The sequence below is a fragment of the Sylvia atricapilla genome, chromosome 9 (assembly GCF_009819655.1).
Source record: "Sylvia atricapilla isolate bSylAtr1 chromosome 9, bSylAtr1.pri, whole genome shotgun sequence".
Classification (NCBI taxonomy): domain Eukaryota; kingdom Metazoa; phylum Chordata; class Aves; order Passeriformes; family Sylviidae; genus Sylvia; species Sylvia atricapilla.
In genome coordinates this window covers 28,768,823-29,028,811 of record NC_089148.1, presented here as the reverse complement: position 1 = coordinate 29,028,811, position 259,989 = coordinate 28,768,823, and the positions used below count along the sequence as shown (strand labels likewise).

Sequence of the window (259,989 nt, the reverse complement as noted above, 5' to 3'; positions counted from 1 at the left end):
GTGCTCAGCTTCATGTTGCATTGAACTGATCGCATTTGTTATGTCTACCAGCTGATACAGTTTTCTGAAAATATTTAGCTTGTAATGTAACCCTCCCTGGTCTTCTGTTTTTATTAGAAACATGCAATTAATCACCCTAATTGTTCCAATTACCCAGAGGCCCGAGTGATTATGATAAAAAATAAATAAAGATAGTGATGGCGTAGTGTGGCTGCAGGAATGAGCATTCAGCACAGCTCAGGAATCTTCCACTGGCTCTTTTATGTCAGGGTAGATGTCCTGGATGGGTGTCCTTGATGATGTGCATATCCTTGATGCACATGCTGGGTGTCACATAATCCAGCCTGGATAATCCCTGCCCTTCTGGTGATCACTGTGTGCTGCTGCACAAAATGTTCCTGCATTTGGTACCAACAAAAAGTGTGAACTGATAAATAACTGCATGAGAAAGAGTTGAGGAAATAGGCACATATTGGCTTAGAAAATTATGTTTAAGAAACACTTGCATTGACAAGATCAGTATCATTTAGAGGTTATCTCTATATAGCTATATATATATAAAATAATTCTAAAATATCTGCAATCAAAATTGGGCCTGTTTCTGTTCTTTGTAAATTAAAAGCAGTGCAGATTTTTCTCCCTGTCAAATAATTCTCATGCTAGGAGCTTGAGTCTATAATAAGTTTCACTTGTTTGGCACATCCTCAGGCCCAGTTAAAAAATCCTTGGAAATGGTTCTAAAAGTAATGTCCAAACACAAACCTGTGAGCACTGATGCTGGTTGGTGTGCCAGGGAGAGCTCTGTGCTTCCAAGACTTCTGAAAATTTCCACAATGACTCTGAGCAGCTCTGGGGAAAATAAAGCCAACCATAGTCTGAATTTCTTCTCTTAAGAAGGAAATGGTGTTTTAATGTTCCAGAAAAGTGCAAACTACATGCCTTGATTTTGCTACCGAGAGGCTATGGGAGGAGTTTGCAATGTTCCCCAAGGAATGTATACATTTTATGTATTTATTTGTGTGTATATACATATGAGGATATAATTCTTAGCTCATATTAGCATTACATCACTGTTTTATCTATTCTAAATCTGGGTCAGTGCTGAATTACATTGCTGTGAGTGCAGATGGAGCTTGGACTACAGCACAGGTCTGAAATGCTGTTTTCTAATAGGATTAGTGAGTCATTTGTGTCCAGATGTGCATTTGTCTGGGGGAAGGGCACGGAGGATGGTGATGTCCTGACTTCAGATCCCCCCAAGAGCCGTGGGAATTTTCAGCACTTTGTTCCCCATCCCTGCAACTCTTCCCGAAGCACAGGGAGCTGGAGACCAGAGAGACAGGCAGTGTCAAGAGAGTGTTTCCATGCTAGGAGGGATTGAGCTGGTTATGGCTTGAGCCCTCAGAGATGTGGGGATGGATGTAAAAGAGGTTTACAGAACCCTAATCACCAAGGAGTCAGCAGATGCAAAACAAACTCAGTTGCAGAAAGTCGGGAGCCCCCAGGGTACATGCTGTTGGGTGGCAGAGGATGAAATTATTTCAGTAGGAATTGGATAAAATAAGAGGGAGAGGCCCACGAGAGCTATTACACACCAATATCCAGAGCATGAGAACAGGGCACTGAACAGGAGTTTAACTGGTGTGACTCTGAACATAATGCTGACGGTGCTTCTCCCTGGAACACTGGTTCCTTGAAAATCTTTCTGCTGGGCAGGTATGGGCTGGCTGTTAACATCTGTAATTTCAGTGTTGTTAATGAAGTGGGCAGAAGTCAGAGGGTACAAAAATCCTTATTATATAGGTTTGTCTTTGCTTGTACTCTCTAGGCATCACTTGCAGTCTGTGCTGGCTGTAAGCAGCTAGTCCATCATCTGACAGAAAAAGAATAATTATATCATTAATATGGACATGTATATTTTTGGGGGAAAATTAGTATGCCACCCAGTTAAGTAAATATTTACCAAGATCTGTAGCCTAGAAAATGCTGAGGGACGAAACAAATGCCAGTTAATTCTGTATACTTTGGATCAGATTTCAGCTACAGTCAGTGCCAATTATAAAACTGAATGGAGTGGCACAGTATATTAAGGAACATACAATTTGTCATACAGTGTCAACATTGCTGGCATTCTATATTTCTTGAGGTAGCACTTTTGAGCCAAGTCTTGTAAAGTGCCTCAGGATCTCATTTAGCATGTCAAAAAGTATATTCATTGTTAATTCTCTGAATGGTGGAGGAACAGCCATTGTGATTGACAGCTTTTGACAATCATAGCTGGACTAAACCCCTTAATGGTGGGATTTTGCCTGTTATAAGTATGCAGTGTTTGAAGCCAGCCCTGCTAGAAAAGGCTCTTCCCTGCAGTGACTGAAATAGCATTTTCTTGGAATAGTGTGTGGGTAACTTCAGACTGACCTGCTTAATCTTAAGGCTGATCACTTAACCTTAAGAAAGCCAAGACAGAACAAATCACAACAAAATGGGCAGAAATTCACATTTTCTAAGAACACGGAAATTATTCTTTATTTGGTGGTTACTAGAATTGGAACCTTACAGTCCTAAATGCATCCTGCTTATAGCTGAGACACCTTTAGCATGAAGTGTTTGACACTGAGGTGGCTTTGTTACCTAGAGCTGGGCAGCTCTGCCGTGTTGTGAGAGTAAAGCACCTTTCTGTGCTCCTTTTGTGCTCTAACAAAGCCTAAAGGCCAAGGTCAGCTCCACATCTCCAGTGATGCTCAGCACTGGCAGGGGAAGGCAGGCAGGGGACACAGCACGCTCCTCCAGGAACTCTGGGAGGAAGGGAATGGAATGGAATGGTGCTTGCTCCTCCAGAAAAGAGTGAGCTTTTGTATTTTTTACACAGCATTTTATTTGGAGGCTTTGTGACGTGTCAGAAAGCATCAGCTGGCAGCAGTGACCACCAGAGTGGCTTTGCTCATCCTGTCCTTTTCCATCCTCTGGCACTCCTGACTCTTTGAATTCACCTCTGCTGCAGCGTGATTTCAAGGGCTCGGAACATACCCGTCCTGCACAAGCACAGTGAAATTGGATACTTTTCTTTTTAATTAAAAAGATGAAGCTGTTTTGGCTGCAGTAAAAGTTACGAACGATGTTTTACAATGAGGGAGAGATGTATGACATGCAGGCCTTTTTGCAGTGTACCGTTCTTGCACAGCTCATTAGAGGACCTAAAAGCCCTTTGTATTCTGGGCTAAGCCTGATTGCTCTGTTTCTCCAATATAATATTTTATAAATGCCCATAAAAGAAAGAAACACTAGACTAAATTAATGTTTTGAAGTACTGTGACTTTGACTGCAAATGAGGAATAGGACTTCGACTACTGCCTCTAAGTTAGAGTCTAAAATGTTATTTTACACGCTATCCTATGCCAAGGCTTATTTTAAAAACAAGCTTTTGACAGCAGAAGTAAATTCACATGACTATCTGCATAAGGTTGGATACATTTTGTGTTGATGGTTTAAATTACCATCATCTTTTCAGCACCTCCCAATGAAAGGAAGCTTTCTTCACTGCTTTTCAATGCAGAGTCTGGCACACTGAAATATCAGCCACACTTCCTAGGAAGATTTTCCTGCAAAGCAGCTACCTGTAAGTGTAATCAATATTCCAGAGCTTTGGAGAATTCAGAGCCTACATGTCCTGGCTGTGCAGATTCTTCCACTGAGGCCAAACATGGCTTTTTGCATAAAATAACTTTGTAAACCACAGGATTAAATTCACCAAGTTACTACTTTGACTGTGTTTTGTGCTTTCTACTTATGCTCCATATAAAAAAGATAATTAAAAATTCAGACAAAAGAATAAACCTCGTAACTTGGATCAGCTTTTATTTCATTTTTGAAACTTTTTAACAGCCTGCTAAATGACAGTTAGCAGGAGTTCTTCCTTGACATGTGCTCTTCGAAATCACAACTGAATGTGGGTCCTCGGTTTAAGGAATTTTTACTGAGTTTTCATTACTTTTTTTAATTACTCTGTTACTTTTCTGCTTGGCTGAAAGGAAAAAGCTGGTTCTAGTCAAAACACTGTAATTAAACGTTCTGTAATGCAAACTCGTGCATAGTGGGAAGACCTGGCAAGTAGTGAGACACTTCACAGCTTAACGTTTACACTTGGCTGTCTGCTTATATAACAACTGTACCAGACACTGAACCAGCTCAGATATTGAATGTACTGAAGCTTCTTTGAGCTTCTGACTTTTTTTTACATCACTGTGCAGCCCAACCTTTATGCACATCCTGCTTATGTGCCCAGCTCTCCATTAGGTATAGTAAAAACCTCCCAGAACAGAAAACAAAACCCCTTTCAGATGATAAAAAGTGGAGTTAGTTGTGGGCTTTCTAGAGATTATCCCTCTGGAACATCGAAGGCGAGACCATTGCATCACTCAGTGTTACCAGACACTGTGAGGAAATCTGGAAGCCTGAAAATAGAGATTTGCACCTCATCTGTGGCCAGGAGTGGATCATCCATAAGACACTTGCATACCATTATCATAGATTATTATTTGTGTTACAGTAGTGTGCACTGAGAGCAATTTTAAGACTCAGTTAAGCCACAGCTGCAACACCCAACATCCTTTTGCTCTAGAAAACTATATTGGCAAAATGAACAAAGCCAGCAGAACGCTGAAGAAAGGAACTGGAAGCAGACAGAAATCCCAGCAGGATGGTGAGAGCCAGGGCAGCTCTTTGCTGCCTGGATATCACTTTGGGCTTTGTTCTGCATGTAGTTCTGGGAGTCTGCTTTGGGAAGAAGGAGCTAAGGTTTCCTTAGGGTTGTTCATCAGTTTGTTTCTAATGCAATTAAAGACAATTGCTCTTTGTGGCAGCGTGCACACAGCGAGCTGTTGCCAGCCTTGGTCAGGGAACTGACACTGCATTTCCCTATGCTTTGGATTCACCTCTTTGGCTTTTCCCTTGGTGAGGCTTCTCTGTCTCTTTTCCCACCTTTCCCCTCAAGCTTCTCACAGCATTGCAGCCATTTGGGGCAGCTTGTGATTGTGTTCCTGCTTTTCCCTGGCTCCAAACACCAATGCTGCATCCAAAGGACTTATCCCAGGGAGAACCAGTGCCAGCAAAGGACCCACATTTTCTCTTTGGCTCTCAGATACATCTCTTCTTCTTTCATCCCATTCAGTTCTCAACCTGTTACCAGCATTGTCATCACTCCGTGACTCTGCTGGAGCTGCTGGTGTCTGTGCAGCCCTAAGCCTGGTTCATCCAGTTTATTAAACTGGTTTTGCAGCTGATTCATTTCATTTTAGAGGCCCAGAACTGCTGAGCATGGGGCAAATTGCTGTCAGCCGTGGAGAGGAGAGCATCACTGCCAGCCAGGGTCTGGCTGCTCTCCCCTCCTGACACATCCAACAGCCCATGAGAAATCACTTCTGTTCAAATTTCTGGTGAGGAAGAATAGAAGCTGGCCAAGGCCTTAAGATTAAAATTCGTCTTTCTTACTTTCTTTTAAAGTACCATGATGTAATTGCTGAAAAATAAATGGTCAAGATTTTGGTTGTATTTCTTATAAGAAAGGTTGTCTTTCCAGCAGCTCAATTTCCCCAGCACCAAACTGGGAATTAGTTCAACACAAACATATGAGGAGAGTGTCATATTCTGAAAAGCTGCCTGCAGAACCTGCCTTTTCTTTTCTGGAGGGTCATGGAGTTGGGTGCTTTTTGTGCACATTCTGAATAAACTTGAGAAAACCTGGCTTGTGTCTAAAGAAACTTTAAAAGCCCCAATCCCTAGTTTTAGCTGAGCCCTCTGCTGCAGGCTGCCTGGGAAGGAGGGATGGGTCCTTCTGGATGGTTCCTCAGATGCCCACTTTGCAGGAGCATCTTTCTTGGTGCTACACTAATTCTGTTGCCTCCAGGTTTTGGACAGTTCACATTCAGATCCTGCTTTTCTGCTTGTCCTGGCTCCCTCCAGCTGCTCCAGTTGACTTTCCCACCCTTCTCCCTGCACCAGTGTGTCTGCTTTGAGCTTCCCCTGCCTGTGATGAGCCAGGACTCCTCTGGCACATCCCACTCCTCCAGCCCCTCCACATCCTGACTGTCCCTTCCCTTCCCAATCAATCAGCTCAGTGGCTGCTGCTGCTTTATCTCAGATCACATTTTCTCCTCTGAATTTGCCCCCTGGGTTTTCAGGGAGGAGCTTCACTTTTCAGTTTTGGTGTTTAAAAGCTACGAACCTTCGGGGCCTGCAGAGCGTCAGTTAAGATAATAAAGGCATTAATTAATTGACAAGATGTTTTCACTCCAGTTTAATCTGCCAGGATTTAGTTCTGCCTGGAGGACATAAACTGTCTTCCCTTTCCTTTTGGTTTCTACACCTTCCAGTTTTAGCACTTGTTAGGCTTTACTTAGTCTCGTGGTTATTGCTGAGGTAGTTTGAGCAGCAGTGTGAAAACAGACACAAGTATCAAATGCATCTGTCACCTTTTTCAAGGTGTCTTTGTGTCTTTTGCTTTCTGCTTGAAAGGAGCACGGTCTGACAGCAGCATTTCCATGCTGTCATGTTGTATTTCTGGCTGTTTCAAAGACTTTCCTGTGAGGAGGAACTTAAGAGGAGTATCATAGCACTAAAATATCTTTAGCAATATTGTTTATTTTCCCACAACTTCTCTGGGAACCTTCTTGCATTAAATTAATATTAACTTGCTGGATCTGAAGCAATTGATTTAAGGATAATTTCTGAAATACAGCTATTATGTAGTTGTGTTTAAGCGTTGTCTAATAATATATTCATTAAAGAAAGCTGTTAGCTAGACATCATAAACACCCACATACCAATTCCTGGCTTCCTTCCACATATCTGTAATCCTTTTTCCTCCATCTCTTTTGCATTACCTTTAATTGCCTCTTGCATTACCCCCAATGCCAATCGTGTCTCTTCTCAGATGAGCATTCAAAATTTGCCATTTTTGACATTATACAGAGTGAATGACTTTACCTGTTAAGTGCTTTTTTAAAGGTGTGATGAAGTAATCTGAAATGATTCATTATGTTAATAGTTGCTGTTTATATTGATAATAATTGTATGTGGAAAAGCAATCTCTGCAGTGTTACCCATTTCTCACTAAAACCCCCAGAAATCTGCTGCTGTAGAGAAGGAGACTTATTCACATTACAAGTTTTTAACCTTCCAAAATGCCACCTCTGCTTCAGGTAGGGGCCACATGAAGATTAAATGCAATGAACATGAAGTAAATGTAGTATATTGTACGGGATAAGCAAAGGCTGTAGTGCACATCATGAATGTAATGTGGTTTTCATTAGAAAAATATCTAAAAGCGAATTGGAAAATAACATTTAACAAGTATTGCCCTGAAATCAATCATATTTTTAATTAAATAAACACAAGCAGCCAGCTGAAAACGAGAGCTGAAATCTTTAGTAATGAGCACCATAACCGGTAAAATACCACATCACTGTTGGTAATTCATTAACAATACTGGGAGAAATCATATAAAAAAATGACAGTTTCTATTTCAGAAAGAAGTCGATGAAATGTTGGAAAATATGTGCTGCTGAGAGAGGGGGGATGTATCCCCCTGTGGCAGCAGAGTGACTAGGATTTTCAAAGACCCAGATTAAAAATGAGTCCTAGCTTGGGGCTGTGCCTCAGGCTCTCTACCCAAATCTCTGTCCCTCACTTGCTTGTCCTGGTGTGCTGAGCCCTGGGCTTGGGAAGGAGCCTTCCTCTGGCCCCTGCTCTGCTGTTCCTTGCCCCCAGGCAAGGCAGATGTCTCACCAAATGCATTCACTACAAGATCCAGTTGGGGAAAAAAAGCCTTCCAAAATTAAAACGTGCTTTTTTTTGGTTGTTACTGAGTGTCCCCAAGCGGGATGTCCAGGTATCTCCAGGTATCCTTCACCCCACATATGGGCTGTGAGGTTTTTCAGTTTTCTTCACTGTCACTGGCAAAATGAACCTTAAAAGTGCTAATAAAAACCCTCATGCTCCTACTAAAGGCATTTTTTAGAGTCTAAGAACAATCCAGAGATAAACATTTGCTGCTGATGTACAGCTTAAACCACCACCACCTTAGGGGCAGAAAATGACCCAAAGGTGAAATATTAGGATCCTGTAGGTGGCTTCACAATCCAAGGGGAAAAAAAAATCTCTAGAACCTCAGAGGAAATGAGAAAATAAAAGATGAAATAACAGTAGGAAGCCATCTGACTGTGTACAGCATACAGGAATGCCAAAAATACCAGGGAAAGGAACCACGGGTCATGGATTTAAGTATCTGTTGCTTTTTAAAGAAGAGAAAAATCTAGGACTGAAGTACTCTAAAAGTGCATGAAACAGTGAAAACTCATTTAGCTGACACCAAGCTGAGACCAAGTGCCTTACACCTCCATCAGACTGGGAGTGGGATTTTGTGCCAGGAGCTTGTTCAGAGCCCTGAACTGTCCAGCCTGGGCCATCCTGGCTGTCCTGGGCCAGGGGAGGGATGTCACAGAGTCCTGGCAAATCCCACGGCAGAGCCAGTGCAGGATGGGGCAGAGCCAGGCTGACTCCCAAACAATTTGCAGACTTAGCAAATGCCCAGGCTGAGAATTGTTTTTTTTTTTTTTTTTTTCCAGGCACGTTGCCCTTCTTCTCCTGGGACAGGATCCCTAAAGGCTCAGCTGGGCGGTTTGGGGGAGCACTGAGCAATCTGCTAAGCTGCATTAGCTGTAAAATCCCATATATAGAGGGAACTTTGTGTATGCTTCCTTTAGTTTAGCCAGTGCAGAGCAGCAGGCTGTCCTGATTACCCAGCATTTCCCCTGACACAAACCAAATGGCTTCCAGCTTGAGGAACTGTCTATTGAGTCCCCTGTTTATTATAAATCCGGGAGATGAAAAAATTATTTCGGTTTCTATGTTTTTTACAGCATTTCTCACCAGAGAACACTAACAATTGTAAAACAATAAATGCTGTAGTATAACGTAGCAAGACTGTAAAATGCTGAATAGTAGATAAAACTATTTACAAAAGACCGTTATGGTTTCTTTTGGAGAAATAATGCAGCATTTAATTTTAAGATACATGTGGTGGGTGTAATTTTTAGATGCTACAAAAATGAACATAAATACAAAAGTGCAGTAAGGTACATTCACAATTTTACTTACTTCTCTCACTAAAAATAATTTGCTTTGGTGATTGATTTAATCTCTGCTCCACCACTTTCGGAAAAGCAACTACTTTGCTCAGCAATTCAAGGGGAAAACATCAGCATCAGAACTTCAGTGTCCCACTTGGGCTGATTTTTAAACAAGATTTCATGGGAGGATCAGGTATGCAGAGGATCAGAGGGAAAGCTGTGTTGTTTTGGTGCACTGGATGGGTCAGGGGCATTTCTCCAGTTCGGCTAATTTGTTCCCTGACGAGGTTTTTTCCATTCTTGCTGTAATACTGAATTCCAGTGCAAATGCTGAGTGCTGCTGTCACAGGATGGTGGTTGGAAGGGAGAAGCTTGGCAGTGCCTCCTGTTGCTCATTGTGCAGTCGAGTCCGAGCCAGCTTGAGAGATGGGAAAATGCACATGAGCATGAAGGAATCTAGTCCTGAAAGCAGAGCATTCAAATCCATCACCTGCCTGTGCATTGCAGCCTCTTTTCTCCTGCTTGCTCTAAAAACGAAGGCCAGTGGCTCCAATGGCAGAGAGGTGGTAGCTGTGCTTCAAAGGACACTTGAACTCTGCCAGCTTTTTCTATTGATGCTCCCTGCAGATGAGTTTCTACCTCTGGAAAAGCAAAAAAGGGAGACCCAGCACAACAGGCTCTTACAGGACTTACACGGGCAGGTTTGCTGATTGCTCCTGGGGAGCAGTTCTTCTCACCAATGTAATCCCTAAAGAAAAACTGAGGTACCTTCAGTACCACACTAGAAAATAATTTCCCAGCATAACACATCTGGATTTGCCAGTTTTCCTTTGATTTTCATTGCATCATTAAGTAAACAGTGGTGCAATTTGCTTGGCCACGCTGCAGCTTTACCTGGGCCTGCAGCTGCTGGGGCAGTTTCCATGGATCAGAGTGTGCTGGGAGCAGTGCTGGAATAGCCCAGCTCACATCAGGGGTGTCCCTTCAGACACAGTCAGGGCACTGCTGCACACTGCTGGGGTAGGCACACAAAGCTCTCCTAGCCAGGGAATTTTTCTGGATGAAATACACTGGAACCTCAGCGTGGAGCTGACTGGAATTCAGGTAGCTGCTTTGTCACATGCAGTCAGCCAGCTGAGCCTTGCCCCAACATTTCAAACTGGGAGGGGAATAAAGTGACTCAATATGAACTGCAGAACTTCCTTTTCTTTCTTTTTTTTTTTTTTTCTTTTCCCCAAAGTGAGCTCTACCCTTTTCTATAAACTTTGATTTTCTATAACTGCTAGAACCACTTTGGCAAAAAGTTCAACATTTGACAGTTTTTATTTAGATGTCGACATGTGGTTTTTATATTCTTAAGTTTAGAGCGATGGTGAGTTCTGTCATTTTCAAATGTTCAGCTTGTAACTGTTGGAATCTGCTGGGTGTTTAAAATGGATTTGAGAAAGGAAGTAGGGTATTAGTTTTATTGGGAAAAAGAGAAAAAACATTTTTAAAGTTCATTTAAACGACTGTTTTTCTTACATAATATAGAAAAATTTATTTATATTGATTATAGTGTTTGATACTGCATAATATAAATGCCAAATGGGAAATACTGCTGCGGCGAAATATTCTATATTTATTGTACAATAAATGTTCCACAGAAATCGCATATAATGTTCAGAAAAAATAAAATAGGATTAGAGGGAATCTATTGCACGGCTAAAGCTTTTATGTTGTGCTAACAGTACTTCAAAAACCATTTTGTATAAAATAGACTATTGCATTTGTATTTACCATAGAATGTGAACAATAGTTTTAAAGGGCGACTTTATCATTGTCTGAAGAAGCCTTTAGCCAGCGCCGAATTCATATTCCTTCTCACAGTTAATCGCAGTCTTAATTAAACAAAGCCGAGCTGAATACGAAGGCAGCGAGATAATTTTAGACCCTTAATCCATGGATATGAAATCCTTAATCCACGGGTATAAAATCATTTTCTGACCTCGGGGCTGAGCACGGGCAGGGAAACTGAGGCAGAGCCGGGCTGTTGGCTGAGCCCGGGGCGGGGATGCTCCAGCCGCGCTCCCCAGCCTCTGTGCTGTTAGCGAGCTGCAGCCTTTGAACAACTTGTTTTAATTATGTGAGGAGCACGCTAGCTTTCCACAGTCGCCTTTGAATGTCTTTTATATTTCTGTTCGCACTCCGTGGCGGATCCGCGCTGCGGTTCATTAGCGGCGCTGGGCTGGTGCGCGGGGCGCGGCTCCTGGGGGCCCGAGCAGACCCCTTACCTCAGTCAGCCTCAGCAAGGACGGGATCCCTGGGCTCGCAGGTCACAGACAATCCTAGCAGACCGATATGTTCGCGGCACTGTGTCGCTCGGAATTAACCGAAAGGATCCCCGCGGGGTGATGCCCCGCTGTCGGTGGGTGACCCGGCGTGTCCCGCGGGAGGACACCGCGTGTCGTGTGTGCCGCCCATCACATTCGGTTTCTCTAAAAAGTCGGAGCTGCCAGAGCATCCCCTTGCCCAGGAACCGCACCTGGTTCCAGCCTGGCATCCCTCTCTGCCTCACTGGAGACACTGGGGACATCGCTGCGGCGGCAGCGCGCTCCGTGCCTTCGGTCTGTAATAATTCCGGCATCAGCAGAGGGAGCCCAAGGACACGCCGCCTCAGCTGCGGGTTCCGGACCGACGCGGTTTTCTGGGTGCTGAGGTGTTCCCGACATAAACTCTCTGCCTCTGAGTGCGGCGATAATTTATTTTTAAGCCCCCAAACTGTGCAGAGGCTGCGTGGGGCCGCCTCGGTTGGGCTGGAAGGAGGAGGGCTTAGAGGGAGAGGTGTTACTAATAGGAATTTCTTTGGGGAAAGGAATTTTTTCTTAAAATTATTGATAATGAGATCAGCGCGGAAATCCAAGGTGTGCCACGTTGGCCCTCTGGTGCAGCAGTTAGCTGACCACACACCTGCCCATAAATCTGGGTAAGAAGCAGGACTGGATTTGGATAGAGGGAGGTTACTTTAGCTGGGATCCACTGTGGGGTCTTTGCATTAGAAAAATACTAAAATGAACATTATAAGGATTATTGGTAGTCCTGTTCTCTAAGTCCATTTTATTCCTTCTGATTGATCAGATTTCACTGCTCAGCCATAACACCCATCTGATTTTTGAGGGGAAAAAAAAAAAAAAGTTTTTAGACCATCACTGTGTTTTCTGGCACTGTTCAGAACCATCAAACTCACTTGGAAAAATTATTAAAATGGCAGCTTTCTTCATCATTGAAATTCACGTTGATTTTCAAGTGCTTGTTGGTGGGTTTTTAACTGCAAAAAGAGCCCTGCAGGCCTGACCTTGAACAAGAGATGGGCGTTTTCAGAGGCAGCAGGGGCTGGGTAGGACATGTTCATGTGGTTATGCCAGAGCTCCCTCTTGCGAGAAAGAGAAATATCAGGAAAGTCCGGGGCTGTCAGCTGGAAACGGGCAGGGAAGGTGGTGTTCAGCAGGGCAGTAATTCCTGGTAGCCTTTCCTGTAAGTCTGCACACACCTCCATCCACTGGGACAAGAAAACAGGGGATTTGAAGCTGCCAACTTGCAAAATTGGGAAGTGGCACCATAATTTGTACTTAGCTGTGATGTGTCACTGAGTTCTGACGCTTGATAAAAATGTAGGAGTATTTTTCAGTGGTAATAATTCCTCCCTTCTACACCCCCCCCAGTGACTTTTGTCTCTGGCAAAAAAAAAGAGCCTAACTTTATGTCAGCTAATAAAAAGCAGAAAATAAAGGAATCTGTCAGAAGTGATAAATACTGTTTGCATTTTTGTGTTCTCTGTGCTCAGCTTCAGCTGTGATGAATTGGTGACTCTGCTGCCATGCTCAGCACAGAGCTCCAGAGCTGGGCCAAGCCCATCTCCCGTGGGAAAGGAGCAGTTTCCAGACGTGCACTGGGTGCTCGGGGTGTAATGGGATACATTATCCAGGAGAACCATACTGGAGACCCTGGAGATGTCTGGAGGTGGATTTTAGCTTGGGAACATTGACGGAAAATACTTGGTGTTTCGTGAGATCTGGTGCACTTCAAAGGGGGAAAAAAACTGTTTCAGAAGTATTTTTATGAGCTTTAGGATGAAGTCCTTTCTGGCAGGGGTGATTTAGTGGCAGCCAAAGGGGTGACAGTCACCAGCAGCAGCGTGACTTCACTGGGGAGAGCTGTGCCCATCCATCATGAGAGCCTGGGAACTGGGGGTCCTCCCCCCTTCTGCTGGGGTCACACCTTGCCCCGTGCCCACTGCCAAGGAGGAGCCGCTCCTGACAGAGAGAAAACAAGTGTTTAAAGAGTCTTCTGCAACATTTGTTGGGTTTACTTTGCTGTTGATAAATAACCAGAGTTCCTGGGTTAGCCATTGGTGCAGCTGCCAGGACTTTTACACCAAAACTGAACAATTTTCTTTGCTTCTTCCCACCCCGTCCCCACCAGGACCTGTCACCTCTGTCCCTTTTTCATCAGGGAAAGGACAACTCCTGCATCTTACAGACTGTGCCCCAAAACCAGGGTGCACCCAGGTGGTGGCCCCTCCAGGGACTGTCACTGCTTTCCCAGGATGTGATTTATTAAATCAACCTCTTTTCCCTCTGCATGGCAAGAGTTAATAGTGCTAGCATAAGAATATTATTCCACAGGATTATTTTTTTTAAAAAAATCATTTTTTCTTAAAGCAAGGAACATGTCCAATAATTGATGTGGGAATATTAATGCAATATGTATGTTATCAATTTAGAAAAGCAGAAGACATATTTCCTTAAGCTTCTAATCATTTATACATATGACCTTCATTTATGCAGCAGAAGGGCTCTTCCAGAGAGCTACAATTTGCTTCAGATGTTTAGCTTGGGTATTTTGCTTTACCTTTTAACTGCCAAGTTCGGGATTATTTAGCAGTAAAATCAGAAATGTGGATTTGAGCATGTACCAAAGTCCTGACAGGTGTTAATGGAACTCAAGTTGAATATTTTATTCTTTAAATAGTAAAATGTAAACCTGCATTTGTTTAGCTTTGCCTTCCTGCCAACTGTATCAGGTATCTTGTGTGACTAGAATCACTGTTTTCTGTACATGGTCCTCATGGCAGTTTCCAGGGCCCGTTCCCAGCCCAGCCTGTATTTATAATCCTAACAGATTTCAGCTCCACAGAGAATTCCTTAGGCAAATGTGTGATTCTCAACTCAAAGAGATAGGAAAGAAAATTCATAATGCAGCATAGCCCAGCTTTGAAGAATATGCCAAAAAATGCAAATAGACACCTAAGAGGATTTCTCAGAAGGAAATAAAATCCTGGAGGTGAAATTAAAGCAATTTAAGGCAGTTGTGTTAAAAACAAACAAGCAAACAAACCAACCCAAACCACTTAGCCCTTTTTTTCATTTTTAGGCATTCAGACACCTTTAAAAATCTGTTCCTCAGCCCATGGCGATTCAGCAATGTCACTTAGGGCAAACTCTTGGCTGAGAGGGATTTCTCTTGGTCCCAGTGTGTCCAGGTTTGCTCAGATTGCTGTGTGGGGAATGCTGTGAGGAGCACTGGGAATTCAGGAAAGGATGTAGGATAGTGGCACAGCCCAGACTCAGCCTTCCTTATCACAGTGTTTATTATATCTGCATTTTGATGTCCATTAATGCAGACAGTGGCTCCTCAATACCTTCCTGACACCCCCTTTGGAGGCATCTTTTCCTTCTTAGTGCCTGAGAGGAAGGCAAGGTGCCCACTCATGGACACCTGGAGTAGGGGCAAGGAAAGGAAGGAAAGCCTTCCCTGAGTTACTGAAAACCTTGGATGAGCTGACCCACACACGGATCCCGGGTGCTGGGAGGGGAGGAGCTGCTCTGGGGCTCTCAGGTACCATTGCCCTGAGGATGGGGATGTCCTGCTGCCCTTCTGAAATGAAGGGAACAATGAAGTGTGGGAAGATGGGTCTAATGCTCCAATAAAGCAGTGTAGCGAGCTCCCTTCCCAGCCCAGTGTCTCCACAGACCATGTCTCTGTCTTGTCCCTGTGCCCAGCAGCTCATTCTAGTCCAGTGTCTGCCACAGGGACACCTGGAGGGCTGCAGACTCTCAGAAAGGAGGAAGAAACTCTGAAATCAAGAAGGCCTAAACTTGTAAAGAGTTTTGAAAATTAGCATCATGCTTTTCTTGGTGTCCTTGATGAATTGAAGAGAACTTCTGTATAACACAGGGCCAGAAATGCACTTTTAAAGTTGAGTCACTTGGTTTTGAATGAGAGTTACTGGTGCTGCCCAGAAAATCTGTATTTGCACAGAAGAATTATTTTATTTTTCCTCTGGCTTCGCCACCACTACAAAAATCGTTTTGTCAAAGGAACAGGCAAATTTCATCTCAGTAGGGATCCAGTAGAAAGCTCAGTCTTCTAAGGCCTTTGGCTAGATTGGGACTTTGTACAGTTTTGATAATTCAGCCCACAGAGCTGAGCCTTGCAAGGCTGTGACAATCTGTGGCTACAGCCCTCCTGCTTCCCCTGGGCCATGGACCCCCAAATCACCTCGGGGAGTTTGCAATCTGCTTTGAAACTGAAGCAGAGAGGAGCTTTCAGTGTAACTCTGCAGATCTCAGAAGGGCTTATCTCAGGAGGGAATATTCCAATGGCTTTGTGCTGTCAGTGAATTAAATTATATAGGTTGGCTATTTTTTCATCTTCTGTTGCGCTGACCTAATTTAATACAAATACATTACTGAAGAGCTGAACTAGAATCATGTAGGTCTTAATCAGATCATAACAAACCCCATTGAATCTTTTTCTCTTATGCAATTTAAATTCAATTTACAGTCACTGTTTATTTTCACATACTTGGTTGTTGTTTTAAGCACTGGGTTTTTTTTTTTTTGCACTGCTTGCGTAACTTAGAGCTCTTGCAGTATCGAACCGGTGCTCTCAATGAGCTCTGGAATTTGGCTTTTTGGACTTTTAACATTTAGAAAATGCATCCAGTCGGAAGGACGGTCCCAGAAGCAGGGCAGCCTTTCCACAAGCAGCAGCTGTTCCTGCTGTTGGGTGTGCACATAAGAACAGAAAATGATCAGAGAATGCACTCAGCGCCTGTGTCCTGTCCCTGGGAGCACATCCGAGCCCTGAGCAGGCTGCAGCCATTCCTGCTGCACACCTGAGCCTTTGGCCGTGAACATTCCTGTGCCCCGTGGTGTTTGGTCATTAAATGCCCCACGTTGGACTCGATGACCACGGAGGTGTTTTCCAGCCTGAACGATGCTGGGATTCTGTGGGCACATCCCTCAGCTCACCTGCACCCTCTGGAGCACGGCAGGACCGTCACCGCTGGAGCTTGTGAGGTGCTGCAGCAGGATGGGAACAGAACGAGAATTTTGGTCTTCTATACAGTGAAAAGCCTGAGCTTGATTATATTAAATCTTTGAAGTCGTGCTGAATGTTTGGCTTCCAGCCCAGCTGGTGGAGAGTGCAGAGAAGTGCCTTTGCTGTTTCAGTGTCAACTTGAAATTAATTTTCTCTCTCCCAGCTTGATCAGCAACTGAAGGTCATCTTGTTTCAGTTGTTCCTAAAGCATCCTGCGTACACAGAAGACATGCATGGGGGTAAATGGGGTTTGCATTCACTGGGGAAATGATTTGTAGCTTTTATCAAGTGGTGTTGTAATTTATTAGTTGTATTCTGTTGCTTAGATTGAAAAAGTACCTGACAGTCAACTGGAACCAGCAGTTTTCCATTTTAATTCCGCAGGGTAATAATTTTCTACTATTATATATAAAGCCTTACCTCAGTTATTATACATATTAGTTGTTGGGGGTTTTTACAGCACCACAACGAGAAACTTGCCAAGCAATAAATCCCATTGAAAGGTTTCTTTGTGTCTTTAGGAAAAGCTTACATGAGATACTTCCCTACTTACATGTAATAAAGGGAAATAATAAGGTACACAGCACATTAACTTGTGCTATTGTGTATTTTACTGGCTTTATTATTATGGATAACTTTCCAAACCATACAGACTCAAACAAGTGCCTTTGCATTTCTCTGAATCTATCCTTTTAATTTACAGAAAACCTGATTCACACAGATTGTGGAATTAAATCATCACCCCAGCTGCTACGCTTCAAGTTTCCCAAACCTTTGTGAATCATTGTGTGGTTTTGAACAGCCTGGTTGTTGTGACATAAGAATTTTTGTAATTGATCAAAGATGTTTAGGATTGGTTGGTTTGTATTTTTAACCAAAAAAAGAGAAGTTGTTTTTAGAAGAACTTATTTAATTTTTAGGAAATTGAATTAATCTTGTTTTTAAGCCACAGTTTCCTTTCTGCGTTTCCAACTAATTGCAGCACGGGAATTATTTTGATTTTTATCTCAGACATTACAGCTTTGTTGGGCTTCAGATATGTTTCTCTAAGTCTTCCTTCAGAAGCCCTGGTTCTTCCTGCTTGGCAGTTGTTAAGCTACCTGCCTCCTTGTTTAATGTTCTGGGAGAGAGTTCCACCCACTTACGTCTGGGACCAAAAAAACCCCAACTATGAGGCATCAGAATAAATAAACAGGACAGAAAAACCAAATGTGGCTGTGATCAGAAACAAAGCCACGTGTTTAGGCTTAGAGCACAACTTGGAGCCTTCCTGCATTTCAGTCCTAGGAGAGGAATGATGAGGCAGTGCTGCCAGGGCTGCTCAGCCACCATGGGTGGGTTTGCAGCTGGCACCCAGTGTCCTGGAGAGGCAGAGAGCTTGAGGAACCCTTGCTAAAACGTGGGTTGGGTCATGTAACCCCACGAATCTTGTTCTGTAGTGACTAAAGCTTCCTGAATGTCTAAGTTTCATTCAAATTTCTTGAGGACAGAAAGCTAAATTGGATACAGAGTCCTCTTCAAATGCACTCAAACAAGGTGCAACCAGGCCCTGGAGAAGTGCGTGCACCGTGTAGGCTCTGTGGCTGGCATCAGCCTCGGCACCGAGGGAATTTCTGTGTTTGCAGGGGCTGCAGGGGCTGAAGAGAGGCACAGGGGACGTCAGGGATCCTGATGCTGTGGGGTCATGAGACACAGGCACCCTGTGGGACCTGAGCTGCGTCCCACATTTCTGGGGAAGAAGAGACAAAAAAAGGGAAGTAATATCCTTAGCCACAGTTCTGGGTTCAACCCAGCCTGGGTTTTCCAGCGGTGCCCTGTGGAGCAGACATGGCCTGATGCAGGGTGTGGACAGCCCCTATTAAGCCCAACTTGCAGCGGTTTGTAAATGAGAAGTTCTTTTTCCCCAGTTAGTTTTTCCTTGCCGTTCTCCCAGAGCGCTGGGGACACTTGCAGGAGCTCAGCTCTAACGGGCTGTCACACGCTGGGGACACCTGGGCCCTCGTGCCTCTCCCAGGAATCACCCCTACACTGGGCAGTGCAGCCAGTGGTCACAGTGACAGGGAACCAAACCACTGCAGGGGACCCCTGTTCCACTGGAAGCCCCTGGGTTTCCTTCACATAGCGTGGGCTGGTTTAATGTCACAGTGACTGAGGTGTCACTGCTTTGTGAAAATCCCTCTCAGGCACGTTAAGAATGAAGTATCAGGGAGCCCAGTGGTGTTAAGAAATGACAGTACACTTGTTTCCAGTTTTTAATGCTTTCTTGTAAAACTGAAAGTACAAAACCAGCCGAGCAAATGTAGATCTTTATATACATGAGGTCTCTGATTAAAAAAAATCCTTTTCGTTTAAAAAAAAAAAAAAAGAGAAGACCGAACCAAGAAGTTAAATGAAAACTGATTAAAGGGGACAACATTCTCAAATTGAAGCGTACTTTCCAAGAAGGAAAACATCTTCTTTACAAGTTTATTATATAACTTACATTTACACTTTACTGAGAGAACTTACAAAACAAGCTGCTTGAAATGCTCCTCATTCCCTTAAAGCATGAATTTCAAAGTGCCACAGCAAAGGAACAAGTTCCAATATTACCTTATACAGACTATTCATGTATAAAATGGTTTGGTAAATGTGAGGTGTTCATTTAAATGAGCACATATAGGGATACAGACTAAATAAAAGTACTTGAACAACACCTTTGTTATTACATACTCAGTTATAGGTATAATAAAGGAAACAAGGCCAGCACTGCTCTTAGGTATCTGTGTAGATGGAAGGAATGTGATTCAAGCAGTGATCAAAGGCACTGTTCTGGAAGAATCCATTTTCATCCGTTCCATTGGAGACCATGTCTTCAGACACACACTGGGCTTCAGAGATCCCCTCGTAGCCTGGAAGAGTGACAAGGGCAAGGACACGAGTTAATGCCACAGCGCAGGAGAGGAGGGAAGCACAGCCTGGGGCCTGGGATCACACAGGGCAGGACAGCACAGGGTTAATGGAAAAACAACACTCTTCAGCATCAAGGCCCAGGGGAGCACAAATTTCCTTTGTGGGTGTTTGTGTCATCAGGGCTGGTGCTCCCATTTCTTCCTGTGCGAAGCTGTGCACTTGCAAGTGCCAGTATCAGAGCACAGCTCTCTTGGGACTCAGTCATTATCTGAACAGGGCATCAAAACAAGGAGTGGGCAACGATCCTGCTAAGTGTGCACTAGGAGTGATGCAGTCCTCTTGGTTTGTGTTTTTCCTTTTAATAGCACTTTGAGAAAACATTCCATGTTTCTCTCAGCTGCTCTTAAGACCCAGCAGAAACCTGGATCCTACATTTCCTGGCTCTCCACCTAGTGCAGGTCTGAGGAAGCATGGCTGGGGCAGGTCAGGCTCACAGGACACGTGGAAGGAGCTGTGATCCTCAGCCCACCAAAGCCCACCAGGCTGAGCTGGCTGCTGCCTGCCAGGCTACCAGAAAGCTATGACAGTAGGGAAGAATTTCTCTGTCCTTCTTTCATAATGCCAAACTTCCACAGCTATTACAAACCTCCTGAGCTGCACATCCTTGTGGAAAGGAGCAGGTTTGCCATGCTACCGAATACTAGGGCAGCTGGAGTGCCAGGGACTCTAAAAAAGAGATCTATTGCCTATCCCAAAGGACACAAAAAATTCCTATTATGACCCACTACAGCCTGCTTTTGCAATTGGCCAGTCAAGGCCCACATGCACATGGTTCATTCTGCTGCTCCTGCTCACTTCCCCTCTGCTGTGTCTGCCCCCTCAGCATCATCCTTTATACATACTCTGGTTTCCTTTATGCCACCTGATGTGGGTTGGGTCTTTAGGAAAGCACCTGTGTGAACTTCAGCACAATGTCCTGACCCTTGGACTGAGCCCCCAGGGTTCAGAGCCCACCTTCCATGAGTGGAATAAGCAGCAGAACAGCTGAGGGAGCACAGGGAACAAGATGCAGTTTAGCACATGCCTGTGCAGAAAGTGGAGGCCTTACAGAGAGTGGGGACTCCACTGGGGATGGCTGATCCTCGTGGTTGAAGCTCCAGGCTTGGCTCCGTTCTCTGCCCCACAGAGGGGTCTGTGGGGTCACGGGGAAATGATCCTTTTTTCCCGTGCCTTGGTGGAAAATGAGGCGATTCCTTCTCATTTGCCTTCCCCTTGTCTTTTCCACCTGCCCACACCTCTGCAGGCAGGTGTGCCTGGGTGGGGCTGAGCCAAACCCTGCCCAGGCCCCTCGGGGCTAAGTGGCTCCACACCAGCAGCCAGGGTTGGATCCTGCATCCTACACAGCCAGTCCTGGCTGCAGGAAAACCTGCCCACTTCACTGGGGCTATTTTGCTGTTAGGTTATTTTTTTACTATTGCAGATCAAATTCTTACATTGCTGCATTTTCCTATGACTCGTTAATTTACTGTCGGTTTACAGGTCAGATTCTGCTGTCTGCAGAAATCTGGCACACACTGAATGTCCAGAGGTTCTGGAGGACGACCTCAGCTTGTTTATCTGTGTCGGGCCAAGTGGAGTGACCAGTATTTTGATAAGTTTTGCGAGTGTTTATGTTATGCTAATTTCTATTTGATGAGCCTGTATACAGGGTGGATACACAACCGCAGATGGATAAAACCCAAGATAAGCATACATCCCAGAAATCATTATTAGATTCCAGATAGAGTAAACTATCCGAAGTCCTGAACAGAAAATAAAAATTTATTGACTGTTAATGTGATTCATGGAACAGCTGTTTGCCAGTCACATTTGGCATTCCTGCGAGATGAGATCTCATTTAATATTAATGGTGCTATAAAAGCCTGAAAAAAAATTAATGCGTAGCCTTGATGAATCTTGCAAACCTGAATGGTTCTATTTTACACACTAAAAGATGAGATGAGATTTATACATTTCATGCATGTTTATGTTTCAGCCTTTTAAGTATTTGCATGCCTCAATAACCACTCTAAAAACAAAAATACTAAACAGAAACATTTCATGATAGTTTAGGCCCAGACAGAAAAATCAACTGTTGTTGAAGTTGGTGTCTTGCCACAGTATTATTCTTTACTGCTACAATTTCTTTTGGAAAGTTTATTTAGTCTGTTCCTTAAATATTGCAGGCTGTCAATCTAAGCTTGAAATTTGATGTTAACATGAAAACCCCCTATGTTTTAGTCATATCAAACTTATGAGTAATACTAAAGAATTCAAAGTTGAAGTTGAAACTTCATCTTAAATGTTTCCCTTGTGTTGGTTACTGATGCATGCGCTTCCCAGAATGGAACAGCAGACAAATGCATGCACACTTGCTCTGAACAGAGTCTCCTTTAATACAAAACAAACAGGAAAGTCAACTCTAATTTTGTGGTCTGACTCAGGCCCCAATTCAAAAAGCACTTAAACATATGTTTTCAGTATCCTTCTTAAACGAGGTGCCCTTCTGAGTGCAGACATGAAGAGAACTTTCTTGGAGATATGTAAGTAAAGATCGCAGCAAATGGTTGTGTTTTATGGCTCTGAAAATGCTCACATTTTGTTTGACTTCAGCAATTCTGTCAATCCTTAATTTTAGAGGTAAAAAGAAGAAGAATCCTGAAAGACTGCAGTACTGCAGTAATGTAGCCATTATAACTTTCACCTGATTGTAAAAGCCTGCCTGAGCACACCTGAGATGTGCAATGAACAGATCACACAAAAAATGTGGGTAGCGCCTCCTCAGCTCTCCTGAAGGTGGGTGTTGCCTATGGCATCCAGCAGAACGGAGGAGACTTTATCTACCAGTCAAATACAGCAGCATTAAAGAAAAACAAAATTACTTTCCTTCTGGGGTTTTTATAGATGAAAATGAATTTCAGGGCTATTTTTTCCACAAACGTGTTTTTGTCGTAACACTGAATATAAAATGAGTTCTTTGCCCCTCCTGCTACAAACATCATTTGGGTAATTCCTGATAGGTGGAATAAATTACCTGTTGAAGCTAAAGGTGCATTGAGTATGTGATAGCCATTCTGCCTCAGAGGATTGAAGCAATGGGATTCCCCTGTGAGCACATCACTGCTGACAGACTGGTCCATTGTTCTGTAGCAATCTCCGTAGTGGAAACAGTTTTGTATGGAGTGAAAGCTGCCTTGGTAACCTGAAAGCAGATATTGCACACAATTCAATCCTTCTGCAATGGTACCTTCACTTGTGTCACAGCACTGCTGGGGGGGATTATTCCTCAGTTTTAACTATGGAAAAATGATCATCCTGTTCTATAAAGTGCAGTTAGAGAAGAGCCTCTTCATCAGACTCGGTTCCCCAGGGGGCAGTGGACCGTGAGCCCCATCAAGCAGGAATCTCAAGGATGGGCTCCATTTCCAGCAATAGATTAGCTGAACACAGTCAACAGCACACTTGGTTCCAAGCTAAGTAGTGAGCCTTCCACTGGATCAGGTCCAGGATGCTCAGCTCCTAAGGGAATGTCTCTGTAACAAATCACTGTTAATTTAAATACAATAATGCAGTTTTGAAATGAACAGCACTGCTTTGTTTCCAGTTAAGTCAAGTCTTCTCCCATCCAGCGTGTGCTGTGCGCTGCTGGAGACAGCGTTATTTATCCTAAACACCTTTGCAGGTTCCTCAAACTTCTTTCCCAGACTGCTCTTGATTCAAAGGAATCCCCTTTCACTGGACACAGGGGGCCACAGTGTGCAGGTAAAATTGACCTACAAGTGCAGGACAGACTCCAGGTGGTTGTCAGGTGAAGACTGAGTTCAACCAGAGGCTCTTCTGCTTCTGGAAAGTGCTGAGATAGATCTCCATGGTCTCTGCTTGCCTCAGTCATTCTGCTTTTGGGGCATGTTAGACTTTCATCCTACACACATCCAACATTTCTTAGATCCTATTTTTTCCCCCAAGTATTGTATTATCAGTACCCAGCAGTTTGGGTTTTGCCATCGCAAGTTGTGAATGAGCTCTAGACAACAAAAGAAGATATTTAACAGTAAAGGACAAATTAATTGCTAAGGAAGGAATTTTGCAATTTTAAGTTGTTCCAACATCTTAAAAAATAGTAATTTGTTCCCATAAGGATGATCTCAAAGTATGTCACAATATTTAAACCAGCCATGGCCTGATTTAATTCTCTTCCTTCCTCCTGCCTCACAAAGCTCTTCCTTATTCCAGGTGCATTGCACACGAACTGCACATTCCTGTGAGCCACCCCTTTTCCTACCTTCTCTGAAATGATTCTCCTTCCCTTAAAGTCAACCAAATTAGGCTTAAAGTCTAGCAGAATGTGCTTCAGGATTTTCCTCTAATTGCCAGAAAAAATATAGAGCTGTTGTCTTTCTTCCCTCAGTCTTACTCAGACTGAAACATTTCCTGAGGAACTCCTGCAGAAGCTCGGGGCAGTTCAGTGACTCCCAGTCCCAGCCCCATTTCCCCATTTCCAGCTGACAGCTCGGCCCCTGCTGGGCTGCCTTCAGGCTGTTTGTCCAGAAATTAAATCCCTGTGCCTGTCCCCTGGGGCTGTGTGGGGTCAATGTGTCCCTCACAATTCCTGCAGTGTGCAAGCTCTCTCCTGGTCAGTGTTTTCCCTCTACCACCGAAGTCTGACCAAGCAGACAGTACCAGGCAAAGCTCGGGGTCTGGTCACTTCACATCTCCTAAGGTGGCAATAAATAAGGCCAAGGGAGGCAACTCTTGAGTAGAACTGGAATAAAATCACTGAGTGGTGAAACATTTGCTCTGAAGCTTCCCAGTTCAATAGGTGCTTTGGCAGAATCTGCAAGGATTAGATGATTGATTTCTTGAGAACGTATGATCCACTACAAAATACCAAAAGTGTTGATGTCCATGATTAGTCAAGTCCTAATGGATCACTCTTAGATGAAGACACCACACTCTCTGTACCAAGGCTGCTAGGCTGTATTTGCTGCTATGGAGAAGGCAGCCCCAAAATTTGGAAAGCTGAGCATTAAATGATGCATGTCCTTCCTTGGAATAAACAGCCAGGCACCTCTATTTACTGCCTGGAGAGTCTGGCTCAAAGAACCAAGGAGCCCTTATGAGAGGTAGCACAGCCCTCTTTTGATGTGGTTTTATGTACAGTGCATTACTGATTGGCTTTGATAATTATCCTCACTTTCTGTTTACAAAACACCAACTCTTTGCTGCTGTAAGCCTTCTAAAAATACATCCTTTTGAGATGAGCAGTGAAAAAAAGAGACACTTGGCTTCAAAGAAGGCACAACTGGTTGCAGAGAGCACTTAAGACACACTGCTAGAGAAAAATAAATTAAAAAAATGAACCTTTTCCAGACTGTCTGCAATAGACATCACTCCTAGGGAAGGCATGACGTGTACTTTCTCTATCCCTGTAACTGCTGTCCTTGCCTTGTGCTCCCAGGCTTGCCTTTGTTATATCAATTAAAAACCTGCATGATCTACAGAGCTGGCACAGTGGCTTAGAAAAGCAGAGAGCAGCCAAGCATGACAGAACTGGATTGAAACTAGTCGGGTCCAGGCTTTTCCCAAGACCTGTGGGGAAAGGTTGTTTTGAAGTGTTTTAAGTTACACTGTCTGGAAATACCTGAAGCAGAGAACTGCCTCAGAATCAGTCTGGAAAAGAGCTGCCATAAGCAATGAAATCCTCTTTTGGATTGCAGTGCTTATCCCTCAGCACCACTGTGAGATAATCTGAGGAGGCAGAGGAAAAAGTGTTCCTGGAGCCACCCAGGGAAGAGAGGGCTGTAGGAAAATCCTGGTGCTACTGCCTTAAATTCACCAGGTCCTGATTTCTGCCAAGTGCTTCACAGAGAAAATACAGAGAAATGCCCTTTCCCTGCTCTAACATGCCTGCAAGGTGGGATAAATGCAGGTATAAAACTAAAGAAAAACCATGGAGTGAGGAAGGGAAAGGGTGCAGCAGGAACACAAGTCAGGTAGAACAAAGCATGACGCTAAAAATGGCATTTCTGACCCTTTGTGTTCATTGCATTTAGTTGTGGTTCCTTTCGATTTATTTAAATGCTCCACTCAGAAAATATGGGGGATTAAAATATGATTAAAATCCCATAACTAAGTGTTCAGTTAACAACCACATACGGCTGATTAGAGTAAACTAATCAGGGAGCATTTTTTACAAGTTCCTAAAAAAGACTCCCTTCAGGGGTTAAAGCACAAAGTCAGCAGGAAGGCTGGTCCAGTGCAGACATCCCTGCTCCTTCTGGAGTGCAAATCTGTAGTACCAACTTGGCAATAAGTGTTCCACCAGTATTTTTTTTGCCACATGGATTTCAGGTTTTCCTTCAGTTTTGATTTAAATCAAGAATTTTCTGAGGTTATTTTCATATGAAGAGTTTACTAAAAAGCCCTGTCAGTTTAAATGATCACTGTTAAATGTTTTATGTACAGTAGATGTAGAAATATAACAGCTCATAAAGGAATAAACTGAGTTCCAAACATAACATTTAGTTAAATTTTTTCTTTGAAATAATTTGTGGCAGAAAAGCTGCCCTTAACCACTTCACACAGTGCACTGGCTGCCTCTGCTTCTCCAAGGCACAGCCTAGAAAACTTCAAGCAGCTTTAAAATGAATGATGTAATGAGCAAATAATTGGAATATGCCTATTAAATGCTGTCTTGTTATGTCGTGTCATTTACATGCATTTGCAAATAAATCTCAGCGTTTCAAATTCCATAAAATTTCTGACAAGAAATCATGTCAGGTATAAATAACTACAGGATTCCACTGCCTGCCAGATTCTTTCAGCATGTAATGATTTCCATGTGATCTTACTACAGCTAGGTTAAAACATATAAATAATGTCAGCTTGTTCTTTCATTATCAATATTTCTGCTACCAGCCTGATGAAGCTGCCATCTCCAAAAAAAATCCACATCCACACTGTTTATGTGCTTCTGTACAGAGGCCTGGTTCCACGTCAGCTTTATGTGGTGTACCTTTTCTTGGCAAAAATTCAAAACTCCCAAATTATTACAGATTCCATTTGAAAAACCGTGCTATTAATGAACTGAGAGGCAAAAAAAAAAAAGAATAAAAAGTAGAGCAAGTACAGCTAAGTACAGGTTACAGATAATTGGTTTCAAAGGCTGCTAATCAAAACTGATTTTGGAATGACCATTTCCATAATTAATTTATAATAATACTTCAACATTTGGCCAAAGTGGAAAATTATTGCTTTTTCAAAAACCACATGACATAACACTTAGAAAGCAACAATTCATTCAAAAGGAAATGTGGTTTTCTTAAGGAATAAAGTCAATTTATTTAAGTGGTTCAGAACTTGTTCTGTCTATGCATTTGTTTCTGCTGTAGTAATGAGCTGCTAAACTTTCCTCTTGTGGCTTGTAGTTATTTAGCTCATTATAGCAACATAATCATAGATCATTATATGCTATCATAAATCTGCCACTTCTCCCTTACAGAGTTAATCTTTTTAAATTGAATAATCTGTTGAGCATCAGGTTGAGTTAGTTTTTCCTTCAGCACAAATCATTAAATATAATATGCTTTAACTTTTCAGACTAAGCTTGTCCAGCCAAAGAGCAAAAACACTGCTGAGAGAACAAGGGGCTGAGGGAATTTTTGGGATACCCAACCCCATCCCAGCTGGGAGCTGCTCACGGGTTTGTGCTCAGGCTCTTGCAAGCAGACAGATGTCCTGCACACTTCTTTATTGGGAATATTTACCACATTTTAGCAGCTCACCATCTGGATTGCATAACAGATTTCTGAAATATGCAAGCTCCTGTTACTGGAAGAATCTGTGATAATAATATCTCTTGCTAATTTGTGCCTCAGAAATTTCAGGAACATTAATTAGTTCCCACAGTAGAATTCCAGAATAGGTATGTAAGCTCGCAATTAAAAAGGCTGAGTAATTAAAAAAATGTTTTAAATTAAGCTGTGGGACAGCTGCTTACTGCTCCTATTCCTGTCCTCAAGTCCCACGGGCACTCGACAGTTGTACAGAGCGTATTTACATCTTACTACATAACATAAAACAAGCTAAACTTCCAAATAAGAAATGAAAAAATGTTTGTTTTCTTTGTCTAATTCCATGTCTTGTGCATCACTGTGAGTGGACTGAGCAGGACACTGCCAAGGTGTGCCTCAGCCCGTTATTTTGGGAGTGGATGGCTCCTGCAGGGTCACTCTCCAGGCTGGATGACCAGTCAGGGGAGGTGCATGGCCAGCAGCCTTCTACTGAAGGACTTGAATAAATGCAATAAATCTGCTCTTGGGACAGCTTTCCCCATTATGATGACGTATCACAGCATGGACCTGTCTGAAAATTTCCATCTGTATGCACACCAGTCCAGTTTAAAAACTGGAGTTCCCACTGAAATGTTAATGACAGTGTTAGCCAAATGTAAAAAAGAAAAATAAAATCTTTCTCTCCAGCTAGAAATTAGAAAAGTTGCAAAAAACAAGAAGAGGGAAGAGTTACCTTGAGATCCCTGCTGTACAGACTGGTTGGGAAATGGGGCGTATGGTGTATTTGGAATCCCAGAAAACTGCTGCCCGGTGGGTGACTGGCTGTGGGATGATGGAGAGCCGTGTTTCTGCAAGAGGGAAGGTGGAACTAAAGCTTTCAGGGGGCTGACAAGTGGAGAGATTATGTTGGGAGCAAGCCTAGAAAAAGAAAATACAGAAAAACTTCACATATCACATCATAAGATGGCAAAATGAAATACTTGAATGAACTATTTCCATAAGGGCCAAGCTATAGAGAAGTCTGTTTTGCAGGTACAAATTATATTGAAAAAAAGGACAACAATGCAGTGCAACTTCAGATATTTGCTAGGAGGCAAGAGAGTTAGACAAAGAATGCTGCTCCTTTATACTGACCTCCTGCACTTGCCATAAGGACAGAATCAAAATGACACCACTCCTCAGTGAGCAACTTAAACACAGCTCAGTTTGATTTAGGATTTTGTGACCTGAGATACATGTCCAGAAACAGAAGTGGAAAATGTAGTTAGAATGAGTAAATGCAAGTAAATTGTTTAAGTGCCTTCACAGCTTAAGGGGGTAACGCTGTAACAGGGTCAGGCTGCAGCCAAGAGAAAGAAAAGCCTTGGTTTCCCTCTGCAGATGAGCAAAGAGTGGATCTGGTACAGCTGTGACAAGGGGCCCCGTGCTCCACAGCCCAGTGCTGCCCTGTCAAACAGCACAGGAACCATGAGGAGTTTAAATACACTCTCTGCTGCCTCCAGAGCTTTTGCTAAACCTAAGAAGGATCCCTCTGAGCAGCACCAGAACCTTCCGATGTTGCAAAATCCACCTCACTGAGAGCCACCCTGTGGAAACTTCCCAGCTACAGAACCTCAGGAAGAAAACCAAAACAACCTCTGCAGGTTGTAAGAGATGTCACCGAGCTTGAAAAAAAAAAAAAAAAACTGAGCACAAACGGTTGGAGGCAGACAAAAATTAACTAAATAAAAACTTCAATCTCTCACTGGTGTCTTCCTCTACCCCTGCACAAGCTGTTTAAACATCATAAACCATCACTTCACACGACGGCTTCTGGGAGCAGCTGGACTGACCCTGGGAGCGAGGCTGTGCTCCAGTGAGGGCTAAGCACTACATGGAGTGTGCAGGAGGTAAACAGAGGGGAACTGTGAATAAATGGTGACAACAGCTTAACCAAATTTAACATGAGAGGCACAGGAACGCTGCCAAAAGCTGTCACAGCGATGCTCTAAATATTAGAAGGGGTTTAAATCAACCGGTCTAAGCCCATCCTATGCCCAAATAATTCCATCTCCCAAAACAAGGAAGCAAGACCTATAATGCAAACCACAAAGACTGAAATCTCCCCAAGCTAAATCGAGGAATTAAACTAGCGTTGTTCAGTGGGTGAAGGCAAAGATATTTTCAAGTCAAATAGCAAGAACAGGGAAACAATTTTTGTGAGAAAGGTACTCCCTGCGTAAGTGCTGCTCAGTAATATGTAAAATAAAGAGGGCTACTGTTGAATTAAAGGAGCCAACAGGTAAGGAGAAAAATATCCCGTTTGTTCTGGTTTGGAAAAGGCCTGGGGCTCCAAAGGTGCCGGAGAGGAGCGGGGGCCGCCTGTGCTCGGCTCAGGTCAGGGAGCAAACGCTCCGCGGAGCCCGCGCTGCCGAGGGGCAGCTGCAGGGAAAACACCGGGTTTATTCGCGCAGCGGCAGCCACAGGCCAGGGGCAGCTCCCCTGGGAACGCAGCTTTCCCTGCAAGGGCTCCGTGGGGCCGGGCTGGACTCGGGGAGCTGCCGTGAGCCGCGCTCCCTGCGAGCGCTCTGCGGGCCCGTGTGTGCGGAGCTGTGCCAGGCAGGGCGGCCACGGCCGGCTCCGGCACGGCTGAGGTACGGCACGGCTGAGACCTGCCACGGCCGGCTCCGGCACGGCTGAGACCCGGCACGGCTGAGACCTGCCACGGCTGAGACCTGCCACGGCTGAGACCTGCCACGGCTGAGACCCGGCACGGCCGGGCTCCGGCACGGCCCAGATCCGCCACGGCAGCCATCGTCCACAGCCGAAATCTGCCACGGCCGAGACCCGGCGCGGCTGAGATCCGCCACGGCCCAGGTCCGGCACGGCCCGATGTGCCACAGCCGCGATTCTGCCACGGCCGCGATCGGCCATGGCTGGAATCCGCCACAGCTGAGATCCGCCACAGCCGCGGTCCGTCACAGCCGCCATCGGCCACGGCCGAGATCCACCACGGCCGAGATTCTGCCAGAGCCGCGATCGGCCACAGCTGCGGTCCGCCACAGCCCGATCGGCCACAGCTGCGGTCCGCCACACCCCGATCCGCCACGGCCGAGATTCTGCCAGAGCCTCGATCGGCCACAGCTGCGGTCCGCCACAGCCCCGATCCGCCACGGCCGAGATTCTGCCAGAGCCGCGATGTGCCAGAGCCCCGATCCGCCACGGCCCCGATCCACCACACCCCGATCCACCACACCCCGATCCACCACACCCCGATCGGCCACGGCCCCGATCCACCACACCCCGATCCACCACACCCCGATCCGCCACACCCCGATCCACCACACCCCGATCCGCCACACCCCGATCCGCCACACCCCGATCCGCCACACCCCGATCCACCACACCCCGATCCGCCACACCCCGATCGGCCACGGCCCCGACCCACCACACCCCGATCGGCCACGGCCCCGATCCGCCCGGCCCCGATCCATCACACCCCGATCCACCACACCCCGATCCGCCACACCCCGATCCGCCACACCCCGATCGGCCACGGCCCCGATCCACCACACCCCGATCCACCACACCCCGATCCACCACACCCCGATCCACCACACCCCGATCCACCACGGCCCCGATCAGCCACGGCCCCGATCCGCCACACCCCGATCGGCCACACCCCGATCCATCACACCCCGATCGGCCACGGCCCCGATCCACCACACCCCGATCCACCACACCCCGATCCACCACACCCCGATCCACCACACCCCGATCCACCACGGCCCCGATCGGCCACGGCCCCGATCCGCCACACCCCGATCGGCCACACCCCGATCCATCACACCCCGATCGGCCACACCCCGATCGGCCACGGCCCCGATCCGCCACACCCCGATCCACCACACCCCGATCCGCCACACCCCGATCCACCACACCCCGATCCGCCACACCCCGATCCGCCACACCCCGATCCACCACACCCCGATCCGCCACACCCCGATCCGCCACACCCCGATCGGCCACACCCCGATCCACCACGGCCCCGATCCGCCACGGCCCCGATCCGCCACAGCCCGATCGGCCACGGCCCCGATCCGTCACACCCCGATCGGCCACGGCCCCGATCCGCCCGGCCCCGATCCATCACACCCCGATCGGCCACACCCCGATCGGCCACACCCCGATCCGTCACACCCCGATCGGCCACGGCCCCGATCCGCCACACCCCGATCCGCCACACCCCGATCGGCCACACCCCGATCGGCCACGGCCCCGATCGGCCACGGCCCTAATCCGCCACAGCCCGATCCTCCACAGCCCGATCCACCACGGCCCCGATCCACCACGGCCCCGATCCACCACAGCCCGATCCGCCACAGCCCGATCGGCCACGGCGCTGTCTGCGGCCCTGCCCGGCCACGGCACACAGGGACGGGCACACAGCGCCCTCCACGCGCCAGCAGCGCCCTTAGAAAGCCTGGAAATGCTTCCATGTGGAAGGAGATTAGAAAGACTGCAGTTGTTTTCGTTGGAAAGATAATAGCTAAAAGAGCTCATGATAGTGACATTTATATGGGGAATGACCACACACGCGTTTAAAAGAGAAACAAAAGATGTACTAAAAACTCCGATGCGGGGATGAGCCAGAAACCACTCTGAATAGGGGAGGGAAATGCTTCTGGGGAGCGAGTCCTCTGCAACTGCCTGTGTTGGGTTTCCTCTGCCTGCTCTTGGAATGTCTTGTCCCGGCTACTGCTGGGAAACGCAGCACGCCATAGAGACCTGCCGGGCTGCTCCCAGCGCTTTGTCAGGATGGGCCATCGTGTTGCTAAATTCTGTGCTTGTCGAACAAAAATGGTACACTTAGGTATCCAGCTGTGGGAATACTGCAAACCCCAGCTTCCCTACCCAGTTTAACTACTCCCAGAGGCTACTTAAATCTTAACCACGGGAGAAGAATTTAAGTTTTTATTGTTATTTTTAAAGCAGCGCTTGTCCCCGCTCACACTCTTGCATTCCTGTTTTTCATGTGTGTGAGCTCAACAGGGTTCGTGCCTCGAAACCTCTGAGATGAGTGTTTAAGGGTGGTGAGGTCCCTGCGAGGGCAGAGGGGTGCAGAGCCTGCTCCAGCTGGGAATGCTGAGAGTTGTGGAGCTGCCAGCTCGCTGCTCCTGCCCCAGTGCTGTTTGCTGCTCAGCAAACATTGCTGCCCGTGGGCAGCTGTATCCTAGGAGCAGGAACCTCAGCTGGAACCCCGACAGCTCGGGGTAATGCCTGAGCATCGCCGCCTCCTCTGCATCAAGAGAGTTTCACAGAGTTGGGCAGCTCACCATAAAAATTGGCTATGTTCTGCTTGGGCTCTCCCAACAAGGAATTTAATATGTTTCCTGGAAGTTAAGGCACAGTTTTCAGCTAGGAAAGAATTTTGCTCAGCAGAAGAATCTGGCTGTGTTAGCACAAGTGGCCATCATGGGGATCTGTGTCCTTAAAAATATTCATCACAATCCCTGCAGCTCAAGCTGGTCTCTAAAATATTACCCTGTGTGTGTGTGTGCATGTGTGAATGTGCTCTGGCACGCTCAAGGGGAGATTTCCATCAGTGAAACTGTCCAGTCTCCAGTGCTGTGTTTTTAATTCTCTCCTGAATATCTGCCTACTAATTAGGTTGCTGTGATACTCAGCTTGTTAAAAAGGAGGAATCATTCCTGGTACAAATGAAACAGATTATGCATTAGAGCCTAAAAGGTGATGCCTTCTGTGTGGAAGGTGAAAGACTGAAAGACTTACAGCAGGAACTCAGCTGGATACACTAAAATTCCCAGGCAGTAGCTCAGGCATGTGTGTTTCAATAACTAATAGTCTGCACATTTCCTGTTAATACTGTACTACAACCACAGTTTGCTTTGGTTTGGATAGTAATAATAAATATATACCATATATTTTACCTTAATTGTGACTTGCATAATTCAGTAAATTTGCAGGTCCTTTGGGGCCTTTTAATATATATCTGTGCCTATATATAGCTATATATAAAAAGATATAAATACTCTCACAGGCATGAAAAAAAAAATTGTATCCTTCCTTAATTCATTACATTTGAGGGCTGCTGGCTCTATGGAATATTTCTGTTGAGGGCCATACAAGGGTGTGATGGAGGAGCCTTCTCTCCACCCTGTCCAAGACACAGGAGCAACAGGACATGTACCACGGCGAGAAGGAGCTTGGCTGGAAACAAAAGGAACATTTTGCTCACACAGCATGCCCTGGCTTGTGCCATTCACAGCCACAGGAGCCACAGAATCAAACAAAATACCTATTTTTTTTACAAAGGGACTGAAGAATTTAATGGCCAAAACCAACATTTCCGTGCTAAGCGAGGGGTAGTCACATCTTGTGCTTCAGGATGTAAAGTGATCGCCCATGGAGGCAGAGAGGAATTCTGCTCTCTTCCCTCCCCACACGGCTCAGGGTGACTGACCACGTACTGGAGGCCTTTTCCAGTTCCCCCTGAAGCACCACTGGAGGATGGTGCTGGAGATGGAATTCCTGTCTGAGGGAGCCAGGATTTCAGGGGGGATTGCAGGGGCAATGCTTCCTTCTGAGGAGGCATCAGCAGGTAATCAAGGGAAAGGACTACTCAGAAAAATCTTACGTGATTCATACACACAACCAAATGGAAACTTTGGGAAAGCTGAGCCTAACTCAGTAACCACCCTGTCTGTGGCACTGTGCACATTTCTGCACCAACACTGACTGAAAATGCCCAGCTCACAGCCCTTCCCACAGGAACTCCTGCAGTGAAGTAGGATTCTACCCACAAAGAATCATGAAACCAAGTGTCACTCATGGACAACAAACCAGTTCCTCAGTTCTACTGGAAAGCGTTTGTCACTCCCATCAATGGGAATCCTCAGAAATCTTGGTGGTAATGCTCAGAAACCTTGGTCCTAACAGAAGGACTTTTTAAAATGGGAAGATTAAAAGTCAAAACACACAAAAAATTGGTCTTCCTCTCCCTTTCTAAGTGCACACCATTAAGAATCTCAAACAAATCTCAGTAAAACTTTTTATATAAACTTTCTTGTGATCATGCTTTAACAATAGATTCTGGATGGTGGAAGTTTATATTAAATTGTAAGTCAGGCTGCCTGTGTATGAGCTGTCAGTGACCTACAGGAAACCTTCCTAAAGGCTGCAAGTATCACGACTTTGCTTTAGAATCACTGATCCTGTCTGCACTCCCAGCCTCCCCAAGCAGCAGGGATGTTTAAGGGTCTCTGTATTCTCCCAATGCACAGCAAATGTCCTGCTGCAATACCAGTGCAACATAAAGAACCAAAAAAAAATAAATACAGATGGACATGGATTGTTCTGAGATTTCCATCACTGTGTCTGGATAGGTGTTTTCTATATATCCACAGTGCTTTTAGTCTGAGGAAGAAATAGATTTGCCCTCTGCTTTAGTCTTTGTTCAATACTACTTCCAGGACAAATAAACAGAAGAAGAAATTATAAAGCTCCTTTCAAAGGTAAGAAAGCTTGACTAGACCTTGACTGCCAAACACTACATATAGTATACTTAGTAAATACTGAGTGGAACTGAAAATTGGAAAATAATGAAAATACATTCAAACTAAGATTTTTTTAATTATAAATAGGAATGAAGTATAACTGCAAATGGAAGTATGTAAGACAGGGATGTTTCCAATATGAAAACTGTCTAGATTTGTTTTTTTTTTTAATGGCATGATGGCTTGATTGGCAGATTCCTCAGCTAGGCAAAGAATCTCAACCCATATCCCATTGAGTTCAGTGGAAACGGGACCAAATCCAGGCTGAAAAACATCTGTCCTTTATGTCAAATCATTTTTTGTATATTTTGGGTTATAGGACCATTCTGTAACAGTTCCATGCACAGCAGTACTGCCAGATCAAACAATTGGTGATTTTTGAGAATCGCGTTTTAACTCAGATTAACGTGAAGAAAAACAGCAAATAAAGCACCAGAGTAAGAAGCACAAACCAAAGCAGCTCCACATTTCATCTGAAGTGCAGCACTGTAGCCACTTACAGGAACTGAGAGTTTCCATGAGATGAGGTTCTCCCATAAAACCCAGCACACCAACCAGTTCATTCATAAAATCTCTCCCCCAAGCATTATAGTCACTGATATTGTGAGAAAGTCCAATTCAGTTCCAGGACCAGGAGATTATTTTTTTTTTTAATGGAAAAAAAAGTTAACACGGATTTTCATCTCTTCCCATAATATTAAAAATGATGTGTAAAGCTCTGCTAATCAGGTCCCTGGATAGAGCCCAATCTCTGGCCACGTGTTTCTGTTCTGGGTCTTGCCCTACGGGAATTTCTGTCAGCACGTGCTCAGGAAACAGTTACACCGTTCACTCTTTTGGACTTTTTTGTAAGACAGACTCTATCTGAAGTTTGGTGAACCTTTGCACTAATCACTGCCAGGTGCCTCTGGCTATGTTTCTGGAATGCAAAGAATCTTTTCCTTCTCTCCTTTTCCCCCCCTCTCCCTGATTTATAATAAATCCTTCAACACACATCACCTTGCTGGGCGTCGTGGCATTTCTTACCTTTTCCTGTAAACAGTGAGCACCCACGTCCTGGGGCTGTGACTCCAGGGTACAACAAGGCACTCCAAGGTACCACACCGTGTCTCTGGTTTTCCCAGGAGCACGGCCAGAGGCTCTGTCCCTGCTCTGCTGCGGCTGCAGCCTGTGACACACCTGGGTGTCACACCCTGAAAGTAGTGCCCAGGCAATGGCAGCCTTTTTCTGGCTTTTACACAAATACAAAGGACTCATTTTCACTCAAAATGCTGCTTTGGGTTACCTGGATCCAGTTCTGCACCTTTGCTCGCCCACACTGAGCCGAGTCCACAAGTGCAGGGGCTGCTCAGCTCTAAGGAGTGGGAGGGGCTGCATCAATATTATGGAAAATGCTATCCACAGGAACTTTCATGTGACTGAAGAGCTGTAGGTCATTTAATTGCTTTAGAATATTTTTAGTGATGCCAGTAACAGTGATCCAAAATAAATTTCATGTTCAGAATCACAAAGGAGCCCTAAGAGTCCTCTCCTGGTACACGCAGGGGTTTTCTGTGTGGGCCTGCTCTTGGGCCCAGAGGGGCTTCCTGAAATACTGGAATACTCCCTGTCTGCTCTAACAAACACATGTGTGAGTGTGGCACAGAATATGACTGTTTGTCACACTTTTCATCCTATACACAAGCCCACAAAACACACAAACACACTCGTTCTGTGTCACACGAGTATCTCTACAATTGTTCTGACCTGAGATGCACAATTTCTGCAGAGCAGTTCCTCACAGGGATCATTATGGGAACTGTGCCACTCCAAAGGATGTGGGTATTTATAAGGGTTTGTTTAATAACCTCTGAAATGAAGCTGATGAAGCGCTACAGTGGAAGTAACTACACATGAGTGAGATATGAAAAATTATTCCTGCCGACAATCTAGCAAGAAAAGGTATTTTGGAGTGAAAGAAAAGCCTTATTAATATGGTCAAAGAAATATCAAAACGTATTTAAATAAAGAGCAGTGCCTTAGGTTCAAGTGACTGGCAGGAAGTCAATTATGAAGACATGTAATCAAACACAGAGACTGCCTACTCCAGATTATCTGCCATGTGCTGCATGCTTGACTGATCTATCTTATTTCAGTCATTTAAGGTCATTATTCTCTGTCAAACAGGCAGCAAGATGCTACCAGGTGGTTTCTGTACAGGTACTGATGTCTGCTGTCTTCAGGTTTGCCAGGTAGAACACACTACCCAATAGTGGGAGATGTTAAAATAGCTTCATTATTTTTGTTACACTGTGATAAACTCCTGTGTTTGCTGTATATGGTTTGCATCAAACCGCAGCAGTTTTGCTTAAAAAAACAAAACAACGTTTGGAAAAAGAGAGAAAAAGCAGCTTTACAGATGTTAAGTGTAAATTTAACTACGGATAAATCCAGTAATGGCTAAAATCATTAATGTAATGCAGAAGAGCTCTGGCTAAATCCATCTGAAATGCTTTCTGAGTTACTCTGAGCATCTCCTTTAACCTCCCACTTTCTCCTGTAACCCTCTGATTTCTCACTCCGTTTTCCTTACAGTGTCTCCTCTGGGCAGGCACCACAGCCCTTCCTTTGAGAGGCACTGCTGGAAGTTGTCTCCTGTCAGTCCAGACCTCTCAGAGACTCAAATGAACAGCTGCCCACCTATTTCTGCTGATGGACAAACAATATTTACCCCAGGATCCAGCACCAGGTTATCCTTAAGCATGTAACTGTTGAATAAGCCTATGCTAACGCTAATTTTGCTTTAAGGGGAGGAAGGAACCTGTATAAGCCTATCTGGACATGATTATGAATGAATTCTGATCACATTTTCTACAACGAGATGAATGACTTGGGATTTGAAAGCAGATGCTTTTAATTAGTGATGTTCTTTGTTTCGTGGGGCTCAGTGCAGCACCTGTACATTGTTCTCTCTGGACAGATGTACTGATGCCCCTTCTGCGTGCTCAGATCCCTAACACTGAGATAAATTATGAAGGGTTCTTGGCTTCCTCCATTGAAAATGTTTTCAGCTGTCAGAGATATCTGTTTCTTGTTACTGGTTTTAGTGCTTTTGAAGGGAAGACTAAACCACTGACTTGTGTATTCTGTTATAAATGAAGAGTATTCTCCAATGGAATCCACAGAGAATGAGGGATGGATCTCCTTGGTCTGTTAGAAAATCTCTGCAGGTATTTAGTTCTCTAAAGTACTTCTAGAGAGTAAAAGTTTCTTTCCTACAAAGATTTTAACAGTGTGTCCGTTCCTAGTCCACTGATTTATATGAGCTCACAAACTTAATTTAAAAGATTAATCAATAAACAGGATTAATAAGAATCAAGTGTAAGTGGCTAAGACACCTAACTGTCTCTTAAAGTAATGAGAATTAGGAGCATAAATGTGTTTTCCTACCTGGCCTGGGTCCTGGCAGCTCAAGGAGATAGCACAGGAAAGAATCTCCCCCATGTAACTGACAAGATTTTATCTGTGTGTTTAGTTTCAAGCTTAAAAATATCAGGGATTTCAAATCTGGTGTTGGGCAGAAGGGAGGCTCTGTGTGCCTCGTGTTACTTCACGTAACGAGAAGTGAAGGACTAAGTTTTTAACAGAGAACTCTTTACACTGAAGTATTCCTGTGGTATTTGAAATAACAGGTGCTAAGAAGCAAGCAAACAAAAACTCTGATGTTTAAGCACCGCGATTAAAATGTCTCTTTTCACTTGATAGTTCTTAAATCCCGTTCCTTGTGATTTTCTGTGGGGGTCAGTGTCACTTCAGGGGGGTCTGGCCCCTGGTTTGAGCTGGCTGCAGTTGGCTGGGGAGAAGTCCAGGCAAAGGGAGCTGTGTGAGCCCTTCACTCTAACCTTGCTTAGAGCTAATCCTTTATAGCAAAGGCTCACCAGATTTGGCTCAGAGTCCTCATTAATCACCACCTCTGCACATCACAGATGTCTTAATCCCACTGCTTCTTCATTTACTGGTGTGTTTACAGAGCAGAAATGACCTAAATTACCACAGCAGTATAAAAAAATGGTCTCACTTCCCTTTCCCTTGGAGACACATCACCCTCCCAATCAAGTCATTATCTGTCAGTGGCCCAGCTCCTGTTGGGAACAGAAGTGCTGTTTGTCACAGCAGCACAAGTGACAGAGAGCCTCAGTCACACACACAGGGATCGTGTTCAGGCCCTACAAAGTCACCTTGTTGGGCCACTGCACTAAATTGGTGCAAATCCCAAACTTGGTGCCACCGCTCAAACTCACTTAACTTCAGTCAGATCAGTTTCATTAAAGCTGATAATTTATCACATTGAATATTCTAAATCGCAATTTACGGAGATAGTCTACAAATGAAACCAAGTGCATTTTTAGATGACTTGGATAATAACAGCTAAAAAAATAGTAGAAAGCAAGCCAAGTGTAACATTCACCCAAGATTTAATACTAAAAGCTGTTTTTCTGTCCTCACTCTGCTACAAATCAAAATAGACTATTTTTGCAATGGGCAAAATGAAACCCAGTTTGACATTATACATGGCAAATGCTACAAGAAATGCTAAAATAAACCCTTGCTACCTGAAATAAAAAATAAATATACATTTTAAGCTGGATCATGCCAAACCCACTTTCTGCATGCTGAAGTATTTCTCAGCCAACCACTTTTAGCTAAATTAATATCAATGTAAGTAATTTTTTTTAGTGTAGCATACACTTCATTCCAGAATTTGAAAAAATGTGCTCCATATTGAATAAAGCCAGTATAAATACATTTGGTAATGAGGTCAGATTCTGTTAGAACATTTTCAAGTGAATTAGATAATTTTGTCAAACTATTTAAATGTCTCAGCAAACCATTTGGGAAAATTGACTGCTGCACTTGGTATTGACTTTGGCAAAGGACAGTGTAACATAGGGCTTTTTTTGTTAAAAAAAAAAGAAAAAAGCCTTTAAATCAAATTCTGAATCTCATGTCAAACTTGAGTAGACTATTTGTACTCTGCCTCATGTAGTTTTTGGCACCTTGCACATTTGATGACTCAGTAATTAGATTTCTTGATAGTAATCACTTGGTTCCTGCCACAGACTGCACGATGTGATCCAGCCTTGTCATGGTCCTGATCCACAGGGCAGGAATTCTGTGTGTCTGCTCAAACCCAAACACTGACAAATGAGGCCAAAGCCTCAGTGTGTGCCAGAGAGCTGCAGCAGTGCCCAGGGAGGGGTTCCCTTCCCACTGCAGAGCTCCTGTATCCTCCAGGAGGGATGGCACTGCCAGGCCAAGGGGGAGCCCCCTGTAATCCAGGGGCTCCAAGCATGTGAGTGTGAATTTGAACCGATGGATGCTTTCAACAAAACTGTGCTAAATGAAACTCAAGGGCAATTAATTAGTTCACACAAAGTTTCTGCACTTGCAATTTAGATGTCATGTACGGGCTGCATTTCAGCAGTCATGAATAATGTAAGCATAAAGTGTTAAATACAGCAGAAGGATCTTGGACTGGGAATGATGATGCTGAATGAAGATTCTTTTGAGTTTAGAAAATGGTATTTGAGGTGCTGAAAAATTCCAAGTGGCTATGTCATGTAACTGGATGCCCTGTTTTAAAATAACTATTCAGAAGTACATTCCAGTCTCCATTCCCTGATGTTTGGCTCATGGGTAGGAATCTGTTATCTCACTCCCACATTTTGTCATAGGATATTTGGGCAAAGACTTCACTTAGGTACATGAGCACTGAGATAAGAATTCAGCACTGTTGTCTCCTCTGAGAAAGAACCCACGCTGCACTGAGGCTGGGATTGGCAAGACAATTCTGATGGAAACTCTGGGGTGTCTGCAGCAGGAGCTCAGTGACAGGCTCAGCCCACTGACCATGCTGCTCCTGCTGGAAGTGCTGTGCTCTGCAATGGAGACACCAGGGGCAGCCATGAGAATTCATCTGGGAGCTTCCAAACCCCTCAAACTGGAAACTTGTCTGTTGCTCTCACCATGGTCAGGCCTTTGCTTTCATTTCTTATTAGCAGCACCGGAACACCAAGTGCCTTAGGAGCAAATCCACCTTCCTGACAGTCTGCTAAATCCTTCCCATAGCATATCCTTACTTTATTTCATTCTTGGTTGAGATTTTTTGCCTTAACTCCCCTAGGACCCAACTCCACAAGGAAACAGCTGAGCAGCACACTGGGAGCAGTCAGAGGGAGGGATCCCACTCTAACAGGCTCAGGCAGTCCCATCCTGCAGGGAAAGCTCATGGACAACCTTCACTTTGGAGTGTCTGTCTCCATTCCTGCCTTCTCTGCTACAGAAGGCTTCCTATTTACGTGGAGTAACTCCCAGTGCCTCCTGCTGGCTGTGGCTCTGCCATGGGAATGAGTGTGCCAACAGGAAATACAAGGTCGGGAATGTGGCAGGGCAGGGAAGGAGATGGGCTGGGCACAGGCATTTTATGGGACAAGGACAGGATGAGTGTGTCCATCAGACTGGGGGGGGACACTGGTACCTGCTGCCAGCCAAGGTCAGAAGAGAAGGCTGAAGGAGCAGAGGGTACAGAACCTCAGCTTGCTGGAGAACTCACCCCCCCAGTTAGGAAAATAAGGACTAGTTTGCTCCTAACTGTATTTCCTCAATCAGACTGTTTTCTAACCACCCCAGGTGTAAATTTCCTTGCTGTACCTCTTCCATGCCACACACACTCTACCTTCTGCCCTTTGCTTAAAATCCTTCTGGGCTTTCCTTGCCCCATATAAAAGAAGGGAAAGGTCAGTCACTGGACTAGGATGGGAAAACTCTGCATTTAATTGCTGTATTTGCTAAAGGACACCAACATGTTCCTAGGAAAAGAAAAGCCTTTAATCTCTCTATCTTAAATTCCCATCAGCAAAGCCAAATCAGAGTCCTTTCCCCATCCAAAGTGCTGGGAAGTGAAACTGTAAGTATGAAGTTGAATTTGCATGAGGTCACGCACCAAAAAAAAATTCTGAGTAAAAAGGTTAGAGCAGAGTTTTGTGGCTTGCAGAGATTCCTTACTGTTGAGAAGATGTTATGAGAGCCTTGAGCAAACGGTGCTTTAGAAACATCACACCCTGTGGCCATGCAATTGTATCTGTGCTGTAGCAGTGCAATCCATACAATCAGTGGGATTAAACACTCTTCCCTGATTAGGATCTGCCTGGGTAAAGCCTGCTGCTCAGAGGTGCATTGCAGAAAACCTTATCAGAGAGCAAGGAAGTGAGAAAGCCCGTGGCTCTGACACCGAGTGAGTCTTACTAAGGCAAACACAGCCTGATTCCTGAGTGAGTCATAGTTCGGGTTTTACCCTTGGAGAGGTTTCTCATGTTAGCTGAGAAAAGTTCTCGGTGCTTATCCAAACCTACGAGAAGTCATCCAGCAAGAATTAAAAAACAAAATCAAAATCTAAATGTAACTGCATGCTATGAAGAAAAAAAAAAAATCCCATTGTGTTTTGTCAAAGACAAGGACAAGGCCCTGAACGACCTGATGCCCAAGTTTGCCCTGCTTTGCACAGGGCACAGATGACATGACCTCCTGAGGTCCTGTGAAAACCAAAATAAGTCCTTGATTCTAAAACAAACAAAACTGCTTCCTTTGGGCCAGTGTTTTCTTTTGAACAGCATCCATGCAAAGTAAAATAAACAATTCATCATCCATTATCATGCCAGACAGGCCCAGCACGTTTCCCATCACACACATACCCGTCCCTGGCACTCTCCAGCGGCGACTGGTGGTGATGTGGGCTGGACAGGGCAGAGTCGAGGGGAAGGTGCCTTGAAGGAATGTCATGAGGAGGCGGCAGCACAGCTGGGGAGGGGCCGTTGTGGTTGGTGCTGGATCCACTGTACATGCCTGGGAGCACACAGCAGTTGGTAAAACAAAATAAGCAAGGAAGCATCAGTAAGACCTGCAGAGTCTCCAGCTCCTTCCCTGTCCCTGAGCCACAGCCCCAGTGTGTCAGTGAACACCCCTGTGCCTGGGCAGCACTCAGAGCTGTGCCACAGTACTTGGACACGTGCGTGTCTCCTCTCTGACCTGCCCAGGTGCTCCAGGTGTTCCTGGACTCTACAGAGCTGTAGAATCCTCCTGACAGCCACGAGGGCTTGAGGGGACTCCCACCCTGCCTTTCTTCTATTTGTGAGAGAGAACTTGCAGTGCTCAGGGATGGAGCTCACACAGCAAAACAGACCATGGTACCCTGGGGCTTTGCTGGTCATTTAAACCCTCTAATTTGACTCTCCATTACTAAGGTGCTGGACATCACAGACCATTTACAAATATCACACACTGATACAAATGAAACCCCCATAAATTAAATGCAAAGGACAACAAAGAGAATTTTTTAATGAGATCATGAAAACAGGTTCACTAGTACAGAATTCCTGAAGGGGTGTGGATGTACCGTTTTTGGGGACTCTCCTCTACCATGGCAGCAAGGCACCAACAGCCAAGTGCTCACCATGCCCTCGAGCACACCCACTGCTGGAGAAGCTTTGTCCAGGGCTCTTGGATGAAGATGTTGGAATTAAGTTTTTTTTCTCCCTTCTGAAGGGTGACCATGCACCAAGACAGGCACTGCCTGGGCTCAGGGCTCTCACTGTGACTTTTGGTGTGAAGGCTGCACTGAGGGCAGGTCTCTGTGGGGACAGACATCACAGGAGTGCAAGCATGGAGTGTAAAAATGCTGCTTTACGGCAGAGGAAAAGGGCTGGCTCCTTGTCATGCTGTTCTGGGAAAAGTCTAGTCCTTGTCCTTCTCTTCCCAGTTTTTCTGCCTTTCTCCTCTTCAAGTTTTGCCCACAACACATCTGCCACAGTTCTGTCCCACCCTCCCAGGGAGTGTGCACATGGATGAGGACCAGACCTGCCACTCACTGGGACCTGAAGGCTGTGAGCAGTGAGGTCTGCCAGCTCCCACGGGGTCCAGCTCTAGAGCACAGAGACCCCCACACTCCCTCTGGGGCCTTTCTTTGCCATCTCTGCTCCTGTACTACTCATCTGTTCCTTGCCACTCCGTGTGGGCAGAGCTGCACACCAGGACAGAGCCATGTGCCAGCTGTGCCCAGCCCTGTCCTGTGTCACTGGCAGGGCTCTGGACTGCACCCCTCCCAAACCCTCCCAGTGACACAGAACAAACAGAAGGCAACATGAAAATCCAGAGCTGTGGGGAATGTGTGACACCCTCGGGGTGGAGAAGCAACATCTGAATGCCAGCATCTGTTTCTGTGTGTGACTGAAGAGCAGAACCACCGAAGCAAGATTCCAGCCACCTTTGTCAGGGGCTTCTGATGAGTCAAAAACCCCTCATGAACAATGAGTCCTCAGCTGCTGACAGATCTAAAGCAACAAAGCTGAACCACATCATCTCCGTCTCCAGCTAGACAGAACATTTGTCAACCAGCCAGTGAAAACAACTTGCTTTCTGCACTGCACACCAGACAGAAGGGGCTTTCAGAAGTCAGATGTTCCCAGGTGATGCGAGGATTTATTTGTCAAAGCCTCTTCTGGTAACAGTAAGTCAGTAGCAAGGATGCTACATTGTGGAAATGCTTTTCCACTGGTGGCTTCAGTCCATTTCATAATACAACAGTTTCCACTTCCCTCAGATCCTCGCTGTTCATACATTTATTGTCAGGCTTGAAAGATAAGCCAAATTTGACCTCAACTGTTCAGTGTCATTTTGCACTTCAGCTCTACTTCCCACACCACTGGGAAGTTCAGGTAAACTGACAGCACAGCCTGGAGGAAACTGCAGAACCTAAACCAAGCTGTTCATGTTCTAAGGCTCCCACACTGTTGGCCCAGCAGTAACTTGTGCAAAAAGCTCAAAAGCCCTCAAGAAAAGGTCATCTTAGCAGTGTGGTGGCCAACAAATACACCCCTGAACAGTTCATCCACGTTTGATCTTTCAATCCCACCCCTGAACAGTTCATGAATGTTTAGGATGTCTCTCTCCTGGCCCGTTCCTTGAGGTGATGAGAAAGAGCAGCTGAGTATCTGCAATCAGCCTGAGTCCCACATGATCCCTGCACTCAAACCCACCAAAACCAAATAAAACTAGAATCCCTGTCACCCCCAATTTCTGCCACCCCCAGCCACTCTGCAGAGGAGTTTACCCATCTGTGGAATTGTTGTTGTGGACACCAGGTGTCCACTGCTGGGCTTGCAGAGTTTCTAGCTGGGGACATCCTCTCCCAGATCTATCTTTTGACTTCCTGGTTACATTTCCTCAGGGAAAAAGCCCCTGTTTGGACCTGTGCACTGAGGCTCGTGGTGTTTGTCAACTGTGGGGTTTGTCAGCAGTGAGTCCTCCTCTCCCTGCATCTTCTCTGCAGTTTGGCACGTGGTGTCCCTTGTCCCCACACCCCCAAGCCATCCACACCGTGCCCTGTGCTGCCTCACCCCAGCTCCCTCCCCAAAATCAAAGGGGGAAGAGCAGTTGCCAATCCAGTCCCACTATAAATTTCAGTATTTCCCAAATTTCTTTCCTTTTACAGTTTTTCTTCCCTGTTTTTTGTTTTTTTTTCAGCACTGAGCACTGATATTGTGTACCTGAAGTCACCCTTTGGAGCTGCTGTGAATGACTCCTGTAAGTGCTGCCCACTCCAGGCCTGTGCACCTTGGGCCTCTTCATACACTGACCATCTCAGCTTGTCAATAGAAGTCATCAATCAGTATTTTAGACGGCTTGGCCTTTAACCTTAACATCTCTGGCCAAAAAAGTGCTCTGAGCATCTGTGACCAGCAGCCTTTTCCCCCTCAGCTTTATGCTGAGAGCAGGCAAACAATAATAAAACCCAGAGAAAATGCCTGAGTGGGACCAGAGTGATACAAGCTCTTGTCCACAGGCAGAGTTAAATGTGTGCAGCCATGAAGCATCTCAGTTATGAGGAGGGAAAAAGGAGGAAGATCTCAGCAAACAATGGGCTCCTCTGACTGCAGAAACATTCCTCTGCTCACTGTCTTACCTGCTTTGAAGTCAGACACAAGGGATGGGGCCTTTTTTAATATTTCGGGTTTTTCTGTGATGGGCTTTCATCCCTGACATATTTAAAATGTGCTTTAACTTGGAGAAAGACAAAACTGAAATTCTCCAGGAATCCAAGTGATCCCTAAAGCCCAGAGCTCTGCACATTAATAATGTGGTTTCTTTGGAAAAAAAAAAAAAAAACCAACACAAAAACCAATCTCCAAAGCCCAAACCATGAATGTTTTTATATTTCAAGTGGAATCTGAGGACATCATACTCTGCATTTATCCATATATACAGTATTATAGCCGATTTCTCAAAAAATATTACCTCAGCTTATTTGAAAGAGCAAATGTGCAATCACTGCAGACTATAGGTGGCAGCAGGAATGTCCTTATGCTTTAATTCTGTAAGGATCAGCACTTTGGTTTATATGCCCTAAATAATGACAGAGGAACAGTTTTGCCTGTGGATTGTACTGCACATAAGATGAAGCAACTTCTGTTTCACTGCAAAAGAGTCTTTCAAGTCCTGATTTATTTTTCCCTGGCACTCGTTCATACTGTGCATTGATGGGGTCTCATATGGAGCGACCCGATGGAAGTATCAGGGAAGATTTACAGGTTTTTTTACAACATCCTGGTGATGGATTGATATAATCAGCACAGAAATCATCTCAGACAAAGCCAGAGTTACAGACAGATAAAATCCTTTCTTTCACAAGAGATTCTCTGAAATGACACTGAGAGGTTAGGGATGGTCTGTTTATCTGTGAGCTAATAACTCTTTTCCTGTTTTATTGTTGTCACTTGAAATCTGAGGCTGTTTCTGAGGTTCTGAAGTGCAGCCTGTTCTGAGGAAAATGTCACTGCTCTTTCCTGCCCTGCCTGGAAGGGGGAGGCCAAGTCACACTGCAGCTACACGGGGCTGTCACAGGGACAGCACAGACCTTGCTCAGGACAGCTGGCACAGGCAGCGACTGGAAATTAACCCCGAATCCCTCCAGCTTTCTCCCACTTTTCAAGGAGCCACATGTAAGCCCTGAGTGCAGCTTTCCAGGGAAAGCAAATCAAAATGATGGGGTATTTCCCCTTCTACACCACTCTGTTACATTCCAACATTTTAATGCAACTAGAACTAGGAAAGAGGAGGTGGAGATGTCAAGCAAAAAGCGTCTTTTGTTTGGAAGATTTGGAGTAATCAAAAAAAAGCAGGAGATTCTTGCAGAAAGCAGATTACAATTACACTGCTGGCCTTTGGGAGAGCCTCTCTGTGCTGCCTGAACACAGAACCTCACAGTGCACATCCCTGATCCAGGATCCTTGCTGGGGTTCAAACATTGTGAATCTAGATCTTATTTCCCACAGAAAGGAATGGAAGCTTCTTTTTCTCTTCCTATAAAATGTACAGAAGTGTCTAAGGTCCCTGAAAAGGGCCAACTCTTGGTCAAAAGACAAGAACGAAAGAAAATACAGAAAGAAAGATGAAATATTAGAAAATATTATTAAATGAAGGTTTGATATTCCCAATTCAAGTTTTCCTCCCATTCATGTAACACCATGTTTTTTGTTATGATCCAAAGTGCATCATAACACTCAGCCTCATCAGCCTTCCTGCAGCTGCTGCAGAAAACTCCTGCTGGGAGTCTGTGCAGAGCATCCACCTGGGCTTGGCACAGCTCCTGCACCTGCCCTGAGCCCAGGCCAAGGCCCACTTTGAAAGGAGAGCAAATGGATGGAGACAGACTCTCAGCAGGGCTGCCGCCCCCTTCACATGAAATCAGCAGGTGCTGTTTCTCTGACTCATTCTGAAAAACCAAAAAAAGCAACTCCGAGATTTATTTCATCTTATTTGTTGGTCAGGAGCTTTTATCACCGTCCACAGTGACAACTTTTTTCTGGTTTAAATGCTCTGTTATATGACATATTTCCCACCACACTTATTAGAAGTGTCCTTACCTGTAATTAAATCATGGGGACCTACAGATCTGCCACACTTCCCATCCAGGATGTGCTGTGAAGATGTGTGGAGCTGTTGGATAGCTAAACATTCACTGAGTACATCTTGTTCAATATCAGTACAGGACTTTAGCTACAAGAGGAGGATAAAAGAAACACTGTGTTACATAGTAAAACCAAATTATTTATAATTAATTTCATGTATCTCCTTGAGGATTATACAGAGAAGGAAGAAACGCCATTCTTAGGAAAGCAGTGTAATTAAGGATGTGTGTAGTACTTGGTACTTGTAATTAGAGATAATTTTGATGGTTTTCTGAAGTGCTCAAGTTAAGTGTGCTAATCTCACATCAACAACCAGTCTGCTTCAGAAAATAATGTACCCTGTGATCCTTCAAAGCTTCCTGAGTAATTGAACCGCACATTTTCAGGCTTTCTGTAGTTTCTTGTACTCTGTGGCAAAAGGTTTGCATCACCCTGTGACACTTGGAAAGACATTTGATATTGAAAGAAAAGCGTTTGTGCTTATCAGATTAGAACTGGCAGAGCGAGGCGCTGTCGGTGATGGGGAAGAGGTACCACCCACGTGTCAGCTGTGCTCCATGGAAATTAAAGCTCTGGCAAAAGGGGCTGCAGCAAACTCTTGAAAACCACAATGTCGATCATATTAAAAACAGCAGGAGAGGAGAATTAAGAAAGAAAAGCATTTCTAATTCTCTTTCAAACATGCTGATGCTGCCAAGCTTTTGTCATAACAGAGCGCTCGCGTTACACAAACAGCCATCATATTCTACAGCCATTAATAGTTATTGTCCTTATGGGTACAGCCTCACATACCCATCTCCCCTGGGCCTGGGTATTCTAAATAAAGGGCCCAGGCAAACCTTCTCAGAATTCTGCTCTACAGCCATTTGTGGGTTCGAGATAAACATCTGACATTTGGATCACAGAGTGCATCTGCAGCCAATTAAACTACTACTAAATTAACAGCTAACTTTCTCCTGTTTTGTTCCTGTAAAGCCCTTCAGAACAACCAAACATCACCACTGCACTAATCCTCCAAGCTATGAACTAAGGGCTCAGGATTCCTTTGATACGAGTCTAAGCTCAGGCATTTTGTTTTGTATCAGAGATGGCTCATTTTGGTAGCGTATCTCAACCAAGACATGTTGGCAGAACAGTTTGTTAATTTTTCTTTCTTGGCTAGGTCATTTCCACTCAGAACTCTTGGGAAGCTGATACCAACAGACAACTGCCCTTGCTGAGTTATAACCAAAATCGAGCAAGTGAGTATAAACAGTCTTTTCCCCTTTTTGCCTAAATCTGAAATCCGAAGGCTCTTCAGTAACACTGGGATTTACTTAGTGAAAGGTGTTGGGGTTTTTTAATAGATTTAAGCGAAATACTTAGGAAGGGTTCTTGTTTCTCTATCAGCCAGATTTGCTTTGGTCCTTTTTAAGAGAGCCTGACCAAAACACACTTAAAATCTGCTGCTTTTTCAGATGCCTTTTAGTTTGAGGAAAAAACGGTCAGAGGATCAAGTATTCATAAAGTTATCATGGACAAATGAGACAGGAAATCTGAAGATGATTTCAAACCACTGGAGGAGTGCACATTTAGACTGGTCTACCAAATAAGGTGTGGGAGGCAAGTTACTAACAGTATTTTAAGATAGATTTGATAAGTCTATATGAGGCTGTGTATATGCACACTGGAAAACTCCTCAAGGCAGGAGATTAAGTGATATGAAACCCTGGATATTGATGTCTTGGTGCATCCAAGCAACCTGAGTTTGCAGCTGGTGTTAAATTTGTCCTGGATTGATTCTGCACTTCAGGCCTCCTGCTGCTGGTGCAGGAAGTACTTTGTGCCCTTCAATGCAAAGTTTGGGGGTTTTTTCCCACCTTGCTCTGTAGAAATGGAACGAGGCCTCAGGAGGTGACAAGGTGTAACAGTGGGGACTGTCCCATGTTAATGCATTCGGCTCAGTACACAGAGCTGAACAAATAACATGTTTGGTGTTAGGAAGTTATTTCTTCCTTGTTTCTCTGAAGTATGACAGAGACCACAGGAAGGAAAAATGAGGAAGTTCTCTTCTTTGGAATAGGGAGCACAGTTGCTTTCCACAATCTGCTGAGAATTTCATGTAAGAAACCTTCCTTTTGCAAAGATCTTGCAATTGCAGAAGACTCTGGTGCCACAGTCACCTTTTTTCTGACACAGAATTAATTACATAGAATTAATCAATTACTGATTAATTATGCCATTATGACTCTTACTTTCATTACGTAGAATTAATTACGTAGAATTAATTACATAGAATTAATCAATTATTGCCGTGGCACTCTGACTCTTACTCTCATTACAAGCTAAAAGTTAACCTAGGGAAGTGTTGGGAATTTTGTCACCTGTGGGACACACATGCAGAGAAAATCCTGTAGAACCTTCTAAAGCTGAGAGCTGTAGGGAAACGACGAGGCCTGGTAACACAAAACTGGGATGGAAAACTAGGCAGTGGCCAGGCTAGATAAAACCTTTGACTGGAGCTGATGTGTGCAAAGACTTGATTCCATGGACACCTGGATGGTGCTGGGCACGTGTCTCCCCCAGGCACAAAGCTCACCATGCAATGAGTGATCCAGGAGCATTTGACACAGCCTGCAGAGCTCTGGTCACTGATGTGCTGGGAGCTGCTACTCAGAGTGCACACATCTGGCCCAGAGAAGGGTCACAGGGAGAATTAGGGGACACACAGCTGTCCTGGGAAAGGGCACTCCGTGTTCAAACTGCTGAAAGCTCTGCAGGGGGAAGGGGGCATGGCTGACAAAGGACATCTCTTCTACTCCATGTCCTCTTTTCCTACATTTCCATTGTAGCCTGGCTTAGTTTCATTTGTGTTTAAGATTATCTGCCAACATGTACTTCAGTAAATACCATCAGCTAAGTGCTGACTGCAGAGACACAATGCAAGGATATTTTATGTGAATGACAGCACAGTTTGTGCTTGAGTATGAAAGATGGACAGGAAAAGCGTGGGGCAAACTGAAATTAGAGGGGGCAGCCTTTGGAAGTACAAATATATCAAGTGGTCTGGTTAACAACAGTGATCAAACCCCAGGAAAATCAGCTCTATTTAAGTTTTCTTCTGTGACACCGCAGAAAAACTGACCTGAAAATAAATGAATCAAAGGTAAATTAAAAATGACTGCACTGAGGAGCTCTGGGGATGCGCCACTCCTCGCCTCTCTTACCTTCTTACGCACCTGCTGCTCTTTGGCCGAGTGAGCCTTGACGTGCTTGCGCAGGGAGCTGGGGTCGGTGTAGCGCTTGGAGCAGCCGGGGATCTGGCAGGCGTAGGGCTTCTGGGAACGGGAACAAAGGGACAGATGTCACACCCCTGTGCCCAGGCACCGGGAGCGCCGCAGGATGGGCAGAGCTGAGCCTGAGCTGCTCCTTCTCTTTGCTGCGCCCGCGTTTGCTCTGAATCCTCTGATTCCGCACTGCTTTACTGGACCGAGCTAAACGCTAGTGAGGTGGAACTGAATGGGTTTTGAGAGCATTTCTTTATTCCCTAGCCTTTATTCCCTAGCAAGCAAAATTATCATGGGATCACCCAGTGTAAAGACTGACATTTTGGGTTTGAGTTTTGATTTACATAAATTTTAGAAGGATTTCTGGGCACTGGTGAGAACCCACCTCGAATGCTGGGTGCAGTTTTGGGCTCCTCATGACAAGAAAAGCATTGAGGGACTGGAGCATGTCCAGAGAAGGGCGAGTTGGGGAAGAGTCTGGAGAACAAGGAGTGGCTGAGGGAGCTGGGGGGCTCAGCCTGCAGGAAAGGAGGCTCAGAGGGGACCTTCCCAGTGACTGAAATCCACACTGGATTCTTCTTGTGGCCATTCCTATTCCCAACAAATGGAACGCTATCTCTGGGTTACAGAACAAACTCCAAATGAAGGTGCAATTGCCAAAATGAGCAAAGGCACTTTTTATTAAGTAACCACTGGCTTAAGAGCCAGCAAAATAGTGCTGCATGGCACAGCTCACAAAGCTTTCCAGTGGAATGGAACATTCTTTTGCCCTCTGTTTCCTTGCCTCATCTATCAACATTACCTCAGCCTTCTCACTAGGACTAGCAAATCCTTTTGGTGTCCTCTCAAAGGCAGAACACTGGTCTGCCATGACCTCGATGTCACGGGATCTTTAATCCCCTTGGTTTCAGAAGGAGGATGCACAGAAAGGAAAAAACCCCACCAGTTTTGGGAGGGAGTGACTGTGAGGTCCTTTAAAGCCAGTTGCTCTGCTCCTGGACGAGTGCTGATGTGCCCTTTTTATCACAAGGACAGACAGGTTTCCTTTGTTCTGCTCCTGCCTAGGAGAAGGATCTACTTCCAGATGATTTAGTAGGGGTTCGATCAAACTAACATACACCAGGAACTGAAATGATTTACAGATTCTCCTTTGGAGAAGATAAATGATGGAGTGACCTACATTGAGAAACTTTAAAACCAATTCCAAATGCACTCAATAAGGAAAAACCAGCCTATATAAACCCCTTTTCTTTGTAAGTACCTCCAGAGGATAAGTATTGCTGCTCTGTCCAGCCAGCAGGAAATTTCTGAAGGAATAATAGAATCATTCACCAATTCCTGACCTTACAGGCTAACACAGCACCTACCCAGAAAGTTACAGGGCAAAGGAGATTTATTGAGAGTGTCTGGAACACAGAGAACTGACACCTGAGGAAAAGCTATGGAAAACTTTAACAAATCCCTTGGCAGAAAAACTAGCAGAGTATTTTTCAAATCACTGATGTCATTCAAATTAGTGATAAAATCAGTCAACTCAGTCACAGGGAAACTAGATGAGAATCTGAGCACCCTTACAAAGGTTCATGGCTATTTGCTCTGACATTCCAGGCAGTTGTTTGGAGCAGCAGCACCATCCTGTAGCTCTCCTATTTTTCATGTTCACATAAGCACACAATTCACTGAGCATAAACCACAGGGATTCAATTAAACCAGGTAAGTGGAACTCAGTTACTGTGTGCAGGACTACAGGAACAGTTTTACAGAACCTGCCATGGAATAGCACAGAGGATGTTTTTAGATATTTAAGAAAGTTATTAGAAAATGATTACTGTACCTTTTTCCTGATTTATGAGCATTTCAGATAATAAAGACAGAGATAAAGGGAGAAGAGAAGAAAATAGAAAGTTAAGACATTTGTCTTCAATATTGCACAGACAACACATACAAAGAATTTGTGCTCATTTTAGTAACCATATAAGTTCTCTCTTAAAACTAATAGATGGCATTTCATTTGTGAATTTGGCTAATAAAAAATATATCTACTAGATTCATGCAATTAAATTTAAAAGCTGTATGCAATTTAGAATATCCACTTTCAAAAGAGATGCAAATTAAAAATTCAAATATCTCAGGTTGACTTTCAAATAAATAAAACATTGTTATTTTAAGTGTGCTTTGGTTTGGAAAATGTGACTGACTTGCTTCTCTTACTTGTTTGTTTTTGCAAGGCATAATGTACATTAGACATTCCTTAATGCTGCACTGTCTGAAATGTGTAACTGCTTAAAAAGTAAATATCAATTAAACTCAAAAGTTCTGCCCCATAAACACTCGGCCAAACTAAACCATATATTCACTTCTTTGAAAAAAGACAAAGGAACAACTCTGCCTTGTTATTCTTTACAAGCTTTATGCTGAGGACATGACTGGTCTGCAAAGCTGCCTCATTGCTTTCTTTCCCCATGATCTGGTGATTTCATCTCAGTAGAGCCCAAGACATTTGACAGGGGCTCATCTTGTCTGTGAGAAAAGTGACAAGAGCTGCAGAGCCAAGCCAAATCTCCCAACTGCAGAGAATAAAAGAGTGTGTTTCTCACAGTTCATTCTGAGGGAGGGTAGTTATTATAACTCGATTCCAGAGAGTTATGAGACAGATTCATTTTCACTTTTACAAAAGTACTGTCCGAAACTGAGGTGCATTTACCTTCCACTGAGAGGTCTGAGCAGCTTTTGCATTCACTCAGAACACTCACTGAAGGGGACAGAAGTGAGACAGTGACACACATTTGGCGCAGCAGCAGTGACTCAGCTTTCCCTCAGCCACATCTTATTGAGCTGCTGCCTCCTCTTACTGGAACAGGAACAATGGCAGAGTTTGCTGAGTAACTGACTCCTCAGCATGACTAACACAAACGAGCCGCCTCTCTGCGAGCAGGGCTTTTTCATCTCTCAAAGCACACTTCAAACCAAACGCACTTGCTCATAGCTGCGTTTTCTACGACTCTCCTGATGAACAGGCCGAGTCCCCCCGCAGTGGCAGACTGTGTGCCAGGAGCACAGGAACAGTGCAGCTCCAGAATGGAAGCACACTTACGGTGTCCAGGTGTGTCCGCTGATGCTTGGCCCGGTCGCTGGAGTTGCTGAAAGCTTTCTGGCAGCCAGGATGCTGACACAGGTACGGCTTCTCCCCAGTGTGACTCCGCAGGTGAATCTTGAGGTTCTCAAGCCTAGAAAATGCCTTGTTGCACCCTTCAAACTGAAAAAGGCATTAAAAAAAAATATCGTTGTAAGGTTCTATTAAATAAACCATGCGAAGCCACAAGGAGAACAGTGTAAGAACAGAGTTGGACACGCAATAAATCAACCAACATTCAAACATCTGTTGAAATTTATGGATGAAACACAACATATTGTGCTGTTCATTTAGTCTGTCACCAAAGACACAGTGTGCAGCTCAGTAATAATACAAGGATTATAAATATCTCACACATTCTGTCTGAACTGAACACTTAAAAGGCACTGTGTCAGAACAGAAAAATTTAAAGAAAGAACAAGTGTTCTGAGGAGTCCTCTGAGATGTTAACTGGCACGGGAGCCACTGTGGGCAATAACAATTAGCTGCTACAGACAGAGAGCAAGAGAAGCTGGCGGGTTAGAACCAGGTTTCAGGTGTCTGAAATATTATACACTGGAGCAGATGAGCACGGACTATTACAGGAAGACCTGATCCATTCAAAGATCAATCCAAAGGAACTCTGCTGTTATTCTGCACCCTTTTCTTTACTAGCTGTATCATTCAGAGCTGTTCTGAACATTTATACAACCAGTAACCTGAGCAATTCTGACTTCTAAGCACCCGTTTCATTAGGGAGCTCAGCAATAAAATGCTGCATAGCCTTCATAACAGAAGTCACTGTTTCAAATTAAACCTGAATAAATAAGTAAATAAAATTTTCAGCTACTAGGCCGAGGGTCTTAAGGGTCACCTAGTTCCAAGCCCTGCCATAAGCAAGGGACATCTTCCACTATCCCAGGTTGCTCCAAGCCCTGTCCAACCTGGCCTTGAGCAATTCCAGGGATGGGGCAGCCACAACATCTCTGAGGAACCTGTTCCAACCATCGTTTCTAGAAGCCATAGCTTTTTCTTGCTCATAAACAGTGAAATCCTGACTCTTAACAAAATCAGCAAATGCTTTGTCACTTCCTTTTGCCGAATCAAGATTTTGTTCAGCAGCTTTCCAGGAACCTGTGGCTCCTCAGATGACATCACAGAAATCACCCCCTTGCCAATCCTGTTTGTCACACACACATCAGTGCAGGCAAACTGCAGGCTCAGCTGTGGCATCCAGCAGTGCAGGGGGAGATGGGGAGGGAGAGCAGCTGCAGATGGAGGAGCACTGAGGGTGCTGTAACCTGGAGGTTCCTGATCTCCCAGCGCCTGCCGAGGGCAAATCGCTGATGGAGAAAGGCCCATCACATCCTGTTCATCCCAGTGTGCTTTGGAAATACCAAAACACAGCAACCAAAGTGATTCTCGAGCCAGCACTTCATGTTGCAGGCTGTGTCCTGGCCCTGGATGCAGATCAGCTCTGCACACTACAGGCAGAGGGTTTTCTGGCACTTCTCTGCCTGTCCCAGCCACTCACACATCAAAGGATCAATGCGGCTTCTACTGCCATAAATATTTCAGTGCCCTGAGCAGTGACCTGTCTGAATGGCACACTGGGTATGTGTACAGACAACTATCTGATGTGTATGTATTTTCCATCTTTTCCCATCACAGCCATTGTGAGAGATCCACAAAATCACCTGGAGACATGCAATTTATGAGTTCAGAAGTTTTGTTTGGCCACGACCCACCTCTGAACACTTGAGCTGGTGCAAGGAGGCAGGGGGGTTTTGGAAGTGACCAAAGCCACCAAGGCTTCAAAAGAAACAAGCTTTTTTCACAATCATCACAAAAAATCTGACAAAGATTCAGGACGAAGCAATTTGAAATGTGCAAAAATGCTGAAGTCTATGAAAAATAGAGCAGAGTTCAGCAAATTCACAGTTCTCATAGGACATTCCATAAAGCTGAGTGGATGTTCTGAAGTCCTAAAGATCACTTTTTTCCTTTTTGCTCCCAATCTTCCTCCTTTCCAGCCTCCTTTGATTAGTGTGCCCACAGTGTGGCATTCCTTTGAAGTACCCTTTCATCTTTCTTGCAGGTCCCCTTCAAGCACTGAGAGGCTGCTCTAAGTCTCCCCAAGGCCTTGTCCAGGCTGAACCAGCCCAACTCTCTCTCAGCCTTTCTTCTCAGAAGAAGTGTTCCATCCCTTGGAGCATTTTTGTGCTCCTTCATTCCCCAGGCTGTGTTGATACCAGGGGCTGCCCTGAACCAGCTGCAGGACCCTGGACTTGGCCTTGCTGAAACCCCATGGGCCACGTCTGGAGCTTGTCCATGTCCCTCTGGATGCCATCCTGTCCTTCAGGAGTGTCAACTGCACCACTCAGCTTGGTGCCACCCACAAATTTGCTGAGACTGCACTTGGTCCCCCTACAGACCCCCAAGGGACACCGCCTGTCACCAGTGTCCCATGTGAACACTGAGTCTTTCACCACTCTGGATGTGACCATCATTCCTCACTCACTGAGCACTCCAGCCATCAAATCCACCTCTCTCCAATTTAGAGAGAAGGATCTTGACCCTCAGAACGTTTTTCTAATGGATTAGCAGTCTTCAGTTCCATATCTAGGGCCCAACGCAAAGCAGGAAGATACACAGAATAATCCAAACTCATTAAAGATCCAGCTCCATGCTCATTGATGTCAGTAGCAAAAATTCCAACAGCAAATGTCCTAAACCATCTAAACACAAGCTTAATTTAAAACACATGAAAGCACATATGTTTAAGAGTTTGCTGGATTGACACTTCAGGGAGAGAAGGAGGAGGCCCTACCAGAAATGCTCAGAGCTACAGTGTAAGCAGCAACACTCAAACAAATATGGCCTTATTTACAGACCCTTCTTCTGTGGTCAGCTGCCTTTTCTTGGTAAATGTGTCCAAAGCCTTCAGCAGTAAGGTTCCTCCATCACCATATATGCTTAGACACTCACGGCTTTTCTTATTGATGTTATTATTTCCTAATTCCCATTATTTGTATTACCCAGCTCTATTAAACTGGATAACAGACAGTGGGGTGGTCCCACTGCAGCGATAAACTCAGGATAAACATGTCAGGTGGAAAAATTCACCAGCAAAGAGAATGATGTGACCGCAGTACTCAGATTTTCAAGTTGGCAAAGGCTGGGTTGGTGAAACAGGAATTCCTTTCAAGAGGAAAGCAGAGGGGACAAGAACCTTGAGCAAGTGATGAGAAAAGAGGAAGCTGAAGATGAAAGGTCTGAAAGGGAGGAAGGAATGCAGTTGGTGCAAAGAGCTGAGCAGAGTGGGCTGAGAATCCACCCAGGGCTGCAGAAAGAGTTACACTTTGAAGGAAACCTTTTTCAGCTCTCTTGTTTCTGGATCTGCTGCTGTGTCTCTCACAGTTTCTCCCTACAGAAGTCCACACATGGAAACAGCTTCCCTGAAGTGGAGTAGTACAACAACTTCAACTGGGCTGCTGTTGTTAAGACAACTTTATAAGGTATTTCTTGGGTTTAATTGCTACTCACCAACTCTTTTTACCCTTCCACCTACTCTTGCTACTTGGAGTGTAGCATTTACATTTACACTGTATAAAGTTACTCTTGGAAAAATGGGGTGCTCATTCTCCTTCTTAAATACCCTCCAGGAAGTTACAGCCAGCCCACAAGTGTCTCATCTTCAACTACAAAGAGCAAATGCTCAGTTTCAAAAGGGCTTCAGGATGGTAAGAGCTATTTTATCAACTGAGAAGGCCACTTACGGGATCTCCCAGACATCTGGCCCCAATCTGTCACTGCTTAATCCTACAATCCTAAACATTTTGTGGACGTTTGATGCCTGGGATAACTGTAACAAATGCTGCATGATCCTCAAAGTCTGTAAATGTCAACAGAGCTCTTAAACAAGTTTCATCAATAAAAAAAAATAAATAATTATATTGCAATTACTACTTTTGTCTTTGCTGTGAGATCGTTAATGCCGCGCACACCCAAGCACAGACACAAAACAATGCCACATGATTACAGGAAGAACACAATGCAGTTATTGGGTTTTATAACTACTGCTGCTTTCAGAACAGGGCTTCTACCAGGAAAAAATACCTCGTAGAAATTTATGAGACTAAACTGTAGTTTGTTGCCATGTGAAAATACATTTGTTATCTTTATTTCACACTAAAATCTCACTGCAGTGTCGCTGTTGCAATATCATGCATTCAAAAGCGTATTTATAAAAACATTGAATTATCTCACAGTGATCTAAACACATCACAATTTTCCCAACAAAACAGTTTAATCTAATAACTGTAATTGCTTAAAATGTTTTTTCTTTGCTTCCAGATTATACTTTGAATGCACCTGAGAATGTTGCCACGCAGAAATAACAGCATGTTCCCAAGAGGGTTTATATTATCAAATGTTTACCATTTTCATAAGCGTATTTAATCACGGCCATGTCTAGAATATCTGTCAGTGGTACAGATCAGAAGAAATAAACTATAAACTAACCAGCTCAGACCATAGGGTGAAGCAATAACTGACATTTTCTGAGGAAATGAGTTATGACTGAAAAAGAGAAGCCTTCACAGTCGTAGTGCTAAATAGGTCCAGTGTGCCATTAGAGCAAGCTCATTAATATACACCTCTGCTCTCTGCTGCAAGAACAGTTAAACAAGCTGCCTTTTATTTATAGACCTAAAAGGGAAAGAGCAGGTCATATTGGCTGCTGACATCTCAGACAGCCTACAGATGGAAAACCCAAAACATTTCATTCCAAAGCGTTTAATGCTATCAATAGGAAATCTGATGTCTGGTCAAAACATCCACAAGCCTTACGAACATTGTGAAATGTTCTTTCTTCCCAACTGATTACAAAATTGGGAAAATTTTACCGAAAAACACGTTACGAGAAAAAGGATCCTGTGAGGCTGCGTATCCCTTCTGGAAGGGAGGAAGCAGCCACACCACTCTTTAAATAGCATCAATGTTTTACAGCACGCTGAGGCCAATGTTGGGGCCGTGGCTGGAAGCACACGGGGCTCCGAACTGCTACGAACCTCAGGAACTTAAAACACATGAGTTGTTCCACCCCACAACCGAAGTATCTCTTTTGGTGCTTTGTTTTTCCCAGCTAATTCCTGATTAGATTAATGTTCAATTCGCTGTTGTAGCTACAAAGTAAAGCCCTGAGCCTGCAAATAGTTGCGCATGAGTAACATGGCTCACACAAGGAGTTTTCTTAAACTCAACAGAACTATTTGAGTACTTCAACTTTAACATCCTAAAGAATCCCAATTTAGTTAATCAGATTCAAACCAGCAGATTTTTATTGTTGAAGCTATTTTGGGGTTTTTTTTCCCCCCCCTTTGTGATTACAATACAGTAGAAGGTAACTGTAACATAAAAAAGACCTGCCAATTTCCAGGTTTGGTTTTATTTCTGAAGCCTGAACAATTTATGTTTACAAAGTGACATTACATGCTATTTCATTTCAGTCTTGGGCAAAAATGCTTGTACTTTTAATTATCTGTATTTTAAAAAAGCATTTAGGGCTTTAGCCAGAGTGTTGTACAACTGCTGGTGTGTAAGAAAAAAGCTTAAAAGGTTCAGAACAGGACGAAGAGAGACTTAGGAAAGTAAGCCACAGTACAAATGCAATATATACTTCACATTGTTGGGGTTTAGGGTAGTTGTGGTCAACCATTTGACATCCACACACTGTCCACCACTAGTTCATTTTTCTTTATACTGTTATTGTGTATTCCCTAATTACCACAAAACTGGGAAATACCGATACACTGAGAATCCCTGGAGGAGGTGATCTGATCATCGCTGACTTCAATAAGACTTTGAGTTGTCTCTTTTATTTCAGTTTCATGAATTTTTACAATCCCCTAAGGCCACATTCCTGAACCCCCTGAGGCAGCACCAGGAGTGATGGATCCATGAGGAATGCAGACGCAGGAATCCTTTAAGTCACCTGGTTCCAAGAGTGACCAGGTCTGATTGTGCCCACGAGGTGATTCCCTACACAAACCGACCCAGCCACCTCCCTGCCAGCATCCCCTGCACGGGGCAAATGTTGCTTCCAGCACTGGAATATCCATACATTTATTTCTTCTAGTGCCAGTAAGGTCACACAGTTCAGTGAGCAAACAGGACTTTCCATACATTTTCCAGCAAACCCAAAATATCTTGGCAACTATCGGAGCATCCTATCCTTTTCACAAGACCCGATTTCTAGTATTAAAATCTCTTTTTAGTAATCCTTCTTTAATCAAGCAGAAGTATAAACATTTGTCAAAACAGGGGTAGCTGCATTTGTTTGGTACAACATATGAGAATGAACCAGGAAAGTTGGGAATATTTTACTATCAGCAGCTTGACAGCCACAGATTTTGCCATAAGGTTTTGCTAAATATGTCATTTGGAAAGCAAACAATTTTCTGAAACCTCATTACAGTTGGACTGAATGCAGTATTATGGCTTGCAGGCAAAAATAACATTACATGAGGCAACATTTTAAAGAACAAAACGCAAAATTCATAGGGTCATGTAATGAGCAAAGAAGACACCCCATGTCAGCCCCTTTATTTCCTCAGATGTAATTAGGAAAGTATTCTTTATTTGGGATTTTTTGAATAGCTTACAAGCTCTTTGAAATTAAAGGACAGCACACAATCCAAGATTTGCTGTTCTAATATCTGAAGCCAGATCTGTTTGTTTTGGGGACAAAATTAAGATTGAACAAAGTCAATTAAAAACCTTCTCCATCCGTGCCAGCAAAGAACCACAGATAAATTAAAAGGCTTCCCTCCAGTACTCTTAGATTTTTTTTTAATAAAAAGTATAGTTTCCTACGTGTACTTCAAAAACTTGTTTCTCTGGATCAGTAATTCATTGTCTTAATTTCCAAGGAAACGTTTCCATTTCAGTTTGCATCTGAAGTATAATCAATTTGCACCCATCTCAATCTTTAAGGAACCCTCTTGTGCTCTTGGTCTGGGGGGCCAATTTCAGTGCAAACAGTTCTGTCCTGACAAGCAAGGTGAAAAAGGTGCTCATAATCTACTTACAGGTATGAGAGTTTGAAAGTTTGGAGTGAAGAATTAATTTGCTTAACATAAAGAATTCAGCCTCAGAGCAAAGAGAGAATCCATTACGATTGAAGTGGACTAACCAGTTGGAGTAACAAAAAATAAAACAAATAGAAAAAAATAAAATAATTGAAGAGACAACAGCAGAAAAAATGGGGGGGAAAGTAATTATAAAAAGAAAAAAAAAAAAACCTACCCCAAAACTTATGGCTGATTAGCATAGCCTAGCAACTTAAAAGGCCAAAATACCACATGTGTGGCATGTTACAAAAGAAGATTAAAATAAAGGAAAAAATAATCCAGAGAACCATGAAGTCTCAAAACATCTGGAGTTTTATAGTAACAAGGAGGAAAAAATCAAGAACATAATTGAAAAAAGTTCACTGCGATACATTATTGTACAATGAAGCTTAATGGAATTGAAAGGAGAAGAGATGAAAAGGCAAAATGAGAGGGGGCAAAGAAATAAAAGAAACAAGAAAAGGCATTTATATTTTAAAGATGTCACTGAGGGTTTTTATCCCAGTTATTAAAAATTACACACCCTGCTTCTGTAAGCTGTTCCTGTAATGTGTTGAGCGCTCTCTTTCAGCGTAGGACATTCATGCACACTGGGGAACTCAGCAACCCTTCTGTGCCCAGCACAGGGCACTTCTCACCCCTGGGTCTGGGAGAGACATCTGCAAAGAGCATGGCAGAGAAGCCGCCTGTCCTGGTTTACATTCTGAATCCAATGGGAGATTGGAAGAGAGGCAGGACAAACATAAATTAAGAATGTTTGCTAAAAAACAATGCGCACATTCAGGAATTAAGCAAACAGTCTTAAGCTGTTATACTGGCATCAGACACTACTGAAATACTCTGAATGTATTCACTAACAAACACATGGAAAAAAAAAAACCAAAATGAAAAGCTTCCCTCTTTATTTCATATTTTCCTTTATTTTTAATGAGCCAGTAAAGGAACAAAAAGATCTTCACATAGTCCAGTCTGCCTTTGTAACATGCCAAGAGTGTGTCTAGGAACAGGACGAGTTTCCAGTGCAGCACAGACAGAGCAGCCCAGGTCTGTGCTGTGTTTTGTCTCCAGTCACAGGAAGATCTGACACCAGCGTGTGACAAACCTGTGTGTCACAAACACGGTGTCATCTGCCAACAGTGAGTGTCCATCCTAACTTCCCACTCATCCCTCCTGGACTCCTATTTTTTGATCATTCTGGAAAACCCAGCTCCCACCTTTGTCAAGACCAATAAATAAATACGTTTTACAGTCATGGCTTGTCACATGTCATCACAGCTTACAATGTGGCTCCTGCCCCTGGCAGATCAAACAGAGGAGGATCCTGTGGATGAAATCTGATCTACAGTGGGAAATTGCTAGCTACAGCTGACTAAACTACTCCAGCACAACCAGTTCTCTCAGGAAAGATGAAAAATAGCAGCAAGGTAACTCTTTGCCCATCTATGTAGGTTTTTTTTGTTGCAAATACAACTTTCTGTACGTGGTTCAACACAGCCTGTTCATTTTCCTCACTAAATGTTTCACGAAAGTCAGTACTTTATTGCTGGGGTTTTCTCCCCTTTTAGTTAGGGTGGATTTTTTTAAAATCTTGAAACCTACTGTCCTTCTCATACTCTACCCATTCTCATTTCCACAAGAGCATAATGGAGCTTTTACCTCAAGTTATTATTTCTGTGAAGAAGAGTAAAGTTTCTCTGCAAACTGACAAACTGCATGAACTGCAGCACGTTGGCACGAACTTGCCAACACTGGATTAATCTGCACAGAGCAATGAGGAGAACACACAATTTTCTCCAAGGCTGTTCTTGGCAGTGGGGTAGAAAAGTCAGTGGGACTTTCAGTGCTCAGATGGGCTCCTGCTCTTTCTGTGTCATGCTGGGCCAATCTGATTATCCATAAGTGAAGACTGAGGTGCCACCTGTAAGCCAAGGCAGGCAAGGGATGTGCTAAAACGACTGTACCTGACCCTCCCTCATGTGTGTAAAGCTGAGCTCTGGCAAAGAGCCCTACCAAAGAGGTGCTGGAGAACCCTTGGGAGGCTGCATGAGCTGGTGGGAGCTTGTTCTCATTGCAGGGTTGGTTACTTCATTCTGCTCTCCCTCATGCCCTGCTTGTGGAGCTCTTGGGCAAAAATGCTTGTACTTTTTATTATGTGCCTTTAAAAAAAGCATTATTTGTCTTTAAAACATTAAAGCACTGGAAACTTCAAGCTTGAATGCTTGAAACATTTGTCTTTAAAACGTTATTATTATTTTTTTAAAAAAGCAACCCCAAGAGACAGCTCTCTCCTTCACTCACAGACCTGCTCATCACATTACAGCATAATCCCACAGAGCTCAGAGTAACACACGGAGAAGGACAATCTTCTCTTTCTGAGAGAACTGGCTCTTTCTCCCCTACAAATAAGGAACTCATCCTCACTTTACCCTAAGTCATTAATTTTAGTCTGGCAGTGTTTGCATTTTGTCTTGTTTGGCCATGTTCATTACGTGAGGGAAAATCTGAGAGGTTTATTCCCAGGAAAATGGCTTCAAGACCTCACCTGCTTTAAAAGAAGTCAGTTTTCTCTCCAAAGGGGATGTTAAATCAAGATTTTGCTAATGAACACCCTGTTGCTACTCTTCACTCAGGGTGATTTACCACACCCACTGAACTGGAGTGGGCATTGACACCCTCCTCCAAACCCTGCTCCAGTTTCAAGTGCTGGAGCTGCCTCCTGAAGCCTGTTGAGAAGATGATCTGTGCTGAAGAGCAGTGCCAGGTCCCTCCATTCTCTGCAGCACTGTGGGATCCTCTGGATAAAAGGCTGTATAGCAATGTTCTTTTCTGAATAGCACTTAATGTTTTCCCACAGTCTTATTGTTTACAGGGAGTTTAGCAAGTCACTTCACTAATTTAAAATAGATTGTGTCCCACATGGGTGGATAACAATAACACATATTGGTGAATCATATGGCTTTCAAATGATATGTATGAAAAAGAAGTGCTACACATATTGTCTGAAATTTTATTGTGTGAAACCACAGCACTTAGCTCCCTACCAGCTGTGTCAACAATTCAGTATAATAAACTAATACAATTGTAGAATAACAGCAAGGTTAGTTCTGCAAATTAAAAGCTAAGTTTGAGAAAGAAATGCAAAAAGAAAATGTAAATGAATACAGATGAACATTATTTCAGGTGGGAAAAACCTGCTTCGCAAATGATGCCACCTCATGGAATTTATATCCCATGGCACAGGTTGCAGTCTAAAAGCCCAAGAGGAAGAGGGATTATATGAGTGAAATGATTTTTAAAAGGGACAAAGAGTAGGTTTTGATATCTGAGGAATCCGGTATATTACATTTTGTGTGACCACTGCAGAAGCATCTCATCTTACTACAAACTACGCACCCTGGGTCAGCTTTAAAATGAAAGAATAAAAATCTTCCCTGGACTTTGTCCCAAGGTCCAGAGCAGCTTTCCATCCACGCGGAGCAGTTCATAGGAGCTGCCTCACACACATGACGCAGCTCCCGAGGCCACTGCCAAAGGACATTCCTGACATACTTGACCAATGGCAGCCCGTGTACAGGAATGGCTGAGTGGGCCAGGCTCAAATAACAAAGCTTCATATTGAGCTGTCTCACGTAATTTTTAATATGCTGCTAAATAAATAAAAAAATAACTGAATAAAAGGCATTTTCTAAGATAATATTTTGAGGGAAAACTGGGAAAGGAGCTCAGCGGAAATAGGTTTTAAATTGAAACGTTGAACTGTAGCCCAGAAATGACAAGAAAATGAAATCTCTTTTTCTCCTGAACCCCAATAAAAAAAAGCCTTAAATATTCTCGGTAGACCACAGTTTTGAAAGAAATGAAATTATGGTATTGTCATGGATGAATATTAGAAGGTATCTGCAAGGTTTTCCTGAGAGTTATCCCTCTATCCCAGAACCTAGCAGGAAACCACAATCACTTCTGTACCTTACGTGAAGGACTTTGAAATGAAAGTGCCTCAAAATCAAATATAAGCAGCTTTCAACATGTGCATTTAATCTTCCTAGGTTAAGAAACACCCTGTGGCCACCACACTAAAGAACTGAAAACGTAAATTGAAGAAATTATATCCATATGATTAAGTAAGATTCTTAAAGAGAAACATGTTGTTAAGTACTTCATTCAGAATAAAATGAAATGCAGTAAAATAGAAGCTATTTGGAATAAATCACTGACGCACATGCTTTCTATGCAAAATGGCAGCGTTCAGCTCGGAGTGGACATCTGGAGCAAATTAGCATTATGTTGAGAATAATATAAAATTAAAACATTTCGTTTCAGCTTCTAAAATTAAATATAAAATCAGAGACCACTGTTGCGTTGGACAGCTCGCCTTGTGGCTCTGATAGCAAGAGTTTATTTTGTTCTTCTAGTTGTTTATTCCTCCTATCACCGTCCTGGGAGCCCTGATGCTCCCAGGTACTTCTGCAAAAAGCACCAGGCACAAGAGTTGTGTCTCACAAAGTCTGCCAAGTCCTGTTCTAGGGCTCAGAATGAGGAGTCTGAGGCCAAGCGTGGGCCAGAGCAACTTGGGCAAATAAAGAAGAAATGACCCAAAACTACATGGAGAACTTGGACCACACCCCAGCCAAACCTGCCAGGAACGGAATGGTTAATTTTTACCTTTGCATGCTGACTCTAACCTCCTGGCTCTGGAGAGGTCCAGGTGCTGAAGGTGCTGGGTGACTTCAAGCCCTTGTGCAGCCCCCGTGAAAATGTGCTGAACTCCTTCTGGCTGCTGATGCCACTCAGAGGTTTGGCAGAACCAACCCACGGGAGATCTCCCAGCTCCTAGTGAGGTGAGGGAGGGAAGCCTCTGCTCCTGCTGGGACCTGCCCTAATTGTTTCAGGGTCAGTGGCTATTGCAAAGCTATTTCCACACCCAAAGCTTCTGTTCCAACTCCTGTCAATTCTGTGTGCGAACTTCAGGTGCTTAAGACAAGTGAGCATTTGTACTTCTGCTCTTAGCTCCTGGAGAGATTAACTGGGATAAAGGAAGTGTAAAGGGCTGTAATTCCCTATAATCACTCTCTTCCTCACCTGGGTCCTCTGTGTCACTTGAGGGAAAAGGCACTTGAGCTGCCTACAGCCTTGGACTTGTTATACCTCAAAATCCTGCCTGTCCACTTGGGTACTGAAACAGGAAAAAGGAATGTGTCTGCTTCCTTGGGGTGCCAGCCTTGGCACTTGACAAGAACTTCAGGAAGACCTAACTTTTCTACTGGACATCTTTCAAGGCATCCAATTGCAGCACTCTGCCCCACACAGCTTTCCAGAATTTACTGGCTTATAAAACTGCCCATCTCCAACTAAACAAAACAGCCACTAGCAGCAGACTTTCTGAAATGCAGAAGCCATCAGCACCCCTGGACACTTTTGAACAATTCATGCCTGGTCCAGGAGCTGTTCTGGCAACTGCTGTCATGCCAAGTGAAAGCGGGTGACCCTGAGCAAATCACTTCAATGCCCATGCAGAGTTCGGGCCTTTGTGCATTCTGTACTCAAACATCTCCTCAGCAGGGACTGCATCACCACTTGTGAGGTATTTTTTGAGTATCCTGACCTCACCAGTCACCGGGATAAAGCCTCTGAGGCAGGAGCAGAGCTCTGGAGAATCAGGGCTTCCAGCAGAAGATCTATAACCGTAACACTGGAGAGAATGCTGGACACATCATCATCTTTGGTTAGTTTTTACTGCGCTTTTACACCCTCTAATATTCTCTTAGTTACTTGAAATTCACATCCAACAAGCAACCAGCACGTAGTTTATATAGCATAAAAATGAGCTCTTTATAGTATGGCTTATCTCCTTTCTGATACAGCTGGGAGCATGCCAACCTTGCCACCTGTTCCTGGGCTTCCTTTAAGGTAGCCCTTTCAACATGAAACCTAAATTGGATGTGCACAGCCTTGCTCCCGCACTCTGCAGTGTAAACACCTGCACACATGTTTTAAATAGCCTCACACCTCTCTATGTAACATTTCAGACACCTGTGAATTGGCTTTAAACAGCCCCACTGGGTTTTGTGGATGGAGAACAACTTCCAGGTGCAGATGAATAAGGTTATTTCAAGGGCACTGGCAATGTACAGCCTCCAGTCTGAGTATGTACAATACTGTATTTCCAAACTCAAAGCAAGACTTTTAATTGTGCCGTCTCTGTCACTCATTAATCATCTACAAAATTCAGAAATAAATGCATTTGGGTCTCTAACTGCCTTGTACTGACCTTTAATTCACTGGGGCTTTATTTAATTCTGTAAAGCACCTTGAGATCTCTGCACTGGGTGAGCACTCCTGAGGTAAGGACAGTTCCAGCCTTGCTCTTCATACAGCTGCCCAGGAAAGGCTCATTTTCATCAGCTTTAGGCCACACTGCTTTGTGAGTCTTCTGCAGGGCACTTTCTTTCCATGACTCTTTGTTGAAACATTAAAAAGATTCTGTTCTTTTATAACTGTTCTACCAGCACCTTTACAGCAGAACCTCACAGCTCATTTCTTATTTCAAAATTTTGGTCTGTTTTGGCCCATAATTTACTCATAAAGAATTCTGATAAACTTTTTCAAATGATAGGCTATGTGAATAAAGGCTGGAACTCTGAATTAATCTACAGCATGACTTTGTAAAACCCTACCTGTCCTCTTTCTTCTTCAGTCACCTCATAACTGAGAAAAAAATTTTAAAAGTTTAATTTTCTGTGTAAGAGATGAGTTCTGCAGAAAACTCACTTTGATTTCACGGTGATTTTTGTGACCACAATGCGCTCTTTGAAAAGGAGAATGAACTTTTTCATTTCATGAATGATTAGACTTCACCCAAAACCTGCCAACATTTTTTTTAAAAGCCGTGTCTTTTTCTCCTTCCCCACAAGAATATCCAAAACAACCTCAACTTTCCATAGCAAGCAAACACATATTTCAGTGACAGTGAGGAAAGGTTTGCTGGGAGAAAGAGTACCTTTTATTAGCCCAGCTAATACAGCTGAAAAAAGACAGAGAGGCTCTCAACAAAAAAAGCCTTTCTTTGGAGATGATCTTTAAGATCCCTTCCAACCCAAACCATTCCGTAAAACTCTCTCCAGACTGATCACAAGGAATTGTAGCCAGAGAAAGAAATTACACATGCATCCAGTTTCCACACTGCTCTACAAAGAGAGGTCTGATGGGCACGGGGGCCTTGGGGACATTTCCACACTGGCCTGAGCAAAGAGTGGCAGAGCTCCCCTCTGCCTTTCTGAACAGCTCATTAATCCAGACTCAGGACACCACAGCTGGGACAGGGAGCTTCCAGCTGTGCAGCAGGCAGTTCCAAACCAAAGGGGCACCACCTAATGCAGAGACACACCATGAACCCAGGGAAATGCCTGCTGGCAGCCGTCCTCTGGGGTGGAATGGGAATGCCTTGCTTTGGACAGGGCAGGCCGTGTAAAACAGCCTCTGCCTAGGACCGCTCCACTTTGTTTTTCACTTTTTACCCTTGGCAGGTTTTCAGATCCCTCTTACACCTACTCCTCTCCCAATGACTGCAATCCTGGAAATGCCAGGGCCCATAGGAATGGAGAGATGCAGTCTTTCTTTCTGTCCAAACAATCCTGGATCAACATTTTGTGTGGACAAAAACCTTCACCTTCTTTCTTGCGAGCTTTGTGTGTTCCTTTCTCACTGCCAAACATGAGCATATGAAGGAAAAACTCTCTAAATTTTATACTGGAGGGTGGTGCCTTTTTAATCAGTCCTTACTTACAGAGAAGCTAAAGAGCAGACAGGCAAGTTGAAGTTGGAAAACATAGGCAAGAAAAATAAAAGGGGCAGGCAGGAGTGACCAACCTACTAGCCTTTCCTGTTCCCATTACTTTTATATACACATGATCTCACCAATTACATGATATGACATCAACAGGACCATTCTCTCCACACTGAATGTCTTCAAAACATTCCTGGCCAGAGAAATTTATCTCTGAAACCACCCACTAGCATCAATCTTTTGCATATCCTGAAACAAGGAGTGCACAGTCGTGCTTCTGTCATACGAGCAGTGTAACTGGTTACAGAGCCCTTGTATGTGCGACCACACACACCACTACTGATGCAGCATTAAATAACTCTCCTGAACTTGCCTCTTTCAGTAGAAAATGTGCAGAGATCTGCTCTAAAAGCTGAGTCTTGAGCTACAGGCTGGCAGCCTGCTACAGGAACACTGAGAGCTGGGGTTCAAGCCAGCACCAATATTATCCCCTGCTGAGACATGGTGCCACAGGTGTTCAAACTCGCTGCTTCAGCTCTGGTTTGTCTGCCACTAAAGCATAGCCAGAGTGATGGACTCCTTAAATTGAGAGTGGCTCATCACCATCAGAATGCCTTTTCCTAATGCCTGATCCTCACCAGGAGCCAGTATCTGCACACAGCCAAATAATCCACCTCATCAATCTCTTCACATTTTCCCACCAAGCCAGGAAAGCAAAAGAGCTCAGTTTCACAGAGGAAATAAGGCTTGAAAGGACAAAGGGAAGAATGGTGGCATCCCTCTGGGAGGACAAGACCGAAGCCTGGCTGGGTTGGAGGGCTGGGAAAAGCAGGGCATAAGGGGGAGTTTCAGCTCAGAAAATGGAGCAGTTCTCAACAGAGTCAACTGCACTTGTTTTTACTGGGGGTGGGGGTCACCAAGAAAACCAGATTGGCATAGAAAAGCAAGACAAAAGAAGCAGAACAAATGCTGAGCAACCCATGGGGCAGATTATGCCCACTGAAAAGATTTCAAAATCAGTGACAAAAAAAATTACAAAAACAGTACAGAATACTCCTTTTGCCTCTGAATCCTGTGTACTGTGAGTAACATGCCAATGATTTTGATGTGTAAACCTAGTTCTGCTCAAGACCAACCATGTCCATGCACCTAAATACCCCATGTCAGGCAGCACAAAACATACCCCAATTTTCTGTTACTTTGTTTGGTTCTCCATTGATATTTTCCACCATAACTAACACATGATTTTTCCCTCAAAACTCACCATGACAAAATCACAGCTCTTAAACATAAGAGTACAGCCCGCAGGCTGTGAGTTAAAGCATGCCCTGGCACAACAACTCAGCCATACTCATCCAGGACATACTCAGCCACAAAGGATTACGCCACAGTGACCAACATTTGTGCGCTCACCATTAAAAGCCACACACAGCAACCTCTGGCAAACAGTGCCAGGGACAATGTAAATGATCCTCCATCAGGGCACAGGGAAGATTTGGCCAACAAAGGAGAGCAGCCCTCTGCAAGCATTGGGTTAAACCACCTTTTCCCCAGGCTGGCCTTCCCTGCACATTGGCTGAACCAACAGAGCGTGTCAGCTCCAAGTGTAGGAAGAAATGATTTTGCTTTTACCAAAAGCACGTAATTATTGTGTTCGTTTGCAGGTTGTTCTGAAAAGTCAGGTTTGTTTCTTAGCAAAACAAGGTTTGTGAATCCTTTCTTGTTCAAACAGTCAAGTTACTCAGCTCTCCCATCTCCCACAGACCAGGATGAATTGGGTGCTAACTCACAGGTCTGGCCTCTTCTCTGTCTGGAATCCCACTGACAAACAGCCCAGCACATAAAAATTGCAAAGTCCATTGGTCCACACACAATATCAACAAATGCAGGCTCTCACCAGTTCACCTGGGATATCCTGCCTTTCTTCCCTTAAAACTGAGGGCTTGGACTGTTAGTAACAAGTTGACACAGCTGTCCAAGATACAAACCCATTTGCACTTCATCTGATATCTTAAAGTGACAACAAACAAACAAATCCAAAAAGTTTTGATGCCAACCACAACAGATCAGCTCCATACATGCTAACATTGGTGGGAGGATTTGGGATCTGGAGGCAGGGACCACAGTACATTAAAAAAAAAACAAACAAACAAAAAAAAAAAAAAAAAAAAAAAAAAAAAAAAAACTTTAAAAGGTTTTTTTTTTTCTTTTAATTCCAGCTGGAAAGTTGTGAAAAACTGGTGAATTCTAACCTTTAGCCACAGCACAATGGTGTCCAAATTTCATGCCCTTTCAGTGCTGGGTAGGTGATGGAGCATGTAAATGGCAATATAATAATGGTGAAGATAAACAAGATAAAAAGATGCAATCCTGCAGAGGAAAGAAAAGTCATTATGACTCACTTTATACCGTTGGCCACTGTTCAGTAACTGGCAACTGAGCCACGAAGGAGCCCACGGATCTGTGATGTGTCAGGAACAGTTCTCAGCTGAAACACACAGTTACTGCTATTCTTTCTTTGATCTGCTCTCGTGTATGGGACTTTATGCTCTGGTTGTGTGCACAGCAATCCCAACTGGGAAAGTGTGTGCTCTTAGAACACAAGGGCCATACACTCTGTGCTGTAGTGCTCTTGTTCATTTAGAATATTAACTCATCTTTTATTTTACTCTAATCCTCCAAATCGACACTACCAGCACACAATATCCATGAGACACATTTCATCTGGTAGCAATCTTACTGCCCAAAAAACCCTAAACTCCAAGTAATCTGAAAGTCATTCTACTACAGTGATAGAATCTGCAAGAAATCCCTTTAGAATTTAGACCAAAATTTGGACAATGATTTTAGTTATTAAAAATAATCACTCTTTGGAAAAGAAGTCCTTACTAAGGTTCCTCATTAACTGTTTTACAACTCCAAGTTCATTTGAGAAATAAACTGAAACTGGATGAAGAGAGTACAAGCAACTTGTCCATCAAATCCTCTTCCAGATTAACCTAAAGCTACACCTCACTTCTTTTTTAGTAGCTTTATTGTGCTTAAGAAAATCTAAGGTTTTCTTTCTTGAAGAAAATTATTTTCTTGTTCATGTTTTTCCAAATGATCTCTGTGGACCTAAAAGCTCAAAACAAAAAAAAATTGCTTTGTTTTGCTTTTAATGAAAATGTAGATTCTGCCAACCGTATCTGTGCCAAAGGATCTGGAAGCTGGCATAGGAAATTGCCTCGTTGTATGGCTACCTCTTAAGTGCCTGCCTCTGGTTTACTTATCTCACTTCTCACTTCTGACCTAGCAATTGCTATTTCAACACATTAATGGATCTATGTGTAAAAGAGAGAAAGAGAGATGTACATATTTTTGAATCCAGCCCACTATGAAACAATCATTTTCAATTAGTATGTCCTTAGATGAATACAATAAGCCAGTGTTTTTCATTTCCAATTTGTTTTGTTCCGTGCAAAAAGAATTGAAGAGATAAAGGACATACAAAGACTGGTCCCAGATGCAGCTGTAAAGCAAGATTTATCAATTAGTATGTTAGAAATATCACGCTGGCCACCATGCCACTTGGATTCCTATCTCTTAGTTGTATCAAGTTTTCTGCTTTTAATTAAATATTGAGCATCAGGCTGTTTACTTGAGATAGCATCAGAATAGCAGCTGCCCCCCAACACTGTTCAGCGACTGCTACATTCAGTGTGATGGAATTACAGGAATTTACATTAACCACCACAATTAGAGGGAAGAGAAGATGCACTGAATAAAGGTCTCTCTAATTTCACCTCTAGAGGGAGGAGCTTCAGAGTACTAAGTACACACTGTTTTATGTTTTCAAATAATGCTGTTACCTTCAACACCCAGCAAAGCCATCCCATCACTGACACTGCAAGTCACACTCAGCACTGACTGGTGCTGAACGTGGGATTCTCTCTCAGAGCAAATACAGCCTGGATGAGCTGCACTGAACTGAAGTCAGCTGTATTTGTCACATCTCCAGAGGATGACAGAAATCCACTGTAGGTGTGGCTCACCTCAGCTCAGGGCCCAGTGTCACAAAGCAGGCACTCTGGTACCAATGCTGACTTCAGGAATTCTTGCCCGTTTTTTACCCTTTTTCACTCACTCCTCCATTGTTTTGCACGCCTTCAGCTCAGCCATGGCAAGTGTTTGCAGAGTCATGCTGTGAACCAGACCAGTGGCGTTCCCAGAGTAAAAACCAGAGAACATCAATTTTAATCATGTCTGTTCAACTCGAACTGTGGATCCCATAAGACAAATAATGGAAAGAAGGGACAGCAACATTCAAACCGTGGTGCATGAATAAACAGCCAGGGAAAACTTTTTAAACCCTGCTGAAAGCCCATGCACTGAGAAACTGTGTTTGGAGTAGCAACGGCCTAATCCAGCCAAGCTTGCAGGGTGCTAATCGAAAGCACAGGGAATCACTCCCCAATCTCTTAAATAAACATCAATTATACAGTAAAACTGCAGCCTGCTTAACGCTCTTATCCTTGCTTAGCTCTCTGTGATCTCTCTTTTCCTACCCTAAACCACCAGAAGTCTCCATGCCCTGCAGTGTTCCACAGACAGTGTTCCTGACCTGGGCCGTGGTGAATCTCAGACTTGTTGAAATTAGTCTCGACACAGATACAAGTGATTGTTACTTTTACAATTTCCATTCATTTTCAAGACCTTACATTTTCACAGGTACACAGACGTTAGATTTCCCATCCTTTAGTATGCACAGATGAGACATGTTTGCTAAATTAAAAAAGTCTTAGTAATATTATCATTCCACACAGTAATACAGAGAGAGAGAGCATCTCATTACTCTGATACAAATCTTTGCAAATAAAAAGCATTTAGTCTGGCCCTAGTATTTGCTGATAAACTCTTTGATGCTTTCCTCTCAGCATCACCTGAAGAACAGAGCCAAAAGGAAAAAAATTCATATTCTAGAAACCAGAAAAAAAAGTGCTCAGCAAAGCCATCCTATCTCTACCCTCTCTGTGCAGTGGCCCTCAGAATTCTTGAAGCAGAATGTGCTTTTCTGTTCGAGCGAATGCAAGTGAGCTGAGCTACAATGAAGTGAAGTATACAAAGGCTGAGGTCTGCCCACAAAAACGACCCCTAGGGCCACAGAACACAGTGCCCAGCTGCTGAGCCTCCCAGGCAGGAGGAGGCTGGGACAGCCCTGCTCACACTGCTGGGTCCTGGGGGAAGGCAAGCCCCAAGCACAGCTGCAGCTGCCACCTGCCTCCCAGTGCTGCACTGGCTGGGGAGAAGACGTGAGGCTGTAACCCTGACCACGTCCCTTCAGTGGGAATGGACCTTCCCAGGCTGGCAGCTGACAGAGGGAAGGCAGGCAGACAATGCCCACTGGCTCCTGCCAGCTCCTGTGGGACAGCTCAGGCTGTGCTGGAGTCTGTGTGGGCCATGGACCTTCTCAGCCCAGCTTACATTAACTTTCAGAAGCTTGTGCTTACCTGAACTGGGTATTCCAGAAGAGAACAGCAAGTTGCCACCAGGTAACTGTAGCTCCAGGTTAACTGAGGTTCATGTTGGCAAGTTGTTAGTTTTGTTTTGTTTGTTAATAAAATAAGGGGAGGGTGGTGCTGAACGGCTGAGACTCAAATGTACATCTGCAGTGAAATCCTCCTGTGGCTACAGAGATCAAACTGCTAAGGAATTCCACATCCCTGTCCTCTCTTATTTTAAAAGAGTGAACTAGGTCTGGATAACTGACACCAGAATGCCTCATGTCTTAAATCTCAAAGGTGTAAGAGTAGCCATCGGGCAATCTCAACTCTGTAAGCAGAATTCTGTGCCATTTAATTTCTTTGATTTTAAAACAATAATTTCTCATCACTCTCATTCACTCTACACTCCCTCAACCCCTGGGCAATGACAGCCACAGCCACACAATGCCCATTCTGTCTCACTTCTCTGCTTTTCTCTGCCTCTCCAGTGCTGCCTGACCCTCCCTCCTGGAGCAGCTTCCTCCCAAGGAGCCCAGAGGAGCTGGGAGGTGGCACAGAAACGGTGCAGAGCATGGGGCACTCTGTGAGAACAGCTCTGAGTTTTCATTTCACCTCCCACAGTGCTGAGTTGTACCAACTTCCATGTTCTCTCCAGTGCCTCAGTGCCAAGGGCTCAGTCCATTTAACCTCTCTGCAGTAGCAGCCCCTGAGTGGAACAAACAGCAAGTGCTCAGATCATTCCCCAGTGCATCTACAGAGACTATTCCATCTGTAATTTATTACCTTTCAAGGAGAGCCTCTCTAAAGTCAGCCATGCAGATTAGGAGGCGAATCCCTACGCACACACAATCTGCAGAGTGAATCTGATCACAAACAGCAGAGGACACTTGCAGGGGAGGCCAGAAGATTGTCAGAGTTCTGCCAAGAGAAACAGATATGGCAGCAGAGTAACTTGTCCACTTGATTTGCTCGAGTGCTGTGACCACACACAGGCTGAAAACTCCTCTGCTTGGTCTTTTTGGTCTGTACCTATGTAGTCAAACCTTTTCTATTTAAAAAGTATTTGGAGTTGTATCCCCAAGGGTGCAACAGAAGTCGTGAATTAGCCAAGACAAAACTCAAAAGAGTATGATCAGTCAGTGTGGGAGGTACAAGAAGTACAGTTTTATGCTTCATGAGGCTACAAATACCCAGCCAGTTTTTTGGATGGTAAAATGCATTTTTCTGGGTACAAGAAGGAAGACTTAGATCTGCCACTTTTGTGACATTCCACACAAAATATTCAAGTCTGAAATAGGACTTATCTAGCAAGCCTGAGCCCCTGAGTCTCCACTAAGACAGTGATGAACATCAACTAGCCTTTTAACAGGTCCAGGAAAACACCTAGAAGGTCCCACCTGCTGAATTCATAAAATGTCAATCTCCCCTCCTCTCACATTATCACAGTATGGATGCAAGATATTACAAAAGCATTCTGAATATGTTTCAGAAGTGTATTTTGTCAAGAAAGATAGCATTTCGCATTGGCTTAGATACTGAAAATTAACTTAACCAGCCCAAAACACTTTTGCTTGTTCAGACATTTCTCCTGTAAGTGAAACAGCAACCTGCTCAAGGCCAAGTTCTCAAACATAAGCAAGGATCATCTGCAAACCTAGACACATATTCAGCATACTTTTACCTAACAGGATTAAGAAAAGCTGGTTAAAAAATACGAACTGGTTTGCCAAAAATAAACACAGGTATTTTGTGGTACTTTCACTATAAAACTAGAATTCAAAAGCTCAGTGCATTTAACTCCATCCTGCAGAATTACACACACATGGGAAGATAGGATGGGGCTTGTACTCAAATACTCAGGGAAGGGCCAGGATGTTGGCAAGGGCTGGAGAAGCAATCAGAATTATTATGTCTCCTAATGTTCACCTAAACACCATGCTGATGATCAACAAAGCCTGAATTCCTCACTGCAGCATCAGTGCTGAACAGAATAAAATGTATATCCATGACTGGGATTTTAAATCAGAAGCTTTGACACAGCAATGACATAAGCTGCAACTTCCAAATCACTTTCATTCCTACCTGTGTTCTCCAGAAGAGAAAGGCAGTACCTGAAAATCTGATCCACAGGATCTCTGGTGTCTTTTACAAGAGCAGATGCATTGAACAGAATGGCTGGGCCCAATCAGCCCTGCTATACAGTTCTACATTATTAACTGCTTCCTTTTATCCTGCCTGTATTTGTTTCAGCTGTGTTTCTGAAGGCTGGAAAGCTGCACTGGGATTATTCAGGCTGAAACATGCTATACACTGTAGGTATAATTCCTCAATATGGACAGTAGCCACTATTTAAACATGAATTTCTTAACTAGTGTTAATTCTTTTTAATACTCAAAGGCACCAGTAGATGTTTAAAGCTGTTTGGGGGCTAGAGAGTCCTAAAAAAGGGAGAAAGAGTTTCTGAAACAATTAGATTTCTATTTCACTCGTCACTCTTTTGCAATCTGAAAACAGGCCTGTCAATAAACCAAATGCAGTTTAAATAAGGAAAGCAGTATGCTCTCCGCCTGGAACCCTGTGTGCCAAATTATGGCTTGCAGTAAATTTTTATGAGCAAGTTATAAACCCCTGAAAAATGGAGCTTGCAGCAGAAACACTGGAAGAGCCATCACTGCAGCAGCCCTAACATGGTGCTTTGCCTTTGCCTGGTGAAGTCCAGCTTCATCCCGTCCTCCTCTTCCTCAGCATCACTTTGGCTTCCCAAAGGGAATTGTGAAATGACTGAAATGGCTGCACCTCCCACCTTTGGGCACTGGAACTCTGTGTTATCCATCGTGTCTTGCCTTCTTCTGTGATTTCTGTGCTCACCCTTAGGGGACACCCATTGCCCTCTCAGATCCCTGGTTTACCCCGTGGCAGCAGAAATGTCCTTCCCTGTCACCCCTCAGTGACTGCCCACAGGGTGACTGTGGACTACCATCTGCAGTGAAGGAAAGTGGAGATTCAGAGAAGGCAGAAAATTCTGGAAAGAAGAAAATTGTAACAGAGAATAACCAAGTAAGAGGTGAGTGTTCATCATGTGATTAAATTGGCCGTTTCATGAACTTGGCAATATCAAAGCTATAATGGGAATACACTAAATTTGCCCAGGATTTTCACCTGAGCTGAATAGAGAACCTTGTCATCACAGAAAACTGGGAAAGGGCTCTTAGACACAGAGTGAAAGTAACACAATTTCCTCACAGGATAATCCCTACTTACACGGCCTGTCTGAAAACACCTCTGCACTGATCAAAATCAAAGAGAGCTTAAGGGCAACATCACAGCCTGGGGAGGAGAAAACGTGCAGGTTTAAAGGCAGGAACTGCTGATCTGATTGACAAGTACAGCTAGGTTTGTTAGCTGATCTGTTGACACAGAGATGGATGAAAACCATCTCAGACAAAGTGATGTGCTATTAACCAAGACACCTTCAAAGCCTGGAAAATGTATTTAATGGGAAAAAAGGAACACTGGTCACATAAATAATTCTCCTCAGTGATATCTTACATTCGCTGTGAGAACTGACATTTTTAGTGCCTGGAATGGTGTGCTTTTTCTTTTCCACCCCTGATTTAAAATTACATTTTCCCAAACCTGAAAATTCTTATACTTTTTAGATTTTTCTAGATGTTTGCAAAAGGATTTCCACAAACTTCTAGATATTCTGTGCTGTTTGCTCTTCCTGTTTTCCTCTTCTGTATTTTTCTTCTTATCATCTGTTCCTTCTCCTTTTCCTTCTTTCATTACTGATAAAGGAGGGAGGGGAGAAAACAATAAAAAAATATGTATATTACATTGGGCAATAAGGGCATCCTTTGTTCAGGAAATGCTGAAGTTTTTCTTGAAGTATACCTTGACTTTTTCCCAACTCCATCCTGTGACCTTTTTTTTTTTCACTGAACAGAGACTTTCTACAACATTGCCTCCTTCTACAACATTGCCAGGTTCAAACAGCAGGTTGGGAGCATCTTCCACAACCATTTTTTTTTTTACTTTTCCTATTAAGTCACCACAATGAACTGGTTTTAATCCCTCATATAGCATCTGATATTTAATTTAAGTGAAAACCAAACACAATTAATGGATTAATACTACCTATCATGGCTGTACTTGGAAACCTGTTTGACAAAGGCACAGTCACTGTCCTCCCTCCTTGCAGACTTCTGTAGTCTGTCTCCCAGCACACTCAGTGAGAGCTGTGTGTGGAGCAGCCTGCGAGAGCACTCCTGATTTTCTCATTGTCTCAGTACATCCTCCATGATTTAATTACAGATTTTGGCTCTGCTTTGATTTCAGTTTATACTAATGATATTTGATTGACAGTAACTTAAGAAAAATCACAAACTTATGTTAAATTACTAGATTATTTATGTATTTTCTGCTGTACTGGTAACAATGACTTCAGTGAAACATATGGAACAAATAATAAGATATTTAGAAATCAGGAGTTTTTAAGAAACTGGAAACAATTGGATATAAACCATTTAAAAACTATATTGTGCTTCATTAAAAAAGATATATATTTACCTAGTCTGTCTGGTATTACAGGAAACAAATAAGAGAGAGGTACTTGCAACTGTAATTGAAGTGACAACATATTTCATGGTAGCTGGAGATTTCAACTATCTCCAAAGATTGAATTCCCTTTAAAACTACACAGTCTACTCACATCACTGTCCAACTTCCAAACACACCTAACATTAAGAAGAGTCAGCAATGCATTCCCCAAGCCAGGAAAGTACTTTACAGTATTGAGGCACAGTTGATTTTGATTATCCTGTTGTTAACTGTCCCCCTTGAGGCACAGCTGCACAGCCCCAGGCCGTGACTCCTTTGGGAGTGAGGCAGCCCAGGGAACAGGGAGATTCCACTTGCCTGGGGCACTCAGATGCAGGCTGGGGCTGGCAGTGCTGCCAGTCACTTCTGGTGCAGGTGAGGATGTGACCTGTCCCTGCAGCTCACCCTGTTTGCTGCCCCTCACAACTGCTCTACCAGCACTGAGCTCCTGTGCTAAAACTGTCCACAAAACACATCATTTCAACCTCCTCAACGGCGTCCTGTCCCCAGAGTCCCAGAGATCACCAAGCACATGCTAACAGCAAACATGGGAGAAAGCCAATGGCAATTAAAGAGAGCCCCGAGGTGCAGTGGCAGAGGAGTGATTAACACACTGCCAGGCACTAATTAAGGTGAAGTAATAATATGTTGGCGAGTCACATAATTAATAAATAGCTTGGTATAAATACAAAGTATTAAAAAGCAGTTTATGTGCACTGTCATTTTTAATCACCAGATTTATGAGCAATTATGAGTAACGATGCCCCACAACACTATGAAGTAACAATAGAGCTGTGGTCCAGGCAAAGCAAAAGCAGCCATTTGTTAGTCCTGGCTGCTAGAGATGTCCATAGCCCCTACAAATCAGATTAGCCTTAAGTACCATCTCCAGTTCCCACTGAAATCCAACTGCAAAGCACACTGAATAAGTATCAAGGATACATTTTCCACCCCAGAGCAGTTTCAGTGCCACTTACAACCTCACCAGCAAAGCTGGTCTAGGACTGGTCACTGTTACTGTCTGGACCCTTTGCCAGCAGGTGCATAAATCCCCACCAGTGTTATTCTTAAATCTGACTTTCATTTGTAGCAGTTTTTCTTCCAGGAAGGCTGGGAAGAACAGTGTTGACAGAAAAGCCTCTTATTATGTATTCTTGTGAGAAGACACACCTTGCTCCTGGGTAGCTGGGAGGGAGTATATGGTATCACTCCACGAATTATGTGATAATGCGAAAAAATTAAATTGCAGTTAAACAGCCTTGAAGAGGGATGCAATGTGTAGCCCAAGACCCCAAATGGCATCAGAGCTTTGAGCTCCCAGCAGGATCCCAGCAGCACGTGTAGCCCAGTGCTGTGTGCCTGCACTGGGAAGGCACCACAGCCTCCGCGTCCGACCCTGCCGGGTCTGAACAGAAATAAACTCAGTGTTTATGACAAGGGCCTAGTTCCTGGCTCTGTGAACACAAGGTACATTCCACTCTAATTATTCCTAATTGCCATGACCTAATGTGTAAATATTTGCAAGCACGAATGTAAAAGTGCTTCCATACCGTTGGTAGGGCCCCGTTCCCAGCTGCGAGGAGCCTCTGCCGTTCTCCAGGCACAGCCCATGGAGCACAGCTCTGACCTACGGCCTTTGAAGTGAGGGCCTGTCTTGTGTTGTTGAGGTTTTCAGCAGATAATTGAATGGGAACTAAATGCGGTTCTGATGCCCCAATTTGCACACACCATCGTCCCATAAATCTTTCTTTTATCCATTTGTTATTGTTTTCCACAACTGCTGGATGCCTATCATTGTGCAGCGTGGACCCCACCTACCCTAAATTTTCCTTTGCCTTGTCCTGACTGCTCCCCTGGCATTTAATATTCTGTCTCTTCTCCATCCTGCTTGCACTGTTCTGATTCCAGGGTATTGGAGAACTTAATTTGGCACAAGAAGACCAGCTGGCTGTAGAGCAAACATGACCCAAGTGTGTTCTTCTCAAATTAGTCCCTCTTCTTGGTAGAGCCAAACCTGCAGAGAGAGTCAGAGACATATTCCAGGGTGGTCAGGGAGCGAGCTGAGCAGTGGGTGGCACTGGGAACAACCAAGACTTTGGCTGCCAATTCCAGAAATTTCACAGGATGCTTCTGGAGGCAGCCATCCCAGGGCCAAAAAGCAGACAATTCTTAAGGTTACCCTGAAATGCTGCAATCAAGTTTTCCATGTCCCTCAGCACTACCCCTCAGGTGGGTGTGCCAGGACAGTCTGGCAGCAGGAACCTCTGTCTGCACAGGTCAGATTTACTGACTGCACCGAGTGCCATCAGGCACTCCTGAAGCTGGAATGATTCTCAGCCTCTTCCACTTGGACCAGTAAATCGGAGCAGCTGAGACGCTGTATGCACACAGTGCTGTAACTCACCACCAACTCCCCTGGGGCGTCTTGGGCCATAATTTATACAGCTCTGAGTGCTTTTACATTATATAGAACTGAGAGCTCCAATGAAAACCAAACAAAATGAAACAAAGCAAATGCAGACAATGAATAGCCTGAGAAATTAAAATAGCCTCCAAACTTGAAGAACCCAAACTGTCCCCCTAAATGACTCACACTAAAGAAGATGCCTCATTTATTACGTTAGAAGAATTGTAAAAATAAGGACAGATTTAAAGAAAAAGCAAGCTCTCAGGAGTTTCATGGGTTACAGTTTTTCTTTTAATTCTAATCTCTTGCTCTGTATTACACTGCAAAGCCATGTAGCTGCCCTAAGGCAGGGCCTTTAAGCTGGTGGTGACAGGGCAGCCTGTTCCTCCTTCCTTTCTTTGAGGATAGGGAAGGCTTGGCATTGTCCCCACCTAACAATCTGTTTTTTCCTTTTCCAGCCCCCAAACCCTAAGCCTCTCCCCTCAAACCTGACACGGTTTGAGGTTTCCAGTCCCACACCAAGCCTTGCTAAGGGGCTGGGGAAGGGGAGATTGAGACAGGACAGGCCACAGAGCTGAAGATGACAACAGCCCAAGTCACCCTCACTGAATCCTCTCCCTGTCCACTCTCATCATACAGAGCTCACAAGGTTTTGGCAAAGCTGAAATAATTTTTAATGGACAGTAACAGTAAACATGAGTTAGTCTAATAATGCAAGGTTACATGCACACAGTCATTCATACTTGTCACAGAGAATACAATGCACACACTCTCCTCTTAGTCTCTATCCATGCCATTTTCCCCAGAATTTTTTCTGCAAGCTGAATGGGAGTTTCCTTCTGGGACTAGCAGTCCTCAGCAAACTCTGGGTAATAAATAATAATAATAAATAAATGGCAAAAGCCTTGAAGCAGCCTGTTTAGTCATCTCATTAAGTGTTACCAACACTTTCACAGTGTTGGACAGGCCTTAGTCATTCCCCCATTCCTGTAAAAGATGTGGTTTTCTCATCAATAACCCTCTGCAAAAGGACTGGAAATGAATTGTTATGGACAGAGCAAGGAGCTCCTCTCTGCTCCTCTTCCACTGCAGGACAGCACTTAAAGGTTGTTCTGCATTTCTGCCTTTTCTCTTGTTGATTTTAACTGTAGGACAACATTTAACCATTTCTGATTATCAATCTGTTTCCACACCAGCAAAAGTAGCTGGAGCCCTGTCTTTGGTTATAGAAAACCAAAGGAGGGAGATGCTGTCTATGAGCTAGTGAGGCACCAGAATTTGCTTTAAAATGAGCTAAATTTTTGCAAAAAAAATTATTAAAAAAAAAAAAGAAAAAAAAGAAAAAGCTTTTTTTCCTTTTATGAAAAACAAAGGGGATATCATAATCACAAGGTAAAAAAATAAACCAAGCAGTAACCCTCAAGGGTTTAAGTTTCCAGGTGCTTTGAAGATAAGTTTCTAAACTGCTTTTTAAATTTTAGAGATTGAGTCACACGATCGTGCTGAATCTGACCAGAGGTGTTAATCAGAAAGACCAGTAACAGCCTATCACAATGGTAGTAAGTACATAAATATTATTTGACATACTTTTTCAATAATCTTATATGTGCCTTTTAACAAGCCTCCATAACACAGAGAACATATGAGCCCTGCTAGTATATACCAAACAGCAAGGTAGTTAAGAATATATTGCATTTATAAACTATGCACAACTTTATGAGTCTCTAGCTATAATTTCATCATAGCACAGTAATTGGAAAGTCTGCATAATTCTGGAAGGATATGTGTTTTAGTTAAAAGAACACTATTATTGCTAATTGGATACCAAGCTTACATTGTAAATCAGAGCAAAGTATGGGCTCCTAATTACAAACTTTTTTGAAACAAGCACTGTATGTCTTTACATTATTTTTGGCTAACAAGTGACTTAAATAATCGTAGTGTTACAAAGTCTATAAATCTTTTCTTTAGATGTGGCTGATGAAATGTTACAGGATAAGAATGTGTGTTCCCAAGGTAAATATCTGGCTTGGCAGCCTCATCTCCTACAGTGAATCAAGGTAAAGGAGTATGTAAGTGACTGGTACTGGCACAGCCCCAAGCAGAAAAGGTAAAAAGTAAAAAGCTGGTATTAACTTATGTAGCATGTTGCAGCTTAACACATTTTAAACAGGCTGGGTTCAGTCTTTGGCATCTGGAGCTAAAAACTTACAGCCGTGTTCTTATGTGGAACGAACTTGTGTATTAGAGTTTTACAACACCAGCAACAAGCTTTTATGAAGTTGTTAAGGTCCTGAATCCAGAGCTGTTATGCGAGGCTCTTTTTAAAATTATTTTTTCCAAACTAGCTTTTCCTCCGCACGCCTTGATCCGCTCTTGGCGCACCTGTGGCAGCAGAGACAGCCCTTGGTGCTGAGTGACACACACCTCGGGAATAAATATGGGACATGGTGCTTTGGGGACTCTGCTGGGCTGACAGAAAGTGCACAAAGCCTTTGAGAATCCGTGAGCAAAGGAAACACTGAAGAGAAGTTATGATGTGCAGGGGGCAGGCCCTACACCTCAAGCCTGCAGCCAAGGGGCACGGAGGATGGTTCACTACTCAGGTAATGATCAGAACACACTGGTTTGTTCAGCATGGCCTTAAAGATGCGCTGTCCATGCCAGTGATGAACAGAATGGAAAGCCTTGTGCACTAAAAGGCATGGGAAGGAGGCAACTTAAAAAAACTGGACCTCTTGGAACATGGAATGTGGCATAGGAAGATCAACAATTCCAAGTCTGGTGTCTACCTTGCATTCCCTTCCCACTGAAAGGAAAATTCATGGCTATTTTCAAAGTCTATTGTGAAGACATTAATGTACTACAAATCTCTGGAAATCATTTTGATTTTTCCTTTTGATTCTCTACCTATTTATTAAAAAAAAAAAGTAACGTTGACTTAGGCATGGTGATGCTGTTCAAACGTCAGCCTGCACAGCATCAAGACAGAGGCCATGTGTTCCAGATTTAAAAGCTGTATTCACTTTGTGATACACCATTCAACGAGGACTTGCTGTCAGATGAGGCTTCTAATCTGTTCAGCATGTTTCCACCTCCTCTTCTTCAGGGAACAGTTGTGGCACATCTCACCAGGTTACTAAGTAATGGAAAAGAAGAGGTCTTTAATAGTCCCAGATAACCTATGGACCTCATCTAGGCTGAGAAAGTCCCCAAGGTCTTGGAGTTCAGCAGCTCTGCAGGGTGTATGTATTTAACCTTTCATCCTGGCCAGATTATTAAAGTGAGTTCACTGAACTTGATTCCAGAAGAAAAAACAGAAGCAGCACGCTTGCACTGTTACAGATGAGTAAGTACAGCTAAGTCCTGTTTTATGACCACCATAATTCCTTTTCCATAAATCCCCTAACCTCAAGTCACAACCATGAATGCCTCTGACAAACAAGACTTGTCTGCATGGAAGCAGAACATTGCAGGCTCCACTTGGCTCATGCCTATTTGTTAATGCAGGACCTGAAAATTATTTCCATCACAAATTCAACCACAACCTTCTCCATCCAGGGTTAACCCATGCTGAGTCTTGCAGTGTAGATGACTCAAAATGTGTGATTAAAAGCACAGTGCTACAGGCACACTGGCCATGGAAGTTGGCTTGGAGCCTTCTCACCATCACCAAACCACAGCACATCTTTACCCCAAAACCTAGGTGTCTAAGATGGCCAGACATGAAAGACAGACAAAAATCACACTGCACTGCCAGAAAGGGAAACTTTCAGATGAGTTTCTCTGTGTTGATTTGACCACTCTGTTCAGGCTCAAGCCTTTAGTATCTAAAATGAGCCTTTTAGGACACTCCTGATAACTGAAGATGGCAAGACAATACTTTATTTCTCCTGGAACGACTGGATTAAGTACTACAGTGTGGGAAAAGGTCCTTTGTGAAGCTTTTCCTCAGGGTCAGGTTGGCAGGTGTTTCTCATTGACCAGAAGAACTGCGAATTATTCTGGAACAGGAAACAATTCCTTTGAGACAAGAAGAAAATGTCAACTGGAAACTTTTAACAGGAAAAGGTACAGCAAGCCTTAGCCCGAATCTTTAGAGTATGACTGTAAAAGAAGAGCAAGAAGGGACAAAGTCAGATGTGGACATGAAGAACAGACAGCAGGACATGACTCATTGTCTTCTGGACAACTTTAGTTCTTAATCAAAGTCTCCAAAGAGAATTCAGCAACTCAAGTAAGAACACATTCCTATGAAGCTGAGCACAACATGTGCTCTTCATAACCTACAGAAAGCCAGGAGGGAGTGGGCACAGAAATGAGGGGCAAGCACACACAGTTCAAACCTCACTGGAAGGCAGTCTGTATCCACCTCACATCATCTGTATCCACCTCACAGGCACATGGAAATGGTCTCTGAGAAGTTCTCAACTCAGCAGCAGAGGGAAGATTTACTGTGCATGGCAAATAACCTTTCTCCACAGAGCAGAATTTGTCGTACTAAAAAACCTCATCAGCCAGCCACAGACTGCACCTTCCAGACTCCACCTGCAATGAACATTTTGAAACTTGCAGGTAACTGCATTTTATGGGGTTTGTTGTTGTTGTTGTTCTGTTATTCTGAAAATTCTGATGGTTTTGTTTAACACTGCGTGAAGTGAGTCATTAATTTCAACTGACACTAGACCATATTCTTCACCTAAATCCTTATTTAGACACCTTTAGAAGTAGTCTGTTTTTATAGGTGCTCAGCACTTTGAAACTCTGAAAAAACTTGAGGCGTTCATCAGACCCTATTTCTCTCTTTAATCAAACTGTGTACTTCTGCCAACTTGGAATACTTAGTTTTCAAGTAAAAATCTGTCTTCTCTGTCCTTTGCACTGGTTCAGTCACTGGTTGTTTCTTAACAGTTTATTGGGGGCACAGATATTGAAATGTCCCTGTGGAAATAAACAAGTTCCTTTTCTTGCAGACCACAGCAGCGTGGCCGACCTCCCATTAAATAATTAGAAGAATTGCTTCAAGACTGGGTCAGGTGAAATGGGGGAGCAGCCCTGCATGTGACAGAGCAGAGAAGCAGCAGGAACACAGCTGAGTCTCTGTTTTGTGCAGAATATCCCAAGAGCGCTGACCACTAACTCTGCTTTCCAAACAAAGTGAAACGTTCTGCCAAGAGGGATTGAAAGCCAACTATCAGATCTGCCATGTGCATGTTGTATGTGCATGTTGTAGGCTATGCCCAAGTAACACATGACATTCCCATTAGCTTTAGTTAACTGCTACATCAGAGCAAGCCAGAATCTTAAGAATATTAACCTCTGTTCCTTCTAAGTGTTCCTTAATTTCTATTAGAACAATTTTGAGGGTAGTTTTGCAAGCTTTTTTTTTCCTCCCTTGGATGGATACAAAAATTTCTCTGATGAAAGCTTCAGGCTTTTTTAATTAAAAACAAAACAAAACAAAAAAGCCAACAAACCCCAACCCTGTAACATTATTTTCCTTAAAGAAACTGCCAAAACTCTAGGAATCAGATTACAGAACAGAAGAAGACGTCACAATTCCAGCTTTACCTACCCAGAGAACCTGAAAGCTTCTCTGAGGTGATGAGTTGATGGGAAACAGCACAATTCTGCATTGAGAAGGGAATTTCTACTTGTATTTTATGAACTTGGTGAAAGTGAAGCTTATGAGCATATGTAATGGATTTCTGTGTTCTTAAAAGACGGAAAATAATTTTTTTTGCCTACTGCTGAATAAACTCCTATGCACAAACCTATAGCCACCTCAGAAAGAAAAATGCTGGGGCTTTCCATCCGTGGTCTGTAGTGTGTTGTGGTTAACTCGCCAAGACTGCCCTAAAACACCATTACAAGAAGCTGATTGCTAGTGGACACACATTTGCTATCCAAGAGTCTGCAATCCTACTCAACCATTTTTTTTAGAAATCTATAAGCAAAACTACTTCAGGGTCACAGGGTGTGATTTTGGCCTTCTTCATTCATGATACTGTCTCTACCTTCTTAATTGACAGACATCCTTCACTCACAAGCCTTGTTGTTTAAATGGCCATTGACTTCAGGAAAATAAGTCTCTGTTACATTCAATAATTGCTTACCCTATTTATCCAACCAGTAAATAAGCCCTCACGCTCTCCTCCCTCCTCCTCAACTCCCAGGTTATTACACTGCAACATCTTGGCTCTACGCCTATTTAATCTTGGTAATAATGATCAAAACCAGAGTGAATGCACAGATCTCAGTACCCTGATTAGGATCACCAGCCAACTAAACAGAATTCACAGACTTCATTAGAAAAAGAAGGTTCTGCCAGAGGTTGCCATATTCAATTGGAACTCTTACATTTTTTTTGGATTTAATGTTATCATCGGAAGTTTAGATCCCACTGGACTTTGGATGGCAACATTTATTAGGTTTTTTCCACTGTTAGAGGCAAATGAGAAAGTGGGAGGTTTTTCCTTTCTGCATTAACTTATGTCAAGAATGATGACTCTAAAAAGCCATTAGTGAGTAGGAAATGCAGAGTGATTACAGTGTAATACCTTACAACTGACAAGACTCTGTTCCTGCTTCAACAAACGAGAAATGCTGGTAAAGCTTCAGAAGCTATCAAGTCTATCTATCAAGAAACAGGACAGTCTATATAATGTCTGGGTGATGTCTCTTTGGTGCTTTTTGTAGTAGGATTTAAGAGTGCACTCACAGAGGACATGGCTCAATGGCTTTCTGTGACAGTGGCCAAACATCTGCTGATCAAAACTGTACAGTCTACAGGCTTCATCTGCCAGTCTCATGCTGCAAACAACCAGGCTCCAGGTGTACAGTCCAGTTTACCTTGGCAAGGAAATGATAAACTGATTTATGCAATCCAACTAGCACCACGTCTTGCCCTCTGATGTGCAACAATAGTAACCGTGTAAACAACGATCCCCATTGCTTGGTCCCAAAATGGGATAGACAAAAGATTCACCATAGTTATGTTGCTTACGTTTTAAGGTAATTTACCCCTCAATATATGTGGGAAAGCCAGGAATTAATCAGGTTCCAGCACACACTGACTGGGTGATCACTCTGCAGAAGGGGATTTTGTTGGCTGGCAGGGACTTTTCTCCCACTGATGTGCTGCTACATAAAAAATGTAAAGCCTGAGGGGTTATATGCAGAAAATGCAAAGATATATTTGGAAATAATGCTTTGCCACGGTCCTGCCTTAAGCAGATTTAAAACAGCTTAGAACCCTACTCTCTTTTGCAGGGTCAGTGTCAGCAAGACTCAGAGGGCTGACAGAAATACCAAACTGCCAGCCCCTGCTGTAGATGGTTTGAGATGCCTCAGTTTGTGCTGACATGTCTCTGATTCATGGCCACTTTACAGAAAGAATCATTTATCTTATCAACAGGTTACCTCAATGAAAGCAACCTGGCTTTCCTGAAACACTCAGGTGTGCAAGAGGACAGACCTCTCTCTACACAAAGAAAATTCCAGGCAAAATGACCAAGTATTTCTGGTTGCAAAGGTATTAAGCTCCTACTCGTTTCTGTGAAAGTTGGCAGCTAAGTAGGGGAGAGGAAGAAAAGACATCAGTAGATGACTGTCTCTTCCTAGATATCAGAGAATCCTCTCAGCCTTAAGACAACAGAAGGAAAATGGGCTGTATTAGTTCTGCTGTCCATAGATCTAGTTTTAGGTTAACTAATGTTTTTTCTCTACAGAATACTCAAGAATCCCTTGGTGTAAAAACATCTGTAGAATGGGATGATGCTGTACGAAGTGTTTCTGTCTGCTGTCTCTGCCCACAGAAGAACCTAACCCCCTTTGTCCAGTGGATGCTGCAGGGAAGGGGGCTGGGGAGGAACTGGGGGAGGAGGGATTTGCCTGTGCACATGGGTTAAAAAGACATTTAATGAATCACAGAAAATAATAGCTTTACACAGCAAAAGCATTCCCTCTCCCTGCTTCTCTCCTTCTGCTTTTCCACATAAATTATGTGAACATATCATCAAAACATGATGATTTTTATTTTCATAAATGGGGCCATATGTCAGTTAAAACAGAAAATGTGTGCTGAACTGTGATGTGGGTTACATGATACACTTTAATTGGATGTCACTTTAATGTAAACAGCTTTACATAAAACTCAGCCTGAAAGAAAACTTTTTTAAATTGTCAAATATTAGTTGCTAAACCAACTTGATGCATGTGTCTTTTGCATTGTCTAGTCAATCAAAGGGTACCAGGCACAAAGGCTGCATTCTGATCCCACTTGCACCAAAGCAGCCACAGAGACCTTGCTGTGGTACTTAGAATTGGGAGTCAGTGACAAGGGACTTTTTGGGCATAAACATTTTTGCCTAAATTTTCTGTCTAAGAGGATTCTTTTTTTCAAATATCATTTGCTCATCTAAACATTTAACAAGTGCAGTTCACTTGTCGTCAAGCCTAGAGGCCAACATCCCTTTTTGCAGTGGGAGAAATCTTACTCCGAAAAAAAAAAACCCCAAACCCCAAACCAAGTACTATATACACATTTACAGAGGCAAAGCAGCCAACTATCCCTCATCCAACACACAACTGCAGCTACCCACATGGAAACAACCTCCACAAACAGCATACTACCATAATAATGAACAGCTGAACATGGCAGGATTAAACAAAATTTTAAAATGCAGCTTTGGTAATGCCGATAAAATATCAACCACTTATACTGGGAAACATGAACAAGGCAGTGTTTGCTAGCAGATCCCACAGGGTTACCACAGTCAATTTCTGTGTATAAACACAGGAAAAAGCAGTCATGTCTCACCTGCTGCTCTGTGGTACACGCTGGCAGAGGCTCGTTCTTTGGTGCCACCGGCTCTGCTATCACAGCAAAGCTCAAATGGACCTTTTGAAAGACACCCTCAAGTTCAATTTCAAGTGACAACTGATTCTCACCACCTTGCAGCAACAAACTCACACTTGAGTATCAGCTGTGCAGCTGGATAGCACTTGTGACCTCCAAGAAGTACTAATACATGTCAAAAAGAACTACTGGCATCAACACATACTCGCCATAAACCGCTGCTGGCTTTATCAAATACCTTTGGTTTCTTGGAGCAATCCATCAGGCTTGCAGGCACACACTGCTGTGCAGACACTCTCTAATCTCCAACGTTATCCCTAACACTTAAGGCAGAATCCCACAGCATGCTTAGAAGCATTCCCTGTAAGCCACCCCACCAGAATCCATGGTCTGCTTTGTAGGAGAAATGCCAGCTACTGTTTCTTTGCCTGCAGGTTTTACAGTAAATCACTGCACCTCAGAGCCACAGCAGGAGCACACATGATGCCACCCCAGACCTGGATTCTCCCAAACCAAAAGAAGCTGTGTGGTTCTCTCTGAGAACCATCGAACACATTTTGGAATTATTTCTAGACCACCAACAAAGCTGCTGGAGAAAAAGGGGAACAGTGTTGTATTACAAAGCTTCTCCTCACAGTTCCTGTTTCTGGTTATTGGACATCGTTATGGCTCTTGTAATGATGGCAGTGTAAATCAGCAGGCAAAGGCTGAATAGAATGTTCTATCCTTGTCTCCTGATGAAAATTCCTGTCCAAAGAAGGGATAAAATAATATATTTGTTTTAAAGAATCACTTTTTCCCTCGAGTTTATTTTGGTTTAATTTAGCAGAATGCATAAAAGAGGGATAAAAAAAATTCATAAAGCCAAGAAAACCACAAAATCCCCTTAAAAAAAAAAGAGATTTATGCTCAAGTTTAAAATGGCATAAGCAGACATTACAAAAATCATCTCTGTTCCAATCAGTCATAAAAATTGTCTTAAAATTATAAGGCTGTAAAAATTGAAGATGACTGGTTCTGCAGCCCACTTGGCTTGTGCTAACTTAAGGGTTTGGTGTTCAAATGTAAGTGGCAGTGCTAGTTCTTCACGTGCTGCCTGTCCCTTTGGCTTGCTCAGACAGATCACCATGAATTTAGGGGGGAAGCAAGTCCATGTGGCTGCTGCCCCAAAGTGTGCAGCACTCAAGCTGACCCCAAATGCAATGCCAGGGGATAGAAGGGATCAGACAGCCACTCCCAAAAGTATGTGCCTCGTGCACTGGCTGGTGCTTAAGGGAAACTTGCCCTCATCAGAAGGAAAACTTAGGGGAGGGATACTGCTCTAAAGCATTAAAGCATCATCTTGCACATGAATGTCTGCTGAGATGGAAATCATCTTTAACCGCATACTGGGGAATGAAAAAATGTTTGAGAATCTTATTTTTCTGGCTACACTGAACTGGGCATCCGCTATCTCAGCCCATAAACTACAAAAGAAAAAAAAAATTCATAATCAAGCTGCTGCAACTGCAACAGCACAAAGAGAAAAACCCAAGCCAGAATGGCTTTTACCCCCTGTGTCAGGAAGAGTTTTGACCTGAGTAGGGCAATAACAGCCCTGCACCAATTGTTCCCTGCAAGTGTGTCCAGATATGTCCATAACACTGCCCAGCTGAACAATGGGCAGCTACTCCACCTCACATCTCCTCAGCTGCCCATAGTTCAGATGGATGATTTTAATCTCATTTACACCAGCAGAATATAAACCCCATGCATGGGGAAGGACACTGCTCCAAGCAGAGTCTCACCAGGGATGGCTGTTGGACAGTTTTTATCCCAGACACCCTGCAGCAGTCATCCCTACATGGGTCTGTCCCAGCAGTGGTGCCAAGGCTCATAATGGGAGAGGCATTTGGTCTTTGTCCCTTTGGCACAGTCCTGCTATTCTTTTATGTACCTTTTCATCTAGGCAGCAGGATCCAGCATTCCAGTGTCATGGAATCTCTCTCAAAATGAGGGTTAGGGTCCAGTTGTGCAGGAGTTCTCAAGGACAATTAATTCAGACACTGCAAAAATTATCCCCATTCAATTATTTTGGAAGTATGGGAGAAAACAACATTGACTGGAGCTATGGAGGCTCATCCCTGCCTCCAGTATCAGCTGCAGTGTACAGAGGGCAGTGAGTACATGAAGATGTGGCTGCAGGTGAATGATTTAACTCTGACTTGGTTGTGTGTTCTGCACAGGTGGTGGGATTTGGCATGTGAAGCATGACCCTAACTAATTGAGGGATTATATATCCCCTTCCTTTCTCAAGAACCAGGCTGGGGAAGGGGGTAGGGTATGTTTGCACACACACACACACACATATGTGTATGTATGCTTACATATAGACAGGAACACATGCATGCACATAGATGTCTGTGCTTTAAAACATGCCCAGAATAAAATACAGTTGTCTGACAGAATTACTACATTTTCTCTCCCTTACAGCAGTGCTGCCAATCCAGCACCAGGCATTCCATCCTTCATATAGAATTCAGTAAACATATCAATCCAAATCCAAGAGCCATAGCCAAGGTATCAATAACAGGCACATATTATGAAACTTTCATTCCCTTTCCCCCTCCCCTTCTACCCCAGTAATAACTGTCAGGCGATCCTGGCAATTTCACAAGCATAGCAATGATTCAGCTGGCAGATTTCAGTGGATTATTGTGGCCAATTTGGAAAAACACTCTAATAAGCATTACTTTCCAGAAACCAATATAAATCTGGAAGAGGGGATTATTAAACCCAGGGAAACTATAACAAAAGACATTAATTGCATTTTTGGAAGGAGCTTTTGAATTAAATTATTACCTGCTAGTTTATAAGGCAAATATATAGATAAACCCCACTACCGTGACAAGAATTTATTTATATTGGCCACATATACCATAGGAAATTTACATACCAACACTCTGCTCATTTATGGCATTATAGAAGCACATGTATATTTTCAGACAATTAGGATTATGTTGTTTACTCTCACATCCACGCATATGCACACAATTGATGGTAAGTAAAGCAAAAGATCAAAGGTTTGAAGGATCACAATGAATTCCAAGCCATGTGTTTCTGTATTTGTACATATATTTTAAGATTTCTTAGACAGTCTTACAACAGAATACAGCAGTTTCTTAAAACTACAGGACTTGGAGAGATTTCTCTAACTTACTTCTGATTTGTTGCTTACATCTGTTTTTTTTAAAAAATCACCATCCTGCTCCAAAGTCTGTTGAAGTACATGAGGAGCTTTCTCTTGACACCCGTAAATGCTGGATCAGGCCATTAATACAGAAAGATTAATCACTGTCTCTAAAGTCTGTGTCTTTGGGAATTGTGTGAGAAGAACGATGGAACAACCACAAGCTATTTTGGAAGTTCCAACATTAAATGACTAAAGGATTCATCCCACTGTTAAATAACAGTTTTGAAAACAAAATAACGTATTCTTACAATAATATGATGTAACCTCTGATTTTCCTATTTTCCCTTTGTGAGACCGTTAGCTTGTATACGTGTTCTTCACATTTCGTCTGTGTTCTCCTTGTATTTTTCTTTCCAAACATGTAATGAGTAATTCTGGAAGTAAAGGAGAAACTCTCTCCTTTGTCACCAAACTTAATTCCTCAAAGGCAGCAAAAAGGTAGCGTGATGAGCAAACATTTAAATAACAAAAGATCTATATAGCCACAAAAGACTAAAACTGGTCACAAAGACTGCATTTGTTCTGATAACTCAAAAAAAAAAAAAAAAAAAAAAAAAAAAAAAAAAAAAAAAAAAAAAAAAAAAAAAGAGCTAGGATTTTACACTCCATTATTATTAATTAATAGACCCAGAACAAACACAGGAAGCCAAGCTCCAAAACAAATACTGCACAGGACACTGCTGCTCAAACCCTAAGTACCAGCCAAGGAGGCAACAAGAACAGAAATATCCAAACAAAACACACGCAGGGTCTGTGGCTGAGCCACAGGACTCCCACACTGTGACCTTCTGCCTTCCTGAGGGGGGAACAGAGCCCGTGTCCTGATCCCAAACAAGATCACCTCATCTCCTGTGCCAAACACCAGCTCTGTCTACCCCATCTCTGGCTTCTATAAATTTAAGTGCTTTCCACAGCTCCTTTCCTCTTCTCCACCAGCTCCCTTCAGAGAGTGACCATCACAAAAGTTGAGTGGAAAGAGAGTATTAGAACTCTCCGCTGACCTCAGCAGTTGCCTGGGTGTCCCCACACTGTCACCAGGGTCAGACAGCCCCCATGAATGTTCACTTTCCATTTCACATTCATTGCATGGCTTAAGGCTCTATCACCCAGAGGATACTGATGGCATACAACTAAAAGATGGGCCCTTAGCACCACTATCAGCTGTCAGTTTTATTAATTCCTGAATTAACCAATACACTGTGCCAGTATTTAATGAACCACCCTTTTCCCACTAATTCTTATTCTAATTTTTCATTTCCTGGCTACCTGAAGATCAAAAATTAAAACAATTACTACGTGGTTAATTTAGAATTCTGCATCCATCATGAAACAGACAGGGTTGGATTTACAAAGGAAGAAAAGATAAAGGAATTGCTCCTTTTCTTTTCCTTTTAGCACTGCACATTGATACATTCAGGTAAGACGTGCCTTCTCCTCTCGTCACTCCTCAATTCCCAAATGACCACCAGGCATGTGTTGTCTGCTGAATTTGAGGAACACTTTACTTTTCAGTGGGATATGACTGGCTCTAACAAAAGACTCCAATGTCTTACACTGTTTTGCCTTAAACATTGCTCTAACGTGCAATTACTGTAGAATTCACTGAGAAAACAAAGTTCCTGGGTGATTCATGCTGCGTATTTTCCCTAAACCTGAGCTAAAACCTTCAAAGCCTCCCCAGCTGAATCACCAGACTGAATCACCCTGTTTCCAAAGGCGTTCAGAGAGGCGCTGTACACGGGAGCTGTGGAAAGCACAGCCCAGGCAGGGGAAGTCATCCCTCCCTGCTGCAGAACCACTCAGAATCTTGGGAACAGGGGATTGATTATGGAGCTTGTATCATTCCAGCCCTGGCTGAGCTCCCGCTTGTTTGCGGTCAATGGGAATTTTGCCCCTGCTTCCAGCACAGCTGAAATTTGCCTTTAGGAATTGGCAGAGGCTTGAAGTTTGCAGCTGGGAAGGCTCCATGCAGGTGCACAAAGGATGGAGACCCTGCTCTGCTTGGAGACCACAGATGGGACTCTGTGGGGAAGCAGAGGGGTCACTCCTCACTGGATGCTCCAGAGTGGACAAGACAAAGCCAAGTGCAGGTGAGGAAAGAGCTACAATTCCACCTGGGAGTGCAGTGGCCACTATGGCTGATGACTTCTCATCAGCAAGTATTTCTACATTTTTAGCAGAAGAATCAGCCCCTTTGCTCTCAGCCCTTCCCATCAACCTCTCTTCCCCTCACATAAAGCACAATGACTTGATGGCCAAAATGATGCATCTATCATTTCTACAATGATGTTATGAAACAGTTCTCAAAATTCATCAGAACCAGACGCAGGTTGTGACTAACGCCACTGTAAATTGATAAAATGTTGTAAAGGACTAGGAATCAGGATTTAAAAGCTCACTGTTCTTCATTCCTCATAACCTACGTGAAAACTGGCTGCAATAAATCCTAGAAATTAGACAGTCTACATATTGTTGTTTATTCATAACTTCTTTTAAGCTACACTTGCCAGCATGCCATATTTACCATTTTCTTAAGTATACACAAGCGTCTTTGACTGCATGGAGGGACAAAGCTGAAACAATGAAACATTTTCAGTGCAGTACTACAATCAAAAGTGCCCAATTTAATATACAGGTTTGACACTCTAAGGTGTTTTTTTCTAAGGTGGCTATATTGCCCAGGTTTGGGGTTTTTTTTGTTGCTTGAAATGGGTTCCTAGGCAAAGCACCACCGATTTAGAATAACATATTGCCATGTTTTTAAGGAAAATATGGTTTTGTTTAGGCTACAATTAGATGCTTTCACAATTTGTCTCTGGCAAACCGAGACTGAAAGCTCCAGAGTCAATTTGTTTAGTGTGAACTGAAGTAACATCTATCTTCGTAAAGAAAACTTTACAACAAAAGAGCCTTCACGATAGTAAGACCTAAGAGCTTTCATTCTAAAAATGCAGGGCTGCCATGCAATTCTTAACTCACAGCAATTCACGAGGCTACGAGCCATATATTGTTTGGAAGCCACGGGAGTAAATCAAATTATCATGAATGACACTAATGATCCCACACTTGCCTGAACATAATGCACCTTCTACAGTCTTGCCCTTAGGGATTATTTTTTATATAGAATTAGTACAAATGGCTTACTCTCCCTCTTTTGTTGACTTTACAAAGAAATGCTCTCGGGTACAGAGTCTGCCTTTCCCGGGTTAATTATGGGAACCAAACCAGCCGTGCCTATGGTGTGAGAAGTCCCCAGGTAATACCTGGGAAAGCCCTGAGTGCAATAAATGCAGGAGCAGATCATAAAATGCATAAAATGACTACCCTCTGCTGGATGGAGCCAGAGCAGCTGAGCTGTGTCAGTGGATCCTCAAAGCCATGATTTAATACTACAACTTTCACAGTGGCTGGGCTGGGTTTGGGGTTGCAGTGGATCTAAATGCAGTTGTCAAAAGGAATTCCTGGGCAATCAGGGGATGCTGTCCTCGGAAAAAGCCAGCATTTCTGCTAAGCACAGGTCAATTATAAGCACAACATACAAAAAAAGTGGAGGTTTTATGAAAGAGAACCATCAGAGACTTTCAGAAATCCAATGGTTTCTTTGCCTTGCACTTTTATTTCCCAGCAAAATCAGGCCAGATCCCAGCTGGTAAAAACTGGCAAATTTCCATTAGCCTGTGGGTCATTAACTCTGAAAAAAGGGCAGTTTCAAAACCAGTTTTGTGTATAGTGTTAGTTTCTGTCAGCGTTGCTATAAACAATCAAAATTGAAAGTATCTGGTATGACTACAATACCCATTTACTTCTCTTGCCATTCAGAGATGTGTTCCAACCCTGATTTCCATGAAACAATTGACACGTATCACAAGCTCTATCTGACAAGCTGAAATATGCAACCTGAACTTCTAAGTTTGCACCCTCTTGTCTCCCTATAACCATCACATAAATTCTCCGTGGCAGTGATTTAAGCTGCTAAAGAGAACAACTCAATCAAAATGGCTGGCACAAAGAAAGAGCAAAAAAACTGGCAGACATAGGCCCAGGTATGCATTTGGCAGAGATGTCTACAAAGGATCCAGCTTCTTTTCCTCTCCCCAGGTTTTACCATCATCTGTCTGTGCTGCTGTACCTGTGCAGCTCCCACATACCCAGGGCTCCCTTCCCCAGCTGAACACAGACCCATCCCCATCCACCAAACAAGCTGGATCCAACACTTGGATTTCACTGCCTGGATTTTGAGTGAGTTGGACCAGGAAGCTGCAGGTGAAGCTGCTGCTGTGCTCAGCAGACTCTCTCTACCCTGTTTCACAGAAATAAAGCATCCATGTGTCATGGCACAGTGTTTTCTGGCACGAAGCTCTGTGAGGTGTGTTAGCATTCACTGGAATCAATAGCAAAGCTTTCCCTCATGGTGAGGAGAAACTTTTTGTTCTATAAAGGTCAAACCTGGTAAAGGCAAAGCGAAACAAAAGGTATCTTTCTTAGCAAATGGACTCTCCAGCTAGTCATCACCCATTTCACACCGGTCACCTTCTGTGAAATGGTCTGAGAGCCTGGCCTGGGGGACAGTGAGGTCCCCAGCTCTGGGGATGCTGAGATGCAGCCAATGTGGGGTGCCCCACATGGGCACTACCCTCAGCTACCTCACAGCAACACCAGCAGGAAAAAACCATACAAATAGTACATTCAGAGCGCAGACATCTGAAGGCTTGAACTGTATCCCTGTCTCTGCTAATGCACTTCCTTCTCTTACACTTAGTAATGCAATAATCTGTGTTCAGAGAGTGGCAGAAAATGGGAAGTCATTTTGCATTCAAAATTATTCCCTACAATTTATTTTCCAATTTTTTAAGACAGTCTAGCTTATGTTACTCATGCAGTTGGGCATCTTCTATTTTCACTACGAAATTATCCCACTCTATAATAGACCTCCTTTTTGGGAAACCTTTAGTGAAAAATTAAATTCTCCTTTGCCTGATCATCCCTACTTGTTTTCTATTCTTTCCTAAACAATCCCTCCCTTTTCTTTTCTCCCCACTCCAGCCTCAGTTTAATTCCTTTCATCTTTCCTTAAAAGACTGTGTCTCTGCCCCCTTAATCATTTTTTAATTTCCCATCCTTTAGGCAAGTGCCAAAGATGTTAAAATGAGAAATGGATGCTTGCCATAAAGGAACAGAACTCCTGTAACTCCAAAACAGTTGAAATCATGAGAACTTGCAGGCCCTTACCCCATTATGCGAATGGTATTTTTACAGCACTAGAAGTGAAGTAATGCAGCTACAAATATTCATGTTTTAAAAGTGCTGTCATTCTAGTGGCCTGGCTACAAGTTGCCTGAGAGGTACTGAGGAAGGCTGGGGGTATCACAGTCCCCTGAGAAGAAGACCCAAGCTCCACAAAGGTTCCTTCCATTCTGAGCCACTGAAATTTGCTCACTGTTAAAAAGTCTTCCCTTTACAAAGTCCTAAATTTGCTGCTTTTCAATATCCATCTGTGAGGAGGGACGATGCAGAATCCCTCACCTAGCCTTTTCCATCATGTTCACTGTGTACTTCCAATACCTCTCCCTCTAAATTCAGCAAAGTCTCTTCACAGCTGGAAGTACTCCTGATTGCCTCCTTTCACAATCTGAACAGAATTGGTCAGTGATAACTGAGATAACTTTGTCACTTCAGCTCAGAAGCAACGCGTATACAGCAGGAGGTTTGCCAATCTGAAGTGTAAAACATGCTATTTACCACCTACCTGGATAAAAGACTTACTCTGACTAAGCTGGTGTGTTCTGTGCATCTGATGCATGTCTGGTTCCTGCGTGTTGTCAGCTTTTCACTCCTTGGCCTTGAAGACAAAGCACGACCTAAAAATGTCCACTTGGACCAAAGTACTGTAAACAGCGAACTCTGAGATCACCACAACCATGCGATTAAAAATGTCATTACATTTGAGGATATGCAGGAAGATAAAACCCCACTAGTAATTGCGATACTTAAAAATATTTTCACACAATCTGTTTTCTGATCTCCCATGTCTTTTCTGAGGGGACAGTTTATTGCATGGAGGCAAGTGGGCAACACGTCAAGCAACAGATATGGTTTTGTTGAGAGCATCCCACACTGAGTCAGGTCTACTGCTGTTTTGTGAGTGCAAGCAAGTACCAAAGTATCTATCTCCTGCCAGATCTCTTCTCCCTGCAGTATCTGAATGTGTTTTCAGGCATCATGACTTGTGCCATTCCAGGAGCATCCCCCTGGGCCTTGTTTTATGCAGTTTGCTCAAGCTCTGCAGGGAAGTGGGTTGAGACTGTGTGTCTTTGTAAGGAAAGCAGAGTAATGTCTACAGCTGGCTGGTTCCTGAGCAAAGGCAGACAAATGTAGTCGTACCCAATTTGCAATCAAGGAGAAAAAGGGCAAGATTTGTTTCACAGGACTGAGAGGCCCTGACTTACAAGCCACAGTGTTGACAATACACCTTTCCCAAAGGCACAGAGAGAGAGGTGCTCTGTGCCTCTGGGTGTACTGAAGGATTATTGTGAAGTGGTGCTGGGCTCAGCGACCCACATGGCTCCACCAGTTCTGCCTGGTGTTTTCCTTTCTGTACTGCCCCATCCTCCTCACTCTCTGAGTGAAGCAGGATGCAATCATATCAACATGGACACAGCAGATTAGTTTTACAAGGTTCCCACCAGTGTGACATTCATCAGCGTTCTAATCTGGCGGTAACACAATCCCCTTTACAAGTGCGCGCCGAGGCAGCGCCCGCGCTCTCAGGCGCAGGGCTGCAGGTTAAACTGATACCCAGGGCCTGCATCCCACCAGCTGCTGAGTGACTGACCCTGTTCCTGACATTCCCAGGGCCTGGCAGCCCTCCACGCAAGGGTTAAAGGGAAGTTGTAAGCAACGGTTCTAAAACGCTTGCAAGAATCTCCCTGAATCAAAACCATTTCATAAAAGGCTCTCTGCCAGGCAATAAAATATTTTTTGATGGACTCTTATTTTATCATTACCCATGTAAGAAAAATGTATTGCAAGAATCCCAACACAATTCAGGGAAGTAATCATTTGCAGATTTAGTAGGCATTCTCAATTGGCAAAAATGAAAGATTTATTGTAGGCATGATGAAACAAAGAGCAGTTGTGCAAACTTTACTGAGCTGGATTATGAGAACATGCTTTTTCCATTTCCCACTTTTAAATGCCTTGGATGCAGTTTCAAAAGACAGATCAAGATCAATTATTTAACACTGCAGCTCCACTGTACCTGAGCAGAGGATCCCTTCACACATATGTTATCTGTACACAACAATAAGAGAAGGAGATGGAGGGAAGACACTGACATAGACAGCTACAGCAGACTTTGAAATAAAACTCCTATTGTTCCTTGACTCCACAATCAGCCAGAGATGTAAACAGAAAAGTCAGGTACTGACAAATGTCTGTGATTAAATACACAGTTATTTGAAATGCAGCCATTTCTGACTAATCCAAATACAGAAAATACAGGTGTCCTTAAGACGGAACACAGGGCACTGAATTCTCTACAATGGTGACATTTTCTTTGAAAGCCACAGTACAGCTGAATAAAATCACTCTCTTGCACACCTCTACTCATGAGAATAATGTTCTGAAGTAGAAGGGACTTTCTAGTCAGTAAAGGTTATACAGACCTTAAAAAATACAGGAAAGAGAAAATACTTTGAGAAGGAGGATATTTTTTCCTTGCCTTTTCCACTAGGCACTTAATGTGTTATTTACAATGATGCCAGTTTAAACAGAGAAAGAAAGCAGCAGAATAACTTGACTTAATTCAGCTATATCCAGAACTTGGGTACAAGAGTTTTCACCACACAGGAAATGCCACTGGCAGGCAAAAGCTTGAAAGAGCCTTGAGATTCTCAGCAGAACAAATGATTAGAGATGCAAAATAGCATCACGGGCACATTAAGTTATTGGCCTCAGTACCTCACTGTGATTATTCAGCCTCACTGTGCTCCGAAGAAATTTATTTCATTGTACTTGTAAGGAAAAGGAGATCCAAAGTGAAAATATCCCAGAGCCTTCACAGAATTTCAGTAACTCAGTTCCTGGTCTGAGAGGAAGACTACTTCAACTTCAGAGGTGCAGAGCAGGGCACCTCCAAAACAAACTTACCCAAAACCAGGCCTGCTTTTGGAAATAACTCGGAGTGAGCTGTCAGATGCCAGTAGGTCCCATTTTGATATATTTAGCTTAACCAGCATGTTGGTTTTTACCAGGCCCACTGGACTACTTGCTGAATGAGCCAGTGAAGGTTTCAGAATGTGACCCTGCACACTGTGCAATGGTGGCTTTTCATTTCTCATCTGATATTAAAGGCCAACTGCTGCTGGTTTGCCCCGAAGTAAGAAACAAATGCATCTCATTCAGAACTGAGATAAAACTGCATAAATGCCTGTATAAAGTTTTTAATGTGCACTAAATTCCTCTTTCTCCCCCGAGACTACACTATACAGCCTCTCTGTTGCCTACAAATGCAGATTAACATTTTTATTAAATGACATAGGTTGCACTAATATGGAGTATTAAAACGTATTGGTCTAATAAGAAGTATTATTAAGTATATCACTGGCACGGGTTTTAAACAATATTTAATTTTATGGCTTTTTAATTTGACCAAGCCTTCTGCCAGGTGACACAAACTGTTTTTCCCTTCTTGAGGTTAATCACTGTTCAGAGAGGCTAAGTCACTGAGAGTTCTGAACAATTCCTACCACTTTTAATAATCCCCACAGAACACATACAAAGGAATAAAATAAAGCCAAGCACTTAACCTCAAGAAGACAAGCACAAATACTCTGTTTAAAATTTTAGAACTTACAAGTTCTCCACCAAGCAGCCAAGTTGTCCATCAAATGACATGATTAATAATATTTGGATGCAAGCTGTTTTTTATAAATTAAATTTCAGGGAGTAAAAAGAAAATTCCTCTCTCATTGCTCATAGACTTTATTCAAATCACTGAATGCATCCCACTTTCCCAGATCTTCTGGAGACAGCTCACACTCCCAAAATGATGCCGGGTCCTGCAGAATTATGGTTTTAGGACACAACTGCAGGACACATCTTTGAGGTATTCTTGAGATGTATTAAGATATTCCTACAGGAAACAGGTATTTCACAAATATATATCTTGATCTGTAAAAGTTATTATTTGAGTGGGGAACATGTCTGACTAGCTGAGGCTGAATCACTTCATTACTGAGCAGATTTAAACAGTGAAACCCATGGACGATTCACTCCAAGGCAGGGGAGACAGTGAGAAAGAAACCTTGTCACACTTTTGCTGCATGGGAAACGGCGAGCTACAGAAATCCTGAGATTTTTGTAAATGCAGTGCTTAGAGGCTGGAAAGCCTTTCTCCCTTCTTGCTCCTCAGATGTGATTATTTGATAAAACACATTGATCTGCACGGCAAAGAAAGTGATCTTGTGGTGCAGCTGGAATGAATTGGGAGTTAGGAGGCTGTTTGCAAGGTATCTTCAAAAGGTGATGCCTCATGAGAGGTTTTTAGTTCTGTGCTGAGACAGGGGCTTGAATAAATCTACGTGCAGAGTTTCGTCCAGAGCCAGGCCACAGCAGAGCTGGAAATAATTCTGAGTGTCTTAACATGAGAAAGAATCACTACTTGCTGAGTCTTATGGGACAAGAGGATAAAGATAAAAACATGGTATCAAGATGTCATTTTTGTAAGTAAACTGGGCAAAGGGAAGGGAAAGGAGCCTAGATGAAATCTTCCCAAAAAGACCTGGGAGACATGCCTAGAAGTCTGTCTGGCAGCCAGACATGGCAGGTCACAACTAATAAATTTCACTTTTTGAAGCTGGGCATACTTCAGCCTACATTATTTGACAAAGAACATGAATGACTTTGCTTGGCGTGGAGGAGTTCTGGTACAATTATCCCTCCTGTGGCACGAGGGTGCCAAGCAGCACAGTCCCTGTGGAGAACCATTTTTAATACAAAACTGTTCCCTTCCTTTAAGATGTTCTCTTTCCATCACAGCATTGTCAGGTATTTGTCAAAAGCTCAGTGTTTAGGATTCTCACAAATATCTGCGGCTTTGCAGGAAAATGGGTCATTTTCCTTATATTCAAATCAGGTCACTGTTGGCATTGTGGTGAAAAATATGTGTGTCAGTAGCCAAATCAGAACACTGAAGAATGAAGAGAAGATAAATCAGTCCAGGATGAGCTGAAATATAATTGTTTGGGGGACTCTACTAACAGAATAAAAACACTGACTAAATCAAATGCGAAAAGCTTTTAAACAACAACCAAAAAATGTGTCTTTGTTTAAACCTTATTCATTCTGAAACAGAAAGTAAAAAACGATGGATTAAAATACTTAAGCATTTCCAAAATAGCACATTGTCTATAAAATGTCAATTGTAACAAAATCCTCCAGTCCTGCTCACTGTCCCCCATCACTTGTTTTCCAAAGTGAAAGTGACCCAGATTCACTAATATTCTTTTCTCAAAGCTCTACAGTGACACTACTGCTGGTTTGAAAAAACTGGTGCAATACCTAATATAATTTCTATCATGGAGGATGGAAATGAATATCCATGCTTTTGTCACAAGACTATCTATTCCCTAAACAACTATCTGCCTATCACTTTACCTTCAGCAGATACCAAGTATTGTTAGTGGAAATTATTCAACACCTTGAGAAGCGTAATAGTGGCAATTAATTACTACATCCTACAGCAGGGAGAGTGCTCACTATGTTGTGGTGATATTACTGTTAATACCCCACTTTGCTCTTATTTAACACACTGAACAGCAATACCTACACACGGACACCACATCTGCACAAATGTACCAGGAAATCTTCAGGATTAGTATGTTTTAAACAGGCCCCAAGTTACTTAATACTTTATCAGGTCAAATGAAATTAAACCTTATGGAATTAAACATTCTCATAGAATAAAGAAGGTGTCTATTTGAAAGCCTCCCCCACGGAAGTTTCATGCTGTACCTCTAACTACCCTATTCCATTTCTCAGATCTCTTCAGCATCCTGTATAACATTTTTAAGGCACACAAGCGAGCTTGAAAACCATTCTGGATTCTGGCAGCAACACTCAGAATTTACTTCTTTTTAATTTATTTAGATTTACAAACCAAACCAACCAACCAAAAACCCCCCAAAAACCAAACTTGGAAGTTTGTCAGCCAGACCTAACTGTATCAGACTGCTGGGAAGTAACAAAAAAGGCAGCCAGCCCGGCTTGGTCAGAGCACAGTTCCATCAGGTCCAGCATCCTATATCATTTTTCTATCAGACTGATAGAGCAGATACATGCCATAGAATGTCCTGAAGGCCAACAAGGCCAGGACCAAACTGGGAGGTGATAATCCTCCAGGAAAACCCTGTAGCAGGTAGGTCTCAAGCCCCTAAGAGTTGTGCAGGGCCATTGCACTGTACTCATTTGCACTTCTGTCCTGCTGCACTGGAACACGGGAGAGTCCCACTCACAATGGAATCTGGGCCCAGTAATTTCTGCTGCGTTTGCTCTGCAAGATCTGTTAGTGTGGAGCTTTCCTGTGGGCAGACACGAGTTCAAAATTCACCAGCTGCTTGGGCATGAAGCTGAGAGAGAGCCAAGCCTAAAGCCGGTGGTCAGCCTGCCCTCCAGTGCTGCGGCACACTTAAACCCATTTGTACTGCCCTGGAACGTGCAGTGGGCTTTGTAAACCAACAAAAATGGTGTTTCCACAAAACCACTGAACTGCTGTCTACTCATCTAATCAGAGTGCTTTGAATGCTGACGTTCCTTGACAGTATCGGGAAATGCCATCAGAGAGCTAATAAAAAGCGAGATCTCTGGTGAGGCAGCTTTGATAGAATGGATCTTTCCTACTACTGACTTCAAAGGAAAGAAAGCAAGCCCAATATTACTGTTTTTTTTTTAAAGCACTCCTTTGGCATCAGTGCATGACACCCTGCGCTCCAAAAGCTGAAAACACTTTCCAGACTTCCACAACGTTCCCTCGAGTCAGGATGGAAACTCACTGTTTAGGTGAAGTAACTCACAAGTGGATAAGCTGCTGTATGCAGACCCCTTTTCCTCACAGATGCAGGGCTGTCCCTGTGACTCCTCTGTAGCTGCAGACCTGTAGAGATCTCATTTTTAACTCTGCATTGCTGGACACACACCCCCCATGGACTGCAGACAGCATCAGACTCATCATCTACTGAGAACAGAGATTCCACACTGGTTTCCTCAGAAACAGAAGCAATAATACCAATCTGCTCCACAGGCATTCTCCTGTATTCCCACCAACCAGGCCACTGCCCAAGTGTTAGAGATGCAGCCAAGCCTTCTGATGAAAGCTCTCACACACTCACAGCACGTCAAACCACCTGTGCCAGAGACTGCAGTGAAAAACTAACAGGAAGTTCAGGCAGAGCGCAATCTTTTGTGCAATCTGTACAAAAATCTGTTTCATCGGTAAATTGCAAATTGTTCGTTTGTGTGAAGTGGTGATTGGAACACAAGATCTGCCCTGGAATGCTGGAATTGCCTAAAGACACCCTCAGGCAAGTTACTTATCTTCTCTGTCTCAATTTCCCCATGTTTAATGCAGTACCTATGATGTCTCAGCCTTAGGGATTCAAAAGAACTGGCTACAAACAGCACAGGTGCTGAATTTCACTGTGTACAATACACCACCCAAATCATTCCATTCAGACTTCTCTCAAATTGAGTACATTGAATATATACATGAAAAAAACATTCTGCTTCAAAGTCTTAACTCTGTAGGCAAACACAGAGAAACAGGTCTAGAACACACAGAGGAGACATCAGTTTCTTTGAAATACAAAAACTAGAGACACTAACCGTAAGTATTTTCCCTGTCCAGCTCCTTTCATGGATATTACATACATTATGATAGGCAATTTCTATAAACACTAATTACACGTGTAGAAATTACATAAAGATAAATCATTTACCTTGATCCTGTCTGGGGAGGCCCCTGAGCACACATGAATGCAGTGATGGGAACATATTTTTTACTCGTTATGAAGCCACAAGAGAACAAGAGGGCAAACTAATAAGCCAAGCACAGATCTGTCCAATTCAAACAACTCTAGACAACTAAATGAGCAGCTCTGTATTTACATTTGCAAGCAGAGGCTTAAACCAAAGATACAATATCTGGAGATCAGCACGCTTCTACTCACCAAAGTATTCGAAGAACCGAAAGGCAGCGAAAGACGCAGTTATGAGAAACTTTTTTCTCTCCCTTTTTTAAAAATAAAAACCATTTAAGCTTGCTAATTTTTGCTGTCTCAGACAATCAAAATTCCAATTGTCTGGGACATCAAATCTAAAAAAGCATGAAATTAATCTTCAGAAGTTAAAGTCTTAAAGGCATTGCATCATTATTTTTGTTGGATATATTTTTGATTATAATGCAGATGAACCCCAAATTTAATAAAACTAAAATAACATGAGTTAAGTATGAAACATAACAGGATATTGCAAAGAGATTAGGTAGTTTCCTTTAGACTACTTGCAGAGCCCAAGGAAAAACCAAACTGAGGGACACAATGATGAGAAGGCACTGCTGAATTAGAATATTTAATGGAATATGAAAACAGAATACTCATAGTACCGGCCTTGGCAATGGAACACAGTGAGCAGAATATGGACCCAAAACATCAGCACTGCTCTCCACCAGATCCTGTTTTGCCTGTTGCCTGTCTGTAGTAAAGAAAGAAGCAGGCTCACTAAATTCAAACCAGCTGCAAAGATGAGAGTGTTACAGTTGGACTGAAGGAAGCTTACCTCATGAAAGTATTGTGGAAACTGCTGTTGGAAAGATAATAAAAGGATTAACTGCAGTTTTAGTGAACCATTTACTTTTCAATCAAAATGTCTCATGTATTTCCTGTTCTCAAGTAGCCTGAATTCCAAAATTCCTTTGTCTATTACAGTACATAGTAGCAAAGCCTGTCATAAGAAATTAATAATTTTACATGGAAAAGTACTTTTATGTATGAGGACGGGGTGCAGCTCACTGTTAGCTTCTCCTGAGCAGTTCCATACCTAGTCAGGCAGTAATCTTACAGGCAAGAGCAAAATCAGGGGCTTAAAAACAAAGTACAATGGGTAATTGTGAACAGCGAAAGAAAATCTCCACTACAAATACCAAGAGATGCAAAGTTACTTTAACAAAGCTACAGCAAAAACGAAACAAAATCTTACACTTCTATAGACAGAGAACGAATTGTCTTCTTAATATGCAGGAATAACAGCACAATTATTACCACATCAAAAGAAAAGCCATCATTTAAAATGACATGACATCACTGCACAATGCAACACTGCACAGCAACCCCTGTTTCACGTGGAATGGAATTCACTGGGCAAATAATCCCCACTTGATATTAATAACTTCACGGAGCTGTGCTGCAGCTTTGGATGCTGCCCCTGCTAGATCAAGCTCTTTTCAGGGGAGAAAACTAAATTTGCAAAGAAGACATGGTTTCTGTGTGTTCTCTTGGATCCACTTCACTCCCTGCAGAATTCCAGACTGCAACATTTAACACACAATACCTCTGCTGACAGTGGCAGGATCTTACTGTGGGAATTGAACAGTTAACTCCAAGTGGAGCAATGTACAGCTCCCAGTCCTGATTGGGCCATTCCATGTATGGGAACAACTACAATATCTGCTCCAGTAAAACAGATCTTTATACACTTACATGCCAAGGCTGTATAAATATGACATAAAGGCTGTCTGCAATATCACATGCAAAGGTTTTCCCAACCTATTCGTAAGACCTCGACGTGCTTTCAAAAGCTGGTGCTTTTGTGCAGATGAAATTAATTGAAAGTAGGACGTCTTTAGCATTTGCTAAGACATTACAGCATTTAATATCTCTGGTTTACCAAGTTTTCTGTAGGAATGGGAATGTAACGTTAGAAATCTGCCATGCAATACCTGGTAAATATGCATTTTTCAGGAAAAGAGACAAGTTCCCTTATCCATGGAGTCTACTGATCTTTCAGCACCACAGGAAACTAATCAGGGCTTTAAGTATGCTTTCATTTTACTTACCTACACTTTTGTTTGGAGAGAAGCAAACTTGCATTATCCTTTAATAATTTATAACTAAAACAAATCTGTTCAGGGGAAGTTAAATTCATTTTTACATTTAGAAAATATCATCGAGCTACTTCCGGAATAGAACCACTCAGTTCTTGCTTTCAAAGAAAAAAGAAACACATAAGTCTTAGAGCGTTTCCATTTCATCTTGGGCAATCTGACGGTATTCTCTAAGCATATGCACTGTTTCCAGTATTATCTTAGGGAAAACCCACTAAACAGTGCAGACATTCTTTTCATGTTTTTCATTTATCCAATGGAAGTAAAAAGATAATCAGGACAATCACTTACAGAGAAAAATTTTCTCTGCAACATGTTTTGAATACTCTTATTTTCTTCCTCTTTCCTTCCATAACCATTGAAGGCCTGGAAGATTTTTCTACAAACATTCTTTCCTATTCCTCCACAGAAAGCTACAGCTTGCCATGGAAAAGTCTGTCATGATCTAACATCCTTACAAGCATTTTCCACTGCATCATGCTCTGATCAAAAGAATTAAATAGACATATAGCTGAAAATTCTGCCCATCAGGAACCCAAACCTGCTGCCATAACCATTCCCTTTGGCTGCACTTATTTGTGCGTGTGTGTGTGTGTGCACACGTGTGTGAGTGTTACAAATGAGACTTTCCAAATTTCATGGCCCAATTTGGAAGCTTATGTCAAACTTGTTTTGCTTCATCTGTTTCAGTCAGGGTCTTATATCATTGTTGTTTCAAACATGTGGAAAGCTTAATGGAAGTCATTAACTTTTATTTTAGTTTGGCCATATTGTCATCATGGTGGGCAGATGCAGAGATGGTGTTATTCCCAAGATCCTCTTTTTGGAACACTGCTGTTGTTTACATCTTCTTGATCAGAAGAGAACAATGGTCTTTACTTATTTTTAAAGCTCTGCTTTGCAAATTAAAAAAGACTCTAACAACCTTTGAAAACATAATTGAATATATTCTTTTTACTCTTTTAACTGTTTAAAATCCTTTAACAAGTTCTTTTTTTTTTTTTTTTGTCTAAACTACCACTTGAAACTTTTGCACTCACAACTCTATGGGTTATTGTTCAGCTGAAGGAATGAAAAGAATTTCATTAGATGTGTTTTATGTTTCTTGATTAAAAATGTCACCCGAGGCTCAGTGACTTTGTTTTACGTTAAATGACGGCTGCATGCTTTGATCATCACTTTATTAGTGGTTTAATGAATATTAAAAAAACAAAGCACTGTATTAAAAGTTAAGCTCTCATATAAGGAAACCGAATCCCTTTTCCAAGAACTACAGTATTTCTTACTCAATCATTTCCTTCTAGATTAAGGTTTTCTCCAATTCCCCTTAGCCTGCTACGGACTAAGTTACAGGAAAGCACAACAATTATATTGGAATAAGATCGAAGAGAGAGCAAGGAAGAGAGCAGAGCAGTTATGTTTCTGTTCAAACAAATATAATCCAGACTTACCATGCACTTGTTTGGTTTTTCTCCAGAGTGAACCCTCATATGAATCAGCAGTTTGTAACGAGCATTGAAGGGTTTATAGCGGCGGACACAGCCTGCCCAGAAGCAAGTGAAGTCCTCTCCTTTCCTCTGGTCAATGTGAGTCTTTTCTATGTGTCTGACCAGTTCGTCTTGTTGGTCGTAAGTGGCACTGCAGTCAATCCACTGGCAGACCTGCTTGCCACTGCTGAGGTCCTGCTCATCGCCGTCGCTGGGCTGCAGGGACTTGGGAGACATGGAGGTGCTGAGGTGAGACAACGTCCCCGGGGTCTGGCTGAGCTGCTGGTGGAGGTGGTAAGGGGGAGGCAGCCCCTGGTGATGGCGAAAAAGATCAGCACTGGAGGAATAGTCGTCAGCTGGTTCTTGTTTCAAGAAACTCACCTTCTGGGTGCTGTGAGAGGAGTTCTGGTGAGGATGGCTCGTACCATTCATCATAAGGCTGAGGCTGCCATTCTCCTCAACTTGCTGCATTTGTATCTGCTCGCAGTCACCCCTGTCACATTCAGTGGAAAGAGGTACAAGACATGCTGGAGGGGAGGGAATACTGCAAGAGTTTCCAGGCTGAGAGCAAGATTGGGGCTGAGAGGATTTTTGAGCACTGTGATGACTGATCTCCACAGGATGAGAGGAAATGCCAGCTGAGTTAGTTCGCAGTCCATTCACACAGGTGACCAGTGACGTCTGCGATGTGCGGATGATCGCTGTAATATCGATTCCTTCGCCTGAAGACGGCACGACAGAGATGCATCTCTTCTTCAGGTTGCTTGTCTGCAGCCTGGCCGAGTGCTGAGGGGTGCCAAGTGACAAAGGACCCAGGGAGGAGCTGTGTTCATTATTAAACAAGTAGGATGAAAGTGAATTTGTAAAGCTATTATTCATTAGGTCTAGTTCAGGATGCAGACTACCGGAGGCTCTCAGCTCCATCCCCTCTGTAATCCTCCTATGTGTGGAAGCCTCAGACAGAACCTTATAATCACTGGGGCATTCTTGTTTAATGTGTTGAGTCGGGTGACTTCCATTCAGGCATGGAGCAGCAGAATCTACTGAGTCTTGAAACCTGGGTGACCTGCAATACAGTTTTCATTAAGCATCGCTAACCACCACAGGGTTTATGATTTTTTTGTACAAGACACAACACTTGTTAAGCCCTGCAGAATGGAAGCATTTGCTCTCTGCTGAATGTTGCCTGTCTAATGCAGCAATTACACACAAAAAAAAAACCTGCAATGCTTTCTCTCCAACCTGTGTAAAGAGAGCATCGTTTTACACAGGATTAATTTTACACACTGAGTTACACACGGAACAGAGAATCTTCCCTCTACTGCTACAGGCAGTTCATCAATCACAATCGAGGCTTTCAATGCATAATAGATTGAGCAAAACAATAGCTGAGAATGAAGTTTGAGAACTTCAGGCATTTCTGAATTATTCAAATATTGTATTTTCCTCAGAGCACACTGAGAAAATGCCTTGGCATTTTCACTGACACAAAAAGCTGAGCTTTGCTTCCATGTCAGACCCATGCTTTCCTTTGCTAAATTAAAAAAAGTAGCCAGATCAATGGAGAAAAAAGGAATACAGCAAAAGATCTGGTTGCTTTCAACCAGTACTCCAGAACCAATGTGAGATCAGCTGAGTATTTACTTCCACAAAATAGAAAGTTCACAGCCAGTAAATTTAAAATGGCAGCCTATGTACTCCCATCTTGATTTTTCATAATAAAAGGTGCATGGGACTGTAAATCACAGTTCTGTTGTGCACAAGCGATTTTTTATAATTTTTGATGTGTGTTGAATCCATTCATTGGCAAAGCAGAACCTTGAGGAACTCCACAAAAGACTTTTCAGAAAAGCACTGCATTAAGAAACATTTCCCCTTAACATTTTTCTTCCAAGCAGTTAGCAACTGGTTTATGGCTTAAAATAAAACATTTTATCTCAGCTATAAACATTTACTGTGGATGATCCAACTGTGTGCTTTTCTTAGGAGCAGAGGGTGTTCCTTACATATCCCTAAAGCATGGGAGGGTTTAACCTATGGCTTCATCGTGCCAGACCAAGGAGAGGAAACAGTACATCTGTGTGCAGGAAAGCTGTACCTGAGCTAATAAACCCTCCAGAGAAGTGTCCCGCGGCTCTTAAGCTGACATGTTCCACTTAAATGAATTTTATGTTTTTTTGATGGTAGCACCAACAAAAACTGAAGAAAACCCAGCCACATTTGGCAGCTTGTGACACCACAACTAAGGCAGGTCTGACACATTTTAAAGCATGAAACACGTGTACATAAAAGCATTTTGGACACTGAACTATGAAGCTGCTGAATAAACTGCGTTTATTTTACACCTTAGATGATTTTATCACTATTATTTCCATTAATCCATCACTAATATTAAGATGGAAGCTGGGATAACTTCTAAAACTTCCTTGGTAATAGCTCTCAAAAGAACAAAAAGGGATGGAAAAAAATAACAACAATCAAAGCTTCAAAAATACTTCCTTCCCATGAAATTAAGGTTGTCAAAAATTGGCACTTGTCCAAGGCACACAACTGAGAACTCTGCATTCACTACAGACAGGTTTCTATGCTCCAGTAGGGCTTAATGTAAAAAACCCCTTTAGATCATGAGAGAAGTTAAATTCCCCCCCATCCACTGATACAGAACAATCAGATTGTTCCTTTGCTACCAGAAAGTTTAAAACAGTACATTTAAAAATTTTAGAGGTTTCCATAAACCATTGTTTATAATTTCTCCCTTTAGGTTTGCACAGTTGGTCTCAGGGTAAACTTAAAGCACCTGTTTCTGCAGATGGCAAATTTATATTTTAAAAAACCAAACCAAACAGCATTCCTAGATTATTTTTTAACATTTACAGAACCATATGTCTGTAAAATATGTGGCATAAGTATACTTTTATTGCACATGTTTGGGAAACTCTGCTCTGTCTGCTCAGTGAAAGAGTGGTGTTTTTAACTCATTCTGAAAAATGCTTTACAGCATGCCGTGCCAGGCTCAGCATTTCCTATTACTTGGTTTCTGCTGTACGAAAACTCTTCTAAATAATTCAGTTTGTATCACAGTTTAGTGGTCCCAAAGCCTCAGGCTAAAGTAAACTCAGCACATTTCCTACATCATATAAAGCTAACCCAAGCCTTATATTTCAGCCTGTGATAATTGGTGTCGTATTATTAAGCTTTATGTAAAGCTCCCATCTTGCCAGAAATCCATGAGAGAAGTTTGGTTTTTGACTAAGCTGGAGTCAGCGCAGAGTACCTGCAGAATGGATACAAACATCCCCGTCCTGAGAAATCCTAGGTTTCCAAAATCCTCAGGAACAGTGACCTGCATTCCCAGCACAGGATCTTACTCAGAGTCAAGGCTGTACTGATGTGATGCTGCAGTGCAGATTCTGAGATACACAAAAGAGAGTTCTGAACCACAAGGCAAGCTGGAATGCCTTATTTCCAAAGCAAATGAGATGAGGACACTAAAGTCACGCTTCCCATTGACACAGATATGTCTTATCCATTCTCTGCCTACAAAATGATAAGCACACGCTGCCTGTGCAAACGAGAACCAAGTCCTCTCCAAGACCTGCAGTTTTCTCTGTAGCACTATATATTTACACACATTATACATCCCATGTTAGTTACCTCTGCTGGGAGAACCTGACATTCCCTCAGTTTCCTGATGTTTGGGTGTTGGGGACCTGATGCCAAGGTTGCAGTAATGCGAAGTTCCTGTATTCCTGGCAGAACTTTGGCATCACTACACTGGGGAAAGCCCTGCTCATTCCTCCCTGCGCTGGGGGGGCTGAAGGGGGGAGCGGCACAGAAACAAAACCAATGCAGGAGCGACACAAGGTGTCTGACATCCAGCTTGCAGGGTGGCTCCCCTCATACCCACTGACTCTTTGCCCCTGGCATTTTGCTGTTACAGCCACAGAGCGGATTCCAGGCATGGTACCCACAGGCTGTGCTGGCTGTAAGGATTTCACAGGTCCTGGACAGCAGCCAAATACAAATGTATATGAATAAACAGGCAAGATGAGAGGGACAAAGGAGAGCAGGGCAGTGCAAGGAGCGCTGTGGACACACAGATCAGCCACAGCAGCTTTGGGGGGCTTCCAGATAAGCAATCCTGGAAAGAGAGTGGGGTCAACAGAAGACTATACCCCAAAAGCCATTCCTCAAAGGGAGCATCCATACACCAAGAATGGACAGTGTAAGGGAACAGAATTGCTGTTTAAGCTTATGAAAGCTGAGTGTAAGGCCTTTGAAGGGTAACAGCAGCCTCTCAGAGGATACTGAGGCAGTGTTTCCTAAGAGACTCCCGTACGTGGTAATTGGAGCCAGAGCACGAGGCCAGTAGCACCATGCCAGAAGCGCTGCAGTTTCCCGACTGCGCTCAGAGGAAAAGATGAGTGTGTCTGAAATCTCCGGATTATTTACAAAACATACATGCCTTCGATTGCCACTGGAAACGTGCACCCGGTGATAACTGACAGTTTTAGGAAGCTGGAGGGGATTGTTCTGCTGCACATCCAGGAACCCCGTGCAACACTATCCGAGCGCTCTGATGTCTTCCCTGGGTTTTACACGCTGAGCACTGAGTGCAGTGTGGGCGGGTTTGCTGATAATGGATTATTTGACAAAAGGCCAGCATTAGCTGTGCGTTGCCTCCAGTTGTGGTGAGGAAGGTATTGGGACTTTTCCAGTCCCACACACATTGCATTCACAGATAGAATGTAGCAACAATTACGCTGCACAGCTTAAAAGTTATTAACTGAGTGGGGAAAAGGGGCCAGGGAGAAGAAGGATCGTGATTCTTGGACTAAGGCAGTCATCCCTAGAATACAGTTTCCAAGGGAAAACAATTTCAAGGAGAAGCTGAAGGGGATAACAAGTTTCAGTGAAAAAAGGACAATCAAAACCCCAAACCCGAAGGGAGATTTTTGATTGCTAGGGGAAGTGCTCCCTGGTTTATTCCCTGGTTTATTTGGCTCTTCCTTGGATGTTCCATAACCTAGAAATCCAAAGTGGTTCCAAGTTCTACCCAGAAATACTGTTTGAATTTGTCTCCCTTTATTTCTGTGCTGGTCATTAGAGCTGGGCAGAACAACCAAAGAGTGTGTGTGCCCTGATGTCCATGTGCTCCACTGTCTGACAATGCCAGCCCTACTTCTCTCATCCATTTTCTGATGAAGGCTGAGATCTGGGGAGGCACAGAGCACCCTTGGCTCCCCATGACTTAACTCCTCTCCTGGGCATCACTAACACCTCAGTTTTCTCCTATTTTCAGATCTTCAGGGAAAGACCGTGTTTTCTTGCTTGTCAACAATCTTCAGCATCACAAACACCACAAACAGAAACGGTCTGAAATGCTGTCCACCTTCTCTCCAATGTCAAAGTTTTGGCTCTGTGCCATGCGTCTCATGAAAAGCACTGGGAAATCAGGAGACACTGTGTCTGTGAGCACCACAGAGCAGAGCTGGGTATTGGCTTCATCTTGCAAATCCCACAAAGACAGATGTACTATTAGCCAGGTGGACATAAAAGCAGGGCATGATCCGTGGGACACAAAACAACCTGTAATGTCCTTCAGGATATTCTCCAAACGTTTCCAAACTTAGAGGCAGCGGAGTCTTGAGGCTTTAGACCATGCTACAAAGCAGAGAGGAGGGAATCAGGCCTATCACCTGCTACTTTCTCATGTTATGCAGCTGACAAATCCTTTATGTTGCTCTGGGAATCTTCTTCCAAATGGGGGCTGGAAGGGGGTCATATTTCTGAGGGTGGGTACTGTGATGCCAGGTATGAAGGTACCTGTCATTTCCTCATTATAAAATGTACAAAAAGGTTCAAAAAGATCTAAGCAGAGTATTCTCTTCCTCCTTTTGTTTGTTCCTGCCCTAATTATCTTTGTTTCATAATTGTCCTCACTGACAGAATGAAAAAAAAAAAAAAAAAGGTTGCTAACTGCCAGTCCCACATTGAGCCATAAAGAAACCAGGAGGGAGCAGATTTACATCCAGCTGCAAAGGCACCTAGGAATCCTTGTAGCAATAATGGGTTATTTTGTTGTGGCATGGGTACTATTTATCATTTTCAAACAAACATGCAAAAAAGTCTTCCCACTTGCTTGCCACATTACTGTGCCTCCTTCTCCTGAAAACATTGATGTTCTTACCCCACCAGTAAATGGAAAAGGGGAAACAAGGCATGAATATGTATAATAAAATCAGGAACAGTCGGATTTTCAAGACCAAGCTGTAGGTCATTATTTCCCCTTGCTGTGACTATGGAATTTTGAGCCTGATAGCTCCATCCACAGAGTGCCAAATATTCCAAGTACCTAAGATAAAGGCTGCAACTTTATTGAGGTTTTTCTTTTCTACTGCTCTTCAAAAAGGTCAAGATTATTCCTATTACATCCACTGCCAAAAAGCAGCATAATTAAAACAAATGGACAGATTTTAATTTGTAGCAGGTTTCTATTCACAATGGATGTCTGTTTAGGGTACTTGTTTAAAATCTGGTAATGTTAAATTTGTAACAACAACAACAAAATAATGGAGTTCTGTGTTTTCATATAATTAATTTATAGCAAATGTTTAAATAGAGATTCTGTTCATAGCATATCCAACTACAGTGTGTATACCAAAACCAGAAACCAAATTTTCACATTACGGCCTTAAAAGCAAATACCAAGGATGTGGCTGTAGGGGAACTCTGCAAATACTCCATTAAGGGAAATGCTGTAGAAATAAAAGAGCTGAGTGGCACGCCAAATCACCATGTGAGTTGGGCTGGGAGCAAGTATCACCCCTGCCTCCCAGGCAGTAATTTGGTGGCACCATGGCAGTGGGCTGGAGCCAAGGGCTGAGATGGTAAAAGCTGGAGCAATACCTGAGATCCGAGTGTGCCAAGTTGAGCTGGCCCACGTGCAGCAGCCGCTCCCGGGACAGCGCGTGGTCCCGCACCAGGGAGTTCCCCGTGTGGAGGAACAGGCCTTGCCTGCACACGGGCACCGAGCCGCTCGTCAGCTCCATGTCCATCATGTTCTTCTTCTCAGAGATCAAACTGCAGTGATTGTAGCCACCGTTCACTGTCAAAGAGATAAGTTAAAAAAAAAAAAAACAAGGTAAGACTTGACTAAGAACTCTCTCCGCTGACAAGTACTTTGTAAACTCATTTTGGATTTCTTTCCAGAAGTCTTTCATTTTCAGCAGGGCAGTGGAAATGAAAGGTTTCACAAGGAAGCAGAAATTAATTGCAAAGGAAAATGGATCTGTGAACTATGGTTATTTATTTCTCATTGAACAGAAATGCAGCATCTTCTGCTCTGCACAGTCAGTTGTATTTGGCAGGTTTGGACTGAGGTGTTTAAGAAGATCACTTTGGATGCCTTCCAGCTTACAGCAGATCTTTCTGACTATCAGCTCTGCTCTGCTTGTAACCATGACATAAATTATCACTATATCCTCTGGAGTCTACAGCTCCACTGGGCTTTATTCCATTCCTATTCTGGCTTTACCCCATCATAATTTAACTCACTTCAGGGTTAATACTGACCTTAGCAGGACCATATAATAAGACTTTTGACTGTTAATTGCGGTAGATGAATCACATTTAAAGAGTATCTAAATACACTGTTGAACACTGTAAGTTTTTAAAGGCCACACCACCAACAGAAGATTGGTATGGTAAATCAATCATATTACAACACCAAATTCACAGTTCCTCTCTTTCCAACAGCAGAATTAACCTGGAATACAGTCAAGATGTATCTTCCCTCTGAAATACTGTAGATCCTTTTTAAGTGTTTAAGATTTATACTGGACTTGTAATAAAACACTTTCTTTCATTTCCCAAATGACACAAGTCTGAAATTCATTAGGGCTTTCTAAATATGTACTTTACCAATTTTATCATATTATCAAAACATAGAAACTTGAAGCTTCCTTCAAAGCTCAGCAATACCAACTGTAGCACACACTGATACCTGTTTGTGAGAAGACAGAGATTTCCTAGAATAACATGAACACTATCCCTGTGCTGTCAAAAATAATTATCTTCTCTTGCAGCTGTCAAATCAGAGAATACATTTGCTCCCTGCAAAAATCAGAACACTTACGCTAAATCCATGAAATTCTGTTTCAGCTAATCCATTTGCCTTCACAAAGTACCTTAGAAATTCGTTAATAAGAGCTAAAAATTTCTTGCACAACAGTGCCCTGAGTGCAGTTGCACTTGCACCAAAGCCTCTGAAATGTGCTCACCACATGTGGGCTGGAACAACGATGGACAAGGAACAACACCAGCAGCTCATGGGGTTTTTTTCCCCCACAGCAACAAAAAAAAAGAACTGTGAGATTATGTCCGAACACAGACAACCCAAGTGTTCAAGTGTCCAAACACATGTGAAAGCTAATTCATTACCTCTGAAAAAAAGAGAAAAAGTCCACTTTACACCACTGTAACTGAGAACAGAATCTGGCCCTTTGACAACTGGCTGTTCTATACAATATTACTATCACTGGCTGGCACACATACGATTTAAGCACTTTCCATGTCTGGAACCAGATCTCTTCTTTCACTGGTATCGAGGGGCCTTTAACCTACATTCTGTAACTTACCAATAACAGATGAAAAGAGCACACACTCCCTTGCCTTCGACCAGAGAGTTCACCCTGCTTGCACTATACCATAGCCATTCCATAAATCCATATAAAAAACTAATCCTAATTTACAGAGAGTAAATCTAATAAAAGCAGAATGGTTTCCAGAAGGATCTCATGGAAGTGGAATCCATCAAGGTAACTTTTGTCTTTTCGTGTCCTGCAGTTTTGATTTATATTTTCACATTTAAGTGTTCGCGAGGGAACGGAAGGAGTTGATACAGTAGTGTGCAAAGGCTGCAATCAGGCAATTCCTTCCATATGAGTAATCAAGTTACTTCCATTTTGGATATCTTGCTTCTTTCATTCTGAGGTAAACTGACTTTGGGGGAGTTTTTTATTGCTTTATGCCAAATTAAATCACGTGAGAATTGGTCACGTGGACTGTGATGAGGCTACACACCTTGGGAAGGACAGCTCAAACTGGTCAGGAACTGTAGGGTCAGCCCTACATTTCTTGTTAGGGCTAAATTGTCCTAGAAAAAACAGAACATTTCCTTACACAAAGGTAAACTTGTCTGTCCAACAATCGGATCAATATTTAAAACACCCCTGCTAAAGGGCAATAACTCTCTTTTGTCCCTAGGGAAAGAAATAACTCTCTTTCTTCCCTTTTTTCTTTGGTTACCATTCAGGAAGGCTTCACCCTTACTGACAAAATTAGCTATTAAGGCTATGAAGATAAGAGCAAGAAAACTTACCAAAAGGGTAATTATTCAACAATAAATGCATGTTGCAGTGCTTTGGAGTTTACCTAATTAAGACCAATGAACAAATAACTGAAAGATGTCTAATTGAAATGACTCACATTCGAAATAGAGACAGATTTGAAATATTTGCCTAACATACTAGATATCCCCAGAGAGTTGTGGGTTTTGCGGCAAAGACCAAACTAGGTCATTTGCCTTTTTTTTTTTTTTTTTTTCTTACTGCTCATTCTCTTTAATTACTTCTTGTTAAAAAAAAAAAAAAAAAAAATTGCCATTCTTGGTTTTGTTTGGATGCGATGTCCAAAATTTACCACGACAACACGGAGAAATGGAACGCCGTTACTGGCAGCTGGATGAGTCACGTGAGACGAGTGAAAGACCAAACAGTACCAGATTTTCTCAAACAAGTGAAAATCATCCACACTGGAAGAGGCCATCACATCCCTCCACTGAGAGGAAATTATTAACTCCAAAGCTGCCAACACAGCAAAGCCATAGGGGAGAAGGTGCCATACCCACACTCAGCATCTCACTCCATATAAGGAGCGCTGAATAATCCACACCCCTGAATGTGTGACTGCCACAAATCCCACACAATCAGTCATTTAGGCTCATCCAGAAAGATGCACAGCACTGCACTGCTGACTGAAAACTCCAGTGAATGAACTGAGTGCTTCCAAACACAGAATCTTCAAAGCGATTCATGAAATAGGCCATTTTGGACATTTTCAACAATAACAACAAAACCAACACTTTGCTGGAGTTTTTTATGCCTGTCACGCCATTCTCTATGGTGAATGGGAGAGACTGTCTTCATCCTGTGATCCCAAGCCTTCGGGGCAGAAAAGTAGCAAAGTAAAGGAAAGCAAAGGATGGGAAATAGATACTAGAGTTGTTCTTACACCCCTTACAAGGCAGGCCCATCTGTGTCACTGCTGAGACAAATTTTCTATGCCTTGTGGAAAAAACACGGCTACTCCTTTGTTTCAGTGAACCCCTATCAGTAGGGATACAAGTTTGAGTCCAAATTTTTCTGTTATGGACACAGTTTAAGAGAAGGAAAAGCATTTTACAAGTAGCTGAAGTGATTAGCCACAGATGCCATCAAAGCCTTAGGCCAAAGGCTTTACCCAAGTTAACACTGGTATTTTCACTTAGATCTTAGAACAAGACATCCTAAACAGGGACTTCCAGATCCTGGCCTAGAGATCCAAAAAGAAGCAATGTTCAGATTTTTTTCTAGGTCAGCTTCTTCACAGTCATTTGCACCATCTCATACACTACAAATCTCTAGACATTTGGGCTTTTCACTACTTCACAGAAGAAAATTCTGCACTCTTGAGTCTCTTTCGTTGCTGTTTCCCCTTCCTCAAGGACTGAAATGGTTAACAGTACCAGCACTAAATTTTCCCTGCTGCATTCAAGAGTTCCTGTGTCAAAGAAGAACAAAGCAGCTCACACCACACCCCAGGTTCACTCTGGATCTCTGTGTCGGTTCCAACCTGTTCGCTTTTTAAGGTCTGTTTCATCCCGCTGATAGAGACATGGATTCATTTATTTACAATGCTTGTACACTACCTTAATAAAACATTGTGAGAGCCAAAGCATTCTTTATCACCGAGCAGACCATACTATAGAGTGAGGGTCAAGTGAAGACCAGAATTGTCCTACATTGGTGTTTCAAAATAGGGGTGGCACATCCTCTGCATTATTTCCAAATAGACACAGATGACAACAATCTATAAAAAATCAGGAAAAAAACCAATCGCACTGAATAAGACTAGAATAAAAAAGAAGGATCTCTTTCCTCCAAGTTTTTATGAACCATGCAATAAAATCCTACAACAAAAATACTTATTTCCTTACTTTCACATTGATGCATGAGTGAAGACAGAAGGGCTAAGAAAGCCCTTGTAAACTAAAACAACCCAGATAGAGAAATAATTTGTCGAGTATCAATCTTGAAAACTCATGAAAGATAAATACAAGCCATGTGTGTCTTTCTAGTAAATTCTGGACCCTAAGTGTTGGCTACATCCATATTTGTTATTTCATGTTCCATTTATTTTTAAAACTAGTTATTTGGATTGCATTATATTTCTGTTCTGGGGAATTTATTTTTGCAGACTACACACAGTATTTTAGGAGAGAAAATGTGTACAGTTGGCACAACCGAGTAAAGCAGCATGGTTAATTTTGTATCAGTCCAGCTTAACACAATTTGAAAACAGTTCAGTAGTTCACAGATCTGTGACCTTTTCACTTTCGAGCATGTGGGTAGATTTGGCTCCCATATCTGACTTTATCATGATATTTCTAAGGCAGCAAAGAACACTTAATAACCTACTATATCTTTCACTGCTAAACCAGCTGCAACGTTACAAAGTTTAGATTTCCATCTGAAACTTGCACAACGCTTTTTAAACTTAGCAAGTAGGGCCAAGATTCAGGAAAACACAAGCCATGAGCTTTAATTCCAGTGACTTCACAGCCTCAGCTGATGCTCTGAGTTAGACTCTAGATGTGTAAGGATAGAACTATTTTAGGCAATAATGAATAGATTCTCAGAAAAATACAGAAATACACTGTCTACTATCAAAAGGAGCCTTTCCCTCTGAGCAAGTTTAAACTCAACATTCTTGGCTTCTATTTAAATCTCAGACCTTTAAATTTTATGCCCAAACAGAGGTGAGAGCAGACCGAAAATGACCATTGGCCTCTTTTGTGACAATCAGGACAAAACCTTTCATAACTGGATGAAACACAGGTCTTGTCATTACATTCATTGTTACAGAGTCTATTCTACTTGGAATCACCCCTTTCCTGTTGCCAGGCAATTTGAAAAATATTGTTCTCAGCACATCTGGCCTTTTTTGTGGTCAGTTATCCTTCCTCACGACTTGGATTTTAGTAACAGGGGGAAAAAACATGAAAAATAGATGTTTTAGGAAAATATTAAGCTCAACAAACATTATTTTAATTAAAAGAAAATCCCCAAACTCTCCTAATGGGCACTTGGAGAATATAAGCTCAATGTAATGAAATCTGATGTGTTAGTTTTTCTGTTTTCTTTAAGACGACCGTGTTTGGCATAGGTTTAATTCTCAGTATTTCTGATAGGCAGGATATCCACACACCCCAAATAAATGCCACTGTGCTTTTGGTGTAAGCTTTAAGACAACTATAAACTGTTTAGGGTTATGTACACTCTCACCTGCCCTTGGCCCCCTTGGTTTGTCTTTTTTGCTGCTCAAAAAGGACATCCACCAGGGTTCTCACAGCACCATGTCATTAGATGGAGCCTGCAGGCTGAAAGAAATCCAGTGACTCTTTCAAGACAGAAGCTCACACATTTTGTGATGAGGTATTTGAATTATTCCCCTTGTAAAGATGCTTTCATAATTGATTACGTGATTCCATTGGGAATCAGGATCTTTCCATACATGCACAGACTGAGAAAATCTATTCCTTTCCTTTTGTCCTCTAAGTCATTTCATTCTCTAAGAGCCAGAACATGCCTACTATGAACTGCATGTGGGTTACTGCTTTCCCATTTACTTACTAAGCCCTGAACTTTTAAACTCCCAGATCTCCACTCCCCTATATTTTACTTAGCCCATTTAGTCTCTCTTTTCCATGGAAGTTCTGGCCAGCAGACCATGTAAAGACTCCACAGGGGTATGGGCTCTCCCAAACATTTGAAACACAGGGATGTGCAGAGAATGGAAGCTGGGGTTTTGCCATATGGCACCTTGCATATGTCTTATATAAACATATTCCAAGAAGGAATTTTATGTCTGCCTGGCTCAGCAGTACACTAAACACATTAGAAAGAAAAAAAAAAAAAAAAAAAAAGCCCAACACAACAAAAAAATATTTCCATCAAGATGTTGGGCTCAAAGTTTTAGGAGCCTGGAGTGTCACTGAGTCAGTAAGAGCCACAAAGACAGAATCACTGTACATCACCTGGGGTTACACAGAAAAATAAACTTTGAGAAATGGAAGTAGAAAGCATTTTGTTCTTTTCAATACAAGCCGGGTGGAGGAAAAGGTCTAGTGGGATGTGGGATGCACATCTAGTCTTGTGGACATAATTCTGATGCATACATTTAGAAACCAGTCTGCTCAGAGGCAAAAGAGATGGAAAATGAGTCCTAATAGGAATCAAAATGTACTGGAGTCTACAAGAACTTGCCATGTGATAGGAATGTCCAACATGTGCAGGGAATACAATGGAGGGCAGTTAGTAAACCTGCACATCACTGCCAGCTATGGGACCAGTATTCCATTTCCTGGTCCTCCAAGAAGTGTGAATTAAGTTCCTTTCTTATGAGATGCTTCAAGAGTCTCTCCACTGCCATCTTTGCTTCAAGCTCACTTGTTGCGAGAGCTTCCACACATTGTTTTGTGGTTCTTTATAAATCAGGGACGAAAAGCTACAGCAAAAATGCATTTGGTTGCTGAAGATTACACATTCTCCTAAAACACTTGCGTTGGCTCCTCCCTGCTCTTACCAAAAAGGAGACATCCACCCACACACAACCTCCACCCAGACTCACTGCAGACCTCTCACACCTAACAAGTAACCCACATCTCCTAGCAACATCTTTGTACTCTTACACAGAGTAATTCTTTACAATGAAAACTCAAATTGCTACCACATAAGAGGCAAATGTTTCACCTACACCATCTCCTTGATCATTTAACACTTGATACCTAATACAGTAATGGTTTCTTTGCAGCTGAGAATTAACGCTGCCAGAAAGAAAATTCAAGACAAACAAACAGTTTCCATAACATACGCTGAAAAGAGCAACAGCCTACCCCTGCTACTTCTCATTTGCTGTTTTCATTGTTTGACATTTCTTTCTGCCAGGATTTTGGCATTATTTCATGGCTTGATTTGAAATATATTTAACATCAAGTGATTTGCAATGTCGTTTTCTATTTTACCAGAACTATGCTTGGGACTAATTCGACTCAAATTGAATTTACCCCTCTGCACTCAGTGCCAATGAATGGGCCTCTTGTAGACTGTCCTCTGACCGCAGACATATGCAGTGCCTGTTAAAGATACAACTTAATGTATCACCAGTAAGCACAGTCTGCTGAAGGACAGTGTCAAACGTGAGTTCTTGGTGCAATAAATATCTATATGCCGTGTAGCACAGGAAAAAAGCCCTGCTCCATGACTTAAATGTAACTAGTCCAGGTGTCTATCCAAAATGGGGCAGCTTCAGACAATGGTTGGGAGGAATGAACGTGGTGATTGTATCCACCTTTTCCAAATGTCACATTTTGGGGATAAGGCACCCTCACCAGCACTGTTCTGTTCTGGGGTTTTTTAACAGACTGTGGAACAGGGTAGAACAAGGCTATTGTGGCATCTGCTGTGAAGAGGTGAAGACACAAAGAAGAAGAAAAGCAGAGATATGAGGATGACGAAAAATTAAAGAGTACACAGAATGCTCTAAAAAGGGAAAATACTCTCTCTGAATGGTGCAGTCTTACATGAACACTGAATAAACAACAATGAGAAATTCAGCTCCTGCTAGAAGGCCTCTGTGAATCTTCCAGTGATGACAGTGGGCAGTTGCTATGGATTAGGAGGTACGTGGAGTACTCTCTGTTTCTATTTAGCAATGCTGCCTTCTGTAAACTGGGTCTGCTCTTTCCACACAAAGCCTGTGAACAAGGTGTCTCAGGGATTACATGAAGCTGGATGTGCCAGTGAAGAAACAGATACAGAAGGATCACTGTAACCATGAGAAGCCTTTTGCTCTGACAAACACATTTCACAATCATGAAAAACAGCGCTGAAAAGAGTCTTCAGAACATGATTTACCCTGTCCTGTGTCTCTACAGCATAATCCAGCCTCACAAACTTAGGGGGCGTTTGACCAATCTACTTCACAGCCTCCAGCAATTCCCCAGCATTTCCAACAAACGATAGAGTCTTTTCACTTGATTTAGGAATTCTTTTCTTTATGTCTAACTTAACAGCCCCTTAGCACAACGTAGTCTGTTACACACTGTCCTGTCCAAACTGGACACGGAGAGGAGTCTGTTCTCTTGTCCTCCATAGCAACCTTTTATGTTTTTGTAGGCTGTCTCCACTCAGTCTTCTCTCGCCAGTGTTACACGGCTCTCATTATTCAAGTTTTTTTCTCATAAATCATGTTTTCCAGAGCTCTGATCTCTTCCCTCTGTCTCTCTTCTAAACTGCCTCCAGCAGTCCTTTTTCTGTACTTTGTACACCTTTTTTTCTTCACAATTTTCACTATCAGATTCTGTTCTTTGCATTTGGTAGCAGATACAGGCTCCTTTCACAGAGAGCTGGCAGCACAATGGCAGGCAGATCCAGCAGTTACATCTTATCTGGATTAATTTATCTTTTCTTCTTGGACAGTAAGACAGAGAATAATGACATTAATGAGCCTTTGATCCAGTTTTGCTGTTGGTTTTTACTGTTGCATCAAACTGCCCTCTGAAAAATGCCTCAAAAGCCCAGAATGGAACTTAGCAAATGCACACATGCAGAGCTAAAGGCTGCCTCCACCAAGGTCCCCTCATACCAAAATACAACTTAGCAGCATAAAACACTAAACAAAAACTCTCAGGAACATGCACATATTTGTGCAACGTCCAGACTCTGGTGTTAGAGAAGTCTCAAAACTGTAATTAGGGCTGACTCTTCAGATCTACAGCACTTTTCCTGCTGACCATCCCTGCCATCAAGAATATGTGAAAGGCATGAAATCATTCTAGCATGCTGATCCAATCCATCCCATGGAACTGAGAGTAATTCATTAATCATATTGTCTCTGAGCCAGTTCTGTTCCTGTCTGGTGTCAGTCAGGAGTCTCTGCCACAGACAGTGAAACAAACAGCACTACAAAACTAGAAAAAGCAAGATCAGAGTTAGGAAATCTTCCAAAAATTAGTATCTTAAGATGCACACTAAATTCTGACATCTGCTTTTTAATAACAGTGTTCAATGAGAGATACAAAGAGTGCAGCCAGGAACTCAGTAAATATTGTTGACTAACCAAAATGAGCAGAGAGCCATGGACAGAACAAAATTCTATTCAGACTAGATGTGAGGGTCTCAAATGGAGAAAGTTTAGCTTGTTACAACTCTGGGCAAACACTCCATTCTTTTCCTTTCCTCTTTACCATCACCTTAGCACACTGCTAACCCTGATCATGTGTATTTTTATGTGACTATGGTGCTGGGGAAAAAAAGGCTGATTAAGAGCTACTGAGATGAAAATGTTCACTGCACACAAAGTGTGGCCAAAAGGTGTGCAAGGTTCCCTAAATGTCAGGACCAAATGTTGTATAAGAACTATTTCTAAGTGAGAAACAGACCTTGAGGGTGAAGTGACTGAGTTTGAGAATAGCAAGCATAGCACAGGAATAGAGTGAAACTTCCAAAGACCACACAGTTTACAGGCTGAGCCCAGAAAGAACGCCAGTGTGCCTGGTGCATTGTATTTCCTCTGGGATATCTCCATCTAGTTTAACCACAGACTGTTGGATCTTGAGTGCATCTTTTAACAAGACATCAAATCTCATAGTGGAATCTTTAAATGATGGATAATTGCTTCAGTAGCAGTTTGTTCCCTGCTTCTCAGCATGAAGTTTAAATAGCTTCAACTTGACTTCAGTTCAGGCACTGGGTCTCACATTTTGACTTTGTGTGCTGGGTGAAAACACATGACAGAGCTGCTACTCTCTCCCTCTGTAGATAACTTCAGGCTTGGTTCCTACCTTCACTGATTAACTGTCTGCTTTCTTCATTTTCTCACACTACAATATATTCTCCAGATCACGAACTGTTTGTGTGAATCTTCTCTCTTCTCTTAAACACAGCCAGTTTTTCCAAGGAACCTTGTTAAATTGTCAACACTAGAACAGCACAGCACTAGAATCAATAACATAAGACAGCAGCATTGTTTTGCTACTTCTGCTTAATATGTGCCTAAACACAACTTCATGAATCCTAATGGTCTTTTAACAGGTCCTTTAGAAGATTTTTAAGAGGCCCTTTAAGACTCCCAGCGTTTTCAGGAAGGGAGAAGGATGGTTATTCTGGTTTTGTGTGTGCGTGACTTTAATACAAGTGTCTGCTAAGAAACAGAATAAAGTCACCAAATTATTCTACTGTGCCTCCAAAGTTAATGACCCAGAATGAGTTCTGCTGTCGATGGGCCTAACTCAATAGGCACCACTGAAAACAATGGAGTCCCCTAGTGTGTGACCAAAAAAGAAATAACAACTTTTTAAGGAATGTAGCAACTGCAGAAGCTCAGTAACCACTTATGAAACTGGGGGGTGAGGGGGAAAACAGCCATTTGAATTTTTTGTTTACAGGCAAAAAGAGCTCCAGCAATAGATTCAGTGAGTGTGAGATTTCTGTTATTTTAATTAAGCCTTTCTTAAGTTTGCCTTGTTTGGTTTAGCACTGGTTTTACAGAATAGATCTAAACCCTATGGCTAGTTTGCAAAAAACAGCAGAGAGGGAGTAACCAAAGCCATTTAAAAAATAAAGGAGCTGGAAGCTGAACGTGTGTGTCATCTGAGCCCCATGCTAAGCCATGGCCTTTTACAGCTAAAATGATTGCTGACTGAACAGACTACAGCTCACAAAAATCCCTACTTACCTGGCAGAAATCCATGTGATCCTGAGCACGCTGACTAAGAAATTAGCTGAGATTAAGGGGGAGGAATGCAACCTCTGGAAGTTCCCAAAAAAGAGAAAACCAAGAATTTTTTCCTTCTCACTGTCAGCAAGTCGGCAAGAGGCAAAATATGAGCACAGCTCCAGAATCCCTCCTTGTGATACGACAGAAGCAAGCCTCATGCATTATTTGCACTGCAAATCATTAGCAGTAGTTTTCCAGAAAGCAAAGCAAGGAAAGGAGACATGAGCAAGAGCCAAGCTGGGGCTCCTCAGAGCATGCTGCAGGGACATCTAAGCTGGTGGAACTTGCTCCCAAGTCCTGGTGCTGCAGGGGGGGATCCAAGCCTGTCCCCAGTGTCTGTATCAGCCCGGGCTAAGCTGGCACAACTGCTCTCAGAGTGGTTCACAGGCCAGCCCAGGTCAGGCACTGCACTGTCAGCCACAGGCACTTTCACACGGGAGATGCTTAGAAAGCCCTGAGCTCTACTGAGTGACCTCATGTGCTGCAGAAATCAGTCTCACACAAGCAAGAGTGGCTTCCCAAAGCTCAAGCCTACATGCCCTGTGCATCAGTGCATTTCTCTCTTCTCAGCCAGTGTGGAAAAGCAAAGTATCCTGTTTCTGTGAAACTGAACCCCAGCCATGTGTATACAGCTAATGACTGGTTACACCACCCATAATGAAGAGTCACGTTTTGCTAACTGCATAGAAAATAAACAAACGAAAAAAAGAAAACAATTACTGGCTTTGGAGGGAATCTCTCTTGACCTTCCTTCTGGACTCAGACCCTTGGTGACTGCTGTGCACTACAGTCACATGCAGCACCTGCTTAAGGTTTGCTTTCCCTTTAAAGCCATTGATATTTCTTCACTCTCTGCCGCAGAACATCCATCCAGCAGAGGTCAGGAATTTCTGTGGTCTGCTCAGGATCATCCATGGCCTCTCTGCTCTCACCTGACAGAAGTGCAGTCACCTCAAAGGACCTACGCCCAGCTTTTGCTTCTGAGGCACAGGTGGTGTTTGTCCAAAGCACACAGAGATGCCATGGCAGAGGCATGAGGGAACCTTGTGCCCTCCTTCCCCTTGGCACCTGAGAGGAGACCATTCCTTGTACATTCAGTGAGAACTTTTTACACCACATCCTGTTATTTATTCATTAATATTGTCAAAGCACGAAGGATTATGATGCCATTGCAGTTTACTCTGCACAGGAATGACCAAAGAAGTGGCTCCTGCCTGAGGAAGTTCACAGCCTAAGAGACTGCCAGATGCAGGCAGCAGAGCACAAGGGAATGGCGAGGCAGTGCCACTCAGCACAGCAGCAGTGGCCTGGGCACAACTGTACCTAAAGGTGTCCACATCTTTTGTCTGCATCATGGGCCAAATACAGCATGGCCAACCTCTCAAAGGGCGGGAGACAACAGTGGGGCTGGCTCAGACCTGGTGGTGAAGACCAGCAGTTAATGGTTGCCAGGATAGAAAGCAGGAAAGGGACCTTGAGAAGAGGCAGGGAGGTATCACACACACCATGTCTGCCCCTGCGACAGGGAACCTCTCACACCTCCCCTCAGTGCTTTCAGTAAAGAAGGAAAGTTCTACCTAAACATCCTACTGTGCTTAAACATCCTTAAACATCCTCCTATCCGCTTCTCGGTAGTCTAAGGCAAGCCCAGTGCCACAGTGATGTCTCCAGAGGTGACATGGTGGCCTGCACAACCCTGCCTGGATGGCATCGGGCCATCCCTCTCCTCCAGGGAAGCAGTAGCTCATCTGTTATTTCACGAAGTTGGACTGGGACATTTTACAGGGAGGAGTGGAGATAAATGGAAGGCGAGGCAAGAAATAAAAAAGAAAGGAAAAGAGAAAGGGGGACTTACACTGACAAGTGGCTGGTGGGGATTATGACCCCAATCAGAGTTCTTGTGTTCTTATAAAAAAGTCTCGACAAACCCCAGCATCTGGTAGTTCAGCTGTGGGTTTCCACTGTTTATTTTTCTATTCCAGAGCTCTCATCCCTATGCACTGCCTGTGCCTGGCTTTGTTAAGCATTCCAAGCTCCAAAGCATAATTGAAGGAATAAAAAACCCAGGCTCAGCACATGCAGAAACAAATGAAACTGCTTAAATCCTTCCTTACATTGATGAGAACACAGGCAATAATCCCCCACACCATGCAGGTCTGAGGCAAGTGCAGACCAGGAGTGTCAGCCTCAGCAGGCTCCTCTGAACTGGTGGCTGCAGACACCAACACCAGGTTATTCTGCTGTAAGCAGTGGGAATCACGACAAACTCTCTGATGCACAGGAAGAAGTGACTCCAGTGAACTGGCCAGAGGACGGATCCTGTTCATTTCTCTCTTAATTTCAAAGAGCTTAGTTCTTCCTCTGTGTCTCTTCACATTCAATCTGGTTTGTAATCTCAACTACAAACCCAAATAGAACATAATCATGCTGCTGTCAGACAACCGTCTACCTACTAGCACTTAAAAAATTCAGTCTCTGGCATCACTTAATGGATGTAAGTCATCACAAGCAGGTCCCACCAGCTGCAGCTTCAGTTTGCCTTTCTTTCACTCTTACTTTGAACAGTCCCTGCCTGGAGCTCTTCAGAACATAGGCTTCACCTCTGACTTGGAACTCACGACCCTCACTCCTCTTCCAGGCCTTTCTGCATCTAAAGGCCTTTGTGATCTACCTGCACTGTCAGCAGATCCACCCAGCTTCCATTACCCTGTGTTTCTTTTTCTAATACATCCTCTCCTATGAGCTTTACTCATGCAATGTTCCCTTAGTGATAATTATCCAGACTAGTGTGAGAAAGAACTAATACACACCGACAGTAAGGTGAAAACATGCAAGATGGGGAAAGGCTGACGGAGGGAGTTCTGATAAAAATGAGCCTATGCAGCTGTGATTAAATGCCACAGGCACTACACAGGACCCTGGAGCTGTGTGTACTTGGCCAAGATTCCTCTCTTGCCCTCTACCAGAGCTGCAGCAGTGCTGAAGGCTGGACCATCCCTCCACCTGCAATGCACTCTCTTCCCACTATCACAGCTCAGCTCAGAGGCAGGAGAGGAGCAGTGCCCAGTGCCTGAAAGAGCCTGGAGAGAGGTCCAAGGCTGAGGCTCTGCTCTGCTGGGGCAAAGGGACAGCAGGAAGTTTTATCAGCCCCAGAGATGCTGAATCCTCTGCACTGTGCCAGGCCTGAAGGGGCTGTTAATGCCCCATTTGCAGGAATTCAATCTCTGAGAGTAATTTTTAACAGAATCTTTTGAGAAATGGCCCATCTTTTAGTCCAGGGAAACCATGTTCTGCATCTAATCACCGAGGCCTGGAGCTGCTAACTCTAATTGGTGATAATCACAGGAGAATGTTACTATGTGACAATTCATTTTCTGTAATTATTACTCCATTCTTCTAAGTTACCTAAATGCTGTGCTTACAGCTACAACAAGAACATTCCCATTGCCAGCTCTCAAATTGTTTTCACTTTAGAGATGCATAATATTGAAAGCAGATGTACCAACTTGAACCTTTTTTTCTGCAACATACTGTAAATGTTTTTAAAATGTGACTCTGGTACAATGCATGTCAAACAGCTGAATTCAAGGTAAAAAGTGCTGCCAAAAACAGAAGACAAATGAAGTTTAAAATCAGCTTTGACAGATAAAATGGAGACACTTTGAAGCCATAAATCAGATGGCCAGTCTTCTAGGAAGTCAATAATGAATGTATCTTTTCTCTATATTTATTATCCTAAAGATATACAGAAAAACAAGCTGACAACAAAAAGCAAATTTGTACCTAAATGTCTAAAATACTTTACCCAAGTGGCAGTGGAAGTATGAGCAAGTTCATCTTCCAGTATTTGCCTGTTCTGAAGACAGATGAAAGACTACTATTTGTACATCTCAGTATTCAGAATCACTGTCTAAAATAAACATTTCAGCCTGATCCCCTTTCAATAAAGCATGAACCCACACTCACAAACCAGCAGATATCTGGATTATATATTTTAACATTCATTATGAACAAATCATTGACTGTTTCAAAAAGGAGGGTTTTTTGAACTTATCTTCCAGGAAAGAAAGGACACAAGGAACCAAATTTTGCCTGTAAAACCTTTTTCTACCTTTTGTGCAATCTGGTTGGTTACACTGGGTCAATCTCTTCAGATGTAAAATGATCCACGCAAATAAAAACAAACCAAAACAAAGAAGGCAAAGCAAAATGTTTTCCAAGCTCTGCAATAGAGTGCTCACAGTGTTTATACAAACAGTAAAGTCTGGCTAAAACAAGCATCTGACAGCTCTGTGCTGCTTTCAGACACATGACTCCTATTTGCCATTTATCCCATGGAGGCAGCACTGGGTGCCCAGGCAGAGCCCCAGTGAAATCCCTGGGGCAATGCATGAACACAGAGTTTTACTTGCACTCATGCCATTGCTAGATTAGATCTCGTCGTGCACTCCATTCCATGCTCACTCAACACACTCCTTCTGAAGCCAAACAGATCTTGATATAAACTGTCCTGGAAGATTTAGTTACTAAAGAATACATAATAAACAAAGGCTCAAGAAACTGGTGCACTGAAAAATAACTTTCACCTCCTCGCTTTTTTTTTATTATTATTATACATTTTACTCTCAATCTGCTGCCACACATTCTGTCTGGACACCAATTAACTCCCTAAAGAGAGTGAGGTCCCCCAAAATGGATTCACCAACATAGGTCACTTTTAAGATGCAGCTGCTGCTAGGCCACCTTGTCTACATTGGATATCAGGAAAAATTCCTTCACCAAAAGGGTTGTCAAGCATTGAACAGGATGCCCAGGAAAGCACTGGATTCACCATCCCTGCAGGAATTTAAAAGCTGTGTAGATGTGGTGCTTCGGGATACGGGTTAATGGCAGACTCAGCAGGGCTGGGTTAGAAGTTGGATCTTAAGAAGTTTTTTTTCCAATCTAAACAATCCTATGATTCTTTGAGCATGCTCTTGCCAAAAATGGTTGGACCAGATGATCCATGTTATTCCCTCCACCCTGGTATCCCATGACTCAAAATGCAGCACCTGATAGTAAACTCAGCAAGATTTAATGAGGAAGTCTCCAAAGGCTGCAGGAGAAATAGCCATCACAGCAGCCTCCTAAACTGCCAAATCAGGAGGGAAAAAACTGAATTTGCACATAAATCCGTCAATATGAATGTGCCAGTGCAAACATTAGCATGTGGGAATACCACATGGATTCAGGATATTCTGTAGAGATTAATACCATTACAACAATCTAGACACACATCTCTTCAAATAAGCTTGACACTGATTCATGAAAATGGTTCTGCCATTTGTCTCAAATCACTATTCCAAGTTTTAGATCATCCGTAAAAAAATAAAATCGGGACTGATCACGAAATCTTACCAGACTATCTTTGAAATCAAGATCTTGAATTAAAACAGGCAACATTTTATTTTAGCTGCTTAAGATCCCAGCACTCCTTTGAAGTGATCTCATGCATTAGTTACTCCAAACTGTTTTTTATAAACACCCAGCCCTCGCCCCGCGCTGCTCGGCCACCCGAGGCTGTGAGGAGCCTTTCACCAGCAGCTGGGGCTAACAAACACCCATCTATGAAAAAGGACTCTGCATCCTCTGAAAGGCCATCCACAGCCAGTATCTGTTACAATATCTATCATCTCTCTTTGCTTGGGCCCTGACATGAGGTGGTCTTGGTTCTTCTCCCAGCACAGGGCAATGGACATCAGGGATTACTTCAAATCAGTACGCACCATCGCTGGCTCTGGTAATTACAGCCAAATTCTCCTAATCCACAGAGATTAGCATTTAAATGACAGTTGCTTGAGTTTTTAATCCTATCACACACATCTCTATGTCAGTTCCTTTGGAATTCAACGAGATGCCATGAGGCTTGTGAAAGTCACTGCATAAATCATCTGGAAGAAGGGGGAAGACACACAACACTAGGACAAGCAGAACTTGTTTTCTTAGTAAAACAGCATTTTCCATAGTTTGTGGTACCACATTCTTCCATTCCTTCGGATATTATGTTTAAAATAAAAAGTTTTGTCAATGCCAGGTTTTCCTCTGCAAGTTCTCATCCTGCAATTTATGTTTTTTTATGGATCACTGAGCTGCTGTTCACAAAATCAGCCCCGAACAATATGTTTTGTAAAACGAAGAGAAGGCTCAAAGCAACCATTCATCTCAAGATCCTGCACCTTGCCCACAGAACACTGCAAGGACATGGGAGCATCAGGAAGGTAGCAGGGCCCCATTTCATTAGTATCAAAATGAATCACTCTGCACAGGAAACCTGTTGGTTTAAGCCGTTTTATAGATATGGCAGTCAAAGGCAAAACTAGGAACAAGAAGTGTTCCCTCTCTAAACACTGTTGCTTAGAAACCCTGTATTTTTAAAACCCCTAGCACTCTAAATTCAGCATTGCCTGTCAGGATGGGATTTCAGCACAAGACACGAAGGTATTTTGAGGCCAGTTTCCTAATTTGCACTGTACCAAATACAGAGTTATTTCTCATAGCAATACAGTGACACTATCAACTGGGATAAGGAGACAGGAAACCGAGCACTTGTTCATTATTCATATTGCCATCTTGCCCGAAATCTCCACCATAAAGTCAATTTTCTTTTGCTAGTGATATGCAAACAAAACAAGACAGTCAAGCCTTAATCTCACACAATGTACGGAACAGGAGATCAAAAAGGATGCAAAGGAAAATGCATTTGAAAAATAACATAAGCACAAAACTTAAAATATTGAATAGATAATAAAATCAACTAAAAATTAACAGCAGTTACTTGGTTTTGCTAGAAAAAGTTGCTCAAAATACATCCTTTGTTCTTAGAAAAAACAAATGGCACAAATGTAGCTACACTCTGCTAAGTGGTACCTGACAGCTCACAGGATGCTGCTGAAGCACAGACGCATCTGTTTGGAGTGTCTTTGTTGTGTTTTATCTCCATCCTGCTCACTGCTTCCTTCCCTCTTACAGTTTTAAAGTTTATAAGTTTTCTTATTTAGAAGACACTTCAATTCAAGCAATTTGGGTTGCACTAAGGAAAAAGTGGTTTTTAAAGTTTAGCAGTTTTCTTATTTAGAAGACACTTCAATTCAAGCAGTTTAGGTTGCACAAAGGAAAAAGCGATTTTTATAAAATTAAACATAGTTTCTCTGAGATAACTGTATTTTTACAGAGATATGCAAACATCTGGGGATGAGATTTACATTAATAACGAATTTTTGTAAATGAGAAACACTGGACAAAATTCCCTCTGAAAGACAAGAATGTGAGGCAGAATCAAGAAGTTAATTCTGAGCTCTCAGTGACTTAATCTCCATGTTTTTTATTAGAAACTGATTAGGAACAGTAATTTAAAATACTTAGCAAATCAACTCCTGACCTTGCAACCAAAACCTTATCTAAAGTCTGTGAGGTTTTTTATTTAAGAAACAACAAAATCAGTAAGAACTACAGGGACTTGGTTTTCATTCTTTGAGTTTTACCTTGATTGCACCTATTTTAATTACTGCTATGTTCCCTCAGTCACTACTATCCACCACAGACCTTTGGTCACATCCCAGTAATATTTTTCACACCCCTCCCCTTAACCTCTCCTGCTACAGAATGTGAACAATACACCATTCCTAGCCCTAAAGGATGCAATGTTCTCACAAGTATAAACTCAGCTCTACCTATAAATGTCCCTTCTCCTCCTAATCCAAAGGGATGGCAAGTCTTGCTGTCTTGCCAGAAAAGCATTACGTCTCCAAGCTGACACTGACTATGACCCTGACCCTCTAAGGCATGTTACATCTTGTTCTCCAGCCATCAAGTTTTAACATCCCTTGTGTAATTCACAGAACAGTGATGCTTTCAGGAGATACCAAAGGCCACGGTTTTATTGCAATGTGACGTACCCTGAAATCAATGGTGGGGCCTCAGCTTAAACAAAACAATACTCTTTTACGTATAGTTTATAGGGTTTAGCACAGGGGCTCTAACTTTACATGAGTGTACAGTGTGCCACGGACATTTCTGAGCATTTCACTGCTGAAACTTTCCTAACAATTCTCCACTGAAAATGCTGGTGTTTACACGAACAGAACAATGCAAAATAAAATAAAAAAAAATCTGCAAGACAAAGTCTGTCTTCGTCCTGCAGCAACAACAGTCATCACCACTGTGGGGTTTAGTTCTCTCTCTCTCTGCTGGTGAAGTGCTTCAGACTTTTCTGTTGATTCTTTAATAAGGATACTGGAAGATGAATTTACAATCAATCAAGGCAGTCCTTAAATATTATCAGGCTATTTTTCTGAGAAAGGTCAGTTGAGTTATCTGGATCTAATCTTTTCATTGAGATTGCAGATTGGCTCAGTGACCAGAGTAAGGGTTTGTGTAATGATTGCCTTTTATTGAAAGCAAGTAGCAACAATGGACTCATATATAAATGTAACTAACTGCAAAATAAAAAGAATGCATCATGCCAGAAATTAATTCTTTTTCCTCAGGTTTTCATTCTGCCAACTTTTTAGTAGCTTGGCTAAGTCCAAAGAGTTATTTTTTATTAACTCAGTTGAAGTTCAGCAGAGACTAAGTTTTTTTAACACAAGTCAAATTTTCTTGAAAAGATACTTTATGTGGAGAAAATCGATTGCTAATTCCCCAAATATTTTTAAAATCTTCAAACCCACTCATAATTCTTTGCCAAAGCAAAGGGAGCCAGAATTTCCTCAGATGTATCAGTGCTGTTGCTGTCCGAAGTCATGCTTTGAACTTGACAGGACTCCAAGCACATCAACATCGAACAGTCAGGTATGGTGGGAAATTAAAGTCTCAGGCATCAGCAAGTGGTGGATGGTCCTTGGATTAGAGCAAAGACTGAAACACTAGAGATAATTGACATTTTGGATGGCCCTCAAGCAAGTCACCGAGTTCAGCCTGCACTTTATGGCTTTCTGGTAAAATGGGAGTAAGAGCATTTCTGTGTCTCATAGGGATACTAACAAAATAAATATATTAAAGACTGAGAGATACCCGAGTTCTGCAAGATCATACAATCACTCTACATAGAGAAGTTACTGTCAAAACATTGCTGCCTGCCCACCCCCATTTCAATGCTTTATGTATTTGCTGGGAAGATCTAATATGAAGCCTTCACCAAAAGTATTTAATATATAGCCAGAGAGCACACAAGGGATTGCATGATCTTTGTCAGAAAGAAGTCAGAATAATTCAAACAGGCTCCAGAATTGCAAAGACATATATATTTTGGGATACTCACCGGAGCTAAGCCTGAACTCTAAAGCTCCTAAGCCTTTGCTGTCACTGCCAGACAGGAGGAACCTTCATGGTTAATTTTAGAGCACAAGAAAGATCTTCAGAAGCATCCCAAGGAATCATCAATGCACATGTCCCCCACAGATATGCCTCCTACAACAAATCAACTGGTGCAAAGGGAATGGGAGGAAAAAAAAAAGCTCTTTTGAGTAGGCTGCTGTGCCTTTTATAATCTGTCTTCATTTCTGGCAAATTAGCTCAGACTGCACTGCACGGCCCGTGCCCCGACAGATCACCCATCAGAGAAAGGACAGGTAGTCAGAGCACATTTCAGTGAGACTTCCTAGGGCAATAAGTTGAATTTAGTGCTCAGAGGATAGAAAGATTGAAAAAGGCCTTCTGAGAATTAGGTTTTTGATGGAAATGAAGTAATGGCTCAAGCCAAGGAGCAGCCAGAAATCAGGCACAATGCAGTTAGCCCAAGGCTCAATCAAATCTGAGATCTGGCTCTATGCAAAAGTCCATCTTAAGACAATAATTTAACAAATTTTCTTGTAGTATCAGATTTCAGTCATTTCCCATTCACCTTAAATTGTGGCCTAGTCACACTTTCATCGTTGCATTGACAGGAAAACCAATAGAAAGGGACAAAAGGAAGAAAAAGAAGAGGAGCCCTGGGGTCCCTGTCACCACTTTCTCCCTCCCTTGCCCAGCCTGCTCACTGTTGGGTCATCCCAGCCCTCCCACGCCATCCCTCACACCCTTATTTCCAAGGCCTCAAGGCCTGTCATCACCAGGGAGGCAAACTGGCACATCCCTCTGTCCAGCCTGCCTTGGGAATCTGGGATGTTTGCAGTTTCCACATCCATCCACACGCCTGCTGCCAGCAGACCCTCAGAGGAGGCAGGAATGGCTGCAGGACACATCCTGCTCCAAGACTAAGGATATGCCCAGGCCAGGGTCTCTCATCACAAAGCTGCCACCAGTCTTTAATTGTTCAGGATTCCAGCTCAGGAGAAAGCCAAACCCCTCACTCAAACACAGTCTTTGGGTAGGATGGGGTGTGGAGATCTTCAACATTAGAGGAGGTGAGAAGAGAGCTCTTTCCAGTCTCCAATCTCCACTGGAGGAGATTTGACAGTGTTCATGGAACAAAAACAGCTGAAAAAAAAATACTTGTTTGAAAAGGAAGACATCTTTCTTCCCATTTCAGTTTCCTTCTTTCTGCTCCATCCAGTTTAGAGGACTGATGTGATTTTGGGATTTTCCTGGAGAAACACCCTAAGGAAATCAGCCAATTGAGTCAACAGAGCCCAAACCTAAGGAGAACTTGCTGATTTTTTCTTCTTCTTTTAGAGCACTCAGGAAAGGAAAAGAAAGATGAATTTTCTGAGGGGAATGCTGTGATTTGAGCATGGAAATTAAACTGCCAAATTTTTATTCTACCAGAAATCCTCTGAAGGAAGGTATTTCTTCAATAGAACAGCAAGAGCATTTTTGAACTTCCAAGGAACTAACTAACAGGGAGATAGCAACATGCTCTGATGTCAGAAATAGACGAAGATTAAACTGGTTTTAATTTCTTTTTGAACTAGGAAAAAAAATTACTATATTTAAAGTGAAAGGAAACTCAAAAGACCCAGAATTCCACCACACCGCAAGGTGGCAAGTTTCTACTCATCAACCACTTCATATTGTCTCGTACAGGCACTTCCCTGAAGTAAGTGCAACCTGATTTAAGTAGCTCTCCTTTCAGAAAAGAGAGCTGAAGCACCTTTCAGTGACAAGGAGGTGCTGTAAGCAAAGACTGTGCATGTGGTTACTCACAAGTGAGCAACTGACACGAGGTGATTTGTTACTCTCTAGTAATTTATCCTGATGCCAAAGCCCTGAGGCCCAGCGCCTCCATGAACACATCTGCTCCTATCCACAGGCTCTTTAAAAGAGCCGAAACATCAACACAATAGTAATTTGTCTCCTAGTAGAAGCAGGGTTTATGCACCTCAGGAGCAATGACTGTACACATGGAATGGATATTCTTGGAAAACCTGTAAAGTTCAGAGAAAATCTTGGGAGGGAGATACTCTCTGTCCAGCCATTCTCCTGCTGTGTTGTGCGAGACTGCCTGACCTACCCAGGATGGTTCTTAAGATTCAGCTGCTCAGAACACAGATCCCCAGAACTTCTGCTGGTGCCTAGCTTGTCCTCCACCTACTGACACACAGCACAGCCCAGCCAAATCCTGCTGCTCGGAGATCATGGGGCAGGTTCTCAGCTCATGCCAATCACCAAAATCCCCTGCACTCCAGCACTGACTCCAGTTCCTTTTGCAGAACCACTCAATTTTAGGGCCAGTGAGTAACTCAGTTTTCATCTCCTATCTGCTGTTGCAGTCCCATGTGGCTCCTGACTGCTCAATTCTGTGATTTCACTGGAATCTCCATTAGATCCAGACTGACCTGAAAGGTCACACACTACCAATCAGCCAAAACCGAAACCCTGAATCAAATAAAACAACCATTTTTAAAAGCAAGGACAGGCTTGCTTACCCAAGTTCAGACAGAAATATAAGCTCTTCACATTCCAGGACAGCCTCTCAGTATTTTCCATTTTCATTTACATACCTTATAAAAATAGCCAACCTTTCATGATATATACTCACAGAAGTTAGTCCCTGAGGACAGATGCAGTTTTTGTTTACATGGAAAACCTGTCATAGGCATTAAGGGATATATGAGCGTTACTGTTTAGCTGTTTGAATTGTGTCCAAAGAAAAAAATTAACTTTGCAATTAAAAAAAAAACAAATCCTGCCTGAGGCTAGGCAAGGAGACCAAAAAACAGTGGAGTAGATGCTCTGTACTGGGGAAAGAAGCACAATGTTCAGTGTGGCATCTGGCAGAGCCTTGATAAGCACAAAATGGAACTGCCTGGAGAAAAGAGCAAAGGGGAAAAAAAAATCCAAACCCTCCAGGGAAAGCAGTAAAACACACAAAGAACAAAATGTTCTAGGAGTTCCTTCTAACATCCAACCTCCCATGAGTAAATCTCACAGAGACAAACTCACTCCAGAGACCAACTCACTCTTCACACTTCTCCAGAGAGTTCCATCACCAGTGTTAACAGTATGGTGCTTTTCTTCCTGCACAGTACCAACAATTCTTACCAACAGCACTTATTAATGACAGCAGCCAAGTCACTACCAGTTTGGGGCAGATACTGATCAGTCCTGCAGCTCCACTGGAGCAGGTGCTGTAGAACATCCTACAGAATCTAAGATGCAACACAAAAGAATAGTCTCGAGATACAATACCAGCAAGTGCCCTCCTCTGCACTTCTGGAATAATTTTTATATAAACAAAAACAAGTTAGAGAGTTCTTGATATCAGCAAAATATTTTAAACACAGGGTAGTTTCTGGATGAACCTGAAACTTGGGCTGAAGAAAAATGCAAACCATCTTCCCTCCCCATTATGTAACCTATTTATTATCTAGAAAACAGTCTTGATATCTCACTCACCATACTCTTGACTTCATTATAGGTCATAAAATATGTCTCCTTCCAAGACAGGACTGCACCAACCAAAATACTTTTGTAAGCAAAATGTGACAGTATGAGATCTCTAAATACAAAAAAGCTATTCCAGCACAGTCTGCTAATGTACAGAAATATCAGCGTTCTGCCCTGCTTTATATGGAACTCCTTCACAGACCCTCTGTAACTCAAAACACAGAATAAAATAATTTATGTTCCTTGTGTATCTATTGGCAATAATACTTACACAATTTTAATGAATTTGCTGGTAAATCAATAGCTCTGTTTCTGTTCTGCATTACAAGTATTACTGCATGTCAAATAAATCATTGTAATGAAGTTTGATGAGCAAAGGGTTTGATGGTGGTGTTCCATAATTATAAACATCAGCAGCAAGACTTTTTCAAATCATGAAAGGAAAAGTGCTTTGATGACTGCAAGTAAATTCCCTGATTAAAATTACTTTAGACATTTCAGGCAATGGAAGTCTTCAAATCTGGCCCTGACCTTTGCTCTTCAAAATACATCTCTTCATTAGTAAATTGCATTACGTTTAATCATCAAATAATAAAGACACTGAACATCACAAAAGCCACAGCAAACAGTTGATTTATTTATGCAAATTTTAGAGATGCAGTTGCTCAAGCCATTTTAAAGGTATCCAACTTCTAAGGAAAGAAAAAGCTGTATCGACCTGATGGAAGTATTTGCTGCCTTCATATGGAAAGAATCAAAGGACTGAAGAAATCAAGTATCGGCTGAACAGACACCACATTATCAAGACTATAAAACATGACTCATTTTCAAGTTTCTCCTTGACAGGAGCGTTAATTTTAAAACTATAGCTAATGCTGAGTCAGGTGCAAGATTCAACAGAAGTAAAAATCACCTTCACTATTTCTACAGTTTTTCATCAGATTCCTCCTATCTGCATCTCCAACAACTCCCTGAATGTCTTCCATGCATGAAGAAACCAACTGACCCAACTAAACAGGTCTTGCTGTGAACCGTAAACAATTTAGGTGTTCCCATCAAAGAACAATAGCAAACAAACCTGGACAGTAACATCAGAACAGATGTGCAAATTGCCTGCTTGGAAATAAACAGGGTGTACATCATTATCCAACAGAAAAAATGGGCTTTTACACAGAATTTTTTTTGGTCACTCCTTTAACATCCTGAAATACTTCTATGTATTCTCAGCTATTATGTTTATTGTTCTTGGTTGCAACAATACATTCCAACTACACACCAAAGACATTTTCCCAAACTCACAATAACATGAAACATTCCCACTACTCCTCCCTCCTTGTGTTTGTCCACGCCTCTAACCTTGCAGACTGTAACTCTGAGGACATTTTGGAAAAGGCATACCAAAAGAGCTGGTATTTCCAATCTTCTGAAGATTGAGCATGAGATTTCAAGGATGAGACAAATGGCTTGTGCTGGGAAGTAGCTGCCCTCTGCTCCATTAGCTCAACTGGCACCTACACAGGCTCAAAGAATTGGAAGCAACAGAAACCTAATGAAGAGACCTGCACTCAGGAATGTCTTCTCCTCCACCTTCCTGATCCACAGTACAGGAACTCAGTGCTCCTCTGGTTTTGTACCTTTCTTACAGATCCCTCTGGGATCTGGGCAAGCACAAGAGCAGATCTCTCCTGGAAGCAGCATTATAAACACCGTGATGACAGAGGAATGCTCCATGAAGCAAAGCTTGAAAGGGAATGTAGCATTCCTGCTGAACACTGAGAAACAGATCCAGGGATCTTTCCTCACTAACCATAAGCCTAAAGGGAAAAAACGACCTATGAGGGAATGCAGTTGAATATAAATGACATTATCTATCCTCTGTCATACCTAAGTACCCCCACTCTGATCTTCAGCTGTATTTCAAAGATGCACAAAGGAATTTAATGTTTATTCTGAGAGTTGCTCCACAAGCTCTGTGTCCAGAAGGTTTCTTTCCAGAACAGCTGCACGGACAGCCCAGCATGAGCCTTAAGGATGGTGCTACAGCTGGAAAAAGGGATGCATTCTTCATCCCCGAGTCCACTTCAGGTATGGTTCTACACATCAGACATAACCCAACCACAGCAAAACCCAAAGAACTTTTCTAGCATAAAACTCAGAATATACCAGCACAGTAGCTGAAGACATTTCCCTCCCAGAAGAAAAGTCAGGGACAAACAAGCTCACTTCAGAGGGCAGGACAGACACCGACCTACAGCAACCCTATTGAGACAATAAAGAACATGATGCACAATGGATTTGGGCGTGAATTCATTATCAGCGACTGCAAATACAATTCAAGCAATAAAAGAAAACAGCACTTGGAAAGAGGACCAGACAGATGGGAAAAGGGAGATATTCAGGCATCAGCTGAGATGCTGTCCCTGAATGCTCAGCCCTACGAAATTCAAATAAATGAGGGAGAGGCTTTGTTGGAGACAAGACTGGCCCTGCAACCAGCTGTAAGGGCATGGCAGGCAGCTAATTCCAAAGGGTGAGGGCAGCAGATTGGAAGAGATCAACAGAATGGAATCTGTTGCTTTGTCTGCCAGAAAGCACTGGAAATACATTTTCATAAAAGTTGTCTCTTTTTTTTCCTCCAACCATAATACCTGTACAATGAGAGACAAACTAAACCAGCTGCCCCTACTGCAATGTCCAAGACATTCTGCAGAGCCCACGGGCCAAATCTAGAGGTGAGCATAACCAAGAATACAGGAAATCTATGGTGGTGTGACTTAGGTCACCTCCCAAGAGCCCTAGGCCTGTGTGCCATCCCCACTGGGACTCCCTCCAGCCTGGTGTGTGCTTCTCTGTACCAAATTCATAAATCCCATCTCCTCATGCCCTGCCTGAATTTGGCTCTCTGCATACAGACCCAAGTGAAGGATGTTTTGGGGAGCCCAAAGTCTGGGTTCTGCAAGACAGCTGAATGTTAAACATGTACTGAATCCCAGAGAGGGAACAGTGTGACTCTGGGAGCAATTAACTGCCATGTACAAGAGTGCAACTCACAGAAGACAAGGGACTGCTTCACTTACAGCAAATAGGACTGGCGTGTGTGTACATTATACAACCTACTGTAAATCATCCTGAAACTACATTAGTGCAAGGCACTTGTGACATGGCACCTCTGGGTTAGTCCCAACGTCTGCCAAATAAATAACAGGGCAATGCTGAAGTTTTTCTGAGGTGGTTCCCAAGGACATTTTGGTACCTAACCAAGGAGTCCCCAGCTGCTGCCTTGTGCAGTCCCAGGGAGCAGGGGACAGCCAGTGCCCAGCCCAAAGCTTTTTTTTCACCTTCATGAAGTTGTGCAGCTCTGACTCTAACTCATCACAGCCTCTTACGCACTACTTCCAACATCCAGAATCGTTTTAAGTAGCACCCAAAAGTTAGCCAAGTGAGCTAACATTTTCCTTTGAACCCAGGAGCCTTTAGAAAGGTCAGTAAATTTTTATACAGTATAGAAGCGTGGTGTGCTTGCTACTTAACAATCCAGTTCTGTGCTGGATCTGTCACCACTACAGTAAAAAGTTTAAGTGTATCGTGTGCTTATAATAAATACTTTGCACAAAATTATTCATTCCACAGATGGACAAAAGGGACTTTAATGCTTACTTTGTTTGCAGAACGCTATATAAACCCTGCTAGTTACAGGCAAGAATATGGAAGCCGTTTTGTTCTATTAAATAAAGGAAACAAGGTTCACGTTTTAAAATTAATTCAATGAAAACTCTTAAGTAGCTGGCTGTGAACGCTTTGGGAATTTATATATACACACAGACATATACATTTTTACCTGATACTAACTTCCCTCCCCCTTGCCTCTTAAACAAACACGCTGTTAACCACATCATTCCCAAAGAGATCTGCAAGGGAAGAGCTCCAAGTGAAGATGGCACAGCAACATTCATCACCCAAATACTGCAGCCCTGCCACATCTTCCAGCTGGCACAAAGGCAGGGTAGGCCAGAGGGGTTTTCTCCCAGCAGATGCAATTTGATCTCTCCCATAGTCATGCTGGTTTAATACTAATAGCTGAGGAGGAACAGCCACAGCCCTCTTGTCTCTTGGCAGTGTCAGCATCACTTTGGGGATTAGTCCAGAGCAGATTTCTGGCAAAGCAGTGATTTCTGAGAGCTTGTCTGTACTGGGGTTTGTTTGCCTTGACTTCAGCCTCCTTTGCTGGTTTCAGGGCAGCTGAGCTTTTGTCCTGAGCTGAGAACAACCTGACAGCCCTATGCCTTCTGCAGCCTGTTGTGAGCTTACAACACAAACCTAACCAAGAATTTTAACTGCTCCTTCCCCAAAGTTCTCAACTTTCCAAGAGCAAAGGTGCTGGCTTGAAGATGCAATTTCCCTCTGTGATTACAGACTCTCTTTTTATCCTCAACCACCTCTTTAGTTTTCCTACTTAACATCAAGCAAGATGTGTGATAAACATCAGTCCTGAACATCCCCAGAGCAACTGGGTAAGGCCACAAATGACAGGTTGCACATCCAGCTCACAAGAAAGTTGAGGGTTTGAGGAGAATAGAGCTTCAGTTTAAATAAAGCCAATTGTTTATCAAGAACCACAAAACAAAGCAACAGGAAAAAATATTAGAAAAAAACAATGTCTATAATTAGGAAGTGTCACTAGTTTTTAAAATACTTCCATAGGACTTTATGTATCTATGTCTCTCTGAGCTTCCAACAAACATATTTCTAATCTGTCACAGCACAAGTCACACATCATAAAAAGTAATAATAACATGGCTGGAGTCAGAGATCCCTGCACCACTCACAGCTACCCTACTGTGGAGCCTTTCACTCTCTCAGATGGTGCTTCCCATGGCTCCCTCCATCTCTCAGAGCTTCATACGAACTCCAGATACAAATTCTGACTTAAATTAAGACGCTTGTACCAGGATGGTAATTATGCATGTCTTTGTAAGGATAGCATATCAAATCTTTTAGCTGTCATGCTTTATTCTACAGCTTCATTGCTACTTTACTCTAATGACCTGTTTACTCTCTGGATTGTGTATAGCCCATGATGGTTTAAATTACTCACCTGCTTGCACTTAAGCATTTGGCTTCCATAAAATGATAGATAAGTGCAATGCAAATGTACTTTCCAATCATCAGTGCCACCCATGTCAAAATCTCAGATGGGTAAACACAGTTCAAGCACACAGATTTACGCCACCTTTAACAGAACCCTTTGGTGAAGATCTGTGGAAACCTCTAATTAGAGATGTTAGTTTTTACTCCTGGCTTTATCTAACAGGGTGTTTAGCACAGCAGTCTCCCATGGTGTATTTTGAAGCTCAGACTACTAAGCCACATGAATATCTTTTAATGACAACACAGCAGCCGTTCTGTGTAGTCACATTAAAAGCAGCAGGATACAGTTTTAATCCAACTGGCTTGAGCAAATGCAACATTTGGGTAACTGCAAAATTTTACTCAGCTCATCTGATTTCATCAGTAGCTCAGAAGTTCTTGCTGTGACATCAACACCTGCAACTCTCAGGTGTACAGTGGGAGACCAAGGCAAGCCTCCAGGTTGTTTTGCTCCACCTTGATGGGGGTGACTTGGCCCCAGAAACCTCAGCCTGCAGAATGCCCTAGAGTCATATATATGGACAAACACACAATGTTTCAGCATACAGTGTCTGTGTTCTTACTGAGATACAGCTCAGGATCCAAATAAAACTGAATTAGCACTTCCAGGGAAGCTTCCCAGCAACAACAGATTTACTTACCAAAATTAACAAACCCCAAGCATTTGAAAGCCAGACTGGATCAGTAAGACCGCCAGGAATTTTTCACTACCCATTGGATAAGGATCCTGTTCTTATCAAAATCATAGGGAATTTTAAGTGATGCTCTTTTTTCTGTAGTCACCACATGTGGCAAACTTGAGAGATGTCCTTCAGCACACAAGATATATCAGTAGTTTAATTTCACCATACAAAATGGCAGGGAGATGCAAGTAAAGGAGAAAGAACAAGAGAACTATTGTTAGCTATTCAGAGAAGAGAAAGAAAATGCAAGCGTGTTTTCTTACGCAGTAACAGTAACAATTGGCTTTGTCAGCTAATTCCCTATAGGTTTTATTGGTCTCCAGTAGAGCCTTAGATGAAGAGCATCACGCAGATGAACTCAGTGAGGGTCTGGCATGTGCTTGGGAAATCCAGCAGAAGGAAGGGAGATAGTTGTTTGAGAGAGGAAAATAACAATGTGTGAAAGCACAACAGAAGGAATCAGAGGATAACAGGATAAAGTGATAAAGTGACAAAGGATCAGGGACAAAGCAAATTATCAACTTTCCTGAAGACAAAGCAAGAAATATTATACCCAATGCAGAGGAACACTGGAGCAAACAACAGGATTTATCCAGGCCGTGATGTGATCTAATCACTGGAGGAAAATGCTGAAGATTTATCCCATCCATCATTTATCCACTCGAAAAAAAAAAATCGTTAAGAAATAAGGAGTTCCAGCTCCTCTTGGCTACAAGAGAGCCCCAAATTGCCTCAGAATAACCAGGGACAAAACCTGCACAGAGTGAACTGCATAAATGAACAGGAGACACGTTTGTCAAATGTGAAACACTTTATTAGTAGGCGGTCAGTCAATAAAATTAATTTGTGCAAGGCTGACACTTGGAAATAGAAGTATTGCTTTAGTCCTTATGCTTTGGAAATACTAAAGGACAAAACCCGTGGAAATCTTCAATGCCGTTTTTAGAGCTGCTTTTCAGGGAGGAGCTGCCCTTTAAGTCTGAGTGACTAATGGCAACGAATGTAATCTGGTTTTTATTTGCAGTGCCAGGCTCATTTGGCTTGTGTAAAATGCAACCCTTTGTTTGGTAAACAAGCAAATTAAACTGGTGATCCAGAGAATCTTGGAAACTTCACTTAAATAAAGGAGCCTCTCTCTCTCTCAGAGTCACGGCTTAAAGCTGAAAGGTGTGCTTCCAGGTTATCATGGGTTTTGCTGTCAATATCAAATAGATAGTCTTTGTTAATATAGTCATGCCATATTAAAACCAAAAGCAGTGAATAAACATCTATTTATCCATAAAGAATCAGCCTCAGCTCCTTAGTGAAGCCAGAATAGTGCTGCCTGATGTATTATAAGTGAATTAAAACAGTTACATCACTGGAAATACCCTCAAAAATTACAAGTATCTATACCAATGTTATGATAGGAAGACTAATACAAAAAAATAAGGAAACGGGGAAAGAGGAAAGAAAAGTATGCCCAGCGAGAACGGGATAATCCCTCCAAAATATCGCTAAGATTTGGAATCTTTGGAAAGATAACCTAAGACATATGTGAACCTTGGGGGAATATTCCATGAGAGAGGTTCCTCCCAGGCAGTGACCAGGTCCACGGCAGCCGGGGTGACACACTGGCACCCCAAAAGGCAGAACCACACAGCATTTGAACTGCTGAACTGTGCCCATTTACTCACTGCCAGCCTGCCTGGAGCAGGAGTGCAAATATTCCCCGGGATTCATGTGAAGCAGCGATCTCCCCGTGTACCCAGGGAAAACACTGCTCCTCGCTGCTAAAGCTGCCTGTCCTGAAAGCAGCCAGAGACAGAAATGCAAGTGCAGCTGCTTGTGGCAGTGAGAGTAAACTGCTTTTCTCTCCCCAGCTCTCAGCATCCCTGGGCAGAGCAGAGGCTGCAGTGACAAAGGCTTTGAGTTCTGAGTGTGTCCCGAGGCTATTGCAAGGAGCAAGTCACAGCCTCACAGGCACTGACTATTTCCAGAGCATGGAAAAAGGCAATACTGAAAAACAACTCGTTGATTCTCATGCTGCAGTTCTTCTAAAAAATAAATTATGCAAAAATGACACCCTCTGGCTGCCCGGGTTGAGCTTTTGTTTAACATCTCAGCCGGGACTGCTGTCAGGTACTGAGAGAATTTGGAAAATGCTTGCTACAGAAACCAAAGGCTAAACACACAGAGACTTGTTTCCCCTCTTCCTGTAGAACTGAGGGAGCAGAAGCAGGATCCCCTCTGCTGCATTATCAACAGAACATTGTGCTGAACTCCAGGCAGTTGCACATACTTAAATGCACAATTCAAATTTAAAGGAGCTGGGGAAGATCTAATCTTGGCTCAGGGACACACAGGGTGAAGTAACCTGCTCCTAAAGGCCAAAGTTAGTTTGAGAAACCGGCAGCCAGAAAACACATCTTTCTCTCTACAAACAGAATAAGATGTTAAGCAACCAGAGATATGATAAATCTAGAAGCCTTTGCCATGGTTTTCACAAGCCTGCATCTCACAGCAAGGCTGGAACTGCCCCTGATTTATGCCCAAACAACACCAAGTCTGACAAATTAAAATATGCAAAATGAGATCAATTGAAGCAGGTTCCTTCTGAGTTGGGACATCTCTTCCATCTCCAGTGAGTAACACAGTTGAGTACACATGTAAATCCATTTTATCTGCTATTTCTCATTGTGAGGTTAAGACAGCAATAAACTCCCTTCTGAATTGTTTTGATTTTGTTGGTTTAAACTTGATCTTCAAGGCTTGAATTTTTTTTTTTTTTTATTTGATTATACACACTCTCTGGAAGGAATGCAGAGGTCTCTCTCCAGCTTTCAGTTAGGATGATGAGATTACCTTGAATTTTGTAACACTGCAGCTGATATGTTAAACTGAAGATAGAGTAGCCCCTTTGCCCCAAGGTATGTGTGATTTCTAAGAATCTAAATATGCCAATATCACTGTTTGGATATTAACTCAATGCAAAATCAGCAGCCAAAACACAAATTAGAGCTGGTGGTAAACCAACTCCCAATCTGTTTGGGACCGTGCAATGAGATCCCCCAGGAATTTGCTGTAATATTTTGGCTACTCTCACCCTGCTGCCTGTGTACGTGGTCACGGGCAGACAGTCAGACCAACACCCCAATAATAAGTAAAATATGAAATACCATGATAGCTTGAGATAAAACTCTGCCACATACTCATGCACTCATTGTTCTTTTTCCTTCACAGATAAATCATCAGCTGTTAGGGGCAGGGGGGAATTTATACCTTCTTTATCTCCAGGATCTTCCCTAACCCAGCACATTGCCAACACCATGTTAACGGTTTTTGAATATGCCCCTGAAGAACAAAGATACTCCTTTTGCCAGATCCCAGTATTTACAAGCAAGCCCAAATCTGTGAGAAAATTCAATTGAACGCAGATGGCAGGAAATTCCTCTAAAATGACAGTGGCCAAATTCAAACCACAAGACATGAAAATAACCCAACGTACTAGACATGAAGAACATATCTTATAGATTTTTCCTCATGCAATTCACAATCTGTGATTGATTACTGGGAAGACAGACTGCAGATTTATTGGACTTCTGTAGAACAAGTATTCCATTTGCAACAATTAAATCTTATGTGGTTGAAAAATAGGTTGGAGGAACCAGTGAATGGCTCTGACACTGAGGAATGCGTTTCTAGGTTGTCCGTAAGACTGTAGCTTGTTTAATTTCGCACTACATCCCACTGTGCACTGATTTGTTAAGTGTAATTAAAGGACTGACTCAAATTTTTTGTCGCTGTGTCAAAAAACTAGACTTGAGAAATATTATTTGTACTATCATAACTTCATTTTTTCAACAATAGAAGTTGTCCATCTCTTTGGTGATTTAACAGCCAACTTAATCCTTTTGTGTCCTTAAAAAAAAAAAAAAAAAAAAAAAAAAAAAAAAAAAAAAAAGCCCTGGTGCTCCATGCATGGCAACCTGCAGATGGAGGCTGGACAAACTAGTCACGCTTCAAATTCATATGAGGAGGAAGACGGGAAGATGAAGCAGTTTCCATGCCAAAGAGACCAACTACATATTGGTACCTGGACTAAATCTGGAAATCACTGACATTCCAGGAATGTGCACTTCTCTCTGTGTCTGCTGTAAAACTCTGTGGAAACCTAAAGACAGAAAGTCCGAGTCTGATATCAGACAAATCCCACCAACCTGCACCACAAGAAACAGAACAGCCATCCTCTTTCCTTTCACTTTGCCTCAAATCCAGGTGACATGGGAATTTTGAAGGGCTGCATTCACACATTACATTTCTGCTACCACTCGTTTCTGTTCAGTTCTAGCAGATTTTCAGGATTATTATGGTTTGTGTCAATACACAAAAGAATTACTTGCCCTCCAGTTGTGGGCACTCTGGTTAGCTAACTAGAGACAGAAATGTTATCAAGCAGCTTAGCAACACCAGGAAATATGGGAAGATCTTGCTGAGGAGAGCAGGGATAAGGCTTGAGGCTACAAATGGGTATCTACTCATTGCCCCTAGTCCTGCTTTCTTCTGAGCAACCAGAGGAATCCAGCTCCTTCCCCTCCATTCCCTACCACAGCTCCTGCCAGGACAAGACAGGCAGCAGAGTCCTCCTGCCCTCGTGGCAGGCAGAGGCTGTGTCCTGGCCACAGACTGTGCTGTACACACAGACAGAAACCTGGCAGCCCCTTGGCTCTCAGCACCGACCCACAAAGGCCTTCCCAGCCTCTCCCACTGCACATCCACCATCTCTCATGGGAATTCTGCACCCACAGCCAACGGGAAGCAGAGATCCTTGCTGAGGACTGCAAAGGATACCTGTCTAATAGCACACAAAACAAACACAACCTGTGCTCAAATGAAATACCATCTCCTCTCCCAGTCACTGGGAAACACGTAGTAAAGGCAGCATTGGGGCCCTGATGATGCCTTGGCAGTCTCTCCTCCGGCCAGGAGGAGACAGACAGTGTGGATAATCTGTTCTACAATAACCTGGTGAATTGCTCAGGCACAAGCTGCCCAAGGATGTTGTTAGGCACCATCAGCTATGCTGATTTTATGAGCAACAGTAAGTCCTGGGGTTAGGAATACCTCTTCTTTATCTTGTCTCCACGTACTTTTTAATATAGCTCTGAGACGCTGGAAAAGAGTCTGCCTTGCAGCCAAGCTTTCTCTCTCTCTGCCTTTTATCTTCACCCTTCTCCCTGTATTTCCTTTTCCAAAATAATTCTTCAAACTCAAAAGTTCAAGGAGATATCCATGGAAAGAACAGTGGAAACATGAAAGCAATTATGACTCAATCATGAAAATATAAACAAGTCTGATTCTGATGTTTCAGTAAATTCAGATGGGCAGAAATACATCAAATTTATTGCAATTATTCCCAAATGACACTGGAAAATGCAATATCCAAATTCCAGTTTCTATGTCAGCTCTTGGAAAGATAATGTGTCAAATAACTACATTCCAATGCTTTAAAAGTGCATCGAAAGAGATGCCTGTATAAAAAGGTGTTAGTGAATCCCTCTTACTTGATATCTGAACACTACTGAACCCAAGTACTCATCTGAGAGCAAAAGTAATGCTATTTTACTCATCTTCACTGAAGGCAATGAAAACCCACCCACTGAGCAAAATCAGACCCTTTAAGGATGACAAGAAAATCTGGTGAAGGTTAGCAGGAATGTGGTATGATTAACATCTGCCTTTAGCATCCACGAGAGAAAACTGACACTGTGCCTCTGACCCTGTGCTTTAGGTGATACAATTTTTCAAGACTTTTGTTTTTAAAAGACTGCTGGACCTACTGAATCTCAATGCTTGACCCTGAATTTCTCTGTTATTCTGATCCAGTAAACTCACACTAGCGGAACACAACTGCCAAAAAAGCATCCAGTCTTGATTTCAGAAGGCCAAGAGCCTTCATATATTTCAGGGTTTCTTTACATCCCTTATTAAGAATTTTAATTACTTTTTTCATATGTTTTGTTTGAACTCAGTTTCCAGTTCCCAGTTTCTGCTATGCTTTTTTCTGCTGCATTAAGAATCCTTTAATGTACAGAGCTTTATTGTCAACAAGTCACTCAAGTTTTCCAATAAGCTAGAAGGTAAAGCACTCAGGTGCAGGAAGGTTTCTTCCTCTTTAATGCACTTCCTCCAACTTCTAATTCTATTGGGAGCAGCATAAAACTCTCTGACACCTCAGTGTATGCACTGCCACTGCTGTCCAGAACTCAGAACCACCTCAAGAGTTCAGGCTTTCCAGGACAAGGTGTCTCTCCCACTGCCCCAGCAGTATACAATACCAAGCTGTGCTCAAGTAAATTTTTCTCAATTCCAACTCGTCAAATGACTGAAAATGTACCTGTTACACTACTCTGCTCTTGTCATTATTCAGCACTGAATCCACCTTCACATCCTGCAGGAAAGTTATGTCAGCAGTGGTTTAGGAGCTCCAGCCTCAAGTGTTAAAAGGCTTGACCACTGCATACACAAACCCACTGGATCCAACTACTTTGGACTTGCTACTGTCAATTACTCCGAGGCAGCACTTTTATCTGTTTAGCAAATGCTTCAGTAAGATCACATGTGTGTTGGGGGTTTTATGGTTTTTGATTGTTCGAGGGGTTTTTTTTAAGAAAACCTCAATTCATTAACCTCCTAACCTCAAGGAAATCTGACATCAGATTTCTTGGACAAGATGCGTTTTCCTCACAACCACGCTAAACTAACTGCATGCCTGTTCTTCAATACTTCATCAAACCATGATACTGCCAAATAGTAAGTCCCATTAACTGGCTCAATACCACCCTATGTGTTTGTTTTCATATGTTTTGGTCCAACATCCATTTCATGCTACTTTTCACAGCGATGCCATCAGTAAAAGTTTGAGGCTTAAGGGAAAGAGCCACTCTAGTGATTTGATACATTAGCAGCAGTGTCCAACAACAGTAACAGAAGTCACGGCTCCTTAGTGCCAGAAACAAAACACACCGGCACTGATTTAGTACACCGTGATCAAACAGAAAGGCAGGAGAAATGGGACAAGGTGGAGGAAAGGAAAGGGAGTAGAGTGTGAGCCTTACTCTCAGTAGCTGCTCAACGTCCAAGGAACACACTGCAGAGCAGCTGTCAGAACCTCTCTGGGCTATAAACACCACAGGAAAGCTACCCTTTGGTGTTAGTAGTATAATTCATTTTAAGAGATAAGATGATCTCCGAGATCCTCATTACCCTTTAATTTATTCCTCTGAAGCACCGTTTCACAGTGAGCCTTGGAAGGCTCCTTCTCCCCATGCTCAGCTCTGAGCATAGGGTAGCAATCTTGACTCCTGCCAGCACTGCAACTGGAGACAGGATCAGACATCTCCCAGCTGTGTGCATCAAGAGGATGAACTCACTGCAGACCTCCGGGGTCAGCCTGGGCTTCATTCAAACTTGTGCAGGAGTCAGCAAAGCCAACTGAGTCATAGGCAATCTGCTTCCCACAGAGCCATCAGCTTTTCAGGATGAAGCAGTTGCTACTGCTGCAACACTGATCTGTGTCACACTTCTGATCCCATGTGACTCACCCGCACGTTCCCAGCTATCTTATCCCTGCAGTTTCTTTGTCCCAGGCTGTCTCCAGGCCATGCTGAGGGCAGCACAAGACAGCTATGTGGCAATGGCTGTCCAGTCACTCACTTCCCACTGCTGAAGAAGAGAAAGCACCAGAATAGCTCCTCAGAGCAGAATCCAGGAGAAGCAGGGAACCACTCCAGCTAGTCAGAGAAACAGTAAGTATGGAGAGGAAAGGCCTGGAAACTGAAAAACTAACATCAGGTCTTGAAAAGCAAAGTTTCTTTGAGGAGAAAGAATGGGAGATGCATCCTAGGAAGGTGGCTGGAGGGAGGAAGGCAAGTGGACAGCAATGATCCTACTGAATACACTGTTATTTGTTGTTTAAAAAGGGAAGCATGAGTGTAAGTGCACAGGATGGAATTAAGGACAGAAAGCAGGAAAATACAGCCTGATCAGGGAGATCTATTCAGTTACACAGAAGTTTCTCCAGAAAATACAATCCTTGGTCATATGGAGAAAACACCAGCAAATCTGCAGTACAGAGAAACCCCACAGTGGCAGAAGGAGCATTTAGTCAAACAACTCTTCTCTGGCAGAATTTAGGATAGAGAACATGCAACACTTCTGCATATAAGGAATGGACAAGAATGGTCAAAGGGTCTGGGGATTCAGTGCCTCTGTTTCCCTCTGTTTCATTTGCAAACAGGGGTAACTTCATGCCACAAGGGTAATAGAAAGTCCAAAATTAACCAGGAGAGCCTGCAAGACAGGATGCTGTGAAGACCAGAGAATGCTATTGCTAAAATGGGAGAAAATCTAGCAAAGACAAGGAGTACCACCCAAGATCAGAAAGAAAATGAAAGGATAAGGACCTAAAAATCATGACAAGCCCTACAAGAGCTCTGCTGCAGTTTACAGAATTGCCTGATTAAGCTCTTCAAGGACAACACACTTACCGTAAGTGATGTCTAACTCATGTGTGAATCACCCCTCTCCCCATTCCCTGCTCTTTGTAGGGAAAAAAAAAATAGAAAAAAGGAAAAAAAGGTGCATACTTGTGTAGTACTCTTCACACAAATTACTTGCTCAGAGCTGTGCTGGCTTGACATTCACAACACAAATACTTTCCACTAATGTTGCTCATGGTGACAACCCCTTCAGCATCTAGCTGTTGGGCAGCTATTCTAGCAGGAAAGATGAAGATAAAATCATCCTCTACAGTCAGTGGTTGTGATTTTGCCTTCTCCTGTCTTGAGCAGCCCCCTGCCCAGGTACTGTCAGCACACTCACAGATCTTGGCAACCCTGGTAAACACTCAACAATTACCGGAAAAAGAAGGAAACAAGTAACTAATTTGATTGACTGCATAGGCAATACTCAAATACTCTCTGTTCACCTTCCACACCCAGGTGAACAGAGATGCAACACTGCCTGTGCCCACAGTGGGTGGGATCTCCAGGATCTCAAGCCTGGAGCCAAAAGACACATCCAACTGCATGAATTACAAACTGCTCTTTAGTGAAAACAAAACAAACCCCACCTTTAACAATGATGATGCAAATCTTTATACTGATGATGCTTATCTATGAGAGGTAAAAAAAATTCAGAAGTAATTACAGATCCCTAGAAGGGAATAGATAAAAGTGAACAGGAAATAACCAGAGGAATTCCAGAATCCTGTAACCGGGAGGAAGATTTCTACAACGTGCTGTTCGACGGTCAGTATGAACCAGCACAAGCATTTAAACCTCCACACATTACTGATGATCTCAATGACATGCTGGAGCTCTGAACTGGTCAGGTGAGCTGGATCCATCAGCACAGGCAGACGGCAGAGTCTGGCAGTGCTGCGGAGGTGGGTGATGTTACCAACAGCGTTTGCTGTGACCGAGCTCTGAGTCACTCTCCCCGGGCTAAGTCCAGCCTACAGCCCAGTTTTTGATGACAATGCCCCTCTCTGTGCCACACACCAACTGTCTGATGGGGCATTTGCTCAGCAGCCCCTGGAACGGTCTCAAGGTCACGGAAACTCTGCCCGGTCACACCGCGGTGCTGGTTCAGCGGCAATTTAAAAGCAAGATTCTCTCTCGAAGTACTCCTGACGCCATTCTCCTCTGCACGAGTAAACAACAAAGAAGTCATTTCAGTTTCTGTAAACATGTTTTTCTTCATGAGCTGGCTGCTTGGTGAGCATTACATGCCGTGCTGGCACAGGCTGAGATGTCTTACAAAAACGCTTTCCACTAATACTGGAATCTTTCTACTCTTGAAGGAATGCTGGGTTGTTGCACAAGAGGCATCAAGAATCAGTTCTGTCTTTTCCCCCACGATTTCAGATACCGAAGAATTGGTTTTATGTTAATTGCACATTCCAGTTTTATAAGGCCCTTGGGTGTGAGTCAAAAATTTAAAAGAACTTTTTCTCCTCATTTTTTTCAGAGAAGGAGAAGAAAATGAAAATATTTAAATAAAGCTAAATGAGTACTTTCTAGGCTGAAATAGAGAACACTGATTGTTCCAGAATGGAACAGCCACATTCTGTTCTCACTCTAACTGAATAAATAAAATGCATGCTATGGGAAGGAATGAAGACAATTTTATATAGGAAACAGATCAGTAGGTAACTGGTGTGAGAACTTGAAAATAAGTAAAGCAGGAAAATATTTTGTTTTGCAAATGGGATGCTCTTCCACATCCATAAACTGGAGTTATGACTGACTCCACTCAAGTGTGTTTTCTTCCCCCTCTGGTCTCTAGGATCAATTCTTACAACTCCTCCAATGGAGCTGGCAGAGGATGATGTCCCTGACATGATTTTGATGAAAACCTGTTAAAATAACTGTCATTTTTGCTCTCTATTAATCAATACTCCAAAGCTTCTGTTGGGCATCCCCATTCTTCCTAGAGAAGTGAGGAAAAGCATGTAGTACTTAGTTCAGACTTGTATCTCTGCTATGGGCTGAAAACTTCAATATAACCAGCACTGCAACTACACTGTGGATCTCAAATGCTGCTTCCCACGATAAATGTAACATCAAACTCATCCCTCCCCTGAGGTGTCATTCACCTGCTTGGTACAGATTCTTACCAGGTCAGCAAGGCTCTCCCAGACAACCTGCAGTAACCAACTGATCAAAAGGACATTTCACAAAAAACAGGGAGGGACTGCAGTGTGGCAGTGGATCACAGAAGGAATTGGAATATAAGGTACATTAAAAGTCAGCAGGATTCATACTGTTCCAATTAAGAAAATAGTTTTTGGAGCAGTTTTTATTAATGTGCACTTACTGTCAGCCTTCATAGAGATTCTCCACATCCATAAAAATTCTCTATCCAGCCCTCTGTGCCAAAAAATACCAGCCTGGCTTCACCTCCTTTGAAAGCTAATCAAAATATGTGCCTCAATTCACTACAGTCTACCCTAAACTTTACACTTAAATTCAGTCCTGCACTCATTCTGTCTAATTTGGGAGCACTAGAGCCTTTTTACAAGAGTCAGGAGAGACACCCACAACTTCCGATCTTAAGTGTCTTTATTAACCTTTGGGAAGTATCTTGGTCTCTTCTCTAACTGCAGAACATGCATACAGATCTCGCCTCTCAGCAGAAATGGTTTTAATTTGAAACTCTAAATTTAGCTGGGATGCCACTAGTAAGATGCCTTAGTCCAGAGGGACTTTAATGGTACATTAGATTATTCAACTGGAATATTTTTATCCGTGATCACTGGCTCGTTTTGTTTGTCTTAATAAACACACTACAGCCTTCAAACGCACGTTTTGCGGCAGGCGTCTAAAGGGGAAGAATTTTGCTTTCTGCGAAGCTGCTAAGCGCGAGAATGGAGACGAGGAGCGGGAGCCGGTGTGATGGTGCTGCCGGCAGTGACATTCCTGGGGCGGAGGCAGTGCCGGGGAAGCGCAGCAGCCCCGGGAGCAGCCCCTGAGCAGTCCCAGAGCAGTCCAAGAGCATCCCCGGGAGCAGCCCCAGGAGCAGCCTCAGAGCAGCCCCAGAGCAGCCCCTGAGCAGCCCCTGAGCAGCCCCAGGAGCAGTCCAAGAGCATCCCCGGGAGCATCCCCAGGAGCAGTCCAAGAGCATCCCTGGGAGCATCCCCAGGAGCAGTCCAAGAGCAGCCCCGGGAGCATACCCCGAACAGTTCCAGGAGCAGCCCCAGGAGCAGCCCCAGAACAGCCCCAGAGCAGCCCCAGAGCAGCCCCAGAGCAGCCCCAGGAGCAGCCCCAGGAGCACCCCCAGGAGCAGCCCCAGAGCAGCCCCAGAGCAGCCCCGGAGCAGCCCCGGAGCAGCCCCAGAGCAGCCCCGGAGCAGCCCCGGAGCAGCCCCAGAGCAGCCCCAGAGCAGTCCAAGAGCATCCCCAGGAGCATCCCCAGGAGCAGCCCCCGAACAGTCCCGGGAGCAGCCCCAGAGCAGCCCCAGGAGCAGCCCCAGGAGCAGCCCCAGGAGCAGCCCCAGGAGCAGCCCCCGAACAGTCCCGGGAGCAGCCCCAGAGCAGCCCCAGGAGCAGCCCCAGGAGCAGCCCCAGGAGCAGCCCCAGGAGCAGCCCCCGAACAGTCCCGGGAGCAGCCCCAGAGCAGCCCCAGGAGCAGCCCCAGGAGCAGCCCCAGGAGCAGCCCCAGGAGCAGCCCCAGGAGCAGCCCCCGAACAGTCCCGGGAGCAGCCCCAGAGCAGCCCCAGAGCAGCCCCAGAGCAGCCCCAGAACAGCCCCAGAGCAGCCCCAGAGCAGCCCCAGAGCAGCCCCAGGAGCAGCCCCAGGAGCAGCCCCAGAGCAGCCCCAGAGCAGCCCCAGGAGCAGCCCCAGGAGCAGCCCCAGGAGCAGCCCCAGAGCAGCCCCAGAGCAGCCCCAGGAGCAGCCCCAGGAGCAGCCCCAGAGCAGCCCCAGAGCAGCCCCAGGAGCAGCCCCTGAGCAGCCCCAGGAGCAGTCCAAGAGCAGCCCCGGAGCAGCCCCAGGAGCAGTCCAAGAGCAGCCCCAGAGCAGCCCCAGAGCAGCCCCGGGAGCAGCGCCGTGCCGCGGTGGCCGGGACGCGGTGGCCGGGACGCGGTGGACGGGACCGACCCCGCGCGTCCCGGAGCCACCGACAGAAAAAGAAATAAAAGGTTTGTTTTCTACCCACGTTCCGCCACAGGGAACGAAGGGCCCTTGCTCTGCTGCTCACGCTGTCCTCAGTACCTGAACTCCCGGGATCAAATGCTTAGGTCGCTGTGTACATGATCTGATAACTGCACGCAGGAGCTTTGCAGCCTTTTCACGCTGCTCTGAGATGTCACAGGGACTGTAACTCAACTCAGCTCCCGGTATCACCTTTCCAGCGGCCATTATCTTATCTGTTATCTTTGCTCTTTAGTCTTAAATGAAGTTAATTCCAGGCAGACTGCAGAATTTACTACAAAAGCATCTTATTTCTTGCGAGCACATTCTTTGGGCCACCAGAGTGCTTTATGCCAGATGTGCAGCTCCGTACACAGTAATGGGCTTCATGAATTATAAACCTTTATGAAGAAGTAAAATAGTCTCTCAACTGCCCCTTGAAACAGTGAATGAAAACGCAGCAGAAGAAACATCTGCCCACTGGGCTCATGTCCATGCTGTGCTAGAACGTCTCATCACCAGGATCAGCTTGGCACTGTGTACAAGAAACAGCTGTAAAATGCTGAAGGAGAAATCCTTGTTTAGAGTGCAATTAGAATGTGCTTTTCTTGCTTAAACAGATTGCGATGTGAAAATAAATATACACAGGAAAGCTCAGATTTACTGCTCTGTTAACTAGACAGGTCTCCTATGGCTTGGATCGTTCAAGTGACAGTCCTGCCCTCCCCCTAAACGCCTCTCTGTTCTCAGCATCAACCTATAGATGTTGATCACCATATTTCAAAACGTCATTTTCTGTCTTTTTGTCCTTTGGCATGATGCAGCTCCCTCCCTGCAGTCCCATTTCTCTGCCTCCCAAACTGAACATCACTTGTATTTCAGGAAGGCCACTGAATTCCCCTAGAGCAGAATAAGTTATCCAGGAGACAAACTCTTATGCGTGGAACACGAGTAACCCACAACAAAGATCCCTGGGCAGTTATGTACCTCTGCAGCAGAATTACTGGCTTCTCTTCATTTATTCAGCAAAAAGCCACTGTGCTAATCCCAGTGTGCCTGCACACCAAACAGTACATGAGCATTAACTCAAATTATGTCTGATATGCCCAGGGTGGGACAGGCTGACTGTACGCCCTGTAAGACCTCCCTGAACATGTCTGCACACCTAAACAGCCAACAGCACTTTAGGAAACATCAGAGATGTCTCCCCCCTCCTTTTACACGGGCAGAACGTCCTGGAAAAGAACTGGGAACAAGTGGGGCTAAAAGCCTCAGCTGGAGACACTTTTAATTACTTTCTGCCAAGCCACAAACTGTTCAAATTCATAGAGATACGGATAATTACAGTATTTTTAGAGGTCAGCTTTTTACTGCCACCTACCCTCCACAGCTGCCCAGCACCTTATGAAGAAAAAAAGCTCCTCTTCCATATGCTTTTGTGTTGCTTTAGAAGTCTCAATATATTCTATTTTCTTTCAGCACTTGATACGACATTCAGTAATAGTAACAATATTCAATAATATTCAACAACATTCAGTAATAATAACAGCCTAGCTGCAGCGACCTTATTTCTCCATTATTTAAAGTATTTCCTTTCTCTTCCCATGAAGTTTCAACCTGAAACAGTCTGGTTCCTCCCTCAGACTAAAATGAAATACAAGGATCAGGGTGGATAAGGTATGAATGGAATAAATACACAAAAGCATGCCTGACTGAATGAAGTACCTATTCAGATGGGTACTTGTTCATCCAAGGCCAAATTTTCCCATGTACTCTGCCAGTGCCACAAGCTGCACCCAACATGCTTTTCCAACATGTGTGGCTGGTGAACAGGCTCTACCTCCAGTCAGGAAAAAACTGTGATTTGCCCCCCCAAACCATTCCTTTGTCAAGTACCTAAAATTACTCCTTTTGGTTATGTACTATGGACTGGTTCAGTCCACGGAACCTCAGGTACATGCCCATGCTCCAGACTCAGTGGAAGGGCACTCAAGGGCTGCAAACAAATGGAAATAGCAAAACACTGTTCAATGATCCACACGTACCCTTTCTCAGGATTGCAGGTACACTCCAGCCAGAAGGGACACTGTACAAACAAGGGGACAGCAAACATAGGCAAAGGCAGAGAATGCACCCCAGAGTAAGAGATCCCACAGAAATCTGTAACCCCCAGAGATCTCAAACCCAGAGATAACAGGAGATGACCAGGCTACCTGATGAATGCTACAAAGGTAACAAAGGAAATACTTAATTGTCACCTCCTTGTATCACAAGAAGATGATCAACAAGACTTCAGCAGAAAGGAACCACCCCATAACAACAGCGCTGCAGCACCTCCTCTGAGACATCCAGGATCACTGCAGGCTGACATGGGACTCTCAATTAGATGGATCAGTGCTCCAAACCACTTGCACAAAACCTTGATTTCTGCTATCCTACGTCAGCACTCCTATAGGAAAGGTGGTTTTGTTGGGGGTTTTTTTGCCTTTTTTTTTTTTTTTTGCTTTTTTGTTTTGTTTTGTTTTTTGGTGGTTGTTGTTGTTTTTTGTGGGGTTTGTTGGTGTTTTTTTGGTTTGGTTTCTTTTTTGCTTTGTTTTGGGTTTTTTTTGGTTTTTGTTTTTCCATTTTCTGAGTTGTTTAGAAGGGATAGAGCACTCAGGGCTCCTGTCACCCAGGGAACAGACAATATCCTCCCAGGAGCTGGTCAATAATCACAGCTGTATTAACTGGCATCAGCTAACAGTTACCTTAAGCAATAAAACAGTCTCAAAGCTGGAAGAGTCCATTAGAGGGCAATTACTCAGGATAACAGGGAAGGTAATAATTTTCCATATCATACCTTCAAACTTTCAGACACATGGCACTGAAATCCAGTACAGCTCAACTGTAAATCAACTGTGCATCACAGGACTATTAAATGCTTTCAAACTGTTCAAAAAGTGTTTTCCCACCGCTTGGTACAAATTGAATCAAGATGTATTCACAGCTGTATGAATATCAGAAGGAATAATAATTTTTTCTCTCCATTTCAAAATCAATTTCTATTGGCGTATCTAATTTAATAGATTTTTTGGTCCAGTTTCACAGAATATGGCTGAAATGCAGGAAAGAAAAATGGTTGTTGACACCTCAAGCAGGCATCTTTAGTCATGAATGGAAGCTTATTGTGCAATAAAAATAAAAGATCCAAAAAGATCTTTAAAATAACTCGTAAAGCTTTTTGGAAAGCTCAGAGTGATGAATTTGCTGCTTGTTTACTAAGAAAATCCAGCTTAGATTTAAGATGAAAGTGGTAGAGAAACCAGATGTTAGGACAAATATCTGAACCTAACACAGTGCAAAAACAATTTAGTACTCATGTTTTTAATGATTTCCCCCCCACTTCTCATTCCATTTTGACTTCCCTGGAGCATGATGGCCTCTTAAAATTATCTCATCCTACCCTAAATGTCATGCTATAAAACTCAAGTTTGAGTTTTAGACCAGCAAACTGATTTCAATCCTTTGACAAGTTTCCTTCAGGACAAGAAAGGATAAATTTCCTTCCCTAATATGTCATTAAATGTTGTGCAATCCAAGCAGTAAAATCCTACTAAGCAGCACAGGGATTATGGACCACTCCACTCACGTTCCTGCAAGGTGCAAAGGAGAGGAGGCACCAAATGCAAACATCACGTGGCAGTTTCTGTGTAATCACAACGGGTCAGCTTTTACTGGGGAGTGTCACTAAAATGCAGCTCAGCTCCAAAAACCATCAGAGGATATTGTGAATATTGTGAATGCACATATTCAAAAAAGTGACTAGAAAAAAACTACAGTAGCCAGAGAGGTGAAGGTCTATAAAACATGGGCACTTATTCAAGAAGTCCCCAGGCTGCACACTATTAGTGGCAGGAAGTTTGATTACTTGACATGCTTGACTCCTTCTGCTCTTTATTCTGCATTTGCTGCCACTTCCATTAATACAGAGAATACTGAACTTTAATCCAGTATGGGTGTTTATATATTAGGAAGCATCAATCAAATTTATCTGTTCCATGGAAAAGAGATAAGACGGATCCCTAACATGTTACCTTTACAACTCTTGCCTCAAATCAGAGTAAATTGTGTCCAATTCTTCCCCAACAGAAATCTTCCCAAGCAGGTGATGATTTCACAAACTCTGTGCCCTTTCAATACATCAGCTCTCACACTGATCCACAAGGGCTGATGTAGCTGTATGTGTGCAACCATGTCATGCCATGGTGCCAAGAGCCAGGCTTTCCACTGTCTTTCCTTCCCAAGTAAATCCAGGTCTATCATATCTTAGTTCAGTCTTGCCTCCTAACAAGTAAAGCTGCAGTCAAACCTTGTGCCTTGGTTCACAGAAATTAAGGAAAAATTCTCCTCACCCATTTATTTTAAAATTATTGTTGTTATTATTATTATGAAAAGTAATTGTGAGTGGCAGTCATGTTTACTGCCAGAGACATCCCTGAATTCCCCTTTCAGGTAAGGGGGAAATACTGTAGCACAGTGGCACTCAGTGGCTGTGCTGCCTGTAAATCAGACCCCACCTCGTTTTGCACTGTAACATACACAGAACAGGCAGAGCCATTTCACAGACCAATTCATGACCCACTCACACTGAGGACACACCAAGTCCTAAACAACACTTCCATGATCCCAAGCCTCCATCCTGAAGTTAAGCATTACTCATCACTTGGTGTTCTGGAAGACTAACAGAAGGATTTGGTCTGAATCAACCTCCAATCAACCTGGGATCTAACCTCAACTCTCCAGAAGCCTTCAGAAGCATCTGAACAATTATAGGTAAGGCTTATCTTTGCCCTTACTACAGCAAGAAAAACAAAGTTCTGAACCCAGATTCCAGAGTTTTTCTTAAAAATGTATTCCTGAGACATACATCTCAGAGAAGAAAAGAACAGGACTTCCATACAAACACCTTTACAGTCTCCTGTTACACAAAGGCCTAAATCACTGTGTTATCTAGATATACCACAAATACAGAATTGAAGCCTCTCTATTGTGGAATGGTGGAATGCAAAAATAAACAGTTGAGTTGAAATTTTCTGCTGGAAAATAATCCTTTTAAGAACAGGTGAGAAACTCTATTAATTTTTGCAATCAGTAATATTTTCAACTTCAACAATGTGTCGATACAATCACTGCAGGACCATGTGTGTTATAGAAATCATGACAGAGTTATGTCAGCAGAGAACAAATCCTCTGCTTGAAGGATGTGCTCTTTTCCTTTGGTTCACAGACAATCTGCATCTTCCCACAATCATCAAGGTTACAGTTTTAGCCAAAACACAGTTAATAAGATTTAAAATAGTCTACTTTTTGCATTAACTACATAAAACAAATCAATCTCTCATTAATCTTTTAACTATTTGTAATTTTACAGCTTTACTTTTTTAACTACCCCTTTGACAAGATACCTCATGTTTTTTAGAACTTTTTTTCTCTGATTCTACATTTTCAAAAGGGACTTAAAATGCAGATCAGATTGTGCCTTTTGATACTAAGTTTTCTAGTTGTCACATTGCTTTGATTATTTCTAACATCTGGGATCAGCATGTGCCATTTCAAGGCATAAAAAAGTTTGTACAATAGAACAGTCAGTTCTGAGCAAGAATTCTGCAGCTTGCACTATTGATACTATGCACCTCAAGAGAGTCAAAGTGCACTAAAAGCACTCCAAAAGCACATTTCTTCCTGGCTTTTCTCTAATTCCAAGCTCTGAACACTTAAGCAATCAGCCAAGAAAGCTTTCTAGCATCAGCTCCTAAATTTTACAAAAGGCATGTTGGGTGCATAAGCGTTTTTCTTACAGCTGGGCTCAGGCTCTGCCTGAGTGAGCAGTCCTCATGTGTTTCTTTTGATGCATGTGATTTGCCATGGATGCACACTTGTTTCTATGTGAAATAGTGAAGGAAGGCAATGGGAAGTGACAGCTTTAGCAAAAAAGCTGACAAACCATTTTCTCTATGAATTCCAGTCACCGAGATCAGTCCCTTGGATACGCACTTTGCTGTTTTCTTTAATTCAGACGAGTAGATTTTCAGTGGTGTCTGATGTTTCTTCTCCCATGGAGCCAAGGGCTCTTGAAGAACCCTTGTGAGAGGATGGGACTCTTCCACAACCATGTCTATCTAGATGCCTCTTGTTTTCCTGACTGGAGGAACAACCCAACATGGCCTTTCCAATTAAGCCTGGCTGAAGTTTACTGTCCATATCTCCCATTTCTTTTACACTATTGTCCTCCTTCTCTCCAAAATGGCTTTCTGTGTTCTCTGTGTTCCCAAGGATACTCATTGTGTGCTGTAGGTCTGGCCAGTTTCCTCTGCTCTGCCCATTTTCTTCCCTTCTGTCACCAATCTCCAAGAATTACCTCTACATGAGGAGTGACCAGCCAGCCAATGGTGAGACCATCATCTTTTTTGTAACTTTCTGCAGCTTGAAACCCCACACCCATGCAGCTAAAGGATTTCATGCTTCCCTTATAGATGTTTCGGTTTTCTGTTGGAAGGTATTGCTCTTCTTCTACAAATGCTGCATTAGTTCTATAAAACTTTCATTTTTCCAGACAGGATTACCTAATGGATAAACAAACCACTATTGTGCTCTATCACTGTGCTAGTAGTGACTGAACAAGCACAAAATCACACAGTCTGACTTACAGATGCCAAAATGAAAATCACTTAAGTTCTCTGATTGCTATGAAAAAAAAAGAAGAGAAAAAACCCACCAAACTTTCAGCAAGATTCAGCTTTTGGTGGTTCAAGTTCTATCCAATGTTGTCTGCAGCAGAATGCAACTACACCTCATCAAGAAAAATATCATTTCTTTACTTGACTGGATGCTCAGATCCCTAATTTGAGGATTTTTAACAGTTCTCTGGTTTGCAAGGTGGTCACAGCACACAGGGCTTCTACTGTTGTAGCTTGCACCAAAGAACTGCACTTCTGACTAACTGCAGAAGTTATGCCATCCATGTTTTCCAGCTGGGAGAAAAAAAATCTTAAAATCTATCTGAGATCATTGCAAAGCAGCTGATAGCGTTCAGAAGACCACAAACATGTGGGTGAAATGCTAAATTTTCAATGCTCTCTAAAGAAAAAAGAAAACAGGAAGATCCTTATGAAAACACTAAGTGGGAGATATTATCTTGCCTGACAAAGGCTTGCACTGCAAGACCACTAAAGGAACTGAAAATATACCCTTTAGCAAAGAATAAAGTTGAAATCAATCTTAACCATCTTGTTTGCAAATGGAATCTGATCCTCGTATTTCAAAGTAGCTGAAAATGACTCAAGACAAATTCACAAATCCAGTTACTCAACATGAGATAATGGAAATTATGGCTCTATAACTCATAAGGGATGCTTCTGAGAAAATTTCTGGAAAGTGCTGTACAATTATGCATGATGAAACAATGGATTTCTCCAAAAGACAGCTAGTGGTTTTATGTCTGCAGAATGTGGATGACAACATGAACATTCATACAGAGTTTGCCAGATCTGGCTGTATTTGTGATGAAATCTCATCAATAATTAGAATGTTGTGTGTGGATCTAAGGGACATCCAGTAGTATGGATAATGCTGCGAGGGTGCTGTTAAAATGGCAATTTTTGCAAGAGCCTGACTACAGAAGGAAGAACTGTAAGTCAATAATACTCACTGCGTAAGAATTCTCCTTTATCTAAACAGACACTTCTGAAAACATTTATCTGTTTTGGATTCCCAAAAGGGGTGAAGCACATTAACGAGGATTTGTTGCAAACATCACCTTGCCTCTGTATCCTCTATCTAGCAAGAGCAATCACATTCTGAGAACTTGGCACATCTGAAACTCGGAAGATGTAAAAGGTGCAGGGAAAGATCCTGCATTAATAGCACAGCAGCTCAAATGGGAAAGCCAAATATCCCCTTTGGCACCGAATTAAGAGAGTCCTGTCTATAGTAAATAAGCAACCTTCTCACAGCCCTGCACAGCCTGGATGTATTATTAGAGAAGGCCACTTTCTTACACAAAGACATGAAATGCCTTCAGCCATCCAATTGGGATAAAAGTTACAACTTGTTTGTATCCAATGGCTTTTCACCAAAGATTGCTGGAGTGCCCCAATGCAGTTCCAGAAAATTACAAGGGAGTTGTCTAAGTGTATCTGTGCTGAAGTAATGTTTTTATAGCACCCAGTATTCAATCAATTTGAATGCAGAGGCTTAGAAAATGATTCAAGATCTTTAAACTCACATAACAACTCCAAACAAAACAGAAATGCAAAAACAAAAAAAGCCTTCAAGTGGCTGATTCTGATTTCAGCTGTAATTGCCTGATTACTCAGAGTCTTCTGCTGCAAGCCAACTGTAAGCTCACAGGAAGGTCCTTGTAGTCCTTTCAGCAGTACCTAAGCTGGCTCTGCCAAGGCTGGAGTCCAGAACAGCACAACTGCTAATTTTGGTGTTAGCAGCTGTCAGTGCTGTAAGCAAGTGCAGTTTTAACACTATGGTATTTAAACTGAGCTTCAGTCCAGGCTGAGACACTTACTTCTCCACGGTTTTGTGGTTTTGAAAATGAGAATAAAACTGATGACTTAGAGCTTACAGGTATTTTGGAAGGACTCATATCAAGAAACTGGGGCAAATATAGGTGATTAGGACTTTGGGTTATAATTATGATCATAATCCCTTTTTTAAAGGGATTAAAGGCTCGAGAACCTCAAGTCATTTGTGCCTCTGGTGATTCTAGAGCTAAAGCTTTTAAAGTTCACATGAAAGGGACATTGCTTCAATTCTTACAAAACCTACGGTTACTAACAGCCTAAGTTTTGCACTGAGGTGCTCAACTTGTTCTACAGGCCACGTATTACTGTTTTTAGAGCTACAATGACTACTCAAAGGTAACATCAGAATGTATTTCAAGGCATTTTTGTTTAAAAATACTAGTCTGGAGTCCCTCATTCCCTGCTCAGCCTGACACCAGAGGAAACCCTGAGAAAGGACCAGTCTTTTAGAAATAAGAATGTCCATTATATACCCAGTATTTCTGTCCCTCTCAGACATCCCCATAGACTGATGTCTTGACTCTGTTTGCCAAACTGTAAATGTTTAAGATGCACAATGCTTGTTCCCTCTGTGTCCCCAAGGAACTACTTCAACATTAACAACTCAAGGAACTGATTTGGGTTCCCTCCTCCCTCTCAGTACAGAAAACAACAAATAAGAAAAACCCTCATAAAGTAGTTTGTCAGAAACCTTTGGTTTCATCACCAGATCACATATTTGTATGATTTGCAAGTATTCCTTCCTTATAAGAAGTCTGACTTCACAGCTCAGCACAGTTTGATCCAGAGACAGTTGGCATCTTTACAGTGAGTAGATAAGTAATGTTTTCATGCAATGTGACAGTAGTTACTGCGTGTATAGCAGAGTAAAGTAATTGACTCTCCTGATTTATTACAAATGCTATCAACACAAAATTCACAGTAAGACTTCCATTATACTATGTTTTCTGTATAAACATCTCCATGGGTTTTGTCGATCCGTTTTACATCCAAAAAAACGTAACAGCAGGGATGCATAAAATATAAATATGTCTGAGTCTGTATTTTGACTATTTCTAAGAAATATGCTTTAAGCAATTAAAATGATAAATAGAATAGGAAAGGAAGCTACTTCATTGTTTAAATCCAACATTTCATGCTCAAATGATTTCACAGGATCTCTCTCTTCTTCAAATTGTCCTTCCATTTACCTGGATTTCCCCCTGCCCCCAAGCCTGGAGGAAATGAACTACAGACAGTTTGGGGGGAGATCAGATTTATGTGTCTTAAACACTATAAAGACTTATTATATATTGCAGACAAAAGTTAGACAGTTCCTGCCAAAAACTCAGTCTATACATCCCTAGCTGCAGACTGAGTTGGTGCCATAACCTGCAGTTTGGAATGTGTTTAAATCAGGCATTACCCAAGGTAGAGATCAGGTGCTTCCAACCACCCAAAAAAGCGTGTACTGAGTGTAACCATGTGGATTCTGCTGGCTTTACACAACTGCAGTGCAATGGACAAATTTCACATCATCTGGTTTATGACACCTGACCCATCTGTAAAATCAGCCCTCTGGGGCTTTCTGGAGGTGGATCACTCCTCTCCTAAAAGGCATCTTCAATTCAAAAAGCTTCAGTTTGAGTCTCTCTCCTACAAGGTGACATTTAAAGCTGGTCTTTCCAAGGACAAAACTGAGGGCCAGACACAAAACATGTCACTGCATTCACACATCTCTCCATGTGCCAGGTGAGGATTGAGGATGAAGACTGAATACTTGGGGTGGGAGCAGTTTACTTGGGTATTTATTTACATGAGCACATTGGCTACAGCCCTCTGTCATATTTGGCTGCCAAGGTGGGAAAATTCAGTCCTCAATGAGATAATGCTTTTGCCTTAATTGTGAAAGACTTCACGCAGCATTTGGGTTAGATTTTCAAATATCACTTCTCTGGATGGCAAGACATGAGACATTCATTAACTGCAGTGTCAAACAAGCAGATGAAAGTTCTATCACTACGTATTTTTTTCCAATTCTACGATTCTTTCAACAGCTATAAGCAAACAGTAGCACTCTTGTCCATCAGGAAGAGTCTGTGGACCAGACAGATCCTCGTGGCTGGAAATCAAGATAACTCCCATAGAGATTTAAAAAAAAAAGTAAATTGACTCTATTCTAAAACCTTAAAGACATTTGTTGGCAACAAAAATATACATACTGCTTTTGCATGTGAAAAAAAGATCTTGCAAATGTTTACTTTGCAAAATAGCCATTTCTTCCAGTCCCACTTTTACATCTGTATGTCAGCAATCATTTCAAGTATTTATTTGCAATTTATTATTTTTGAATACAGAGAGGAGGTTGCGTGCATTACTGTGGATGCTGATACAACAGTCTTGTAGAAAAGTAGGGCTTCTATCACCACCACAGACTCTACCTTTAGAGTCCTAGGATACCTTGGAGTCACATTACTTTTTTAATTTGGCTTACATATTTACTTGCTTACACATCTGAATGAAATACAAAGATGAGAGCTAGGAATTCCTGTAGTTATCAGGAAGTAAAAAAAATACCACTTTCCTTACGTTTCCTTCTTTGTGCTATTTCATGCCTTCCGTGGGCCAAAACTCCATTTAATTCTACCATGAGTGGCAGGAGGGAGAACAAACACTCAGAGGACATTTTTTTTATACTTCAGAGACAGGGATTGAGCTGATAATCTATAGTAAAAGTCCATCAGTAGGACAGAAAGGTTCTCTTTATGGCAGGTCAGTAAAGCTCACTCCAGCATAGTATCATTTGTTTACACAGCATGTCTGGTTTAAGATTGTAAGGTTATTCTTAAAATAATTTCATACGATCTTCATGAATGGTCACTGTTTGCTACTCAGATCTCCAGGAGTCACAACAAGAGATCTCATTACTCATTGTTGCAAACAAAACAAAGCAAAACACTCTCTCTTCTGTAGCGGAAATAACCATACACAGGCAGTCTAATATCCTCAGCCCTAAAGGTGTCAGCTGGTGTGATCTTAAATAGCTGTGACCCAGGGGCATGACCCTTGGGCCAGACCCCAGCAGCTGAATCTCTCTGTAAAAACCAGCTTGCAGAATGCACACAGCCAACAACACGTGCCCAACCTACTTGTACATCAACAGCTCTCCTGTCACTGCCTTGTTTAGGCCTAGGTCCAATGACAAAACATTCTGCTAATGAAAACAAAACATGACACTCAATCCTGCCTTCCCACTGGCTGAGAGTGAAACGCTGCTTTGCAAAGTAGTTATTGCCACCATTTTAGTCATGACGAAATGAGAGTTTGATTCCAAAAACTAATCCCTTGGTTTGAATGAAATTCATCAGTCTTGTGTCACTCATGTTGAGAGAGGGGATTTGTCTTTATTAGGCTATAATGTTAAATCAGACACTCATTCCTTATCTATTCCAACAGCCAAAATTAGCATAAACACAGAACTGGTGCTCTCATTCTGGATAATGTTACAGGGCTCATCCTCAGAAACAACTATTGGAGAATTCCAGAATGTCTTCTAAATGAACCTAAGGTGGCAGGAAGGACATTCATCCTCTCTGTCAGGCCAACACAGCTGTCCCCTACTGTCCTCAAACCAAAACCTTTCAGTAAGCAGAGCGGGCAGGGCTTTGCTGAGGAACCCGAGCCCTGAGCTGGAGTAATTTCTGCAAATGCACTTCAGTACTGACCCACCCAGAGGCCCTTATTATTCAAGCTCCCAACTTTCACTGAACACAACTGCTAATATTAAGTCAGACTTCAAGGGAAACACCATCTCCAGAGTTCTCCAGAGACACCAATGAATGTGCACAGCCTAGGGAGTATCATGCCTTTTACAGGTGGTGGAAGCCAAGAGGCTTAGGAAATCCATCCAGGGCAGGCTACAGGACTGTGTTCAGAGTCCTCCCCTCCCTCAAGCTCACAATTCACTCCAGCTTCCTCTCCCTGTGTTATGCCTCAGAATGTACAGAAGAAAGGACAACTTTGTTCTTAAGCAAGTTACGATGTCATCATCTCAATTTGTGCAGAAGTGGAACAGTACTGCTAGGGACCAGGATGGGGATGGGAGCAGCTGCTCCATATATTCACATAATCAAGATATCCAAATGAAAACATGCGGTTGTAACGGTTGCCATTTCTGCCTGCTAATTTTTCCCCTGTTACTGCATTCATAACTCAGCCTGCCTGACATGCGTGTGTACATGACAGTTTTGTATTTGCCAGAACACTTACAAATCTTTCTACAGTCAAAGTATCTCCAGGCCCCTACTGAGATGCAGTACCCTTTGTTCAGATAGCACACACAAGCTTAAAGACAGTGCCTCCCAAAGGAATTTCAAAAAGAAGTGGGTGAGGGAGGGAAAGAGGAGAATTGAGGCACTGGGAGTTCAAGGAACGTGTTCACAGTTGAACAGCAAGCCTGGAGAGAGTTGGGAATTAAAGCCAGACCTCCCAGGGCCCAGCCCAGTGCATTAACCACTAGACCCTCTTTCGTGAAAGCCTACTCCCACTTTCAATTGCATAGGAAATTGGAGCATTGAACTAGTACTTGGCACCAAGCATCAATACTGATGGATCACTTAATTTCCCAATACCTCATATCATCGCTACACACATCGTGGTCTCTCGCTCTGCAGTATATACAATATATAGTCTATTTTCACAAAGCCACAAGTAATTGTTGCTTCATCTGTTAAAGAGTATTTTGGCTGAATAGAGGTTTTTTGTTTTGTTTTTGTTTGGAAATCCTGCCAAGAAACCCTCTTTGGTGGATAGTAACACATTTAGGGACTTGTTACATTACAAGTTAAAAGGAAAACTTGATTAAAAATTATATCAAACAGAATGGAGTTGGCTGAAGAATCAGAGCATCAAAGAATGGGAATCTTTCCCAGTAAGGCCAAAGTTACTGCCCAGGGTCCGTGGCAAACAATGGAAGTATTCATCAGAAGTAGTGCACCTTCCCCGTTGAATGTTTGTGAGAACGTAGAAAAGCAGAGCTGGCCCTGGGATCAACTGGCCAACTCTGTCTTTGAAAAAATTACAATCCAGAGTCAGTCACAGTGGCCACAACGCATTTCAAATTTCAGCTGTCCTTCACAAAACCAGGCAAATCATGCTTCTTGAACAACTCCAAGTCAGCTCACAGGCTTCCAAGGCAGTTCTTGCAGAAGGCAGCACCTGAGGGTTTCACAAAAATCCATGTATACACACACAGAGACATCCCTAATGCAGATTTCTGAGGTTTTCAGGAGACCTGCACACATACAAAGTGCTGCCAACATGAGCCAAAGCCCACAAACCCCAGCTCTAGGAAGGAGTACACAGCCCTGTGCCACTGCTGGAGCACTAGACAGCAGCTTATCACAACTGCCCTGGGGATCTACAGGTCCCTGAAACCTCTTGAGAGGGTCTTTTATCTTGTTATTACAAAGACAGCAACAAGGGAATGATTTGGATTTCAGTACACACAAGAATCTCTTGGATTGGAAGACAGACACCCTTGGTTTAAAACTGAATCTAAGCCAGCTATTGGTAACATCAGCAGTCCCCAGCACTGAGCTGCAACAGCTCCATCACCTCAATAATCCAGCCAGCTCCTTTCACACTGTGGTTTAACCACAGATGTTAAAAATACCACTCAGGGGGGATGAATTTAACAAGGAGAGGGAAGAAAGACAACCACCACTTTCTGAATTTACAGGAAAGCACAACGCTTCTGCCAGCACTGCTGAAAGTGTGTTACCTGCAGGTAGGAATGGCATTCACCTCCCAGTCATCAGAAGGGCAAAGCTCACCTCAGACAGAGCTGAATTTGAAAAGGAATCAGATGGTGAAATACTGTGGTCCTTTCCTACCTGGAGACATCATACAAAGCTGCTCTTGGGAACTGAAGCAAAGGATGAAGGATTGAGACATTCTAGGAAAAAAAAAAAAATCTGCCTCCCCTGCTTCAGAGAGAAAGAAGATGTTCTGAGACGGTGCAAAAACGCAGTGGATTATTGTACAGACCTGTGAACCCTCCCATGTGGATCCATGCAAGGCTGAGCTGCTGTGCTGCCATTACCAATGTGCTCTGTGCACTACAGACATGTCTCAGATTTGCTCATCTGTCCATGTGGTCAGATCACCACAGCTCAACAGCTGAGCCATTCTGGATACTCATGTTAGAAGCATTTTAGCCTGAAGCAGGTGTGAGATCATTCCTCCAAATATTTTTGCCATGGTGAGCCAAACTCAGTTATATTGTCTTTCCTTTCCCACAGGCCAAGAACACAGTAGGGGACAGTCATCACAGTGTAGCTGGCACATGAGAATTTTGATTCAGAAAAATGAACAATAGTTAGAAAAGCAGAAACACTGTCTCCACTGTCTCTGCAAAAAAAAGAAAATAAACCCCAAACCTGTTTAAAACCCAAAATTGTACATTAAACAGAGGTGTCAAATAATGTCACATTTTTAACCTGTGATTTAAATAAAAAAATCAAACCAAAAACACTTTTAATGACCAAGCCCAGGACATTAAACAGAAATCCCAAGCCAACATGAAGAAGAGGAAACAAAAAACTGTGAGCACAAGCTGCTGCCAGTGGCTCAGCTCAAGGAAAACTGTGGGTATATATGTGAACACTTCTTCAATGAAAGATCAGGACACTTCTTCACAGCTATAATGGAAGAAAAAAAATAGCTCTTAGACATCTGTAACAGCTGAACAGCCACTGGTCTAGTTCCAGCTCTCCATTTTTTCCTTTTCTTTTTTTTTTTTCCCCACACTAAGCTGATTTTATAGCAATTGAACAATTTTCCTAGCCGTCACTGCACGCTGCAAACATTGGTGCTACAGCATGGACGTTATGACTTTAATAAAACTAGAAGCAGCTAATGGTTAACAATAAAAAATAATATTTTTTCTTCAAGCAATTAAATTGTAATATAGGGTTCTCTAATTCCTTCCTGTCTGGTCCCACGGGCCTAAGAATAAGGCAACACAAGAAATAAATAATGTGTTGCTGTTACACTACTTCAACCAAGTCTTAAAGTCTCTACAGGAGAAATATTGTCTCCCTCATTAATTCTGAAATCTTTTTTATGGTTTAATATATCAAGTTACCTTTCTGCTAACCTTTTATTTATCCGCTGGTTTACTGCTTTATATTTCCAAATCAGCATTATTTTAATGAGTAATTTGGCTTTGATAAGTCTATGACACATCACAGACGAATCCATGTTACATTTAGCTCAGCAAACACTCCAAAAATAAGCAGGCGCCCAACATTCAAAGAGCTTGCAACATTTTGCAAATGCACCTTGATGTTTGTTTTCAAATATTCCTTTCCAAAGGCAAGTAACTTCCCAGCTCACTTTAACAAAGAAGTACTAGCAGCAGATACGAAAGGGGTGTTAGAAGGCAGGGTTCAATAAGCATTTAGACATTACAGTGTCATAGTCTGATTTCTAAATCAGACCCTGAAAAACCTCCGTAGAATGAAAGAAACAACCCCAAACCTGCAACTTTAACATAATCTGGAACTGCGCTTCATCTACTACTGGGGAAGTTGTAGAGGATCTAGGCAAGATCAGTCCTTTAGTGCTGGGTGCTGTATCAACAGATAGAGCCCTCTTCTGAATTTTTTATGCACATAATGGATGCGAGTGACATCTGGGGATCAGAAAGCTCTATGGGCAAAACAGCTTCTCAAGTCTGCAAAGTAATTTATAAGCATCTGCAAGATTGCACTTATGTGAAAGAGCAAGTAGTCTTTGCAGAGAACAAAAGGGAAGCCTCAAAACATGCAACCATCAAAACAAGACGCTTTGCACAGGGACCTTGGGCAAGAGAAAGAATCTGTACCTTGAGGTGAAATCAAAAAAGCTTCAAAGTATCTGCTGGGCTAAAAGGAGATGAGAAACCTTCCAGATCAACCAAGTATTCTGGTCTGGTTTTTAAAAGCTGTGAGAATTAGCTCAGAAACTATAACCCAATGCTGAACCCAAAGCAAGTGCAGGCTGGGGGTTCTGCTTTCACCACACCATCCTTCAGAGCTCTCTGACCAGCCACTACAGCCCGTGCCCCTGAGCTGTGTTTGTCCTGGGCAGGAGCCACCTGATCTCATTTACTGTCCCCACCAGGGACACACACTGCAATGAGAAATGGTCCCCTCATCCCAGCTGGGCTGCAGAACTCCTGCAGGATGTAACACTGGTGTTACAGGGGTAACTTCTGCATTATGAAGATTCACAGAAACTGCTCAGTGTATCACTGCTCTTCAAAAAATATGGCAAATCAGTTATTAGGAAGTATTAACTCTTCAATACTGTAAAAAGATCATTACCCCAGGTGAAAATTGGATGGGAATAACAGGGGGTTAGCTCAGTTTCTTTTTTTAACTGGACACATTACCTTTGCTGGAGCATGTGAATACCACACACTTGTGAAAGCATAAACAGCACTGAGGAGAAAAGAGTCTAATTCTCATTTCAGAGAAACTGCATTGGGGTACAGATCCTAAGGCACCAACTTAATGGCAACATGAAGTTTTTCAGTGTTGGCACATGCTTAAAGTACATGCCTGAAGTGAGTGTGTGTTAGCTTTGCTGCAGACCTCCTCTGTCTGGTAAGACTCCTTGGTATTTCACAATGACACACATGCCCCAACACCCACACACACCACTACCATCTTCAGAAATAATGATGTGTGCCCTGGAAATACTAGTTATTGTAGCTCTAAGCCCTGCATTTCATGAGCTTTGAGTAATTCTTAGCATTCAAAAACCTCATTCCAAAGGAGAAGAATAACAAAGTTTAAAAAGAAAAAAAAAAAAAAAAAAAGGAAGAACAGGTAGCAGTTGGCATGAACACAATTGTGCACCAGAAGTTTTTCTTTCTTTCTCCCAGCACATAGTTTTAGTTGCATGTACAGGCTGCTGCATTCAAGAGCTTCACCAGCTCCACAGTAAGTGCAATTCTTCTTCTGACCACTCTTCCAGAAAGCAAAGCTCTAACGACCTCTGAGTTACAATAATTATTTATATGCAGTGCTCTTGGATGACATATTCTCCCCCCACCCCGTGCCGTCAAGAGGCACTTTAGAAAAGAGATATCACCAGCCTGATTCTGCAAGCAGCAAGTCCAAGGCACCAGGGGGGTTTCTGGCTCACTGGAGATTCTAAAGCTGAGCCAAGGCAGAGCCCCAAACTCAGATCTGACCCACAGCCACATCACCAGACTCCAGCACTGCAAGCAGAGACAGATGTCACTCAGCTGGGTTATGCACCACACACCGTAACAAACCTTACTGGATTAGGGGGCAAAACCTATCACCTTTGTTGGCAACATGCAGATGCTGAATAAAGAATTCCATCTTGTGAACACTGCCTGTGAGACATTCCCAGAGATGTCCCTGGTCCGCAGCTGAGAGAGGCAGGGATACTGACAACTGCCTGCAGGTCTTAGACACTCAGTCAAGCTACAATATGTAAATGACTTAACCCTTATCCAACCTCAAATCCTCATCAAATGTATCTCAAGCACTTCACAGGCAGGTCTGTAAGTCCAAGCTAAAAACATACACATATAAGCAGACCTCTAAGTCAGCAACACCACTCAAGTGCACAAGGACGCTGTACTGGAGTATGAGACTGATCGTCCAAAAACTGAAATAGCTGATTTCCACAGTATTTTCTACAATGCAGAGAAGCACTGGAAATTATTAAATATAAGGACATCTCATATCAGTGAGTTATAGCTCCATTTACACAGCATCAGGTTCACCAACTTATCTTCATTTAAAAAAGAACAATATTCATTTTTTATCTTCCTTCCCTCTGCTTCTCAGCCACAAGCACTTGCTTAGGAATGCAGAGAAGACATGAAAAATATAATCAAGCTGTTTTTTAAGAGAGAATTATTTGCTGTTGCTTTTCAAATTTGGATGGTTAGTCGCATGTAGGACGTGTCTACCTATGATTCACAAAAAAAGGTTATTCATACTATACATAATATATACTTAGCCCATATTAATATGTAAGTATATAAGCATAAGTACTACAGTACACACTGAACTGTTTAGATAAAACATTTGTCAGAAAGGACAATGTCTTAAACCACACGGAGCTAAACAGAATTGTTTCTGTTTCATGGAGTATTTATTCCATTCCATGAAACTATTATTTCTCTTGTTCTCAGCTGGGGCTGAGAGTGGTATCACTGTCACCACGAAAACTCTATCTACAACATGCTCTGTAAAAGCCTGAGTTATAATATCAGGGTTTAATCAGCCCTAACCCCACTAGCTTAATGAGGAACAATTGTGTAAGTGGGAAAATGATTTATCTTGGGACTGTGAAGCAGATAATTTTGGTTAAATTTTTCCAGATGGCTTCAAACCCTGAAAACTAGCCAAACCCTTTACCTACCTACTGAAAGAGCTTGGATGCCTTCCCTGGCTGATTCATAAAAAGAACATTTTTGTTGTATATCATCTATATGACATGACACTCCCATTCTTGGCCACCAGCACAGGGATATAATTAATCAGTATTAGCTGATACGTGTTTTCTTTCCATTTACATTAGAAATGCAGATTAAACACAAACTTCTTACAATCTTTGGATATGACATTCTCCCAGTGAGCTCTGATGGTGGGAAATGGGAATTTGTTCTCCCAGCAGCACCAGAGCCGTCTTTACAAAGGAACACTACAACCAAGAAGTCATCCTGCTTCTCAAGCACTGGGCAGGGAGATGCTGAGGTATGATTTAGCCATTACAGGCATCTCCTAAAGGTCTCCTGCCTGCCTGGCCTGTTTAGCTTCCCTCAGCAATGCCCCAGTCTGCATCCTCCACAGCCAGCACATGCAGAAACACAAACTAGCAGCAAGCAAAAATAGAGGCAAAGAAAAAGCAACAAGTGAAAAAGGAACAACCACTGGCAAAGCACGGCAGGACAGAGCAGAGGAAGGAGACAAGCTGGGAGAACTCAGCAAGAACCTGGTCAGTATGAAGCATGTTGAGAGGGAAGTTTTTATTTGAGGGCCTAGTACCAATAGTTTGACTCCAAGGACAATTTCTTTATGATACATAAAATCATTAACAGTGCAAGTAATTTTCCTAGTGAAGTAATCACTTGTTAGAGCTGAATTTAGTTTTGCTTCAATTTACACAGACTTAGAAAAATCGAAGTTAAGAGGTGGATTTCTGGATCCAGTCCTATCACTAACATGACAACATGAAACTCTGAATGGATTTTGCTGAGAGAAGTGAAGCATAGCAAATAAGACATCGTTTGAACATCAAGCAGAGGGCTGTGAAAGACAGGTGAGCATGAGGACAGAAGGACACAGAATCTCTGTTCTTCGTGGTGTGTAAGAACAAACTTGGCAAAGAACTACAAAAAATGGTGTGATAAGCATTGATCCTTGTGGGAAAAGAATCATAGAAACATACAAAGTCTTGGACTGGAAGAGACATTGAAGTTCACCCAGTTCCACTCTCAGCCATGGGCAGGGACACCTTCCACTGTCCCAGGCTGCTCCAAGCCCTGTCCAACCTGGCCTTGGACATTTCCAGGGATGGGGCAGCCACAGCTGCTCTGGGCACCCTGTGCCAGGGCCTCCCCACCCTCACAGGGAAGAATTCCTCCTAATCCTCATCATCTCTGGAGTGATGGCCATCATCCCCAGCCATTTTCAATGGTGAATAAAAGTGCTATTTTTTTTCCAGGAGAACCTGAACCCAGCAGAGCTGTGATGCTCTCACAAAGCTTAGGGGTACCATTACCAACATGAGACAAAACACAATAAATACCTTTCTACCTGCCCTTCACATTCAGTATCCATTTTGCCACTTGAAGATTCCATCTTTCTAAATGTGATCAATTTTTCCACTTGTTGTAGGACTGAGAGCTAAGCTGCCTTTTTTTTATAAATTCACACTTTTCTCATCCTTCTCTTTATCTGTACAAACACTCTGCATCTTTGATCTATATCAATTCTCAACAAAATCATTCCCCTTCTTTTCAGCCTCAATACGCTTCTTTTTGTTAAGTCTCTGATCTGTTATTCAGTCCATCTTTGAAACCTTTTTAATTCTGCTAAATCTTTTTTTGAGGCAAAATACTAATGTATCAACATAATATTACTTCCAGGGCTATTTTCTATTCTCTTCTTTTTATTCTCTAACATCTGTTGTTTTGGCTCACACCATACGCATGGGGAAGGAGGGCTGAAATCTCTACAAGGAAACATCTGCATTATGAAGATTTTCATTTCCTAATGGGAGAGAATGCTTATTCTAAAATCTCAAGTAGGTAGGGACATTTAAGTGAGCAAGCTGGGGAAAACAAAAAGAAAAAAAAATTAATTACCACTGGATTTGTGGAAAGCAGAAGTGTACTTTAGCTAACAGCTTTTCTAACGCAACTCACTCTGATGATATGAGATGCAAGGTCATGCTTCAACTCAAATTAAGTCACACAACACTTCATAAAAGCATCTCCATTCACAGAAAACTGTACTTCTTATACCATTTTCTCATTTTGCAAGTATTTTTAGTTTCTACCCTGACAAGTCCAAATGAAAGCAAACCATAAACGTGCCTAAAATTTGCATTCCTTCCCTGTGGAAGATATTGAAGCAATTTATTCATTTAAATACTTCAATCCGATCACTTTAACACATTTTACTGTATCTCAGCCAGCAAAGATAATGCTTTCAGATGAGAAGCAAAGAGCTGTTAATTTGGCACAAGTCTTTCAGTCACGACGAAGAGGTTACAAGCAGGAGGTGAATACTGCACCACAGCATGAAATTACTCTGCTGTAATAAAAACCCATAGAACTTATTTTTTTTCCTTGTATTCGCAGTGAACATTACTTCTGCAAATCTAAGCTGATAGGAGCTTTAAGAACTCAAAGCTATCTTCTCTTGCAGCAGTTTTTTCTGTTCCAGACAAAATGCAGCTCAGAGGATCCAGGTTAGCACAAATTCAGCCACAGGAGGTTAAAACTCAGTAATGAAAATGCTGCACAAAGCCAGAGTATGTCCTCAGATCCATCTGGGTAGCTGAAATCAGGAAACCTTCCACATTTGCACCTGTGTAAGAGAAAGCAGAATGCAGGTATCTGCTTTTCCCTTTAGTCATATCAGCCATGGAAACAAATTCAATCTGTTCCCACTTGCTCCATTAAGGAAAATCCTCCCATTGCTCTCCACAGGAAATATTTAGAGGACACTCTTAGGCTGACACGCAAAACACTACTCAGGGTGATTCCCCACGAGCCTGTTACTCAGAACTCTGTGCAAAGCCCCAGGTGTATCAAGGTGGGGACAAGGAGCCCCATCTGATTGTTGCTGGTTCACCCCATTTGCACCCATCTAAGCAGAATTTAAAACATGTTTAGAGAGCAGTTTTTAGCAGTGGCACAGGCTGCTCGCATAGATCTGCTGACTGGGAATCCTGAAGAATACAGAACGTGCGTAGGGCCAGCATTACAAGCAGTAGGCCACAAAGGGTCACAAGTTCTTACGCAGAACGGAATAAATTCACTTGAAAGACCAGAAATACAAGGTGGCCAGTGGCTTATAACAGGAGAAAAACAAAAAACTCAAACTTTCCAAAGAGCCAAAGCTTATTAATCCTTTTCTGTTCAGCTTCTAAAGTTTTATAACCACGTATCTTTCTTATAAATACTCCGTCTAAGACCAATATGTCTTGTTCCGTGTAAACTCGCCAATCAATGCTGCCTCCTTTTCTATTAATCCACCCTTTAAAATACGTTCTTTTATCAGGTTTTAATGTCTAACATGATTTAATCAAGAACACATGCCTCATAAATATCATCTGTCATGTTCCATTAGTTTCATGTGGAAAAGTACAAGTCAATAAACAAAGGTTGTGCCATAAATCTGCCTTGAACACATTATACCTCAAATAAGAAAATAAAAACATGTGTGTCCTTTGACCTGGATATTCTTAAAATGGAACTTCAGGTATTGTCTTATGCCTTTAAAAATGTCTAAAGCATTCACAATTAATTGCGTACCTAAGCAATTTCAATTTACATAATGCTGATCTGGAGACGGTGATTAAATAAGCACTATGCCTTTAAGGCACCTGTTAAATAACATCACTGCCTCTGGGTTAAAACTGATATCCCGCACTGCACAATGAAAACCAGGCCCCTCCACCATGCAACTGTGCAATAAAACCCCCTCGTAACTCAGAGCAGCCATTGGCTTCAGTTATTAATAGAGAGAGGGGAAGAAAGGAAAAGGAGGGGAGTGAAAAGAAAAAAAAAAAAAAGCAGCACATTCTCCTGTGCACTGCGTGGAAATGTGGCTGCTGTAAGCACCAGCGAGTCCAAAGGATTCCTGGGAGCTCTCCCAGCCCCTCCACTCCAGCATTGGTGGGCACCAGTTTGTCACCAGCTCTCCAATTGTCCAAGCACACAAATAACATGAGGTACAAAGTTTTGGTACTTACAGCAACGACCGAATTTGATGCTTGGGTCATCTGGGAATTTTTATTTAAGGAAATTCCCAGCCTTTCCAAGGTTGCTGACCACAGTCAGCGCTTTCAATCTCTCCTGCTCTTTCAGGCACACAGCAGTTTGTAGCTTTTGGTGTTCTACACTACTGATCTCAGTTTTTTAGAGGCTTGGTGGGTGGCTTGGGACAGATGCTCCCTGCACTGAGCACCATCTGCCTGCAACAGCCACAAACTGGATTTGACCCTCCACTCCCAGTCTCTTGCTCCTAGCATCCAGTGGGCTTTGCACTGGACACTCCCTGCCCAGCCTTCTGCTCTACAGCAGCACAAACAAGGGCCAGAGACTTCACTGGGGACCCTTGTCCATGCCCCAGCACCTTCCTGTGCAGCTCCCACTGTGTCCTAGGTAACTCACTCAAATTTAGCTCTGCCAGAAGCAATCATCTTTCCCTGACGTCCCACTGACTTCTGTAGGATCTGGAATATGGTGGAGAGTTCCGATTCCTGTCTACAACCAGGGAAACTGGATTGACAACAGCACTAGAGGCCTTGGGATAGGAAGTCAAATGTTTTCCTCTAATGCACTGTGAAATCTGAGAAACAAGTTCACAACTCAAGAGTTCAATTTTGAAGCTTTACAAAGAAAATAAAGAAAATAAAGAATATCTAGGTCTTTTTCCTTGATGACTAGTTTGATCACCCACACACTTACATGCTGCAGGTACTGTTTATCTCTTTGTGCAGATGGGCCTATACTCGTGTCCAAAGCAGTTGTCAATCCATGAATGCAAGGAGGACACTGACAATGGGGATTTCAGGAACTTCCTGGCCCTCACATCCCTCAGTTGGCTGAACTACCAGAACTGCAGGCCCATACTGAAACTGCCAATTGCACAGTACCACAAGAGTGAGACAGCGGCCAGAGGAGGGGTCACCATCACAGCACCCTGGTGCAGCCCTTCACAAGTCAGGGTTTAGAGAACCAGCCCAAATGGCTGGGTAGTGATTCAGCCCCCGGCAGCGTTTCACAGGGCACTCTGGGAGTACACAAAGTATTTTAAGTGAGAGAACGCTTCATGTTCTCAGTGCCAGACACAGAACCAGTGTATGGTAGGCAGCTCCCGAGTGCTTACTCTCAGGCTACATCTAACCTGGCTGAACACCAAGGCCCTTTGCTGGCAAAGGAACAAGTCTCTTCCAAAAACCTACTCTAATTACGGCTGCTCTCAGGGCCCTTATAAACATCAAGTCCCACTTCCCAACTCTCTTGTGTTTCCTTTTCCTTCAGGAACAGGATTTTTAAAAGAAAGATAGTTTTCTGGGTCAGAAGACTCTAGGAGTCTATACATTAGAACAGTTTGATAGGAAAGTCATAACACTTGTAATTCCCTGAGATCTTTTATCTTGCTCATCTCAGACGGAGTCCAATGGTATCACCTGGCAAGGAGCCAAAAGAGCTCAGCTACTAAACCAGCACGATAAGATCAGTGCTGAGTGGAGGAAACGCCAACAAAAATCTCCAGCTTTTCCCTGGATTTTCACTCAAACAAATGAGTATGTCACTTTAGCTCCCCAGTCAACAAAGTCACAGTTCCTGAAAGCTGGCCCCACTCTTCCTCAGCAACAATTCATAAAAGGGCAGTGTATTTTCTCTGACTCACTCTCCCACCCCACTGCTTGTCTAGTAGGTCTCAACTCCTTGGTGGAACAATAGATTATCACATGGCACAGCTTTCTAGGCAGCTGTCTGCATCATGCGCTGGAACTCACGACAGGAAGAATTCAAAATTAAAACTATTGCACCACTCACAGAAGATGCCTTAAAAGGAGACCCAGAGAAAGCAAGAACCGTTTAATATTCAATGCCAGAAGACCAAGCACCAGATCCAAAGAACTGTTTAGGCACTGAATTGCCATAGATGTCAATGGGAGTTAGGTGCTTGAATACCTCTCAGCATCATGCCTTTAGTAAAGCAAACCATAAGGCTGGGTTTTCTAGTAGTTCTACAATTCCTAGGAATCCTTCTCCACACCTCCTCTGAAGGGCAAGTCCTTCAGAGGAATGTCTAGGAGAGTCATCACACATTTGTCTTTCCTGACAGCAACCATCCAGTTCCCAAAGGAAACAGGCTGGACCTGATAAACGCATGAAAAGAAAAAACGAAACACCACGTTTTATGACATTGTTCAGGTGTCACTGCTTGGCTTCCTAGGAGCCATGAAACTCTGAAGCAGGATCCTGTCTCTACTTACAGCTTATAGAGTGGCAAGGGAGCATCTGACAGGTATTGCACTGTAAAAGAGTATCTGAGAGACATTAGCTGCTCCTTAAAACGAATGGATTGTTTTCAATTAACACGGGCACCATTGAATTGCACTGCTTCTTAAAACAACATAAAACAAAAACCCCAAGCAAATCCAAGAAAGCTACCACATTAACCAAAAAACTGACAGGGTTCTGCAACTGAAAATCTATAAAGAAACTGAACTTAGCACCAAAGGGTGATCACTTGCCTCATTCAGAAATATAAATCAAAGATACCACCCAAAGGAAAGGGGAAGGGAAAAAAGGCCCTTTGTGATGACAGTTCAGATTGAAATTAATTTGCCCACTTGCAGAAATTCAGAAAGTGTTTGCTCTTGATTTTTCATCTCCACCACATGGCAGCTGCTTTCTCCCAGGGCACACACTCACACTGCTGTGGGCTGCAGGAGCAAGGCAGCCAGCGCTGGGAATAGACACGTCCCGTGGTGGCACAGCAAGGAACAGGCACAGCGGCCACTCCACGGGGTGTGTGGAGCTGTAGGTACACAGACAGACAGACTTGTGTCTGGCCCAGGGACTGACAGAGGGGAAGGTGTCACAAATATAAATCTCAGGCCAGGGAGCCAAAGAACTCAGCTGAATTTTAGTCACATGGGTATCTCTCAGTTTCCCTTGGCTGCCTCGACCAACTGTAGCCCGAAGTTGTAAAACCTGCCCACAGCTGCTCTGCTCACCCCCAACCTGATGTTTCACACTGTGACTTTATGCAGGCTTGTTTGGATCTAACAAGGTCCTTATTTTTCTACAATGCAGGAAATAAGGAAACCAGCCATCAATTATTAGAAGCGCAGCAGATCTGAGCCGTGTGGCTGTAAAACAGATTTTTCTTTAATGAAACTGAGCTGGCATTTGCCAGAAATAACAAATGCCCAAGACCAAAATGTAAATCAAAACTAAAGGAGAGTTTTCAAAACTTTGAATCATTGGTAGCAACAGACAGGCTCAGAAGGAGGTTGGTATGATTTTGGAATGTCTTAAAAATGTGTGACTAATATGACTTCTAAAGACATTATTTGTGAGTTAGTATTTCAGTCTCCCCACAGAAAGAAAACATCATGACCAGAGAGGGCCAAAATGTTTGCTGTAATAACTGTGTTAGTATGTCACTATTGCTGGGCTAGGAAAGAGGCTGAGCCTTTGTTTTCATTTCAGAAAACAAAGAAAAGGAAGACATTAATGTTGAAAACCATCAGTGCCTAGCAAGAGACTATCACAACCGTTATCCTTTCCCCACGTGTCCACGTTTTAAACCCAGCACTTGGTTTTAGTTGGTCTCAGCCCAGGCCCTCGGAGACAGCAGGTTCCATCACACATCTCTGAACAGACTTGTCTAGTCCAGGAGGAGTGGTGCTGTTTGCTGAAGGGAGAGACATCACAAGAGGAAACAAAGGGTAGGTTTGGAGGAAACATTAGTTCTAGTGATTCCCTTGCCGTAACTACTGTCCAAACCGTGTGGCTGTGGTTGTGACAATTCTCCTCCTTCCCTGTCTGTCCCCTACTCTTTGTCACAAAACCCAGAATGAGGGCACAGCTTTGGCCTCATCTGGATGTCAGGCCCACAGACTGCAATGCAGAGGGCACATGAAGGAACCGCAGCGCCGGGTCTGGAAGAAGGAGATGGCCTGGAATCCACTCTTTCACAAATTGCAAGTGGAAGTCCTTGGCATGGTCCAGCTTGTCCATCTAGTGATTCTGCCACTGAATGCAACTGTCTGAGGCTGAAATTAATAATTTCTTCCATAGGAACATTCACTCTCTCCAAACACCAGAAGGTTTATCCTTTACTAAACTGAGCTAGGTTTAATTACTCTTGGAGTCAAAAACCTGTCTTCCTTCTTGTTTTATTCTTCTCAGTTTCCATGAGAAGAATGAGAAACCATTCCGCACTCAAAAGAACCCTCAAGTCTCATTTATTTTCTCCTCCACTGCATCTCTGGAATAGACCAGATTCCCTGTAATCTTCCATTAGTCCATGGGTACCACACATGGGTCAGCATCTTCCAGTTCTTTTCCAAATCCTTTGATTTTTCAAAGCCATTTAGGAAAGTCTGAGCATTAATCTATCTTCCTGCAACCAGTGATAATTTACAGGAAAATTACATTTTTTCCCCTAAGCTTTTAAATAATGTATCATATCACCTCATACCCTATTAGAAGTGTTATTTTCTCATACCAGTTAGATGTGACACGCCAATCCTTTTCAGTGTCACTACTTTTCAGAACATACAGCCTCCCACCTATAAAAACAGTTTACATCCTCCATGCCAAGGCACTGCCTCATACATATGACACAAGAAAATACCTGTTGTCCACTTCCTGATGACTGCTCAAGAAATCCATGTCAAATGCCAGTCACTTCCTGATTTTTATTAAATAAAAATATTCCCTTAAATTGAAGGAACAAACGTTACTGGCAGTAGTTTACTATATTCTGCTAGGATTTCATCAGAAACTACTCAGTAACACTGGGAACAAAACTCAAACTTTCAGAGCTGTATACAAAACACTGTCACTGTATAAAATATTTATATCTGGTGTGCATCTCAATTTGTGTAGATAAGTCAGTTTCTATTCCTTTCAAAAGGGAACAGTATTGTCTTCTATACCACTACTTTTCTGCCATCAACACTGAATGTGACAATCCAAAATGCATCCCAGAAGTTAAGTCTTATCTACCAACACATTTACCTCTGCCAGCCTCACTCTCGGGCTCGTTGTAAAACAAGAACTAATTTGATGAACTCTTAAAAAGAAGAACAACTTCCTTCAGTTGCTCTGTTAATGCCAATTTCTGCCACAATCCATCCCCAGACATAAACAGTCTAAACTCCACCTGGACCATAAGGATGCAGACACAACCAACAACCGAAGGCCAACAGTGCTGCAGGCCTTCAGTTAATTTTTTTTTTATTTGGAAAACAGGATGCACTGCAAATGAATAATGATTCAATGTGAGCCTAATTCAGTATCAATAAGGCTATTTCCTTCTTCAGAACAATGGCTGGCATTTTCTATCCCCAATAGGCAATCATTTGTTAGCAATGGCATGTCCCCAGAATGCCACAGAACATTTCACAACTGCTTTGCACATAAAATCAATCATTTTCCATGCCCAGTTGTCCCACCACTGGCTCTCCCAACTGGTGCTCTTCGAGCCCTTCACTCAGTCTGGTTTTTATTGTATGCCTTCTCAGTGTTTTCTTGACAAACAAATGAGTGGCCAGAAACACCAATGTCAGACAAGGAGGGATTTGAACTTTGTTCAGCAAGTCAAAGAGGAAAGAAGCCTGGACTATTACAGCTTGAGATACCTCTTCTAACTCTCCAGTGCCTAAGCAGTTGAGTGTGGGAATTAAAAATGTCACAGGAAAGATAGCTGGGCCTGAAGAATTACACTCCACAGCAAGATTTCCATCCAGTCTGTCTTTAAAAGCTCCAGTGATAAACAACTCATGCCATCTTGGGGCACCGTATGTCAAAAAATTAGTATTGTCCTAGAAAGTATCTTTCCTAGTTTCAAGCCCACAGAATCCAATCTAGAAGACACAGAAAGCGCTGGTGATCAGGTTCATTTCACCAAATATTTACCTACCAACAGAGAAAACCTACAGCCTCACTCAGCTCAGGAAGGATGCAAGAGGAGATTTCCTTCTGGACCAGCAGAACAAGACCAGTGCCCCGGACCGATGTGCGGGCACCAAAGACACCAAGTGTAACTCTGATCTACAAATCACTTCGTTTAGAAGCTCCTTCCCATATATAACATATTCTGAATCAGGGTTGCTCATCAAACCAGCAAATGCTGCAGTCAGCAGCCTGAACTGAAACCTGAACCCAATCTCCTAGATTCTTTTCTCTAGTGGTAGTTAGTGTCACAATTCATTTTTATCTAAATGCTAGCTGGCTATGAGGCTATTTTTCACCAAGTTTTCCCTCAAGTCTCTTATTATCTAGGATCAAAAACTATCTCCCTGTCTCTTCAGAGTGACTGCTTGCTGCCAAAACATCTACCCCATGCATAAACCTTCTTTACCACCTTTGATGTTTACTGTTCTTAATTTTCAAGTCTTCCAGCAATTTCTCCAGCAGCTAATAAGAAAACTGCTGCTGGCATGAACACTAGCCCTTAGCAAGGAAAGCTCTCCAAGCAGGTTAGTCTCCTTTTGAGAAACATAAGCTGGGTACCACTGAGGCTGCAAGTATCTGCAGCACACTTGTGTTTTCCTTCTAACTTGTCAAATAAGCTGCACTTGCAGCCAATGCTACCATACATTACAGCTCAAAACACTGCTGATGATTATTCATCCCAGTGGTTTGCTCTCACCTTCTAGGTTTTGGTCCCTTTATATCAGCTTTCTATGACTCACCCTGCAGAACACATCCACTTGTAAAAGTACCTGTGGAACTGGCAAATGTAAAAGCAACAGGTATAAAAGTGCATTTTGACAAAGCAGTTTGAGTACTTATGCCAGCAATCTCTGTCTAGTAGCTTCTGACAGGATGCAGTATAAGAGAAAGGAGATCTCATATGAATAAGGATTCCAGTAAAAGACAGCCAAATCACCCAGACAGATTTTGAGTATTTACACGTTCAGCAACCAAAAGCTATTTACACCAGTTGCCATGTTTCCACTCATTAAGGCCACAATTCAAGTAAGTTACAACCCTTTATATCTATATACTTTAAAACAAACTAACAGCACAGTGGCACAGTAAGAAGGCCAAGAGAGTAGAAAGAAAAGGTCACTAAGACTCAGGGGCAGGAAAAGAGTGAGTGGGCTCTAGGGGTAAATATCCCCTTTAATTTCCTGCATATCCATCCAAATCAGAGATGCTGAAATGCATGAGGATCTTTGTTCTGAAAGGAGAACCATCCACACATTGTCTGTAGCTTATCCCCACAAAACCATGACAAGTCAGCAAACCTCGAATAGCTCAAGAACTCAAAGAAAAGGAATGAGATGTGGTAAGATGGCAGGAGGAAAAAAAAAAAAAAGGCAAACTGTTCAGATTAAAAATCTGAGATGTCTTTTTCTTTTATCAAGTGAACTGAGTCTATACTTAAATTTCTATGCATAAATCCTCCAGAGCTCAAGTCTGCCCCCTTTTTGTCCACTCTTGGATTTAAAACGGCATCGCTTCAGATTTGCACCAGCATTAGTGACAATGGGATCAGGCCAGTTCAGTTGCAGTTGAACATAAACCAGCTTTGATAACTTCAAGGAAACTGAACATTACAACAATCAGATATCCAGAAAGAAGGAATTTAGTGTTGCTTTTTGTTGTTCAGGTCCTGGAGACAGTCTCAGCTGCGTGCAAAATCTGTTCTGCCGGCGTGATGAGGATCTTGGGAGCCTTGTAGTAGCCACCTGCACCTCAAAAGTCCAGGGACACACAGCCCATGGGGTGATTTCTGCCTCAAGAACAACACACCCTAAGAGACTCTGCCATCTCCTGGGAGGCAAGAGCAACTCAGAAAACTGGGGGGTGAAGGGCAGAAATTCTCCTCCCAACAGGTACTTTATCCTTGGCTACGTCCTGCACAGCTCCCGTAATGTAGCCTCTCTTTCCTCAACTCAGCACATCAAGCTCTAAAATAAAACGGGAGATTTTGCTCCTCTGCAACAATTCTGCAACTGCCAGCACAATGCAGATGCCAAGCAGCAACAAGCCCAACTAAAATGCTCTGTTAAAAGCCTTACTCTCCCCCAAAGGTAACAGAGATGGATTTTGCACTTTTCACCGCTCACGGAGACTCACCAACAAAGGGCAAACACCACGACCTTCGTGTAGTCAGAGGAGAAACCCCGTCCGTGCACATGCTGTGCAGAGGGGCTGCCACAGAGCAAGTGCCACCCCGGGCTGATACAGCCACAAGCTGCAAAGCCACGTCCTGCCCCAGCACCAGATCAGACCTCAAACAGAGCACAGCCACATCATCCCAGTGCTGCACCTGAACTAACAAACTCTCTGTCTCTCAGCACAGAAAATTAAGCTGGCCCGGAGAGTCTGCCCAAGCAACTGCCCTGTTTCTGGTTCCAAAAGTATATTGTCCTTCTCTACACCATATTCTGCTATGTTCTTGCTGTAGAAATATCATGACCAGGACACAGCTTTGCCCCAAAATTATAAAAAACAGTAGAGTCTATAATAGGGTTCAAGCACTCTTCTTCTGTCCACCCAAAATATTTATATACTCAGCCATGCTGGCTGCTGGCACAATCCTTCACCACTTTTGCCTGTTTCACATACAATGGCTGATCAAACCAGCTTTACACCAGGCGTGGTCTTGAACACAAGAAAAACTGAAGCTGAACGTCCTGTGCTAACTGGCCTTGGCACCTGAGCTACTGGGCTACAAGTGCTTGCACACTTTTTTTTCCAGGAGAAAATTTGACACTTGGATCTTCTCTTCTGTGTCTCAAAGGAGCATGGAAGGAATTTTCAAAAATATTCAATACTGACCTCCTTCTGTAGTCAACTCCCTGCAACTTCAGCAGGAGCAAAGCAAGAGTTATGAAACCTTATGTTAAACCCTTTCTGGGATTTTCCCAGAAAATACTGGGTAATAAAACAGAAATTTCCTCTTTTATCTGTTCTCACTTTAACTCTCTCTTCTCTTTCCAGCACAGATGAGGGTTGGGAGGTGGCAGGACTTCCATAAGGAACAGTAAGTGCTGACTTAGAGTGAAGTGAGTCCTTCTGAATACAAACTGCTGCTTTCCTCGAGCACTGTCCCTGTCCTATTCAGTCACCACAGAGATGTTCCATCAAAGAGCACAACTCGCAGTCGTTGTGACTGATCACTCCCTCTCGGTGAAGGGTTCAGGTTAAATCAAAGCCAGCTGCTTTAGAGAGAGGGGCAGGCGGCTAAGAAGAAGTTAAACAAAATAATAATAAAAAATGCAATCTAGAACCTACATAGATAGGAAATCTACTCTTGTGGTTCAAATAAATAACTCTAAGGTATTTAAGCCTCATGCACAGAAAACAATTTTGTAACTTTTTAAGTCATCCTCTTGCATTGTTGTTCTGCCCTAATAACTCTGAAATGTGCTACTCATCTCTCCCAGTTAAATATCCTGTTTCACAAGCCCACTCCTAGATATCTGAAACTGCACAGCATTTCTATCTAGCTTTAGGCATCTAGCATTCCAAAGAATTAATATTTAAACTTATTATAAAGGAATGGGGATTGCGTTAAGCATGTAGTATTTAGCAAAACATTCATACCAATAAACCGCTGTGTTGCTTGTCTGAAGCACATTTATCATCCTTTAAACTCAAAAGAAAGATTATGCTCCAGAACTGACACATGTATCTATTTTCCTTTTAATACAACCAAGACTTAGATAGGATTAGAGAGTGGAAGCTATCAAATTTCAATTTTAACAATACACTTAAAATTTTATTATCTTTCTTTGCCTAGGGGATTGTTGACTTCAGTATTTAAGTGACTTAACCATAGCAAATTGTGAAAAAGCAGTGAATCACAGCACTTATTTTAAATAACCCTAGACCCTCCAACCCTTCATGTTAACATTTTTATACATATTACTGCTCTTATATCTCTTGATTATAGATAAATGAGTAAAGAAACTCTAACCTGTTGCAAGACATCACTAATTGGTATTTTTCCTCTTATATTAGCCTTTGATTTACACCCCGCATACGTTCTCCCAAGCCAGCACATGTAATTTATTTACAGCACTAGAAGGCAGGCAAAATACATCATCTACTGTTATACAACCTTCTACAAGGTATTAAAATACCAGGCCCCTGGAGACACACTTCATATAGTCCAGCAGGTTCCAAAATAAACCAAACCACCAGCCCCCTAAGCACTTAAAACAACAATGGACATCTGTATTCAAAAGTTAGTTTTTTAGTGCATTTGATGATGTCGCCTTAGTGTCATTTTGCCCTCTGGCTAACATGCAAACACGTAAGAATGAATTTGTTTTCTCCTCGTTGTAAAACAACTAACAACTCTATAGCTCTTACAAAGCCCTCTTATCACACAAGTAAATGCCAGAATTAAGTGGAGTTTATGATGTTTTGCATTCATTTAAATCGTAGAATAAATCGGATGTCCTAAGTTCAATCACAGTGCTCCTTACCAAACCATTCGATAAGGTAATCGCATAGACATTCAAACATAATGATGGAGAAGTCAAACACAATCATTAGAGTTGAAGGAAACAATTACTTTAAATAAAAAGATCTTAAGCCCTTTGAGCTGACTGAGATCAACCCTGTAATGCTCAAAACCTTAAAATAACCCAAAATACAGAATTTGGATCAATTTCCTCGCAGCTTTGGCAATGTCTCATCTGTTTTACAAGCAGTCCTCTGTCTAGAAATAATCATTAACAATCATTTCATATAGCCAAGCTAATGACTGTAATAAAATTAAAAAAAAAAAAAAAAAAAAAAAGAAGAAGTCCTTGTTCCAGGTAACCAGTGAAGCACAGATTCTCAGAACAGAAAGTTCAGGTTCCAACCGAAATTTCACATAGAGGGTGCCAGAAATGTAATAGGAGGGGAAGGCAAAAGTGGAACTCTTTGCCTCTATTCTCCAAAGCCTGTGCAGAAAGGCAGGGCTGGCCTGCACCGATGGTTATCTGAAGGCAGGGACCGGCCCTCGCTTTTCTTTACACGCCCCATTTCCAGGCAATAAAACGGCCCGAGTGGTTTTAACTGGTCCTTCCATGGCACTGTAACGCTCCCTGCTCCCGGCAGAAGATAACAGCTGGGCCATATTCCCAAACACATACTTTTGCTATTGTTTGCACATTTGTGGGGCAAGATTACGCCGCAGCACAGTGAGTGAGCGCTGCCCTTGCTTTGGAACCCTGTGCTCCGAGTTACACCAATGTGCTGGGAAACAACGTCGGGTGGCTGAGGGAAAAAAAAAGAGCAAACAAAACCCCAGTCTATTAAAAGCTGTTTCAGGCACTGTGAAATGATTACTAGATTGCACGCCTGGTTCAAGCTTGTTGACATACAATGATAGAAATCTGGAGTGCAAAATGGAGTGGTTTACATCTATTTTCCCCTCTCCAATTACCCTGCCATCAACATCTTCAGCAGTTCTAAAATCACTGAACAGCAGAAATTCTAGAATAATGGTAATTATGGTACTGAGCATGGAAATTATATTCACAGTAGTAGAGATTTCTCTCATAGTCCATACCTTATTCCACTTCCTAGCTTACAGATGGATTTAATAGAAACTTGTTATTTGTTCTACAAGCTTTCCCCTGGACACAGGAAAAAGAACTTCTGTAATATCAGGATTGAAATACTGACCCAGCTAGAGTAAGTGGCAAGACTCCTACTGATATGAATAATTCCGGGTAAAATTTTGTCCTTCTTATTCAACAAAAAACCAAACCACTTCACTGCAATCAAGCAGCACAGTCTCCTAGAAGACATTTACTTTAAATTTAGCAGTTTCACTAAAAAGAATCTTGAAGCCCTCCCAGAATACAAACTCAAATATACGAAAGATCCTCAGCAAACACTTAACAGTTTATGCGTATAGAGGGTTGAACTATTAGGATGCAAAAAATGTATTCAGTTATAGCTGATTGATAATTTAGAATGCTCTATGTCCAAAAATCTGTAGTTGATGAGACTGCTCACAGGAACAGTAATGTACATACTTAACCACTTGCAAGATGTAAACTTTTTTTCTTACTATAAAAGAAAAAAAGATTTTTTTTCTTCTCACTCCACTTAGGCCGGTATATAATAACCTCCATTACTGTAACATTTTAAAGACAGAACACGCAATTTCTTATTTTTAACTTCCATTCCTTCAAACAGAACTCAAATTTAAAAAAATTCTTCCAATGATTACTCATTTCCTTGTTGGGAGTAATCTGAAATTATCTGTTATTCCATATAATTCTACATAATATTTATTCTCTTCAGCTTTTCCAGCTTTTTTTTTCATGAAGCAGAAAAGAGTGTTTTTGCTTTTACTTTACAAGTACTGAATGCCTTTATATGACTGGTTGATCATTAGATGTCCTGGTTTGTATTTGCTAAATATTCTCCACTAACGATTCCTAAATTACAATGGATTTAATGATTAGATACAATTAAACCTCTTTTAAATTAAATCCATTAAAGCCTCATCTTCAAGTCAGTGATTGATTTTGCAACACAAATCATTAGAAGAATTTCCTTCAGCAGCAAGTGACTGAAAGTTATTTGCCTATTCAAGACAAGTAAGCATTATAGGCAGTTTAAGGGAGGAGAGGACAGTCACAATTGATTCCAAACAAATTTATGAACACATTCTCCAATTTGCAGTTTCTCCTCCTTTCTCCCCTTACAAAACAAAATTAGGAAAAAAAATAAAAGACCATGAAATAAAAAAAAAATAGTTCTGTAACTGCACATTCTGTTCAGACCAACCTTTCAATTCTTTTTTGTAGCAGAGTTCAAATGCAGCAAGGGAACTAGAGTGAAAATAAGAAATAATTATTACTACAGATCTACATAAAAGTGAGAGTTTAGAGATCACCATACCAGTGACCCTGTCCCTGTCTCCTTAATAGCTCTTAACATAGATATGAGCTCTAGGCAGTCACACTTTCTCCAGTGGGATAATTCAGGTGAACACAGATAAGGTATAGGAAATAAAATTGCAAAATCAGGCCCAGGACAAATCAATTCACTTAGTAAGTCATACAACCGAAGTATATGCTTCTGCTTAAGAGCCTGACAGTATAAACTCACTTTCACAAGGACAGTCCTGATTAACAAAGTAAATAGTCACAGGGGGATTGAATGGCAAGATTTAGCCCTCCTTCTCAACAGCAGAAGGAAATTAATACTTTTCAATTCATTGGCTGTATGTTTGCTGAAAGCAGCTACAGTTGACAACAAACAAACAAAAAAAAAAACCAAAAATCCAAGCCGTTTTCTCCTTGCCTGAATAAAACACACTCTCAACAAGGAAACATCCAACCACTGCAACTCGACCAGCTTATTGTTTTGCCGGCTGTAAGTTAATATCTGAAGTGCTTGCTGCAAAGGTCTGGGCCATTTGGATGATTTCCCAGTGGCACAGCTAACAGGATAAATCTCGTCATTTCTACTGAGTCATGAATTAGGTACACTGAACAAAACTGGAAAAGAATGAAAAGGAGACGTGTTTCCTGGTAACGACCATAATCAATGTCATTTAGAGACTGAGATATTTGGCATCTTTATAGATTGCTCTTTTGTCACCACTAAAGCCTTCCCAAAAGCTTCTTCCCTGTAGACAATAAGTATTTTTTTCCCTGTGTTACTTTCAAAACTGTAATACCGTAGCATGAAATTCAACAGCACGGAACTAAACCGCCAGAATCCCAGGAAAACACTGTAAAATGGACTTCATACCTTATGGTACAGTTTTTCTTTGCCAAATGCCTCTAAAAAGCAGTGTCTGTATGCAAATACTCTGCCTTGTGACACACAGGGAAATCAGTGACCAAGAAAAGCGTGGTGCCTATCACAGCCAGACACATCAGAAGGGGGTGGGTGAATTTATTTTCAACAGCTCTCAAACAGAACAAAACATGAAGCACAATTCCAAAATACTGGTATTTTCAGCAAACAACCAACAGCTCCATCCTGAAAAGTCTGGACCCAAGTGCTCCAATTCCCAGAAATAATCTGCAACACAACCCCTCAAATTTTTGTTTGGCTGTTCAGAAAGTCCAAAAGACTTGCTCAGGCACGGAAGCATTTTGCAGGATCATAACTTAAACACTGTGAAGCAGCAGAGTAACACCACAGAGACATTACAACAGCAGGATACTTCTTCCCCATTGTGATTACTTCAAAGCTGCCCTTTTTATTAGTAGAACAGTGTATCATTTTGATTCATTCTTTTTTGGAAAAAAAAAATTAAAAGTAAGACTTGTTTAGAAAAAAAAAACTTTACAGACAACTATAAAAATCAGTTTTGCTCTTGTTAGAGAGCATCTTTTACACTCCCTACTTGCAGCTTTCAACTGTGGATAAACCAAAACCAGGAGGCACATTTTGTAATCTAACCCAGACTGCAGAGGGAATTACTGGGTACATGGCACTCTGGGGCTGGAGGACAGGAGACACACGGCACGATGGTCTGAAATCAAGCTGTCATCAATTTCCTTCCCAAAACCTTTCACTGGGTAAATCTGAGTATTTCCCTCATTTCCACCTTGGTAGCTTCATCTCGGCGTGTCACATCCACATGCTGCTAACCCCATTATCTGTCCTTTATCCCCCTGAGAGAACCAGGCTTGGTGGGAGATGGTTTGCACTGCTCCTTGAAGGAGCAGCAGCTCTCCTGTCTGCAGCACAGCCTGCTTTAGGTACACTCAGATTTGTGAGCTGGAGCACACTGGGCACTCCAAAATGCCCCAGTGGACATCAGAGCACTTGCTGACACTGTCAAGGTCAGAAGGAGCAGCACATCCCACACACTTTCAATCAGACTCAGAATTTTACTCTGAATTTTACTCTCCCTAACTCCTTCTGAAAATGTCTTCTTGGGGAGAAAAAGAAGGCAAAACCAAACCAAACAACCAACCAAAAAACCCCAACCAACAAACAACAGGAAGCCACTCAAAAAAACTCAAGTCTTGCCATCTTTGGAAAAATCCAACATTATCCATCAAATCCTCCTGCTCAGTGAACTGAACTCTATCCTGCCCATGGACACCTCCTACTTACTCCCATGACTCAAGTCACCCATAGACTGAAGCAACCACAAGGTAACACCCTAGACAGAAAACATACTAAACAAAAAACAGCAACAAAATTTAAAACACTTTTTTTTTTTTTTTTTCCCCCAGTGGTGAAAATGGGAAATTCATCAGTCAAGAAAGATGAATTAGGAACCTTCTCCCATACCCATGTACCTCTACTGTACAAGTCCCAAGTGAATGCAGAATTAAATTCTTCCTCTTTCCCTCCCTACACCCCTGCCCTCTGCAACAGCAAGAGGGATACACATGAAAAGCTCAAAGGCTAAACAGCTCAAAGGAAAAAAGACTATAGAAGTGTTTCAACAGTCTGCCTGGACAGGGCAATGCATGGGCAGGATTTTAAGCTAGTCTGAACCTTGTCAAGTAGCACAACCTCACCCAGGGACCACAAGGGACTAGAACATCCCCTGAGTCCCTTCCACAGGCAGCACTTGCAGCAGCACAGCAGTACAAGAGCCTGTAGCTCTCCCTTTATACTGTGTGAATCCTCCTTCTCCCCCCTCCAAACAGGAGCTTCTGTAACAGACCTTCATTTCATTCCTGCCAAACATTAACAACCTTTTTTTTTTTTTTTAAATCAGGAGAGAAGAATTGCAGCATTAACAAACAGAAAAATAAAAAAGGTAATTTATAACCTGCTTCTCCACTCTGTCTGTATTCAGTGGTGATGAACAAACATCCCAGAGTCTGTAGGACAGACCCAGCACAGATTGAGGTGTTCATTAACATAGCTTCATGGCAATGAAAGGTGCCATCACCCTAGGTAACAAGCTCACAAAAGAAAATGTCACTAGTCCAAGGGCATGCAGCCTACTTTTAATTTCAGAAGAATGGATAGAACTGGAAAAGATCCCAGTGAGAACAGTCTTACACTGACAAGATAACTTCGTGTACATATCGAAAATAAGAATGGAAATGGACTGATAAGACGAGAAAAAAGATAATTACCTTTTAACATTAGAGAAAACATTGTCTTATGTTAATAACCTTACGTGTACATATATCTCTGCAAGCAACTTTGAAGCATGAAGAAATGCTCCAATTCCCTCTGAGTCCATCCAGTGATACCTTAGAGGAATTATTTTAAAACTGAATTTTGATTAACAAATTTCTGCTGAGTTAACAAGTGCTAGCTGAAAAGCGTAATTAACAGACTTTTAGTAGGCAACTCCTAACCCTTCTTCAGTGCCACTTCTTTAACGATGGACAGCTGAAAACCAGGCAGTTGTTAACTCGCAGAATTTCACCTTTCGGGTACCAGGAGTTCCCGAGTCTGAGGCTTCACCGCCTGAATCCAGCACTCGTAACATCTCCTTGAAATACAAACTACAAAATCCAAGCAACCGCGGTGAAACTGCTGAGTAAGAACCAGGCGTTTTTGTCAGCCGTGCGCGCTGACAAACAAACACCCCAGGCGCACTCTGTGGCGCAGGACAGACCAGCCCGGTCCTCAGCACCAACCCCAAAACAAACACCTTTGAGACGTGACCGCACGAGCAGCACCCGCTCAGGACAGCTAAACAAGATGCTGGTCTTGGTCTCAAGATTTTTTTCAATATTATTGAGAGGCGCTCAGTTTCACGGTGGCAAAGCACAGTCAGGTTTATCCTGTCCCTCCAAAGTGCTCAGGGAGAAAAAAAAAAAAAGTTTTAAAGCTTGAAGTTAAATAAACAAGATAGAAAACACACCGAAGACCAAAAAGGGGAGGTGGGGGGGAAAGCTTGTTACGTTTTTATATGTTTGGCGAATTGGGTTTTGGTGGCGGTAGCGTTCAGTTCGTGCGTTTTCAAACTCACCCTTCACGCTTTGAGGTTTCTGCTGCTGGAAATAATCTTTGGAGCCTCTAGCGCATCGCAGCTCCTGCGCCCTGGGCAGAATGGGAATCCTCTCGAATATGCTGGGTCGTTTGGGGATGAAATCTAGCAGAGGTGCTGACATTTCAGGGGGGCTCTGCTGAGGCTCCGTGCGCTCACCGCCGTTGCCGACACATACTTTGAAGGACATCTGAGGATTCAAGTCAGCTTTAGCAGCGCCGGGACGAGTCCCCCGCGGCAGATCCTTCTGAGGCGCTCCCTGGCATTTGCCGGTCCCGTCGAGGCGGGCGCTGCCTTTCTGAGCCGCGGCGAGCTCACAGTGCATGTCCGCCTGCGGCAGCTGCCAGGGCCCCGCCGCTCTCCTGCACAGAGCGGCACACGGGCTGTCAGCGCGGGCGGCCCCGTGCCCTCGCTCCCGCCGCCTCCCGCCTCAGCCCCGCGCCGCCAGCGGCCGGTAACCGCCCGACATCCACCCGCCGCCCCACACACACACCCCGGCCGGACGGGGCACCACCCGGGCCGCTCGGAGCCCCGCGGCGGCCGCTCCGTGAGGGACGGGGCTGCGCGTCGGCTTCGCTCCCTCTCTAGGCAACACTGCCGGGCTGCCCGTAACCGCTGCCGGGCAGGCGAGCGGCCGGGAGGGGCGTGGAGACGGCCCGGCACACGGGCGGGTACTTTGGAGGCCGGCGCCTTTCAGCCGAAGCATCCGAACAGCGGCCGCCCCGGTAACCACGGACGCGATGGCAAAGCGGGGTTCGCCGCCGCCGGGCTCGCCGCGGGCCCCGAGTCGCCGGTCCCGGAGGGAGCGGGGAGAGCCCGGCCGGGCGCGGTGACGGCCGCGCTCCTACCTGGGAGGGGCCGCCCGGGGGGACGCGCTGCCCGCCGGCTCCCGCCGCCGCGCCGGGCGCACGGGCTCAGCGCCGCTCCCCCGCCGCAGGGCCGGCTGCCAGAGCGTAGGCGGCCCGGGCCATTCCCCTGCCGCGGCGGCGGGGCCAGTCGGGGCGGGCAGGGGGAGGGCTGTGCCGCCGGGGCCGCCCCTCGGGCTTTGGCAGCGGGGTACGCCCGCGGGCCTGGCGCGGCTGCCCGGCGCGGTGACAGGTACCCCGTGCTTGCGGGGGCCGCTGCGGCAGGGTCAGCCCCGGGTCCGCACGTTCCCCGTGCCCGCCTGTGGGGACAGTCCCTGCAGTGCCCACTTGTCTCCCGAGGGCTCCGTGATTTTCCCTCCCGTGGGCCTGGACTCTTTCCCTTTGCCCGCGGTCGTCGAGGATCCTTGTGCCTGTCCCCAGGCAATCTGCTCAGGCGTGCGGCTGCCCCGGCACTACACATCCACAAGCCAACCCACCACGGAACAGCTGGCAGTGCCCTATAAACAACTTGTGTGCGAAAGCCGCAGCCACGGCAGCATGTCACAGAGGAGCAGCAGGAGAGAGCAGAGCCTTGCCAAGGACAGGGGCTGGGAAGCGGGAGAAGTGTTGGAGGTGGGTACAACCTGGCCAAGAGCGGCTGCATTCAGTGCTTTGGTCTGTGGACATGAATCGTTCCCTGCCTGCCCTACAGGTGCAGGAGCTGGCCCGTGCCTGCAGAGACAATTAAGCTAGCTCAGAGCAAGCACCGCAGCACAGTGACATTTGCACTGGCTCTTCCCGGGCCAGCTTGGGTCTGGAAGCAATCTAGTTGGGTTTATTAGCTTGGGCCTGGTTCCAAGCAAATGCAGGCTGAGCCACGATGTGCAGCTCTGCAGAGAGCTGTACCAGCCCCACACTTTTCTGGCTCGGGGGTGTCTGCACCCTCCTGCCCTGCATGCTGCTGTCAGCACAGGTGCAGCACAGCAGGTCTGTAACACACCAGGACAGCTCAAAGATAGGAGAGACTCGGAGTCAGCCCTGATTTACATGTGTGTAAATCAGACAGACATCTGGCTGGAAATCCTGCTTGTTCACAGCAAACCTAAAGGAGAGGCTTGGGAGATTTAGCACAAGGAGGAGGGACAGCTACTGAACTGGCATCTTGCTACACCCCTCCTGAGGAGCATCCTGCAGCAAGACGAGATCTTCATTTTCTTGTAGCACAGATGCTGCACAGACTGCCTCACTCAGAGTTTTATCCAACCCTTAATAACATCTGCCACGCTGCAGTGTACAGAGTACAGGAATGGGCAGGACAGCAGGGCATGACTTTTTCTTGGCAAATGCTATGAATGTTGTGGATTTAGTGGGAGGGAAGCAACTCTCAATAAAAGATACAAGATCTTGAGATAGAACAAGTAGTTCTGGGAGAAGAAGTACTAATGACTCTCATTTGCAAAGCTTCTTCTCATTCCTGCCTAGTGTGGATGACCTGAGGTCTACCAAGCAAGGAACTTGGCAGCCTTTCCTCTCAATGATGGCAGTAATAGGATATTTTTTTCTTCTTAAATTGTCAGAAGTTAATAGCTGTTAGTCAAATGTGGCTGAAAACTGGTAAATGTCCTCTGAATATCTTAGTGGGAACAAGAAGGTACAAAAAGGGAGAGAATCCCCACCTTACCTCTATGGGAAACAAAATTGAATATCAGCTAGCTGGCACAAATACTGTATTGGAATGGTAATATCCTAGGGATTAATGAAAACAACGTAAAACTTTTCAGTGTACATTACCACACCACCTCTTAGTGCTCTGCTAACCTATGCCCCCATCCTCCAGTCCCATCCATCCATGGGGCCCTCAGGACCAAGCTGTTCTTTTTCTTTTATTTGGAAATGCTAAAGGCACCTGGCAGTACTACAACAAGCAGTAATTATTTAAGACAGAAATACACCGTGGCGACGGCCTAAACCTCAGTTGACATGAAGAGGCAGTAAAATTTACTGAGGGAAATATTATTCCAGAACGCAATGTAACCAGAGAAATCCCACTGCTTCCAGCGCAGGAAATAAATAGCATTTAGGTGGATGCTGAACGTGGGCTCATCTCGTGCAAATTATTACAGCTATATTGATACGTGCTGCCCAAATACCTAGAGGGAGTTTCCTAGAAAACGGGAAGTTTTGGCAATATTGTGTACCTTCCTGGAGGGATTTTCTTTTGTGGTGAGGGATTTTCCCATAGCAAGCAGGGAGAAGCTCGTTAACCCTCATTACTGCATTCTGTACCTGAGGTCGTGTGTGGCCTGCTCTGAGCCGCTGTTCTTTCTTTTTTATCACCAATATCCAGAACTTTCTACAAAATACCAGCAGGTGCCGCCACTGGCTCAGCAATCGCCCAGGGCTGGGCTTTTCCATGGGCAGGAGCGGGCATGGAGCCCCTTCCCTGTGCTGTGCACCCTCCACAAGCCAGGAGAGGTTTACACTGAAGCGCATCACAGCTCCAAACAGCACAGAGGTTAAAGATGAATTTCTCCGTGGCAGATCGTGTCACAGAAATACAGATCTCATAGCTCGGGCTGCAGGTCCCCGTATTCCTCCCACAGGAACTGAGGCCCCATGGACTCAAACCTGTGCTCACAGCACTGTTTCCTCAGTTTCGAGTAAAGCATTTGGCAGCTGCCCTGTCTTAGTGGGACTACGCAGCTGGGAATGCCCAGCCCTGGCCCTGAGCAAGAGAAACAGGTGGTGGATGGACATTCTCCTCCAGGTTTGGATGTGTCTGACAGAGACTGGACTCGTAGAGCTGTTCCAAACAACTTGACTCCTCTGGTGAGTCCACAGATGTGAAAGCAACAAGTGCTGGGAGAAACAAATGCTCCTTGACTAACTGTACTAATGCAAGAGTTAAGTAGCTCGTTTTCTCTCCCCACTGAATCAGAAGACACTTCATGTTTTGGTTCTGGAACAAAGGCCAAGCAAGTGCAGTCGTGGCTGCTGAGACTATTCCATGCCCTGGGTCAGCACAACTTTGCTGCATGCACGAGCTGTACAGCACACACTGATTCACCCAATGTTGTCTCTACAGCCATGAGCTAGTTGGGTGTCTCCCTCCTCGTGTCCTTGTGACAACTAGTCATTGGCCTCACTCCCCCATGACAGCAATAGTCTGCCCTTAGGAAATGTGAGGAAGATTTCTCTACATTAGCCTTCTTGTTCTGCATTCCTGGTTGCCAAGGGCTGTGGTCATTGGCCATGGCATGGCCCAGTTAGGCCACTTTGCTCTTCTCTCTGTTAATGATGCCATCATCAGCAAAGCAAACCCTTCAGTTGAGGCAGACAGGCCATCTTCAGTCCCTGAAGCTCATCCCTGCTTCGTTCTCAGTCACATATGAAAGGTGGGGGTTGCAATTTGGTATCAAAAAGATCCAGAGGAATGAAACTGCTCCCCTGAATATCCTCTCACTAGGTCAAGTGGGTAGAGGCACAGATCCTAAGTAATTAGAGACTTGCCCATCTGCCCATTCGCTTCTAGCTGGTGACCAAAGAAAGAGAAAACAGGTAGTAGCCTAAGGCTAGCTTGGGCCAGAGTGAAGTTGTATCAGTAAGAACAAGGTTTTAAAAGTTTGATACGTTTTCCCTACTGACACCAGCCATGATCAGATCATTGCCATGACCACATCACGCGGGTTTTCAGAACCTACAGGTGCTTTTGCAGATGCTCAGCAACCTCTTTGCACTGACCAGTCCCTGTGCTCACAGCTGCACAGGCAGAGGCACAGTTTCCTGCCTGGAGAGCTGGATACACAGGACAGTGAGAGATCATCTGTATCAGGAGGGGGGAAAGGACACTGCATGAAAGAGACTCCAGTTCACCAAGTGCAGCCTTCAAAGGTCTTTACCTTTGTCAGGAAGCGACGGCTGTAAGCGGCCGCCGTCACAAACCGGATCTTCGAGAAACTCGGAGCAGCTGAAACCTCCCGTTCCCCGAGCAGCTCTGTGGGAGGAGAGGAATGAAGCAGAACGGATACAGGTAAGGTGAGCTGCGCAGAGCAAACAAGTAGAGGTGAAGCATTAATCTCCAGTTCACATATTGAAATCATCTATTCCAGCAGGCAAGAAAAGGAGATTTTAAAAGGACACAATTGAAATTGTGAGAACTGTGTGTAACTGCTGCAGTGCAGACAGAGATGGGAGGTGTTGCCATAAGCATTCTCTTAATACTGGGCAAAACAGGCTCTCTGGTGGGAGAATAACAAACTTTATTATAAATAACCTGGTTGCAAAGGAGCTGTCAATTCACACACAGCAGATTATTTACAAAGGCATGCCAAGTCCAGACTTGTTTTTGTTGTAATTTACTGCACCACAGATAGCAAAAGAGAAACAACCAAACAAAAACGGAGCCAAAAGAATTGTCTCTGTGAGTATGCCTGTTTCTTAGAGATTGCCCATATCCCTTTAAGGCAGCACAAAGCCCTTCTTTATAGTGGTTTGAAAATAACCTCCTAAATTAAGGCAGCAGGGTCAAACTGACCACACATTATCTAGTGATGGACTCAACTATTGCCTCATAACTTACAGATTTGTTTATAGTTCTTGTAGTTAGAAAAAAGAAATTCCTCAGATCACGCTGACTTATCTTACAAAAACAAACCTCTTTACAACAGCATATAGTGGGAAAATCACATGGTAATCTTGAATCCACCTTTGTCTTGCAGAAACTGCAAGAAACAACCATCATCTCCGAAAGCCACTGGAACACTACAGATCCCTCCTGCCTCCCCAGTTCATTGGAGATCATTCCTGTGAACCTCTAAAGAAGGGTCCAACCAGGCTCCATTCAGGATGTGGTTGTTTACACCTGCAGTTAGTTTCCTCAAACATTCATCTGTACAATTTCACTGCATCAGTCAATAAATCCATCCATCTCTCACACCGTGAACATACAACACAGGTAGTAAAATAAACTTCAATCATAAACCAAACCCCACAGAACAGCCCAACTTAAAAATCCAGTCCTTGGCACTGGGACATGCCAGGACTAGAATTGCTGGTACAAACTTGACTCATGTAACTCTAAATGAGTTACAGAACTGGAGTTATAACATGATGCCCAGTTATTTTGCCTGGGGTTCCATATATTCAATGCACTGAAGACAGTGATTGCTGAATGAGCAGCTAGTCAATCTTCTTTCTGTTTTCTCTTCATTGGCATAGTGTCTGGGCCACACAGTGAATGTATTTACTGAACATCAGCCAAGCCCTGTGCAAAATACAGAATTATTCATTTACTCCAAGGCATTTCTTTGGTGTCCATCACTGCAGCAAGCCTACTGATTTGGACACAAACATTTCGTTATCATCACTGGAGGTGAGGGAGGTTGGGGTTAGGCTAAATCCCATTTTACAACTGGAGCCCAGAAGCCAAAATCTTCAGTTTGAGTGCTAAACTTGCGACAAAGATCGACTGCTTCCCTCACCCTTCGCTCCAGGTTATTTAGCATTTCCCATCATTGTCTATGGTAAAACTCATTTCCAGTTCCATCAGTTAAATTCAACCCTTGGTGTCCCAAACACAACATTCACAATCTGGGAGACTTGCAAAGTGGCCACCTGTGAATAGCTGAAGTGCTGCACAGGATCTCTATGCAAAGCACAAAAAAGACAAACCAATTTTTCCCTGGCAGTTTTCAGCTTGTACTAATTACAAGAGCAGACTTTCTCTTCCTAAAGCTATGGTTGCTGATAAAGCTTTCCCAGAACTGATTGCCAGTGTGTGAAAAGACAAAAGCCCCTCAAAACCCAAATTTGAGATGCAGCCTTGCTCGACCCAAAACTTTTACCACTCCTGACAAGTGGCAGCCCAGACCTGCTCTGAGCAGTGACATCTGGCAGTGACCAGACAGGGAACCCAGTGCCTCACAGAGCTACTGCCCCATCTCCCTGCTCCTCACAGCTTGCCCTGGAGGTAGGCACACAGCCTGCCTCTTGAGCTGAAACTTCAAACACTAGTAAGCTACAACTGGAACTTGCTTAGCAAGAGCAGAGAATGATGCTTACACATAACACTCAACAATCTTTGACTCGCAGGCAGTTATATATTTTTCCATTCCTAATTCCTGCAAAATTCCTCCAGGGCTCTTGTCGTACCTTTTCAGACAAGATGCAGTTATATACAACAGCCTACCCCAGCCCTGTGTTTTAAGAGTCAGATTTAAAATTGAAGTTATTCAAGAAGTGAAAGGCAAAGCCTGTATTTTTCTGTGTTTTAGGCAGAGGTAGGAGAGGAACTCATCACAGTACACTCAGCACTGGTTCCTTTGATGATTGCATGAGTACATTCACATAGCTTAGGCCACAGTTTTCTTTGCAATTCTTACTGTAGGAACTGACTCTTTAGAGAGATAGAAAAAGAAACTAAAAGGGAAATTCCTGTGCCATCACCATTTATTCAATAAATCAGTTTGCATATCCAACAGGGAACAATTCCCCCTTGAATCTGTGTTTGTTCTCATGGCAGGCTCCAGAGACCCCATGTTCATCTGTCTCCTGACTGACTAGCTCTACTGTAGTCCCAAGGACAGAAAGGTGACATCTTCTCTAGGTTTTTTTTTTTCTGTTTTCTGAAATCTGAGCATGGTGCAGATTTTGCTGTCTCCGACACGAGGGAGCTGTGCTGTTTGTTTATTCTACACTGTGCAAAGTCAATCTGCCACATGCAAATCTCTACCATGAGTCTGCAGCAAAAGAAAGCAACGTTCTACATCCCCTTACAACACAAGAGCTTGGCAAACCACATTCCAGGCATGTCCACAGCACCAAATGCATTGAATCCACACAGCAAATACATTAACACAGGACTGGTGATGGAAAATATCAAAGACTACAGAGGGAGGAGGGTGTGGGGGCGGGTAGTGGGGAGGATTCTCAGCTTGCAGTGTAGTGTCTGCGATGATTCCACACAGACTTTCACTGTTTTATTGCAGCTTTGAGGAGAGGTGGTGATGGGAGTGGTGGGAGCGTGGCTGCCATCACTGTGTGAAGCCCTGCAGCTACAACACACCTGCTTCAACAAGGAAAGCACTGCGAGCTGCCACCATTCATCCCCCAGGGAAAGGGGACAGCACTGCACGTGGCAATGCACCTCCACAGCCAGGGCTGCTGCTGAGGCCATCCCCTATGGATTCCATACAGCCAGCCAGCCCCCAGAGCATCATCCATACAGCCACCCATCTCCCCAGGCACAGCACCCATCCCACAGGTGGCCACGGGCAGGAGCTGGGGGAGGCCTGGCAAGCACAGAGCCCACAGACTGCAGCACTTGCCTGTGAGTGAACAGGTACCAGAACATTCACCAGCGAGAGCCTGGCACGTCCCTGGCTGCCCTGGGAGCTGGAGGAGCGTGGTGGAAGTGGGAAGATGGCTGCTGCAGGCCTCAGGACACTGAGCACAGCACACACAATGCAGCCTCTGTTCAAAGCACGCAGCAACAGAATCGAAACCACTTCATTTCAAGGGGCATTCAGGCCTGGAGCCACGACTGGCACGGGGACAATTCTCCAAAGTGGCAGAGCTTCTGTTGAGGGAGCGAGTCCTGCCCAGCTCCCGTGGATACAGCAGTGTGCAAGAGCTTCAAGGACCTGGGCCTCTGCATTTGTCCTCCCACAGTCTGAATTTTCAAAGCTGTATCTCAGAAAATGAAGCAAGATAGGGTTTTTTTCAGATTTATAACTGATTGCTCAAGAGCTTAACCCTCTATTTCATTACTCCACTGTAACAGGACCATGGATCTGAACCATCAACCACGAATCTCTCCACAGCTGCAGTGGATATGATTTCAGGTACTCCTGACTGCAGCTCACCTGTGGGAGAGGCAGGTTCTTCACAAGGTTACCAGAATGCTGTATCACCTGTGCATGCAGCAGGCAATCCAGCAACAAGATTCAGCTCAGCTTTGAGATGATTGAACACATGAAAAAATATCAGGCTTGAGGGATCCAGTTTAATTGCAGCTACACAGAAACCCACTGTAAAAAGGCTTTATTTTTTTTTCCTCTATACCCAGAATGCAGAATTGAACTCAGGAGACTCTTCCCCTACCTCACAGAGCCTTCACACACTGATTCTTTTTATGTTAAGACAAAGTATACAAAAGGTCTTGAAACACAGTTTGCTGGGGAATAGAATTATTCCCAAGCCAAAACCAGAGTAAGATGTTATCAGTTAGTCAACTTCAAAGGGCACCCAACATACACTTTATATTCTTGTACACTGTGGTTCACAAGCATGAGATACTGTTAAAGATGCACTTTTTAAGTTAAGGCTTAAAAAGTAAAACAAAGTCGTCAGCTCTTTAAATATTGAAGCTGTTACAGAAACCACAAAGCAATCAACTTTTGAAAGCTCTTCTGTCATAGGGAGAATGCCATGAATCACACACACATTAGCAGATAAGTGCAAATCTCTGCTGCAACACAAGGACAGACCTCAACCACTTTGCCATCTAAAGTCATCTAAATTTTAAGCATGTTGTTCACAACTGCAACACTTAATTAGAACTTGGAGTTTATGGCTGTGGGAGTGTTGCAGAAAATACCACAGCAATAAAAAAAAAATACTCCACCTGTTGAAAAGTGTGAAAAAATTATTTGAAACTTTCTTCTGCAGTATTTGGTTTACCGGTTACACCTGAGGTACCAACTAAATCACCATTTAACTCCAGGTGTACATTGCAATGCCAAAAATTACGCTAATTAAATTATTTAAAAAGTCAGGCAGGCAAGAGGCTTCTAACTGTGGTAGAAGTCAAGCACGGGGAAGCTTTAGCTTAACCTTTAAACATTGTGAAGGGCTATCTATCACCTTACTGTGATTGCTATGGGCCATCTCAATGCAAAAGGAACAACGTAATTCTCATTTCCACTGCCAAATCTAACATCTGCAGTGTCTGCATGACAAAAAAATTACCTCTCTGCACTGAAGAAAGCAACATGCAGGTCTCACTGGAAATCCAGGGGCTTCTCTTTTACTCAAACCTTACAGACATCCTATTACTACACAGCCACATCACACCAACATAACTGACACCATCCTCAAATCTTGGGTCCTCTGTTAAAAAAAATAAAACAACAAAAACCAACACAACAAAAACCATAGGATTAATAGCACTGAAGGAAAAAGATAGTTTAATTTGATAAGGCGAAACAAAACTAATTTGCAAGACCATTTAATTTGCTGTTCTCATCTTCATACTCCACACATTTTCCAGTATAGGTATCACAGTAACTGGAGTATGTTTAAAAACTGAGAACTTAATTTTCAAAATATTTAGGTTTTCAGAGAAAAGAGCTTTTAAAAAGTAATATTTTCCACCAGAATCTACCAATAATGTATACCATTTTGAAAAATCTGGATGTGCTGCAAATTGATCCTTCCTACCCCACAAACAGAAAGCTGTTGATCTAAACTTTATTTCTCAATATCATTACTCAGGAGTTTTACTAAATGCAGTACTGTTTTCTTTATGTTTCTGTATAGATCAGAACTTGGTTTGCTAAGTCACCTTAAAGATAAAATCTGAGCTGCTTACTTTCCAGGCAGTATTTGGGAGCTATTAATGCCTTTGTGCACACCCATTTTACTCTGAAGGAGTATTTCCAGCTTACAGAGGAGCAGCATGTTTTATTCCTGGGCACATCTGTTTCCTACACTTAAACTACACTCCTGATCTAAAAGTGTTATCAACTAAATTTATGAAGCCCTTAAACACCAAGTATCTACGTGAATCTCTCCTCATCCCCTTAACAGAAGAGAGTAGGAAGAGAACACAGTGTGAAAACTAATGAAAGATCTGAGTGTCAAAATAACTCTGGCAATCTTAAATGTCATAGTCTTACCTAGAAAGAACCAGCACTTTCTCATTTGTAAGTGACATTAAAAGAAGGCAAGATGGCATAAATTATAAGTTTTATTATACAAAAATGATCCAAACCCATCAGAACTCTTCTACAGTTCTAAAAGTTTTGTTCTGCAACTTATACTTCCATATGCTTTTCCAAAAAGCCAAGGTAAAAAGCCTCATTAGTCCCATTTTCTTCTTAGCAAGAGTTTTGAAAAAAAAAAAAAAAATCAACCGTAGCTGCATCAAAATTTATTCTTTGTACTCCAGGAATTGCTGAAGTCTTTTCTTGTGTTCTGTAGACACTTGTACCGCACTAGAAAGAAATGCAGAACATTTTACATTAAAGGTAATACAGCACAAAAATAAAGTCTCATGCCAAAATCAAGTGTACATTGAGATCAATTACACTGAAGCTAAATTTTATGAAAAACCATCTATGTTCCAAGACAAAGTAGCATTTAACCCTTGAAACTGTCTGTTCTTATCCTCAACAGCTTCTAAAAAATACCTATACCAGGAAACCTTGCCCATTTCCTTACCTCTAAAGAGCAACTGATTAACTTGCAAGGGTGATTTAGATAAGAAAGAATCTCCTAAAATGATCCCTCCTATATATTGAGCATTTCTAAACTGAGGGACATTTCATCCCCAGAGGGAGAGATGGGCAGATACTACAGGAGGTTTCAGTCCCACATATTCTAAGGCCAAGTATGGAAAGTTTGCCTGCTGGGAGAGTGGCTGAGGAAGAGCTGTTGGACAACAAGGCAGCAACAGAATTTCATTATTTGGACCCTTCATAGGATTTTCTCTCTGCAGAACAATTGTCTCTAGTTGATTTATTTTCTTTTCAGCAGCTCAGATTTATTAAACAAGTGGTATTCATGAACTGCTTCTAAAGAGTTCATGAAAAGTCACTAAGAAAAATTGCCCAGAAATCTTTGAATAATAAATTTCTAAGGGGGACCATATATCTACACAGGAACTTTTTAAAGTTCCACAAATCAAAAAAAAAAATACTAAAATACCATGTTATAATAATGACCAAAAAGGACTTTTTCCCTAAACTTCCCTTTTCACAGGTCCTATAATAACATTAATGAAACTAAATTTAAGAAGCATGCAATCATGAGGAAGTTCTTACTTCAAGTGTTCTCCAAAGACAGTGGTTATCCGGTACAGGGCTGTTTTCAGAGATGCTCTAAGTGCAAATCGTAGTGTTTTGTAGGATGTGTCCACCAGACTCCCTGAAATCCGGGGAGGTTTGCTAGAAACATGTGGCAGCTTGAAATGTCTGTCTACGACCTGATTGAGAAAAACAGATTCCTGTCATCTGTTCCATTATTTCATAATGTAACTAGGGACATCTTCATGTCAAATAAAGCGAAAATAAAGTGCAAGTTCAGAAATTCCACCAAGACACACAAAAATGTTTTGGAGACTGAGCATTTCCCAGCCATCAGCAGGAACACAGAACCAAGTTCTGTGAAATAAGATTCTCTGTTACTGAGTCTTAAGCTAAGCAAATCACATGCTGCAGGAGAAACACAATTCTGTCCTGTATTATGACTTGTTTCTTTCACAAACAAGGGTATTGGCTTTTTTTCCCCCCTGGTGCCTGTTCTTGGAATAGATGACTTACACTGAAGAACTTTAATAACCTCTAAATTCTTTCCAAGAATCTCCATTAGGGCAGTGTAAAAATGATTATGTTAATAGGACATGGATAGCCATGGAAATAAATCTGGATTTCTTAAAACACACATTACACAAACACCAGAAATTTGAGAGTAGTCTTAGTATTAGCAGAGACACAGATTTTATCCCCTGAGATTTGCAATGTCTCCAAGTGCTCCATGTTGCACCAGGAATTGTGTGCAACCAAATAAAGTTCTAACTCTGCAAAAGATACTGTGTTAGAATTGCTGTATCCCTGAAATAAACTCTTCAACCGAGCACACAGGAGCATTTCTTTAAAATTAAACATTCCATATTTTCTCTTTCCACATTTTAAAAAACCAACAGTGTTTTTATTCAGCTGTTTCACAGTGTACATAGTTGCAACCAGCTGTTTTGGTTAGAATAACTGCAGAAGAGCTGTTTTAGTGGCAGCAACTTCAATGTTATGACTAGTCAGCAAGGTTATTATGTAAAATCAACAAGTCTCCTTCTCCTCTCCTAAACTGGCCTTGCAGCAAGGAAAAGTTAACAGTTTTACCTCCTGAAGTGTCAGTAATGTGTTCAGGATAGCTGGCAGTGTAGTTTGGACAACACCAAACTGGTCTTCAGTAAAAGAGGCTGCTACCAAGTGAGACAGACCTTAAAAAAAAAAAAAAAAAAAAAAAAAAAAAAGAAAGTTGTTGTAATTAATGCTTCAAAAGGTGAGAATTCAATAACAAAGATCATGGTGTTGCCTAAAGATTCCACTAGTGTGCTGGAATTCCTCAGGACTTGCTGCTGCCAGCTGACAGTCACCTCAGCCCTGGCTCAAGTACCAAAGCACTCACTGGTTTGACAGGTGAATAACAGCTTGAGGTTGGTAAAGCAAGAGAGATTACATAAAAATACCATATATATACCCATAAAACACATCACTAAGAAAACTGATCAACTTTGCACAGTCAAATGTAACAGAAGATTCTATCAATACCAGCATTTATTCATGACTGAAAGGAACAAGAAAAATCCAAAATGTAACTTCATATTGTCACTGTTGTTCTAATTCTCTGCAAACCATCTTTTTGTTTATTTGTTAAGTTACTCCCTCAGCTCTGATAAACAGAGAAAGACCCAGAGCCTTTAGTCACAAAAGCTGTTCTAAAAAGGTATCATGCATCTGTCAGTAGAAAAAATGTAAAAGTGATACATGGGTTCACAGGAGAGAGAAGCACCAGAAATCAAACTCAGGAATCTGTACAGAACATAAAGTAAAAGATCTCACATGGGATCTCAAAGCTAACAAGTGAATTAAGACTTTAGTCATGTTGATGTCTGAAATGCATTTGTGTTTTTGTCAAAAGCATTTCAAAGATTTTTTTTTTTGTTACATTTATAAAGCACAGAGCCCAGAGAGTTTTCCATGAACCAACAGAGTGGATCACCTGGAAACCACTTACCTTCCAAAGCCCAGATGTGCATTTGGGCATCAGAGAAGACAGCTTGGATGGAGGCTTCTGGGTGCTGAGAAGAAACCAAAGTGTTATGAGTGCACTTTATAAATAATATCACCAAACTTGCAGGTTTCAAAACAGACTTGCAAAGCCTACAGATCTTGGGAAATAGCCAGAAAAATCTGATCTAAAGAAGTAAAATTCCTTTTGGACAGGAGCTGCCCACAAGGCTACAGCTGTAATTGAGGAGGGGAAAAAAAAAGGGAAAGATAAGGATATACACTAGTTTTCAAAGGCTAAGAATTCTTTAAGCAAAATGCGGTTTCTAATCAGATGAGTTTAAAAAAACGTTTTTATTCTAATTTTCTGCAGGTATGGGACAATCCTGCTGTGAAACTCACAGCAAGCAAGAAGTTGTACTTATGGAAAGCCTTAGATGAAAATACAGGTTTTAAAGCCATTACCTGTGTCTCAAGCACAGGACCACCCTTACCTTGCTGAAGAAATACATTATCAGAGCCCGTTTGGACAAGAAGTTTTTTATCTGAAAAGAAACAAAAAATTAAACATATCATCTGCATTTATTTAATGCACAGTTGCCCCTTCTCAGCCCTACCACCTTCACACAGCATAAAGGCATTAGGAGTGGAGGCAAGGATTTGTGTTATATAAACTAAGTGGAGAAGGAAGTATTCATTCCATAAAGTGGAAAATTCTTCAAGAGAGGTATCACCTTCTAAGCACTGCAATTTTACTGCACCTGTTCTTGCTTGTTCTGAAGCCATGTGTAGATAAATCTTGGCTGCACTGCCTCACTGCCAGTTCTTGCAGCAGAGAGCACTGGCAAAGATTCATGGTGGGAACCATTCATTTGCTGATCTGCAAGAAAAAAACGTACATTATCTTCAGAAAAACTGATTGCTGTCACTTTAATCCTCACTATGCAGCTCTCCACTGACAAGGCTACTACACTTATGGCTGTGAGGCTTAAGTGCTGTGGAAGAATCTCTACCTGAAAGTGATGTCCACAGCTTTGGTCCCCTCCTCACCACATGGGGACTCTGGACTGATCCATGCCAAGGAGACTTCACATCCACAACTCCCATCTTGTAACTTAAAGCAGGAGAGCTGAAAGGTGAACCAACATCAGAGCCAGGAGATGTCTTCACAGGCATCAGGAATGGCTTAACCAGTGGAGACATGGAGGCTCTGAGAACAATGTTGGACCTCTGTGACTGGAATGACATGTCTTCTATGCCAACAGCTCCTGGTGACAAAGAACACACTGCATGAGGACAACAGGCTGGCACAATGACTTAGGAGATGGGTTTGTTACTTGACTGCTATTTCAACAACTTCTCTATCAGAACTTTTAGGAAGAACATTGTTAGCACTCTGGTCTTGCAAAGAAGTACACATCAACATAATCATGGAGAGTTTTCAAAGTTCATCAGCTTAAAAACAGCGAGTGAGGAGAAGAATCCTTGTGGATTTATTGATTTTACTCCTGCTAGCCAATATTCCAACACCCTGCTATACATGAAGGCATGTCTGTCCCCAAATCCAAGGATCAGCAGCACCAGGAGAGATTCACCTGTGACATACAACAGTGTCTGCTGTTGCCAGGGCACTGCCTGCTGAGGGATTCCATGACCTGGCAGCCCTGTGCTCACACAGCCGTGCTGCCAGGAATGATGCCCAAGTCTGGCATGTAAAACACTCCAAATGCCTGGAGGCTGCTCACAGCTCAGGAGTCAGACTGGGCTTTCCTCGCTCTACAGTGATATTAGTGAATCACACAAACATAAACAGAACCTAATTTTAACATCTTAAACTAATCATAAGAGCAGTTATGCAAATTACAGAGCATCTCTTGGCAAGACTTAAATTCTCCCTGTGCTGTGTTCAACCACTTACTGAAACTGTGATAATCAGACTTCTTTTATTCATGCAAGTATGGAAAAAATACTGTGTTGAACATAATATCATGCAAATAAAGAAACTGAGTAAACATGATAATTGCAGATTTTCTAGCTATTTTGGGATTATTTCAACACAAATACCTAAGATTAATTGGGGGAGGATCTTTTTTGTTTGTATTTATTTGCAGAAATACCTCATTTCCCTCATAAAATTTAATTGAGACTAATGATCTATTGCTACCTTCATGCTTTACAAACCTTTACGAGCATTTCCTCACATACCTGCAGTCTGTGGAGGTACTTTCAGCTCTCCCACTGGTGGCTTTGCTCTCCCATTTGCTGCTGCTGCTTCTTGCTGTGCAATCAGCCTCTGAGTCAGGTCACTCAGGAGACTCAAACACTCCCGGGATATGGCAGTCCAGTTGTGTGGGTGCCCACCTGGCAGTGCACAGAAAGATCAGGGTTTATTTAACCCAGCTGCTCCTCCCTGGATCTGTTCTGACAGTGCCCATGTGCTCTCAGCAGGAGCTTCACTGTCACAGTACCACCCAGCTTCCAAATCACCACAGGGCATTTGCACTGTGACAACATGTTTGTACTGAGAGGAAGATGAAAACATGGACAGATTCAATGGATAACTCAAGAAAGACTTCAGTGAAACCTGCTAAGCAAGCAGCAAGCAGGCAGTTCAGCCCATCAGATCTGAAATCACTGAACAGCTGAAATGAACCAATATCAGTGGCAATGGCAACACAGTTTTGAAGCAGTACAAACACTAGAATTTCTAATAAGGTGCTACAAAAAGTTCCTGAAGGCTTCTAAGGAGTTTTAATTGACCTCCTCTGCCATATCTGAATAGAGCAAAAGGACTGTGCACCAACTGAAGTTACAGCCAGTGTTTACTCTCCTGGCTGCTGTGGTGACTCAGTATTTGTGCCTCATTTCCCCTCACTCACACCTCAGCATTCAGCTCCCATACACATCTGTTAGGTTAACCAGTCTGGACTATCTCACTGGATTTCAAAATCCTAAACCTGTGTTTCCTCGTGGCTGTCATTTAAGTCCAACAGACACCACAACTGGTTGAGTTTAGCAGGTGAAACAATATGAATATAGAGAATCAAACATCCTTTTGGAACAGGCACCACAGAGAAGAGGCTCCTAGCTTATGTCACATACCTTACATTATATAATTTCTAAGAGCATTTGACTAATGAGTTTAAAAAAAAAGAATCAACACAAAATAGTTTTTATAATTACCTGGCTGACTAAGGCTAAAGACTTCCTGTCGTCGAACAGGAGAATATTGGGAAAGTAACATCAAGTCTTGTAAGGCTAAAAACTACAAAGAAAGGAGAATGGTTTAGTGCATGCAAAGTCCAATGTATTTGCTTAAAAAAATATGTAGCTATCCATACAAAATCAATCCCTACCAAAGGATGAGTTCACACTGGCTAAAACCAGTCAGTCATGTAACAGAAAGAGAATGGAGGTAAATCCTTAAAACCACTCTGGATGGGGCTGCTGAGCTATTAAGAGCTTTACTGATACGTCAATTCTCAGGAGTTAAAGAAGATTTAATGCTTGTTTTATTCTAATAGCTCGGGCAGAGCGATATTAAGACACTAAAAAGTCTAAGAAAAGAACTGTTTTTGCAAACCAGAGCTCAATTACAGCTTTAAGGGTCAGTGCCTTATGGGACCAACCTACCACTGCTTTTTCATGTGATTAAGCAACTCATGTGCCACACCAAAAATAACCAGATTTCTCACAATATTCAAAACTCTACTATAAATTGGGCACTTTAATGAGGTCATATATTACATCTCCTGTTGCTTTAACTGTTTGTGCTCAACTCTTCCTCACCTATCCTCAGATAATGCAGCAAAGCTTGAAAAGGTATTGTAGCCTATTATATCTCCAGCCTTATCAGAAATCTGTAAAATCAGTGAAGGTAGATTTTGCATGTGCAAAAGAATATTCTTATCTTTATTTACATAATACCTCTTAAACAAGGTCTCCAATTTCTAAGTGTTATAATCAGTAAGTCCTATTAATGATTACCATAGATGAAAATTCCTCTTCTTTACTCACAGGTTTTAAGTAGCTTTTTACTATTGCCTTCTATAAAAAAGAAACCCAACTCCCAGTGTAAGTATGGATATATTTTTAATTTCAAAAGAGAACACAGATGTTAAAAGCTCAAATATACGTTGCAGAGACAAGATGTTGAGAGCACAAAGGTTTGAGGAAACACCTGCTCATGTGACAAGACTCAGGAGTTACAAAAACCTGAATGCCACTAAGCTGCTGGTTTTGCATCAGTTCACACAGTGACACCTCTGTTGCACACAGCTCTTACCTCTAACTAAATGAATCTTCAGCTCACAGTAACAGTGTGGTGAGCACCAGCAGATGTCACTACTGAACAAATTTTCATCATTAATTGCAACAGCCCCGTGAGTGCTCTGAGGCAGCTTTTCAAGGAAGTAACACCACAGTGAACAGAACTGGTACCTGGAAGATGGAACTGGATGCTCTGAAAAACACCTTTTCAGCAAACATCTGTCAGAGAAGAGGTAGGAGTTCAATTACCTTTATAAGGAGGGGAGGATTGCTGTTTAAGATTTTAGGCAGGCACTGGTCTGTCTCCTGAGCAAACGTTGGTTGAATGGGAAAATGATGACTCTAAATAGAAACATCAAAAGTTGTGTTTTACAGAGGAAAACACTTATGAAAGACCAGTAAACTGGCCTGGAATGTCTAACATAGAAACAAGAAGAGTTTACTCCTTTCATTTAAAATTGAGAAATCTTAGAACATCCACATATCTTTATCTTCAAATAAATGTGCTCATGTGGGCTACTCTTACAATTTCTTTCCTGACTTTTCAAGTTAACACTATGCAAATATTTAAAAGCAACTTTGGAAATTTTTTAGCTCATTAGAAAAAAAACCAAAACCATGTGGATAAACAAATCTTTTTTTTTAATCAGCCAAAAGGGCAAAGTCCATTTTATACTTTCACAGGTGGATGATTTCTTTTGTCTTCCACAGTTTTATAAGCAATACAGGAATTAGAGATGTTGACAAGGTGTTCACTGGTGTTTGTTATTATCCTTTGAGACAGGTTACTCACACCTCAGAGCTGTTGTCATGCGTGACTCATTGTTGATCTTTTCTCCACATAATCACAAGTACACCCTTCTAATTAAAGCTAATTAAACACCCTAACAGCACTGTATTTGCCATTTCATTCCATGAGTACTTTGCACCAATACATTGACCCAGGATTTAAACCTCACCTTTTTTTCTCTTTTATCAAGTCTCATAGTGTTTTAATTAAAAATAAAATAAAAATCAAGTCAGATTAAGAATTTATTTTCCTCTCTAAGGAAATATCTGGAAACAGAAGCAGAGGAGTAAGAGGAGGTGGTGGCAGTAACAAAAACATTAATTTTGTAAAGACCACAGGTCTTGCATTGAGAAGAAAGGAAAAGCCAGTCAATGCCAGGCCTCTCTTGACTATTCAGTTACCAGTTACTATCTGTAGTGCATGCTGTGAAAATTCAAGAACTCACAATGAGTTACTTCTTAGGCAGAAGTGCTTTTGAAATGAAAGAATTATCTGTGCCACACTGATGATGTAAATTGAGCACTGTCACAAGAACTGACCTCTGTGGCATAGATTTTGAAGAGCAGCCAGGCAATGTACCAGGTCATCAGGAGAAACACACCACTCAGCCAGGTATGGTAAAACAAGGAGAGATCCAATAAGCCACTCAGAGTGTCAAGAGGATGTAATTTACTGCAGATAAAATAACCAAGAGGATAGAAGTATTTTAGTATTTCCTTAGTATTCTTATGAAGGAAAAATAATTAAGGAAAAATAAATATGAAATATGTAGAGTTTTAGTCAATTAAGGTATTAAGACTCCAGTTTCCCTATTTTAAAACAAACAGCAGTCATAAAAAATAAGGATGTTCCTCCCCCCCAAAAAAAAGATACCACAGAAAACCAGATAAAACTCATAGATGCAATCTGGAGTGTTTGCCCTTTCTAATACTTCAGAGGCTTACAGAAAAAGAAAAAAAGGTGATTTCCTAATTACTGTCTTAATGACAACGTGGTTTCTACAAGGGGATGCTGGTTACTTTAGGATTCATTTCAGAAATGGCCAGAGCTCCCCACATTCTGTGTGGGGAGGCAAAGAACTGAGTCCTGCTGCCAAGCAGGACTTCCTCAGCAAAGGAACCTCTCAAGAATATTCCAGGTTTCCAGCACAATGTCCTGCCTACCTGTCTGTATGAAGATCCATCGTGGTACAAATCCACACCTTTGGGATATAACCTAGGAGGTCAAAAAGAAACTCTGAAACAAATACAATGCTACAAAACACACACACAGTAGGCCAAAAAAACAAGACAAAAATAGAATTCATGCAGAGACAAGAGACTGGTCTTGGAACTCACATGGACAAGGAAACAATCTGCCCTTGGGGTTACTTTGTTTTAAGAAAGAGAAGAATAAGAATGAAAAAAGGTTTCAGCCTAGCAGCTATACATTAAGAGATGCAGACCTTCTCTTTTATTGCTGCTTCTCAGCAGTGAGTTAATTGTGTTTCCTCACTAACCAAAGAGGGTTAATAGTAATTTAATATTAATTTTCACTACAGCCCAGGCAGCAGCAAAGTGCTTTTAAAGACTTAATGGAATCTGATCTAGAGCCACCATAGTTTTAATTTATCCCCTGATGTAAATAAAGGGATAATAATTCTTGCATATTTTGACATCATTTAGGAGGATAATTACAACCCTAACAAAGAACTCCTGATTTTCAGAAAATCCAGTGCAAGCATCTTCATCAGCACAGATTTTTTTTTTTTTTTTTTTTTTTAACCACAGACCAAACTCCATTTTCATATGGGAGGGAACCATCCTGCCTTTGTTTCCCAGGCTCCAAATAATATACAGGACACTTGAGAGTAAAGCCAAAGTGCTGATCTTTGCCTAAAAAAATGGGATGATACAGCAACATCACACACAGAGAAGTCCTGCCCACTGATGGTGTGTCAGCTTCAGCTCTGGGACACAACATTTCCACTACCAGGCAATGGAAGGACCAGGCCAAAGCCTGATTGATCCAAGTTTTCAAATAGAAGAATTACAAATTAAAAAGTAGAGAATGTCAGGAGCCCTTACCAAAAAAGTAGTATGTGACGCAGAAGTTTCTAACAAAATATAGTGATTCCACACAACTGTGTTTTATCAGGAGACGCAAAGATCTTCTGAAACGTAAATACTTGTATTGCTAAAACCAAACCAAATAAATAGTTTAGTATTCCACATTCAGTATAAATCAATGAAACAGTTAATAAAAATAATACAACAGAAAAGGAAAAGCTACTTGAAAGCCTGAAGTCTAGATCAATTAAAAACTTAGTTTAAGGTAATTCCAAGTGTTGCATTTATTAATTATGCTCCCAGTCCTTCCTGACATTTTATAATCATTTCTAGTTCTTATCCTGTTTCCTGCTTGTAGCAGTGAAAATTAAGAATGGTGTAGATTGACTCAATACACAAGGGAACAAACTAGATTAACCCTGTCTAATGTAAAATAAAGAGGGAAAAAAAAAAAAGGGGGGGGCATATTTCATCTACTAGATTTTATTTACATTCTAAATGCTTAATTTAAATATAGGGAAAAATTGACAAGCCTGAGTTCCACAGTCAGTAATCATCCAAGCAGCAAAACCAATATAACACTGATGCTTCCCTCCAAATAAATAAACTCTGTATGTTTCCAAATGACTGAAGCAACCCAGCTGACAAATGAAACCATGAAAATGAAACTATGCAAATAGAACCAAAGTATTTTTTTCATTTTACTAGGTTGCATTAGAAAAAAAAAATAACCCAAACAAACAACAAAAAATGGAGAATTAACAATATTGAAATAGATTTTAAAAATATATTCTAACTACAGCATTGCCAAAATGCTGCTTGGTTTGCTGATGAACTGAATGGTCAGCATAATGCAGCACACATATCTTTCACTAATATAACCAATTTTGATTAAAGACATCTTTGGCCAAGTTGCTTGGACTGTGTCAGTCTGGGATCAGACAAAGTTAATGGCTGCTGTGAGGCTGCAGCACCAGAAGTATTTTTAAGATGATGTTTCATAAGGGTACAGATTTCTGCAGGAGTCTTCCAGAGGAATTAAGGGAATTTCAGTTCCCATAGTGGCTACACACACAAAAAGGCTTTAGATGTTGAGCTCTAAGCAAGATGCAATGCACTATTTAGACTTGAACTGAAGTTGGTTTTGTTTTGTTTTTTTTTTTTTTAAACTGTCAAGATTTTCAGCTTTTAGGTGACTCTTATTGTCATTCCTGAAATTGTTTGTGCACATTTTCTTTTTGCTGTAGTTCAGCTGCCACCTCAGCCAGCTTTAACATGCATCAGAGAAATGTTAGAAGAGTCAGAGCATCCCAATTTCTGTGCTCATTCAAAAGGAGCTGAGCAGGAAGGAGCAGGATGAACAGTGCTGGCATTTAAAGCTGGGTGTACACTTCATCTATCAGTGACAGCAGCTGCACACAGGCAGCTCCTGCTGCCATGCTCATTAATCATCCAGCCTTTTTTGATAACTGTTTTACTTATACACGTCTTTCTACAAAGATGCTTAAACCCCTTACCTGTATGATGGGAAACGGCAAATAATTCATGTTGTTAATAAGATAGAAAAGGCTGTAACTGTATCCCAAGAAAGCTCCAGAAAGCAGAAAGAAAAGGTGATACTCATTTAGGCACATCTGAGGAACAGCATCTTCTGGGCTAAAATAGAAAAGTTAGAATCAATTCTGAGTCCAAAACAAAAAACTGTTCAAGCCCTGGGAAACTCAAAAAAGAAGTTTGATTTTACTTTCCTGATCTGTACTTCTGATGATCTCTCTGTAAGCTTTTGCTAAAGTAAGAATCTCACCACTTGTTTTTGTAATTTATGCATGAAATTCGTCCCATTAACCACAAGACCAAGACCTAGTTCAAGTGACAACCAACTTGTCAACAACTTTCCAATAGGAACCCTGGCAATGTAGCTTTTCTGGCCCAGTTATTTCTCTGTGCATTGTAACATTTACAAAGGGGGGCATTTTTTGTCCTCTAATAAAGAAAATCAACATGTATTTAATTGCTGGTTTTTGAGAATATCCAAATTCTTGGGATTCTTTTTGAAAGAAAGGGTCAGTAAATACATTTTACAATAAAAGTTCTTTGTTTATCCCTGACACACACAATTACCTTTCTGCAGGCGTGCAGGACACAGCAAGAAACTGGAACCTCCCTTTTGTCATGACTGTAGCACACCAAGCAACCAGCATTCCCATGATGGCATGAACAAAGGAATGGATGACTTGCTGAGGGTGAATAATTTTTCCTATCAGTGCTAATCGAGAGCATGGTATCGATGGCACCACTGTAAAGAAAAGCAGAAAAAGCATTTTCATTTCTTACTGATAAAATCTTTCATTGAAAAAAAAAAAAAAAAGAGAAAAAATCCACCATTGTCACTAAAGAATTTTTCACAGTCAGGATCAGTCACTGAATTATAAATGATGATCCTATTTAATTTAGGTGTCGAAGATAGTTCAACAATTTACACAACCCACCTGCATAAAATTCAACGTTGAAGATGCTTATTACTATTATCACCATAGACATCAGGAAGATACAAAAGATGACATAGGAAGTATACAAATCATTGAAAGAATCTAAAAAAAAAAAAAAATTATTGTTCAGAAATTTGCAATAACACAGCAGCGACACATTAACTAACAGAAAACAGCATTTAAGCAATGGACAATAATCCACTGAGTGCTTAAAGTGTTTAAAGTCAATGGGCTTTCAATCCCACATGAGGTCTGCCCAGCTACACAACATTTCTGCACAAAAGCATATTTAAACTTCATAGAAACTATCTTACACCCTTGCAACTGCTTTTCTTATAAGTGAACACTCAGAAGTTTGTTTAAAAAAAATTTAACTGTGGCTCAAATATCACATTTCCCCTCATTTAAGAAAAGCTGCAGCCATCCAGTCACACTAAAGAGAGAAGAAAGTCCTTACAGAGTGGATTTTTAGGGCTTTTCTATTTTCAAGGGAGGAAGGAAGTCAGTTCTGCCTGGAGCAGCTCAGTGATCACAGGCATCGAGCTTCCAGCTAAACACCTCTCAATGTTCACTGTAGGCACTCAGGGGAAGTTATTCTCACCACGCAGAGTGGCTGCTTCAGGAATTTCTCTTAGGATTCAGCGTACCATAGAGAAAAGTGAAGCTGTTTATGGAAACAGCAGCTGCACAGGGTGGAAGTGTGTCCAAGGACTCAGAAGAGACAACTAATGCACTTAACCTGTTGTTTGGGGTTTTTTTTTCTGTGAGGCATTTACTCACATGAACTTGCAACACTTATTCCTACCTAGGGTGGACTGAGGCTGCTGCGGTTGTAACGCAGAAACATTTCAAAGGCCAAAGTCGATTAGAAACACAAGTGTAACACGATGCCACCGTCAGTTCCCGTTATCTGGGACTGAGCCCAAAACAACAGAGTGCAGGAAAAAAACCAACAACCCAGAAACACAAACACGTGAACGCAAAACCAGGAAAACGCGGCCGAGCACCTACTGGAGATCCAGCGCACCGGGTGGAAGGGGTCGAGGCCGCTGAGGACGATGAAGGCCGCGGTGCAGACGGGCAGCAGCAGCACGGACCAGGTGATGGCGGCGGCCACTCGCCAGCCCAGAACCTGCGGGGACACAGCGTGAGGGGACCGGGACCCGCCAACCCAGTGCCTGCACGGTGACAATGGGAGGGGGGACCGACGCTCACCACCCCAGAACCCGAGGGGAGACAGAGTGAGGGGGCCGGGGACCGACACCACCCGCCAGCCCAGCACCTGCGGGGAGACAGCGTGACAGAAGCGGGGCCGGGAGGGATGCGCCGGCACAGCGCCTGAGCGAGCGCGGCCTGTGAGGAGCGCGGCCCGAGGACCGACCTGCCGGAGCAGCACCCGCTGCCCGCCCGCCGCCGCCTCCATGGCCGCGGCCCGGCCGCCCGTTCAAAGCCGCCGCCCAACGGCCCCACGTGCCGCCTTCGCGACACTTCCGCCGCGCGCGCGAGCGGCAGCCAATGGGAGGGCGCGCAGCCCGCTCTCCCCGCCCCCGGAGTGCGCCAGTGACGCCAGCGCAGTGGAGACTACAAGTCCCGGCGTGCCCCGCGCTGCCATGGCGGCCTGAGGGGGCCTGGGCTCTCCTGTGTGTCTAACGGGGCAGAATGCAGGCCGGGGCGGCGAGGAAAGAAATTGTCACATTAGGCCACATTACGGCCGTTTATTTACGCTTTGAAAGCCCCGCTGGCGGCTCGGGCCCACCTCAAGGGGGTTCATTCCTGTCACAACACCATGCCTTGGACCAAACCCTCCCCATAGCTTTAGAGCGTTAAGATGCTTTGCGCACAAAATACGGATCTCACATCGCCTTCAGAATGCTTTATTCAGAGGCAAAACAGTGTGGCGGGCATAGACTTAACTAAAGAAAAAATAAAACAAATCCCCCCAAAAAAGCGAAACAAAAGATTAAAAAAATCCCAACCAAACAAAGCCGACCCCTTTCTGTTCTAGACTGGGATCGATGGTTCACTCTCCTCCTGGAACCAGCCAGTGTCCAGTAAGCATGGAGATGTCCGTATGTCCATGGGACATCACTGTCTGTCCTGCTGCAAAACACATCCCTTGTCCTTGATGGTTCCAAGGTCTTCAGTGAAAAAATAATCTAAAATAAAACTACTGTATAGATGGAGAAACTGGTGCTGTCATCTGAAAGAGAGAAATAACTCCAGTGAATGTTTCAGCTCATCACCAGAGGACATAATTGGGCACATATTTAAGTCTCAATACTAAAATCCATTACTGTCATATTGATTCTTAGTAGGCATCTGGAATGAAAAACTGATTCTGCAGGAGGAAAAGCCAGTAAAATTGACTTGCATGGTTGGATTGTGTAATTTTTTATGTGCCTTTCACTAGGCCCATTTGGTTATTTCTTATATTATTTATTTTAAATCTAATATAACTGCTATTCAGTAAATACCCTGATTTTCACAAACACACTTGTGGCTGGCGTACTTGGAGTGGCCTGGCCTTGACATGTCTATTAGCCTGTTTCTCCTCCACAGAATTTTCCAACAGAATTGAAATGTCATCTGGTGCTGGCAGCAGCCCCGGATGGCAGGAAGCAAATGCTCAAGCTATCCCACAGAAGGAATGCAGTCCAGAGGGATGGATGGCTCAGGCTCTGAGTCAGCCCTGCCCAGAGCCTACACATGTCCCCACACAGGGCTGCTGCTCTGAAACACTGCCTCAGACATCAAGAGGGGAAATCCCAATCTGCTTTTTATATTAAAAGGAAAGAAAAACTGGAATGTAACAGTTTATTGCTTAAGTGTCACTTGTGCAGAATAAATTCAAATAAATGCTTTTGGGTTTTTGTAAGGGAATGGACTCTGGGATTGAGTATGTTATTTATTTAAATGTGAGTTTCTTCGCAAAGAGCAAACCTCAAAGGAAAAGGTAACGGCTCTTTGTTCCTCAGAGTCTTTTCAGTTTTTACAGCTATACTTAAAACTTACAACTGAAACAAAGTTAATGAATGTTATTTATATATAGACTCCATTTAGCAAAATTAGTCTGTTAAACCTCTTTCCATTCAACCATAATGATGGGGAAAAGTTTTAAGATATCTGTGATGACTGCAGAAAAAAATCAGTTTAGATTGGGTTCTTACCTAATTTAGTGACTCTTTGTTACTACTGTTGTTCCATTGTGAGCAGGGATAATAGGTGCAGGAATATCCAGTTCAGGGGCATCAAAAAAGTATGCCTACATTATCAGAGAAAAAAAAATATTTAGAGAGAAACATACAATGATGCCTCATCCCAGCTCTTTCCTTCCACACCCATCAAACACAGGTACAAACATAGCACTGAAATGGCAAATTTGAATCTTTTTCTGTTTTTACCAGATTAGAAACTGTCAATTAAAACGGTGCTCTGAAGTGTATTTTAACTGTTAGCAGCCAAGGCCTTTGAAAAAGACCTTGAAAGAGCCGGATTGCAGAGCCAGGGAGAGTTGTGTTTTGCTGTCACCTCTCTGCACAATGAGCTGTGGGGAACCAGATCCACCTACTCTGGAAGCTGTGGAAACGGAGGGCTGGCTGATACCCTTCTACCCACTTGTCATGGGTTAACAATGAGGAATAAGGAAACAAATAATTTAAGTGTGCGTTGTGCGTTTCAGTGGCCTCGGGGTCTTCTGTTTTCTAACACTTACAGTGTATGAAAACATAAACCTGCTAAAACTCATAAGCACACACTTTATATTGAACATTTAATTCTTCTAAAGGACTAAGCATAGTACTCCTTGGAATAAAGTGCAAATGGATACTATCAAGATTAATGCTTTGCTGATACCATGATGAATTCTAGGTAAATTCAAGACTGTCCTATGGCAGTTGGACTTGATGATCCTGATAGGTCCCCTCCAGCTTGGAGATACTCTATGACTCCATAATTGATTACTGAATTTATTACCAGCACTGTTAGGGGCACACTGACATCAATTTTCGCTACGTTTAAACTAACTGGAACGTTTACACTGGAGTTTCTCCAGTCACCAGCCAATCCCTCCTTCCCTTTCCCGTAACATGCCACCTGTCCTAGGAAACGAGAGATGAAGGCAAAGGAATGGCAGTGTCCCCACCAAACAGCCGACAGCCAGCAGGGCGTGCAGCAGCAGGATGGTGGCCACGGTGGCCACGGCGATCCTGCGGTTGTCGTCGCGCACCGCGGGCCAGAAGGTCATCACCAGCACCGAGCCCGAGAGGCACAGCGAGAACACCACCAGCACCCAGCGCACCACCTTCTGCGGGATGATCCACAAAATCTGCAAAAGGCAGGAGAAAGGGCTGGCAAAGAGGCTGCTCTGTGATACTCCATCACTTCCAGCTGATCGGTGCGCAAATGAACTCGCGCCTTCGTCTGACACATCTCCGTTATTGGAGGAAAGGGTAAGAGCAGTGATGAGCTTTACTCCCAGACACAAGAGTGAATCCTAAGTTAAACCACTCCCTCTAAGGCCTGTCCCCAGCCAGAGAAACTTGTCCTTGGAAGACAGCATTGCTGTCTGTCCTGCAGAGATGTGGACTCGATATTTTCTGAGCTTGAGAATTGCTAGCTCTTCTCAAGAAAAGCTTTTCAACAGCTTTTCTTTTTCCCAGAACAAACTTGTGTAAACAATATTCCTTTGCTGTAACAACAGGTGTTGTTTGCTGTTTCTGTTACTTAGCTAATAGAAGTCTCAGTCCTATGGACCAGTAACATATCTTCTTAGCTCAGCATGTTACAAAAGGTTGGATGAATTGTAAATAAAGCCTTCTGATTTCTACTGCCCTCTGACTGGAGTCAAGCATCTTTATTTTGTGTCCTATTGTGACACACAGATATCTGGGGACACAAACATCCTGATTCCTGAGGCTGCCTCGGGCTGCCTGCCAGGCTCACCAGCAGCACCTTGCTTGGTTTTGCTGCCTCTGGGGAAATGATGTGTCCTGGGCTTTTCCAACACCCAGAAGACACCTTCACACGAGGCAAGCTTCAAGAAAAAGAGCCAAATTATTCTCCCAGTCTCCAAAACGTTTACAAATATCAACAATATTATAATAAACAGCAAAATCTTCTCAAGCAGGACATGTGAGAGGGGGCATTCTTTAGCCATACGTACCGCCGTGGGAATGTAAATGAAGAGGGAGTAGCCATACACACACACTATCTCCAGGAATGAGTAGGAGACAATGTTCATGACTTTACTGTTCCTCCACATCAGGAATCCCCAGAGAGCGAGGGGAACAAGCCAAGCATATGCATAAATCGTTGTAGCTGCTATGGATACTGGAAACACAACGAAAGGTTTAATGTTCTACTTTGAATCCTGCCAGAATCAAATGTCTAGAAAACATTCAGCGTGAAAACTAAAAAGCTACCTGTGAAGATACTTCCAAAAAATGAAGTTTGAATTATCAATGAACTGGGAACTTTGCATTTGTATCTAGTTTATCCCCAGTACTCTGTCAGCACTCCAAGTTAGTTTAAAAGTAGACTTCTGTCTAGGTAATTTCAATTTCTTTATTACACCTGTGTACAAAAAGCTGTTGGTTTCAGTTGAAAAGGAAAAGCCCCAGAGGCAGGAAAAACTTAGTTAAAAATATAAATTCAGCTAGTGTCAAATCTGAAATTACTCAAGTGACTTCATTCCCAAGTGGCAACGTTCTTCCCAGTACACTGAGGATTCTGGAAACAAAGAGAGCTGTGTTCCTCTGCAGGGACAGCAGCCTCCCTCATAACACAAAGACAAATATAGACAAACTGGCTCCTCACTCTGAGTTCTTTGGGGAGCAAATCAGTTAAGCATCTTTTGCTTCTTTTTGAATTTGCCTGAAGGTAACAGCTTCCAGCCTTTAGTAGGTGGTATGAGTGATAACCTGATCTGGTAATTTTCTGCCTGAAGTCTGCAGGCTCCTGGGAGGCCGTGGAGGCCAATGCTGGGCATTCACTCTCTGTACAAGCAAACATCCACTAAGGCTAGAAAATAACTAATTACTCCTGCTTCCTCTTCTAAAACCCTGAAACTACTTTATGCTCTGAAGAAACAAGGTTCTGTGAGTCACAGCCCATTTTAAGGGCTTGTTTCACATGTCTAAAACTTTAAAGACAGCAATCAATCAATCAGAAGTCTGTGCTAAATCAAAGCAATGACCTGGTTTTATATTACTTCATTTGCACATATTAAAAAAAAGGACACACACACAAAAAAAAAAAAAAAACCAAAACGCACACACAAAAGACACCTCCACACACACAAAAAAACCCTCACAAATGACTACTTACAAACCTTTTCTGAACTCAGGCACATAGTGGTACGTTGGTTTGCCCAGATGGATGAAGAAATTTGAGAGATTGCCACTAACAGCAATGGTGAACACGAGTGTAGCACATATCCAAAATGGACCTTAAAAGGAAACAAAATCAATAGCACCTCCTCTGCTCTCTTGCTTTTTCAGACCAGCAAGTAAAATGAAATACAGACTCAAAATATTTAGCACAGAAAATAACTCCTCCCACCTCATACCTACCATAAAGGTCAGGATTGCTGCGGATATACAGCCTTACAAAGTTCTTCCCAGGGACTGGGAACACTGACCCTTTGATTCTGTCCAGGACCTATGAAACATAAGGATTTGTCTGACTGACAATGCAAGAAGGAAAAAAAAAGCTGAGTGGATAAGGCATAATTCAGACAACAGTTCTTCTCTGGAGCAGAGTATTAACCTGGTATGTGTCCACATCGAAGAAGGTCTGGTAGTAATCAAAAGTCCAGAAAGGGGCACTTTTCTTCTGTCCTGCAAGCAGCTGGATGGTGGGAAAGGCAACATGGAAAGTGTTACAAGCACACAATTTATGTATTACTAGCTCATTAACACAGCAGTCACATGATTTTGGTACTCAAACTGAAAACAAACTTAACAGGATAATGCTTCCTATGGATTATGTAATGGTTTCTCTCTCCCCCTCCAACAGCTGTTGGCAGCCAGTCTCTTATCTCCCTGTAGGCAGAATCATGGCCTGAGGTTCTAAAGAGCAGCCTGTCACTACCTGCTGCCACATCATCTGGAACACACACCCTCGTCACCATGACAAGTTCCTTTTGCTGTCAGAACCACAGAATGGCCTGTGATTGAAGGGACTTTAAAGATCATCTCATTCCAACCCCCCGCCATGGGCAGGGACACCTCCCACTATCCCAGGTTGTTCCAAGCCCCGTTCAGCCTGGTCTTGAGCACTTCCAGGGATCGGGGCAGCCACAGCTGCTCTGGCCAACCTGTGCCAGGGCCTCACCACCCTCACAGGAGAGAATTTCTCCCTAATATCCAATCTAAACCTCTTCTTTTTTAGTTTGAATCCATTCTCCCTTGTCCTGTTCTCTTCATGCTCTTGTAAGAAGTCCCTCTCCATCTTTCTCACCTGCCTCCAGCAGCAGGAGAGAGAGCATTACCTCTGTTTTATCGGAGTCGTCAGTGCCCAGTAACTCATCATCCTCTTCCCTCCCTGGCTCCTGCAGGCGGCTGTGCTGATTCTTGGGGATTTCCACTGGCTCATCGATGCTTATGGTGGTGGCATCAGGATTTGCTGCAAGCAAATTAGCTGCATCGTCAAATTCTGCAAATAAGTACATTACAAGACAGGCGATGATCAAGACACTACATTTTTTATTCTCGCGGCTCAAATAAACACATGAAGACCCTGAGACAGGATAACCACTAGCTTAGGCTTAGCTGGGTACGATCTGTTTCCAGCGGGTCTCTGCACGGGGACAGGAAAGCTACCTCGCTGAACAAACGGGTACTTTTAATATTCTCCAAAAACTGGTATGAGATTTTTCATGAAGAACTAAGGAAGACTGAAACCGCGGCCTTCTGCTGGTTACGGAGTGTTCTGCCCCTTGCCAGATGTCACTTCCTACCACAGAAGACTTCAGTCCACGATTTCAGTGAATACCGGGTACATTTTATAGCTCGCCAACAGCACAATTTCACCTCAGAAAATTCAGGATACCTGACCCCCAAGCAAAACTCCCAGGACGTTTTTATTGCGCGAACGCCCGAAAACGCTCCCGAAGCCTCCAGCGCCTGGCGGCTCCCCGAGCTGGGGCCCAGCCCCGCGTCCGCACCTGCGACATCGCCTTTACCTTGGAATTTGAGGTCGTCCGCCGTCGCCATTCATCCGCCTGGATGAGGATCTGCTCCCCGGGGCTCGACCCTCCTGCAAGAGGACAGGAGCAGCGCTGGGTCGGGTGCGATCCCCCGCCCTGTGCCAAGGCTGCCGTGCCAGCGCTGCCGTGCCCCGCGGCCGCGCCCCCCGCGCCCCCACAGCCCGCCCGTGCCCCGGCCCGGGGCAGCCCCGCACCTCGGCACCGCCACGGCCCCGCACCCGCCGCTCCGCTCCCTTAAAGGCGCCGCGGCCGCCGCGCAGCCGCAGCCAATCAGCGGCGCCGCCAAACCCCTCTGCCCCCCCGCCCCTCGGGGCGCAACAGCTGCGCAGGCGACGCGCCTGACACCGACCAATCAGAGGCCACGCCGCGCTTCCGCGTGCGCGCCCGCCCGCCCCCTTAAAGGGCCCGCGGCAGCCCGAGCGCAGCTGGTCAGGCGTGGTGGTGGCTGCCGTCTGTGAGCGTCCGTGTACGAACATACAGCGACTGTAGATAATCGTGCGCTTATACATCTGTTATAAACTTACACAGCGTGTTTTGGTAACTGAGGGGTTTATCAGAGAATCACAGAACGGTTTGGGTTGGAAAGGACATTAAAGCTCATCTCATTCCAACTCCCTGCTATGGGCAGGGACACCTTCCACTGTCCCAGGTTGCTCCAAGCACCGTCCAGCCCGGCCTTGGACACTTCCAGGGATGGGGCAGCCACAGCTTCTCTGGGCACCCTGTGCCAGGGCCTCCCCACCCTCACAGGAGAGAATTTCTTCTTCATACCTAATCTAAACCTGCCCTTTGTTGGGCTGCAGCCCTTCCCCCTTGTCACTGCAGGCCCTTGTCAATAGCCTCTCTCCATCTGTCTTGTCTCCTTCAGAGGCTGGAAGGCCACAGTTGGGTCACAAAGCTGCCTCTTCTCCAGGCTGAACAATCCCAATTCTCCCAGCCCTTCCTCACAGCAGAGCTGCTCCATTCCTCTCATCGTGGTGGCCTATTGAGGCCTTGCTCCAACAGATCCATGTCCTTCCTGTGCTGAGGATCCGCTGGATATTATATATACTGATGCATATATATATATATATATATATTTAATCTTTCAGCCCCAAAATGCCAAAGCCTGGAATGCAGCAGAGCCCCAGGGCAGGAGGAACAGGGCACTGTTTGCACAGCATCTGCATCACCCCAAAGCCTCAAGCACCAGCACCTTAGTCTTTACTCTGGGATTCAGGGAGAACACCCTGATCCAGCTCCTCTCATTTGTAAAATACAGATCACATTTGTGGATAAGCCTCACTGCAGAGAGCACCACTCATGTACCCTAGCTGCACTGGATGCCCTTGGTGCAGCTGGAGGGAGCAAAGGTGACAGGATCCTTGCTCACACAGGGGCTCAAGTGCAGGGAGAGGACAGCAAGGCAAGGCAGAAACTCAATCAAACACGTGAATGTTTTCCCTCCCCTTCACCCTCTACCTTTGCCCCTGCCTTGCATTGTGCTCCCATCGAGAGCGGCCAGACCTCTCCACCACGATGTTGGGCATCAGGATATTCCTACAGAAAATCCTGATTCTTCTGCAGGTGACTCTGTCTGTTGTTGTTGGCAAAACACTGATGATACTGTTCCCCGACGCCATGAAAAGATACATCCTAAAGATGGGCGAAAAGAGCAGAATGAACCAGAACCCAAAGTTCAGCTACGAAAACTGGGGCCCGACTTTTTTCAGCTTCAAGTATCTGCAGTTTGTGCTGAAGGTGAAGTGGAAGAGGCTGGAGGATGAAGCCTACGAGGGACACCCTGCTCCCAATACACCGGTGGTGACCCTCGGTGGGGAAGTTTGTCACGTCCTGGATTTCATGAAAGGTCAGTAACTGAGCCACGTAGCTGGGTTGGGTTTGCTGAGAACACAAAGGAGGAGATGCTCTGAGGGAACAGGGACAGGCTGCTGGCACCTGAGTGCCTCCTGTGCAGACCACCAGCACTCACCTGCTGGAGAAGATGCAGCACATTTACTCCAGCTGCTTCTTGATTTTCAAAAATAACCTGCATTTTTTCCCCTGTCTATACTATCCCTTCACACCACTGAGTTTTTGCAAGAGCTGGCTCTGCCTGAAAACACTTTTTGCTGAAAGACAAGGTAATAATTTGTTTTATGGGGAGAAGGCCCAGAATTGAACGGTTCCTGAATGTTGGCTGTCATTCTCTGCCCATACAGAAAATTCCACACCAGCTCCCTTTGCCAGCCTAAAGCCCAGAAAGCACACAGTGGGTTTTTCCAGATCCAAAGTGGCTGGGAATAAAGCAGAAGTAGCTGCTTTGTACTTTGTCCACTGCCTCCCACTGAGATCTCACTAGAATGTGGAATTAATCATTAAGCTGCAGCCTCCAACCCCACGGGAGGGATTACATCTTTCTCTCACTCTGCATTCCTAATTATATATAGATATTTATGTAGAAAATGGGCTGCAAATTTGGAGAAGAGATACATAGTATCTACAGGAAGGCACTGCTGTTATTTAATTTTTTAGGATGTGGATCTATGTATCAGCAGCTTTAAAGTTAAGCCAGAAAGATTTTGAACAAATTTAATGGAATTTAGCATAACCAGACTAAAAGAGGTGCTTTAAAATCCTGCAAGCTCTCTTAAATCGAGGCCTTGCAAACACATGCCAACACCAACACAATGCTGTGTTAATTTGTAAGCAAGTGCAGATACTTTTGCCAGTGTTTAGTTTAATAATAATATATAACCAGAGCTCTGTTTGGACAGGAAATTGCAGAAATACATTGAAAGCATGAAAGGCTTGTGATGCATGACTGAAAAGTCTGCAGTTTCCCCTCAGCTCAGCTTGAACTGAGACATCTAAAAAAATCTGGACATGAAAAGGCACTGGTCCTCAATGCCCACCCCTGTCCCTGGATAACCTTGCAGAAGGCCATCTTTAGTATTTTTGAAGTTGCACTATACTCAAGATCTCAGGGAGGCTGAGATGCCCATTTTGGATCCGTTCCCTATCCCAAAAACTGTTGGTAACTTGGGAACTGGCTCTTGTGATGAGGAAAAGAGAAGCTGTGTGACTGCAGGGCGCCTCCTGCCTGCACTGGGCAGGGTTCCCTCAGGTAAACTCCTTGCTGGATGCAGCACAGATCACAGCCAGGCTATGAAAAACACCTTTATGCTTGCTTTGCAGAGATGCAGAGGTTCTGCTGCTGATTTTACTGACCTGGGAGAAGTTTATGAAGTGATATAGTGTTGTTCAGGAATCTCTGCACCAGAGGCTTAGTTCAGTGCATTTAATTCTATCCTTCCTCCCTTCACTTAACCACAAATACTTTTTTTCTTTTGTCCCCCCAGATAACCGACCTTTAATCCTGAATTTTGGAAGTTGCACCTGACCGTCATTTATGCTAAAATTTGATGAGTTCAACAAGCTCATCAAAGATTTCAGCTCAATAGCAGATTTCCTTATCATCTACATTGAGGAAGCTCATGCAGTAGGTACAGTACAAACACGACAGTGGTGCCAACCACAGCTTCAAATGTGTCACTTCCTTTAGAGGGAAAAAAAAAAGTGTGTTAGCAAAGGAGGATCTGCAAACAAGAGAGAAATCTTCAAATCAAGTGGCAACACCACATCTAGGCACCAGATTGTGTCCCTAATTCTCCTAAGATTCTACTTACACTTCTGACTTTACACTGAGTTACCCATGTGAAGGACACAGTTGTATCTCTAAAAAAATTGCCTCTCAATGTTAGTACAGCTCCTTTTGGAAAGAGGAAGAAAAGACGTTTCATAGAACAAAAGTTAACTGTACAATACAGAAAAAAAAATTAGTTTTAACGTTTTTCAAGAAAAGGATGCAGACTGCAAATTGAAAAACTTTGAAAACAAGCAAACAAACCACACTTGTTTATCTACCCTGAATTTTAAGTAACATGTTGGCACTAGTTTTGTCCCAGGATTAAATGTTTTTTTTTTTACAACCTAACATTTATAGTTTTCTAGCCATATGTCATTTTCAGCAGCTGAGAATCAGATAGTGACTAAGTCAGTCATCAAACCCTCTTACTGGTTTCTACTTTACTGGGAAGAGTTGTGGGCAAATGTTTGTTTGCATAGTTCTGAAAAACAAAGGTGTGTCTTGGCTCACATTTCACTTCTCACAGACCTGTAATTTTGGTTTATAGGCTTAATGAGTACAATCAAGCAGAATGAACAACACTGACAAGCCTTACCCAAATAGAATACATGTTCCCCACCTGGTGCTTTTTTAGGGTCGATTTTTGTGGGAAAATTTCAGCTAAAATCCATCAAATATTTCTGAATCCAGGGCAAGAGGAAGATGTGGTTTGATGAAATTAAAGGGGAAAAAATAGATCTTGGGACCACTTACTGGAAAGCTCTAGTGCTGCCACAGTTTGAGAGGGGCTTTCATTTTATGCATGGCAGGTTTTGATGTTAGGAATAAAAACTGCAAGAGTCTTTTAACCTAGTTTTGGGATAAGACACACAGTACATGCCCACCCTTGCACTTATTCAAAACCTTCATTCCGAAATCCCTTCCTCATTTATTTTAGATGGATGGGCTTTTAAAAACAATGTCATTATTAAAAATCACAGAAGCCTTGAAGATCGAAAAATTGCAGCACAATTTCTTCAGAAAAATCACCCTCTATGTCCAGTGGTTTTAGACACTATGGAAAACCTGACCAGTTCAAAATATGCTGCGCTGCCAGAACGACTCTACCTGCTTCAGGGAGGGAAGGTCATCTACAAGGTAAAAAATATCAGTAGCAATGAGCACAGTATACAGATATTTTTAAATCTCAAGGTAACTTGAGACTGCTTTACATTTAGCAGTCAGTATTTAATTCTGTTTGAGAGCTAAACATTTCACAATGCACTGTAAATGTGGGGAGAAATGAACATGCAGCAAAACCAGTCTGGGCCTTTATAATGTACATATTTGATGTACACTTCAGTCTTGCTCAAATATTTATCTTTTGGCTCACTAGTAACCCGAGGTACATCTAAGCTGTGAGATCCAGGAACACTTCCCAGCTCCAGGATCCAGACACTGGCTCTGTCCCAGTGACACAGCAGGGTGTAACCAGTGCATAACCATCTCCCAGGGATGGCTCCAATGGAAAGGGAGCCCAGGGCACACCTGCCCATGGTTCTGGTGCAGCTGCTGTGCTCTGAAGGATTCCTGCTCTGTCTGCTTGAGCATCAGTGTGTCATTTCATTGCCTTTGCAGGGAGGAGTGGGGCCTTGGAATTACCACCCCCAGGAAATACGTGCCATCCTGGAAAAACTGAAATAGAAAAAGAAGAGGCCTTCGAAGTAAAAACTATTTGGATAAAGAAGTTCAAGAATAATTTGTCACAGAGCTAAGTCTAAGGAAGAACAACAAAAAAAATTAAAACCAGCCAGAAACAAGAAGAAAAGAAGAATGTTGTATGTGCATGTAAGGAGCATCTGGAATGAGGTTCACTATGTTTGTCTAGAAGCTTTCAGGTGTCATCCCTACAACACCAACTTCTGTTCTGCAGTAATTTACTACTCTTATACCAAATATTGTGGGAGCTTGGTCCATTGAGCTCTGGGTACCAACATTTACACCTGTAGGGAATATCCTGCAGGATAAGCTTCAGGGCGGTGACATTTGCAAGAGTCCACTGGCATGCGAAGCAACTGACCTTGTATACATAAAATGTATATATAAAATGTTCCCTTTCACTGACCTCAGGAGACTTCTGAGCGAGACAATCTCTACCAACATCTGTTTCCATGAGTATTTGTAATGATGGTCCCAGCGTAAAGCACTGGCGGCTGTGACCTGATTCTAGAAAATATTTATAGAAACAAGGGATTGATCTACAATTATTAAAAGTCTATCAAAGAACTTCATTTGGCTTCAAATTATTTCCCTTCCTGCCCTGCCTCTCTCCCCCAGGTTATTTCTAAGCATTAGCAGATATTTATATTCATTCTAATAATCTCTGTGGTCAGAAAGTTACCAACTTAAGGACTTTTGAAGGACCTGTTTGACAGTAGGAAATAATACATCCCACTTAAGAGGCTCACACTTCTTCTTTCTATATAACACAGAGTGCAAGGGAAACATTTTACAGGAAATAGAGTTTTAATTCATGTACTATGTAAGCCTGATATAAAAATACTACCTTAAATGGACCCAGTTATGCTGAGGTGCTCTAGGCTGACAGTTTAGGTTACAAAATGAGAAAGCTGTTGCAACAATTAACAACAGCGCTGTGTTGTGGCTGGACTTGATGATCTAAAGAGTCTTTTCCAACCTAAATGATTCTATTTTCTCCCATTCTATTCCATACATTAAACCAGCAGGGAATACATACCACATCCATACCTTCAAAAACGACTTTAATACAAGGCTCTAACAATAAACATTCTCTGCAGTGCAGCCATCAAAATGTAACTCCCTTATAAAAAAAAAATAAAATGGAGGCCCAAATTTAAGCTGGGCTCAAGTGTTGTCTGCTGTGCCCTCTGCCATCACCCGGTGCACTGACACAAAATGATCAAAGGCAGATTGGATGATGAAACGCAAATAAGTGGCTTGGAACTCAGGAAGCTGCAGAAGGAATAAAAATAGTGTTATTGCCATTCTCTGTAGCAACAAAACTACCCACCCATTTGCAGAAATTTGCTAAACACAAGGATCTGGATTATTTCAGTGTCTGGTTTTGAATTGCACATCAATCGAGTTGTTTGACCTGCAACTCAAAAAAAAAAAAAAAATCCCCCCACCTCCTGAATTCTGCAGCCTTAAAGGCAGCAATTGAAGGAGGGAAGATTGCCACACTTCTGGAAAGGGCCCTTGCACCTCGTTAGGAGCACTAGGCAGGTGCAATTTCATAGCACAATCTACAGAGGAGCAGCTGGAAAGTGCAATTTCACACCACAACCTACAAATTCCTCTCTTTAACACCAACTGAGCAATAATTGTACATAAAGATATGTTTATTTTTTTTTCATGGTTTTTCCCCACTTAGTCCAGACATCCTATTTCATGAACCACTACTGATGTACACTATAAATACTCACTGGAAATTCTTCCATTTGGAGCTGTCCTTCTCTGTGCTGCAATTCTAGAAAACATATTTTAAGGTAAATAATGAAGAATAACATGCAATGCTGTGAAGCTTTCACTTGACTGAGAGTTCAAGTGAGTTTAAGGACTATGAATTTACACTGCATATAGACATTGTTCTTTTTTATGTTTACAGGTGATTTAAGAGAATACTTTTTTGCAGTATCCCAGTCTGTGTGTGTATATATATCTCACTCATTACAGTGTTATAAAAGGTCACCCAAGAGGCACTAAAAAAAGCCAATCCCCAAACCAAACAATGCAGGAAATGGCACTCTATTATACTATGTAAGCCTGTTTTTAATTTTTGGAACATGAAGTGCACAAGTAGTGCTTTTAGCCCTTATACAGCATTTTACTCTCCAAACTGCTGTAGAGACCAGCAGTGTTAACAAAATTCACCTAAACACGATTGTTACATTAATGTCTAATTAAAAAAAAAAAATACACCACACTTTACTCAACAAATAGATGAAGGGTTACAGTGATTCACTGAGAAAGACCAATGTTTCCACAAAACCTCACAAAATCAGTCTTACCTTTTTCAATGCATCTTTCAAAATCCACAGGGTCTTTAGATGTGCTTTTTTCAATCGTTAAGGTCCTCACTAAAAAAATATATAAATTTGGACTATCAACACAAGTTCTGATTCTTTATTGATACTGATATTTATTCCATCCCTTTACAGCCACAAAGTACTTTCAGCATTAAAAAAATAATTTATTTTTTCTCAAAGCTATGGGGATTGTGCATATGAAGGACGACTGCTTTGTGAAAATGGATCTTTATGCACAATTAAGTCTTTTATGTGAAGTTAAATGTTTATGAATCTGTTAAAAGTGGCTGTGAATAGACTATAACACGACTGCGGGAACTTTCATTAAGGCACAGACACACATTTGAGCATAGCACAAATGTTACCTGCTGCAAGACACAAAGTCTTACCCAAATAACACTGGACGGCGACTTTGCTGATTTTCACACATTTGGGAAAACCAATAATCAATTCCTGTGGGAACATGCCTGTCGTCGTCCAAAATGTTTTGGAACTTCTGTAGAGAGAAGAGGACAAACCCCTCAACTGCAGCTTTCCATCTGTAACCATCTTGAATGAAATTTACCACAGAAAAAATATGGAGGGGAAAGAAGAGCGGTGGAAAAGGAAGGGGTGGAAGAACAGGGGGAGGACGGTGAGGAAGAGGAGAGGGACAAAAAGGAGGAGGGGAAAAGAGGAAATTTTATTTGGGATATTATCAGCAGCGCCCTGTATAAGGACGGGGCAGCTCTCTGGAGGTATTTACACCTCTGTACCCGGGCAGAACCACGCAGGAACCCGCTGGGCCCCGGGCAGTTCCACCCTGGGCGGCTCCAGCGTGAGGGCGAAGGGCCGAGGCCCGGCGGGCTCCGTGCGGGAGGAGCCACTCCCGCCGCCCCGGCCCGGCCCTCACCCGTCCGCCACGCTCTCGGCGGGGTGCTCGGCATCGCTGGACGTGGCCAGGACCAGAGCGGCCCCTGCCGAGCTCCGGCACCAGTCGGTGACTCTCATCGCAACGGCGGCAGCTCGCCCAGCACCGACGCTCCCGGTACGGGAGAGGCCGAGCGCGGGAGGCCGGGCGGGGGAGGCCGCTCCCGCCGTGCCCCGCCCACCGCCCGCCTTACCCCGCCCCCCGCCCGCCGTGCCCCGCCCACCGCCCGCCGTGCCCCGCCCACCGCCCGCCGTGCCCCCGCCCACCGCCCGCCGTGCCCCGCCCACCGCCCGCCGTGCCCCGCCCCCCCGCCCGCCTTACCCCGCCCACCGCCCGCCGTGCTCCCTCCCACCGCCCGCCGTGCCCCGCCCCCCGCCCGCCGCGCCCCGCCCGTCGCCCGCCGCGCCCCGCCCGTCGCCCGCCGCGCCCCGCCCACCGCCCGCCGTGCCCCCTCCCACCGCCCGCCGTGCCCCGCCCACCGCCCGCCGTGCCCCGCCCGCCGCCCGCCGTGCCCCGCCCACCGCCCGCCGTGCCCCGCCCCCCGCCCGCCCCCCGCGCGGCCCCGCCCGCCGCCCGCGGGCGCTGCGGGACGGGCGGCGGGAGCGCCCAGCCCCGGCCCGGCGGACGGCGCGGCCCCTCCCGGGGCAGGTAGGTGGGGGCCGGGGTGATCGGGGAACGGGCGGGATTCCGACCCCCCTGCCCGGGCGGGGACCCTTCCCCCTGTGCCCCCTCCCCCTTGTGCCCCTTTCCCTTGTGCCCCTTCCCCTGGCGCCCCTCGGGCTGTGCCCGCTCACGGTGCGCTCAGCCCCGGGAAAAACCCGATGCCTTGACAGACCTTTCCCTGCCCCAGCTCCGGGTCGGACCCGATCCCTTCGCACCCGCCTCCCCATCCCTCCGGTACCCCCTCGGGCAGGGCCCCATCTCCCCCCGCCCCGCAGGAGCCGAGCCCAGCCCCGCGGGGCAGGAGCTGAGAGGATCCCGTCCCTGTCCTGCCCCTCGCCACGGCACCTCTGAGCTCTCCTGCCCCCGCAGGACCCCGCGGACACAGCCCCCGGCCCCGGCTGGGGAAGGGGCACCGGGAGATGCCCACCCTCGCAGGGAGGGAGGTTCCAGCAGGCTCCATTGCCCAGCTGCGGTCAGACATGTGCCCTCCTCCTCTTCCTCCTCCTCCTGCCTGCTGCAGAGCCAGGCCTGCTTGTGGGGACACTTCCCCTTCAACCCCAGCCGCTCTCCTACCGCCCCTATCTCCATCCCGGGCCTGGGGTCCATGCCCTCAGCAAGGCCGGGGTCCGGCTCTCTCGGGGTGTGTGGTTTGGGGGCAGGCAGCTCCCTCACAGCCTCCTCCCCGCCTTGCGCCGCAGGGCTACGTGGCCGTGCTCAGGGCTCTCAGGGGAGCTGCCGGCTTTGGGGGCTTCCCTGGCTCCTGTTTTCCTCTGTGGCTGTTCTTCACTCGTCTGCGGTTTGTTTTTGCAGAGCTGGTCGAGGGGAATGTCGTACTGTCTCCACTCAGAAAGCCATTTGGATGCCGGGCCAATATACGTGCGTGAAAATGGGAAGCTGCACGTGGTAAATCGGGGTGCAGGCGGCGCACGGAATGTCACTCCCAAAGCAAGACCTTTTAGTCTGTTTTCCAGAAGTTTTTCAGTGGAGCTTTGCATGAACAGGGAGGACGATAGGGCAAGGAGGCAGAGGACTGATCATTTCATCTTCACGTACACTAAGGAGGGGAACCTCCGCTACTCGGCCAAGTCCCTCTTTAGCCTAGTGCTGGGTTACATTTCTGACAATGTTGATCACATTGACTCGTTGATCGGTTTCCCAGAGCAGATTGCTGAAAAGCTCTTTTCAGCAGCAGAAGCGAGACAAAAGTTCACAGAGCCAGTGACAGGACTGAGAGCTCTGCAGAAGTTCACTGAAGCCTATGGCAGTTTGGTGCTGTGCTCACTGTGCTTGCGGAACAGGTAAGTGCATCCCCAGACAAATCTTGTCATCTGCTAGCACACTTCAAGCTTCCCCTAGATTAAATTAAATAAAAATACATTTTGAGCTTATAACACCACCTAATTTTAATGAAATACCCTGAGCCTTATCTGATTCTTGTGCTTGCTGCCTTTTATCCCATCTCTTTCCTACAAGTGCAGCTGCAGGTTTCATTTTGAGATACAAAATGAAAGATAAGGTAATAGAGGTAACAGACTAAACCTGTTTTAACCAACAGGGGATCTTATGTGGAGGATTAAACCTGCAACTAATTTTTAACAATAATAATCAGCACTTTGGTGGAAATCCATGTGCTTAGTGCCTTCTCAGGCATTTCATGGGATGTTTCTGTAATTGCTGTTTAAAAGCTTTTCGACACACTTGGCTGACTGTACAGATAAAATACACCCTTGCAAATTGTTAGGGTTTACTAACTATAAGCTTGCTGCTGTGTCTCATTTTGGGGGCTCAGAAGAAGATACAGACTTGTGGGTAAGTTGAAATCAGGCAGGTTTTACCTTAATTTGTTGTTGTTGCCACCCCCATATTGAATGTACTTTAACGAGGTCCTGATTAAATCCAGGACTAGTTTTTCCATCTTCTCAGTGCCCCCATCTTTCTCGGAAAGAGTCTTGCCAAGTTTAAAACTGGATTATATTTTTTAAGCCTTGCTCCTACTGAAGTCTTTCCCAGTAATAGAACCCGTCTCTTCCATCTGTACACTTGAAAAAGGGATGGTTTATCCAGTTTAAAATCAAAGTACTGGCATATTCGTCTGAAGTGCCAAGGGTGTTCTGAGCACAGTAGGAATGTTTGAGTAGAAGTCAATTATCCTTTGTTTTATCCTTTAAACCTTCTCCCTTTTTATCTCTAGCATAGATAGTTTTATGGGCCTTATTTAGAAATTAAGCTACTTCTGGCATCTTTTGCCATTACAGAAAGCTGAGTTAAGTATCAAGTCTTTGAAATCCAGGAAGTAAGGCATTAAAGATACTTTCTGATGAATTTTATTTCTAAAAGAGCCCACTCTCCTCTCCAGAACCCCCACGAGCTAATAACCTCTCTCAAGAACTGGCTTGTGCTCTGACTGTATGTTGTGCTTTTTGCAGAGCCAAATTGCACAGGAAAGGGGTGTGAGGGGTGGTTTGATGGGTAAAATTACACTGGGAGGGTATTAAGGTCCCCTTATTTGCATGGACAAAGAGGTGTTCCTGGAGGCATCAAATGAATAATTTTAAAAACTCCAGTTTATGCAGTAAAGATGCTGACCTCAGGGTGTGTCTTGCCGTGGGGAATACGAGGTAAATTCAGGAGAGATCAGTGAATTTGGAGCTTGCCTTGCCACAGGAACAGCAAGAGGTGACTGCAGGGGAGGTATTGAGGGCTACGTGCTCATTACTGCATACTCATGCCTGCCATTCTTCAGTGGTTTGTTCCCATCTCTAAACCTCCTACTGAATAGCTCCAGCACAGATGTTTGCGTGGCTGCTGAGTGAATCAGACCAGGGAACCAGCACAGCTAAAAAAAAAAAAACAACCCAGTGTGTAACTGCTGCCCAGGGTGGAGCCACAGCTCTGGCCAGTCCTGGATTTCTACCCCTTATATGTCAAGTATTTTACTGACATATATAAAAAGTAAAATTTTGCCACTGACAAGCTATCCTGTTGTGTTTAAAATCCACATTTGAGGTGGATTTTAAACCTGGATGAATGTGGGTTTGTCTGTACCCTTCCCAGACACTGTTGGAAGAGCAGTTTGTGAAGCTGACTTACGATACGCTGGGATATTTTGCATTATCCTGAAATAATTCAGGAAAATCTGTAAAGAAGCTCCTCATAGCAATATTTGCAAGTTGAAGTCTTGTTAGTCCCAATATTTTGCATCAAATCAGAACCATGACAGTGATTTAAGGAGAAGACTGGGAATTCAGACATTTTATGTGCCAGCTGCACATAAAGAGGTACTTAGTGCAGCTGGATAATTTCTCTCAATTTTCACATAGGTACTTAACAGAAATGAGTGCATTGTGCTTTATGGCACTTGGGGATGTAGACACCTCCCTACATGCCTGAGCACTGAGGGGGTTTTTGGGGTTTTTTTGGCTTTGCAGATACCTGGTTATCTCTGAAAAGCTTGAAGAAATTAAGTCTTTCCGGGAGCTGACGTGTTTGGATCTCTCCTGCTGTAAACTTGGAGATGAACATGAGCTGCTGGAACACCTCACCAAAGAGGCCCTGTCTAGGTACCAGTTTCTTGAGCTAAAAATGACACTTTCTTTCCTACCACTTAGCAGTTCAAAGAAGCAGGCTGAGACTTTAAAGGAAGGTTTCACAGGCTGCAGAGTGTAAGGTTGAAGATTTTGGTTGTTCATAAAACCTGTTGTGTAGGCAAAATACAGAACTTATTGTACACAAAGCACATGCTGAATCATAAAAATTACTAAATTATGCAAGATAATTTACTGTCTCTATATGTTTTATATCCACTGTTTTATAATTTTCATTGTCTGGGTAAAAAATGCATCTTCAGCATTTGGAATGGTTTTACCTTTCCTATTTTTAAGGGGGAACTTTATCAGTCAAATTTTTAACCAAACTAGTGTTCCAAATGAAGATTTCTGCTAGCAGGAGGTTGAATATTCGGTTAATTAACATCTCAAACCAGTAAATTTAGTAATTTTGTTTGGTACCAAAGAATGACAAGTAGAAAATTTTGGAAACAACAGGTAGGCTGGCTGCTAATTAGGGATATTGTGTTGCTGTAAGATTCTGGTGCATTTGGCATCAAGGTTTTGTCTTGCAGTGCTCTGAAGAGAACACTTCAGTGTGTTGTTTTTTTCCTGAGCTTTGTTAATGTATGTTATAATACCTCATTATTTTCTTAAAATCACTGCTGTATGGCTTACCGAATCTGCCCTCTCTGATTTTGCCAAGCATTTTTTTTTTTTAGTTTTGAATGCATTTCAGTTTGGCAGCCTTGGCATTAAGAACTTCAGGGTATAAAGAAGCTTATTGTCTCTGTTGGCAAACGTTTGGCTCTAGGATCAGTTTGTCACTGGAGCTGCTTCTGTTGACCTCGCAGGGAAATATAAAGATACTTGTTAGTCCTGCTAAGCCAGGCTCCTTTCTCACTGCCTTTTACAGTGGGGTTGGCACAGGGTGACCCTTCTGACACACAGTTTGAGGACATTTGGCACAACTGTCAGAAATAATGACCATCAACTGCACCTTTGTGTCTCTCTCAGTGTGAAGAGGCTCCTCCTGAAGGACAACTCCCTGTCAGACGCCGGGCTGCGCAGGATGACAGCGCCCATCCGTGTGCTGAAAAAGGGCCTGGAGAACCTGCTGGTGCTGGACTTGTCCTGTAAGAGCTCCGTGGTTTCCTAAGCAGAAAGAACCTGTGTCCCTTCTGATAAAGAATTTATCCTTCTTAGCACTGAAGGGGTACAATTAATTTGTTGATTCCCACGAGGCAAGTGCTCAACCCCGGATTTCACCAGCAACCTGCCAGAAGGCACAGGGCAGACCCGAAGTCTCAGGCATTTGCTGCTCACATAGATATTTTTAGGAGTTTGAGAATTGGTATTGTAAATATTTGTGTTTTGATAATTAGAGGGGGGAAAGTCGGTCTTGTTCCAGTATTAGTTTTTGGAGCAAATACTTCGTTTGTTTTGTATTTTTGATCAACTTTTTCCACATCGTGCAACTTGATTAACTTTACTTGGCCTTACAGGTAACCCTAAAATCACAGATGTGGGAATTGGATACCTTCTTTCTTTCAAGAAATTGAATTGTTTGGACATTTCTGGGACAGGTCTCAAGGTAAAAATCATCAGAAAAAGTTTACTGGACAGGTGTAATGAAAGTTCTTGCCCTCTGACTGCTTTATTTCCCTTTTTCCCAGGATGTTGATGCTGTCATAAAGCGACTCCAAATGCAGATAGGCCTGGTTCACTCAAAAGTGCCTCTGAAAGAATTTGATCACAGTAACTGCAAAACAGAGGGATGGGCAGAACAGGTAAGAGAGGTTAAACCTGTTTTACTCTCTAAAAATTTGCCTTATAGAATACAAAATCCCTGAATAGGAAAGAATAAGGGATGGAGTGTTTCCAGTCTTATTTCTGCAAATTTTACAGGACACATTTTAACTTCTTCATCTGTTCTTTCAGACTGTTCTGCAGTGGGAGCAGGCAATTCTGGAGGCCAGGAAGCCCCAGGACAACTTGAGATCCAGAGTAGCAACTCTTCACTTCTGTATGTAACTGCATGGACACTGCAGAGTTGATTTATTTTCTTTTCCACAAGGAATATTTCCATACTTTTGGGGGTTATAGTACAAATAGCATCTCAGGTGTGCAATTTCAGCCCTTTGTGTAACTGCATTACAAGTGTACTGGAGTTTTTTCATTTGTTAGACTGCTGGATAATTCAAGTACAGCACATATAACAGCTGAGGTTTTTTCCCTTAAAATTCTGAGTCCGAAACATAACTGGTAGTTTTTCCTCTGCACATTTCCAAGTTGGCTTGGCCAAAACTATTTGTCCCACAAAATTATGCATTTTACAGCATAATTTTGTTTTTCCCAAATCTAAACTTGTTTTTTTTTTTTTTCTTGTAGATGGCAAGACACACAGAATAGAGGAAGTAGTCAAATGCACACGGGTGGAGCCAGAAACTAAAGCATGTGGAAGCCTGCAGTTTTATAAGGAAAATATTCAAAATTGCCATTTACCTCTGAAAAAGGAGGTTGCAGGCAGCCATGAATTAAAGAACAATAAAAAAAGAGCTTTGGCTGAACAAGAGACAGAAAGGACTTCCAAACAGAAGCATCTGTGCCTCACTGTGGAGGACTGGGATTTGTTAAATACCTACTGAGTCAGAAAGAAGTGGGTCTTTTGTTTGTTGTTCTCTTGCTGATGCCAGGATTTGGACATATTGAGAGGGAGTGACAAAGGAGATGAGCACTGCTAAATCTGGTTGCTGTGAGGTGCCTGTGGGGTAACCTGTGCTGGGGGAGGGATAGAGACAAGAAGGTTGGTAATGCTACTGTATATTTTCAATACACTATAATTTTTTTTCAAATAAAGTCTCTCGTTGTCATCCTTAACTAAGTGTTCTGATGAAGGTGTTTTTCACCAAAACAGCTGGTCCTGTCCCTGCCTCTCGAGGGGCAGGACACAAATCACTGCAGCTCAACTGAAATGAAGCTGCACTGGGCTTATCAAGTGCCGTGGGATGTTTGCAGTGTTGCTGGAACAGAAACCTCAGCCTGAAGCAACCAGGCTGTGCTGAGGGGGCTGTGGCAGAGCGAGGCAGCACAAAGGATAAGCAGAGAGCTCTGGGGAGGGAGGCAGAGGCACTAACACCTCACCAACAGCCATTGCAGAAGCCCAAAGTGGAGCATGAGTCCCCTTTCTTTCTCATTTTAGCCCAGGAAATGAGAGCTGGAATGAGGTTACTGTGGAGATTATGCTCTGCAGTTCTAATACATTCTCCCTTACAAGCAAATCCACTGCATTGAGATCATTCTGTGGTTTAAAACCCATTTTCAATGTGCCTGCAATACACTAACTGCTTCTCCATCTGAAAACATTGAGGGGCATTTATAATTCAAATGTCAATTATGCAGATCAGCTGTAAATCACCTGGACACTCAGACCTGTTCTGTGTTGGTCTGTGCAGCTGTAATGCTGCAGGTGACTTTGAATTCCTGCCCTGAGTATTTCCATCAGAACTGGCTGAGGTGCACAGTGCTCATCATTGCCCCCTTAGGCCTCATGAGGCCAAAGATTTTCTCCAGGTTTCCCCTCCTTGTGCTTCTTCAGAGGCTGCTTCTTCCTTTTACACTATCGTTTATCACAATTCATCACCAAGAAAAGCAGCACATCCTTGGAAACCGTGAAGAGGCCAAGAAAATCAGCTTCAAAATGAGCTCAAAAGTGCATAAAGAACAGCATCCCTTTGTCTTTTCCTTACTGCTGAATTTTCCTCAAGAAAAGGACGACACACAAACAAAACAGGCACACTGGCATTCAAATCCTACTTCCTTTTCCCAGAAACTCAAGGCTATTAATACCTTCCCCTGACAGCTACATCAGCTCTGCTGAGATAAATAATGGCACAAATTGTGACTCACAACAGCAGCTCAGTGGGGAGGAAGATGTGCAGTCTTCCCCCTCAAACTGCTTCTAGTGCAATTGTCATCATGGGATTTTTGGCCACCCCTTCCCCCACTGGAGATGTGTACACTTCTTTACCAATCCTATTTTTCCCAATCCCATTACCTGTGCTGAGCATGAGGGTTCCTGTATTTCTTCAAACAGCTGATTAGTTCAATCCTTACTGCGCCGGGATAACATCTTACAGGCACAGAGAAAACAAGTCATGCACCTTGGCCATGCCTGGACAGGTGAGTAAAAACAGCTTTAACATTCCCCCATGCAGAGTTCTGCCATCTCATTCCAGGTGAAGTGTGAGTCACAGTACTGTAAAGCTATTTATAAAAAGATCTCTCAGATTTCCAGCTGTATCCCAGTGACAAATTAGAAGCAACATTCACCATTGATCTGAGTTACAGTGACAGGCAGAGCTGCAGATCACAGGACAGAGAAGAAATGAGTGAACAGGGGTTTATTTTTAAATATCTGTGACCTGGGGTGGCAACGGGAAAAAGATCACCTCATGCTTATTTTGGGCCTAGAAAAGTAAGAGTACTCACTGTAAATGGGGGGGTTTCCTCGATGTTTTAGACATGGATGAGATTTTCAAAGGAGCAGAGAAAACCTCATCTTCCTTAAATTTCAGTGTCACGTCCATACCTATATCCTGAGGACTGCTTTGGAGGCTTGGCTGCCTGACCTTGCCTTGCTGGCAGAGGAACAAAACAAGCAGCAAACAGATCCGGTGTCATCCCACACCACCCTGGGAGCAGCCCTGGATTTTCTGCTGCTCTCTGCTCCAAGGCTGGGACTTCTTTTTCCTCCTTTCTCTGCCAGCTTCGGTGAGACCTACCCCAGCTCCGTGGCTGTTCTCAACCTGCTGCTGCAGAACTGAGGGAAGAGCAGCTTATTGACCTGAGCTGGTTCCCTGCCCTGGCTGTCAGGGACAGCTACTCTGTCACAGGGACATGATTTACCCCCCAAACCCCTCAAACTTCTCCGGTTTTCCATGCCATTAGACTCTCTGTGGTTTGAGAAGAGAGCAGGAGGTGACCTGAGCAGTGGCTGCCCACAATGTCACCCCCAGCACAGCATTCCCAAAGAAATGTCCCAGGAGCATCAAAGTCCCCGCTGACACCATCTGCAGATGTGGTTTTGGACACAAACAGAAGCTTCTCCTCCTGCCAGTGAAGATCAGGACTGTGAAGATGTGCTGGAGGCTCAGCTCCTGCTGCTCGGGGCAGTTCTCAGTGTCCCTGGGGTGGCATGAGAGCCCAGAATGTCCCTGCAGGAGAAGAGAACCCCCCAGGGCTGTGCCAGAAGCGGCTGCTGAAGCATCTGCAGTCAGTGCTGCCCACGAAAGCGGTGTCACCTTCTCATGCCCAGTGTCCACCCAAGGGCTGTCCCACGCCCTCAGTCCGCTCTGGGGAGGATTTGCTGGGGCTGGAGCGGAGGGTGGCCGCAGCCCCGGGGTGACCGTGACAAGCACGGCGCTGTCCCCGGCAGGATTCAGGCAGCGCAGACCGACTCGTCGGACCAGTCCCGGCAGTGCTGGGCGCCATCCCGGCACAGCCGCCGGGGGATGCAGGAGCAGAACTGGAAGTGCACAGGGCTGCAGCTCCACCACTGCTGCCCGCACGGGGGACAGGCGGCCGCTGGCGAGGACGGAAAACGGGGAGCTGAAATGTTTTCTGCTGCACTGACCGCCTCCCTCCTTCCTTCCATGGGGAAATCCTTCCATCCCCAGCAGAAAAGCCGCTGGTGACAGCCCTGTGACCGTGAGCCCACCAAAGCAGACACTGACTTGTGGGAGACTGAGTGTGACATTGCAATGACCTTCAGAGAGGTCAGATGACCAGCAGAGAGGTCATCCTGGAGGAACAACTAACTGTAATTTTTTCCCCCTTTTTTTTTCCCCCCCTCCCAAAACCACAGGGGTAACTTAGGAACAAATCTGCTGCTCATTTTAGCAAGACTCAGCTCCCGCCCAGCTTGGAGATCCACCCATCTGCTGACCAGCTACCAAGGGCCAGTTTGAATAATTACTACTAACTACAGGCACACATCCCGATGAAACTGCTGCACATCAGCAAGCCACAGAGAAAGAGCCATTTTGGGGACTGGGAGCAAAGCATAGAGCCTTTTCCCTCCCAGTTACCACCAGGCTTTGACACAGAAGCCTCAACAAGCAGGGGGACTGAGCCTGCTTCATCCTCACACCCTATCCCAGCTATTTTGTGTTTTAGTGGTGGCTGCCAGCCTCCAGGCGTTTCCAGCAGTACCACACCTGGACAGCCCGTTGCAATCCATCAGCAGAAAAGCCAGGAGCCAGCAGACAGACTTACAGCTCCACGTCTCGTCAGAGCAGTCCCCGCAGTCGTTCATCCCGTTACACCTCTGGTCAGCATAAACCCAGGATCTGGGGTTACTGCAGTAGAAAACCAGGTGCCCCGGGAGGCTGTGGGGCAAGTCACCTGCGAGGGCACACACACAGGACATGCTTTACCCCCAGGCACAGACACAGGGTAAAACAGGGGTGGCACACACCAAAGGCTGCTGCCAGGACCTGCAGCACACAGGAAATCTGCTCCAGCTTTCTGCTTTATTTAGGTTTTTTTCCCCAGCGAGCTTAACAATAAATTACCCATGTAGGCATCCTTCACTGATGGAGGAAAACTACATAATAATTTTTCAAAAACGCAAGGAAAATTAGATGAGTTTGGAGTCTTTAATTTCTGGCTGGGCTTTGGGCAGTGCCATCTCTCAGCATCTGCCCTCCAAAGGCTTTACCAGGTTTATCTGCTCTTGTAGGCAGCCAGAAGCACAGAGCAGGGGTAGAGGAACCCCAGCTGTTGTCTCACAGCTGGAAGAGCAGTGCACACAACAAAACCACTCACCACAGAGCTGCTCCTGCTCATCCTCTCCGTTCCTGCAGTTGGTGACCCTGTCACAGACCCAGCTGGCTGGGACACAGGTCACTCTGTCGTCACACAAGAAGCCTGTCTGGTTATTAGGGGCTGTGCAGAAGCGGTTCACTGAGGGGGAAGCAAGAAAACCTTTATTTCCCAGCGTTTTTGTGATATGAGGGATAGATCAAGGGGAGTAAAGGGGCGGTTCTGAAATTAATTTCTGGTAGGTTCATGGCAGAGTCTGAAAACCACACCTACAGCCTTAAATATGACAGTGGTACCCAGAGTTATCCCAGCCCTATGGAGCAGGAGAGCAGAGCCAGGGAATGGCTGGTGGCCCTTTGGGCTGGGCAAAACTGGTCCAGCCCCCACCACAATGCTCATCCTTTTCCTTGCTCCTGGTCTGTGCTGGAGAGCCCCATCAAACACACAGTGATGGACACGAGGGCTGTGCTCCTGCAGCACCATTTCTGCCTCCCTTATCAGGAAAAATACCCACTCTTGGGATACAACCTGGTGCCCGTGGCAGGAGAGCCAGCGTCAGCCCCAAGGCCAGGGCGGCCACGAGGACCAGCAGTGCCAGGGTGGAGATGCAGAGAAGTTTCTGTGTGCAGCCAGTGCGGGCACCACAGGGCTGGCAGCAGCCTGGGGAGGCAAGAGAGAGAGGTGAGGGACTGAGGAAGGCTCTGGGGTGTCTCAGAGGGGAACAGTGCAGGGACATGAGGGTGACATTTTGGGGTCTCTGCACGCCAGACCGGTGGAGGCTGCTGAGGGTTAGGGGTTGATAGGTGAGTTTAAAGAGCCGAGCTCCAACATTAAACACCTCCTCGTGGGGAATTCTGCTGCTTGCAGCGTGGAAGAACTTGTGCTGCTGTTCCAGAGCACTGGGGTTGAATGGCAGAAGTGCCATATCTCCATCAGAGCTCGTCCTGTGGACTGGGGCGCAGGAGGATGAAAGCCAAGCCCCTGCCCAGCCCTGTGGGACAGCAGTGACACTGAAACACAGGACAGGCTGGTGGAAGGTGGGGAAGGTGCCCTCCCAGAGCCCATAACAAAACTCCCCAAGAGGTAAGATTTCATTTTTCAGCACTTCAGGCTCTCTGCCCCACGCAGGACTCACACTCCCACGGAATGAGGCTGGATCATCAGCACAAAATGGTGAGAAGGAGCTGAAGGGCTGCCCTGTCCCTCCCTAACAACATCTCCAGCAAACTTCCAGGGACTCAACAGCTTTCAGAGAGTCAGGCACATAAATCAAACCGACTGCAGGAGCTAAAGGCCAAACCCACAGTCCCTGCCCCACAACAACAGCACCCACCCTCACCTCTGCAACCTGCACCTGGAGCTTTGCCTCTAAACCAACAAGGTTTTTCCCTCCATTCCTTCACACTCCCAGACCAAAGGCAAAAAATATTGGTGTGGTCATCCCAGAAACACGTAACCAGTCACTTAAAACAATCCTGCCTGTAAAAATGATTTTAGTATATCTGAACTTAAAAAAAAATCTTTAATTAGAATTGTCAAAGGCTTTCAAGAACTTAAAGAACTTTTAAGTTAGAATTTGTCTTAGCTCTGCTTTGTGTTTACTTAATTGTTTTAGTGTTCAAACTCAAGGGAAGGAACAGCCTTTGCTCCACAGCAAAAAGATCCTGATTCCAGCAGCTTCCCCCTCTGTCACACTCATGCAGGAGCCAAACACAGAAAATTTCAGCTCAGAAGAGAAATAGGGAATTACAGCATGTCTGTGTCTACAAAACACCTCTGACTGCAAAGCACAACAATTACAAACAGACTTGAGCATAAAATAATGGTGGTGGGGAAATGTTGCAAGCTGATCTACAGGCTTGCTATTTGGTTCTGGTTTATCTCACCTTGTCTTTCAGAGTATGGGCAAAAATTGCTGAAGTTTGGCTGTTAAGAGACATGGAAAGGCCACAGCAAGCTCATTATGAACCTTTCTGTGACAGACAAGGATCACCTATCACACCACTCCAGCTCCAGGCCAACACAGAACAGCTGAAGGTTATTCATTTTATAGTCTGGACATTTCACCACACAGAAAAGAGGGAAAATCAGTCCAAAACAGACCATAAACAGTGGTTGTATTTTATATTACACTGATAGTTTCAATTGATTTATACTTTAATAATAGAACTCTGCATTTTATTCATTACCTCTTTTTCCAGAGAAGAACTCTGTTGAAGCAAAAGTAGTTACATTCCCGTTTCTCTAAAAGGAAAGAAATAAAAGAGATTTACAGAGTCCCACAGCCACACAAATTTTGCCTGATTCTCACACCATCTTACCCAGGAACACGCCATGTACTTCATTATTGTTACATACAAGCAAAAACTGCCTTGGTGAAAACATAGCCCAGCTTTAAATCCCAAAACAATCACATCACTTTTAAACCTTAATTACCCATTTGTAAAAAAAACACCAAACAAATCCAGCACTTTGTGTCAACTCTTTTATATCAAGGTAAGCAGAAACAACTCAAAATCTCAGAGAAAGCAGTGATAAAGAGGTCAGGCAAACAGCCCTGACAAGAACACGTGTACTTCAGGGAACAGCTGTATGTGGGATTTTTCTGAAGGACTGTACCTGGGGATGAGTTCTGTTCATGCTTCCCAGAGCTCCAGGGACCGCAGGGAGTTCTCTGCACCTGAGCACGAGCGGTGTTACCAGGATACAAATCCAACAGAGGCAGGAGGGCAAGGAGAGCTCTGCACAGGCAGGAGGGGAGTGGCAGGGCAGTGCTGAGCCTCTGCTCCAGCCCCTGCTGAAAGCCAGCAACAGACTCTCTCATTCTTGTCTCAGTCATGGTTTCACAACCATGGGCATTAGACAGACCATGTGCATTACTGAACAGAATTCTTTAGAATTCTCCTCACGGGCATTAGACTGAATTCTTAGAATTCAGACAAAATTCTTAGAATTCAGGACAGAATCCTTAGAATTCAGAGAAAGCCGAGATACAGAAGCTGAGAGCCTGCTGACAAGAAGGTGAGCGCTCACTGCTAGCTCATGCAGACTGCATTTCCTCTCGTGCCAGTCACAGAAAACTCCTTCACAATGAAAACTTGAGGAGAGGGAGTCTGCTCATCTTCATGGAAGTCTCCTTTCTTCACAGCCCTTTCCCAAGACAGAGCTGCCCTTGTGGCAGCACCAGCCCAGGCTCCTGCCAGATGATGGAATCTCAGGAGAGCTGTGCAGGACACAACCATCTGGAACAGCTTTTTTGCTTGGGCAATGAGCACAGGCACAGGAAATCCTCCAGGGTCCTTTTTTACTTGTATGCTTGAATTTCCAGGCCCGCAGGAAAGCTTAGCAGCTCAGCCTGCAGCAAACATGAACTTACAAATACATCGGAGCCCTCTAAACTGGCTGCAGGTCTCGGCACAGCTCGCACAGAGGGGAGTTTTACAGCTTCAAGGCTGAAATTTCATGAGCAGGACGCTTTTCTGTGGGGGTAGTGGGGAGAAAAAGCACCAGCATGAAGTTTTTGAGGAGAATCAAACCCAGTGTTATAGGAGCTCCTCACCAGCTTCTCCCAAACAGAAGCTTCTCACAGGAATACATCACCAGTAAAGGTGGTGCCAGAAAACTCTGTTTCAAGAAGAATTTTGGGTGAAAACATCCAATGCCAAGTAGCAAATAGTCTGCAAGTCGGGGCAGCTGCTGCAATGTGGAAAAATGTCTAAGCAGATCTTAAATTCTGGATCTCTTGCTCTTTAAAGAGGAAGCTTCAGCTTCTAATCAGACCTGATACAGGACTATTCTGAGCCTTCATAAAGCTAATTAGGTGATTGGGAGTTTGTTAAGAGCCCTGTGTAAGAGCCAGGTCAAGCAGGTCAGCTGTGCCTACCCTGCAAAACATTCTACAATGAAGAGTTTAAAATGTGGAGTCAACCCACCCTTGGATGTGGCATTTGGGGTCATGGGTTACTGGCGGCATTGGCAGTTCTAGGGAAATGGTTTGACTCATTCTTGGAGGTCTTTTCTAAGCTAAAAATTTCTATGATTCTATAACCTGCCATCTACCACCATCTGTTTCCTGCTCCAGGATTTTCAAGCTCAGCTGGAGCCAACCAGGCAGTTGGATTTTAGAGCAGTTACCCCACATCAAAGACTGCATAGAGTTCAGAAAAATGAGTTCATGACAGCAACGTAAGAAATGTAAGCAAGCTCTTCTGAAGTTTAAAATAATAATAATAATAATAATAATAATAATAATAATAATAATAATAATAATAAATTGATAAAGATCAGAAAAGCTGAAGAGGCAACAAATATCAAGGTATCCAGTATGATAGAAGGTTATTGTTAATTCTAGTACCTAAACCCCCTCTCATTTCTCTCAAATGTACCTTGGCTATTTCTGCCAGCAGTGAATTGCACACACTTAAGAGGGTCACGCCATTTGTGTCCAGATGATTCCATTCTAAACTAGACACAGGTTCAGTTGAACACATGCCTAAAGAGAATATAAAATGCTTTCCTCCTGTAATTTCAATAATTTAAGGCCCATCATATAAACAGTGATTCTGAGCAGAGATAAAACCCAAATTGCAGCCTCTGAAAATGGAGATGTCAGTAAGTCAAACACTTAACAAAAAATGAACAGGAAACGACATTTTGCAAAGCCAAATGCCAAGATGGCTTAAAGACTCCACTTAGATTAGAAATCTTAAGGAACTGTTCAATTACTTGCTAGTATCTGATTTTAGTGAGGGAAGACCTTTAGACAAATTTACAAGTACAACGCTCACCAAATTCCCCAGGCTCTGGCTGGCTCTGGATACAGCAGTGCCAAGTGCCAGAGTGCCACAGGCACAGAGCTCTCTGTGACCCAAGAGCAAGCACACTGCTGAATCACTGCCTGCACTGCACAGATCACTAAATGCCATTAAACAGCGAACAAAAGACAAGGCACCCAATGAAAGCACAAGTTGTTTGCTTAACTCCAGCCCAGGGCTCTAAATAATGGAGTTTTGAAGAGAAAGTTTTGTTGAAATCAAGTTGTCAGGCTAACAGAGGTTGCACTGTCCATGCTGGAACAGGCAAAGAGCCACGTGTGCACAGAGCTGCTCCCTCTGCAACCATGTGTGACGGTAAACATTCTCACAGGCTTGCAAACATTTCCATAAGCTATTCAGTTAGAAAAATGGCGATTGCTGAAGTCTCTTCTGGAAATCCCAACCAGCACAGCGCTAAGAAGATGGGCACTAATCCCTGAAGTAAAGCCAGGCCTGGCAGAGTAATTGCTGAACAGGGCTGCACACAGCGGCTCAATCGCTGCTGCAGCATCACTGACAGAGGCAGCTCCTGCCCCTGCCAAGTGAGCAGTGTCCCCAGACATCACCCTGTCCCTTCTCAGTGCACGGCCTCTGCAATGACACCTACACACAGGGCAAGGGCTGCTGGCACCCCAGGTTCTGGGCTGGCCCACTGAAGAGTTCAGCATGACAAAGTACAGGTAATTTAGGACTTTAGATCGCAGAAACCTGCTTGAAACAATCCTCAATGACCCGAAAGCCCCTGGCAGCCACACTGCTGGAGTGCTGCTGGGCTGGGGTCTGCACATTCCTGCCCTGAAAGGCTCCATCAGCTGCAGTCACACAACCACCTGCTCACAGACAAGTTGGGAATGACCACTGAGCCAGGTTTAAGTAAGGGAATACATCTATGTATCACCCAGAAATCTCCACAGTTCTTCATTGCATTTTTTTAAACCTTTGAGGGAATTCTGTCTGAAAAACCAAAAAATGACAGTGAATTGACGACTGTGGGTTCTAGCCAGCATTCACTTAGACACCCTAAAATAAATCACCAACACCCCAACTTGCCAACACTGTGGGAAGCAGCATATAAGAAAATCCACAAAAAATAGGTTAAACATGAGGGACACTGTTAGTTGTTGTTGCTGTGTTAGTGAATCACAGCAAAATCAGGTCACGTTGCCCATGAGAGGAAGGCTCAGACAGGCTTTCACACTGAGCCTGTGGTGGTCAATAATTAACCATAGCAAAAAGCTATATAGTCAACATTTTCTATACAGTCAATTTTATTTGTCTGTTCTCTTTTCTCAGGAATCAACTCGTTTCTGTAAATGAAGTTACAAGACCAGAATAGTTAATCAAGAACAGAAAGTAGAAGTTTTCAGAAAACACAAGTGCTAACTTTACAAGCAATTTAAGACTTAAAGGCTAAAGTTTGACAAAATAACTGACCATGTAATGTTCTGCATGTGAAGGGATATGTCTGTAAATTTTAACAAGTTTCCATCTTTCACAAGCTCAGTTCTAGCTTACAGTACCTCACAAACACTTTCCACCTTGAATATTGCCACACTGTAGAAAAAATATATTTCTATTTTGGAACACAGGGTTGTTTGTGCATGGACATTAACAAGTACAAAAAAATTCAGCAGATAATTTTATAATATTTTCTCTTAACTACAACAGAAAGTGCAACACTAGAAAGGCATCTCCTGCCTACTTAAAATGTCTTATACCTTTACAAAGCTAACTCTGACTGTACACATTACATCCTAGAACACACAAATAAGTTTCAAAGTGTCCTGGCAGAAGTATGGAAAGCATGCTTACAACTTCTGTAAGCAAGAAGACACAATAGCAAACACCAGTGAAAAGTGATTATGCCTGGAAACGAACAAATTCATGTCTGAATGTCTGAATCTTCTCTACTAGCTGAAAACAAAATCCCATGACATTTGTTGATTCTGCAACTTTATTTGCATTTAAAGACTGGCTGCTAAGCTTCTCATCTGAAGAACCACCACAATCAATCAGGAGTTTCTAGCTCTGTTAGAATTAGTCTATCGGATCCAATGGATTTAAATTGCGGATTGATCCAGATTGACTTTTGTAGGAAGAGGTCCTGCTTCTTCATGTTCCTCAGTCTTGCATCTCACCACAACAAGTGCAGAGGGTGGGTATCTGTTGAGTTTCTGCTCATTCATGTATTCCAAATCTCCATAGATGCTCAGCTTCTGAAACATTTAAACAAGGTACTTTAAGACAAAGACTCTCCACGTTGTGAATAAAATGAATTTCATGATGCAGCTGCATTGCAGGTTCTGATGGCCCAAGAAGCCCTGCAATACAAAGCTTTCTGTAACATCTGAAATTCATGGCTAGAACTAGACTTGCATCCAGAAGAAAGGTATTAAATCCACTGGAACAAGGGTGGGTAAAATGTTTGTGTAACAGCTCCTTTGGGGTGCAAACACGGAGTCAGGACCCTCTGGGCACTGCCAAGTGCGTGTTCCCCTCGATGAGACTCTGCACTGACCAATAACTCTGCTGTCACTCTCTTCTTAACGTTGATCCCCCTGCATTAAACCCATACTGGGTCCCCCCTACACCACCCAACCCTTGGACTAACTCCATTCCCAGAGAAATGAGAATCAGCCTTCATTTGCTCAGAGCAATCTGAAGGTTGTTGAGAGTACAGCACAACAAACCAAGACATCATGTCTGAATAAGGCTCAGAGCTCCTGTGAGCCCCAGGAATGAGCAAGAATACTCAGCTATAAAACCATCATTTAAATAAACAAAATTGGTTTGCCATCCACAGCCACAAAATAAAAAAAAACCCTCCTTAACTAAACCTCCCCCAAATATTTCTTAGTCTCTAGACAGCTGTAACATAAAAGGAATATAATGAATAAATTCCAAATACTGCAGTTCTGAGATGCAGTACCTCAGATGGAACATACTGCTCTACAGCCGTAGCTACAGTGGCACAACAAATCCAGAGCAGCACCAGCACTGACAGGACGAGTGTAGTAGTTAAAATCCAACTGGAATTTCTGAAATGACAAGAATGTTGACAGATTTCATAGACTGAATACAAGACAATGGACCTCTAAAAAATTTGGCTCGTTTCTGACCGCCTTTCCTGCCAATTCATTAGTCTCTGGCTCTCCCAGCTACACAGCTCACTGCAGACTCCTGGGTACTCTAATGTCTGTCTGGTATCACAAACAACTTTCTGGATTCTGTTATGGGGCCCTAAGAATCCTCCTGTTTACAGATTTAAAACCCAATTTTTCTGTTATGCATCTGTGGGGCGACTCACTGATCCTTCATGTGTGAACTTTTAAGGAGAAAGTAAAAAGCTTTAATAAATACATATTGAGTATTTTCAGCCTGGAAACAAGAGATACCAGCGTGCTACATAACACAATCCCAAAACAAAGTGTTTTGCCCTAAAACACATCCAGAGCTAATGAACAGGCAAAACACAGTATTGATTAAACAGTTCCCAGAACACACTCAAAAAACAGTGCAGGAAATTATCAATATGTTGTTCCCTTGAAATGGAAAGGAAAAAATCAAAGTTGGCAGGACAGCCTGCAGAAAACACGGGGCCAGCCCAGCGAAGCAGCACTAATGGTCAGATACAAAACTGTGATGCTGTGCATCCTACAGACTTGGAGACCTTGGGACCTCCCAGCAGTGCTGCAGACACAGAGGAAAGGCCTTTACCCTCCTCAGAGGGCACAGACAGCCCAGGAGACACGTACATGGAGAGACACTTGAAGAAGCTGTCGTTGGCTCGCTCCTCGAAGAGCCCCCGGAATGTCTGTGAGCTCCCTGGGCGTCCATCTGCTGAGGCACAACAGCACAAACAGAGGTCAGGAGAGCAAGGGAAGGGAAAAGCCAAACCCCACACACTGTGTACAGACAGCTTTTAAAACAGCCCCAGCTTGCAGGCTTCCATTTCCAGCAGAGCTTGGTTTCTACCACATTTTCCCAAGTGTACGCAGTGCACTCTGCACAGTAAATAATTATATTGCAGCTTTCTAAAAACTTGCTTTCATATGCCACCTGTAATGTCATTTTTTAGATTTGCATGACAGGGAACACTTGCATTTACTCTTCCAAAGCACAAAGAACAACTTACAGGCTGTTTTACTCAGTGACAAGGATCCTTTTGTATCTCCAGTTTCCTGATCAAGCTGTGGAACATACTGCACTTCTGGCTTTGACTAAAACAAAACAA

At 43.3% G+C, this 259,989-nt stretch overlaps 8 protein-coding genes across 13 annotated transcripts in view; 2 read left to right on the top strand and 6 right to left on the bottom strand.

Moving 5' to 3' along the window:
- Nucleotides 1–18,656: 18,656 nt before the first annotated feature.
- GLIS1 (GLIS family zinc finger 1) lies at nucleotides 18,657–199,992 on the bottom strand. The gene is made up of 10 exons (XM_066324562.1): nucleotides 199,650–199,992; nucleotides 117,197–117,395; nucleotides 110,252–111,353; nucleotides 54,132–54,293; nucleotides 50,978–51,088; nucleotides 47,727–47,859; nucleotides 42,501–42,651; nucleotides 27,948–28,132; nucleotides 22,456–22,623; nucleotides 18,657–19,381 (listed from the first exon to the last, which is right to left on the bottom strand). The coding sequence occupies exons 1-10, from the start codon at nucleotides 199,990–199,992 to the stop codon at nucleotides 19,245–19,247; spliced, it is 2,691 nt and encodes an 896-aa protein (XP_066180659.1). The 3' UTR covers nucleotides 18,657–19,244.
- A 10,469-nt stretch (nucleotides 199,993–210,461) lies between these two features.
- Nucleotides 210,462–224,573, bottom strand: NDC1 (NDC1 transmembrane nucleoporin). Its single transcript, XM_066325459.1, has 18 exons — nucleotides 224,497–224,573; nucleotides 224,127–224,247; nucleotides 223,116–223,217; nucleotides 222,748–222,922; nucleotides 222,144–222,282; nucleotides 220,645–220,753; nucleotides 219,742–219,793; nucleotides 219,118–219,250; nucleotides 218,038–218,130; nucleotides 216,703–216,784; nucleotides 215,725–215,880; nucleotides 214,533–214,787; nucleotides 214,281–214,399; nucleotides 214,014–214,064; nucleotides 213,527–213,590; nucleotides 212,629–212,729; nucleotides 211,555–211,715; nucleotides 210,462–210,726 (listed from the first exon to the last, which is right to left on the bottom strand). Exons 1-18 carry the CDS (start codon nucleotides 224,536–224,538, stop codon nucleotides 210,663–210,665), a joined length of 2,019 nt encoding a protein of 672 aa, XP_066181556.1. The 5' UTR covers nucleotides 224,539–224,573; the 3' UTR covers nucleotides 210,462–210,662.
- A 400-nt stretch (nucleotides 224,574–224,973) lies between these two features.
- YIPF1 (Yip1 domain family member 1) lies at nucleotides 224,974–231,644 on the bottom strand. Of its 2 annotated transcripts, none has more exons than XM_066325457.1 (10): nucleotides 231,516–231,644; nucleotides 231,298–231,371; nucleotides 230,605–230,768; nucleotides 229,881–229,961; nucleotides 229,685–229,772; nucleotides 229,444–229,560; nucleotides 228,277–228,443; nucleotides 227,257–227,439; nucleotides 226,283–226,377; nucleotides 224,974–225,315 (listed from the first exon to the last, which is right to left on the bottom strand). In XM_066325457.1, the coding sequence occupies exons 2-9, from the start codon at nucleotides 231,326–231,328 to the stop codon at nucleotides 226,288–226,290; spliced, it is 921 nt and encodes a 306-aa protein (XP_066181554.1). In that variant the 5' UTR covers nucleotides 231,329–231,371; nucleotides 231,516–231,644; the 3' UTR covers nucleotides 224,974–225,315; nucleotides 226,283–226,287. The 2 variants fall into 2 exon arrangements, with proteins under 2 accessions (XP_066181554.1, XP_066181555.1); XM_066325458.1 differs by having other exon boundaries at nucleotides 230,605–230,738.
- A 1,182-nt stretch (nucleotides 231,645–232,826) lies between these two features.
- On the top strand, nucleotides 232,827–237,219 carry DIO1 (iodothyronine deiodinase 1). The gene is made up of 4 exons (XM_066325455.1): nucleotides 232,827–233,170; nucleotides 234,663–234,806; nucleotides 235,887–236,086; nucleotides 236,567–237,219. The coding sequence occupies exons 1-4, from the start codon at nucleotides 232,840–232,842 to the stop codon at nucleotides 236,630–236,632; spliced, it is 741 nt and encodes a 246-aa protein (XP_066181552.1). The 5' UTR covers nucleotides 232,827–232,839; the 3' UTR covers nucleotides 236,633–237,219.
- Nucleotides 235,140–240,006, bottom strand: IFT25 (intraflagellar transport 25). Of its 2 annotated transcripts, XR_010744272.1 has the most exons (6): nucleotides 239,891–240,006; nucleotides 239,388–239,494; nucleotides 238,981–239,049; nucleotides 238,396–238,439; nucleotides 237,698–237,922; nucleotides 235,140–236,623 (listed from the first exon to the last, which is right to left on the bottom strand). XR_010744272.1 is itself a non-coding variant. In XM_066325456.1 (5 exons), exons 1-5 carry the CDS (start codon nucleotides 239,986–239,988, stop codon nucleotides 237,815–237,817), a joined length of 426 nt encoding a protein of 141 aa, XP_066181553.1. In that variant the 5' UTR covers nucleotides 239,989–240,006; the 3' UTR covers nucleotides 237,695–237,814. The 2 variants fall into 2 exon arrangements, 1 of the variants encoding a protein (XP_066181553.1); XM_066325456.1 differs by lacking the exon at nucleotides 235,140–236,623 and having other exon boundaries at nucleotides 237,695–237,922.
- Nucleotides 240,007–240,471: 465 nt separating this feature from the next.
- LRRC42 (leucine rich repeat containing 42) lies at nucleotides 240,472–246,965 on the top strand. The gene is made up of 8 exons (XM_066325447.1): nucleotides 240,472–240,556; nucleotides 241,382–241,869; nucleotides 244,000–244,131; nucleotides 245,134–245,252; nucleotides 245,622–245,710; nucleotides 245,793–245,906; nucleotides 246,058–246,142; nucleotides 246,508–246,965. The coding sequence occupies exons 2-8, from the start codon at nucleotides 241,397–241,399 to the stop codon at nucleotides 246,762–246,764; spliced, it is 1,269 nt and encodes a 422-aa protein (XP_066181544.1). The 5' UTR covers nucleotides 240,472–240,556; nucleotides 241,382–241,396; the 3' UTR covers nucleotides 246,765–246,965.
- A 2,590-nt stretch (nucleotides 246,966–249,555) lies between these two features.
- LDLRAD1 (low density lipoprotein receptor class A domain containing 1) lies at nucleotides 249,556–252,077 on the bottom strand. Its single transcript, XM_066325579.1, has 4 exons — nucleotides 251,470–252,077; nucleotides 250,945–251,082; nucleotides 250,393–250,521; nucleotides 249,556–249,702 (listed from the first exon to the last, which is right to left on the bottom strand). The coding sequence occupies exons 1-4, from the start codon at nucleotides 251,864–251,866 to the stop codon at nucleotides 249,557–249,559; spliced, it is 810 nt and encodes a 269-aa protein (XP_066181676.1). The 5' UTR covers nucleotides 251,867–252,077; the 3' UTR covers nucleotide 249,556.
- A 4,928-nt stretch (nucleotides 252,078–257,005) lies between these two features.
- The window catches only part of TMEM59 (transmembrane protein 59), an 8,298-nt gene continuing 5,314 nt past the window's right edge, over nucleotides 257,006–259,989 (bottom strand). For 2 of the 4 annotated variants that reach the window (XM_066325442.1, XM_066325443.1), the window contains 4 exons: nucleotides 259,891–259,975; nucleotides 259,511–259,592; nucleotides 258,685–258,793; nucleotides 257,006–257,971 (listed from right to left, as the gene is read on the bottom strand). In XM_066325442.1, the coding sequence (XP_066181539.1) occupies nucleotides 257,816–257,971; nucleotides 258,685–258,793; nucleotides 259,511–259,592; nucleotides 259,891–259,975 (432 nt within the window). In that variant the 3' untranslated portion in view covers nucleotides 257,006–257,815. Of the gene's footprint in view, nucleotides 257,972–258,684; nucleotides 258,794–259,510; nucleotides 259,596–259,890; nucleotides 259,976–259,989 lie in introns of all 4 variants that reach the window. The other 2 variants (XM_066325441.1, XM_066325439.1) reach the window with 1 other exon arrangement.

Bases quoted from the DNA above. Each gene is read 5' to 3' on its own strand.
- NDC1 (XM_066325459.1), bottom strand. From the start codon at position 224,538: ATGGAGGCGGCGGCGGGCGGGCAGCGGGTGCTGCTCCGGCAG. The intron at 215,881-216,702 runs GTAATTATAAAA...GTGCACTGCCAG, and splicing joins CTTTAGCCTTAGTCAGCCAG to GTGGGCACCCACACAACTGG. The intron at 214,788-215,724 runs GTATGTGAGGAA...CTTTGTCACCAG, and splicing joins AGTACCTCCACAGACTGCAG to GAGCTGTTGGCATAGAAGAC.
- IFT25 (XM_066325456.1), bottom strand. From the start codon at position 239,988: ATGAGAGTCACCGACTGGTGCCGGAGCTCGGCAGGGGCCGCTCTGGTC. The intron at 239,050-239,387 runs GTAAGACTTTGT...ATATTTTTTTAG, and splicing joins CGCCGTCCAGTGTTATTTGG to TGAGGACCTTAACGATTGAA. The intron at 237,923-238,395 runs GTGAGTATTTAT...TTCCTTCTGCAG, and splicing joins TCCAAATGGAAGAATTTCCA to CTTCCTGAGTTCCAAGCCAC.
- LDLRAD1 (XM_066325579.1), bottom strand. From the start codon at position 251,866: ATGGCACTTCTGCCATTCAACCCCAGTGCTCTGGAACAGCAGCACAAG. The intron at 250,522-250,944 runs GTGAGTGGTTTT...GTGCCCTCGCAG, and splicing joins TGAGCAGGAGCAGCTCTGTG to GTGACTTGCCCCACAGCCTC. The intron at 249,703-250,392 runs GTAAGTCTGTCT...CGTCCTCGCCAG, and splicing joins CTCTGACGAGACGTGGAGCT to CGGCCGCCTGTCCCCCGTGC.
- YIPF1 (XM_066325457.1), bottom strand. From the start codon at position 231,328: ATGGCGACGGCGGACGACCTCAAATTCCAAG. The intron at 227,440-228,276 runs GTACGTATGGCT...TGCCTTTTGCAG, and splicing joins TCATTTACATTCCCACGGCG to ATTTTGTGGATCATCCCGCA. The intron at 226,378-227,256 runs GTGGGGACACTG...CTGATAATGTAG, and splicing joins TGCTGGCTGTCGGCTGTTTG to GCATACTTTTTTGATGCCCC.
- LRRC42 (XM_066325447.1), top strand. From the start codon at position 241,397: ATGTCGTACTGTCTCCACTCAGAAAGCCATTTGGATGCCGGGCCAATA. The intron at 241,870-243,999 runs GTAAGTGCATCC...TTGGCTTTGCAG, and splicing joins TCACTGTGCTTGCGGAACAG to ATACCTGGTTATCTCTGAAA. The intron at 245,711-245,792 runs GTAAAAATCATC...CCTTTTTCCCAG, and splicing joins TTTCTGGGACAGGTCTCAAG to GATGTTGATGCTGTCATAAA.
- GLIS1 (XM_066324562.1), bottom strand. From the start codon at position 199,992: ATGCACTGTGAGCTCGCCGCGGCTCAGAAAGGCAGCGCCCGCCTCGAC. The intron at 54,294-110,251 runs GTAAGTCTGGAT...TGCCTTTTTCAG, and splicing joins AAAAACCAAACAAGTGCATG to TTTGAAGGGTGCAACAAGGC. The intron at 47,860-50,977 runs GTAAGAGAGGCG...CTCCTCTTGTAG, and splicing joins AGCAGCAGGTGCGTAAGAAG to CTAAAGTCCTGTACTGATAT.